Consider the following 288,358-nt stretch of genomic DNA (forward strand, 5'->3'; position numbering starts at 1 on the left):
CTACATCTAACCTCTGTCGGGCTCATGTGATCATCTGTCATGGGGGAGATCTGCAAGCCTGGGTCACTGTTCAATTATATAAGGCACATGGCCTTTACCAGGCCTCTGGGCCAGTTCACTGAAACGATTTGTGACAGTCAGTGCAACCTGAACGTAATCTATTCAGGTTCATTTTTAAATCCAGTTGTAACCAAGTTCTTGGGGACAAGGTCAGCTGGCTTCAGAAGTGTACTTAATTAGGATCTAAGGCAGTTTCCTCCCCATCTTGAAAGATTTCTTTCCACATGCCTGGGGTCTGGAGCAGGAGATTGTCCCACAAGCTATAGGATTAAAGGGGGGGTGTCTTTTAACGTAGGAGCCCACGCCATCTCCCCGGGGCCCCCCTTGTGCGTGTCCTCCCATTCAGTTATTCCTCCTGCAGGCGAAGGCCTGGGCAAACAGAGGGGAAGCCGCGAGGGCTTTGCCCACACCCACAATTGTCTTGGCTCCTGGGGTCAGAGCTGCAGGAAGTGGGGGAAGCTGTCCTTCACCAGCACTCCCGACTGGCAGCTCTGAATCCGTGTGTGATTTCGCCACGGCCGACTGCCCCCAGCTCACTCCGATGGGACCCCTCGGGGCATGAGAGTGTTTTCCATCAACAGAGAGGAACGGCTGTGCCGCTCCTCTGAAGCAGCAGGGCTATTTCCAAGGTGCCTAGTGGGGCGTGAAATCCAGGGGGGAAATGCTGAAGCTCTGTGAAGAATTTAGGTAGGTGGAGTGTGATTGTTGAAGTTGAAATCCGTCCAGACCATTGAGTTAACCACTAATGCGATAAAAGTGAAGGCTGTGGGCTCGTGCAATTACTTCGTTCTACCTGAGCCTATTAATATTGTCTACATCGTTACCCCCCCCCCAAAAAAAATCCCATGTACCATTAACCATGAATGATGGAACTGGATAAACCTCGAGCAGATGGCTGCCTTAATGGAGCACTATTCAACACCGCAGTAGTCCTCCGGGATCTGAGATGGCTGTTTTTAGCCCCCGTGATTGACATCAACACGTGTCACCAAATTCACACGGGCAGCAGGGCTTTGGGGCAATGCAACAGAAAATCAGCCCGCGTGCATTCATGAGCAATTAATCCTGAAATATGCATGGGACGGCATAGGATTTAGAACTGAGACAGCAAATGATTTAGAAAGAGCCTGAGGTATTCGAGCAATGTCCTTGGTGGCCTTTCCATGGGGGAAGAGATAAGGCAACAGCTGGAAGAGAGGTGGCCCACCAAGAGCTTGCCGTCTCTCAATGTAGGCTGTTATCTGGCCCGGGAAGGTCAGCGGCACCAGCTGCCTTGCCCTCTACTCAAGATGGTTTCCCCAAACTCCAGCTAGGAGTAGAGTTCACCTCCTGCCACTCTGGAACTGGAAAAGTAACTGGGGACATCTTTTGGGTGTATGGTAGGCCTGCTGGGTGTGTGAGTGTGTACCCGCTCTGAGCAGCCACATCCGGGGCGTTTTCAGATTCCGTCCCTCCAGTACTGAGAACTTGGCAAAGCCTTGAGGGCAGAAGAGAAGAAAGGCTTCCCAACCTCCTGAGATGCTCTCACCCGGATAGCACTGCTAACTGTCCCCACCAGCTCGCAAGAGGGAAACACCTGGAAGAAATTTGGAGCTGGTGTGAGCACGGTTATGCTACCACCGGACTTCATGTCTGATGCCCACCCCAGATCCGCAGCCAGGGCGGACTGTCCCATAAAGGCTGGACTCAGTCACCAAGCCAGGATAGAGGGCCAGGCAAAAGGAGGACACAGGCAAATCATGGGGGAGGTGGGGAGCAGCTGCGGGCAGGTGAGGTTTCCGGAGCACCGGTTTGGAAAGAAATCAGCATCAGCTCCGAAGTATATCGTTTCCAAGTCTTCGGTGGCTAGTGTGGTGGCAAGAAGCCCCCAGGAGACCAAGAGCCTTATGATGAGGAGGGCAGGTTAAAGAAAGAGACACCAAATAGTAACTCAGTTTTTACATTTTATTGGGTAAATGATTTTAAAGATAGTAACAATAGTGTCAAAACTACTACAATATCTTTCCACAGCCATACCTTACAGACCCACATAAACCTTCTGATTTTTTCCTCTCACTCAGTTTTAATATTTTCAAGCTATACATATCATATAAAATGCCCATTTCCAATAGTTTCTTCAAACTATTAAGCAATTAAATGTGGAAGGAGGTTCTAGTTATACTTGGAAGGGGTTTCGGGTAATCTGCAATGTCTCACTGTAATCCAAAAACAGGTTACTAAGAACGAAGGAAAAGAAGAGCTACTCCAGGTAGCTTTTGCTCATTACGAGTCTCACCACTGTATCACCAAGAACTCAGTATGCTGGTGACGGATTCAAAGTAATTTCGGGGAACATACAAAACACTAAAATAACTTAGAAACTAGATCCAAATATTTCAAAAGTAATCAACTTTGATATACAAAAACAGTCAGAGGTGGTTACAAAAGTTTGTTTTCTCAGTGCGTCTATGTACCAGCGCAGTTACTGGGTCCAGAGCAAAATAAAAGGTTTCTCTTCTTCTGAAACAGTAATAAAAAACAAGGAAAACAGATCTTTGTATATAAAGGATCAATGCTGGTCTTCAGAATAATGTAATCGGAAACCCTTAAATTGAGAGGCACACAACGGGTTTCTGCTTTTAAAAAATAAAAGGAAAGTCACCAGTTTATTTCAATGGAGGAGGTGCTCACACCCCTCAAATAAACTTCATTCAATTGAACATCACTAGCAAAAATCACTTAGAAACTGTACAAAAATAAAAAAGTTAACACATTTAATCCTGCAAGGTTTTTGTAAGGACTGGAAGGCAGGCTTTTGGAGCAGCATCTGGGCATGGCTGGGGGCTTCTTTGGTTTGATCTAACACACGTAAGAGATGGAACCTATTCCAGATGACAGTTTCAAATTTCCTGCACATTTGGAGACACGAAAAGAGGCCAGTATACAAACTTCCAGTGTGCTGGGCATTGGGACTGTGTGTACTGGACTAGAAACTCTTACACCCGCTTGAAGGGGGCTGGGGGAAAGGAGAGCAAGCCTTGCACCTTCCTCCATCAAGTACACCGACCTCTCATGGTTAGGGGAGCCTAGGGCGGGGGCGGGGGAGCACACTCTCGTGCAGTCTGAAGGCCACTTAATGGGGGTCGGAGTGGGCTGGGGGCTTGGAGGGGAGGGCAGTTGTTCTTTTAGTATCTGGTACCTGGCTGATGTTGTTTAAGAATAAGAAAACCTTCCAGAAACGGAAGCCTTTTGCTACATACCAAAGTAAAACGCGTACTGTTTTCCCAGAGGGAAAAAAAATACCCAGTTGCATTTGAGAAACAAAACACAGAAATGGAACTAATTAACATTTAAAAGGGGGGGCAATGTAAACTTTGTGCTACTCAAATGAAGTTCAAGTATTACTTCTGAGCTGTTTAAAGATCACTGAACTTATACAATATTCTGGTGATAAGAGTGCAATTCACATTTGTGTTTCTGAACAAATAAACCACAACTGGGCTAAAACACAACCTGTGCAATCAGAATCTTCGTCTGAGTTAAAGACACATGCTACATATTTCAACATATTCCAAGTTCATTCAAAGCACAGACTTAACAGCTTTGTACTATACGATGAAGGTGAAAAGGGTCTAGCGTTTGTTTGAAGCACACCATTACGGTCTGCATGACACCCTTTATGCTACCAAGTCTTTTCAGTCAACAGCTATTTAGAGACAAAAAAAAAAAATGCACTGTGCATTAATCTGAAAACAAAAGGAGACAAAACTATCCTTTCCCCCCAAGCCATGGTGGGAAATATTGCTGACCTCGTCCTCTGAAGCCTGCAGGATGGTTATTTCTTCAGTATAACATTATTACACTGGTAAGAAAAAATCTGTAGAACATCTGCATATATCAAGAATTTTTTAAAAAATCTGATATGATTTTTAGAGTCCGCATGACCAGTCACGTGACCTGCTCAAGATTGATTAGCACCGTTAAATACAGAAACACACATATGTATGTATGTACGTGTAAGTAAATGTATACATACACACATATGTATGTCATAGATCTTTTCTTTAAAAAAACAACAACAACAACAACTTCTAACCATGAGCTCACCCAGGACGAGGAGCCTGTTGAACTGATGAGATGATGGATAAGATGGGTCAATATTGGTCTATTTTGTCTCTCTTCAGTTTGCTTGTTTTATTTACTTTTTTTTTTGCAGCAGATAATATCATTCAGCTTGTGCTCAGTTTCCCTATAAGGGCAAGAAAAAGTTTCCGTCAGGTAGCCACCTGGTTTTATGCTGAAAGACGAATCTGCTCCAAAAATGCTCCCAAGGAGAAACGGAAGGACTCAAGATCCCTTGCTACAGCCCGACAGCTAGCTTTCTCTGACTAATCTCTAGGTTCAATGAAACTGGCTACCAGGATTGCATTTCAGGCTAACAGTTGGCTTCTTAGTTAAGGCATCACAACTGAAAATGGTTACTTCAACAACGGGCGCTGTGGATGAAGGAATACCACCAAACTTCTAAGTACTCTCATCAAAACCAAAAGCAGTTTGCTCGGCCACAGTGGCAAGCACAGGGAATCCGGGCAATCAGCGCACCAGCCAGCAAAAGGGTTTTGAATTCGGAGCTAGCAGTCTGTCACTTGTCACAGCCGACTCTAGGTGTAAGCTCCACTATTTTGATTTTCAGTGACATCTCAGAGTTTTAGACTACATATTCTGCACCATACTTATATTCATCATTTGATATACTGGTTTCCTGCTGGAGAAAAATTACACACACACGCGTGCGCATGCACACACACACACACACACACACACACTCACACACAGATTTACTATAGAAAAATGAAGGTAATCTTTCTCCAGAATCATCTGTCATTTTTCCTGGGGATAGACACACAGACCTCCTACTCCTCCTGACGTTGGGAAGTTCGCTTTGTATGCGCTGTAGGAAGACCAGCCCTGCAAATCGGCTGGGCTCTAACAACTCTATCATTTCTAAATACCAGCTCCATTTTCATAGGTGTAATGTAACATCTTATCAACATAGTAAATGTGTTTCTATCAAAAGTATGTAGTGCAGAAAGACTCCAGTCTTGTCCCCATGACAAACATATCTGAAATTGTGGCATATATGAACTTTTGTTTCACTAGATTATCTTTACTATTTCTTTAAATAGTCGCTAAAATTGTCTCCGGCCAATCATGACTTACTGAAACCTAAAGCTAACAGGTTTAAATTAATATATAATAGACAAATGTCTCTTTTTGGTTATTTGCTCAAAATAAATTTTTTCACCTTAAAAAAATACCTAAGAGTAAGGAATTTGTCTAATCTGCTGTTTCGCATATAGACACAATAAAATTTTATAAGAATATTTCTCTAAATTGCCTTTTCCCCCCTAACCTCTCTTAATTCCATTTAATTATATTCTTCTCAAAGGCACTAAATTCTGTATCTGCTCTCTTCCTGATTATTTGCTGCTCTTCAAAATGACTTCTGTAGCATATCTGAAAGGTAGCTTGTACTTTCTTAAAACAGTATTGTAGTTTGTTAAGTTGGTTCTGTAAAGTAATGAAGCTGTCTCTTCTACAATAACCAGCACAAAAGGCATAAATGATTTCTCATGTTCTGTGACAAGCCCTATCATGGACCTTCCAATGTTCTCTACTAGAACTAAAGTTCATATATTTTAACCATGGGGAAAACACCTAAGAAGTGAAGACCCACATACTAAGCTCTCCTAGCAAAATGCATTTTAGACAAATTCGAGAGTAATATACAAATACCTGAATTTGATATAAATTGCTCCCAAACTCAGCTATCAAAAATTCTCTATCTTACTGGGGGAAAACTAGAGAAAAACCTAAATAAAATCCTCAAAAACTGCACAATGTCTTCCATCCACAGTCGAAAGAAGGAGGGAAGAGAAGATAGAGAGAAGGACAGAAAGACAGAAACCTGACTGAGAGAGCAAAGCAAAATTCTACATAATATGGCGAGGAAAGAAAAACCCAAAAGTTATATATGCTGCAAAAAAAAAAAAAAATCAATGACCTAAAATAATGAAACAGAATCTTCTTAACAAATGCCATTTTCCTACCCGTTACCATGATGGTCTTAATGATGTCCAAGCTTCATCATGGCAACGGAAACTATCATCATAAAATGGTACAGTAAAAGAGATAGCTAGACCAAGAAGGGGTAGGATCTCCTGGGAAGAGGTCTGCAGAGAGGCCCAGTGACTGGCTGTGCGGCTCAGTGTCAGGAATAATGGTTGTATGGCGGAAGGGGATGCCCAATGCCATTTTGGAAATGATGGTGCTGGCGATGAGCAAGGTATTCAGCATAGCTCAGGGTCATCTTTTCACTACGGTACCTGAAAAAGTCAGGGAAGAGACAAAGTTAACATCAAGAAATAGATGGCATGCCAATGTTGGAGCCCGGAAGGACGTTAGAGATACCTTTACAGACCAAGAGAGACAGAGGTCCAGAGAGAAGTCGTGACTGGGCCAGCGCCATGCAACTGAGTGGTGAAGCTGAGATCCGAACCTGGGAATCCAAAGTCTGAATCCAGTGCTCTTCTACTATTCCTGGTTTCAATTGTTCTAGACATTTCCATGCCCTCTCCCCGGCAGCCCCAGTTTGCCAATGGGAAGGAACACAGGAAAGCCAACCTATTGCCATCATGTATGCATCTCATTCACTTGACTGCTCTTTCTTCCAGTACCTTCCCTTGTTGACCATTGCCTTCCCTCCATCCACGCATCTACTCAGGTCTTGCCAGTCAGTAAGAATAGCAACAAACACTTTTCCTAGTACTGGTATCCCAAACCCTCTCTTTCCCCATCTCTGGCTCTCCTTTCACCCCTTCACTTCTTGAAACCATAATGTGTGTTTTCTACCTTTAGCCCTCCATCTCACGCTGCCCCTCGGCCTGGTCTTCCTTGGCTCCTGCCACTCTTCCACAGAAACCGCTCTCTCAGAAGGTCCCGCTGTTCCTGCTTGACCTCTCCATTAGGACAGCGTGCACCTCTCCCTTTCTGAAGCTCTCCTGTGTCATGGGTTCTCCAACTCCACACGTCCCTGGTTCTCTACCCACACACTGTCTCTCAGACTTCTTTATCTCTTGGACTCTTCCTCCTGCTCCTGCCTGGTAGGATTTTACTGTGTTTCTGCCTTCCGTTCTTTTGACCCTACACCCTCTGTGCCCCCCTCGGGGAGCCCTATCTTTATAGCTTCAACTAGGACCTCTTCACAGATGATCCCAAATCACCACTTCTGGCCATGAGTTCTATCCATGAACATTTACAGTGACACACCGGACGTTTCTATACAAATACCCCAGGAAGCACTTCAAATGCAGAACCAGTGCTGAAACGTGACTCTCCTACTGTGCCCCCTCCCTTGGCTAAAGGGTGCTTTGTGCCTTGGTGCTTTTTCATCTGCAGTGAAACCTTGACTTATTCTTCTTCCCTACTTCTGAATGATGACTAAGTCCTTTTGTTTCTTCCAGTGTTTTCTCATCTGTTTCACCTCCTTTGGGTGGCTGCCCCAGATCCTTAGGTAATAGCAATGTCTTCTAACTCCTCTTCCTGTGTCCCATTCCAATCCTACACCTTCCCAAATCCATCTGTTTCAAACTCTTCAATGGCTACTTACTGCGTCTAGAAGCAGGTCTACACTTCTTAGTCAGGAATTCAAGACCCTCCATGATATGACCCAACCTACCTTCCGGCAATGTTTTGCTCCCATGACCACCTTCTATACGCACACTGAAAGACCGGCCAAATCGACTGTTGAATGTTCCTCAGAACTTAGCTCTGTACTTCACCACCCACATGCTTCGACTCACTAAATTAATCCCTTTCCTCCCCCACCCTCATGTATTCTACCCATTCTTCCAGCCCAGTCTCAAACCTACATCCTCTCCGAAATGTTGTATTATCTAACCCCCCCATTTGGAAGTCCTCTTTCCCTACTTTATGACCTCACACTAGCCATCACAGTCTGCCTTATATTCCTCATTATTTTTGTACGTGCCCTTCTGGTCTCCTAGACTGAATTCAGGGAAAGCAGAGAGGGAGGCATTTTTAAATGTGTAACTCCGCAGGGCTGGGAAAAGTCCATTTTTAGACTATAGGCATTCATTGTAGTTTTATGGAATTGAAACAAATGGAAACAGCAATCCATTTTCCTAAAATGTTGGATATTTTTAAAAAATAAGTATCCCCATCATCCCACAGAGAAATATATTTGGCATTTGTGAGTCTAGCTCACTTGTGATTTTCAGTAAGCTTCCATGGTAGACTTCTATTGCTGCCAACATCCTAAGGTTACATTCAAATTTGAAGAGTGCTTATCAGAATCCAGGGGTTCTGCTAAGCAATGTCCCAAGCTAGCCAATGGCTACTTCTGGTAACTTTCTTCGATAATGTAGTCTACAGGCTCAGAGGACTTGCTCGTGTAAATCCAAAGGAATCACACAGAGCTAAGGATGGAAAGGATGGGCTCAAACATCACACAAGCTTTATTGTCGAGCCAGGTTCCATCGTATCCACCCCCAGGATGGCCCGGCCATTCATTTCCATTCGGTTTCAGAAGAGGGAAGCAAGTAAGAGAGACCAAGGAAGTCAAAGGGTTATAGACATACACATCGAAAGGTACTGGTTAGCCTTGTGCTAGAAAATGCCTTCTGTACCTGGTCAGTTTTATGGTTTTCCTGAATTCATTAGTAATCGGAGCTTTATATCCTCCTTTCCTCAGTAAGGAGTCTATGGTCTGAATATGGTCCCATCCTGTGGAGAGTAGACCAGATAAAATACCAGTCACGCACATGTCACAAGCACTTTTTGGACAATACAAAATGACTTTGCAGAGGTCAGCTGTTACTGTCACCAAATACCATCAACTCCTTTGGTCCTAAAAACAGTCACACAGAAGAGCTAAGACTTCTTCCTGTCGAGAAGCAGCTCTGGCCCTGCTTCTCTATATATACCTTAAGTCCTAGCTACCCGTGATGGCTGATGACATTAGCTTTTTTATCTCAACCACATTCAAAGACGAGAAGTCTAAGGCTGGCAGTGACGGCGCAGGTGGATCTCAATATTAAACCATAAACACTGCCCTCTCCTTTAACAATGACATCTTTAAAAGGGAGGGAGAAGCCCAAATGTCACTTGTGCCAGCTCGGTAGTAGTTAGGACTACCACACTAACTCATGGTAATTACCATCCCTGTTGATATCTTCTGGAGTCAGTCAAGTGTATCTGTGTGAAATATGCGAAGACATTTTTATTGGTTCTGATGTGGGATGGTGTGCTTAATATCCGAGCCCCCCACCCCATGAAGCCAGTGGGAACTACGGGATTGAGGACATTTCTGAAAGTAACCCCAATAAATCTTCCAATAGCTGTCTTAAAGACTAACTCTCTTGTCGGGGTGAGGGGTGTGTAATGATATTAAACTGTACAATTATATAGCTCACATTTATATGAACCAAACCAGGAGAGAACCCATTACAGATACTTTCTGATGAGGAATAAAAAAGCTCTATAAGATAAAGAAGAAATATTCATTTCAACTGACGTGGAAAACTAGAATTTCATAGTGGCTAGAAAGGACAAAGTGCTAAGAGCGAAGAATTCCTTAAGGTTACAGTGGTGGTTCATAAACGCTTGTGCTCTATCCGCCAACACAGAAACATGTTTGATTCGGAAGTGCAGACCCAGCCAATCAAACACTAAGACTCCATGTCGTCTCGGTGCTCCTGATATTAATGGGAAACCTACAGTCCTCACAGTAGCCGAATGAGTCCCCAGCAACCACCTGACGAGGAAACATTTGTTACTGACAATGAATGTACCATGGGGCTGTTAGACAGAAGGCTTGTTTATGCCAAAAGGCTACAGCACAGTGGGATTATGGGCAAAGGGCATTTCAAATTCACAGCAAACCACTGCCTAAAAAAAAACCCATTTCTACAAGTCTTTGCTCTGGGGAAAGTTAGATTTTTGCGTGTCTTTGCTCTCCAGCTGTAGTGCAGAGATTCAACTTCTCTAGGAGTAATTCACTGATCTCATACAGACATTGCAGTGACAGTGATGGAAGAGTCATTTCTTCTCATTTGAGAACTGCAAGGTCAGATAAGTGCATTTCAATATGTGTATCTGTTGGACTTCTTCCCCAGATCATATGAAATAAAGTACGACAATGACCTTGCTCCTTTGCAACCTCCGGTAGGTAGGTGGCGGTGCGTTTTGATCCTTTTTCATTGATGAATTCTATTCTAATGCCATGTACACCCACCTGAAAGAAATTGGCAGTTTTATTAGTACAGTCTTCTTCATAGAAACAGAAAGAAAAAGTTATAATTTCACTTTCAAGAGAAGGCAGTTTTTTCTTACCCCTTGTTTTTGGAAGGGCATACATATATATACACGTCTGTCTGTCTGTATGTACATGTACACACACACACACACACACACACACAATTTTTCTCTTTACAAAGCACTGACTTTGAGTTTGAGGGCCATTATGATGGCTGTTGAGACTGAAAACGTCAACTGATATATCCCCAGCATGTATTGGGCTATGCTATTCTGTCTGGAACTAGAACAACCACACTGCTGTGTGTAGAATCAGACAGTCAAGGGCAAGAATCCTGCCCTCACTTCTTACTAGTGGCTCGCAACTTTAAGGAACTAGAGCGAGGGAGCTGACTTCTAAGAGACAGCAAACATGCATCCTATTTTCAGGTATAAGCGCCACTTTGGATTAAGTTCCAAAAATTCCGGGGCTGCTGACTCCCTGGTTGTCTAGTCTCTTTAAAACCTTGACTTCTATGTAGATGAGCAAACCCAGATAAGGCTGAAAAAAGCCAACAACCAGATCCAACCCCATCGCCCATTCCATGTAATCGTTCTAAAATATATGATATATGAGATACACACACACACACACACACACACACACACATATATGGTGGGTCCGTGGCAAACCTTTACCATTTATGTCACTGCCCTCATGCAGTACTGCCAAATGTACAAGTGATAAAGATGTCAAATCCCTTTGGGGCACGGTAGTTTTGCACAGTTTCTTATATAAGAACACAGAGATCACTATAACTTCATGGGAAGCACACAAACTTTCAGTGATGCCCTAAGAAAGGGAGTTTTCTAAGTAAATGTGGGCAATTTCTTGCTAATATTTTAAGAAAGTTAACATACTGTTTCACTGATTAGCCTCTAGTCAGAAGGGATCTGTCTTTTTCCACCCTCGCATCCTTCATAGGATCATATACGGAACTGAGGATCACAGAAAGGTCTTCTTTGTGAACACTGATAAGAAAAATGCCATTTGAAAAGGACAACAACTCCATTGCGGCCTCCCAAATCTACAGTCGCTTTAGGTCATTGTTCCAAAGTGGAGTTTAGGAAGGTGGCCCACGGGACCTGGAGGGAGGATGGTGAGGCCAGGGCAACACTTTCATCCAGGAAAGAGACTTCCTTTTAGAGCAGGTGAGTGAAGTCATAGGCCTTGCCTCTTTCCATCTGTAGGCCCAGAGAGGTCTAGAAGAGGAACAGGGGTCCATGCAAACTTCTGCTGCTGCTTCTGCCCTTAGTCTGAAATCTTCCACTTTTTCAGGGAAGAAAAAGTCCTCTGGAGAATCCATCTTGTTCTGTCCCCAGGTCTTCTTCACACATCCAACCATTAGAGCCTGTCAGATCTTCTGAGAAGTTTGTTTTTTCTGAAAGCCTATCTCTGTGACTATTTCTTCTACATGGTATCAGTATTCTTATGAATCTCCTTCTGTTGAAGATGCAGTCAGGGCAGCTGTTTAAAAACTAACACAATAAGGCCTCCCCGACCCTGTGGGAAATGACTGTGGACAGCTGAGAAGAAGTATGAGTGCTTAGCTATCAGGCCTTTCCAGGATAAAGGACATCTCCTAATCTCCCCAGTGCCTGACACGGTACTGAGACAATGATAAATTTGTAGCAGTTTCTGTATACTGACTTTCTGATCTGTGACTTTGAAGTTTTTTCTTCCCTTCAACATAGCAGCTCCTTCATAATTTGTTTTTAAAAATACACAGCATAAATAATCTGTGCTCCCATCATTCACTGAAGTGAATTTTGCATCTTCAACTCAATTTATCAAAAATTTGTCATGTTCAAATTGGAAAGAATTTTGGTGTTTATGAAGGCGTCTAATCAAAATTGTTGAGACGAGGAATGTTTCCCTGCTTGTGAAATGAGGGTGTTAGACAAAAGCAGGGGTGTTTAACTGGTATGGGGGGGCTTGGGGGCTGTGAAATTTATCAGAATTTCAGGGGGTTTCATGCTTCAGCAAGTACGGTTTGGAAAAAGAACAACTTCCCCGGTGGTTTTTATTCTAGGTTAACTAGAAAACCTCTAATAATTGGTCTAGCTCTGAAAAACTGTGGCTGTGTATTGAAAAAAAAGTGATTTAGGCAAATTGGAGGTAATTTAGACACATTAATCCTTTCTTCATAGGACTGCATTGTGTTCTTTAACAAAAATATCAGAGATTATAAAGCCTAGTAATTTAGCAATTAAAAGTGGTTATGACCAGCTGTATGGTATGTGAATAATACCTCAGTAAAGCTTATATGTATATACATAAATATAAAGAAGGAGGTTAAGACCAAACTGGAAGGGCATGCTGACCAAAATAAAAAAATTACTCATAGATAAAACTGATTGACTTTTGTATTTTCAGAAGGCCTCACAAATTTGATACAACAAAAACAATTATCGAAATTCTCCAATTTAGAATTAGTACCGCATTTACAATTTTTAGTTCTTTTCCATGTTCCTCTGATTATGAACAATTGAAAAGTACCTGCAAATGGAAATATAAGTAGGGTGCTTTTAAAGTGAGCCTTTTGGGAAAAATAACTTCTTTCAAAGACAAACAAACAAACAAACAAACAAAAAAAACCCAACCACTCCACAGCAATAGAAAGCCCAAACCAGAGTGACACATTTCTTCAACCAGTGGAATCGGGAGACTGGCAATCATGTTCTGACCAGAATCAGAGCATAACAGCTTTTTGTCACCTGTTGAGCAACATCACTTTCCTTACTCCCAGAACCACAGACACCATCAAGTAGTCATACTGTGCAATCAAAACAGGAGAGTGGAAAATGGCCTGCTGAGGAGAATGACAGAATCTGGCCAACCTGTGGAAATCACTGGCTTTGCAAATTAAGTCATCTCCGTTGACAAGAGCACCAAAACGAATTTTGTATTGTTTGAGGGAGGAATCAGCCCCAGCTGCAACTCCAAAATGTAATCCTCATGTATACTAATCAAATCCTCTCTGAGACACAGTGGAGAATCCTTCTACCAAGCAGCATCCCAAGAGAGGAAAGTTCCAGTCGCAATTACTTGCTAGCTAAGAGATCGTTCGGCTAACCAGGGAACTGGGATTCCCTGAAGCAAACTTCCGCTAAAACTCCACCACAGTGTCATACATAGTAACTTTCCATTTCTAGGGATGGATCATGATGTAGCATATGGGAAGACTATGTTACTTACCCTCCTACCTCTCACATACCCCTAACCACCACTGCCCAAAGTATGGCCAGGCAGGCAAAAATGGGAGACTTGCAGATCTAGATGGGATAGATCTAGATGGGAGCCTGCAGGTCACTGTCAAAGTTACTAGAAGGTCTGAGGAAAAAAATACTTTCAAGGCCCATCAGCTGTGATAATATCCTTTTAATCAAGACTGTACTTTTGCTAAGCAAAGCTATAAATCAACTCAAATGGTAGTAAATTAAATGTAGGACTTATAGATAAGAGGATATAGAATTAAACAGAGCTGTATCTGTGTGTGCCGAGGGAACAGTAAGACCCGTTCAACAGATTCCTATTTCATGCTAAAAAGAAAGCCATATTTATTCTGAACCATTACATAGTGAGTGATTTTTATTAACGCTAGTCTATAGCCTTTTGTTTTTAACATTGCCCAGAATGATTAAATATCAAGATTAATGTTAGGACCCTAAAATATATCTTGATTATTCCAGAGTTGATTATTCAGTTTGGGGATTATGCATCCCCAGCCGCACCTGGCCCCATCGTCTTTCCTCTTGTCCATTTCTCTGTTTCCTCACTGTCAGAGAGCATGTGGGCACACACAGAGACATACATGCAAATTAATCAATTTTGCTACATCGTAAAAGGTTTGGTAGGAGAAGAGATTATAAATAATGGCTAAAATGAAGCTTCTAGACTCTCTGCAGATTTCATTTATCCTTGTTATCTGGTCCCTTGTTAGAAATGTGGCTTCATTTACAACTATTATCCTCTAATGCAGTGCCTCTTGACACAGGACCATTAAAAAAGTGCCCCCCTCCCACCCCAATATAATACATATCCATATTCTGCTCCTCACAACTGCATCAAATTTGATAGCCCCTAATCTGTCTATAAGGCAAGTGTTCATCCTATAAGCCACTAAGAGCACTAGAAAAGGGCCTTACTGTTATTTGCAAGCCCAATCAACAAGCCAATAACCTTGGATATGCTCAAACATGAAAAGGAGTCATCTGGCTAAAAGCATCAGTGAGCATAAAACATGCTCTGGCTAAGTCAAGTAGGCGCCACATGAGCCATGGACCATTTGGATCCACAATTACCTCCACAGTCCTGACCCTTAAAACTGAATCTGCCCTTGATCACATCCTGGCCAATAAAACCAATTGCCTCCCCAGGTTCATCCTGTCTTAGCACATGCCACAGTAAGCCCCAGTCTTCCCCATTTAACAAATGTTGGGTTTCCTTTGTAAACAGTATGGTCCTAGCTCACTCCACTGATTTTTCAGTGGGTTCACCTTGAATTTTCGTGTGTGCGCGCGCACGCGCGCGCACGCGCGCGCACGCATGTATATCAGGAAGTCAAGGAATTGAAAGTGGTTTGACATGTCTTTGTTGATATCATTTGGCAAGATATGCTTTGCAATTAACAAAGTAGCCAGTCACTGGTCATTCACATAAGACTGACCTGCCAGACTCAATATGCCAGTTCCACTGAACTGAATAAAAGGACTCTGTTCCTAATGAGAGGAGCTCAGGATATTTGGCACACCCTCTAACCTTTAGAGGCTGGCATCATAGAAGACACATGCTCTTTCACAAAACAGCCCATGGTACCACGGACAGAAACAAACACTGCATTGGACAGCCCATGGGTCTGACCCAGAGTCTGGAGTTTCTTATATTCTTGGGAGGAAACAGCCATATGTGGTATTTCTCCTAGAAGCCCTAAAGCCACAATGCGACATGTTCCACTTTCCCCCTCATAGTCCCACAGAACCTTCTGCCCACCCTGCACTCAGCCTTCTCCTAGTGAAAACAAATTCACCATAAAAGAGGAAAATATTCCAAACTTGGGCCTATTCCAAGTTTATCTTCTTGAATCATTCTTTTTGGGGCAAGAAAAATTAAGATTTTAGTTGTAAAGGCTGATGACAATTTGTACAGATCCTAATGAATCACTTCCCTCAATCGCAATCCTACCAAAAATAAAAAAATAAAAAAGTAGGCAACATATTGTCCAGATCTGCCCATCAAATCCTCAAAATTATGAATTTACATCACCTCAACCCACCCACCAATTTCATAAGTCTGAAGTTTGGAAGGTGCCCATCTGATTAACAATGAACACTTAACAATTGTTAGCACTTAACACTTCAGAATCTCGCCAAATAATACGTTTAAAGAATAGCATTGTCAAAAATCACTTTTTGGGCTCAGTAATTTTTACTTCTGTCAACCTCACCAACCACAAACATGCATATTTTTTTCCTGTTTGGAAAAATAGTACATGCATATTACTGCAAAAAAAAAAAATCTCTTTAGAAAAGTACAAAGGGGAAAATAAAGATGGCCTGCCATCCTAGGATCACCCAGAAACAACTCTTGCCTTAGTGCCTTAAAAAATAATCTCCTGAGCCAACTAGGACAACACCAAGGACTATCCTGTTGGGTTGTTTTTAGTCTGTTATCTGACTGGTGTCTATAGCTGTCCTCACTTTCAAATCTCCTTTGAGTGAGATGCTTCCAGAAACAGAAGGAATAATAGAAAAATAAGTCAAAGAGGGTAACAGGGTAACCGAATGCAAAGCCACCACTTGAGCACAAGTCACCTTTTAATATATTCTACTCTGAAAACTGCTTCATCGTCTGTGTCAGCGGAAGTTATTTTTTCTATTGTTATTTTGTGACAATGACCGTGAAGACCTCCTTGACCAAAATGCATATGTACTGCTCTTCTCTCAAATCCCTGCAAATGGGTCACCTTTCACTTTAGAAATTTGTTCAATCTCCATGGACCAATTCTTGGCTTTTGCAGAGCTTACCAAAGGGCCAATTAGTGCCAAATTTGATTCATGTAGGAGACTCAGACATCTTGTCTATCAGGAACACAAGCCTGCCAATTTATTTCACAAAGGCCACCAAACAACAATCTGGTAACATTTACTTTAACTAATAGCAGACACACAGCTCTATGATACCTGAACGAGCTAATAATCACCCCTTATGAACTTTTAAAGAATTAGTTAAGATTTTAAAAATAAAGCATAGCTAATGACGAAGTGCTTTGAAAGGCTAGGAAGCCAAACATGTTTATGTATCATGTGCAAGGAAAGAGACTGTTCTTAGCTGAGGTTTTGCAGAGAACAAGTGACAGCTCAGTGTGCAATTAAGGGAAAAAAACCCTCAATTCTCTGTAATGATTAATTATAATGAGCATTCCTTAAAATCTGAACATCCTGAAGCTTTCCAAGGAAAGTTCAGGCAACACAGGTGACCTTTAAATAAAAAGCCTGCTTTTCATCAAAAGTTAGAAAAATGCATTCCTACCATTTTTTAAGGGGATGAGGAAGGGAGTGAATTTACACACAAACTCAAGTTAGGAAGTGTTTTTAAAACCTAGACACGGGAATCAGTTTGCTTTTCAAAGGCTGGGAGGGGGGGCACCTCTTGGCCAACATATCCAAGGTGAAATAATGTTGTTTGTCTGATAAGAAACAGAAGAATGTTATATGGGTTAAACTATACATGAGTATCGGGCTCAATGTAGTTTTGCTCCATCTACAAAAGAGATTTGTTCCTAAAAGATTACATATGTGTTGCATTTGTGTAAATGGATTAATTTTGAAGTCACCAGGAAGGTAGTAAAGAAATCCTAGAGTGAGTACTTCTGTGAAGCAAACTATCTTTGTCAAGTGAACAGTCACTCCCTAATTGCTTAATTTAGATTTATACATATAATGTTGACTTAAACCAGGGGATGATGCAGTAATGAAACAAGGCATTGGCTGTTAAGAATATTTTGTCTTCCTGAAGAGAATTCTCTCTCTTTTTTTAAGATTTTATCACAAGTAGGTGGGGAGGCAGGCAGAGAGAGAGGAGGAAGCAGGCTCCCCACTGAGCAGAGAGCCCGATGCAGGGCTCCATCCCAGGACGCTGGGATCATGACCTGAGCCGAAGGCAGAGGCTTTAACCCACTGAGCCACCCAGGTGCCCCTCTGTAGAGAATTCTTTGGTGGAAAGGGAAGATGGGATGTCAAATTTCAAAAATTGGACTGTTTTTTTGCCTTGGTTTCCACCTTGCCATCTTAAAAGTTAGGGACTTCTTATGACATCTCAGTGTTTAATGGTGATTCGTTCTCTGGAAGTAAAATGAAACAGAAGCCATTTTAAAAAGGGGGGAGTCACAGAATCACACTGTGTCAGCCTCCAAAGAGACCATGCAAATTATTTAGTCCAACTTCTCCAACGACCTGGTGAGGAAACAGAGACCCAGGAAAGAGCAGACTATAATACAACTACTAGGGAAAGGACTGGAAGGGTCTGTGGATTTGGGGGAAGAAGCAGGGAAATGCTGCCCCCCTCAACCAAACAACATGGTGGGAGAAAAGCAGGAAGCAACTGGAGGAGGCTGGAGAACATACTGTGCAAGCCCATTTTACCAACAGTACCAAAAGCTAATGGAAATTTCCATGTGTTAAATCACCTTCTAGAAGTTACTTCACTTTGTTCGGCTGGCTTCCTCACTAGGTTTCTAATACACTGAAGTGTTGATTCACAGCAAATTCTTACTAGATGGTCAGGAAGCTTGAAGTACTCCTTTCCCCAATGTTCCACAGTACTTGAAAAAATATTTCTAAATAGAGCACCAGGACAAAGGCTGAATTATTGTAACGATAGTGATATCTTATACAAAAATCTCAAGGTCCTTGAGAAAATACCGTGAAAAGCATTTTCCCAGATATACAAAGCCTCCCCAGCCCCGTGTATGTATTTTTTTCAAAGGTCAGAATCTTTTTTTTTAAGATTTATTTGAGAGAAAGAATGAGAGCAAGAGAGAGAGCATGAGCAGAGGGAGATGGAGAAGCAGACTCCCGGGGGAGCCTGACATGGGGCTCAATCCCAGGACCCCGCGATCATGACCTGAGCCGAAGGCAGCCGCTTAACTGACTGAGCCACCCACGTGCCCCAGAGGTGGGAATCTTAAGTTAAAAGAGAAGCAAAGCATGGTGTATAGCATAGGGAAAAATCATGAAGGGGGCGGTGGACAGAACATATACGACAAGAAGTCATTTCACTGGGTGAGTCATGCTAAACATCTGTGTCTGAATGGAAACTCTGTTTTCAGTGGTACATTGAGAGGAGCTAGAAAAATGTAAACCTTGACGGGGTGAGAAGGAGATCATGACCTTCTAAAATATATGAGAGATAATGACGGTAGTCAATTTACTCATCTCATTTATTTATGCTCCTGAGGTTGTTACAAAAGTGCACTATTATTAACTGCAACCAAACATGTCAGAAATGGAGCCGTGCTCACTCAAGAGGTGTGCTTCTTAAAGTGAAGTGCAGCACCCCGAGTACTGAGAGTTGAAAAAGCTCATGGACAATGACAGATGCTTGGGTACTTTAGGGACAGAGCAAGACTAGGGGCTTGGGGTCTAGCTCTGTAGTCCAGGGATAGGTTTTTTTTTTTTTTAAAGATTTTATTTATTTATTTGTCAGAGAGAGTGAGAGGAGCGAGAATGAGCACAAGCAGACAGAGTGGCAGGCAGAGGCAGAGGGAGAAGCAGGCTCCCTGCCGAGCAAGGAGCCAGATGTGGGACTCAATCCCAGGACGCTGGGATCATGACCTGAGGTGAAGGCAGCCGCTTAACCAACTGAGCCACCCAGGTGTACCCAGGGATAGGTTTTTGATATCATGTAAGAATCATGCTGCCCCGCCCCACCCAGCATGGGTTGATTTCAAGTGTTGGGAGCTAGAAAGGAACAGTCTGTCTTAGGGCCACGATGCGCTCCCCAAGTGACAGCTGTATACACAGTTGAGATAGCAGTGATCCAGGGAGCTAGACAGAACTAAAAGTGCCTTATGGCTCGTGAAAAATGTTACTGATCTATTAAAACATGATCTAATGGTCTACTTCCGATTACAGAAAAATGTATCTTCTTCATGCCTCCAAAATGATCTGTTCTCTAAAGCACAGAAATAAGAGTTCCCTGATGACAATTTTGAAAATACTTTGTCTTCTAGGCAGTAGACTGCGATGTGAGCTCCCCCTGCAAGATTACAGGTTGTGTACTGGCTGTATACAAGTTCCTCAACAAGCAAAAAGCTTACTCATTTATATCATCTTGCAAATGAGCAGTCACGAGGTAATACACCTAGCATCACCCTTCAGGTCAAACTCCGACTGTTGTAATGTCTTTGGTTTTAAATCCTTTCAGATCTTGAAAAACAAACATGACTCCCAAATCATGTGATTACACCAGTTCTAGCCTATAGATTATTTGAGAGGGATTCTACACACCGCAAGAGCTTTTCTTTCTTTCTGAAGCACCATGCCTGTCCATCATCCTGTCATATGGAATTAAGAGAATGCTGTCGACAGAAGAACACCTAACCACGGTCATAATTTTAGCGTCCAGACACAAGGCAGATCACTTCCGATGTCACCCTGGGGGCGCAATTTTCCTCATTTAACAGCCATTTTAGCCTGGCAGGTAGATATCTCAATTTACCACTTAATGAATTTTTTCTCCTCCAAATCATTCAACTCTTTATCCTTCTCATACCTACCAAGGCAAGAAGTAGTTCATGATGGGGGCAATGATGAGCAATTCTTAGAAGGGCGGGGCAGGTGTTGCAATTTGTCTGTGTGGTCTTTGTGGATGGTTTTGCTGTTTTTAATCACTACCTTGAGAGGCTACCCATAGACGTTCATCTTACATGTTATGATTCTTATGTTGAGGAAATATAACATGGAGGCATTACTGATCATTCTGCCAATTCAACCTTGAAATGAAACCAATTACATCCACTTGTGAAACCATTTATCAGACGTTCCTCATGTTATCAAAGGGAAGCATTCTAGCCTCTAAAAAAAATCTGATTGCTATAAATCCTACCTTCCTATTAACTTCCACTATACAAATAGAGACATGTTACCAAAAGAGAGGTCCCAGACAGACTCAGTTAAAAACCTTGAGGAAAAGAGAAAGACAGTAGCCAGCCCTGTGGTGGTTCACTTGTTTCCTGATCATTTGAAAATTAGGTGGCTATGACCACTGGTCACGTCCCTCATCTTCATGACCACAGGGATGTCTCTCTTGTTACCAAAGTGACTCACCTCTATGCTTTGGGACTTCTAGACTTTGCTCTCTTCTGCTTTGATCTGGGCATTTTCGCCTCTTTAATTAGGAATTCTATTGCAGTAACACGCTTCACCAGTGGGGGTCAACTCTCAAACGGTACTTCTACCAGAAAAGCCCTAGGTGAGAGGCTTCTGTTAATATCAAACATACCCGTTACTGATCTCTGCCTTAAAAATTCTCTATTAAAATTCTGTCATCATCTCCTGTTTCCCCTGTGGCATCAACATATACAGCGCTGTGCATTTCAGGTTAAATTTAGATACTTATGGTGAATAGGGTATTTCATGCTTAGAAGAAAAGTTGTACCTATTTGATAGCCTGAAATTTCACAAAGTGAAATGTATCCTTTCATGATATAGACTGGACCCCCCTCATAAAGGAAATTTGCAATATGAATCATTAACTTATAATATAAAGGTAAACCATAAACAAAGACTTTCCCACAATCCTTTTTAATAATGACTGTATATTCAATATGATCTCCGTTGAACAAATAGGCATATTTATTGATACAATGACACAGAAAAATAATTTAAAGGAATATTCCAAAATGTTAACAGTGGTTATCTCAGAACAGTGTAATTACAAATGGCTTGCGTTTCTTTATAGTTTTTGAATTTTCAAAGTTTTCTTCTTCAATAAATTAGAATTACCATACTATTATGGACAATAGGTTTAAATATACATGCAGATGCATATACGCCTTTTTATGTGATAAAATACACATCATGTAACATGCTTTGAAAGTGTACAATTCAGTGGCATCAAGTACATTTGCAGTGTCATACAACATCCAGTTCCATAATTTTTTCATCACCCTGAATGGAAACCCTGGACCCATTAAAAGCCGTCACTTCTCATTCAGCCCCTCCCACAACCCCTGGCTACCACTAACACAGTCTATCTCTGTGAATACACTCATTCTGCATATTTCATATAAACAGAATCATACAGTATGTGGCCTTTTGTGCTTGGCTTCTTTCACTTAGCATAATGTTTTCAAGGTTCATCCATGTCACTACTTCATTTCTTTCTACAGCTGATTAATATTCCAGTGTACAGATATCCCGAATTTGGTTTATCCATTTATCTGTTGATAGACATTTGGGTTATTTCTACCTTTTGGCTATTATGAATAGTGCTGCTATAAACATTGTGTACAGGTTTTTGTTTCAACATCTGTTTTCATTTCTTTGGGGTATATACCTAGGAGCAGAAATGCCTTGACATATACTTTAAAAAAATGTTTTGAATTCTACTTTGGCATTCTGTGTTTCAAGTAACCAATGCTTTTTCAGAATTATTAAGGATGACCCTTATGACATCATCCCCACATGATAATACCATTCCACTTGTAATAACTGACTATGGTAATTTTTTAAGCCCAAATCACATTCTTGTATTTAATAAAATGCAATTTTCACTCTTACTCTTTGGGGACAAATTTCTCTTATGCTAAATACTTCCAACCACGACAAACTAACTGAAAAGGGCAGTCTTTCCATCTTAGCATGGCCATTCTAGCAGGACCTAAAACTCACTTTCAAACACTTGTATGTTAAAAGCATAAAAATATAGTTATTTTTGTTGTTGTTATTTTAATCGGACAGCATCACTAAATAGACAACACTATTTAAGCCTCAAGGAATGTATTAAATATACAATATACAAGGTATTAGGGTTAATTTTAGCTGTAGACAGTGCTTGAAGTGGGCTAAAGAAGATGATGGTGGTGTACTCTGTGCTTGCCCATATTTATTGGACTACTATAGAATCCTCCCATTTTTCCTTCCCTCCAAATACGTGCATGCATATTTATGAAATATACATTCATTTACATGTCAAACATGCTCACATGTTTGCATGTGCAAACCGCCCCCCCGACACACACCACAACTGTACTTCCAACTCAGTGGTGGCAAGCAAGAGTAGGCATGTTTTTGTAGCTTGGTCATCTCTAGATTTCAGGCTTTACCCTGTTATGCCCCCCACCCCCCAGGCACTCTGCAATTCAGAAAGCAGAAATAAAATTCTAGCTAGAGAAGAGGAAGCAGTGGCCTTAAAACATTAAAAGAACCACTCAAATTTTAATATTGGTTAATAAGTAAGGGACATAATTTGGGATTATTTAAAAATAAAGTACTGATTAATGTTTCTATGACATAGGTAGACTTCAAGAAAAAATCAAATAGGAACAATGAACTTATAGAAAGCAATCAGGATTTTTAATTCTGTGAAAATTTTTACCCAATCCAACTTTGCTAGGTTCAACATTATCAATTAATTTTATTTTTCCCATTACAAAACTTCCCTGAATGCTTTCATATTCTGGTAATACTCCAAAAAACCCTATGTATTCCAAAACTCAGAAGAAGTCTTTTATCCTACTCTCTGCAGAATGTTTTTTTAAAGCTTTGGCCTAACAACAATAATTTATATCATAGGGATTTTTTCCAGTGAAGGCTAAGAATTTTAGAAATGTCTTATTCTGTATGTGGAGAACTGAATGGCAGTGGAATAAGATGTCCAAAGTCTCACAAAGTCTCACAAGCAAATCGCAAACTAAAATTCAAGTCCAATTAATTATCAGGACAGTGATCTGTCCACAAGGCAGAATATCTCAGTTACCATGGGACATGGTCATTCTAAAAAGTCAGTAGAATTAAAACACGTTATAGCATAAAGATCTAGTCATGTCATTTATGAGTGTTTATGTGAGAGAATACTAAGTGCATTACTGAATTCCCATTGTTTCATTCTTGTAGTACTTATTTCTTTATGCTTGGTATATACTTCTTTTCTCTGCCATTAGACTGAAAGATGCTTTATGGCGGGGACCAGATTTTAGGACTCTTGTGTATGTAGCCCAGTGCCTTGAACCCAGGAGGCATTCAATAATGTATGCACGACTGTGTGTGAAATTTCATAGACATACACTCAACTATCTCCCAGCAACAAGCAAAACGAATCATGCTGAGAACCTCTGAACTTCCTTAAAAACCCAACACCACACACTAAAGAATAAAAAATAAGATTAATCTAGGCTACTTCAATCATGACAATGCTCAGAGATCACCGAGATATAACCTTAATATTATTTGTTAGCGGGTTTAAGTGCATAAAGTAAGGTAGCCAAGAATGAATTAACATGATTTAACTGCAGTTAATGGACACCCTGTTCTGTATCCACACGCTGATTTCCCCAACTGGCATATTATCCTCACTCTTTGGCTCCTTGCTTCTGAGAAGTTTCCTCTGACCACCTAACTGCTGGGTGGCGGTTACACCGAAGTATATTAGAATGGAAATAAGAGGAAAAATAAATTCCAATCAGTCTTTTTCACTACTTATTAACAGCTTTTATGAGGTGCTGTGGTAAAGTAATAGGACAAAAATAAACAGCAAATTCAGTTTGGGGATTAAAACAACACATGGCGCTTTGCCTTAAAAATAAAACAAAACAAAACAACTCCTTCACTGATATCTCATTGATCAAATGTGAGGTTTCTTTATTCACCTTACTCTCCACCTCCACTATAATAAAGAATGGGCTGAAAGAGTTGTTTCCTCGGCCTACTTTTTAACATTTACTCAGGAGTTACCTTCATTTTTCTTTCAAAAATTTCTATAGTCTTACCTCCCAGTCCAAATAATCACAGACATCTTCAAAGTTAGTGAGCAGAGACACTGAGCAGAACAGCCGTGGCAACTCATCCCTTGTCATTGGGGGAAAACGGCTATCTTTAAGGGCACTGTTGAAAACAAAGCAAATATTAAAGCAACCACTAGATATGAGAAAGTCTGAATTTCAAATGCAGACAAGTCATTTGAAAAAGGTAAGAGATCAAAAAAAATCTTCAAATGTATTTAAAGGCCCCCAAAGATTTTAGAAATCATTTTTTTCATTCAATAGACTGTTTATTAGCCAATCTTGTAACCAATTGTAAAGAGTGAAATGATCAATTACATTTCCTGTACAGTCATTTCCTGGTCTACTTCCCTATTACTTATAGGATCTGAGACTATTTTTTACTTTACTTTTGAGAAGAATAAAACCTAGACTAGCAGAAATTTGTAGGAAGACTTCTAGATCTAGGGCTGATGGGAAAAAAATGTATATAGTTTTTAAAAAAAGTTCATATTAGGTTGTCCATTACCACAGAACAGCACTCAGAGTTCAAAAAAGATAAAAATTTCATTTTCTTCAAGCAAAGGAAATCAAAGAAAATTAAAATAATCATGCAAATTACAGACTAAAAATACAAGGATTTCAGGCCCCCTATAAAGGATAATTCAAGATATGACTCAAAAATTGTGAAAGTACAGGAAATTGGGCTAATCTAGGAAATAAAAGTATGATTAGGAGACCATTAATCACATCAATGGATTTCTGAGTACATCAACTCTGATTGGATCCTATAATCAAGGGTAATATACTACAGTGCAAAATTCTAGAAAAACCCTTACTATAAAGGACAAAGATGTTGGAAGACCATAATCCTTCCTGCAATAGAAGAACAGACAGAAAATACGCAGACACACACACACTCACACACAGAGGCACTGTGTGTTTCCCATACTTTTCAAAGAAACCAGTTCCTGGTCAAGAAAAACAAACATACCTCTGATTACACTTTATACTAATGGCATTGCCGGCATTTGTGCCATGGATATACAAATTCAAATGTGCTATATAGCAGCCAGGCTTAGAAACTATTTTCATAGATGAATCCGTAGAAGTTACAAACTTAGAACCAACAAACTGCTCGAGTTTTAACCATGTTCCATGGCCTTTAGAAATCATTTAATTCCTTTTTCAGTGACTTCCTCATTGCTGGAGTTTCTTTCATTTTTTTTCATTTTTCCATCTCTTCCTTTAGATTCTGAAACACACTTATTGTATTGTACAAATGTAACCCCTGTGTTTGTGAGTGTTTTCAATGCATTTGGGTGCTTGCTCTATCCTACTACACAAAGGAAAATGCTTACAGACAGATATGTTCCATAAATGCTATAATGTTTTTTTCCCAATTAAGGAGCCAAGATTAACCAAGAAAATCAGGACATCTATGATAATTTATACTCCGAGAATAGCATTTCACTGTTTTATAATTTTTTGAGCATCCAACTCTTTTTTATTATTATTTTTATTAACATATAATATATTATTTCCCCAGGGGTACAGGTCTGTGAATCATCAGGCTTACACATTTCATAGCACTCACCATATCACATACCCTCCTCAATGTCCATCACCCAGCCACCCTATCCCTACCCCCCTCACTATTTTATAATTTAACAACATAAATTTTCCTACAGTTTGGCCTCTTTTATTTTCCTGTTGGCAAATTTTCATAAAGCATTTTCAAGTTCTCCTTCAAAGCCAAGATAAAGACATATATGTGTATGTATAACCAATACCCTCTCTCCTAACAAACACAAATACTGAACAGAAGTTCTAAAACAAAAGAATCTCATGCATAAAAACCAAAAGGCCGATCATACTTTTCATCTTCTTGCTAAAAAGAAAAAGAGAGAGAAGGGGAAAAGCCTTATACACTGGAATAATGTAAAATGTGATTTTCTTAGAATTATAGATTTTTTATTATGGTAAAATATATGTAACATAAAGTTTACTGTTTTAACTATTTTTAAGCGTACAGCTCTGTGTGGATAAGTACGTTCATGTTGCACAACCATCACCAGCATCCATCTCCAGAATTTTTACCATCTTGCCCAACTGAAACAGCATCCATTCCATACTAACTCCCCACTCTTCCTTCCTTCCAGCCCCTGGCAAAAAATGTAACTTACAGACACTTTTCCAATTTCAAGTAATTAGAATAATATAGTTGCTAATGTTTTTGCTATATAATAGCTTATGGAGACAGAATTCACAAACCAATACAATTCACGCATTAATGTATCCAATTGAATGGCTTTTAGTATATTCACAGAATTATACAAGCATCTCCACTCACCAATCTGAAAACATTTTGTCATACCAAAAAGAAGCCCCATACCCATTAGCAGCCAGTCTCCTCTCTTCCCTCCCCGCCAGCTCTTGGCAAGCATTAATCTACTTTCTGTCTATGGACTTGCCTACTCTGGAGTATTTCATATAAGGAGAGTCCTACAATATGGGGCCTTCTGTGTCTGGCTTTTTACCGGAATGTTTTGGAGGTTTCATCCATGCTGTAGCATGTATCCATACCTCATCTTTTTAACTGCCTAATCATATTTCAGTTGTGTGGCTTTATCACATTTTGTGATCCTTCGATCTACTGAGAAACATTTGGGTTGTTTCCACTTTTGGGCTACTATAAATAATGCTGCTATAAACATACATGTATGAGTATCTGGGTGGACAGAGGTTTTAGTCTCCTTTGGGTGTAGATACATAAGAGTGGAATTGCTGGGTCATACGGTGATTCTGTGGTTGACTGTTTCAGGAACTAACAAACTGCTTCCCACAGTGGCTGTACCTTTCATTGCCACCAGCAATGTGTGAGAGTTCCAATTTCCCCATATCTTTACCAACCCTTGTTATTGTCTGCCTTTTTTTTTTTTAAAGATTTTATTTATTTATTTGACAGACAGAGATCACAAGTAGGCAGAGAGGCAGACAGAGAGAGAGGAGAAAGCAGGCTCTCCACGGAGCAGAGAGCCCGATGCAGGGCTCGATCCCATGACCCTGGGATCACAACCTGTGCAGAAGGCAGACGCTTTAACCCACTGAGCCACCCAGGCGCCCTTATTGTCTGCCTTTTTAATTAGATTACTAGACCTCCTTTAATAAAGAGAGCTATAAAAATCTCTCTCTAGCATTTTCCAGTCAAACAATACACATCCTGAAGTTGCCATATGGTTATTTTCTCAACACTCTGAGGTAAGTTTATTTTAATTTTTTTCCCTAGCAAGCCAACAAAAGGTAAATTTTAGCCTAGTGCAATTCAAACTATTTCAAATCAATGAGATTCTCAAGTACCTAAAATATAACTCCCATGATATGGAGCCTTGTTGCTCAATCATTCTGGGCTTTAAAAAAAAAAAAAAAGGTTAGAACAATGAGTAAGTGGGAGAATACTAGCATGGCTAATAAGAGAAACTGACAATCATGCCTTGCCGTACCAGGACTCAAATGTATTAAGTTCAAAACTAAAATAGTGAAGGTACATTAGTCATGATGGAAACAGTCTGATTTTACAGAAACAGTCATTCAAACAAGACGTTTAATTCTGATTTTTTTTTTGTAACTCTAAGTAACTTTTCATTAAATTCATGAGCATAGAAAAATTCCCAAAGGTAGGAAGCCCTCAATAGTTCTGAATGCAAATTCCTAGGGGGAAAGAACTAGCAACGAAAGCCTAGCAAGGATTTAAGGGATTATTAAAAAAAAAAAGACAAAAAATGCAGCTGGAGTCTGACCTCAGAGCTGCTAGGCTGGTGTGGATAGCTGATAAACAAGAGGTTTCAGCCTCCCTCAGCCCTGCTTTCTTTGGCATATACAATATGCGATGTGGAAGCTGAAACTTTAGAGGGACTATGCCATCCAGAGTCCGGAAGTGCCTTGCTTGAGATGACCCAGCAAGTTAGTGATGCAGGTGGGGCCACAACCCCGGTTCTCTGACTCAAGTCCAAAATACCTTCTAGGATCCACACTTCAGTTGCCACTTTTGAATGGATTTGTATTATTTTTAATTTTAAAATTAAATGTTTGCCTCACTTGGCCATTCTGATCTCATTCCTGTAGTGCCTCTGCCTAAAGAAGATAAATAATAATTTAATAGCATTCATTAGTAGCCAAAGGGTAAACAGAGCTAGACTTCCTGTCTACTGGAAATCTGTAGGAGCAAAAAGGATTTTAAAATATTAATACTGTCCATGGAAAACATTTCATACCAAAGAAGTGTCTGGCAATTTATATTCTATGCTGCCTAAGAAACTGACAAACAAGGAGATCTTGTAATAAATTCATATGAAGTTCTCTTTGCTATAACAGGAAGCCATTTTCTAATGTTTAAATATTGCTGAAGGAGGGGGGGCACCTGGGTGGCTCAATTAGTTGAGTGTCCAACTCTCGATTTCGGCTCAGGTCATGATTTCAGGGCCAGGGGACGGAACCCCGTGTCGGGCTTTGTACTCAGTGGGGAATGTGCTTGGGATTCTCTCCCTCCCTCTCCCACTGCCCCTCCCCCCTCTAAAAATAATATAAATAAATAAGTAAATATTGCTAGGGGGGAAGAAACGCACTTATACACAAAACCAGCCAGCTGCTCCATCACCCATGTGATGGATGGGTAAGGTTTAAACAACAGTTTAATTAACATACCAAATTCAAATATATTCAATTCAAATTGGCACCTCACCAAGAATATATTTTACCTAATTGAGAAGCAGCATTAACATCTGTCAAAGTTAATATCTAATGTTAAATAGCACTTTAATGAAAATGAACATTTTAAAAAAAGGAATTAAGAGTTTAGCTATCAAAAAATCAAAGTTTATGACAGTGCCTGGAAGCTATGAGGGGGAAAAAAACAGCCAAAAAGAGACAAAAATCTTAGCTGTTACAAGACTCATCATAAACAATAGAGCAGGCAATGGAAATGATTTAAATGAATCTAGCTAGCTAGCCATTTACTCACTCATTCCTTCATTCCATCACTTTCTAAAACTTCGATGACTTTAATCAGTTAACCAGTGGAAAGTTACCAAACTGAGAAAGCCTTCACATTCCAGGCCATCATTTTTCAGGACAAGGAAACAAAATCAAAATTAAAAATCCCTTTTTGGGGGCGCCTGGGTAGCCCAGTCGGTTAAGCATCCAACTCTTAATTTCAGCCCAGGTCATGATCTCAGGGACCGGAGATTGAGCTCCGTGTCGGGCTCCCTGCTCGGCGCAGAGTCTGCTTGAGATTCTCTCTCCCTCTCCCTCAGCCTCTCCCCCTGCTCGCACTCTCTTTCTAAATCAATCAGTAGATAAAATCTTAAAAAAAAAAAACCCTGTTTGGATAGGTGAAGAAAAGTAAATCAGACATACGTTAGTCTAAAATTTAAAAAAACTGTTTTTCACGAGGGGTTTCAATCCTCTGGAAATTCTGTCATTCCTCATCAGAGATTCTGGAACAGAATGCACACGTGGCATGTCTGAATTTCAGAAACTTAGAATACTAGAATCCTAAAGCCAATTCTGAAAAAATTATCCACAGCCTCTCCTTCACATTAAGTAACAATTTTAGTTTTTCATTATGAAAAAAAAATAACGGATGTAAAACAGAATGCAAAAAAAGTGACCATTTATCAAACCTAAGGGTAGAGAACAACAACAAAGGACATGATTACATTAGGTTAAGGAAGGAGGGAGGGCAGTGATCCAAAAGGAAATTTTCAATTGTAAGCCATAGGTAAAGTGTTCCATAATTGGGGGATGTTTTTCCCCTTTAGAATAATAAATACAAGCTACTTAGTGCTCAATGTATATAAACATTAAAACATTAATTTTAATACACATTTCAAAATGTGGTAGGATGGGTAATTGATGGGGGACAGAAGAAAGAACTAAGGGATGGAACAAAAGAAAGGAAAGAAAGGAGGGACCAAAAAAGAGAAAGGGTATATATACAAAGAAATAAAGATGGAGAAGAAGAGAAAAAAAAAAGCGAGAAAAGGAAACGGGAGGGAAAAAATAAAAAAGAAAAAAAAAATAGAGACACACACACACACACACACACACACACACACACAGACAAAAAGAGAAAGCAAGGAAGAGTAGAAGGTAGGAGGGAGGGTGAGCAAAAGTGCAGTAGGTCCCGCAGGTTTTCCTGTGTTATTTGGCTCCTATCTTATAGGATTCACTTAGGCTTTACAGTGTTATGTCTGCTGCCCTCTGATTAGCCAGCTTAAACATCTTGAATTGCTCTAATCTCACATTCTTAAAAGCCTTTACTCTCTGTCATAGCTACAGCTGCCCACCAGGAGGGAAGCATACCCTTCTGGCTGCATGCTGTGACGACCACAGCAATATTGTCAGGGATCTGCAGCCTCACCATGAGTTCTCACCTCGCCTTTAAATTGGGAGAATGGGTTGTGGGTCTGATTTAGTGGAGCACAATTAAAACTGGAAAATACAAAATACATAAAGAAACAGATGGCTACATGCTTAGTGTAGATGGCAGGTGTTCCTCATTTCCCTCCATATAATGTCCACAATAACGCTCTGTCTGCAGATTTTCTGCATCTACTCTATCTTGGTTTTAGAAATGAACTACTAGGAACAGTTTTTGTTTTAATTATTTTTCAGATGAAAAGCTATTGAGTACAATGAATGCAATTTAATTTTCTCTTTATGACCCAGGTTCATCTTTTTTTTAAATTGAGGTACAGTTGACATACAATATTTTATCAGTTTCAGGTGTACAACATAGTGATTTGACATTTGGATATACTGCAAAATGATCACCACAGTAAATCTAGTTACCATCTGTCACCATACAAACTTACTACAATATTATTTACTATATTCCCCATGCTGTACAGTACATCCCATGACTCATTTTATAACTGGAAGTAATACTTCTTGATCCCCTTCACCCATTTCAGTCTGCTCAACTCTCCACTCCTCTCTGGCAACCACCAATCTGTTCTCTGTATCTATGAATCAGGGTTTTGTTTTGTTTAGTTCATTTTCGTTTTGTTTCTTAAATTCCACATATATAAAATCATATGGTATTTGTATTTATCACACACACAATACCCTTAAGGTTCATTCATATTGCACAAATGGCAAGATTTCATTCTTTTCAAGATTTTGTTTTTTTATGGCTAACTAGTAGTCGTGTGTGTGTGTGTGTGTGTGTGTGTGTGTGTGTGTGTGTGTGATCTTCTTAATGTATTCATCCTCTGATGGATACTTAGGTTGTTTTCCCTATCTTGGCTATTGTAAAGAATGCTGCAAAGAACATAGGGTCGCATATATCTTTTTGAATTAGTGTTTTCATATCTGCCAGTAGTAGAATTGCTGGATCACATGGCAATTCTATTTTTAATTTTCTGAGGAACCTTCCACAGTGGCTATACCAATGTACATTCCCACAACAGTGCAAGAAGCTTCCTTTTTTCCCACATCCTCGCCAACATGTGTTACTTCTTGTGTTTTTGGTAACAGCCATTCTGATAAGTGTAAAGTGATACCTGACAGGTGTAAGGAGACAACTCATTATGGTTGTAATGTGCATCCCCTGATGATTAGTAATGGACAGCATCTTTTCCTATGTCTTCTGGTCATGTGTATGCCTTCTTTGGAAAAATGTCTATTCGTATCTTCTGCTCATTACTTAAAAGGACTTTTGCTGTTATTACTGAGTTGTATTGAGCTCTTTATATATTTTGGGTATTAACCCCTTATCAGATATATGATTTGCAAATTTCTTTTTCCATTCAATAGGCTGCCTTTTTGTTTTGTTAATGGTTTCCTTTGCTGTGCAAGAGCTTTTGATGTGTCCCATTTGTTTATTTTTGCTTTTTTTCTCTTGCCTTTGGAGTCAGATTAAAAAAAAAAATCACTAAGACTGATGTTAAGGAACTTACCACCTATGTTTACTTCTAGCAGTTTTATGGTTTCAGGTATTATATTCAAGTCTTTAATCCATTTTGAGTTAATTTTTGTATATGGTACAAGATATTGGTCCAGCTTCATTCTTTTGCATGTAGCTGTCTAGTTTTCCTAACACCATTTATTGAAGACGTTGTCCTTTCTCCATTGTATATTCTTGCCTCCCTTGTTGTAGATCACCATACATGCACAAGTTTATTTCTGGGCTCTCTATTCTGTTCCACTGATCTGTGTGTCTAGTTTTGATTCCAGTACCATACTGGTTTTTTTTTTTTAAAGATTTTATTTATTTATTTGACAGACAGAGATTACAAGTAGGCAGAGAGGCAGGCAGAGAGAGAGAGGAGGAAGCAGGCTCCCTGCTGAGCAAAGAGCCTGATGTGGGGCTCGATCCCAGGATCCTGGGATCATGACCCGAGCCAAAGGCAGAGGCTTTAACCCACTGAGCCACCCAGGCGCCCCGTACCATACTGTTTTAATTACGACAGCTTTGTGGTATAGTTTGAAGTCTGGGAGTATGATACCTCTGGCTTTCTTTTTCTTCCTTAAAACTGTTTTGGCTACTCAGGGTTTTTGCTTTTTGTTTTGGTAGTTTCACATAAACTTTAGAATTATCCTAGTTCTCTGAAAAATGCCATTGGAAGTTTGATAGGAATTTCACTGAATCTATAGATTGCTTTGGGTTGTATGGGCATTTTAACAATATTAAATCTCCCAATCCATGAGCATGGACTACCTTTGCCCTTCTTTGTGTCTTTTTCAATTTCTCTCATTAATGTTTTATAATTTTCGGTGTGTGCAGGTCTTTCACCTCCTTTGTTAAACTTATTCCTAGGTATTTTATTATTTTTGATATGATCATAAATGGAATTGTTTTCTTGATTTCTCTTTCTGATAGTTCATTATGAGTATACAGAAATGCAACAGATTTTTGTATATTAATTTTATATTCTGTAACTTCACTGAATTCATTTATTAGTTCAAACAGTTTTTGCTGTGGAATCTTCTGGGTTTGCTATATATAGCATCATGTTATCTGCAAATAGTGACAGCTTTACTCATTCCTTTCCAATTTTTATGCCTTTTATTTCTTTCTCTTGCCTAATTGCTGTGCCTAGGACTTCCAATACTATGTTGATAAAAAAAAAAAAAAGGGTCGGTTAGGCATCTTTACCTTGTTCCTGGTCTTAGAAGAAAAACTTTGAGGTTTTCACCATTATTATACTGGCTGAGGGTTTGTCATATATGGGCTTTATTATGTTGAGGGTATGCTTCCTCTATACCTGTTTCGTTGAGAGGTTTTATCATAAATAGATGCTGAACTTTGTCAAATGCTTTTTCTGCATCTTTTGAGATGATCATAGGATTTTAATCTTTCACTCTCTTAATGTGGTATATTAGACTGACTGGTTTGCAGATGCTGAACTGGAATAAATTCCACTTGATTATGGTATAGGATTCTTTCAATGTACTGCTGAATTCAGTTTGCTAACATTTTATTGAGGATTTTTACACCTATGTTCATCAGGGATATTAGCCTGTAATTCTTTTTTCGGGTGTCCTTGCCTGGTGTTGGTATCAGAGTAAGCCCTCATAAAATGAGCTTGGAAGCTTTCCCTCCTCTTCAATTTTTGGAAGAGTTTGAAAAGGACAGGTGTTAAGTATTCTTTGAATGTTTGTCAGAATTCACCAGTAAAGCTGCCTAGTCCTATACATTATTTGTTGGGAGGTTTTTGATTACTGATTTGCTCTTCCTACTAATAATCTAGGACTCAGTCTGTTCAGATTTCCTGTTCTTTTCATGATTCTGTCCTGGAAAATTGTAAGTTTCTAGGAATTTCTTCTAGGTCACCCATACTATTGGTGTATACTTGTTCACAGCAGTCTCTTAAGATCCCTTGTGGTTCTGTCATATCAACTGCAACTTCTCTTTCACTTCTGATTTTATTTATTTGAGCCCTCTTTTTTTTTTTCTTGGTGAGTCCAGCTAAAAGTTTGTCAATTTTGTTTTATTTCAAAGAAGCTCTTCTTGGTTTCAATGACCTTTTCTATTATCTTTTGGTCTCTATTTCATTTATTTCTGTTCTGATCTTTATTATTTCCTTCCTTCTACTAACTTTGGGCTTGTTTTTCTAGTTCTTCCAGATGTAAAGCTAAATTATTTGGGATTTCTCTTATTTTTTTTTTTTGAGGTAGGCCTGTATGGCCATAAACTTCCCTCTTAGACCTGCTTTTGCTACAGCTCATAGATTTTGGTATGCTGTATCTCTATTTTCATAGAATGGTTAAGACCTTCTATCCTGGAGTCAGATATACCTGCATGTGGATCCTAGTTCCATTGCTTACTAGCTGTGTGACATCTGGGCAAATCTCTTAACCTCTATGAGTCTCAATTTCCTCATCTATAAAATGGGGATGCTAACACTAAAGAGGTACTGTGACAAGTAAATAAAATAATAATACCTGTATAAGTGCCTTGTACACACTAGGTGCTCACTAAGTAATGGCTGTCAAAGAACTTTCACTGTAAGCTTATGCCTACAGCCCCCATATCAGGGCTCGGGGAAAAGGAAGGGAGCCCCAAGAATACGAATGACCCATCAACCTCAATACAGGGTAATCTGATCCAGTTATCTTCTCTAGGAATTAAATGCAGCCATCTCAAGGGATAATGGTCACTTTTCCGGGCACGGTCTTTTTGAAAAGCCTTAATTTCATTTTCAAAATATATTACCTGCTATATGCTTTTTATCATGTGAAGAGCCATGAGGATATAAGAATAGATTACGAAGTAATGTATGGGTATACATAAAAGACTTATTAAAATCACATACAATAGGAATGCTGAAAGGACTGGTCAGACAAGGTTCATTTCTTTTCTGGAAGGATCTGTTTGACCCTCTCCACTACTGGTTTACTGGTTACCAAGTCATCCAGAATTACACATAAATGTATAGAAATGAAATGTATACACATTTTTCTTTTTTTAGTTAACCGATCTACTACATGAAGTAAGGAGCTTCTTCATTAAGAATATCTATTATCCCATAGGCATGCATTTATATCTTGCTTTGTGACTCTCAGTGTTCCTGAACTAGATTTTTAAAAATCTCCAGGGAGGGGAGCGTGGGGGGTTCAGTTGGTTCATGATCTCAGGGTCCTGGGATTGAGCCCCATGTCGAGCTCCTGGCTTAGCAGGGAGTCTGCTTCTCCCTTTCTCTCTGCCCCTCCCCCTGCTCCTTCTCTCTCTCTAATAAATAAATAAAGTCTTTTTAAAAATTTAAAAATATCCTGGGCAAGGATTGGTCTTTTATTTCCATATAAGAAATGTTGACCAAGAAATGCAATTCCTTGAATTCTTATAAATTTATCTTGAATGGATTTAAATATATTATTTATCATATTGGTTATGCTTCATCAAAATTCTTAGGGACAAAACAAAACACTTGCTAAGCAGCAGACACAGAATGAGAAATGAGAAAGTCATGCTTTCCTCATCTAAACCACTGGTTTAGAGGTTTTGATCTTGTCAGTAAAAAAAGTTTGATCACGCACCCCCAATATGTATATTTATTTACAAAGTATATACATGTACTACCATCACTAGCTAATATATCCAAAGTACAATATATATTTGAGTAAGCTTTGTTGTTAAAGACAGTGTGTATAAATACATATTTTCAGTAAAGTTCTTGATCATTTCTTTTTTATTTGGGGGCTGACATCTTGTCAGGTCTCATTAGATCATCTTCATTTTTACTTTAGGACTTGTCCAACTAAATTATAAGGTAGCTTGTAGAAGTGTCAGCTAGCTCCACCATTTTCTTGTCTTTGCCTTGTGCCTGTATTATTACTTTTATCACCAATCCATTGTTCCTGGCCGGGAAATCTTCTTAAGCCCCTTGTCCCTCCTGCATGGGTTAGTTTATCTAGCTTTAGCTAACCTATGAGCAATGGTCAGATGGCTTCAGGAGACTTCTGCAAAGAAACCACTGGCTGAAGATCATACCAAGAACCACCAATCCACTTAACCAGATACATGTAAACTGCAAGATGCTGAAAGCAAATGAAAGGAGTACGCCACTCTCAATTTCCATCAAATCAGGGATCTCATACGTTCCTCAAGATCCCTCATTTAGAATATGGCAGTGAGCTTCAGATATAAACCAAATGAGGGCACCAGGGTCAGTCCATACATTAAGGATTTGTGGGGTTTAAGTACTTCCTTATATTTTAGATAAGGAAGATCATAACTTGAATTTCTAATTTTTCTTCTCACCCTGCAAAGGATCATCTAGGTGCATCCCTCTCTGGAGACTGCAAAGCTATAGTTCCTGATCAAATTCTAGGAGACTGGTTCTAATCTACCTAGATACACAATACTATGAACAAAAACAGCTTTAAATACAAGAAGAGCCACTATCTCTGAAGGAGCTATGTGAGCCAAGTACTATACACGTATTACCTTGTTGGAGTCCTCAAAACCACCCCATTTTCCAGATAAGGAGACTGAGATTCCTTGAGTTCAGTGAGATTAAGCAACTTGTCAAAGATCATAAAACTAGGTAACGGGGTTAACATCTGAACTCATCAGGGCTGCCTGCTTCTAGAGCTCCTTCTCCTTTGGTGGTACCACTTCTAGAATGTTAGCAAACCAACATAAATGCATGCATACACATTCAATCGGTTTAAGGAAAAATGTCCGCAGTTAATGCTGCTTCCCCTGGGGTTTCACTGAAGACTTTAGGTTCTAAGTGTGAGCAGATTCTGAAGCTTAGATAAATGGTACGTTTTTTAGTCAAGGTATTAGCTTGTTTTTGTTCTCTTGTTTTCTCCATTTCCATCTTGGTGATTCAGAGCTGCTGCCATTGAAAAAGATGTTTTATCTAAATTTAATAAGCCCTATTCGTGGGACACGAAGCCTTCCCTTATTCTGAAGCCTTTCCACAACTGGAAATTTCATCTGCTAGAAGGCATAACAGCATGACCAAAGAACTAGTTTTGGACATCTCTAGACTGGAGGGCCTGTTTCTGATTTTTAACTTTGCTTTTCCAACCTGAATGAATAAGCTCTCTCATGCTCCCGACGAGAGTCATGCAATTTTTGTCCTCTACTCTTTCCATGGTAATCAGATCTACGAATTAAACCCTGAACTGCAAAACATATGCTGTCACTGTAACTTACGTGCCATGTTAGGGTGGTTTGGTCTGACCCTCTGGTTTACTGTCCTTTCTAAAACTCCTGCCAGCCCTAGATGGTACGGGTGTGCTGAGAGCTAGCATGCTGGTTCTCACTATGGGGTCTCTGATTTTCTCAGATGTCACTGATGGGGGACTAGTGGTAACAAAGAAGAGTTCAGTCAGCCTTCAAGATGAGTTACAAACTACACTTATCAACTCAATTATGCTGAGGAAGAGAGCGAGAAGGAATCTACCCCTCCCCACTACCTCTGAAACGTCTTTCCTTTTTGTTTTGGTTTTTTTTTTTTCATCTTTATTTTCCTTCTCTTCTTCCCCTCTCCCCCACCTTCTGGATGTTCTTCTCTTTTCTTTCCTCTTTCTACTCTAGTAAGGTAAGGAAGGATGAAAGAATAGTAAAACATCGTAAAGAGGAGATGAAAGAGGGGTGCCTGGGTGGCTCAGTGGGTTAAAGCCTCTGCCTTCCGCTCAGGTCATGATCTCAGCGTCCTGGGATTGAGCCCCACATGGGGCTCTCTGCTCAGCAGGGAGCCTGCTTCCCTTCCTCTCTCTCTGCCTGCCTCTCTCCTTACTTGTGATCTCTGCCTGTAAAATAAATAAATTTAAAAAAAAAGAGGAGATGAAAGAAATAAGTGGGGGTGGGGAAGATAAAACACTAACACAGAGGCCAAGAGCTGCTGCCTCCACCAGACATCGGAACAGGCCAAGATGCAAGGCAACTACAGGTGTTTATGCTCTGCCACTGGGTCAAGATGACCTGTTCTCTTGGGCACTGGTTTTAAAGTTAGAGCTCAGCTTTTGCAGAGCAGATGGGTGATACTGACAGAGAAATGTGCAAGATCCACTGTTTGCTTCTGTCTAGGGTTTTAAAGATAACCCTGAAAAGCAGAATGGGGGTTGGGAAGAAAAGCCCAGTGCTTCAACCCCCTCACTGCTTAAACAGGCAATGGTTTTGAATCGGTTCCTGACTTTGTATACTTTCCAATGGCATATTTCTCTAAAAGGAAGCATAACTACATGTCTGTTTTTAAGGCTTCTGTAACCTGCCTTACACGGATTGCAACAGAACTATTTTTTTTAAAAGATTTTTATTTATTTGACAGACAGAGATCACAAGTAGGCAGAGAGGCAGGCAGAGAGAGAGAGAGAGGAGGAGGAAGCAGGCTCCCTGCTGAGCACAGAGCCCAGTGCGGGGCTCGATCCCAGGACCCCGAGATCATGACCTGAGCGGAAGGCAGAGGCTTTAACCCACTGAGCCACCCAGGCGCCCCATAATGGAACTATTTTAATTTTTATCACTGTGTGATATCTTTGGGAGAAAAGTATCAATCGTTCCTATCATCTTTGTTTTATATGATTCTTCATAGTTTCCAAAGGGTCTTCACATCTTTTAGCCTAGCTGACCTTCAAAACTGCCCCATGAAGTAGACCAAGTGAAAGCTACGTTACATTAGAAACCATAATAGGTGTCCTTGAAGAACAAGGCCCGCTATAGTCATAGAGTCATCCAATGTCAGCGCTATAAGCACTCAGAGATCACCCACTATCACTCTTCATTTGACATTTCGGGGAACTAGAGCAGAAAGTGACTATACTCTGCATCTCCTGACTTCCATCATCCCCCATCCACTGACCTTTCACATATCTGTTGACCTACTCTGTCTTAGTCCAATAACATTCCAAAACGGATGTTCAACGAGCAAAGAAGAAAATGCCAAGGGGCACCAGGAAAGAGCTAAAACAGTAAAGCAGTGAGTTTCCCAGCATAACTCAACACTACCAGGCACCTGGCACTTGTCTGCATGCTGAAGCCATGCGGAATTTTGAAACTGAGCAGATCAGGGTTGGGGGAAGAGCAGAGCACTGTGATGGTGGCGACTGTGGTATTCACTAGTCCCCTACTTTGCGTTTCTAATTCACTCCCTTGTCTCGCTTTATTCTTTTTTTAAATTTTATTTTATTTTATTTATTTATTTGACAGAGAAAGATCACAAGTAGGCAGAGAGGCAGGCAGAGAGAGAGAGAGAGAGAGAGAGAGAGAGAGAAGCAGACTCCCTGCTGAGCAAAGAGCCCAGATGCGGGGCTCGATCCCAGGACCTGAGATCATGACCTGAGCCGAAGGCAGCGGCTTAACCCACTGAGCCACCCAGGCGCCCCGTCTCGCTTTATTCTTACACACCTAGGAGGTGTCGCTTTTTTCCTCATTATGCTTCTTCTTCTTTGTTCTTTTCTCCCCCTTGCAGTCCATCCATTCTGTCCCCTCAGTTCTCCCTAATTGCTGAGCTACAGAGAAGGAACGTTCAGCAGAAAAGTTAGACGTTTTTGTTTTTGTTTTTAAATAGGGTATTTAGGGACGCCTGGGTGGCTCAGTCAGTTAAACATCTGCCTTCGGCTCAAGTCATGATTTCAGGGTCCTAGAATCAAGTCCTGCATCAGGCTCCTTGCTCAGTGGGGAGCCAGCTTCTCTCTCTGCCTGCCCGTCCCCCTGCTTGTGCTTGCTTTTTCTCTCTCTCTCTGTGACATATAAATAAATAAAATCTTTTAAAAATAGGGTATTTAGTGCCCTTTTATCAAGCTCTAACAATGAGAGAATCTGTCCCTGTTGTAAATGCTACTCACTGCATGTTCTGGTTGTGTGTATATAAATATGTCAAATTAATTTTTTAAAGATTTATTTATTTATTTTAGGAAAAGAGAGAGAGCATGCATATGAGCAGGGGGAAAGGCAGAGGGACAGAAAGAACCCTCAAGCAGTCCATGAGTAGCTGGTGAGCACAGAGCCTGACATATGGCTCAGGGCTCAATCCCAGGACCTTGAGATCATGACCTGAACCAAAATCAAAAGTCAGCCACTTAACTGACTAAGCTACCCAGACACCCCTAAAAATGTAAAATTATAAGCTGGTCAGGGCAAGATGACCTCCATGCCCATTTTCAAGTAAATATCACAATGCCACACATAGACTGAGGATGAGAAGAACCCGTGGTTTTTGATGTATTGCTAACCTCTCAGACTTCAGTCCAACGTACTTTTCAATCCCTTAACTTGGAACTGATTTTACTTTGTTCCTTTCAACAAATATGTTTAAAAGTGAGCCTGATCAAACAGAAATGGGTATTTTAGCTCTCCATCTCTTGATTGGTCGTATCTTAATAAACCCAATTTTCAAAGGCAAAGAAAAATCCCACTTGTATAGTTTTCCATTCTATTACCATTAAATATTACCCAATTCTCCCACTGAAAGGGTCCTACTGAAAGGGTCCTACACTGACTTTGTTTCCATGAGACAAGCACATGGGGTAATAAAATATGTTGGAAAAACTTTGCACTACACTGCTGAAATCACAATTGCTGATTCTGTACTACAGTACGTATTAGAAAAACCACAGTAGATACAAAAAGGAAACGGCATCATTTGGGGATGGAAAAAATGCAATGGATAAAAGCCATGCAATTTAAATCTCAGTCACGTGACAAAAGCTCTGTTCCCCCCACAGCAGCAGAACTCACCACGAAGAAATGGCAGTCCTAATGATTGCTGGTAGAAGAGAATCTCTATGAACATGAGTTCTTTCATTCAGCAAATATTTATTCAGTGCCTGCTGTGTGCCAAGCATAGGTATACATCTGGAGTGTGTTCAATCGCAGTTCTGTGGGAAACCTTACTTCAGAGAAGTTTCACTGCACTACCTTGACATGATGGCACTTCTAGGCACAACCCAGAACAACTAACGACAAGTGCAGATCTCATACACTAAGTCACATTTTAGAGATGTAAAACAAAAACCAACAAGAGAAGGAGGGGGGCACCTAAATTCGCAAGGCCCTACTACTTTTTGCTTTATAGGTATAATCCTCTTTGTAAAAGCAAAGCTACGAGGCTAATGGCCAAAACCCTACAGAAACTCGATGACTAAGTTTTTGACTCCTTCATACCCACTTGTGTGTTATGGGTATAAGATCATTAGACCATAAGCTCCATGAGTATGGCAACTGTGTGCATTTTGCTCACCACTGTATACCCAGTGCCTAGTATTCAGTGGCTGGTGAGTAAATATTTAATGAGTGAAGGAAAGCATAGAGGAAGGTAGTCTCAAGTTTCATATACATTTATTGGTAATATAATAACACTAAAATGGCCCTACTGGTTTTACTTTATTAAAGAGCCAACATTGCCCTAGATGCCAAATATCCTTTTATTTATCAGCTTAAAAGAACTCTCCACTGAAAGGTGTTTTCCCCTGTTTGATGTCTATGAAATGCTGTTCATTTAGGTGGTAACTGGCCTTTTTAGTCTTTAGTTAAATTACTGTGCATTCAGAGTGCAGCAGTTTCGCAACATTTTTCCATCCAAAACTCATAGACTGCTATAAATAGATAATAATTCACTTCCATGATAGAGTTAGCGTTGCTTTGATCTCACAGGCCTTCTCTCCTCCCAAGGAAAACAAAGATGCTTTGCATCCTGAAGGAGCTCAATGGCCTCTTATGTTTATGGGATGATTATCACTATTTTGTTGTAGTTTGAAACATATAGGGACCCATATTACTAGTCTATTTTTATGCCTTTCACACCTTCTTATAAAGGAACATCTTACGAACTGGATGAATCACCCATGAGCAAGGGCAGGCATAGAAAAAAAAAAGCAGCACAAGATAACAGTCTCTCTAAAGGAACACGGGCCTAAAGAAAAATCAGACATCGGTTCACAAATAAAAAGAATCCTTTACAAAATCCTGTGCCCACTCTTCTGGTTCTCTGTGGGATGTCGGGGGAGAGAGAGTCCAAAGGGAAAAGGGGACTTGATGAAGATCAACCCTCGGAAGCTATGAGAATGATCTAGTGGCAGAAGAGCTGACTCTGGGGAAGACCCATAGACCTCTCTCTGGTGGGGCTGTCCCGAGTGTTTGTCAACTGAGAGGATCTACAACCCACCAGGCTGAGAGGGGTTAAAGTATTAGTATGCACCAGCACACAGTCTCTCAATCACATTAGACTTTCAAATTCCCAGGTCTGGTTTGCCTTTTACAAGGAATAATATTGGTTTAGAATGCTGCTCAGAGCCTGCTCCACAAACCTGAAAGACCAGGTTATAGTACCTCATTTTCCTTCGCTAGTGCCATGCCTTGTCCCTCCCCCGTGTAACTAAAAGCCACTTCTTAGATGTTGGCAAACAGCACTGAGGAAACTGAGAGAATATTTTCTGTGGACTTAACTTTCCTGGAAATAATTATCAGTGATGGAAAGCAAACTCTTCGTAACAGAGTACAACGTCATTAATTTGTGCTCCACTAATGCAAAATTTGTGCTAATTCAAACAGACCTAGGCTGACTGGAAAAGAAAGGTCTGCTATGCTCAACAAACCAACCTCACAATTAAGGTTGTGAGGGAAGAACAGAGAGAGCAACTAGTTTCAGGACTTTAGAATTAGCCATCTCTGCGCACTGTGCCATCATAATTATGAATCTTCTCTGGAAGATATCTACTCAGTAGTATCCTCTTCACCCATTTTGAGCTATCTGTGGCATTACAACAAGCAAAACTACTTTAAAAAGTTCATTCTTTATTGATCATACTGACTTCCTGCACTTATTTTGAATTAGGGAACTTCTATATCCACTTCAGTGTGGCTCGTTACTCACCTATGGTCGGAATCACACTGAAGGACCTGTACGTACAAGTCTTATGGTAGGTCATTAACTGACTCAAAAATATGGTGCAGGCCTCCTGACGAGTTCAGTCACTTCCTGTCGGATCTAAAGAAGTTATAAATTCTTAATACCGTGGGTTACATCAAGCTGTAAAATGGGCGGGGTGGGGGGGACTTCCATGCCCTGAGGTCACAGACCTATGCACCAGAACAAACAAAATAAAAGGCAGAGCCACAACCTTCTTGGGAAACCCGTAAATTAAGTAGGAAACATTCAGTCATTATGAGACAGATATCAAATGAAAGCCCAACAAAGTAGCACTGCTGTCCAAAGGAAATACTCTCAGTGGTGGTTACTCCTCACACTCCAATACTGCTCTCATCTTACTCTGTGAGCATGGCTCACTGCCTTAGAGGCCCAGGCGCCTTGTCACAAGGACACATCTGACCATGCAGATTATATTGTGAGCTCCTGGATTCGTACACATCTCCCGTAAGCACAGCACACAGAACTAGCATATCATGGATGGGTATTCCACTAATTTCACTTGGTTTCAGGTGCTAAGACTCCCTCTTTTCATATATAGAATTGTAAATCAGAACAGTAAGATTTTTTTTTTTTTTAAAAAGGCTCCAAAAAAAAAAAAGGCTCCAAGATTTCCAGTTTCTCTAGAAACCTGGAAAATACCAGAACTACCAAATGTGTCCACTTAAGAAAATTTGGGACACTAAAATTGATAGGGGTCCCACAAGAATACTGAATAAAATAATCATAGGTCAATGTTCCAAAGTGAAATGCTAGCTAGTAAATTTTATAGGGAAAAAAATTCTGCAAAGTGGTTTTGGGCAAGAAAGTCTGTACTCCCTTTTACAACATGGGTCTCTCTTCATCAACTGGGTTGATCAGCTGTGACATCTCTGTCATTGGTGTTCAGGGGAATAAGAGGGTCCACAGTCCAAAAATCATCTACAACTGGACCATAAGCTTGTGACCCTTAAAATGAGAAATTTTACTTTTAAAATTATGCCTGGCTTGGGCAACTATTTAAGGTAGTCGGCAAACACAGGGCACAAACCAATTGCTGGGCAGGGCGAGGCAGCCTGGGGTGGCTCCGGTTTGGGAAGGCTTTTCTGTGGAAAATCATAAACGGCATAATCTATACCTGGATAAAACCAAGCACAGACTATGAATTTTCTAAATTTTCTAAATAAATACTAAGAAACAAATGTAGTCATAATATAAATTCACTACTTAATGCCAGACTATTGTATTGTAATACATTAACATTTTTTTAAAGTTTGTGATCTTTTATTTGAAAAACCATTTTTTTGACTATGTCTACAACAGCAACAGCAACCACCCTGTCATTTTCACTGAATTTCAGGGCTTCTCTTCCTTTTGGAAAAGACAAGTGGACATCTGTACCTATGGGAGCTTTTTTTTTTTTTTCTTTTCTCCCCCTAGGGAAGCATTTTAATCATCTCATGGTACTGACTCTTCATTTTCACTGCCCTATATGAACATTGCTCCAAACGTAAGTGACCCTGGCTGATACCTGGAAATGTTATTTTCTTTGTTAATGCAAATTCCAGCAAGAGGGGCTGGATTTTTTGACTCCAGGAAACTGCCCCCACAGACAGCTCTGAGAATCTAGGCAAGTCAAGAGAGCCCAAGCGTCACAGGGCACTCCTACACACATTTCAGAGGACCCCTTGGCTGGAATTACACCAGTCTAAGTAAGTGTTTCAGAGTTAGAACATCACTCAGCGATGATATAAAAACAACTCTCCAAAATTGGAATCATATTCACAAAACATCTGGAAAGTTCCCCAAAGGAGAAGTGATTACCCAAAAGTATTGCTAAATAGATGGAAGAGAAGATGCTGACTTGTATCATAATACAAAAATCAGTCAGTTTCCATTGTCCTAGACAAATCAACAGATGTGCTGTTTACCTTTAAGGAAGCCTGGAATCTATTTTAATTCAGCCTTGAAACCCAGACATTCTTAGGTAATAAGTACAGATATTTAAATTCCATAACAACCGCCCAGTGTTTACAAACATTTATTTCTTTATAGCTTTCTCATCCACAAAATGTATATTTGGTTACAAAGAGGAATTTTGAGGGTTCGGCTGTACTTTCACAAATGTTATAACATCAGTGTTCCTTCAAGCAAGTGGTAGCCCTATAAAAAACGATCTTTTATTGTCTAAGCTTTGCTTGGTGGCATGGGCCAAAAGAAAACAGTGCTGTCTGGGTCTTGCTCCTCTACTGTCCTTATTACACGTTTACATAAGATAATATATTAAATAAATAATACTATATCATGTAATAAGATATTAAATCATAGGCTCCTCTGTCACTACTCTGTCCTAAAAGGAAGTGATGTTCAATACATTCTTAATTTGAAAAGATCCTCCGTGATCAAATTGAGAAACAAAAAAAGGGACCTCAGATTAAGGTCCAAATCACGTTGGCGTTAAAAATGACTATTTTACAAGCAATGTGCCAAACGTGTGCCTCTTCCCAGGCTGCCCATCAGCAGTGTTATCTCCCCATCATGGAAGAAGGAACCTTTGGATCTGTCTGTAACTCATCTCTTTACCTCCCTCCCCACACACAGCCTCCTCTTGTTCTGGTGCTCCCATGCCTCTGTTCTGTGTCTCCTTACATCCTTCCTGCTACTAATCTAATTCACATCTGTAGCGTCTCTCATTTGGAATATTTAAAATTAGCCTCCTGTTTTCTCATCCCTATCCTTGCCATCCCATCCTATATATAAGCAGCCAGAGTCATCCCTGAATGACAAGATTACTCTGCTGAAAATCTTTCAACGCCAATTCACTGCTTTGGGGCGGGGGGTAAACTGTGGCCCCCATCTACCATTTTATCTTCCACTATCCTCACTAGAGCTCAAGCCACACAGAGTTACAGTTCTCCCCTGAACAGCAGGTGCTGTTCTGTCTCCTTGTATTTGGCTTAGAAAGTTTTCTGGACACATCATGCATACCTTCTTCACATCCTCACTCTTGAATGTTGAAATTGAGTCTGAAATGTCCACAGATTCAGCTTAAATGTCAGTTCTTCAGTGAAACCTTCCCCCAGCCTGTGCAACCAGACCTGGTTTCTCTCGTTTCCAGTAGTGTTGTTTATGCATCTAACGTAGCACTTACTATGTTCTTTGTCATTCCTTTGTGCACACGTCCCATCATCTCTTACAAGACTATACATTCACTGGTTGAAAGATACCGTGTATTACTCGTCTTTGTACCTCCACAACCTAATCTGATACCTTGCTCAGAGTTATGTGCTCGATAAATGTAGAATTCAACTGAACAGACCTTATATTTCAGGCCGATGTAACTGAGAAGCGTGACTGTCAGGATTTATAATAAATTCTATCTTTAACTACAGCTGTGTTGTTATAATTGCTGCTTATTTAGAGAAAATACTGAATGCATCTTTCAATCAAGCTTTGAAACTATAGTAACTATTCTAAGTTTGAATTACCTTATTAAGAAAAGGAGTAGAACAGCAAGAACACTGAAATCTGTAGTAAAATAATGGCCATGAAGAAAGCCCTTTTACAGTAGATTCAGCTGAACAAGTTCAGCCAATAAACCACAAAGACAGTCTTTTTTTTTTTTTTAAACCCAGAATATAAAAAGGGCAATATTAAGCATATTAAGGAAAACTAGCTAGGAGACACTGGGTAGAGCCTTAGTTCTTCTCAGTTAGTAACTGCTCCCTGCTGCAGCTGGATCTGGATCTTCTCCCACAGAAGGGCTGAGTAGATTTGATCCCGCTTCATTTCCAAGTCTGACAAAATCACAACTTGGAAATGGCCTAACTACTGGCAATTGTTAAGCACAGTAAATCCCTTCTCCTTCTCTAACCCCCTCAGATGTCGTACATTCACAACATTTGTTTGAAACCAGATGTTTTGGGGAAATTAACACATTCCTATCAAATGCATATCAATAGATAAACAGCACGTCTTTCCCGCCCCCCCCCAACCGTTATATTGAACATTCTGCTTAATCCCCAAAGGGTGTATTCATTACACAGGCAGTCACTGCATAGTATGTATGGCCGGGGCAATGACAAGGAAAGTAGGGCTCAGAATAGGGTGGGATACATTCAGGAGTGAATATTCCCACAGCTGAGAATTAGACAGGATAGAGGCTGTATCTCTCAAAAGGACTTTAAAAAAAAAGGATTTCATTATTTGAGAGAAAGACAATGTGCTTGCATGCACAGGACTAGGTTGGGAGTAGGCAGAGGGAGAGGGAGAAGCAGACACCCCGCACAGTAGGGAGCCCAACAGGCAGGGGGCTCAATCCCAGGACCCTGGGATCATGCCCTGAACCAAAGGCAGACACTTAACCGACTGAGCCACCCAGGCGCCCTTCAAAAGAACATTTTCAAACTTGCTAAATATAACGATCCAAAGATTGTCAAAATCCCCAGCCCAAAGCTTCATCCCTGGGGAAAGGGGAAAGGGGTGAGGTCCTGTTTCATTTGTTGAATTCAAGTTTTATTTCTGTGTCAATACAGCCTCTCTACATGGTTTCATTAACAGAATTATTAAGGATAATTCACTAGATATTAATAAATGGCACAATGTGAAAACATGATCTGGGATTGCTTACCTGAAACTTTGGCCCCCCTCGCCCAAGGTATTCAGCCAACACAGGTAGATCATTTCTGACAAACTATCACACACTCACATGACCTTCTTAAGACTAGGAGCTATAAAACTTCACGAAATGGCCACCGCACTCTTATAAGGAGTAAAAAATAAATAAATAGGTGAACACCAGTGCCACTGTGAATAAAGTGTCCCTCATGAAACAATTCCAATAGACAGCCTTGTGGCACCAGATACTTTTAAGTTGCTACCGTGCACTACAAGTAATACACAGGATCTTAGGCTATTTCTGGTTCATTTCTGGTTCTCCATCTCATCTGCAGAATGAGGATGTGTAAGTTTTTCTGTGGGAGCACTTTTTTTTTAATATTTTATTTATTTATTTGACAGACAGAGATTACAAGTAGGCAGAGGGGCAGGCAGAGAGAGAGAGAGGAGGAAGCAGGCTTCCTGCAGAGCAGAGAGCCCGATGCGGGACTCGATCCCAGGACCCTGAGATCATGACCTGAGCTGAAGGCAGAGGCTTAACCCACTGAGCCACCCAGGCGCCCTCTGTGGGAGCACTTTTTTAAAAAAAGGTATATTTATCAATTTGAGAGAGGAGAGAGGTTGAGAGAGAGAGAGAGAGAAGGGGAAGGGGCAGAGGGAGTGGGGAGCCCAATGAGGGGCTCAACCCCGATCCTGAGATCACGACCTGAGCTGAAACCAAGAGACAGACATTCACCCAAATGAACCACCCAGGCACCCCTGTGGGAGCACATTTTAAACTTCGCATTTTTTTTCAGATTTTATGTATTTGTGACAGAGAAAGAGCCCAGCCAGGGGGAACGGCAGTCAGAGCAGGCAGAGGGAGCCTAATGCAGGACTCGATCCCAGGACCCTGGGATCATGATCTGAGCTGAAGGCAGTCACTTAACCAACTGAGCCACCCAGGAGTCCCCATTTTTTTAAATAGCAGACCTTAACAGCTACAACTAGAATATCTTAAACATTTTATCTACCTGAAACCTCTCATAAGAATGAAGTATGCCCATCCTTTGTCAAATGACAGCTGATGCAGTTACACAGCAAAAAGTTCCTTGATCTAAAATTATAAATAGAAAACAAAATATAGATATGTCTTACCCTAGGTTATGTCTAGGTTCCTCCAAATGAAATCACTTCTGCAAATGAATTCTATTTTCCTATGATTTATCTGTCCAAAAATCTGTTACCTTCATCTCTCATTTCCTTTGCATAGGCCGAGGCTCCCGATACTTGAATCACCTTACGCCCCTCCCTCCCCAGTACACAAGGACGGCGGTATACTAAGGGAACTCGCTCTCTTATTAGAACATTTATTTTGATTGATACCTAAATCCCCCACAGCTACTTAAGGTATGCAGAAGTGTGAAAAATTTAGCTCAGGTCTTTAAGGGACTACCAGCCTAAGTAAGGGAGAAAGTCACGTGCAGATTAAGCATGCAGCAAAGCAAGATAAATAAGGTGCTCTAACAGAGGGACCAGCCATAGGTAATAAGCTCACACAGGAACAAGCAGTAACTTTGGCGGTTTGGGAAAAACCCTGGGTGGATCCTTTGGGAAACAGAAGAACTCTGCTGTGTGACACTGGAGAGCCATGAGTATTTACTAAGTTATTTGCCTGGCAAATCAAAAATTTTCTTTCTGGAAGGTTTTCTCAGTCTCAAAGTTAAAAAGGGATACACCTTAGGCAAGAGACAGAATGGCAGCCATCAACTCTGACACTTGACAAGGTGGCAGAATGTCTGCTCTATCAGGCCTCATCATCCTTTTCCTCTCACCTCTCTGGCCTCGGACACAAGCCTACAAATGATGCTTGGGTGCCCTGGTTAGCCTGACATCCCGGAGACTCCGGACGTGACTAACTCGTGGGCAGGCATCTGCAGCCGTTTGCTGGTTTCTCTTTCACAACATCATTAATTTGCCCTGTTGCCACGATGAGTCTGTGGTATGTGGGGCCTGGATATGTGAAATGACAACTTCAGGTGCTGGCAACATTCTTGGGCAATCCTATTAGGAGACATGAGGCATGGACAATGTATCCAGCAACGCTGCCATTCATTTTACAATAATTACAGGCAGTATACGAATAAAAAAATGGAAAGGTATTTTTCTAACAGACTGTGAAATGCCTCTATCCTGAAAACAGACTTCTGATGATGTGCTATTTGTTTCAGAAAAAGAAGTTTTAAAGTAGATCGAGAGCAAAAACAAGATACAATGCCTAAGATTCTCGTTTTCATTACCATTTACCTCAAATTTGAAAAAGATAGTGTGCCCATAAAAGACCTGTATACAATTTTTAAAAAATACTTTTAAAAAACCTCCCTTGCTGGGGCGCCTGGGTGGCTCAGCGGGTTAAGCCTCTGCCTTCGGCTCCGGTCATGATCCCAGCGTCCTGGGATCGGGCCCCACATCGGGCTCTCTGCTCAGCGGGGAGCCTGCTTCCTCCTCTCTCTCTGCCTGCCTCTCTGCCTACTTGTGATCTGTCTGTCAAATAAGTAAATGAAAAATTAAAAAACAAAAAACAAAAAAAAAAAAACCTCCCTTGCTTTTCAGATACTCAGATCCCCAAATCCCAAATGCAATCAGAAAGAGACACAATCTGGATAATTTATTATTTTTCTTTTAAAAAAAAACCCTTCTGATTGTAAGAAATGTAAGTGTAGTACAACAGACATAATCCATGTCCGAATACATCCAGTTCCTCCTCAAAATTACTTTTTAATCTCTATGAGAAACATGCCAGTCATGGATATTTATCCTCCATTTATATAGCTGTTTCTTGTTTTATGGTAAGTTGCCCAAGGAACGTCACCTTGCAAAAATGAAAACTAAAGCAATAAATTTGATCTAAATTACTTGGAAATTTGGAATCTGTTTCCTTAATTATAATTTCTAAGGAATGGACTAACTTCTCACCCCTGAAATGCCTCCCCTTTTCACCAGGTATAGAGAAGAGCAGAGCTGGGGCTTTTATCTACCGACCCTTTATGGGGAAGCCTTCCCTAAGCCCTTGCAAAAGTCAGAGTAGATTTCGGCCACTTGTACCTGACTAGAAATCTGAAGGCTGAACTCTTATCCCATGTAAACCTGCTAGGATGAGATGCGGATGTGGCACAAAGCAATTCAAAGCTCAGGGTGGGGGGGTGGTCTCCCTGAGGAGATGATCTGTTCTGAAGGGACTATGGGGATTCAGAACATCAACCTGGACCAAGAGCATAGCTGTGAAGAAAACAGGCACATGAGGGAGATGGCATGCTGCAGGATTCCAAAAGGAAGGAGGATCCAGGAGAAGCTGAGTAAAGATTGGAACTTAGGGATTGCAGGTGTGAGGGATTTTGGACTACTGAGTTGAGTAACTGAGTCCCTGCATGAAGAGAAGAGTTATTCAGTGTGTGTTTGTTTTTCCTGTGAATGGAGGCCAGGGGATGCCGGTTGAGTTAGGAGAACAGATAGCTATAAGAAACTTTCACAGAAGAGGGAGCGATGTCACTGGAGGAGAAAGCAGTATAGGCAGTGGCTGGGAACACAGACTACAGAGCCAGATACAATCAGGTTCAAATTCATATACGGTCATGTATTAGCTATGATTCAGCAAGTGACTTAACCTAAGTCCTGTTTTTCACTAGCTGTGGTAGAAGTGAAGTACCTTCAACATCACATATAATTGGCAAGATGAAATGAGGTGACTTACATAAAATACTTCAGATAGGTCCAAGACAAACACACAAAGAGAAGTTATGAGTGATTACTGTAATTAGGAAACTTAACTAGCAGTATGTTGGATGCCATGTTGGAGTAAAAGGGAAATCTAAGATAAGAATAAAGGTCATACATCCATATCTGCGCGCACACGTGTGTGTGTGTGTGTGTGTGTGTGTGTGTATTTGCTTTGGGTTTTGCTTCAGGCTTGTCTCACAGATTCTGTTACTATAGTTGAATAGCTCTAAGGGTATTTATTCTTCATTTTAGAGAAATATGCCAAAAAGGTGACACAAGGCAGATAACTTGGGTGTTGAGACTTTATGTTACAAAATGACTGTTCTATTACAGGGTGCCCTTGAATGTTGTGCTTCCTAACATGAAACTAATATAAATATATTTTCCTACTTTTATAGAGGCCTTTTGTTGTGAAAATTGCAGTGACAGTCCCAGGGAATGTCAGAAGACCTGTGTTCTAACTCTAGTTTCAACTTTGTACCGGGGATGGTTGGTTGGTACTAAAAGTTCTAGTACCCATTCTATCTTGGAATCTATAGGCGCTCTGGCCCAGCCAATTCCAGAAGTCTAATGTAGGCCGTGAGAGAAGCCGCGGTGGCAGCAGCTTCAAAGGTTTCAATAATGGGGAGCCAGTTAAAATTGTTAAAGGGTGGGTGGATGGGAGTCAGTTGTAAAGCTATGTATCTTACCAATCCTCAACTTCTAAGGGCTCAGACATTACTCAGAGGGTAAGTTTAATCACTGCTGGTTAGTGTGGCTTTCTATAAAGAATAAAGTGCTAAGTATAGGCCATTTTTTACTTCTGGCACTTCAACTAAAGCAACGTGGTAACTAAAGATGGGGCAGTGGGTTTAGAGGTTTTTGAAAAGTAAATGGTTTACTTAACTAGTAGTGAGTTCCAAGTCAATGGAGATATTTGGAGAGGAGTTAGATGCCCATTTCCTGGGAGATTTTAGGAGAAATTCAAGTAGCTGATAAGGGCGGGACTGGATGATTTGTAAGGATTCCTTCCAGCTTGAGCTTCTTCAATTGTTTCTAGATCCTATCCCAAGAGATCAACCCTATGTTAACTTGCTTTCTAAGGTGTTCTGGATAAGGACCCCTACCCCCTAGATTGGTCTAACTCCAGTTGGCTTTAAACTACCCCTCTCACTACCAGTCAGAATCAGAAACTTATAATAGCTCAAGTACAGTGGCAGTGGGGAACGATGACAAACGTAAGCTGACAGAAGCGGACAGAAAGGAAGAGAGTGGAAATGGTCATTGGGATCAAGTTGCTACAAAGTAATGAGGCTGTTTTCTATTTATTTGCCTTGATGTGGCTTGGTAAACTACGGCTGAGGACAATTTCAAAAGGGAGAGACAAATGTGGAAGGTTAATTATTACAAACCAGGGTGTCAAGTTGTAATCACAGAGGCCTGAACAAAGTGCTGAGCGAATACAGAGGCTGATCAACTTTCCTCTGGGAGTGTCAAGGAAATTTCATAGAAGTAATGAGCAAGCTGCGTCTTGAAGGATAGGTAGTGACTGGGTAGAGGTGGAGAGAGGCGTGGCTGGCAGAGAAAAAAAGGTTCAAAGCCAGAGAGACATGAAAGACATGTATTTGTGAATAATTGTGCATGGCTGGAGTGAGAGGTTCGGGCCTTGAAGGCCATGCTTTTTTTTTTTTTTTAAGATTTTACTTATTCATTTACCAGAGAGAGAGTGTACAAGCAGAGGGAGCAGCAGGCAGAGTGAGAGGGAAAAGCACGCTCCCTGCTCAGCAGGGGGGACTCTATCTCAGCACCTGGGATCATGACCTGAGCCGAAGGCAGTCACTTAACCGACTGAGCCACACAGGCATCCTGAAGGCCATGCTTCTTAAGGATAAGAGTAGGGACACCTGGGTGGCTCAGTCAGTTGTGTCTGCCTTTGGCTCAGATCATGATCCCGGGGTCCTGGGATTGAGCCCTGTGTCAGACTCCCTGCTCAGCGGGGAGTCTGCTTCTCCCTCTCCCTCTGCCCCTCCCCCACTCGTGCTCTTTCTCTTTCAAAAAAAATAAATAAGGGGGCGCCTGGGTGGCTCAGTGGGTTAAACCCTCTGCCTTCGGCTCAGGTCATGATCCCAGGGTCTGGGATCGAGCCCCGCATCGGGCTCTCTGCTCTGTGGAGAGCCTGCTTTCTCCTCTCTCTCTGCCTGCCTCTCTGCCTACTTGTGATCTCTGTCTGTCAAATAAATAAAATCTTTAAAAAAAATAAGGTCTTTAAAAAAAAAACCAAGAAGGATGGGAATATGAGATGGGGAGAGAGGCAGGGGCAGACAGAGGGTGATGGCACTGTAAGGCATTAACTTCACTCTAACTGAACTAGAGCTTTTGGAATGACTTTGGTTTTTACCCTAAGCAAGATGGAGACAGAGGGAGACTTCTTGTCTCAGGCATAAGGATTAAGAGTAACTGTGGAGAGTTCCCTCCGCCGACGGGTGTGTTCATAGTCAGCATGGCTACTGGGATAGAATTAACTATTTGGGAGAAAGCTCAGTGTTTCCTATTGCTGAGACGAGGCTGAAGTTTTGGGTGTGGTACGGGGTCATCCACATGCTCTTATCTGAGCCCCCTTGTGAGTGGGTGCAGTCTATGTTCAGCTAAACGAAGCAAACTGGCATAAATGGGGATTGAACCCATGACCTCATTAGCCGTGTAGTCTAACCAGCCGCTCTGTGTAGTTATTTACTGTTCTTATACGCAACAACCTCTCTGCTCATTTCTGAGGCGTAGCAGACTTCTCGCAACCTAGGTAAGTAAACCAACCCCCCTTAGCTAGGGAGCAACAAGGTCATCTTAGAAGAATGGCTTTGGTTTAAAGGAACCTGAAGAAGTTTTTTTTTTTAAGTTTTTCTTTTAATTCCAGTATAGTTAGCCTACAGTTATATTAGTTTCAGGTGTACAATAGAGTGATTCAAGAATTTAAAAGAGACTCTCCTCCTATCCTCAGTGAAGTAGGAGTAGTGGGAACTTTCAGCTTTGTGGACCATAAAGAGCAGTTCTGAAAGTAGCTGGGTAAAGCAACAGGAAGTTGAGTTCTGGGCAATCTCGTTAATTAAAGCTTCTGACGAATTTATTTTTATGGCTTTTCCTAATCTTTTCTTTCATCACTGGAAAGGGCACAAAAGTTGGCATATCAATGTATAAACTTAAAAATGAGGGCTAAAAATTGGGATAATATCATGCTGATCTAATTTGAATGACAAAGCCCATAGTTCCAATATGTTTATTTACAGGATAATTTTGTGAGCTGAGGTAAAAAAGTTCAAAATTAATAAAAATGAGCTTTCTGAACATGAGACAAGTTGTAAATCTACACTTGCATGACTTTACTGCATTTTCCTCACTTTTAAATTTTAAACATGTGGAAAATGCAAATTTGATGCTAATCATTAGAGCCTCATTCTCAATAGAATGTATTAAATACCATTTCCCATCTCTAAAAATTCTTAGCACCCATGAAATTCTTGTTCCAATAGAACTTTTTAAAAAGTTACCATTTGTCCACGCCTATTTTATTATATAGTAAGGGTTCTTAAATTTCTTTTGTAAAGAAGCAGCCCAGATAATGTGGCTCTTTAGAACAAGACTTTTATATTGAATATTTGTTATTTACTTAAAAAGTGAGAGAGAGTGGCGCCTGGGTGGCTCAGTGGTTTAAGCATCTGCCTTCGGCTTAGGTCATGGGCTCAGGGTCCTAGGATCGAGCCCCACATCGGGCTCTCTGCTCGGTGGGGAGCCTGCTTCCCCCTCTCTCTCTGCCTGCCTCTCTGCCTACTTGTGATCCCTCTCTCTGTCAAATAAATAAATAAAATCTTTTTTAAAAAGTGAGAGAAATGTAAAAAAAAAATCTGGAAGTTGCTTCTACAACAAATACATCTACGACTCTAGATAGAGGGATAACAATAAGTGTTTAGCCTTTAAAGAACTCAAAACTGTTATCAATGATGAAAAGGGAAGTTTTCCAAAGGCTACTATTTTGGATAGCCTCATCTGAAGTAGTTTAAAGTTTGAAGGAAGGGCAAAGAATACAGAGGAGGGCTTTCTTTCTTTGCCTTTAAAGGAAATCTTTGAAAAAGTATTTTCTCATGCTTATAAAATAGGAACTGAAAATTGAGTATTATTTGCTGCACAATGCCCCAACATTCAATTATTTTAAAGTACTCAAGTTACTACCAACATTGTCCCCTAGAAGTGGTAAGAACATATTATTTGTATGATACTCTAGACTAGAATCATTGCCTCCAGTGTTTATTGGTATAAGCATCTTATTCTTCCAGGACACTAAGATACAAATCTCTTCTCTCACACATTTAGGTCCTCATGATTCAAATACGTTAGATACTTCTAAGTAGACCCAATATTTATTTTGTAAATGTTCAGACAAAAGTAAATATATTGTTAAATGCCTCAGTATGATTTTAGACTGCATCTAATACAATAACGATTTCATACATTTGTGTTCTAATTTATCTTTACCACTTCAGTCTTTCATCTGAAAAAAAAATGAAGAATATCTCAAGCAATGATTCTCAGAAAAGGAGGTAGATATCAATTTACTGAACTGAAACAAAATATGAATTCATTTCCATGGGACAAGAGAGAAATGGAATCTAAACTATTAACTTTTAATCTTTTTCATTTGCCAAGCATCAGAGCTATAACCCAACTGGTTCTAGTTACTCTTTAGTGAACTCTGTGTGTGCATGTGTGTGCTTACACACTCTTTTAAATGTGCTCTATTTCTGAGGTTTTAATTTTTTCCATACTAAGTTCAATTTTCCCTTCAAAATACATGTTATGAACCTCTCAAAAAACGCAGTACCTTGTACGTGGTACTTTGACATTAACAATTGATACACATCCCTGCAATTTGGGACTTTCTGTCCATATAGGATAAAAACAAACCAAAAAACGGTATTAAGTGTTTTGCTTTTACTCAAAGTGGACAAGGGATGGGCCCGATTACATACTTTCATAAACTGCTTTAAATACGGTTCTACTTTTATTACAGACACAGAGTATCTGTTCATCCAGTGCCACCTCTGACTCTTTGGCAAAAATCACTTCCTACCTAGGACCATAAGTATTTATATAACTTATCTCTCCTACTATATCATAAATTCCTAAGGCAAAGTTTAGACCAGATTTGCAGGATGGACTGTTTAAACATGATTAAAGGGGAAACGGCAGCCTCCCAGGGGCAAAGCCATGAAGTTTATAGATAGCTTAAGAATAGGGTCAATTTCTTGTAGTTTACCATCTTATGAAATGCAAGAACCCAGAAAGCCTATTTTCAGCTTCTCTCGCACCTTCACCTTTTTACAGATGGCCTTTTCTGCTTTTCTACTCAAAGGCATTGTGCCTGTGGCCCTTAAAGCTGAACACAGGGATTCCAACTAGAGATCTGAAGATCTGAGAGATAGGATAAGGAACTGGAGTCTGACATACTCACTACACTTAATTTCTGTGATAGTAGGTGCTCTATGAATCCAGATAGTTCCCTCTAATTCAGGAGCCATTACCCATACTGGGAATGGTTATTACTTTTTAGTTTCTCCTTCCACATTCTGCTGGCCATTTTTCGGCCACATCTCTGTACATTTAGCACAACCATGGAACAATGAAAGAGTGCATTAAACTAGTGGCTAAAAAGAGGCTTCTAGATTTCCACAGTTTATACTGAGTCATGCCACCTTATGAATAATTTTGAGTAGAGGGTATAAAATGATCTAGGTTCCAAACTACACCTTAAATTAAATGCTTATGCGACCTGAGAAACACTTAGACACTGAAACTAAGAAACTGTACAAGTTTTAGAAGTCAGGCCAACCTGCCTTTTGTAAAACAGCGACAAAATGTAGACTGCAAATTAAGCTAATTAATTGTGCATACTGTTCTTGATCCATCTAATTTATTTCTCCAAAAAGTATATTTTAGCTAGGACTCTTGCCACCAACACTTGCCAAAACTGGTCTGGCCTAAGCACCTCCAGAATGAGCGCCATGACAACAGTGTACTTAGAAGTGACTCAGGTACAGCTTTTCTTTTCATGAGAAAAATCGATCTGGGTGATGCTATCATGAGCACTAATATTAAATGAGGGGGGTTGTTTAAATCCCCTCATTATTCTCAACGAGCCAAGTCCAGTTACCTAAAATAATCAAGAATAATAATGATCACAAAATAGTCCACTCTGAGAGGGAAAAATATAATCATACTGCTTACAATGGTTTTAGCCTCATACTGCCTTAGAAAATGACATATTATAATACTAAATATAAAAGCGAATTTGGTTTACAACAAAGCTAGTCACCCAGAAGAACCCAATCTAGCCAGGGCCTTTGAAAGTAATAAAGTAGGTCTGTCAGCTATTTCTAATAGCTCAAAAATCCTAATAGAAAATGAACATTTGTAACACAGAAACAATCGCTCTTTCTCTCTCTCTCTCTCACACACACACACACACCCCTCACTCACACAAAACAAACTCCAAAACAAAACACACCACCTTTTATGTGGTCCCCCTGTTCCTTAGTAAGGAACAAACCTCCATTGCTAATTTCTCAGAATTAAATAATGCAACAAAGTGGCATAGTTCAGAATCAAGCTCCAGACGCTGCCCACGCACCTGCATAATTACTTCACCGCTGAGAGGTCTAAGTCCAATAAAGTAAATGAGAAGAAAAGAAAGTCTTTTAAGCTTGATGACAGACCACATTTCTGTTTTACAAAATAAGAACACCTCTATTATTCCCTCATATGTTCTGGAAGAATTACCACCAACCTGAATTTACATAAAGAATCAGACCTACGCTTTGCGGGGCACCTTACTGACCAAAATTTTAAGGAATCTTCTTTGTCTAAGACATTTGTATTCATCTATGAGTCGTGATTCCCTTCCTATAAAAGTATATACTCTAAGTACTAAGAGAAAGGATTGATAAGTTTGCCTCGGCTTTCTAACATGTAATAGCCAGAAATGCAAGTAGCTTGGCAAATACTAGACATTGTTCTTCTTCAACTGGGACAAAGAATATTTCTACTTGGAAGGTCTAACCACGAATAAATATAGTCATTTGTGGACTTGAACATGTCACCATGGATAAACTTCTATCAGTAATTCTGAGCTCTCCATCCTGCTACTTGTTTGCTCTAATCTTCCCTGCTTTTACCCAGAGTCTCCAAAGACAAGGAAGGAATAGTATCTTCCATAGTTCCACGTTATAATTCTCAAAAAGTCTTTCTGCTGCAGACACAGAAATTATACATTTTTACAATTGGGAGGAAATCAGCCTATTTATAAGGTTTTAGTTCAGCCTTAAATCAAAGTTTCAATTAGGAGAACATAAAACTTGACTATGACAAGTGTCTAAATTTTAAGACTGTATTTTATAAATAAAAACATAATAGGCATTTCATTTAAAAAGGACCTGGTCACTTTTTAGATTTAGGTTTTGGAGATTAAGGGACCATAAACAAATTAGATCATTGTCTTCTGTAAAATGGTTAGTTTTTAGAATGGAAAAAAAAAAAGCAGTACTCAACTGGATATGTGTATGCCCATGTTCACAGCAGCATTGTTTGCAATAGCCAAGAGGTTGAAGTCACCCAAATGTCCACAGACAGATGAATGGATAAACAAAATGTGGTAGATATATACAGTGAAATATTACTCAGCGTTTTAAAAGGAAAGGATATTCTAACATATGTTACCACATGGGTGAACCTTGAAGATACTATACTATACCAAATAAGACATCACAAAAAGACAAATACTGTATTTCACTTACATGAGGTATATAAAAGAGTCATATTCAGAGACAGCAAGTAGAATGATGGTTGCTGGGGGCAGGGAGGGAACAGCAGGGAGTTAGTGTTTAGTGGCTACAGAGTTTCAGTTGGGAAAGATGAACATGTTTTGGATATGAATGACGGCGATGGTTGCACTTTAATGTACAGAATTATACACTTAAAATTGGTTAAAATGGTAAATTCCAAAAAACATAAATTTCATGTTATGTATATTTCACAATAAATAAGGGTATATCCGAGTAATATTCTGAAAACAATAGTTTACCTAATCACAGATGAAGACAGTGAAAAGCCAGATACTCTAATAATTTTTTTAAAATACCTCTCTACCTGGTGAGTCTTTAATTTCACAGTTCATTTTTTGTTTTCATTTGATTCCATTTGTAAATTTTGTGATTTATGGGTTTTTAAGAATGAAGAATGAACTCCAAGAATCCCTAATTGTCATGTTTAAAAAAACTATATTCTTCTCAATATCTAGTCCATTATTTACAGGTCCCAGAGAATACAATTTCCTATCACACCAAAGTATATTTTTGTAATAAGCATTGTCCCTTTTTTCAGTATCAATCCAAGTCAGTTTTCTTCTGACTAGTCTATACAACCCTGTATTATGTATTTTTTATAATTCCATCTGCAGATTTTCTGGAATTTAAAATAATGTTCCAAAATTTCAATCTTAACTCCTAGCTAGATTTTTGTGATGAATTATCAATCCATGACTTAGACAATTTGTAGTAACTCTCTTTTGAGTTCACTATTTGCATGACAAACCTGCAAAACATAATTTCTCAGAAAAAATGGTTTTCTTTTATCTCAAACGTCTTAGTTAGGGGCTTGGAACTTTGCAGTCAGATGGGTTCTACCGCTTACTAGATGTGTGAGGGGATAGATTATTTAAATTCCATAAACCTCAGCTTCTTCAGTTTTAAAATGTGGTACTGATACCTAAGAGTTATGAGTAGCATGTATATAAAGCTTCTCTGCAGTATCCACATGTAGCAAGTTTTAATAAATGGCAGCTATTAATAATAATACCATCAACGGCAGAAATGGTAAATGCCCCTTATTAGACTGAAAGGCATTATGTGGTGACTTTTCTAAAGTTGACTCTGTAGTTTTGACTCTAAGATGAATCTAGAAAAAAAGAACTGTATATTGTAAGACATATTTTCTTTTCTTCATCTCTTCCAAATAACTTCTTTCTTATTGTCATGTAAGCAAAAAGAAGCCAAACAGAAGTGAAACGATTGGGTATGAACATGTGTATACACACACACAAACATACGTATCTAGTGTGTCATACACTATTTCAGGAAGTTGTATAAAAACATGAGGGAAAAAAGTTGAAAAATGAACAGGAAGAGACATAGACTACAATGAGGGTAACCATGTATACAAATGTCGGCAAATTTTCAAGCTGAGCTATTTGACTGATTCATTCAGAATCACATTATTGTCAAAAAAAAACCCCACTATAATTCCTCTGGTAATATCCCTAAGAGAACAATCTGCAAGTATGGAGAAGTTGAGTATTTTCATCCCGTCTTACCACTATAAGCAAAAGAATTTCAGATTTTCTTTAAACAAAACCCAAGTGCTACTACAGTCACCACCACTAAGGATTTCTAAACTATATAACATTTGATACTGGGATTTCTGCCACAGTGTCATTAGAAAGTACAAAGGGTTTCTGTACTATCCATCCCCAAATATAAAGAAAAATGGAAATTTTATGACAGACATAAATTTCTGAAAATGTGTTCCTTGGGATACTGATGGCATAAGACAATGAACAGGATGGTAGGATAAAAGGGTTCTCGGGCACCTGGGTGGCTCAGTCAGTTAAGTGGATGATCTCAGGGTCCTGGGATCTGGGATCCAGCCCCACATCAGGCTCTCTGCTCAGCAGGAAGCCTGCTTCTGTCTCTCCCTCTGCCTACCGCTCCCCCTGCTTGTGTGTGTGTGCGTGCGCGCGCGCTCTCTCTCTCTGTCAAATAATAAATAATCTTAAAAAATAAAGCGTTCTGTGGTCAAAAGAGTTGAAGTTTGGGAAACGCTGCATTCTAGATCTCACTCTTGGAGATTCACAACACTATTAACACGAAAGGTTCTGAGAAGTCCTGCAGTGAGTGCAGCTCTTTAAATTGGCTTAACCAGTGTTCCCCAAATTTATTTAGCCATAGGATCCTTTTTTCCAAGCAATAACCAAGGAACCAATGTTCCTCATAACTAATTATTTTAGGAAATGTGTCATAAATTGCCTTTGATTAGCTATTAAAAGAGTAATTTCATATGTACCAGTCCCAAAGAGGTAGTCACTGGCAGAATTTGCTAAAGTCCCAAAATTAGTCCACAGTATTTCATGTCAAGAAAAAAAAATCTAACTTGATTAGACTAGACTTTACATTATCTTTAGCAAGTTTAATTTATTTCCAGAATATGTGTTTTGACCCCTTTACTGCTTGTATGTTCTTAATCAAGTCCAAACACTCAATTCTAATGCCTATGCAAATATAAAAAAATGAAGGTGACCCTCCAAGCCTTTGTTTTCCTTTCCAGGTTTCACTGTAGCCTAAGAAAACCCTGTAGCTGTGAGCTTTACCTTCAAATATAAGTATACTAAACTCGGTTACCAGCATTTTATTAACTGGTAGCACAATCCACATTTATGCAACCCTAAAATAAAATAATGAATGTTCCACAATGATAATCCAGAAGCAAAGTAGTGACTGAGTATTATTTCATTCCCCTAACACCTCCCTAACATCCTTATTAAGTATGTAAAACAAAATCCTGTAATTACTACTTTAACTACTGGAGGTTAAGCAACGTGCCCCAAGTACCAATAGTCAGCAGGGACCAATTTCTTGTTGGACAGATACTTGTGCATATTACAACTATAGAAACTGTATCAGATAATCACCCTGAAATATGAAAAACAGGAAATTCCTTTACTAATAGCTTATTATTTAAGGAATTTTCTTCTTTTGAAATAATTTTGGAACCTAAATTGCTAGAAATCTAAACTTGAACCAAAAAAAAAAAAATCAGATGGCATGCTCGATAGCTTTTTGTGAGTTCGGAAATTAAAAACAAAGTCTTAACAACTGCAATGAGGCATTCATTACTTTGTCCTTGTGTTAGAGGAAACAAAATAAGTAAGCTACAATTAATTCTGGGTAAAGTGTGAATGTGAATGATTACGCTGCCAGGCTGTGGCATCCCTTTCTTCCAAGGTTCTCCCCTTCACGGCAAAAGTACGTAAAAGTGTAGCAACATGTGTGAGATGACAGACATCAACAATTCTTAAAAAGCCTAACAGAGAAGACACAGTGTTATTATGGAAATAATACATTTTGGTAAGCCACTGACATTTGGGTACTGACTTTCAAGTTACACAAAATAAGCTGGCCTCTGAAGGAAGACACTTTAAAACATCTACGGCAGAATACATGTAATCACAGTATTTTATATTATGATAATATAGCAATAATGTTTTATCAGAGATAAGGCAAATGGTTGAAGAGAAGGAAAAATCTGATGTGAAAGAAGTCAAGAATGTTAACAATTTAGTAAAGGCAAAGGAGTTAAAGTAGCAGGTTCAAGTCTTATAAGTTTTTTTTTTGTTTTGTTTGTTTTTAATGTAGAAGCAGAGGTAACAAAAATTGATCTTCACCTGGTAAGTGTGTACTCCCTGAGTCCTGAATGCAAGTTCATGGCAGAAAAAGTACCTATGCATCCACGCAATCTTTTGTCTCGACCGATCTTCCATGTTACAAACAGTGGGCTGTAACGGAAGATAAAAATAGGGTCAATCAATCAATTCAACTCAAGCAAGTTATTTATTGGATATTTTTTATACGCAGGGTTAGATGCCTGAGATATGGCTGAGTCTAGCCCAACGGACTGCATTTAGCAATTATAGCTGAAATGATTGAGGGGATCCTATATGTGAGACAGCACGATAAATGTTTTAAACAAATTGTCTGTATCAATCCTCATCAACAACTCTAAGAGTCTGAGTAATGCTATTACCACAGTCCTTTTTTACAGATGAGGTAGTTCCACAGTTAATACATAATGAAATTGGAACAGCAACCTGGACAAAGCCTTAACCAGCATGGTGACTGCTTGAGTCCTCATTTAAACCTCAAGTTACTGACTGATTCATTAAGTCCAGTTTAGAAAAACAACAACAACAACAACAAAACCCATAATTTCAACAAATACTGAATATCTCAGGGCAAAGTACTGTGGAAGGTTACAAGAAATACAAGGTTGCCTAAAACATCATGGTACCTCTCTAGGAGCCAGTACAGAAGGGAAGCTTGTTCACAACTAACTCAGAGGCAAAAGAAATTGAGTGCTATAAACTAAGTCCGAAATGCCATGAATGAACCTACAGGGACAGAAGAAAATCTGATCAAGTCTGCTTCTCTTCAGCTTGGCCTAGAAAAATGGGTAGGGTTTGGAGAGGTAAAGGGCAAGAGCAAACATTAACAAAATAAGACTCTGAAACCAGAAAAATTATTTTAGTTTTTAGATAAAAGTATGGCCAACAAATACAATCTCTCAAGCATTAAATACAATGGTATCAAGAAATTTGTGTAGTTTTAAATGAAGTTTAATATAGTAGAGATTTGGATCTGGCAGCAAACCAGGGATAGCCTTGATTAATGGTTGATTCTAGAAACAATTCTAGTTAGAAGCAACTTTGTATGTCAATTTGTATGAAATAAATTAATTTACACATGTTAGCACATTGTGTAAAAAGGATAAATACCCTACAGTTGGGGGTGGTTCGTGTTAATGTGAGTATTCACAGTATTATGGGTAGGATACAGTACAATTCTACTTTCTAAAAATTTAAATTTTAGGGGGACATACCATATGTCATGTATTTCTAATAGTATGCTGTTGAGATGGAGAGCACATTCTGTATTTAAAGTACTCTCTAGTCAGTCATCAGCAGTTGGGTGAAAAGATCCTGTTCAAGTACTTCAATCACCCATCTCAAACAATTAAATAATGCCAATTTCTGACAGGTGGCCACAACATCAGACAGGTTCCAAAAGAAACAATGTATACAAACCAGGAGCAGTGCTAAGAACTACCTTCTTCCAAGAACCAAATTCTCAGAGGCATTGAAAAAAATGACCATAAGGTCAAATGATTGTTGATGTTAGTATTCAAGTGTTGGATGACCTACATTAAAAGTACGAAGATAAAAAGCAAAAGGGAAATTCCAGGTTTTCTGCTTTCCACATCATATGTACCTGAATACCTTATAACTTGAGATAAGATACTGATGCTCCACTTAGAGCATTTCTCTAATTGTTCTTGACTAAGAATTATCAGGAAGACAAGAATTAGACACATAACTCATACAAATACTACTACCTAAAATCCACACACTCTCTTTATTTTTTTAAGAGTTTATTTATTCATTTGACAGAGAGAGAGAGAGCAAGCGCACACAAGTAGGGGGAGGGCAGGCAGGGGGAGAAGCAGGTTTCTAGCTGAGAAGGGAGCCCACGTGGGGGCTCGATCCCAGGACCCTGAGATCATGACCTGAGTAGAAAGCAGACGCTTAACTGACTGAGCCACCCAGGCACTCCGCACACTATTTTTATTTTTTATTTATTTTTTTAAAAAGATTTTATATATTTATTTAACACAGAGAGAGAGACAGTGAGAGAGGGAACACAAGCAGGGGGAGTGGGAGAGGGAGAAGCAGACTCCCTGCTGAGCAGGGAGCCCGATGTGGGACTTGATCCCAGAACCCTGAAGTCATGACCTGAGCCAAAGGCAGCTGCTTAACAACTGAGCCACCCAGGTGCCCTTCACACGCTATCTTTAACAATGAACTTCACCTCTTTATTTTTCACTTTGTAATTTGGTAGAGTCAACGTCAGCAACCATTATGTGAACAGTAAGATACCAATCTTCCCCCATAATGGCACCTACACAAATGTCTCCATAACATGTCCCTTGGCTGATTGAGAACAAAGTGAAGCACACTGCTGTGTAACTCACACACAACATATATACTAGCATGTCTTTAAAATACCATGATGGCTTCTCCGTGACACAGAACTAAATTGTGTTTTCTCTTCCTCAATGACTTGAGTGAGAGAACTAAAAGTGTCAGTGAATTTGTTTCCCATCAAAATCCCTAAGGATGAAAGTCATTTAAAAGTGCTTTACCTTCAATCATCTTCTTTATCTCACTAAAATATAGACGCACATCATTCTTACCATAATCTTATCTACTCAAGCAAACATTCAAACCGTGTAGGGTAAATAGAAAGAGAATACAAATTAACCACTATATTAGGGAGTATGTCGGGGGCATTCAAAACACATAGTAGGGAAAATTACATACAGATTCTTATAATGCTATACCATCACTGATGAAGGGATGATGAATTCAAGGCATGGGGTGCTAGAGGATAAGCTGCATTTTGCCAGGCAGCCTCGGAGAAAAGGTACTCCATAATAAGCAAGGGCTCGGAGATGTAACAGAAAGTAGTATGATAATCCCGATAACTTGCTGTGGTCTCTTGCGCATTTAATATTCTATGAATTCAGGCACTGTTGAGTATTTGTCCTCAAGAGCCCTTGTAACAGGTAAAGCAGATGCAGAGTTGTCTGCACTCTCCCTGTTCCTTACCTGCCCCCAGCAACACCCACTTTGGCAGTTGGTGTGGTGGAAAAATATCTGTGGCAAAGATGGGAGAGATTGCTACTTGACAACTCCACTGTGTTTAGGACAGATGCCTGAAGATGGAAGAAATCAGACTTTTAGGAGACAGAATACAACTATGCCTTCACAATCTGGGCTCTAATTTCTCATTTACAAATGCTCATCCAGTATACTTCATAAAGAACATGAATGTGTTCAAACAAAACACAAACAGACTCACAGATACAGAGAACAAATGGATGGTTGCTAGAGGGGAAGGGGGTGAGGAGGGGTGAACCAAGTCACTGAAGGGGATTAGGAGGTACAAGGCTATGTTATGTACAGCGTAGGGAATGTAGTCAGTAATATTGTAACAACTTTGTATGGTGACAGATGGTAACTAGACTTAATTGTGGTGACCATTTCATAATGTATGTAAATGCTGAATTACTATGTTTTATACCTGAAACTAATACAATATTGTACGTCTGTTATTTTTCAACAAAAGAATTTCAAAAAAAATTTTTTTAAAGAACACATATTTGGAACTGAAAAAAACAAAATACCTACAAGCAACGTTTCATGGGGGAAAAGAACTTGGGAAACGAAGCATTTTAAAGTAGATGAAACAGAATAAACATCACTGAGCACAGGAGATTATATCTTGTGTGTGATAACTTCTTTGTACAGGGCAATGACTATGGGAACATTGAATACGTATTACCTAAAAATAGCAACAAAAATTTTTATTTTCCCAATGCACGGAGGGAAGAAATAGGCAATTTCTTCTTCAATATATTATTAAAACACGTATGAGTTCCCAAAAGGATGTACGACATCAACGTAATCAGAGACAGATTAAAGCAGAAAAAGGGATTTGAGCCTGTTGAGAGGAGCTGCTTAGTGACAAGAACTAAGGAAAACAGTTCATAGTAAGACAAAGATTGAAGCTTTTTGGAAAATACTTTTACCGTATGGTTTGAAGCCACCTACATACACTGAAAAAAAAAATACTACAAGCTAGAAAAGCATTCAAAATGAAATGAAATATTAATGGAAATGTTTATCTGAGAGTAACCAGACACAGCTTCTTAAGGAATTTTCCTATTTGTGAACATTTTGTACCACTACATTCTGAGAAACCTTTGGAGGCAAGTAAACTCTATTTTTCCAAGTCTGTAGACAGGAAGAGGAAGTAACCACCTAATCTAGGTGAATCCTCTCTGCCAACTGGCAGCCAATAACATCAGGTCAATAGTACTAGCTCTCAGGGAAAGGTAGCTGCATGGGATCAGCAAAAGTACAGAAAAGCAATGTGAATTTGAACAGGGCATTCCTCAGTCCGATGGCAGTGCCACGTCCTAAGTCCCTCTTTTGAGACTACTGATGCAGACCAAAACAGATTAGACATATATTTGTGGGAGAGGGGTATGGCTATGATAAAACTGTGTTTACTTAACATTTTACCATAAATCCTATCTCCCCTCCCTACCACGGCAAATGGTTAAATACAGGTTAAAAAAATAGCCTTAGACCTGGGGTGCCTGGGTGGCTCAGTGGGTTAAAGCCTCTGCCTTCAGCTCAGGTCATGATCCCAGGGTCCTGGGATGGAGCCCCACATCGGGCTCTCTGCTCAGCAGGGAGCCTGCTTCCTCCTCTCTCTCTGCCTACTTCTCTGCCTACTTGTGATCTCTGTCAAATAAATAAATAAAATCTTAAAAAAAAATAGCCTTAGACATTTGCAAGCCTCCACTCTGGCAATTCGCTCTTTAGAATGAGATTTATAGGAGGTGACATTAACAAGATGATATCCATCCCTACCAATATAATGCTAATTACTATAAATGGGTGTTCACCAAGGTTATATTATACACACATATGGGGAAAGAGAAGCTACCTGGCATGGTTCTTTTCTTTTGCCATTAAATTATGATTGCTTCTCAACTATGCTCAGGTTCTTCTGTTACTTAGCTTAGTGATCCAACTAAATTACTCATAACATCCAACTCAGTACCGTAATTCCCCAGGATCTAGGAGCTCAGAGAAAAACAGAAATGGTGGAGTCTTCCTTCCACTGCCAGGTTAAAACATTTTGCTTCCTGTTTTAGCACAAAGAAGTTACCTACCTCATTTACAGATCACATAAACTACAGATTCAATTTGTAAAAAATGTACTCAGTGTGGTTAAATCCTGTATTAGTCTACTTGGGCCACCATAACAAAATACCACAGACCAGGTGGCTTAAACAACAGAAATTTATTTTCTCATGGTTCTGGAGACTATAAAATACAAGATCAAAGGTCCAGCAGCATTCTGTTTCTGGTGAGAGCTCTTTCTGGCTTGTAGGTGACTGCTTTGTACTCACTTGGCCTTTTCTCTGAGCATTCAGAGAGAGAATGAGCGCACGTGCATACAAACTCTAGAGGGCTCTTCTTACAAACACACAAATCCTGTTGGATCAGGGACCCACCCTTCTGGCCTCAAGTAACCTTAATTATCTCCTTATAGGCCCTATCTCCAAATACCATTATGGTGGAGGTTAGGGTTTCAACATATTCATTTTGTGGGGCCACAATTCAGTCCATAGCAAATCCCTAACGAGAGTTTTATCACATCATTCACGGTTTATATAATCATCTAAGATTGTTAGATGAAGGACATTTTAAGAGATTATCTATTTCCTCTTCATTTTACAGGTGAAAAACCAAAAGCAATCCAGGGAGACTAAGTGCAGAGTCATCTCGCTGGTTAGTGGTAAACGCTAGCTAGTTCTCCAAATCTTCTTACTACCGCCAGTATTGGGAAAAAAATATTTTGAGTAGCAAAGCTAGATGTATTCTAAGATACCACAGATTAGGAAATTCTTATGAAGACACAAATCTCATTCTCCTTCTCCCAGGAAAGGAGAGAAAGGTCAGCTGAGAAGATAACCAGAACTAGAAATGCTGGATCAACCTAGGCACACTAAACCAACTTTACAAGTTTCTATACTATTCCCATTAGAAGCCCATAGCAAAACCCCCTATTTTATCTTTGATGGCCTCCCAACATCCTTTCTGACTCCCTCTCAACCTTCTCTCTTCATTTCTTTTTCCTGTTGTCTAAACAGCCTTCAACTCAAGTGACCTAAAAGCTACAGATTTCTGCCCAATCAAAATTCCCGCCAAAAGAAAATGCCTATTTACCATCTGTTAACAACGATTTAGCTAGGTATTGATCTGTTTAATTCATATTACTTAATGAGGCTTTTAAATGAGTGAATGAATCATTAATGGATGAATGAGGCCTAACTCTTCCAGGTAATCTGAAATTCAAATTAAGAAACGCTGAAAGGAGAACAATAGGAGGTGGTAAATGGGGGGGGTGCGGGAAGAAGGTAAGGTTCCCATACATTTTACACTTCTCTCATCCACACCAATCCTTTACTGCAGATAAGGAAAATACATTAAATTAAATACACTAATACATTAAATCACCATTATAGCCTTACTCCTCTTCCTCCAACTTTTATAAATAACCTGTATCCATGGGACTCGGGAAAACAAGGAGACACTGCTCTAACAGACAGCATGGCTTAGTATAGAGGACCACAAATATCTGAAAATGGGAATCAGGAATTACCAATCTTTCAGTATTTTTCTTTGCCTGGTAGTCCCAGAAATTCTATCATTGCAGCACTATATCCTCCCCCCTACCTCATTTTTATAATGCTAATTTAACTGGCAAATGCCAGAGGAAGAGAGAGCCTAAAGTCCTACAGATGACTGGGAAGGTTGAATGGGTGTGTGTGTGTGTGTGTGTGTCTTATAAATCAAGTGTAATAACCACCAACATATAACGAGCCAAATCACAAGCATACTTTAAGGGATTAGCTTGATTCTGCCAAATTTTGAACTGAAAGAACCATTTCTTCCTCTTAGCGTGACCAAATCAATGATTTTTCAGTAAAGGTAAAAAAAATTTCAGTCTCAGACTTGATACACTGGGATTAGCCAGTCTTATTTTATATCTTAGAGCCCCAAATTAGATGAGAAAGCCTGCCTGCATTGGAAAAAATCTACATTTACACATATTTTTGAGTCTTAGTTTAGACTGCAGTGAGTATTAAATTTAATATATGGTAGCATCTTAAGAATGAAGCTCATAAAATAAGCTTTAAGTGACAAATTGCAATAGAATTCTGCAATGAAATAATTTATATTTGGAATTCCTGTTCTGAAACAATTTGTTCAAAGACCTTTATGGGTTGGGACTCAACCTTTACTATGAAAATAATTAATTATTTTAATATAAAACAGACCAGGCCAAAAAAGACCTACCGAGCCTTAAGTATTCCAAACTCAGTATAAGCACAACTGAGAGAGTCAGGAGAACTATATTCAGAGGTTTCAGAATGTTTTGATTGATATGGTCAACTTTTATTTTTTTTATGCACTTAACAACTTTTATGGAACTGTGTTTGGTACCAAATGTTTTGTTCCATTGGACAATTCATATGCTGTATGGTTAGGGAATAGTTAACACTTCAAACAATGAAAACAACTAAAGGATTTTGTTTTGCTTTGTTTTTAAACTTGTATCTTACCTCCCCACTAATGATCTGTCTTCACCATCTTGTCTTATCTTCAGAACCCATTCCATGACCAGAAATAGAGTAGACAGGAAATTAATAGGCTGAGTGATTTAAACACTAATATACAGAGAGCTGTAAAGTTATCTAGCTTCTTCATTCTAGATTTCCATCTTGCCTCGTGTTCCAAGGAGATCCAGTGTAATGAGCCAGGTTCATAAGACCTGCAATAAAGCTGTGATGTAGTTGTTTATGAAGTTTTCTTGGTTTAGAAAGGTAACTGCTTTGATTTTAAGGTCCTCGAATTGGATTACTTGCTCCTTTGAGATAAAGAAGTTGGATAGGCTCAGCTTTGCAGCGGGAAATTTCCCCAAGCTCTTCTAATTTTAGGGGTTAGAAGGAAAGGCAGGATCTAGGGACAAAGCACTCAACTGAGACCATATTTTGTATCAGGGCTGCTTATGCTGCCTTTACCTTCCCCCGCTCCCTCCCCTCTTTTACCTTCCAAAAAACAGTTCAAGCTCTTAAGAACCTCTATTTTGAACTGCCCACGAGGTTGGGTTTTTTTTAACATGGAATTGACATCCTTACCTCCAACGTACTTTTTGAAAATCAACTTTCTTTCTACTTCCCACTAAAGCATAACTTATATACTATAACAGCACACATTTTAGGTGTAAAATTCAATGAATGTTAACAATCATATATATATACATGTAACCTAAAGTGCAATCAAGTTATAGAGCATTTCCATCACCCCAAAAAGTTGCCTTGTGCCCCTTGGTAATAAATTCCCTCTCCACACGCCTGGACCCTGGCAAACACAAACCTGCTTTCAGTCCCTGTAGTTTTGCCGTTTCCAGAATTTCACAGAAATGGAATCATCCAGTATGCAGTCTTTTGTGACAGCTTCTTTCACCTAGAGTAATGCTTCTGATACTCATTCATGTGTTTGTTCCTTTTTATTGTTGAGTGGTATTCCACTGAATGGATATACCATAATTTGTTTCTTTACTCACGCATGGATGGATATTTGGGTTGCTTATAGTTTGGGGCTATTATAGATAAAGCTTCTATGATAATGTTCACATTCAAGTTTTTATAGAAATGTTAAGTTTTCATTCCTCTTAGGTAACTACCTACAAAGAATAGTTGAGTTATGAGTAAGTATATGTTTACCTTTATAAGAAACTGCCAAACTATTTTTCAATTGGCTGTACCAATTTCCAGTAGCTACACCAACTACATTCCTACCAGCATTGTATGGGTGTGCCAGTTGCTCCACATCCTCACCAACACTTGGTATTTTTTTTTTAATTCCAGTTAATGTGTAGGGATATTTCATTGTGGTTTTAATTTGTGGTTCTCTGATAACTAAGGATATTGAGTAACTCTTCAAGTGCTTCATATTTATGCACAAATTTTCTTTTGGGAATTGCTTGTTCAACCCATTTACTTATTTTTAAATTGGATTGTTTGTCTTCCTTTTACAGGAGTTGTAGGGTATTAAAAAGTATGTTTTGGATACCAAGCTTTATCCCAAATGTACACTGCAAATATATTTTCCTAGTCTGTGGCTTGCCTTTTAATTTTCTTATTGTTATCTTTTGAAAAGCACACATTTTTAATTTTGGTGAAGTTGAATTTTATGAATTTTTGCTTTCTGGTTCATGTTTCATGTTGGATAGAGGAATCTTTATCTAAAGTTCATGGAGATTTTTCTCCTATTCTCTTTTGGAAGTTTTATAATTTTAGCTTTTACATTTAGGTTTATGATCCATTATGAGTTACTGTTTGTGTATACTGTGAGGTTAATTTTTTAAATCTGTTAATATTTGGTGATAGATTTTTATGTGTATGAATATAAAGAATATTGATCTGTGGTTTTCTCTTCTTGTAATATCTTTGTCAGTTTTTGAGATCATGGTGATGCCAACTTCATAGAATGAGCTGGGAAGAATTCTATCCTCCTCCATTTTCCACAAGTTTGATTTGTTCCTTAAATATTTGGTAGAATACACACTGAAATCATTGGAGCTTAGAGTTTAATTATGGGATGATTTTTAATTACAAATTCGATTTCTTCAATAGATATAAGGCTATTCAGATTTTCTAGCTCTCTTTGAGTCAATTTTGGTAATCTGTGTCCTTCAAGGAATTCTTCCATTTCATCTAAGTTGAAGAATTTTTCAGCATAGAGTTATGCACAATATTCCTTTGTCCTTTCCATGTCTGCAGGATCTATAGTGATGTCTGTTCTTCCCTTCCTGATATTGGTAATTTGTGCTAATTTCTGTCTTTTCTATCTGTATCAGTCTAGCAATAGGTTTATTAATTTTGTTGATCTTTTCAAAGAGCTGGCTATTGGTTTCATTGATGTTTCTCTATTGTTTTCTCTTTTATTGATTTCTACTCTTATAATTTTCTTCCTCTTACTTGTGGTTGAACTTGTTCTTCATTTCCTTACTTGTTAAGGTGGACTGTTAAATTACTGATTTTAGATCTTCTTTACTTTAAAGCTATAAATTTCCCACTAAGCACTGTATAAGCTACATCCTACAAATTTTATTATGTTGTGTTTTCATTATCATTCTGTTGAAATTTTTGTTTATCAAATAGGCTCTACACCCAGCATGGAGCTCAATGCAGGGCTTGAACTCAAACCCTAAGATCAAGACCTGAACTGACAGCAAGAGTCAGATGCTTAACCAACTGAGCCACTCAGGCACTCCAGTTCAAAATATTTTCTAATTTCTTCTTTGACCCATGGTTTATTTAGGGTGTACTGTGTCATCTCATAATATTTGAGAATTTCACAGATACCTTTGTTATTGATTTTTCGTTTAATTCCATTTTGGTCAGAAAATATATTTTGTATTGTTTTGATTCTTCTAAATATGCCGAGGCTTGTTTTATGACCCAGAATGTGGTCCATTTTAGTGAATTTGAAAAGAAAATATATTCTGGTAATGTTAGGTCCAGTGTTTCATAAATGTCAATTAGGTACAGTTGGTTAGGTATAGTAGTGTTGGTCAGGCTTTTTATCGCCTCACTGATTTTTTTGGGGGGGGGTCTACTTATTCTATCAATTACTGAGTTAAGAGTGTTGAAACATCCAACTCTAACTGTAGATTTGTCTGTTTATCCTTTCAGTTGTATCTGGTTTTCTTTTCTTCATGTTTATTTGATGCTTTGTTAGGAGCACATACATTTAGTATTGTTGTGTTCTTGATGAACTGACCACTTTACCATTATGAAATGTCCCTCCTTATCCTTAGTAATATTCTTTGTCCTGACGTCTAACTTGGCTCATATTGATGTAGTCACTCCAGCCTTCTTATGATTAGTGTTTGCATGACATATTTTTTTCCATCTGTTTTTTTTTAAACTATCTGCATCTTTATTCTTTTTTTTTAAAGATTTTATTTATTTATTTGACAGAGAGAGATCACAAGTATGCAGAGAGGCAGGGGTGCCTGGGTGGCTCAGTCATTAAGTAGGCAGAGAGGCCCACAGAGAGAGAGGGGGAAGCAGGCTCCCCACTGAGAGCAGAGAGCTCAGTGTGGGGCTCGATCCCAGGAACCTGAGATCATGATCTGAGCCGAAGGCAGAGGCTTAACCCACTGAGTCACCCAGGTGCCCCTGCGTCTTTATTCTTAAAGTTGGTCTCTCATACACAGTGCATAGTTGGGTCTTGCATTTTTATGTAGCTTCTTAATTGTAGTATTTAGACTAATTATATTTAATGTAACTTTGATATGGTTGTGTTTAAATCTACCATCTTTATATTTTATATTTGTTTTTACACTTCCCATCTTTTCCTTGCTCTTCTTTTTTGGTCTTATTCTGGATTAAATGAGTATATTTTAGTATTCACTTTTAACACCATCATTAGCTTGTTAGTTATGCCTTTCATGATGGTTATTCCGAGTTGTATATGATGCATCTCTGACTTATTACAATCTACCTTCAAGCAATATTATATCACTATATGTACACCATAAGGACCTTAGCAGCATACTTCCATTTTATACCTTCCATCCCTTGGGGATACTGTCATATCTTTTAGATCTATATACCTTAAAAATTCCATAACAGATTATTAATTTTGCTTTAAACAATCACCTAACTTTTAATGAAATTTTAAAACGAGGGGAAAAAAGTCTTGGATATTTATCCCACACTTACCACAGTTATCTGGCACTCTTCATTACTCTGTAGAGATCCAAATTTCCATCTGGAATCATTTTCCTGCAGCCTGAAGAATTTCTCTTAATATTTGTTATAGTTCAGGTCTGCTGGTGACAACTCTCAGTTTTTGTTTGTCTGAAAAAATATATTTCACCTTCATTTCTTTTTGCTTTAATTTTGTAAAGATATTTTCATTGGAGACAAGATTTGAGGTTGACGGTACTTTTTTCCTTTTAGCACTTTAAAAATGTCATTCCACTGTCTTCTTGCTTGCATTGTTTCTGATGAGATGTATATCAGTTATTATCTTTGCTCTTCTGTATATAATATGTCTTTTTTCCCCCTCTAGCTTCTTTTCAAATGCTCCCTCTACCACTGGCTTTCAGCAATTTTATTGTAATAGCCTTACTGTGGTTTCCTTTGTGGTTATCCCTCTTAGAGTTCATTGAGCTTCTTAGATCTATGGGTGTATAGTTCTCATCATAATTGAAAAATGTTAGCCATTATTTATTCCACTATTTTTTATGACTATCCTCTCTCTCCTTTCCTTCTGGGAATCTAATTACATGTATACAAGTCTGCCTGATATTGTCCCACAGTTCACTGAAGCTCCTTTCTTCACTTTTTTCCATTCTCCATTTTAGCTTGGATCATTTCTATTGTTAGATCTTCAAATTCATTGACCTTTTCTTCTGGAGTCTAATCTAATCTGCTATTAATTTCATCCAGTGACTTTCTCATTGCATATACTAAACTTTTCAGCTACAGAAGTTCTATTTGGTTCTTGATAGGTCTTCAATTTCTTTCCTCACTATATTCATGCTTTTCTTTCAATTGTTCAACACAGTTTCATAGCTGTCTTGAATTCCTTGTCTGCTAATTCTATAACTGTCAATTTTGGTTCTGTTTCTATTGACTGACTTCCTCCTGATTATGGGTCACATTTCAGTGCTTCTTGGACTATCTAGTGGTTTTTTGGATATCAGACATTATAACCATTATATTTTTGAATGTTTTGATTTTACTGTCTTCCTTCAAAGGGTAAAGCTTGTTTTGTAATGCATCTAAACTATTTAGTTTTCAAAGCTTGGCTTGAATTTTTTTAGTTAGGGTTCAGAGTACCCTTTACTTTAGGGCTAACAGTAGCCCTATTACTAAGATATGACCCTTCTTTTTTTTTTTTTTTTTTTTTTTTTTTTTAAATTTTATTTATTTGACAGAGAGAGAGATCACAAGTAGGCAGAGAGGCAGGCAGAGAGAGAGAGGAGGAAGCAGGCTCCCCGCCGAGCAGAGAGCCCGATGCGGGGCTCGATCCCAGGACCCTGAGATCATGACCTGAGCTGAAGTCAGAGGCTTTAACCCACTGAGCCACCCAGGCACCCAAGATATGACCCTTCTGGGATTCTATTTAATAGTTTGGGTGTTCAGCAAGGTCTCTCATCTCTTGCTGTGGCAACTCAAATGTCTCTCAGTCCTATATGAGCTCCAGTAAATTTTCAACTTATAGCTCTTGAGCAATATTTTTGGCCAGCCCCATGGTGTTTCTTCAACATATGCACAGATTTGTATTGAATCGCCAAAGATAAAGGGGACATTTTTGCAGATTTCTGGAACTGTTTCTGAGCGGCCCCCTTCCCCCAGTACTCTGCTCTACAAATTCCTGCCACCTAGACCTCCCTGAGTTCCTATCTCTGTCTCACCAATTCAACAGAACTGTAGGCTCTGCTTGGGTTCCCTCTTACAATGCTATGGTCCAGAAACTGCCCACAGGCAAAAAGCCAGAGTAACTATAGGGCTAACTTCATTTGTTCCCTTTTTCTCAGGGATCACAGTCTTGTCCACCTGTTGCCCAATATCTGAAAACAGTTGTTTAAGATCTCTTACCCAGTTCCTAGTTGATTACAAGGTACATGAGGCAGAGGGAAACAAGTCTTATCCCAGCTACAACTTCTTGGACTGAAGTGGAAGTCCCAAAGGCTTTTTAAAAACTGAGTAACTTTAAGGGTCAAAATCTATGGTAGGTTTCACATATTAAATGTGGGAAAAGCCTACCACAAATAGTAGAAGACCACAGAGCACAGGAAAATGGACCAGGAAGCAGAAAGTAAAAGGGACAGATCTCTTCAGCTTTGATAGGCGGTGAACTCAGAAGAATATGAAGTGACTCAACCAATTTCAGGGGCAATGCACTGCTCAGAACCAAAAGGCTAGAGATGTCAATCTTAAAAAATAGCAACTCAAGAACTCTAAAATTCAAGGTAATGAAATTAAAAAAAAATCAAAGTAGTCAGGTTAAAACTGAAATTGACAAAATTGACTGTCAGTTAACAGTCACACTGACATTTCCTTCTTTAAGTGGATGCCACAAATGGCTCACTCCTCTTATTCTCCCTCCGTACAAGATGGTTAAAAAAAAAAAAGTAAATGCAACTTGAACAACCTTATTTACAACACCTAAAAATCTTGAGGAAGTTATTCATTATCAGGAATTATGCCTGATGTGTGTGTTTGTGTTTTGTTACTGCTACTTCTATAGGGCAATTTTTTTCAGCTATGACAATTTAAACAATCTTATGGCAAAGCTATTTACCTCATTGCTGTACTAGATAACACTGAGTTTATCACAGACTTAATGGTACACATCTTGCAATCACAATGCCATGTCTACAAAAGGGCAGTTGCCTAGGAACAAGTTCCATATTAAGGAAACCAAATATGCAAAATATTTTTATTTTGGAGCAAACAGAAAAACAACATGATATGTGTCATTAAATTATCCTATCAAAAATTATTTTTAAAAATTTCCCACTAACGGGGTGCCTGGGTGGCTCCGTTGGTTAAGCGTCTGTCTTCAGCTCAGGTCATGATCTTGGGGTTCTGGGATTGAGGGATTGAGCCCCACTGCATTGGGCTCCCTGCTCACTGGGGAGTCTGCTTTTCCCTCTCCCTCTGCTCCTGCCCCCAACTCGTGCTCTCTCTCTCTCTCTCTGTTGTGCTCTCTCACTCTCTCTCAAATAAATAAATAAAATCTTAAAAAAATAAAAAATCTAAAAATTTAAAAATTCCCCACTAGCACATCATGCAACATCACAATAGTTCAATGTTTAGAAAGCAAGCACAAAACAACAGAAGTTTCCCCAGAAAATTAGGATAGCAGTAAGCAAGCCAGTGCAGAGCCTCTGAGAAAAAAGCAAAATTCACCAATGACACTGGCTGAGAAACTGAGGTTAAGAAGGTAGTGAGATGAGGATTATTGCTTACCTTCTTGCTTTACACTTCTCTTCAGGTAGTCCTATATAGCTGCCTACTTCAAAGCCTATAACTTTGTAAACAAATGAAACAGAAGCTAAACAAAGGGACCAAACTCCCTGGGAAGATAAGAAAGAACACAGCAGCCCTACCAACAAGCACCAGTACAACAACTTCCTCTGTATATTTAAATACTCTGGTTTAAAAAGCCTCCAGCTGAACTGCTAAGTACTTGGAAGACTATGGATTAGCCAAAGGTATTGTACCGGGTCTGGGAATGATGGTGACCTACTCAGCTTCATCACATCAGTAGAAGAAAGATTTGCCACCTGAGCTATTGAACAAGCTCATTTCTGAAAGCTAATTTTTTCCCCTTCAAGCCTACCTCGTCCTCTCCCTTAAAACTAGCAAAAATACCCCAAGCCTTTGCTTTGCAGATAAATACCACAGATTTTTTTTTTAAAAAAGTATTTTGAGCTGTCACTCTACTTCCAGATCTGAAATACATCTATGGGACCTCACAATCAATCCAGTGTTTCTACAGAGCTATAGAACCAAAGACCAGGGAAAATGTAATTTTTCATCAGGCTTACCTCTCCCACCCGTTTTTGACATTCAACACTAAAAACTTTCCAGTTAAAGATGCAGATCTTAAGACTATCCATGTCTCCGCTGAATACTGCTAGATTGATGAAAAATCTTGTCATTTGAAAAGAGTCCCTCAGTGACCAGCTTAATGCTTTCAAACTTGCCCCGAGTCTTTCCTCATCCTGCCAATGTAAATGTACCACAGAAACACCACTTCTTCAAAGAAATGAAACTGAGCTATGGCAACATTATTGGAATTAGCTATGAGGAACAGTTCATCAGTTAGAGCCAAGTTGTTTTCTATAGGAACACATTTCTCATTCTGTAGTGTATGACAGCAAAATTGCCAAATGACTATTTTACTTGTAATAAAATAGTTCTCATATGGACTACAAAATTACATATGTGTCTAGCCCAATGCATGATTCCCTAAGAGGCAGCTCTCTTTTCACGCCAAATCTGAGAAGATCAATTAACTGAACTGAATTAGAGATGTTTGGATTACAGAGCTTACAATGAAACAAATGTAGTTTTATTTCTTTAGGGTACCCTCATACTTACCTGCCCTTCCCCCCTTCTTCTCTACTGAGGTGGTACTTTAAGAAATAAGGTAAATAATTCAACAGATGAGGATAACTATTAAGGAATACATCAACTATCTGTATGTAAATGGAACTTCTTTTACACCTAGAACAAAGCCAAGCTTCATTCCATCCAGTCCACATGAATGATCACCAATTCCAAATATGGAAAAGGAAAATAGGATTGGAAGACAAATCAATAAGGTTTCTATTGCTAAAAATATGGGAACTTTTAAAAATAATTTCAAAGCATAACAGGAAAATTAACTCTGATTACCAAAGAATAAGACAGATTTAAATTTTTAAATTACAACTGTATAGAGGAATAAAAAGGTAAAAAGGAGCATTTCACAAATGATCATGACAGTATGTATATATTCATATACATATGCATACACACATGACTAAAAATACCTAATGTTTTCCAAACACTTACTATGTGGCAGGCCTTTCTCGAGTGTTTACATGTAATAACTCTTTTAAATCCCTACCACAATCTGATGAGGTAGATACTATTATCACCCTCTCTTTTACAGATAAACTGGGAATCTGAGTGGGCAATCAACTTGTCAGTGGTTACATAGCTACTAAGTGGTGGGGTCAGGATTTGGAACTAGGCATTGTGGTATGGACCTAGGGCCACCTCTATTTATCACAGTCTATGAATGTGTGTGTGTTGTTTGATACAAACCACCTGAAAAATAGTATTCCAGTGGGGAACTGAATTATTGGCTTTAAAGACTAACACCTGGAAATTAGAACAAAATAAAATAGTTGACACTGTGCATATTATAAAAATTAAAATAAGCAGAAGGTTAAAAACATAAAACAGTAGAAAGAAGAACTGCTGTAAAGATGAAAATCTGCAGGAAATTATGTTGTAATATTACAAATGGACTGGTTATTAATAAAAAGCATCCCATTGAAAGAAAGGATCAAAACATATAATATTTTTATTTATTATAAATGTAATACATGTTCACTGTAAACATTTTGGAAAACATAAAAAAGCAGACAGAAGAAAATAAAAATCACACATAATCTCACAACCAAAGAAAATGAGTCATTCCTGACAGTCATTTTCTATGGAAGTACGTTCACATGTTAACATCACAGTGTATGTTTTCATATAGTTTGTTTTCAACTGAATTGCATAAACATTTTCTTACATGGTTAAGATTCTTCAAAAATATTTTAATGGCTCCATGATATTTCATCATACGGTTGTACCATAATTTAGGTAATCATTTCCTTCTTGTTAAAACTGTGGGGAACATCTCTATGCATTAAAGTTTATCCAGGTCTCAGACTTATTTTCCAAGGATAAAGTTTTTTTAGAAGCATAATTCCCAGATCAAAGTATATGAACATTTTTTAAAGCTCTTGATGCATTTTACCAAATTGCTTTCCAGAAAGACAGTGCCACTTTAAAGAAAAAAAAAAGGACTTCACTGAGTTAAAACTTCAAGAATATTTATTTACAACCAGCATTTATGAATCATTTTAATTGGTGGCAGCTGCTTTAAATGTTCTCATTGTTAAACCAGTAAAACTCCACAATGGAAACAGACTGTCTTAATTTAAGGTCAAACGGCAGTTATAGTTTAAAAATTAAACTCAAGTATATTTGCCTCGTGGTAAAAATGGCTTCCTTCCAACTTGCAGACTCCCTGTTCTTCAAAACTTTTAAAACACTTATGTCCAAAAAAAAAAAAAATCTTATTCTACAGTCTTATGCCATAAAACAAGAAGGATCTAAAGAGGCTTTTTTATACTGTGTTTTCTTAAAAAAAGTTGATAGATACTTAAAAAAAATCCATCTATTTTCATTGTTCCTCATGGAACACACTATAAGGCAAGAGATTACATTTAAAAACTAAAAGATAAACACAACTCTAAAAGTATTTAAGGAGGGCATGTGATAGGATGAGCACTGGAGGTTAATATGTAACTAATGAATCATTGAACACTATATCAAAAACTAATGATGTACTACTATATGTTGGCTAACTGAATTTAAACAAAGAAAGAAAAAGAAAAGTACTACATTATATTAAAAAAATGGATCTTTGTTTTTAAAAAAAAGTATATGCTGGGAGATTATTGCTCCAGAGGTGCTCTATACCTAACAGCCCTTCCTCTGCAATCTGTCTTTAAGCGCTTGGCCACATCCTTGTACTTCATCTCTATTAGGGTTACTCACAACCATACAAAACAACAACAACAACAACAACAACAAGGTCTTAGTCCCGAGAATGAAAGGTAGACACTGCTAAGGGGTGTCACAGGCAATGTTCCTTTCTGAGGCCATATTCCTAAGAACTGACTTTTTCAGAGTCTACCAGGGGTCACTGGTCTCATGGTTTGAGCAAAAATTTTAAAGTGCTTTATTTTTTCTTCACAGTACATATCTCTACCTATTTGTTTACGGTCTCCCTACTAGATTGTAAGCTCCAAGGGGACAGTTCTTCTTTTGCATGGCTTTATCCCTAGCCCCTGGCACATAGTGAGAGCTAAAGATATGTTTGTTGAATGAATGAAATAATTTAAATAACTTAAAATGAATAATTTAATCTAATGAGGATCACACTAAAAGGGACTGTTGCGGGTCTAGGCCTAAAAGATACTGTTTTTAAATGTGTACTGGGCATCTAACTGTGGCACACAGCATTTTTATCAAAGGCTTGGGGCACCTGGGGGTCACTTGCTTAGTTGGTTAAGCGACCAACTCTTGGTTTTGGCCCAGGTTGTGTGATCGCGGGGTCCTGAGATTGAGTCCTGCGACAGGCTCCGCGCTCAGCAGGGAATCTGCTTGATATTCTCTCTCCCTTTCCCACTGCCCTTTCCCTGCTCCACTCCCCCCCGACCCGGCTCACACGCATGCACACTCTCTTTTTCTCTCTCAATAAATAAATAACCACTTTTTTTTAAGAGTTTATTTATAGGAGAGAGAGTATGAGAGGGGGAGGGCCAGAGGGAGAAGCAGACTCAACCACAGGGAGCAGGGAGCCCCATGCGGGACTTGATCCCGGGACTCCAGGATCATGACCTGAGCCGAAAGCAGTCGCTTAACCAACTGAGCCACCCAGGTGCCCCTAAATAAAACTTTTTTAAAAAGAATTTATATCAAAGGTATAAATAGCTTTCTTGGGCCTCCAGGTAGAGTTTAAAACTCATAGTTTATAGAGATATCTCTTAAGGAGATAAATGTCTCAGGAATAAAATCAGGGGGAAACCTAAGAGATGTTTTGTTTTTTCTTTTTGAAGATTGATATATTTGTTTTAGAAGGAGAGAGTGGGGGGAGGGCAGAGGGAGAGGGAGAGAGAATCCCAAGCAGACTCCCCTCTGGGCAAGGAGACTGGGAAGTGCCATCTCAAGATGCCGAGATCAAGATCTGAGCCAAAACCAAGAGTCAGACATTCAACCAACTGAGCCACACAGAAGCCCCAGAGACATTTTGTTCTTAGAATTCTAGTGCTCAGATATTTCATGTACCAGAACCTCAGAGTTTAAATCAATGGGGTATAATAGTATTAAAGTACTGGAATAGGATGAGAAAAGGATAGAAACAGGCTCGAGGCTCTACACCACCATCCATTAGTCTAAAGACCGTGAAGGAGTCCTCTAACTCCCTTCAGCTTCAGACATGGAAATGCAAAGATGGGGAGGAGTGCACAGTCCGCTCAGTGGACTGCCACAGGGATCCAAGGGTACTAGCCATTTGAAAGGTCCTGAAACCAACAAGTATTTATAATGCTGTATCAATAAAGGTAAAATTATTGTTACCATTTTTGGCCAGTGAGACCTCTACAAAGTAGCCCTTCAATAATCGTTAAATTCCTTCCTTAGATACTAGGAGAAGTAGGGATACTTGAGTATTACAATTTCGTGTTATAACTGGTTATAGTAAGTATTACAGTTTCACAGGTGGCTCTTGACTAGATTCTGTATCTGGGGAAATGTAAGATTCTGGTGCTGACGGGCACCATGAGAGACTGTGGCTTGCTCAGTTGAGTGCTTCAGGACTTGAGGAACATGAAGGAGGAAAGTGAGAGTCAACATTCAATGACAGCATACTATGAGTCAAATATGATCAGGTGCTTTCACAGGCATTTTAATCTTCACAACAACACAACTTTCAAAAGGCATTTACAGATGAGAAAACAGGCTGAGAGGTCAGTTGACTTCAGCCTAGGACACTGCTAGAATGGGGCAGATGTGACATAATCACCCAGGACTATCTGACTCCAAAGTCACAGAAATGGTTTATCATCCTCAGATAAAAGTGAGCTTCTGCACCATTTCCTTTTTTGTTATTTCAATTATTCTTGTGGTTGATACATGGACTAACAAAACATGCTAGTCCACTCTATACCATCAGGAACCATAGAAGCAGTAAGAAAATTCTGAATACATAGGGAAAGGGTGACTCTCGATCTGGGGAAAACAGTTAAGGCTGCCCTCCATGTGCAGGTGGGTAGAAGAGTCATCAGAGCCATTAAGCATGCACTGGATGAATGTTTAAAAGATTTAACTTGGGGGGCACCTGGGTGGCTCAGTGGGTTAAAGCCTCTGCCTTCGGCTCAGGTCATGATCCCAGGGTCCTGGGATCGAGCCCCGCATCGGGCTCTCTGCCCAGCAGAGAGCCTGCTTCCTTTCCTCTCTCTCTGTCTGCCTCTATGCCAACTTGTGATCTCTGTCTGTCAAATAAATAAATAAAATCTTAAAAACAAACAAACAAAAAGATTTAACTTGGGATACCCTCAGCAACCACAAAAAGTCAATTTCCAGTATTCTCCATAAGATAAACAACCTCGGGTTCAGAGATTTATAGAGAGGTGACTAAGGAAGTCTGTTATCCCCAAGAAGTATATCTAGGCCAAAAGAAATGCTCTGCCTGAAAATACCCAGAGAAATACCTGTTAAGAATCCCTTTATTTGTATAGGAACAGAATACCATGGAAATATTTAATCAGAACAGAGCAAAACTGGACATCAAGGAAATGGTTCTGGAGGTGGAACGTTCTAAGCAGAAGCTAGTTAAATCATGGTAGAGCATATCCAGAGCAAAAACAAACAAACAAACAAAACCAGTAAATCATCAAATTTCAGGGCTAAAAATCTAGGGCAAGAGATAAGGAGAGCTGGGAGCATAGTTACCTTCAAATACCTAGAATTGTTCCAGGTTTGGTGTCAACACAACTAGAAGCACGGTTTGGTTTTGTGTTGCTCTGATAGCCTTTTGGAAAGTTGAAAGCGTCCTCTTAGACCACAAGAATCTGGGAGTTCTCTTTAAGGAAACCGAACATCAGGGTAGCTCAGGAGTCGTGTGGGTTCCTATACTGTCACTCCTTTCCGAGCAAAGCTGCCAACTGGCAAATAAGGTAGAATCTTAAAATGTCACTAACAGTTACAAGGTGAAGGCAGTGACCATGAATGGTTGGTTCACAGGCACAATCCTTGGTATATATTCTTCCCAAGCCATCGGATACCAAGGAATGTGACCTAGGTGGAGCCAGGAGACAAAATTAGCCTACCCTTCAAATTCTGACCCCTGTATCTTTATTGGGCAGGGGGGAGGAGTGGGGAGGCCAAGGTGAAGTGAAGGGACAGTCATAGAGCAAGTATGGACTCAAGCTTGACCAAGGCCACAGGGAGTGCCCAAGGAATGCACTGCCCGGAAGTCAGTATGAAATGCATGGAGTTCTCCCAAGGCTGTTGTCACCAGTGCCAGCAACAAAGGCTGGAGCTGACAAAACCAATGCTGAAAGCCATAAGAAGCTCTTCACATCCTTTAAGTCTTTGACTAAGTATCACTTTCCAAGAAGACTTTCTCTCAACCTATCCAAAGCAGAGGATAGCAACTCTGTTGTTTTCTGTGTTGATCCCTGTTTACTCAGCCTAAATACACATTAGTCTAGTCAGTCTGTTTCCCCCACTAGACTGTAAGCCTAATGAAACCAAAGACCCTGTCTACCGTGTTTGTCCTTATATCCCCCACACTAGCAGAGTGCCTAGAACACAGTAAATGCTGAAAAATAATTCAATAAAAAATAGTCTATGACAGTGATTCTCAAAGTGTATTCCCTGGACATTCAGCACTGAGGTCACCTGGGAACTCGTTAGAGGTTTGAATTCTCAGGCCCCACGCCAGACTCAATGAATCAGAAACTTTGGGAGTGGGGCCAGCAAACTACATTTTAACAAGCTGTCCAGGTGACTTTTCTGCATGTTCAAGTTGGAGGACCACTGGTATAGAACAAGGATGTGTAAAAATGTAATTATCAAGGGTACAGAAATACACATTTCCTGGTAGTGGAAAGTATAAAGGTAAAGATTCTTTTCTAACATGGGGTTGGAACGCTTAGCCAGGTCAGCCACAATTCTAAGGCCGGTATGCATGCAACTAATATTTTATCTAGACTGTAGCAAGAATTTCCAAATAGAGGCTAAGTAGAAATCTTGGACAACTTACTTAACCTCTCTAAGGATGTTTCCTTATCTGTGAGAGGAACCATCCTCACAGGTTGATAAAGATTAAATGAGATTTTAAAAGAAATTTATCCAAGTTCTAGTGTATAGTAAACACTCAATAAATGGTGGTGGTGCTGCCTCTTATTGAATCTGTTTTGGAGGCCTGTGAAGATGAGTATCTCACAGGTGCAGTTTTCCACCTCCAAGAAGGCCCTGGAAAGAATGAAAAGTGTGCTATTTTTCCAAAGGGTAACACCCAAATGCTGGGATACAAGTAGCTTAGTGAGAGTGTAAGGATACACCATTTGCTAGACTCCAGAGCCCAGAGATGCCAAAGGAAAGAGATAAGTTAACTCCTGAAGGATTAAAGCAAGGGGAGGAAACCAGACAGGAACAGAACAAGCAACTGCTAAGCAGCGGGTAAGAACTGCTGGCAGTGAAAATGGCCGAGCCCAAAGAGCAAGGTTATGCTGTGATGGACTCTTCTCATCTGGCAAGAAGGCAGTCCTTCCGTGTATGGTATCTGTGTTTTCCGAACCAAAAATTGGTACAGTCTTATGAATCTGAGGATACTTACAGATGCAATGGGCCAAACTGAAATCAGGGCTGCCCTGGGAAATCCAGAATATGTAGTTACTGTCTGGAAATGGTCTATTTTTATAAGAACCCAACACCAGTACGGCTAAAGAACTGCACAGAATTTCACAATACCCTCATACAGTCTCTGGTTATGACTCACCCTGAATGATGAAGGCTGTATGGGCACATGACCCTGAAAAACTTAGAGCGTGTGTGAGAAGTTACTTAGGGTCATCTTCTCTTTCTTTCCATTCCACCAGATCCTTCTAGTTTTATAGTCACTGGCCAAAATCTGGAGACCTTAGTAAAAGATCATCAAGGTTATCTCTAGTATCCTAGATTAGCTACTACTGCATTTTAATACCCGTTCAAGGGTTCTTTTTGGACAGTTTCATTGTCTTTGATGATGGTAAGGAGGGACACAAGGTCTTTCAATGCGGAATCATGTTCATGAGTTAGCAGTTTCTTGAGATCCAAATGGGAAAGATAAGCAGAATTTTATAACCACTGGTTATAAAAAATAGGGCTGGTTAGAAAAGTTAGTGACCTTACTGCCAGTGATTGTGTCAATTATGAGACCTGCTGCCACCAAGTCAGTCACGGGTAGGTGAGTTTGAGCAGTTTACCTTCTTGTGGAGTAGCAGGTTGAAGAAAGATAAAAGAATTCTATCTACCAGAATTTAAGAGCAGGTTGTCAGAAGTGGGGGATGGGGGATAAGCCACATCTTGCTGTTCTATCAATTTTCCTTCCAGGAATGCTTTTCTCAAATAGAAATCAAAATTTTGGGGGCACCTGGGTGGCTCAGTCGGTTAAGCATCTGCCTTCAGCTCCGGTCATGATCCCAGGGTTCTGGGATCGAGCCCTGCACTGGGCTCCCTGCTTGGTGCGGAGTCTGCTTCTTGCTCTGCCTGCTGCTCCCCCTGCTGTGTGCATGCTCTCTGTCACATAAATAAATTTTAAAAAAAGAAATCAAAATGCAGAGACACACTAACTATGCAGGCACCTAATGAGACTGAGGAGGCACTGTTGAATCAGAGGATCTTGCACTTCTGGAAGATGGCTATGCCTCTAGACCCAGTTGAGTAATAACTTTCAAATCGTTCTGGTTTCTTCACCAACCCTGGAAAAGCAAGGTCATCTTGCTGTTGGGAACTGGAGAGAACACAGCTTACCATTGGGCCTCGGTCAGAGTGACTACAATTAGCATGACTTGATCTAATTGCAATCTGGAGCTGTTTACACCTCTTTAGGTAATAAAGGCCTCCCTGGTTTCCTGAGTATCATCATTCTGCGAAAGAAATTATCATGAACATTGCTGCTTAGAATCCCTTCCCTCAACCATTTCTTGTAGCTCAATCTTCTAAGTTACTAGTCTACTTGACACTGTGTAGGACCAGTTAGGGCTGGGTATACTATGTCCTTGGAAGACTGAGTCTGTTATCTGGAGGCGAGTCAGTTTTGGTGGCATAGAGTTGTCTGGACTAAGACGACTAAAAAAGCTAAGAGGTTTCTCCTTGCCCCGCTCTTTGTCAGTAGAATGTGGGGGCCATCCCACAGGGATAAACAATATAAGAAGCCAAACTACAGTTGATAGGGTCAATTTAGTACAACAAACCATTATGAAGAACCTTCTCTACTATTTGCTAGGTACTAGGGCTCAGAAATGAAAAAGACCAACCCTGGGATGTCTGGGTGGCTCCATCAGTTAAGCGTCTGCCTTCAGCTCAGGTCATGATCCCAGAGTCCTAGGATTGAGTCCCGCATCGGGCTCCTTGCTCAAAGGGAGCCTGCTTCTCCCTCTGCCTGCCGCTCCCCCTGCTTGTGCTCATGCTCTCACGCACGCTCTCTCTCTCTCTGACAAATAAATAAATAAATCTCTAAAAAAAAATAGAGGTACTTAAAAAAAAAGGGAAAAGACCAACCCTACTCGTCAGGAGCTTATAGTCTGATAGGTGAAGGAGAAAAACACATACACAGAATTTAACATAAACCAAATAGCTATGAATGAGAAGTGATGGGGGCAGAGAGGGCAGCCACTTCATGTGGGAATTCAGAGAAGCAACAAAGAAGAAGACCAGGGAAAGTACTTGAGCTCAAGATCTGTGGCTCAGAGCCATGAGATAATATACATCAAAGGTGAAGTAAAGGGAAAAGGGAAGGCTAGAAAGCTCCTGGTCAGAGCTGAAGGCACACCACTGCTTTTGAACTTCTTTAGGTGACTAAGGCTCTGACAGGGTAGAGATTTGTGGCAAACGTTCACTCACCCGTCCACCTGCACGTATGCCCTTACCAATGATCTGATTTGGTGGAGAAATGGGAAAGAGGAGCAGGTGTTAAATAGGGTACATGCCACGTAAGTCCCCAGCAGACATCACTGTTCTTCATTTCTCCTCACAAGCTCTACCAGAATTGCAGGAGTCAGATGGTGCACTCTCCGGAGTTGAGAAAAAACTAGAAATCTCTGAAGTATATAGCTGCAGGCAAAATTACAGACCTTCCTCTGCAGGACGTCAACAGTGTGTGGCTGACAGAGCTCTCCAAAATCCATTGGGTTATGGCACAGCCCTTCTCTCTGGATGAACAGGGTGAGCCTACCATGAACCTCTGCAGCACCACATGCGTTATTTGGTAGAACGCCAAACTATACCATTTCTTTCCTAAAACACTATTTGTACCTACTCTTTTGTCTCAAACCTAACCTCACAGCTAATCCGTATGCAAACCAGAGTCCTCTCTGAGCTAACCTATTCCAGTCTTCTCTTCAACAATGACTCTACTCTGTTTTAGAGGTGACCAATCTCTCACTGTTTCAACCGTACAACACCTATGCCAGTTATTTCCCAACTGGTTAAAAAATCAAGTCAAAATGAATGAACAGATGCTTTAATTTCAAATCAAATTTTTAATTTTTAATTTCAAATTTCAATTCCTCACCTACCCTGATTCAAGATTTCTCAAATATCTTCATTTCCTCATAGTTCCCTGAACAAAATCAACTCTGTTTATGATCCTCACTGACTGTAATACCTAGTCCACTCCCCCCAATTCAAATTCAAAATCCCTAGGATTTCAAACATAATTCAGAATCTTCCATGAATTCGAAATCCTTCCCCAGTAAGTGAAGTCCATCAATTTTAATATGACTAACATGTCTCCCCCATTCTCATGCATAATCATGAATACCCAACTCCCCTTTATCCACTTACTGGCTTGTGGTATGTCCACTCCAGTAAATGTGCTGGATGGAGCATGACAGACAATTACACATACAGACAATTCACAGAATGAGGGCAAAAGTCAAGAAAAAGAGGCAAGGAAATCATTATTTTGCACTATTTGCATTCAGGTCCCTTACAGAAGCAGGGATAATGAGAGGTATATATATATATATATATAAAATTTAATTACATCAAATTATATTATAAGTTTCTTAAAATAGAAGTAGTAGCCACAGGCTTACTGAAGTGGAAAAGATGGCTCCCTTATGTATGTCCCAGGGGAAAAGAAAGTTGGTAAATTATTTGAAGTATACTGTAAGTTTATAGGGCAAGATTAATATAAAATGTGTGTGTGTGTGTGTGCATAAACACCCATATTACAAGGTAAATGTGTCCATCCTATTCACCCTGGAAGAAATCTTGCCAAACCAAATAGAAGTTCTTTAAACTTCTATTAGTCCGCAGTAAATTGTCAAATACATAGATGGCACCCAAGTGGTAGCTGACAGCGATCGTCAATCCTAGCTGAACGAAAACCTACCCAAGCCATGTGCAGGAGGAAATTAATCTTTAATCATAAAAACACTAAAGAAAAGGATCCTGTGTGTTACAGCATTCTTATAATTGTACTGGAAGATATACTGTAATTTACTTAGTATAGCCAAGAATTTATAGAACCATGATTCAGAGTTGCACACAATCTGATTTTAGCACTAAAGCTGAAAAATAAAACCTACTGGAATCAATCCAACTTGCTTTATTTCCTGGAATACAGGTAAAAACCCACCGTATTTTTTTTTAAAGATTTTATTTATTTATTTGACAGAGAGAAAGATCACAAGCAGGCAGAGAGAGAGAGAGAAGGAAACAGGCTCCCTGCTGAGCAGAGAGCCCGATGCGGGGCTCGATCCCAGGACCCTGAGATCATGACCTGAGCCGAAGGCAGAGGCTTTAACCCACTGAGCCACCCAGGCACCCAAAACCCACAGTATTTTAACATCAGGATAATAGAGACTGTAAATAACAATGCTCTCTCTCCTAATGAACCCACAGTAGTTTGTTGATTTAGTTACAAAAAAAATTATTTACAACAAATGATCAAGGAAAACAAATGTTTTCTTCAATTCTCTTCCAGTAACGGTCACCCCCTATATGAAAAATATTTATGTGCCACTGACAAAGCAACTCTCAGTTGATAATTCACTGTGAACTTAAGATCTGAAGATTTTCCCCCATAGTTTCATTTAGCACACCCGCAACGCTTACCTCCTTAAATTTTATATAAAAGCAAACATAACTAATGTAGATGTCAAATCCATCCATTGCTTATGCTATGGACATAATTTTCAGAATCAAGCTATTTTACAGCTACCATTATCTATTTTAACTTGTCAGTTGTAAAAGATTGATGCCAATTAGGTTGTATGCTTAGCCTGATAATTTTATTTAGTTAACATCGCTCATATAAAGTGTACACAACAAAAGATGCATTAAAAAATACATTTCCATTCTTCTTTGTGTATCCATAGAAGTACTGATATGTACCACATAGGGTTCCAATGATGGAAGTTTTAATGAAAATTAAAATTCCATAAAACATTTCTACTGCTCAACAGTAACGAAAGGGCCAGTGGTAAAAAATGGACATTTTTCATCCTATATCAATGGCATATAAAGTTAAGACCTGAGGAAATTAGGTATTTTGAGGGCATAAGGTGTATGCAACTTCTCAAAATTGTACTTACTAACCATAAGCATATAAAACAGGTTCTTTATGAACAGAGCTTTAAAATGTATTCTTTTATCTCTAACAGTATATATTTCTTTTGTACACATTATGAATTCTTTAAAAAGCCCTTATCAGGGATTATTCTTATTGCTATTTTTTTAATATTCAGTGGAGCCAGAACCTAATAACCTGCTTACAATTTCTCAAGGAGTTCAGCTACTCTATTTTCTTCCTTTCAATATTATAATGCTTAATGTTTTTGAAATTGCAGTACCCCATTATTAGTTGGCTGACTTCGTGACACACTCTTTTTCTCTCCTACAAATGTGGCATGTGTGGGTATTTTAATTCAAAATAATTTTGGTTTAAAACTTTGCTGACACTTTTTGAAGTATCAAGAGGCAGATGAAAAAAATAACCTCTTAACTTCCCTGCCTTAAGAAAATTTTTAAACAAAACTTCACTCAACACTTTTATATGCAACAATATTCCATCTGGCTGGATAACAGTAGAATAAGGGGAGGAAGGGAAAGAAAGCACATAGATGAAACTATGGGGTCTCTGCTACCAAAGGAGCTTACCATCTAATGTGGGAGGTAGATATGTACACAAATAATAGAAAATATTCACTGACTGAGGTATAGGGGAGGGGTGATGAGGGTTACAGGTGGGGATCAAGGGTGCGAGGACGTGTCAGATCTGAAAGGAAACTGCGTCAAAGTTTCAAATTGGAATACTGATGTCATGCTGAAGATTTCGAAGTACATTCCATTATCCTACATATGTATTCCCACTAAGGTGCAAAGAGGTACATACAGAAATGCTAAATACAGTTATCTCAGTTGTATTCTGCTCTCCAAGCCATGCCCCTATGGTGCTTTATCCTCCCAGAGAGGGCATTTGTTTTCTAATCAACACAAAGGCAATACATGTGCTAGCTGTGGTCCCAAATACATGGATATTTATTGTCTCCTGTCTTTCTCTTTACTACCAATGCTACCATCTCTGCTTTCATCAATAAAGCACTAGTTAAATGGTATGTCCACACAGTGGAATACTGTGGTACATCCATGCAATGAAATATCTTGCAGGCATTAAAAAAAAACAGGCACTGTAGTCTAATTCTATTGTGACAATGGGTTTTTTGGTATTGATAGTACACTACAGTTATGGAAGATATCATTAGTGGGGGAAGCTGGGTGATAGGTACATGGGAATCTCTCGGTACTATTTTTGTAACATCCTGTGAGTCTATAATTATTTTGAAATAAAAAGGTAAAGGAAAAAAGAGAAGAACGAGGCATTTCTAGGTATGCCAATATAGAAGTATGTCCAAGATGGCCTCTTAACTGCAAAAAAGTCAGAGAAAAGCACGTATAGTATGCTATTCTCTGTGCAAAACAAAAGGGTACGTCCATGTGCATAGATGCTAGTATATGCATCAGCTATCTCTGTACAGATAGAGAACTGGTGGCAGCAGTGATTGTCTCAGGGGAGGGGAACAGGATGGCGGGGAGTCAGGGGCGGGGGAAGGGGGAGCTCCATCTCATGGTCCCCTTGAAATGTGCGAATTTCATACCATGTGCACATACTACTTCTTCCAAAAAAGTTCATCCCTAGGGGGCATGGTCTCCCGACCAAAAGGTTTTAAAGTATCCCTTCTATCTGAGGTATTACTCTTCACCCAGTTTAAAAGGCCCAGGGACCAGGGAGTGGGATTTAGGGACAGGTTCTTCCACTGATCCAGCATTCGGCAGTGTTCTCCTGTCAGACAGTGAGTTAGCTACTGGAGGGCAAGGGGCCAGATCATTAGCTCCACCCAGCCCAAAGTCTGACATATTTAGGGACATAGACGGTCTTGAATTGATTTGACCTATTATCCTATCCCTTTTGACCTACTCTTAAAACCCCAGACCTAGAAGGATTCTTTACCATTGATTCTGCCCCAGCATGATGTTTAAAAAATTAACTTCTCATTAGCATGAGTCATTCCAAGGTCAACAACTGTCTATCTCCAGACACCAATGCTCAAGAAGATACAGGAATATTCTAGTAAAGGCAAGACTTTTTGTGGGAATATGGGTGATTTGTAAATTTCCTTTTGGTTTTCACATCTGTGTGTCTATGAACCAGATGACTCTTCAGTCAGCTAAAATATTCCATCCACGCTCATCACTCCCTAACTTCTACAGGTTTTATTTGTCCTTCCATAAGATGTTTACTCATTTATATTGGATATCTCAGTGTATAACTTCGCTCTTTTACTAGAGTATAAACTTCTTTTTAAGATTTTATTTACTTATCTGAGAGCAAGAGCATGCACTGGAGCAAGCAAGGGGAGGAACAGAGGGGGAGGCAGAGGGACAAGCAGACTCAGCTGAGGGCATGAACATGGAAATGGACCTGGGGCTTAATCTCATGACCCTGAGATCATGACCTGATAGGAAATCAAGAGTCCAAGAGTTGGATGCTTAACTGACCGAGCCACCCGGACACCCCTAGAATATAAACTTCTTAAGGGCAGGGAAGCCTTATCTATCTCATTATTCCCAAAGTAACTAATTTCTAGGTTAATCATCTTTGGACAGTTCATTTAATTAAGATGATCTTAAAAATTAACTTAAAAAATCATTTAACTTATAACTGAACTAATTTGTTTAAAATAGTATAGTGGGATGGGGCACCTGGGTGGCTCAGTCAGTTAAGCGCCTGCCTTCGGCTCAGGTCATGATCCCAGGGTCCTGGGATTGAGCCCCACCTCGGGCTCCCTGCTCAGTGGAGAGTCTACTTCTCCCTCTCTCTGCTGTTACCCCCGCTTGTGCTCTCTGTCAAATATATAAATAAAATCTTAAAAAATAATATAGTGGGTTTGTTGTGAGGGCAAATAAAAGACCTTTACAAGTATATTATAGAAAGAAATTATGCTGCCATAAACTAACAAGCCTCATCCCTTGAGGATGTTGCTCTGACCTCATGGAAGTCAAACCAGCACCCTCCTTATCTATATACTGGAACTTCATCCTCTCTCTCTTCCTCAACCAGCTACAGCTGGCTGCTAAGCCGAAACATTACTACAAAATTGCTAAGCTACTCTCTCTTTAAACTTGATAAACAAATGCTAAGATCCCTGGGGGGAGGGGGAAGAGAGGAGAAGATGGTAGTCCCTTCTGAGAGCACCGGTTCAAGAGCTTCCTACTCACAAGGAATCCTGCTTTGTCTGCTGGACACCCCTGACCCTGACAGCCAGCCCCCAGAAGCCATGCAGTCTTTGTTTCATGCTACTTGCAGCTGGTTCAAGATCCATTCAAAACTGTTCAGAGCTTTTAATCATTTTGTCTGCCACTTTTCTTCTTCCTCAAACAAACAGAACTGAAAGCAAGTCACAATTAGAGCTGTCTCCCCACAAAAACCAATCACCAATATTATAATATAAGTTATAAAGGCATTTATCATCTAGAACTGTTAGTCCATTCTGTACTTCTTTAGTGACTTAGGTTACATAACTTCCAAAAGTTTAAGTTATACTAAAAATCTCTAATTCCTCTTCATTATTTTTAAAGTAAGCATTAATATAAAATTAATTAAATATGACAACACTTCACAACTTGTCCTTAATAATAAGTCTTGATGAGGGCAAGAAACATATCTTATTTATCTTTGAATCTCCCACAATGCCTTGGTCATGGTAAATTCTTCAAAAATATTGATTTGCATTCACTTTTTCAAGGATGCACTCAATCTGTGTACTGACAGATGACTCATTTCTAAAATTCAAAAATTTGTTGGGGGTGCCTGGGTGGCTCAGTGGGTTAAAGACTCTGCCTTCGGCTTAGGTCGTGATCCCAGGGTCCTGGGATCCAACCCTGCATCTCATCTCTTGCTCTCTGCTCAGCAGGGAGCCTGCTTCCCCCCTTCTCTCTGCCTGCCTATCTGCCTACTTGTGATCTCTGTCTGTCAAATAGGTGAATAAAATCTTTAAATAAATAAAATTCAGAAATTTGTATAAAAACAATTCAACTTTTTTTTTTAATTGACGTGCCATACTTATTTCAGAAAAGAACAATTTTTTTCACAGTCTCTTAAGTCCTCCATCTGAGGTGCACCTGGGTGGCTCAGTCTTAACTGACTGAGCTGGTTAAGCATCTGTCTTCAGCTCAGGTCATGATCCCAGAGTTCTGGGATCAAGGCCCGTGTTGGGCTCCCTACTCAGGGAGGAATCTGCTTCTCCCTCTTCCTCTGCCCGTGCTCTCCTCCTCTCTCTATAGCTCTCTCAAATAAAAATAAATTTAAAAATCTTAAAAAAAGACCTCCATCTGAGCTAAAAACAACTTTCCAGGCAATAGATATACACACTTTGTGACCAAGATTGCACATCAGACTGAAGGTCTCTTTGAATTAGTTCTGGAAGAGAGGCAAGTAAGCTCAAGGAGAGATTTTTAACTTATCTTCAGTTCCTTGAGGAGTGTCATAAAATTCTTAAACATATTAATTTTAATATCAAAAAATAAATATGTGCCATTAACCACTTTTAGGAGAGGGGAGGGCTATGTTATAAAACCAGTGCTTGAGTATTACAACTCTCAACAATGTTAGAAATCCTACCAAGAAAGAGGCAAGGCTTAAATTCTCTATGCTATATAGTTTTCCCAACTAAAGAACTGGATAAGAGCAAACTCTTAGTTTAGGAGATTGTTCTAAGAATGGATCATTATGAAGTGCTTTTAGTATTTTAAAATTTACCTGCAATGAGGTCAAAATATTCTATGTAGGCAATATAGTTCAACCTGCTTACAACATATGAAAAATAACTTCCAAATGAAACTTTGAAAATAATCAAAACTTAACTTTGAAAATAATTCATCTATAATCTCACTTCCTGTATCTAACCTGTATCCCATCACAATGAGATTTCTAAAGCTAACTACCAATCCTTTATTCTAGTTTGAGTCATTTTCTTAAGGGCCACCTTGGGAGTTATAATTAACATCTAACTTTCAAAAATCTACTTCAGAGTAATAGCAACCAATGTCAATAGTTTACAAAATCTCTCTTCCACTACAGCTGTTTCCTACCCTGCTCCTTTAAACCACTATTGTCATTCAAATGACCTCTTTGTACATGATAAGCCCATCAACAGTTTTATAATTATAGCTTCATTCAACAATCTTTTAAATCAGATAAGAGAACAAACATTACAAACAAGGATACCTTTACACTGTCTTTTGTACTCATCTGTGTAGTCACCTTTATCAGCACTCTTTCTTTGTGTACATTCAAGTTACTATCTAGCGTCCTTTCAACTCAGCCTGAAGGACTCCCTTTAGTATTTCTTATAGAGCAGATCTGCAGCAACAAGTTCTCTCAGCTTTTGTTTATCTGGAAATGTCCTATTTTTTCCCTCAGTTATGAAGGACAGTCTTGCTAGCTATAGGATTCTGGACAATCCATTATTTCAGCCCTTTGAATATTTCATCCCACCACCCTTCTAACCTCCATGGTTTCTGATGAGAAATCAGCTGTTAACCTTATTCAGAAGCCCATGTCTGTGATGAGTCCCTTTGCTCTTGCTGCATTCAAGATTCTCTTTGTTTTCATCTTTTAACAACTTGACTATCATGTGTCTAGGTGTGGATCCTTCTGAGTTTATCCTACTTTCAGTTGAACTCCTTGGATATTGCTGATCAATGTTGCTTTGTTTAAACAAATTTAGGACGTGTTCAGCCATTATGCCTTCAAATATTCTTTCTGCTTCCCTACCTTCTCCTTCTGGGACTCCTATTATATGTATGTTGGTATACTTGATGGTGTCCCATAGATCTCTTAGAGTCTGCTCATTTTTTTTCATTTTTTTTGTTCCTTAGATAGTCTAATCTCAATCTATCTTCGAGTGTGCTGATTCTTAATTCTGCCACTCACATCTGCTGCTGAAACACTTTAGTAAATTTTTCATTTCAGTTACTGAAATTTTCAACTCCAGATTTTCCATTTGGTTCTTTTTAAAATAATTTCTATCTCTTTACTGATACTCCTTATTTGATGAGACAGTCATATATTTTCTTCTAATTCTTTAGACATGATTTCCTTTTAATATATTTATAATAGCTCATTTAAAGTTTTGACTAGTAAGCACAACATCTGGGTTTCCTCAAGAACAGTTTCTATTGACTATATATGTGTCATACTTTCCTGTGTCTTTGATTGTATTTTATTTTTTGTTGAAAAGTAAACATTTAAAATAATGTAATGTAGCAAGTTTGGAAATTAGATCCCTCTGCAAGGTTTGTTCTTCTTATTGGTTGTTTAGTGGCTTTCTTGGACTGATTCTGTAAAGTCTGTATTCAGTGTCATGTGTGGCCCCTTGAAGTCTCTACTCAGTTAACTTAGGGGTCAACTAATGATTGGAAAGGGATTTTCTAAATGTCTTGAACTGTGTATCTTTCACCCTATGTCAAGAGACCCTGTTTGTGTGTGTGTGTGTGTGTGTGTGTGTGTGTGTGTGTGTGTGTGTATTGGGGTATGCTTTCAGTGCTCCAGCAGTTTACCTTGGCCTTCATTTCCTGCTTCCACAGCTTCTCAAGGTCAGCCAGAGGTGAGCTAATAGGGGCTCCTCAAGTCTTTCTTGGGCCTACACACAGCCCCACACATGGGTGTGACCTTCTAGATACCCAGGAGTATCTTGGAGCTTGCTAAAACCCCCTAACCCATTCCCAGATTCTCCTTTTAAGTTTTCTAGCCAGCCTCTTCTTTGCCCTCCTCTGGTATCACTAGCTCAGGCAGATGTAATGTTAAACAATTGTCTTTGATTATTTTTAACAAGTACCCTGAGGATAATGCTTTTCCACTGAGCAAGGATAAGTCAGGTCAAACAGAGACAAGCCTTGTGAATGGAGCCTTCCCAGGGAGCCATCAGGCAGGTCAAATAGTGATGATTTTTGGTGACAGGGTATTTGGGGAGCTTGACCCCTCCAGTGGCTACTGGTTTTCACAGCTACTGTCTTTGCAAGGCTACTGGCTTCCTTGTGGAACTGGATAAAGGGAGAAAGGATTAGGGCAAGTTAAAACACAACAAAGCTCACTGTTCTTACAGAAAATCATCTGTTTTTAATGAGGAAATGCTCAGGTTGTTGAAAGTCTTTGGTTAATTTCTAGAATTCTGAAAAAGTTGGTTTTGAATATTTTTGCCAGTGTCCATGTTGCTTTTATAGAGGAGTGGATTTTCTACAGTCCTTACTCTAATATTCTGGAAATCCCTTCTTTTCTTGAGTTTGAAAATCATTTTAAAAGCGGTGTCTTCTAAAAAAAAAAAACCTGTAACCTTCAGCTCTTAAAAATACCCAGAAAAATACATGGGATCCTTGGTGATATCTACACATAGATTGCTAGGTTAAAGTATTCATGAACATCTACAAAATTAGAAGAGAGAAAATATAATCAGCCTAGATTTACATTCCGTTTTACCTTTGTTAACCACAAGGAAATAAATGTGTTTTTCGATAACAGTTGCAATAAAGAGGCATTTATTATTATCAACATTTGGCTGCATTTCAAGTATTTTTTTTAAAGATTTTATTTATTTATTTGACAGCCAGAGATCACAATTAGGCAGAGAGGCAGGCAAAGAGAGGAAGGGAAGCAGGCTTCCCACTGAGCAGAGAGCCTGATGTGGGAACAGCCTGATGTGGGGCTCGATCCCAGGACCCTGGGATCATGACCTGAGCTGAAGGCAGAGGCTTTAACCCACTGAGCCACCCAGGCACCCCCTCAAGTATTTTTTAAATATTACTTCTTTTCAAAGATTCACATTATGTTAGTTTTATTTTTATTTTTTTTTAAAGATTCCATTTATTTATTTGACAGAGAGAGAGATCACAAGTAGGCAGAGAGGCAGGCAGAGAGAGAGAGGGGGAAGCAGGCTCCCCGCCGAGCAGAGAGCCCGACGTGGGGCTCGATCCCAGGACCCCGAGACCACGACCCGAGCCGAAGGCAGAGGCTCTAACCCACTGAGCCACCCAGGTGCCCCCACATTATGTTAGTTTTAAATAAAAGAACATGAGATACTATGACTTATATGAGACATGGTGGGACTGAAAGCATAGCCTAGAGCCCTAAAAGATGAAAGGTTACTTAAGAAAAGATCTCAGTGTACTTCTTAGATGAAATGGGGTAGATGGTGATTATAAGCTCTAAGTCTTGAATTATATCAAGAATCATAAACATTTAAAAAATTCATTTTAACAAGACATTTACTATTTTACTCCAATTGATGATTCATTATAATGTTGCCAAACCAAATTACAAGTTATGAAAAAGTTTGACTACAACGATAGCATTGTCCTAATACTAAAAAATTGGGAGATATCAAACATACTATAAGTGGTTCTTCATTTGGACAGTTCTGGGGGTCCTGAATCAATTTAGTTGCAGGTATGATATGAAAACAACCTTCTCCTAACTCTGTGTGTGTGTGTGTGTGTGTGTGTGTGTGTGTGAGAGAGAGAGAGAGAGAGAGAGAAGAGGAAGGTGAAGTGGGGAGAAGCATGAGAATAAACACATAATACTTTGAAAATAACTGGCCTATTCCTCTTAAAGTAGCACCTGGAATTGTACACAAAACTCTGGGTGTAGGGATCATGCTGCAGGGCACAGAGTCATGTTGCAAGAAGAAAAATGTTGAGAATCACTCAACTAAAATGTTTAAAACACTATAAGAGGGATTATAAAGCAGAGTACCTGGGTGGCTCAGTTGGCTGAGCATCCAACTCTTGATTTCAGCTCAGGTCATGATCTCAGAGTCCTGGGATCAAGCCCCATGTGGGGCTCTGCACTCAGTGTGCAGTCTGCTTGTTCCTTTCCCTCCCCCTACTTGTTCTCTCTCTCAAATAAATAAAATCTTTTTAAAAGTTGATTACAATTCCATTAAAATCTTGCCTGAGAAAACCAGTGTAAATTGAGCAGATCCTTAATACAGAGGAAATCACTCATTCAAATCAACATCTCAGTGATACTTATGAAGCCATCATTTATAGAGTTTCACTGTCCTATTCCATACATACTTTTTAAAACCAGCATGAACATACAATAAAGGTATATGACATGGTAGGTTTTCACTACTATGTGTCTTTAGAATTCACGGACTTAAAATCTGCAATTTCAGAAATTTATGAGCAACATTAAAGTCCTTGATTAAATAATTTTTCATTTTGCTGAGACAGTAACTTGAAGAATCTGAATCTTGTATACTTTAAGGCTAATATGTATGAATAAGTTGCTAAATTAATAAGTCTATCCTGCTGTCCAACTATGCTTAGATATTTTCTTTGCATTATAAACTACGCAATAACTCAGGAAGTGAACAAAAAATTTGTTTTGTTTAAAATGGCCCCCCAAATAAAGCACGTTTCTACAGCGGGTGATTAATATAAGGAAATGGTTTAAGAGTCATAAAGCTGTGTTGGTTCTTAGCCAGAAGATATTAATTTTGGATAATTTAAAGACTAATGTGTTGAATTCAGCTTTGACTCAGAACTACGACATAAACAAGTCTGCCATAAAACATTTTATGAGGGAAATTATATGCTAAAATATTATTTGTGCTTTCAGGATAACTTAAAATCCCCTGGGTCAGGCTTCTTCAAATCTGTTTTCCTTCATCTAAATTATATTAATGCAAGAACAGACACATCAAGAATTTCCATAAAAACAAATAAAGGTATTCCCTTTTTTTCCCCCACCAAATGTAGGATATGCACTGTGGTTTGCTGACCCTCTAAAGTCCATTCTTGGGCAGTAGACTAAGAATTCCTGACTGTAGAGGGGAGCCTGGGTGGCTCAGTGGGTTAAAGCCTCTGCCTTCGGCTCAGGTCATGGTCTCAGGGTCCTGGGATCGAGCCCCGCATCGGGCTCTCTGCTCAGCGGGGAGCCTGATTTGTTCTCTCTCTCTCTCTGCCTGGCTCTCTGCCTACTTGTGATCTCTGTCTGTCGAATAAATAAATAAATAAATAAATAAATAAAATAAAATAAAATCTTTACAAAAAACTTCCTGACTGTAGAAATATTAGGAAAGAAGCACTTATCTAAACATATGGAAATCTATAGTTTAAAACAAAACAGCAGGGGCACCTGGTGGCTCAGTGGGTTAAGTGTCTCCCTTTGGCTCAGGTCATGATCCCAGAGTCCTGGAATCCAGCCCCGCATCAGGCTCCCCGCTCAGCAGGAAGCCTGCTTCTCCCTCTCCCACTCCCCCTGCTTGTGTGCTCTCTCTCTCTCTCTCTCTCTGTCAAATGAAAAAAATCTTTAAAAAATAAATAAAACAGAACATCAGAAAATAAATAGTATCAAATAGCCTTCCGAGTATTCCAATATTATATACGAATGGAACCATAGAAGATAAGCTGGTGATTAAAGCTTATGCCATATCTTGTTGAGAATCATAAACACACATTCCTCCTGTGTATAGCTACATATAGCCAGGTCAGTCTCCAAACAGCAAACAATATCAAATAAATCCACGAAGATCTTATGGTGTCAGTTATATATATAGACACAAAGATACCCACTTCTAGGTAAGGCACAGGAAGGAACACAATGGAACATCTCTCATTCTCTGCTTTAAAATCTCCCTAGAAAAAGTTCCAGAAATCTTTGAGAACAAACACTGCCCCAAATTCATTATCAGTCCAGTTAAATACTTCTTAAGATATTCAAATCAAATCATAAATTTATAACCTCTTTCCACATCACTCCACCCCCTCCCCAAACTGGAAGACTAGCAGAACCAGTAAACTTTCTAGATAATGCAAAGTGGTGGACGCTGCTAGAATTTAAGTGGTAAATTTTATTTAATGCAGTTGCTACAAAGTCTTCAGATATTCAAGACTGCTGCTCTCAAAAATGACAAAACTCTAAAGACAAATTATGTTGAAGAAGGGGAAGAGAAGGACCTTCCTAGATTTATACTTCAATTCTGGGGTGGGAGAGATAAGGAGTCAAAAATATTCAAATAAAGGTAACAACAATTCTGAGAACAAGAAAGCACCAGTGGCCGTGCTAGGCTGGTGCAAGTTAATTTAGTAAAGGGTTAACAAATGGTTATTATGGGATGGTGAATAATTATACTCTTCATGGAAATGAGAGAAAGTTTCAAGACTAAAATGCTCCTTTTCTGTAAAAACTGACCTGAATTTCTCTAGGCTGAACTAAAACATAGCAAAGGTTCTGAGAGCAGCCAGTGGAGACAGGAACCAGGACCCTCTGGACCCACACCCATTTTTTCACTTTAAAATAAGACTTGCTTGTTCTCTTGCCATAGCCAAAACGGAAAACCAGACATTTTTTTTTCCTTGATTGTGCTCTACACTATGGAGGCCACTGCCCATGTAACATGCCTATTGTCTGAAGCCTGAGAAGTGAAATTGGCATCCCAATGGTTCAACCCTGTATAAACAAACTCACCTCTCCTTCTCTTGATGAGAGTATTCACTCTTGCTAATAAAGCTTTTAAGCATATTGAAAGTGATCACGGACCTTTGCATGGTCTGTCCTAAGAACCACCGGATTCCATCCGGCCTCCTATCCTATTACGTGGCAGGGGTCTGTGATCGCAGACATAGGCCAAACCATCTCTTCCTCAAAAAAAAAAGCTCGGACTCAAAACATATTTCATTACCACTATTTTCACATCTGGTATTTTTTTACCTCACTGTAGTAATATGGAATTCAAATTACAGATTATTCATGATTCAAGTCTATGACATGATGGAGAGCTCGTTTACTTATACTGACTACACAGAGAACGCTCCTAATGAGCACTATGCCACGGCTGTTTTTTTTACATCCTGAATACATTGGCACAACATTATGGTTATGTGGCTAGACCCTGTCAGAGATCAGTCTAACAGGAAATAATTTTCTTCTATTCTGAAACGTATTCTGGCAAATAAAAGAAGAGAGTTGTTAAAATGAAATGAAATTTTAGAGTGATCCCTGAAAAAGAAGTCATAAGATGACTTATGTCACTTATGTCTTCATATAATTAAAGACAAATCATCAGTGAAAGACTAAAAATTTGCTCCTTCTTCTTCAAAGGGTAATTGTTGGTCAACACATAAAATAAAAATATGCTATTTTATTGCAATCCAGGAAACCATTTTAGAATTTTGTTTCTAAATAATACTATGGAATCTTTACAGATTTTGCTTATACAGTCTGTGTCTTAGAGTTGTAGCATTCTTGAGTGGGGCATGTTAAGAACCCTGAGGAACATAACCATTAGACTAAATGATATTGAAGCTAATTTAATAAGTAACATCATTCAATCATTAGTACCCAATTCTCCTAAAATTCCCAGTACCTAACTTATGTGAGTTCCATTTGTAACATCCAAGTAAAATCCCTTCATTGATTTAAGGAGAAAAAAAGGGTTTAAAGCCATTTAATTCCATAATAATTAGGGTAGTTTATATTTTATTTTTTTAATTTTTGTAAAGGTTTTATTTATTTGACACAGAGATAGAGAGTACAAGTAGGCAGAGCAGCAGGCAGAGGGAGAGGTTCTTGAAGCAGGCTCTCCGCTGAGCAGGGAGCCAGATGTGGGGCTCCCACCCTAGGACCCTGGAATCATGACCTGAGCTGAAGGCAGCCACTTAACCGACTAAGCCACCCAGGTGCCCCGAGTAGATTATTTTTTAATAATAATAATAACTTTTTAAAATAAGTAGATTATTTTTTAATCTTTGTTGGTACTTAACTCCCCCAACTTCATGTCTGAGACACTGAAGTTTAGAAGGAAAAAAAAGAACACAGAACATAGAAGGCACTCAGGCAGAAGGCAACGTCACCAATCTTAACCTAAATGACTTATGCTGACCGTCTATTCACAAATGAAAGCACTTCATCTACACAGCAGACTCCTGCTTGTGTTATTTCCTGGTCTCTTGTCCAGGCTTCATGACATTCATGACATTAAAGGAGCTGCTGAGGCATAATTAGCTAAACAAAAGGGAAATTTTACCAAGAAAGAGGCAATTCCCAGGCCATTAATAGTTTAAAATTGTCAACCGGCAGGCCTTCATTTCCCAATGCTTGAATTATAGCAACAGTCTCCTGACGGGGTCCCCTTTCTTGCTATGATCTCCCCGACTTTAACATACCTTTGACTGGTACCCACTGACTACTGTCCAATACTCCTTCTGACTGCTGTGTCTTTAAGTTGTTTCCCTGTCTAGAATGCTTTATCCCTCTGTGGAAGGTCTACCCAGCCTGAATCCTACTCTCTTCATGGAGCCCTCCTGTATAATCCCAGCCCACATTAGTCTTTGTCCAAACTCTAACAGGCCTCTTCGTCTCCATCATTCATTCAGTCATTAAATCATGTGGCCTCATTCTGTGTTTCGTGAATCTTGTCTTCTCAGTATGACTGCAAGCTTTTTAAGGAAGGAAGCATGGCATACACCTATTTTATAGAGCTCTCACCCATAACCGCTATATTACTCGTTGAACTGAAATGTTAGAATTTACAATATGCAGAGCAGTACTAGCTGAGAATGCTAGGTTTTGATGTAAGATACACTGTCTTACAATAATGCTGGCAAATATATCTTGAAGCTTAAACAAATACTCACTTCAAAATGTCTATAAGCAAAGGGATAATCATAGTGGAAATTCCTCTTGCTTCTCTAAAACTGTAAAGCCATCTCTAAATGGAAGAAGTTAGAAACTGCTCCAAAATCCAAATTAATACATCACAACTCAGTGATAATATTAAAAAACATCTGTACCTCTCCTAATAATAAAGAATCTCACACGGCTGTGTAGACAGTGAGGCAAATAAACAACTTTCAAGACTTGATCATGTCTATTATTTCACAGATTCCACCACCACACTTAGTGTATGCGCTCCCAAAGTGAGTATTCCACTAACCACCTTTAGATATGAGCTTTTCATTAAAGCAAATAAGAAGCAATTTCAACAAGTGCTCAACTCAAGTGGTTTACATATGCACAGATGGGCTTAAAAGGCCTTACTTATAATAGCCCATTAGGCAAGGTGTTTTCCAATTTTTCATCTCTCTAAAAAACACATTTCCTCAGAAACATAAGGTTCAACCGTCAAAATGAATGTTCTCTCTCTGCCTTCATCCTTCCACCATTAAGAGTGGGTAAACAAGGGCAAAGTTCCTACCTGTCAAAGACGTTTCCTTATATTATTATTAGCAAATTCATTAGAAAGCCCTAAAAGACAGAGGATAAGAATAACAGCTTAAAAGGAAAGCTAGAAAATCCAGTTTTTTTCAAATACAGGTAGGTGGTATTAAGTATACTAATAAAGGAAATGACAAATGCCATGTCAAACACTGACACACTACCAGTTCAAAACATTTTTTAATAGTTATTTCTTACTCAGATGCCTTCAACCTAGTTTACTCAGAGTTTTCAGTAAGTTTGGAAAAATAAATACTTCAAAGCCTAAATTAAGCTCTCCCATAAATAAGCTCTGTGCGTCTCTAATACATGTTTGTAAGATTCATTTTTAAAGATTCCCAAAATTCTCATGAAACATTAGTTGCTTTAGGTAGAGCCACTATCATGTACCTTCATAAACTAAGCTAGGGACGCCTGGGTGGCTCAGTTGGTTAAGCGGCTGCCTTCGGCTCAGGTCATGATCCCAGCGTCCTGGGATCGAGTCCCACATCGGGCTCCTTGCTCCGCGGGGAGCCTGCTTCTCCCTCTACCACTCTGTCTGCCTGTGCTTTCGTTCGCTCGCTCGCTCACTCTCTCTCTGACAAATAAATAAAATCTTTAAAAAAAAAACTAAGCTAAACATGGTGCTTATAGTTATCAGTATTGTACTGTACTTAAAAATTTGGAAAGAGGGGCACCTGGGTCGCTCAGTCGGTTAAGCATCTGACTCTTGATTTCAGCTCAGGTCATGATCTCAGGGTCATGAGATCGAGCTCCACGTCAAGCTCCTCGCTGAATGTGGAGCCTGCTTCAGATTCTCTTTCTGCCTCTCCCTCCGTCCCTCCACCCCTGCTCTCTCTAAAAAATAAATGTGGGAAGAGGGTAGGTCTCACGTTATGTGTTTTTTACCACTAAATAAATACATTAATCAATTAATTTTCTAAAAGCGTCATACATCTGTGTGATTAAAGAGAAACTGATTAACCAAAAATGACTGACACTCCAGTTATCTGTGGGAATGTAACTTACAAATTAGATTGACTAGAGTAGGTCCTATTGAGACACACTAGAGAAAAGCTACAGAAAACGTGAATATGATCAATCAAAAGCCCTCCTATTGATTGCATTCTGCAGTCAGAAATTACAACAGGATCTATCCTTTAATATTATCTGTTCCATAATCTCGGTTATGAAGAATGACTATGAGTAAGCTCTATAAACAAAACTTCATCTATCTATTACTACCTCAATACACAGACCTGAAAGTAAGACACATCTGAGTATCTGAGAATTTATAACTATGTTCACAGACAAGTCAAGAAACAAAGAAAGGATCATGGTCAGAGAGTGGCTACATTTATCTGTTTGGGGATATACTTGAGCTACTTATTCTATGGCCCCCAAACTTGCCCAGAGGCCTCATTCTCATTTCAACATGGTCTCTTGGAAGTATTCAGGGAATGCATAGGCAACTCTTCTTGTATAGCTAAACTTTATGCTGTGCATCTGTTTCTGATACGAATATTTTTTTTTATAAGAGTGCCATGGCCACTTGTAAAGGAGGGACACCCAGGATTGCATAACGTGAAATATGCCTGTTAGAGCAGCCCTACCCCAGACCAGGCACTTGAGTCTCCTTTTTTCTGCCCTGAATCCAGGCTTCATCTCACTTGACTGCAATCCCATTTTTCTCCCTCCCTGGCTCCCACGCACCCTCTATTCCTGCCTCTGGCCCTATGTGACTTTCTTTCTCCACTGAGCTAATGCTTTCACAGTGTGAAAGAGTGGCTTTCTGCAAAACAAGTTGCCAAACAGGGCAATGATTAGAGGAGTTTGTGGAGTAAAACATGCCACAAACCACACATCACATTAGTGTCAGAGAAATAGAATCAGTATCATTCCCATTTGCTCTTGTGAGGGTTTTCTGAATTGACAAGAGCGTGGGGTAGATGGACTCATTTTAACCACCGACTACTGGGCACCTCGTCCTGACATCAGAGAGCTATTCCACAGAATCACCTGGCCAGGCTGGTGGCAAGTTTTTGGTTGGTAGTGCCAAAGAAGCGTGCGGAGCTGTTTGTTTGCCTTAACCATGGGAAACTTCATAAAATGCACTGAGGGTAATACCCTAACATGGAAAAAGGCCAGAAGACTTCAAGAGGTTCTCCTTCAGTGAATAAATTACCCACACCAACTTCCACTTACCAAGTAATCATTTGAGAAGGATGTAAAAAAAGCACCCCTCATCTACACACTTACCCCACTGTTGTTCAAAATCAGGATACAAGAGGTATTTCCGTTACTATCATGACGTATGTACTGAGGCCCAAGTTTCCCCAGCTATATAACTTATTTGTACCCCAAAGCACCGAGGCCTGTACAGTTGCTAGGCTACATAAGCAAAAACAATGTCATGGAGAAGCAGCACAACAGTGTGACTAGAACACAAGCATCTCATTGAGGCTGTCACAGTGCTGAGGGACCTGGAAGCAGACAGCACAAAAACCAATTTTTTCATAGATTCCGTTCTAGGAGAATGACTCAAAGACCCACTAATGCCTGAAGCAAAGCAGAGAATTTGGTGGTAACTCCTTGAAGCAATCCAAAATCTCACTAGAAGATAAGTTACTAGAATTGTGTGCCATATGCTTACAGAAAATATATGGAATGGCAAGGCAAGCTACATAGGCTGTTAGGTCAGTCTCACTACTTTCCATTACTAGAGAGCTGGTCAGCATCTTCTGGCAGGATATTGCATAATACAGTCAACTGTGCTCTCCCAGCATTGCATGTGGCTTTGGGTCACAATGTGGATTATCTGTAAAATGAAACAGATAGGGGAAAGGCAAGAATCATCAAGACCATCACAGACCTTAATTTAAAAAAAAACAAAAACTAGCATTAGTCGGCCTGGACTCAAGTAGAACTTTTCATATCTGCCCACCCACTGAAGATCACAATGGTCATAAGGCAATACAGCTGATCCTGTCCATTGAGAGCATCTACCCTTCCTTGTCAGCAAAGCGTGAGGACACAGGACCTTGAATCAAATACCAGGCAGTACTTCCAGTCCTTCAGAAATTGCCTTTAATCCACAATCTGAAACTACAAATTCTTTTTTTTTTTTATTTATAAGAGAGAGAAAGAGAGCGAGCATGAGAGGGGGAGGGTGAGAGGGAGAAGCAGGCTCCCTGCTGAGCCGGGAGCCCAGAGCAGGAAGCCCAATGCGGGACTCGATCCTAGGACTCCAGGATCATAACCTGATGTGAAGGCAGTCGCTTAACCAACTGAGCTACCCAGGTGCCCTGAAACTACAAATTCTGGAGATGTTTGCCTATGAGGCTGTATTTTACTGAACACCATGCTAAAATATACACTAAGGAAATCTAAGAATCACTGATCACTTTACAAATTGATGAGATATAATATATGTAATACATAAAGCTATATCAGGGAAACCCAACATACTATCAGGTATTTTCCCTAGCAATACGAAGCTGAAAACTATCACTGATCTCTACCCATCTAAGCATTCAAAGTCACAACTGGGGCAGGGGTGACTATAGAGAGCCAAGAGACTGACCAAATTGTCACAAGAGCTCTGTCACTATTCTGTAGTCCTGTTAATTAAAAAAGAAATGATGTTGGATAACGGCAATCACTTGAAAAACATATAATAAGAAAACTGATTTCATCTGACCAACTATTTGTTTCTTCCCATTCCTACACCTCCATGCTTTTTAGTGGAACCACCATCCTTCTGGTTCCTCAGGCTTGTAAACTCTGAACTAGGTTCAAAGGCTCTCCCCACTTCACTTCCCCCAGCAATGGGAATTTGGTGGTCTTTTTTTGTTTGTTTGTTTTGTTTTTTGTTTTGTTTTCTGCAATGTCTCTTTCCTTACATGCAGTCCCCTAATTTCAGGTCCTCGCCCAAAAGCTATCTCAGCTAACTTTATACTTGATCCGAATTCTATACACCAACGTGTCTTCTCCTTTCTCTCAATTTAGATACAGTCGGGCATAGATGAAGAGGGGGAAGGGGAGGTTCTTACACTTGTGATCAAATTTCATAGCCATTCCAACTGAGCTGTTGAACAAACTTTTCCTGAGCACAAGAATAGCTAGGCACAGAGCCAAGAAAAGAGGCAAGGATGGCAGCCAAGAAACAGGTGAGCTGCAAGCTTTCCACTCCTACACAAAACCTGGCCCTGGAGTGTGAATCCCTGCATCTGCTGATAACTTCTTCCATTTCTTGATTTTGCAACATTCCCATATTCATGAACTCTGCCCCTGGAGTGGCTCCCCTACGTTTCCAATGCCAGATTTCCTAGTGCCCTCGGAACCTCAACCATAGCTGGTGTCCTCTACTGTGAGACTCATCTCCTTCCAAGTCATCTTAGGTCCTGGAGGACTCTTCTGCCAATACTGTTCTCCACCTCACGTGAGAGACCATAATCAGATCCAGTATCTCTTATCCAGCCTTCCCAGAGGGTTCCCAAGACAAAAGGTTGCTTGTAATTTCCTTGAAGTTTTCTGATCTTTGAGACCAGAGCAAGGGGAGTGGTATGGAGAATGCTGGGGGTCCAAGTTGCTGGCTGAAGACAGCTGCTGAGAATCCCCAAGTGTTGTGGCAAGGGGTGTGGTGGTGAGCAATGAGTTTGAGAACCACCAGGAAGACTTCGAGATCTACTGGTCATACCAGACTCTTCACCAATAATTTCTGTACCTTTGCCATTTCAAAACTTGGCTCAAAAATCATCCTCTTCCCAAAAGCCTTTTTTCCTGACCACTCCTTTTTTCCATGGCATCACTGTGCTGATGTACAATGTTTCCCATTTTTTAACTTCACCTACAATCACATATATAGTGCACTGTCAGCATTTTAAGCGACTCTAATGTTTGCGTCATACCTTGAACGAGACTGGAAGCTCTGTGAGGACAGAGCGACTTCTCTGGTTTCCAACCTGGGAACTCAGCATACCGTATATGCTAAAAGAAATAACAGGTTTTTTTTTTTCCCCAGTGACATATAATTTCCATCCAGCTCCTCAAAACTAACATTTTTAAGGGTGAGCAAGTTTGAAAGTATGATACTTTAAGAGTGGCAGAAAATACACCCACACTGGATAGAAAAGATGCCACTTATCGTTGGACCAAACATAAAATATGCTCCACTCAACCAACTGCACTATTATACCATACTTCTTCCTTCGGGCTCTTTTATTTCTACTACATAAGTTTGTGGCTCATTTCTGCTCTGAGCAGCACTGTGACTACAGAAGCTCAAACTCTAAATAAGTTTACTGTTGGGGAATCTACTCTTCCCACCTACACAACCACTGGCTTCCCACACTGTCTCCAGTGTCCTGTGAGCAACTGCCCAATTACTGATTGTGGAAAGACAGCTTACACACTGAAGGTCCATTCTTGGCAGCCCCTGGCTTTTACTGCTGGTCCTCACTTACTTAGCTTAATTGATTCAGAACAGTACCAAAAAGAGACATTATTACACAAGTTCGGAGAAGGGGGGGGAGACTATTGAAGAAAATTTCAATGTAAAAGCCATGGTCATTGTGCTGCTTTAAAACAGGCAAGCATGTGTGACATTGAGAGACCAGAATAACGCCTATTGAAATAGGGAACTTTGACTAATCTCATTGCACAAGTTTTAGTGTTTCACACATATACATTCTCAAAAAGTAAGATGGTCTCTAAATGGGAAGCACAACTGACTTCAAAATCATAATCATTTACGGTAATACATTAGAGCATTTTAACACAAATACATTTCAAAAAGTGTATGGTTTTCTAAAGACAACAATGTGAATGCTAGTATTTCTCTGAGAAGCACATGGGGGGGAATTACTCATGCATATGGGCTAACAGAGCATTTTTCACTTTCTCAGTAGTGGTCTTTCTTCCCATTGGACTGAGATCTCAGCAAAGACTCCTTCTTCATTGCCACCCACTAGCTGGGACCTGAATGCAGCACAAACACAATTCATAAGCAAGCAAAATTATGAGCTAGATTATCACTCCCTTTGGCCATATGGGGGAGAAGGTAAAATAAGCATCGAGTTTTTCTTTTTAACTAAATATACCTTGTCCTACATACACCTTTACGCATGGATATAAAAATAATTTTGTAATTTATATTTCTACATCTTTCCATTTCAGTCACTGGCTGTTTTTACAGCATAAATGACAACTGGGGGTGTGCCTCCTTTCTTCTCTCTTAGTAAGACAGGACACCAGGCTGCCTTCCAATGGAAATCAACATTGTTGAATAACAACCTGTATAATACCTTCAAAAATGCTCAACAATTTTCCAGACAAATGTATCATTGTTGTTGTTGTTGTTGTTGTTTTGAAGAAAAACTATACCTTATGACCACTATGCTACCATGGACAAGGATATCTGTAGTGGCCTAGTAGCATCATCTGCAATAGACGGATAAACCTTCCGGCTATTCTGCTCAGTCTTCATTAAAAAAAAAAAGACATAATAGAAATATAATAGCTTGTGTTTAAAATGCTATATTAATATCACTTTGACCTGAGCTACATTATCAAATCACCTTTTTAACCAACATGTCATAGGAGTGTTACTCTTCTGGTGAGGCAAAATGCCTGCTTCACCTTTCTAAAATAACCCAATTCCTCCCAAGCATGCCGGAAAACAGTAATTTGACTACTGTGACAAGACAAGAAAGAGTTAACCGTTCAAACACCTGATCAGAGTCTCTCAAGAACTGCATATCCAGGAGTGGATTTTTTTTATTATATTCATTGTGATGGCAAACCATATTATTGATGTTAATAGTAAAGTATCTTTTATGTGCCACGGTCTGTACAAAATGTAGTAGTGCATTAACTTCAAAGGTGGTAAGAAGATTAAAACAAATAGTTCATGGGACGTGACATGCAACACAGCATTAAGATATAAGACTGAACAATCCCAGTGCCTTGGCAGGAACCTTTTATATTTTTGTTAATGAGGGAAATTCTTAAAATCCAATCCAGCAAGCATAAGTGTAAGGAAAAGCTTTAAAGTCGTATCACAACGAGTAACTTAGTGAGCTAATCATCAAAGCATTTTTTATGGCAACAGAAAGGGGGCTTTACTTATCAAAATCAATACAACTCACTTTAAGAGATCATATTTATGCTGTTTTTAACTCCTAAAAGGCGCCCCTCGCATTTAACATTTCTGGAAGAAAAAAAAAAAAAGTCCTAAAATCATACCATCGGTTTCCAAGAGTCACCCCTCCCCCCACCTCAGAATGAAACCATCCCAAGAACCTGGGACTCTTACTAGGATCTTGGCAGCATTCTATCTCCCCAGTGCTAAGTCAGAAAGAACATGACAAAGGCTGGTGACACGGAAACAGGAAGTTCCCTACTGGAAACTGGCAGGGGAAATTGCCATTCCCTTACAGTTGCTGCATGACTTTACTGAGGTCCTAGCTTCTCTCTCTAACCCAGGGGGTCTCAACGTGTGGTCCTGGGAACTGAGGCAGCAACACCAGGGAGCTTGTTAGAAATGCAAATTCACGGCCCCACCCCAGACCGACTGAATCAGAAACTCTGGGAATGGGGCCCAGCAATTTGTGTTTTAACAAGCACTACAGGAGATTATGATGTACTCTAAAGTTGGAGAACCACTCCTCTTCAAACTTTAATGTGCGGAAGAATCACCTGGGGAGCCTGTGAAAATGCAGATTCCAATTCAGCCGGGCTGAGGGGCAACCTGAGAGCCTCCATTTCAGAGCAGCTACTAGGTCGGCTCTATTGTAGACCACACTGCATGGGTTTCCCGAAACTGGTTGTTTACCAGAATTACCCAGGGTGCTTATAAAATATGGGTTCCCAGGCACCACCCCAGGCCAAATTAATCTGAATCTCCGGAGAGAGGACTAGGTGAATACGGTACAACCAGTGGTTCTGTGCCTCAGCTGCACATTCAAAATCACCTGAGGAGCTTTTTATAATCCTGAGGTCCGGGCCCCATCCAAGACCAATTAAATCGGAATCTCTGGGCTTGTGACCCAGGTCTCCACATTTTTAAATAATTCCCCAGTGGTTCGAATGTGCGGCCCGAGTGGGGAACCGCTGCTCTGGAGTCTGACTGGCTCCACACCTGGCGCAGTGGTTCCCTTTAGAGTAACAAATGATTTCCTATAATGTGGCTCTCTGGGTTCCCACATACGAATCCAAGAGCAAGAGCTCGGGTTTTGAAGAGTAAAATGCACCTCGAGTCATTTGTAAAATCACGTCTCAAACCTGATTTCTGTGAGCAAATGTGCCTGGAGAACTGAGACGGAGGATTTGGTAATGCAGTCCTCACTTTTAACACGAATGTCACGTGTCCTCCGTTGAACAAGTTGCCACTGTCCTCCCAAGCTGTAGCTACTGCTATCTCGTGTGCAGTGAGGTAGGTGCTCCAACAAAACGGCAGCCAACAGTGAAGTTTGTATCCCTACAGTCTGTTCACATGTTGGCATCCCTTCCCCAAACCTGAAAGGGATAGAGGAGATTTCTAATAACCCTTCAGAATGGAAGGGTAACTGCTCAATGGAGAACTTCTGAACCTATACAAGGCAGATTTCACTACTTACAGACGTGTTGACAGAGAAGGTTCTGGGAAGGGATGAAAGCAGTGTTTTTACACAAGAGAATCTGATTTGCTGAAAGCATGACTTCTGGAGTAGGGGGAGCAGAGACAAGACCTGGAACACTGCTGCTCATGACAGGATACTAATAACTCGGGGTGGAGGGAGAAATAGGTCTATTTACAGCTTATGCCCCCAGCACGAAACCACTAATAAGTACACGATGCTATTAAATATGTGATATGTAAACCAGAAAATGTGTGGTGGTTACTAAGGCACTGGCAAGTGATTACAGTTATTTGACTCCATAATCAAACACTACCTTTAAGACATTTTCTTGAATTTTCCACAGTACACCTCAAAAATGACTTTAAGATAAAGGAAGATAAGATGTAGTCCTCTTTCCACTTAAGAAAACTTTCGTTCTCCCCTTGGTCATGTTCAGGGTCTCTTCTAAGTTAGTTGTTTTGTTGAAGACATGACACATTCAAGGCCTACTAAATGATAATGGTTATTACTCTTCCACCATCGTTTCAACATATCCCCAGTGGTCAAAGTGTGTCTTATTTGGTCTCTTTAGTTCCATGAAAAAGAAATCCAGTGGATGGGGTATTCAAAGACAAGCAATACCTAAACACATGTCCAAAGTAGCCACTTTTAAGATGACATTTTCAAAAGCATTCTCTGTATGAACTGGTCAAGCTCACTTTCCTTTTAAACTTCTTGTTACAGTCTTTCAGTTAACCCAAACTCACTTTAAAATGTGTGAAAATAGCACCTCCTGAAAGTGTGTTCTCATATGCTTTGGAGCAATGGAGCGTGAATAGTAAAACAGCCTTTGCCAAACTCATGTAACTGAACAGGAGTGAATTTTTGTGTCCCATGACTTTGCAGAGCCAACCTATGTATCATCCCACGACTGGCTTTAATACATCATAAGACACCCAAGAGAAGGCAGGAAAGTCACAAATAAGTGACTCAAACTAATAAATATTTCATAGATTTTTTTTTTACATGGCAGTCTCTTTTAAATGAATCTGACTTCTTACCAAAAAACAAACTGGCTAAGTAAAGGTGTGGTTTTAGGATTTAAGCTCCTAAGAATTAAAACTATGAAATTTATAAAGCTATTTAGAAAAGTGTCAGTCTAGATGCTCTTTCATGCACTTTTATGACTAAATGCCCAAAGATGAACCAAGTCTGAATGAAAACGCACAGACCACAAGAGTGGTGAAGATACAAAATTAAGTACATTTAAAGTATTAAAGCCAAAGAAAACAAACAATACAAATTTACAATTTCCAGGACACTTTATTGCAATTTCCACTTTACATATTAATTTAATATTTTTAGTCTAGGCAGAAGTGTTTATACTTATCCAGTAGTAGTCTAATCCCCTAATCTCACAAAATGAAAAGAAGCAGTTTAAAAAGAACATCAATTCAGGTATTTATGATATGGGGACAAGGGGCACTTGTCTTAGCAAGGAAAAGGGCTGGTGGTTTCCTTATAAGTTTCACTGAAATTTTTCTCTACTATTTTTGTTGTTGTGATGCAAAGTACTCATAATAAAAACAATCGCCCTCTTTGTCATTCTGCCCTTCCTTGGGCTTTACATTCTGTCTAGCATTTAACTCAAAAAGTCAGTTTACACTCAGTTTACACATTAAAAAAAAACCATATGCCCCATCTCCCACACATCCAAATGGACGGGGATTAGAATTAACCTGCTTTTAGCTGTAACAGTGCTATTTTAAACAATTTCAACCACACACTTGAAGGGTAAAATAACTAAAAGTACAAGCCAAAAGAAAACATAAAAATTCCTACACACTTACTGTTGGATTAACTATTTCTCAAACCGTCGAGCCTAACAGATTTCTTACAAGTGAAATCGACACAAAAGCGAATGCACGCTTCATATACAAACTGACACTGGTTCTATGGGGACAGCTCTCTTTGAATGAGCTATTACCCAGACGGTGGAATTTAAAAAAAAAAAAAAAAAGGTCTCACTCTTCCAATGTGAGAGAGCTGGCGGTGCGCTTCACTAGAAACACATTTTAATGGGTATGTTCAGATAAGAATAGGTAGTAAGGGAAAATGTGTTTAAAAAAAAAAAAAAACTCCTCCCTCCCCCAGGACACAAGGAAACCTGAAGGAAAAGACGGGTAACCTCATAAGCTCTGGAGCTAAGTTCCATCACTAGCCGAACAGGAGTTGGATAGTTGCTATTTTCACCCTGCAGTGGGATAGTAACTCTCCCTGTGCAAGGTACGCGGGGCGGGAATACTGGCGGGGCTTTCACTTGGGGTAAATGGAAACCAAAGTGAGGAGAGGTCAACACCTTGAGTAATCCAGATCTCCAATACCAGGGCGGTGGGGACGCGGGGTGGCGAAGGAGAGAATGGAAGGGTCCAAACTCCTCGAAGTTATCGCAAAGAGAAAGCGAACACCTTTGGGAACCAGTGAGCCATCTCCTGTAGCAACACCCTGCTCCAAGTGTGGGGTGCCTGCCTCGGAGGGCAGAAAGCGCGGGGTGCCCTTACTTAGGTCGAGTGGCTCCAGGGACCGGGGCAGAGAGAGGGGCAGGGGCAGCCGCCGGCGGGGAGGCGGACTCATACTTTGCTTCAACTCTGAGCCCCATCCCGAGCGCAAGAGAGAGAGAGCGGCGGAGGGCACGGTACTCACTAGGGCTCGTTGGTGAACCGGGGGGTCCGGGGCTGCTGGTATCCATACAGGTGACAGTAGAGCACATCGAAGCAAAAGCAGCACATCTCCGCTGACACCACCATCTTCCGGGAGCCGGGCGATGAGGACGAGGCGGCGGGCGACAAGGAGGGCGAGGAAGAGGTGGCGGCGGCCGGGGTAGAAAGTAGGGTCCCCACTCCGCAGCTCGGAGGTGGCGACAGGGAAATCCCCCCGCCGCCGCCGCCGCAGCCCTGGGGGGGAGAGAGGGTACAGCCGCTGCCGCTACCTCCTCCGGCTAGACCTCCCAGCCCGTTGAGCCGCGTGCCGGCGCCTCCTAGTCCCAGCTCCCCAGCTCGGCACTGGCTCTCTCCGCTGCAGTGGGAGGAGGAGGAGGCGCCACCACCGCCACCCGAGCCAGAGGGGGGCGAACTGGACAGTTTCTGCTTCTTCACCCCGCAGCAACCCGCCGCCATCTTGGAACAGTCTCCCCCACGCAGCGCTTCCGACCCATAAGTGAGGCGAGCTGGCGGCGGGGGCGAGCACGCTGCGGCCCCGGCCGCCGGGGGCGCGCCAGGGGCTCACAGGGCGCGCGCGCGCGCGCCGCTCCCTAGCCGGCCGCCCGGCCACGCGGCCGCCCCGCGCGCGCCCCAGCAGCGCGCGCAGTGGCCGCTCTGCACCTAGCGCCTGTCCCGCGGGACTCGCGCCTCCTCCGAGGCGCAGCCTCGAGCCCTGTGGCCCTCAGAGGATGGATGAAAGACGGGAAGCCCAGTAGAAAGGAAGGAGAAGGAAACGAGAACGCCAAGCAGAGAGTAGGAGCAAAGGAAAGAGTTGGGCACGCCCAGGGAGGAAGAAGAGAAAGGAAAACTAGTGGGGGCGGGGGGAAGGAGGGGAGAAAGAAGAAAGTCCGAAGTTGAGTATCCGAGTCCCAAACCACAGCTCGATGACGGGCACTGCACATAGTGTTAGTGACATTTGAGCCGAGTTACGTGAAACCCGAGCCACCGGCCTCAAATACGCTGGTTTCTGAACTGCCGGAGCTGAACAAGCAGGTGCTTGGAGCCCCACACCTGAGACCGCCTGTATAAACTATGTACAAAGCAGTCGGGGAAATGGCCACACTGCGGTCGCTTTAGTGCCCATATAAGCACGCACTTGGGGTTTTCCAAGATTATGGGAAAGAACAATACTCTTTCCTTATTGACAAATATTCAAGCCTGGTTGAATCTGTATCTCCCTTGTTCCCCCCAACTTTACCGGCCTCCCAGCCCAGTGCAAACGTTTTCAAAAGCAAAAAAAAAAGAGAGAGAGAGAGAGATAAAAGAAAATCCTAACCAACACCTCCCTAGTTCAAAGATGTTGATAGTGCTCTGGAACTTGCTGTGGTAGGTTATTGTCTTGTTTGTTTGGGGTTTTGTTTGTTTTTGTTTTGGGGGGGGTTTGGCTTGGGAGCAAAGCCATTAGAAATATACCTGTAGTCAGCACAGATCTTACAGGTAAATAGGGCAGGTGGTGCACTTAGTCACAAGTTGAAAGGTTTTGTTCAGGTATATAATTAGATAGTTCTTAGTATTCATTTAAAAAAATTTCTCAATCAAAGAATGCTTGAATGAATGAGGAGGCGTGTGATTGAGTCAGTCCCATTCTGGGCACCTAAGACAAATCAAGTGTTAACATTCATAGAAATTAGCCTGATAGAAACAGAAAGTGTGAGTTATTTGCATTGTGTCTACACCATACCAAAACATGTAGACAAAGGCAGGTGTCTGTAGTTTTGGAGGTATCAGAGGATTGATTGATTTTTGTCACCTTTGAGCCAAATGTGTGGGATCTTGCAAATAGCTGAGGGCTGTTCATTCCACTCAGGAGGAAAAAAGGTTTATTCATGCAATAAATATTGAGCCTCTGCACCATCCTATGTGCATGACACTGTGCTTATGTCGAAATCCAGGAAATATGCTTCCCATTCTCAAAGAGTTTATGAATTAAGTCAGATCCGTGTACACAATCCAATAAATAACTACTATTTATCGAGGCCTTTTCACGTGCCGAGTACTATGCCTTGCCTTACCCCACCACCCCTCAAAATAATATATTACCTCATTTGATCTTCAAAATAACCCTCTGAGGTTGCTCATTTACAGATGAGGAAATTGAACCTCAGAAGTAACTTGCTCAACATCACACACCTAGAAAGTGTTAGAGCAAGGACTTAAATGGCTGATTTCAAAAGCCATGCCATTGTGTTTTAGTGCCCCGCAATACCACTATGTCATAGCAAGGTTAGCAATGGATAGAAGATGGGGACATTAAAACTACAGTGGGCGGGAAGGAGGTTAAACAAAAATAACAATGTCATTGTTATGGAAAGATGGAGAAACACTAAATGTTAAGAAGATGAAAAACCTCCTTAAAAAGAGATTTTACAAAGTAGATCAGCTGTTGAGAATGATTCACTGCAGCCCAACGACAAAAGAGGGGTTAACTGGTTTGTGATACACGATCTCATCCTCTCAAACCTCATGGTCACTGTTAGAACTATCTTCCTGTTTGAGGCAAATAACAATTCACTGTCCACTACTAATGGAGTTTAAAAAAAAAAGCATTAATTTTTTGGGTCTATGTTGCAGAAGAGAAAGCAGATTGTTTTGTTTTGTTTTAAATGCTCCACAACAACTGATACACTGTTAGGGTGTTTTGTTTTGTTTTGTTTTGTTTTGTACTCAAACTATCATGCCTACCTTTTAATTTGTTTGCAACTGGGTCAGATACTGTATCAGACGATAGGTACTGATTTACTCACCATTCCACTAAGAAGTGAACACTTCTGGAGTAGAAAACCAATGCCATTCAATGTTTAGCAAAGGAAACAAAGTAGGATACCACGGATGGCTGCTTCTGCTGGGGGAATTTAGGAAAGCAGAATGTAATCTCCCAATTTAGAATTTGGCCAGTAGACAAGAGTCTAACGCCCCTACTCTTGTGAAAATAGCAAGGAATCTTTAATAAGCACCATAATCATGTCCTTATTTCTGCACATCATCTAAAAGACACAGCACTATCATGGCTATCGTACCAGGCTAAGGGACTGATGCAATGGGAAACCCTGAGACAAGGACATCCCAGCTGAATTACAAAAATAGCTTTTCCCCCAAGGATTTAAAATGCCAATTTCAAGCCTCACAAGCATAAAGAAAATAGACAAACCCAAACAATGATTGTTGCAGAAAATACACCATTACCTGACTACTAGGAGTTACGATATAAAGCACTTTGTTGTATTGGCTGGCTACGAACAGAAAAAAAAAAAAAAAAAAAAAACATTAACCTTTTTCTCTGTGTTAACTTCTCCTGAGCCTGGCTCATATCCCATACTAACCTTGAGCCTCAACATGCTTTCCAAATCCTCTGGCAAGTAATAGGGTGGTGGTAATGCCTCCTTTTAGCCTTTGAGGAAATGCCTCTCCTGGCCTTGTTTTCTTGCAAAGTCACCAGCATAGAAATAAACATATTTCATTCAAATATAAATGAAATCCACAGATCAAATTCTGGAAATGGGTTTTCAGTTGCTTTGCTGTTTGCTTGTTTGTTTGTTTGTTTTTACATCTAAGCATAGTGTACACTAGATGGGAAAACTGACCTTGCTCAGAATTCTTTTGACTTGAAGTATAAAGGTCAAAGTGTGATAGAGCACATGTGCTTCTACCCACCGCTGACACTGGAATGAAGTGATAGTACCCTCCAGAGGAAACGTTAAGGTGTCTTCTGTTTTTTGTAACCAACTGTCAAGCTGGGAGGTAGAGATTCCATGTCTCTTTTAAATAAAAAAAATAAAAAATAAATAGGCCATCTCTCTTTGTCAACAAAGCCCATTCAAGCTATAAGCATTTCTGCTTCTGCATCTGCCTCTGAATGGCTATTAACTAACTCTTGTCAAATGTTTTGTTATACAACTGTGAAAAACTGCTTGAACAAAGGTTATGCACATTATTCGCTCTGTGGTAAAACTCAAAATTGAATTTAACCCAATAGTTACTGATTATTTTATCATTACCTCACTGTATCCACAGGTTTACAAATAGAGTTATTTTTTTATTTCGGGAACAAAGAGAATTTTTGTAATTCGATCAGGTAGTGAAAACTTGTTAACGTTGCAAAATTATTTTCTTAGGTTTCCCGGGGTGTGGGTGGGACAAAGAATGTGCACATAGTTCAATGAAAAAAAAAAAACTTCCATTTATGCCCAAACAAGTGTTATTTTTATCCTCTGTCATCAAACTTTCTCAACTGTCATCCTTGAACAACTGCAAAATGTAGTATTATTAGCTACCACTTTGATCTAACCTTGTACACATATAACACACGGTTGTAGTAGTGGAGGTGGTGATTTATAGTAGAATGAATATGCAAATAAATACTGGGATTCTTTACCTACTTTTCAATTCAGATTGATGATCCACATTTTGTTTTCTTCATGACAAAACAGATCTTCCCTCCTGGGTCCTTTCTTTATCTCATGAACAATACTTTAATGAGCCAAAGGACGAAGATCTACTTTGGACTGTTTTCTACTTGTTTCATTTATATCTTCCATGGTCAACTGGAGTGCAGACTAATTGAATGTTGTTGTGCTCGCTATTTCCTTGAGACACAGTTATACAAACTCCTTAATGAGATTTACATATGCTAATAGCTACACCAAATGTGGAAGAATTAACAAAACTCACTAGTTGTAGCTTGGAAAGGGAAGCTTTTTCGGGAAGAGATGATCAAAAAGAGTATTATTCGTGCAGTAAGAGGGGCCATGTGCAAATAAAACATGAAGGTGTCTACTGTAGTTCAGCTACTCTTTCCTTGGCTCTTTTTCTCTTTTCTCTCTTCCTTAAAGACTTCATCTCCTCTTCTCTAGGCATATAATGGGGCATGAAAATGTATATACCACAACTGTGCCCCACCTCTGAATTTAATTATGGGCATATAGTTATTTTTCTATAACTGCTTACCTCACGTTCTGGAACACCTATGCTAGTTGCCTGGCGGCACAGTTATAGACAAATGAGGAGTAATGTTGTCAATTAAAATATGAAAATATGTTCTAAATCAGAAGTCCCTTCTATGCAAATATCTGATTTAAAGTTCAGACTCACTCATGGCAGTGACAAGGGGGCAGATCAGAGTCCCATAACTTCCTGGCTAAAGTGTAGCTCATTGTGCCTCACTCTACCCATGGCTTCAATGTCCATAATTTATGGTTTAGTCTTTCAGCAAGGACAATGCACAGTGATTGTGTCAAGTAAACAACCATCTCTTCTTATTTACTTATTGGAACAATTTCACCATCCCCCAGAAAAACTCCATCCTCATTAGCAGTCACTTTCCATTTCCTCCCATCCCCCACCCCCCAGTCCCTGGAAGCCAATAGTCTACTTTCTGTTCTTTTAGATTTGCCTGTTCTGGACATTTACTATAAATGGAATTGTACAGTATCTGTCCTTTTGTGGCTGCCTTATTTTACACAGCATAATGTTTTCAAGGTTCCTCCTTGGCACAGCATCTATCAGTATGTCATTCTTCTTTATGGCTGAATAATATTCCACCATATGGATATACTACATTTTGTTTATTCATTCATCCTTTGACATTTTATTTGTTTCTACTTTTTGGTTATCATGAATACTGTTGCAGTGAACACTGGTCTCTGAGTTTTTTGTGTGGATGTGTGTTTTCGTTTCTCGTGTGTGTGTGTGTGTATATATATATGTATAAATGTATGTATACCTAGTGGTGGGAGCGCTGGGTTATGGTGACTCCACGTTTAGCCTTTTGAGGAACTGCCAGACTGTTTCCAAACTGTCTGCACCATTTTAAAATCCCACGTGCAGTGTATGAGGCTTCCAATTTGTCTACATCCTTGCCAAGACTAGTTATCTTTTTAAAATACATGTTATTGTAGCCATCCTAGTGAGTATGAGGTGGAATCTCAATATAGTTTTTTTAAAAGATTTTATTTTTTTAAAGATTTTATTTATTTTTAAGTACTCTCTACACCCAACGTGGGGTTCAAACTCATGACCCTGAGGTCAAGAGGAACGTGCCCCACAAGCTGAGCCAGCCAGCTGTCCCTCAGTGTCTTGATTTGCATTTCTCTAATGACTAACAATGTTGAACGTCTTTTCATGTATTTATTGACCATTTATGTATCTTTTTTTGAAAAATATTTTTTAAAATCCTTTGCCCATTTTTAAACTGAGTTATCATATTATTGAGTTTTAAGTGTTCTTTTCATATTTTAGATAACAATCCATTATTGGACCTGTCATTTTCAAATATTTTCTTCCATTCTGTGGGTTGTCTTTTTCACTTTCTTAATGTTGTCTTTTGAAACACAAAATGTTTTTAATTTTGATATAATCCAATTTATCATTTCTTTCTCATACTTTTCATATTATATCGAGGAAACCATTACCAGATGGTCATGAAAATTTTCACCTGTTACCTTTCAAGATTTCCACAGTTTTAGCTCATGTATTTTGGTCCTTGATCCATCCTGAGTTAGTTTTTGTATATATTGTGAGGAAGGGGTCCAAATTTATTCTCTTACATGGATATCCAGTCATCCCAGCAACATTTGTTGAAAAGACTCCTCCTTCCCTGTTGAAGGTTTTGGTATCCTTGTCAAAAATCAATAAAAAATCAATAAAAGGATTTATTTCTGGACCCTAAATTCTACTCTATTGATCTATATGTCTATCCTTGTGCCAATACTACACCATCTTGATTACTGTAACTTGGTAATACATTTTGAAACTGGGAAGTATGATCCATCTAAATTTGTCCTTCTCTTTCAAAATATTTTGAATGTTCTGGGACCTTTGTATTTCCATATTAACTTCAGGATCATATTGTCAATTTCTGAAAAGCTGCCACGTAGGATTTTAATAGGGGTTGCACTGAATATAGAGAAATTTGAAGAATAGCAACACCTTAACAATATTAAGGCTTCTAGTCCATGAATGTAAGATTTCCTCCCATTTATTATGTTCTTCTTTATTCTTTCAATAATATTTTATTGTTTTCAGAGTAAAATTTTGCACTTTTTTGTTAAATTTTGTTACATTTATTCCTAAGTATTTTATGCTTTTTGATGTTACACTAGATGGAATCGTTTTGTTGATTTCGGTTTTGGATTATTCGTTGTACAGAAACACAATTGATTTTTATATATATACTGATTTTTACACATTGACCTTGTTTCCTACAACCTAGCTGAACTAGTTTATTTTTCTTGGATTCCTTAGGATTTTCTATAAACAAGATCATGTCATCAGCAAACAAAGATTTTTACTTCTTCCTTTCTAATCTGGATGTCCCCCCCCCCTTTTCCTACTTAATTGCTTTGGCTAAAACCTCCAGTACAATGTCAAAAAGAATTGGTGAGAACAAACATCTCTCTTGTTCCTGATCTTAGGAGGAAAGCTTTCAGTCTTCACCATTAAGAATGATGTTAGCTATGGGGTTTTATAGATATTCTTTGTTAGACTGAGGAAGTTTCCTTCTATTTCTAGTTTGTTGAATGTCTTTTTATCCTGAGAGGTTAAATTTGGTCTAATGCTTTTCTGTGTCTAATGAAAAGATTATGTGGTTTTTGTCCTTTATTCTGTTGATATGATGTATTACATTAATTGATTTTTGAATGTCAAACCAATACTATACACTATTTGATCCTAGTGTATAGCCCCTTTTTATGTTGCTGGATCAATTTACTAGTATTTTCTTGAGGATTTTTGCATTTATATATTCACAAGAAATATTGGTCTGAGTTTTACTCTGATGGCTTTGTCTGGCTTTGGTATCAGGATAATACTGGCCTCATAGAATGATCCAGGAAGTTTCTTTCTTCTTCTAATTTTTGGGTGAGTTTGAGAGGAATTGGTATTAATTTGTTAACTTGTTTTATTGACCCAGTCTTATTATTTGCTATATGTATATTAAGATTTTCGGTTTCTTTTTAAGTCAGTTTGATAGTTTGTGTGTTTCTAGGAATTTCTCCATTTCATCTAGGCTCCTAATTTTTGAGATAAAATTGTTCATAATATTCTATTCTAATCCCTTTTATTTCCATAAGGTCTGTATTGATGTCCCTGCTTTCATTTTTTATTTTAATAATTTGCATCTTCTCTCTTTTTTTCTTAGTCTATGGAAAGTTTGTCGGTTTTGCTGGTCTTTTCAAAGAGTCAACTTTTGTTTTGTTAATTTTCTCAATTTTTTAAAAATTTTCCTTTTCATTTGTCTGTGTTCTAATCTTTATTTTCTTTCTTATGTCTGCTTGGGTTTTATTTGCTCTTCTGTTCTAGTTTCTTAAAAAATATTCCATGTGCACTTAGAATTTATAGTTTACTGTTCCTGGATAGAATGATATGTATATGTCTGTTGGGTCCAGGTCTATAGTGCTATTCAAATAAACAGTTTCCTTATTGATTCTCTGTCTGGATGATCTATACATGGTCGAGAGAAGTGTATAAAGTCCTCAATTATTATTGTATTACTGTTTATTTCTCCTTTTAGCTCTGTTAGTTTTTGCTTTATATACTTTGGTGCTCCGATGTTGGGTGCATAAATTTTTACAAGTGTTATATCTTCTTGAAGAATTGACCCCTTTATCATTATGTGATATCCTTTGTGTTCTTAAAATCTATTTAGCATGATACAAATATAACCAGCTCTGCTTTTATTCTTTTGGTTACCATTTGCTGGAAATGACTTTTTCTATCCCTTCACTCTCAGTCAATGTGTGTCTTTAAGGCTAAAGTGAGTTTCTTTTAGGAAATATAAGAATATATAAAGTTAGATAAATGTAACTTATAGTTTCTTATAGCATATTGTTGGACTTGTTTTTCTTTTAATCCATTTGACCATTCTATGTCTTTTTTTGGGAAATTTAATCCATTTACATTTAATTATTGATAGATAAGGACTTCCTGCTGCCATTTTGTTAGTTGTTTTCTAGTTGTATTGTAGATCCATTGTTCTTTATTTCTTATCCTGCTGTCTTTTGTTCATGTTTGGATGTCTTTTCTCTTCTAGGTTCTTAAGGTTGAAGGTTAGGTAGATTTGAGATGTTTCTTCTTTTCTAATAAAGGTCTTATAGCTCTATAGTTCCCTGTAAGCACTGCTTTAACTGTATTACGTAAGATTTGGTATGTTGTGACTTTGCTTTCATTTATCTCAAAACATTTTCTTTTTTAAAGAATTTATTTAGGGGCGCCTGGGTGGCTCAGTGGGTTAAAGCCTCTGCTTTCAGCTCAGGTCATGATCCCAGGGTCCTGGGATCGAGCCCCACATCGGGCTGTCTGCTCAGCAGGGAGCCTGCTTCCACCCCCCTTCTGCCTGCCTCTCTGTCTACTTGTGAGCTCTCTCTGTCAAATAAATAAATAAAATCTTAAAAAAAAAGAATTTATTTATTTATTTATTTGAAAGACAGAGCACAAGAGCATGAGCAGAGGGAGGAACAATGGGAGAAGCAGACTCCCTGAGGAGCAGGGAGCCCCACATAGGGCTTGATAACAGGAACCTGGGATTATGACCTGAGCCAAAGGCAGATGCTTAACTGACTGAGCCACCCAGGCGCCCCACCTTTATCTCAACATATTTTCTAACTTCCCCCCTTTTTTTCCTTTGCCCCATTGGTTATTTGGGAGTGTGTTATTTCCACATATTTATGAATTTCCCAAATCTCTTTATTTATCTCTAATTCTATTGTTTTGTGCTAGAGAATATACTTTGTGTGATTTAGGTCATTTTAAATGCTTGAGGCTTGTTTTATGGACTAGCATATAGTCTATGTTGGAGAATGTTCCATATGTACTTGAGAAGATTATGTTTTCTGATGTTATTAAATGGAATGCTCTATTGATGTATGTTAGGTTTAGTTGGTGCATACTGTTGTTCAAGTCTTTTTACTTACTGAGGTGTGAACGGGGATCATGCAAAGCCATAGTAAAGGATTTGAATTTGCTTTTATGCAAAAAGCCAAATGAAAAGCCATTGAAGGATTCAGTATCAATTTTGCTGCTTATGTGGAGAATGTATTCGAGGAAAACAGAGACGAGGTAAGGAGACCAGTCAAGAAACATCCATAATCCAGGATAGGCCCACTGGCCCTAAGTAGTTATAGTTAAGATGAAATGAAGGGAGGTATTCTACATAAATTTTAGAGGTAGAGTTAATAAGGCTAATACAGATATGTTATTGAGGTGAGGTAAAGAAAGGAATTATGGATGATGCCTAGATTTCTTAAGTAGCTGAGTAAGTGCTGGTACATATTGAGATGGAGAAGATAGGGACAGAAGCTGGTTGGAGGAGGTATCAGGAGTTTGTGGCACAAAAAGTTTAAGGTATCTGTTAGATATGCAAATGGTGATGTCAAATAAATGGTCAAATGTGCATGTTATGAGCTCAGATGAGTGTGTTGACTAGAAAAATAAATTTGAGAATTATCTGCATATAGACGGAATTAGAAGCTGTGTCTGGATGAGATGACTTAACAAAGGAATATAAAGAAAAAAAAGAAGATCCAGGGTCAAGTCCTGAAGTTCCACAATGTTAGAAGTTTGCAAAGGAGACTAAACAGGAGCCATCAGTGAGGTAGTGGGAAAGCCAGCGTGTTACATACCAATACCCAAAGAAGAAAGTGTTTTAGGATGGAGGGAATTGTTAACTGTCAAATGCTGCAGGAAGTTCAAGTAAGGATAGAGAAGTGTCTATTGGATTTGGCAACATGGAGGTTGCCTGTTGCAATAACAGGAGTTGTTTCTTGGAGCAAAAGGGCCAGAAGCCAGACTAAAGTGGGCTGAAAGGTGAATAGGGAGGTGAGGAACTGCAGGTAGTGTATACAGACAGCTCTGTTGAAACATTTGGCTCCAAAGAGAAACAGAAAATTGAGGGGATGGCTGGAGAGAAAAGTTGGGTCAAAGGAGGGCTTTTAAAAAATTATTGATAGTTTCTAGAGCTACTATAAATACTTGCTGTTATTATTATCATTAGTGGCAATATTTCTTTGGTGGTCATCATTACAAAATTTTCAGTGAGGTACGCATATAAGCAATTCTTAGCTGGATGAATTAACCCAGACACACTTCTATCTTGAAAAGCACAAATCATGAGATCTCAAAGCATCAATTATTATTCTTTCAAATATTATTCTTTAGACTCATAAATAGGGAGATTGATAATATGGGATCAGGCAGAGAAGAGAGAGGAATGAGCTGGATGGAAATGGTGAGCACAGAGAGAAGACAGGCAATAAAATGTCTGGGTTTTGGTGGCATTTGAAGAGTGATGAGAAGTAGACAGTTGAGAGGCAAAGAGGAGGGCATGGATTTTATAAACCAGTGATGGGGTTCCAGTGAAAATTTTGATTCTGTGATGCTTTTACTTCTTCAGCAAAATTTTGCTCTCCAGAATCACAAAAGGGCCTAGTGATTGCTTTGGGCGTAGCTTGTCTGGGGCCATAGTAAAAATCTACTCCCAGGTCTTTAGCACATCACCCGTTCATTCCTTGTAAACTTTGAGCAAATTTCTTAACCTCACTTTCCCTCTCTCTTAAATTGCATATTAGGACACACCTCATAGAGTTGTTCTAAGGACAAAAGAAAAGAACATGTGTAAAATATTTAGAGTAGTGTCTCCATTAGTTAGGATAGACAAGTATTTATTGAAGATCCAATCCACTTTGTGCCAAACCTTATAATAGGGATGGAGAGATGAGTAGTTTCCTGTCCTGTAAGGTCTTACAAATCAGGCAGAGTAAGAGAAAGACTTACAAATGGATAATTAAGAGTACTTCACCTCATTTCAGCAACCTGACTTCCATGGCCACATGTGGAATATTTCCTTCATTTACAACTATTTTACATAGAAAATCTTTAGCTTTAAATCTCCATGTTAGTCAGAAACTCCTATGCAATCACCTCTCACTCCCTTACTCCCACTTAAGTGCTTTGTGATCTCATGTCTTTGTGACCTCATGTCACTGGGTCCATTTCTAGTCTCCAATCTTCCCTACATCCCCTCATTTCCCCCACCTCCACTTCACCTTCTTTCCTGCTCACACTGATTCTGATTCCCATTACCAATAATTTTGGCCAGACTTTCACTAGATTCCTCAATTCCCTCATACTTAGTGCCTTCAACCACATGTGCCTTCAACCACATTTGTTCTGCCAACCTCTAATCCTGGATCAACTTCATGGTATATGCTTTTTCCCCCCTTCTCTTTTCCTTGGGTTTATTTTGTTGTTCTTTTTCTACCTCCTTGAGATGGATGCCTAGCTCTTTCATTTGTAGTCTTTATTTCTTTTCAAATGTAAGTATTTTAGGCTATAGCTTTTCCTGTAAGTGTTGCTTTAGTTGCATCCCACAGGTTTTGGTAAGTAGGATTTTCATTTTGGTTCAGTTCAAAATATCTTATAATTTCCAATGTGATTTCTTCTTTGACCCATGGTTTATATAAAAGTATGTATTTAAATTTTCATACATTTGTGGTTTTTCTGGTTCTCATTTTGTTGTTGATTTATGGCTTCATTGCACTGTGATCATAAAATGTCATTTTTATTCTTTTAATCTTTATGATCCAGTATATGGTCAATTTTGGTGAATGTGCTATGTGGGATTAAAAGGAATATGTATTCTGCAATTGTTGAGTTCTGTGTTCTATACAGTATTATATTAGATCAATTTTGTTAATTGTGTTATGTAAATATTCTGGTTACTTCTTGGTTTTCTCTCTTCTATCAATTATTGAGAGAGGTGTGTTAGAATCTCTCATTTTGATTATAGACTTGTCTGGTTCTCCTTATAGTTTTGTTGATTTTTGCTTTATTTATTTTAAGGCTACTATCAGGTTCTTGCCAATTTAACATTTTTATATCTTCCTGATGGGTTGTATTTTTATAAAAAAGAAATGATCCTCTGTATCTTTAGTAGTGCTTTTTTGCCTCAAAAACTATTTTGTCTGATACTCACATAGCAGCTTTCTTTGGTTAGTATTTGTGTAAAATGTCTTTTCCCACCCTTTTACTGTCAATCTTCTGTATCTTTATGTTTTAAATGTAACTATTGTAAGCAGCATATGGTGAGACTTTTTAAATTTAGTCTGACTATCTCTTAACATAAGCATTTAGTCGATTTGTATTTAAGTGTAATTACATATATACTTGGCTTCAAATCTGTCTCATTTGAACTTCCTATTTGTCTTACGTATGGTGTCTTCTTTCATTGTGCGCTTAGTGATTTTTAACTAAGATCTGCCCATTACTTTGAAAAATTATTTGTGAGAATATTTTGAGGTTTAGGAGAAGGTGGCTTCCTGCAGAGAGGATTTGCATTCTGCCAGGTGCCTGCTGGCATGACCAGTCTGGATCTACTTTAAACTAAATTCAGAGCTTAAGGTATTTTGGAGCACCTGGGTAATGTGAATTTCAGCTGCAAATCTTTATTAGATGAGATTGTATTTAAACCTCTCCGGGCAGGTGCCTCCCCCTCCACTCAGTTCCAGGGCTGCTTTGCTCAAAGTTTCCTTATGGATGTGTAGGGAGTTATTCCTGCTTCATAAATACACTGATAGTTTAGCTCCTTGTTAGTGCAGGTAACAGTTTTACCTGGGGAGGAACTCCCCACCTTGGGCAAGCCCTTGGTTTTGTTTCACCTCACTTATGGCTTATTTTCTGAAGCTTATTTTTTTAAAAGATTTTATTTATTTATCAGAGAGAGAGAGAGAGAGAGACAAACAGGAGGAGCAGCAGGCAGAGGGAGAAGCAAACTCCCTGCTGAGCAAGCAGCCTGATGTGGGACTCGATTCCAGGACCCTGGGATCATGACCTGAGCCCAAGGCAGACGCTTAACCAACTGAGTCACCCAGGTATCCCTCTCTAAAGTTTAAATTAAATTCAGCAAATTTTTTCAAAGAAATGACTACATCAGTCTGCCTTCCCTACCATCTGGACTTATAATTCCTTACTACCTTCCCAGCTCTTTGATACTGTCAGGATGTTTGTTGTGTTTTATCCAGCATTTTTAGTTGTTTTCTGTGGGAGAGTCAGTTTGCACACATAACCCACCGTATTACCAGAACCCTACCATATGTTTCTCCATGCCTGCTCTGAGGCTGCAAAACTACTAGGGAAAAATCGCAAAATTGAACTCATTGGCTGGCTCCATAACAAATTTATGATTTCTAGCCTCAGCTGGGCCCTCTCTCTATTGCTTTTATGACTCTTTTATTCATCTTTATTCAGTTCCATTTCTCATTTCCCACAGCAGCTGTTTCAACCCATTACTACACTCCCCCAATCCTCCCACCCCATCCCCTTCATTCTTTACTCATTCTCAAAGGTCAGGTTTGCTCCTTCACTTAAAAAAAATGACTTGCAGGTGGGAATTCCCTCAACTCTCCTTCATTCCATTCCTAAGTGTTCTCTCTAACCTCCTAATTTTTTTTAAAGATTTTTTTTATTTATTTCTTTGAGAGAGAGCAGAGTGAGCAAGAACGTGAGTGGGGGGCAGGGAGGGGCAGGGGAAGATGGAGAAGCAGGCTCCCCACTGAACAACAGGGAGCCCCATGTGGGACCCGATCCCAGGACCCCTGGATCATGACCTGAGCCAAAGGCAGGCACTTAACCCACTGAGCCACCCAGGCACCCCTCCTATCTCCTATACTGTCTTGCTTCCTTCCTCTCTCGGAAGGAGAGTTCTTTCTGGCCTCCTTTCTAGGTCCTACGGTCTCGAATAGTGCTACACACAGTATGGTGGTGACCCCTTCCAGTCCTCAAGCTCTTTGATACAGATCCACAGCAACATAAGCACTGAAATGGAGAGTAGGAATTTAGAGACCTTTATAACAATTTAATAAAATACGTGTGTGTTCATTGGACTTAATAACGAAAAACGGGGCTTGTATTTTGAGTGATTTTTAACTACATTCTCCTAGTAATTTTTATTGTATTTTACAGAAGTACCAGCCTCCGACAGATTGGCAGTTTAAAAAGCTGATCCTTCATCACAGATAACAGATAACAGAGAAGTACTGGGCCAGAACTCATCCTCCCCTGACTTGTCTGAGACTCAAGTCCATGCATTAGCCCTCTCCTCTCTCAGAGCTTCCCTCTTACTCTCCATAGGCATTCTCCCACCTTAAACAACCTTTCTCTTCACTTTGCCTACTGTGCTGCCATCTGATTTCTCATTTTCCAGTTACTGCCAGGCTTCTGGATAGAATGAGCCCCAGACGCTATTTTCCTCTCCCTTAGCTCCTCTTATGCCATCAAAGTGCAGCAGTCTGGCTTATGCCCCCCCAAAACTGCTCCAACAAAAGCTACCAGGGAAATCCAAGTTGCCCAATTCATAGTGGCTCCTCCAATCCTTGCCATATCTGACCTCTAGTCTTCATTTGTGACACATGACCACCCCTTCCTTTCAGGATCTCTTTCTCTTCCAGCCCTCATCTGATTGCTGCTCCTCTCAGTATCTTTTGGGGTCTTGTCTTACTCCAGCCAACTGTCCCTCAAGTCCCTATTCTCACCTTTTTCTTTTGCTTTACACTTGCTGTCATAAGGCTATTCAACACCCGTGTTCTGATGACTCCTAAGTCTCAAACGCCAACCCTGACTTCTCTAAACAAGCTGCAGGCTGATTTTTCAATTGGCTTATTAGACAGTTTCACCTGGATATCACAAAGATACCTCAAATCCAACATATCTAAAATGGGACTCATTGTACGCAACCTTGGCCCTCTTGGGTATTTTCCATTTTACTTAATGTCATCTCCATCTACCTGATTACCTGGGCCTGGGAGTCATCTCTCACCTCTTATACTTAGTTCATCAATATTACCTCAAATCCATTTGCACTTCTATCATCTTACTTCATCAACTCTCACCAAGAGCCACTTGATTACTCTCTCTGTATCTAGTGGCACCCTCCTCCAGTCCATCCTTAGCACTTCTGCCACAAAGATGGCAAATTTAAAAATGTTGTTCTTGGAGTGCCTGGGTGGCTCAGCTTGTTAAGCATTTGCCTTCAGCTCAGGTCAGAATCTCTGGGTCCTAGGATTTAGCCCTGCATCAGGGTTCCTGCTCAGTGGAGAGTCTGTTTCTCCCTTTCTTGCCCTCTGCCCCTCCCCCCTGCTCATTCTCTCTCTCTGTCTCTCTCTCAAATAAAATTAAATTAAATTAAATAAAAAATGCTGTTCTGGTTTTGTCACCTCCCTACTTGCACCTTTGGCTCATTTCTCATTGCCTTTAAGAAGAGTCCCAAATTCTTCAGCATTGCATCTAAGAACTTTTTCAATCACACTCCAGACTAGCTCCCAGGCCTTGTCTTTCATTGTTGTCCCCCACCCTCAGACTTTGTACATCAATCAGATTGTTGACAGTTCCTTGAGCATGCTATGTTCTTTCACTTCCCTATTTTTTATTTTAGGGAAATGTTTTCCCTTCTTTGCCCATGTTGTTACTTCTTTCTGGATTTCTCCTCCCCAACTCCTTCTCTAGCAAACTCCAATTCATCCTTTATGTCTTAAATTATATATATAGTCTCCTCTATCAAGCTTCTTTGATAGTATAGGTCTATTCTCCTCCTCCACATAGTTTATACTTCTTGAGGGCAAGGACAGTGCCATCCATGTCTTTATATACCTGGCCCCATTACTAGCATATAATATTTCTCAAGCGAATGCAAAAAGGTAGTGAAGAAAAAGAAGACACTCTCTGTGAACGGCATAATCTTTAGAAAAGAAAATTCTAGCTCCTTGGATAGTGGGATCTGAAAGTTACCAGCAACAGATTGTCAAAGAGCACATTGTGGATTCATTTCCTCACATCTCAGACAAACGCCATACATTTTTCTTCTTACATATGCCATATAACACAGTATAGTAGTAAGAGTGTTGTGCGTGTTTAATAAATATGTCCAGAATTGAAATCAACTGCTAAAATGTAGATCCACAGTGACTGCTGACTTACACATAATATGCTTAAAGTTAAAAAAAAAAAAAACTACCAATAGGAATTGTAACAGTATTTGGTAGGATTATTTATTGAGTTTTTTTAATAATTTGTTTCAGCTGTGGTAGGTCTTTTTCCCTCCCCCAAATCAAAACATGGCCAAGTCTCTCTGTTCCCTTGCCTTGGGAGCTTTTGTTTTGTAAGGTCAAAAGCAGAAGTTGCTAGGTACCTAGAAGATTGTCTGAATCTGGAGCTTTTGATTTCAAAAGGCTCACTGAGAGAAAGTATGCTGCTGGCTTGTCCCAGAGGGTTAAGAGGTAAGCACTTCTGAGTAGAGGTGGGAGAAACTATCTGACCTAGAAGTTCTAAAAGTCCAAGACTGGAGAGGAGGTGGGAGTTATGACAGATTCCCTTGAGCAGCAAGGACTAGCCTTGCTCCCTTTTAGTACCCCAAAGAAGAGACAAGATCTTAAAGAAGAATGGCCACGTGGTGCACTTAAGAGAGGCTGAATACTAGGCCACTAGACTGCCAACCTCAGCAAAGACACCCCCTCACCAAGGTCTAAGGGGGGCTCAGAAGCAGCTGACACCTCTTACTACGAGAGGCCTGTGCATTTGCATGATAAACATATCAGTATGGACAAAAGGCAGAGGGCCTGCCCTGAAAGTTCTGGTCTGCATGATTTGCTAGGGCTTTCAACAACCTTGGCAGAGGGAGGGCCTCTAAAAACCACAAGTGAGAGTGAATTTTTAGCCAGCTGAAAAAGTGGAAGGCTCAGATGTGACATGTTTGCACCAGGGCAATGTGAAACAAATTTCACTGTTTCAATTCTAATTAGGTATTCTTGGTAACTTCCTTGTCCACTTTGTGCCTTAAATTTATACTTTTATAAAACTAAGATAATGCCTTCCCTCCTCTACCTTACAAGGATCTTATGAGACCTAAACGCAATAAAGTAAGACAAATGGCTTGGCACAGGTGCTAAAGAAATGAACGTATTTCGGTAAAATGCAGAATCAGTGTAAAACCAAAATATTTTAAAGCTTTTAGTTCTATATTGAACCTACAGGATAGATGATGATAAAACTGATGGCAGAAGTATATTTATGCTCTTAATCTGAGTTGCCTATATTGAGATATAGTTTTAATATTTACTCCACAAATGCATTGGTTTTTTTCCCTCAGCTTTTAAAAAATTGCTTTGTGTTTTATCATTTTCGAATGAAAGAAGCCCAGATATATGCCATTTTCCTCTTGAACTATATCTTCAGTAATTTGATCTTTAATGAGAGTCGGTGTTATTCCTGGGGTGTAAGGAATCATCGCAATGCCTTCATAACGTACATCCACCAGATCATGTTCTGAACCACACAGGCAGATCTTGAAACATTTATACCTATCTCATTGCCAGTGCCTCAAGCAAACCCTGTATGGGAGGGTGTCTGGATTGTCAGAATCTCAGGGCTAGATGTCCTAAGTGAAGGGAGGCCATACATCACTCACAAAAGGCACCACGGCACACTCAGGGTTAAGGATGGTGACTCAGGCGGGGGAAGGGGTCATTGCATTGCATCCTGCCCAGCTTTGAATCCACTCTACACATCACAACCACAGGTCACTGGACAAGTCCTTCAATCTCAGAGAGCCTTGGTTTCCTTCTCTGTAAAATAGGGGTAAATAAGAGTACCTTCTTCATGGGGTTATTGGAAAGATTCTATCATATAATGCATAGCAAGCCCTCAGCACAGTATATAAACCATATAAAGGTGTGTATCTGATCTTGATTTTACTAGAGAGATAAAGTATCACTAGGAAGCACCATCTGGGAAAAACCATATAAAGGTGTGTATCTGATCTTGATTTGACCTTCTCTAGAGGGCTGGAACTTCATGCTGCTTACTGCCATATCCCAGCATAAAATGGTGCTTGACATGTAGTAGTCACTCCGTAAGCATGAGTTACATCAATGGAACTGGGGATTACCAATGACATAGAGCCCAGAGCGAGATAGTACCCAGTCCTCAGGGAACAGCTTAGCACAGTGTCCTGAACACAGTAAGGGCTCAAGAAGGAATGAGTGCAGATAGTTTCATGCCTCCTCAGATCATTGCCTTGTTGGATAAATTACATCACCCCAAGTTTAGCTTTCCTTCAGTTGCCTGTTTGATCAGCACCATGACCCTACTCTAACTTTAGAATCCCTGCTTCATGAAGTGCATTCATTTGACAAATACTCCTTGAACATTTACCATATGCCAGGCATTATGCTAAATGTTGGGGACCTCCCAGAACTTACTCTTTGGTAGGGAGACTGGCAGCATACAAGCCAATGAACAGACATGATGATTTCAAATAGCAATGAATACTAAGAGGAATATAAGGCAGGGTCCCGTTATAGGGGGTTACTTCAGATCGGGTGATCAGAGAAAGCTTTGCTAAGGATGTAACACCTGAGCTGGAGGTTGAAGGCCAGTTGTGGAAATAAGAGCATCTTATTCTCTAGGAAGTGCCTCTGTTTTGAAAAGCTGTGAAAAATCTCTCAGAAAATGGAGGACAGTGAAGCAGAGGTGTCACTATTTTTAGAGGTCAAGTGCTTCACTGGATGTCAAGGTCACTTAAGGATCGTCCAGATCAGTGCTTTCCTGTATGTGGTGTATGTTCCTCTGGTGATACATGAGATGATCTAGGGTGGTGACAGACGAACATTACTTATTTTAATATGCATTTAAAAAGGCATCTAACATTCAGCTCACAAGTTCATGGTTACTATTGCTTAAGATGAGGTTAAAGTAGTAGAGTCATGGCAGTTCACTTTTCTGAGATCAACCTGGCTGGCAAGAAGGGATCCTGGGTAGGTAGATTTTTGGGGATAAGCGTAAGGTGGAGAAGACTGCCTCCACAACCCCCACAGAATGAAAGTGAGCCTGCTTAAAAATGCTGCCTGTAATATATGTTGTCCTTGGACGTGGCAAAAATTGTGCAGGTCATACATAGATGGAAATACTTATTTGGGTCCTACATTTAAACCCCTTCTGCAAAGAAATTAAGAGACTAAACATCCAAGGGCTTCTGGGTGGCTCACTTGGTTAAGTGACTGCCTTCGGCTCAGATCATGATCCCAGGGTCCTGGGATTGAGTCCCACATCAGGCTTCCCCTACTCTGTGGGCAGCCTGCTTCTCCTTCTCCCTCTGTCTGCCACTCCCCCTGCTTGTGCGCTCACGCTCTCTCTCTCTCTCTGTCAAATAAATAAATAAAATCTTTTTTTAAAAAAGGAGATTAAACATGCAAGAAAACAGCAGAGCCCCTTGGTGATCAAGAGAAAGGTTTTTTAGTTAGAACAGGATTTGAATCTCAACCTGCCATATAATTTCCATATGACCTTGGGCAAGTAGTCTTAACCCCAGCGAGCCTCAGTATCCTCTTCTGTAGAGATGGGGATCCTAGGACCTACCTCTTAAGGTTGTTGAAAGAATTAAATGAGATAATATATGTGGAAGGTATTTTTCCCCATGCCTGGTACATAGTAAGTGCTCAAAATACATGATAGCTATACTTATCCAAGTTTTCTGGGGCAGCTCTGATTTCAAATATTCTATTCCATTTCCAGACTATGTGCTTCTATTTGAAATTCCAAAATGTGATCACTGTGTATTTCTCATCAGTCTTTGAAGGGAATTGTCTTTTTCAGGCATCAAGACATAAAACTTCCTCCAGTCTCTGCACTTGAGTTGAAACCCTCAATCCTAGTCAGTGACATCTTATTAAGACCCAAAGCAAACTGGTGCCCATGAAGAATTGGCAAGGCAGAGGGCGGAGGAAGAGGTATGATCTTGAACCCAGAAGTATTCCGTTGATAGTTTTTAGTTTTCCACAGAAGTACGCACCATGAATGGACAGACTAGAAACCAGGGTGGGGGGGGGGAGGCTTTAAACCAGCTGTTACTTTTCATCTCCAGTTCTGTTCGAAGGTTTTGCTTTAATTAACACAAAAGTGAAGTTCAGATTGTAGATGGCCTGACACTGTTCACGATCAGTCATTTATCTAAATTATTCGTACTTCATTATAACCATACATACAAAATGCCCTATAATACAACTCCATTGTAATTACACAGTTGTCAACATCGGTACTCAACCTGCAGGCTACCGTTGCCCTCTGACATTCATTATAATCAGGTTTCATCTGTTTACAAACAGCAGGATGAGGAAACCCACCACCTGGGTTTTTCTCTGGAATCCATATGCCCGGTAGCATCAGCCAAAACTCAGAAAATGGTCTTTTTAATATTTGAACCAATATGAATGTTTCCAAACCATACCCTCTCCTTCCTCCCCAACTCTTGAGTTCTGCATCCCATTGTAAAAACAGGATTTCTGAGAGGAAGAAGATTAAGCCACGGGCCAAGCAGACAACAGCCTGGGCTGCCAATTTAAAAGGGGGTATTTACAAATCTCTGGGATAAATCATAAATGTGGTGTCAACTAGCCTTGTGCTTCTGCCAGCGCTCCCCAAAGTAATTGGTGAGATGGAAGTTGGCTGTCTCTCTCACGAAGGAGGCTGGGGCCCTTGAGTGAATAATGAAAAGCAAAAAGAAGCCAGTCCTTACCGGTGTGCCAACCACACCATTTTTGCGATGAGCACGTGCAGGCTGAAGGGTGTGCCACCAGCTCTAAGATTAACAAGCCGGGAGTTGCTTCAAGTGAGCAACTCTCCACAAGCAGCTAGGATTATGAAACAAAATAGTGCATTCCACAGGACTGTTTATCAGGAATGAGGGGGTTGATTCTCTTATCTAAATTTTAAATCCTTTCATACACCTCCCTGAAAGTTGCCTGGTTTGGAAAGCTGCAAGAGGAAACTAAAGACAGAATGGGAGCTACAGGAAAGGAGGAAATGCTTTCTTATCAAGAAAATTGAAAAAACATGAGGGGAATTCTAAAATCTTTTTAATGTGATTTCAAAGCCGTATCCTTGTAAATTACCTCCATCGTATTCAATTTTGAGGGACAAAACAAAACAAAAGAAATGGAAGAAATTAGTAGGTTAAAATGTGAACTTGGGAGTTTTGCTATAGTTGAAGACAATAAAACATTGTGCTCAAGCTCATAGGCTCAGGTGTCAGCCTGCTTGGGCTTAAATCCTAGCGCCACAATTTACTGTTGACCTTGGCTGAGTCACTCCACTTCTTTGGGCCTCACATATTCATGGGGATGATGATGATGATGATGATGACGGTGCCCTTTTAGGATTAAATGAGATAATGCATGTAAAGTGGTTAGCACTGTGCCTGACACACGGTAAATGCTCAATAAATAGCCATTAGTGTGATAGGTGTATGTGTTGAACATATTCTGAGCATAATGAAAAAGGTATATATTTTTACTAATAGAAACTCAGTCTCTCCTTACTCTCATTAAGTAAATGTTGAGCAAATATTTTTAAGTATTTAATTGAAGAGGCACGAGAACATAAGGCCTGCCTGGAGCATTCCATGTCTTGTCCATTCTTGCTGAGGATGGCAAGTCAAGGACCATCTCTTCCACCTACTAGCTATAAGTAAGACCATATGTCACAGAAGCACTCTGACTTAAAATTTCCTTACATGAAAATGGAGATGCCTACATAATAGATCAGTGATGGGGATTGTGAGAAAGAGTGTACATTATGCACTCAGCAAATGTTTATTGACTCTGAATCACAGAAAGAAAAGAATCCTATGGAAACATTTTTTTTTAGTTTTTTTTATGTTTTATTTTAAATCACTGACAAGATTACAGTCCAATCTCTATTGACTACTGAGCAATATTGCTTGTTAGGCACTCCTGTCATCTCTTTGGCTAAGGCATAGCCTGATTTTTTGCACACAGAATTAACTTTCGTGCAGGAACAGAGGTTAACAGCACCAAAATGATTGCAGGATACTCATAGAACTCCCAAAAATATTTGACAGCATTAACTAACTTGAACTCTAGCAGTTACTTAGCAAATTTGGCTGCCTCTAGAAGCATCCTCCTAAAGATAATAATGTCAGGTAGATGGTGTGGTAATAGGTAAAGAGTCTTTACAAATCAATAATAAAAAGGCCAATAGAAAAGTGGACATACAAGCAGATTATTCAAAAAAGAACTACAAATGGCCATATGGTTAATAGACATATGAAAAAGTGTTCAATCTCACTAATATTCAAAGAAATGGTAAACTGCAGTAATATACTATTTTTCACTAATATGGTATTGCTAAAGATATTTTAAAATATGCTGTTAAAAGGGCTCAGAAAAACAGATACTCCTATCCATGGCCAATACAAACTTTCTAACTGGCAATGTGCATACCAGTACCTGTCATACAGCATGCCCTCAATAAATATTTCTTTAATGAATGAATGATTTTGTTGCTGGCGTTGGAATACATTTTCAGACATTCAGGAATTTTTTAACTACAAAAATTATCCAAACCTTGGAGACAAAATTCATGGATTGCTAGTAATGCAAGTGTCCACTTTTGAAACACATAGAAAACTCATGCACTTAACTACAATGTTTTAATGATGTGCCTTGGTACAACATGCCACATTCATAAAAACTACCACCAAATTAACATAATGTACCACCATTATCATTGGTCCCCAACCTTGAGAGAGTTTATAACACAGTGCTATTGTTAGCTTGATTTCAGGCCATCTTCCCCTTTTCCTGAAAATGCTGTATGGCATATCCCTTTTTCAAATTAAAGTGCCTCCTATTTAATTTTGTTTTGAGAAGTTTTCAAAGAACTCATGATGATCCTCAGGATAATTGTAGACACCCTACAAGGTGGTGAATTTAGGGCTGGGAATCACTGCTTTTTGCAGCCACCCATACTTTTCAATAGCTTTTCACTAGTCCCGTAATGTACTCTTCTCACAATATGAACAGATCTTTTCTGTCAATAAAGAAAGCATAATTTTGTTAATGATAGGTATGCACCTTGTTATCTCTATTTGGCAGGCTTAAACGTAGTGCTGTCTTTTGGAGAAAAACAGCTGTTTCCAGATGCCATTAAAGCAGGCATTACCACCGACAAAGCTTTCTCATAAAGTAACTTATAGCAGTTCTGTGTGCTGTCAGATCTGCTTATACAAAAAAATTCTGTGGGAGTTAGGGCCCTGTACTTTCTAATTGCTAACTGCTTTGATTGCAGCCTCCTGCTCTGATATTACAGTGAATGACATTTCCATGATTCCATCTATACACATTTTCTTCTCTTATAACCACATTGCTCCAGTGTTATGACACTTTTGAACTTTGTGAATACATGCCCAGAATTCTGACACCTCCCTGAGTAGCACATAGACAGTGTGGGGCTGTTCAAAATTGACACAATGTATTTTGCTTATTCTGGAAACATTAATTTTAATTTCTCCTTCATTATTTATGTGAATGCAATCATTTTGAATACATGGCTATCATTTTTTTTGGCATTTCTCAATTATTTGGGCTGGGTTCTCACCCAAAAGAGTATTATAGTAAGTTTTCGATAAAAAAGATTATTACAGGTCCTCCAATGTTTAACCCACCAGATCAAGTTATTTTTGTATTTAGTGAGCTTCTCAAGATCTTTGTTGAATTTACTGATGTTCCACTCCAGTCTTCTTTTACATTTAGTTTGTCAATATTAGAACCCAGCGAGAGGGGTGTCTGGGTGGCCGAGTTGGTTACACATTTGCCTTCAGCTCAGGTCATGGTCTCGGGGTCCTGGGATGGAACCCTGCATCAGCTCATCAGGGAGTCTGCTTCTGCCTCTCCCCCTGCTTGTGTGCATGCATGCGTTCTCTCTCTCTCTCTCTCTGTCTCAAATGAATAAATAAAATCTTTAAAAAAAAAGAACCCAACAAGAAAAAATATTTGAAAGCTGGTAATAATCCGAGTGACTTGTTTTTCCTTCTGAACTATCTAAAGATTCCTTTCTGCGTGAGTGCTTAGGCTCCCATTCTGCCCCTACAACTGAGAATTCAATAAAACATGATCCATGCAAACTATGAATTTGCCTTAAACTGCATATTTACATGCTACATAGTTAAATACATGTTTCAAACAACAAAAAAAAAGCACATGGCAATTGGAGACTGGTGATGCTATCTTAAGAGCAATGACTGAAGATTTTTAAAAAGTAAGCCATTGGCATGTCAAGACTTTGGACTACTGAACGGCCATTAAGAAGGATGAGGTACAGCTTTATGTACTCAAATGGAAAGATGTCAAAAACAAACTGTTGAGTAAAACTAGAAAATCACAGAATAATATATATGTGTGTGTGTTCTTATGCATATATTCATATTTATGTATATACATAGATGATGGTCTGGATGGACATACACCAAACTGTTACTGCTATTACTGGGAAGGAAAGGAGAGGGGGATTGGGTATAAAAATGAATATTTACCTTTCACTATATACTTTGGTAAAATTAAAAAAAATTTTAAGTAGGCTCCACACCCGCTGTAGAGCCCAATGCAGGGCCTGAATCCACAACCCTGAGATCAAGACCTGAGCCAATATCGAGTCAAATGCTCAACTGACCAAGCCACTCATGCACTCAAAATTAGAATTTCTTTACAAGTATATGTTAACTTTTGTAATTTTAGAAGCTTTCTTTTCTTTTCTTTCCTTTCTCTCTCCCCTTCTTCCTTCCTTCCTTCCTCCCTCCCCCTTCCTTCCTTCCTTCTTTCCTTCCTTCCTTCCTCTCTTTCTCTCTTTCTTTCCCATAAACTTAAGCCTCCTGTGAAACTTTCTCATCCCCACTCCTGAACTATCAAATGAGCAGGAGAAGTTCAGGGATGGGACCTCACTAGACTTGAAATAAGAAAATATAAGTAAAGCAACAATTATAATAGTTGCCATTTGTTCAACAATTACTTTGTACTAGGGATTTCACAGGATTTCTCTAATTAATTCTCTCCCATAAGCCTGTAAGGTAGGTTCTGGTTCCTACTTGAAGTGGAAAAAAAAAAGTCTCGGGGAGATGAGGTAACCTGTCAAAGCCCAGATAGCTAGTAAGAGCAGTTGAGCAGTGATTTCAGCTTGGATTTGGATTTATCTGACTCTTAAACCTGTGTTTACATCAACATTATTCATAATAGCCAAAGAGTGGAAACAACCCCAATGTCCATCCACTGATGAATGGGTAAACAAATCTGGTATGCCCATAACAATGGAATATTATTCAGCTGTGAGAATGGATGAGCTACTGACTTGTGCCAACAGCAAAGATGAACCTTGAAAACATCATGCTAAATGAGAGAAGCTGGTCACAAAGGACCATGTGTTGTGTGAGTCTATTTATAAAAAATGTCCAGAATAGGCAAGTCCGTAAGGGCAAGAAGTAGATTGGTGGTATCCTAGGGCCTGGGGGGAGGAGTTGTGTGTTAGTGGGGAGTGATTGTTAATAGGCATGGAGTTTCTCTTTTGAAGTGATGATGATGTCCTAAGATTGATTGTGGTGATGGTTGCACAGCTCTGTAAATGTACTAAAAATTAATTGTTCATTTTAAATAGGGGGATTAAATCTCAATAAAGCTGTTATTGAAAAATTCACCTTGAGTTGCTTGTGCAGCTCCCAAGTGTGATTAGAAGCATTGGCACAATCAGTAAACAGCTACCCTTGACCTTCAGATAGCTGTCCATAAATCAATTCATGCAACAAATACTTCTTGAGCAGTCACTATGTTAGGTAATGCGAATCCAACGGAGAAGACGGGGGAAAAACTGTCACCATGAAGCTTCCATTTGTAGAAATAACAACAAAATCTCATAACATTTGTTAAAGCTCTACCATGTGCCAGACAGTGTTTTAAAGATTTGTTTATCTATCTTCTCATTTAATCTTCCCATCAACATTCTGATGTAGGGGCTCTTATTGTCCTGGTTTGCAGACAAGGAAAATGAAGCTCAGAGTAGAGCAACTTGCCCAAGACCACACAGTTAACAAAAGATTGGAAGCAAATCAAAATCAGTTGTACCTGATTTTTGAGTCTATACACCTAACTACATTATAAATTTTGCATCTTTATATTGAAATACTGAATCCAATAGCTTAATGAATTTATATATTTTTTAAAAACTTTACTTATTCATTTGAGAGTGAGAGCATGCATGGGTAGGGGGAAGGGAAGAGGCGGAGCACAGAGTTCAATGTGAGGCTTGATCTCAGGACCCATGAGATTAAGAGCTGGGCACAAACCAAGAGTCAGAGGCTCAACCGACTGAGCCACCCAGGTGCCCCTATCTTTCTTCTTGAAGTATTACTTTTCAATGTTCTCTATTTCTTTGACTATAATTCATTAGTGAGATCTTCTCATTAGAAAAATGGGAACTAAATATTTATGCATTAGTAAACATCAGCTGGTATAGATCACATGTATAAATGAAATTTTACATTTTACTTATTTTTGAAAGATTTAAATGAAAATTTATTTTAAAATTTTCAGACATATGGGAAAAATCTAAGTTTTTGTTGAACCTCCAAGATAGGTACATCTGCATCTATATTATATATGTTATATATGTATTTATATAGAATATATATTTGCAGATATACTATATATTTGTATATTATACATTTATATATACATTAATATATACAATATGTATTTTATATTATAAATGTATAATATAATGTATATATAATATATATAAACAGCTGCTGTGAAACATATTAGATAGTGAACCTAAAACTGCTCTAAAATATGTACAGACTATTTTTAAAAAAAATAAAAAATATTTCAACCTAAAAATCATAATTAATGCAGTTGTTGATATATACATCAGGGAATAGAAAGTAACAACTTGATAAATTACGATTTTTTTACACTTTCTTTTTGTTTTACACTTTTACTTTGAAAAATATTTACAGTGTTACTTGATTTGATTAAAGCCATCTGAGAGCCCTATTCCTTGATTTGAAATGCAAGCACCCTCATTAATGATCATAATCAAGGCCAAACAGTTTTTGCAGCAAAGAATTAGCCTTGAAAACAGATGTGTAAACCCGAAATAATTAAATAATTTAGTAATCATTCTTACTTGCTTTAGACATTAAATAGGATTTGATTGTTAGGAATGACATAAATTTAATCCACTCATTAAATATAGCTGTATTTTTGAAGCATGGGATGAATCTTGTATTCCCACTGAACCTAATTCTCCAACTAGTGTGTCAAGGATGATGATAGCATAGCTACAGGACGGAAGTCCTCTGTGATTTGCACGTGGAGGAGAAAACACTACACTGTTCCCCAGTGGATGCAGGGCCCGTTTCTACCCACCCACTTTGTGTGGGAGGCAGAGTGGTTTTATCTACCCTTCTTGGATTTCATCTCAAAGTGGGGCCCTGATCTTTTTTTCCTCCACACTCACTTTGTAGTCCCTGTCTCCAAACAGAAGTGCCTACCAGACTCACTTGGGTGCCTTTTGCAAAATGTACCTGCCTGGCCACTTGTCTCCCCACTGGAGATTTATTTCGATAGGAGAATGTTTTCTCCTATTAAAGGAAAATGCAAGTATAAATGCAACTATGAGCATTTTGAAAAGAAATTACTTGCCATTTTACAAGAAGAATATATTTAATGAAATTAAAAATAAAAATGGTGTCCATCCGAGACTGAGAGCACCCCGTTATCTTTGAGGCAATCGCAGACATTACTATCTATGGCATGCTTAGAGTTGCTCGTTCTTTCTCGGTAATTATTTCGAAGTGGGCATAAACCTCAAGTGGAGTATAAAATGCAGTGAGAGTGTTCTCAGTTTATTGGCTCGAAGAATTTTTTTCTGCACCATTTTAGTTTGGAAGGGGCTAATTGGGATGACACAGCAATAGTGGAAGAGAGTATCACAATTACATTGCAGAGCGGGGAAAATTGAGACCCACAATCCTAGGAATTAATGGTAAGAGTTAATACTTTCTGAGCACTTACGTGTGCCAGGCTCTGGGCTGAACGCTTCATGTCCATTTTCTCATCTGACCCTGACAGCCACCTGTTAGCCTTCATCTGACAGCTGAGCAAACCAAGGCTTAGAGAGGTTGATTTGTCCAAGGTCATCCAGTTGGTTATTTGCAGAGCCCCTATTCAAACTCGCATTGGCTTGACTGCAAAGCCATTAGTCTTAAAGATTAGGCTATTTTTTAAAAAAAGATTTTATTTATTTATTTGAGAGAGAGAGAGAAAGAGAGCACGAGAGGGAAGAGGTCAGAGGGAGAAGCAGACTCCCTGCCAAGCAGGGAGCCCGATATGGGACTCGATCCCGGGACTTCAGGATTATGACCTGAGCTGAAGGCAGTCGCTTAACCGACTGAGCCACCCAGGCGCCCCAGATTAGGCTATTTTGACTCTATTTGCCTTGGGAAGCTCTTGAAATCCACTCCAATCTGTCTTCACAATGAACTCTACTGGGCTTTGAAAAAGGCTGAAGAATGATGAGAAATTTTGTAGGCTAGAAAGCTAATGAAAGTGGTCAGTGTCCTCTGAATAATGAGAGGACTGGGCTCTGGAATCCAGAAATCAGACATGTCCATTGAGGAGCAACTCCGAGCTTCTGTGGGTTCTGCTTCTGACCCAAGGAGGAAGTCCTAGCCATGGAGGTTGAAGTACTGCTTGGCAAGGAAGAGGAAGGTCATTGTTTGATCTAACACCCCCTTCTAGAGTTCTCTGTATGCCAGGCATTGGTGGCATACTGCTCTAAGCACTTTACAAACGTTAACTCATTTAAGTCTTACAACAATTCCCTGAAAATAGGTACTATTATTATTCCCATATGATGAGTAAACTGAAGTTCAGAGATGTTAAGTAACTTGTCCAAGGTCACAAAGCTGGTAAGTGCCAGAACCAGGCTTTGAACCTAGGCATTCTGGATCTAATGGCTATGTTATATTGTTTCTCAACAGAGAAACTTGGTTTTTCTGTCTCTCATGCTTGCCATCTTTTTCCAACCACTCCTGGGCATGTCTATGTTGCCAGCAAGTTTCCCCTACCCCACTGGCTTTTCCTCCACCTGTGATTTTCTGCAGTGTCCTTGACAACCTCTTTGTTCATACTCCATACTGCCTCCCTTGGCATTACTCATGAACAACCCATTCTTTTAACCTGCGAAACAATTTTCCCATAGAGTATCCCTTCTCAACTTGGAAGTAAGGATGAGAAGTACTGTTCCTATTTTATAAATGAGAAAATTAAAGCGAGTAACTTGCCTAACATTTCATCCAACCATCTACTGACAAAGCGGACCAGAATCCGGGTTCTCTGGCTCCTAATCCAATGTTATTTTCCCATTGTATTATCTGATTGGTTTCATAAGTCCATTCATTCATGCATCTGTACATTCATTCATTTTATAGCAATGTATTAAGTGCCTAGTGTGTGCTAAGGCAATGGATAAGGAAAAAGACAGGTTTAAAAATCTTAGCTCTTAAGGAACCAAAACGCAACTGTGATAAGGTCTCACTACAAAAAGTTGAATACTACAAAGTTACAAATACCAAGTGCCAAATGAGATATCGAATCAGGTCAGGCAGGAATTTTGAGGCTGGGCATGCAACATCAAAGACTGCTTTATCAAGAAGGTGAGTCTTGAACTTGGCATGGAAGGGCACTTAGAACTCAGAGAAGAGGACGGGGCAGCACTTCCCAGGCTGGGGGAATGATGTGCACTAAGTCAGTGCTTCCCAACCCATATCATGTCATGGCATGCAGAGAATACCGTTGTATTTGTAAAGCACCTTTGGGTAAACAGAGGAAGCAACTTCAGCCTAAAGACAAGCAACCGAGGAGCTTCAACTGCACTGTCTCTGGCTCACCTGAGGCCAGAGTGGAAGATTCATAGCCCCAAATATTTGTGATATGTTTGGAAAGGTCCGTGCTAAGGTATTGGGGCACATTGTGAGTCCAGAGACTACTGACAAGACCACAGGGCTGCAATGGAAGGAATATCCAGAAGAATCATGGCAGATACCATTAGAGAGAAAAGTTAAGAGCCAAATGATAAAAGCTCTTTGAATTTTATTCCATGGACCTACAAAGCAGGAAGACAAAATTCATACAGTGTTGTTTGAGAAATATCCTAGTGACATCAATATGGAGGATAGATTGGAGGGCAGGCAAGTAGTTGGGAAACTCTTGTCCATGTGAGAGATGAGGGCATGTTGGACTATAGAGATGCTAACAGAGACTGAGAAAAATGGGCATAATTGTGTTATATTTTGGGGGTATCAATGACAGTGTGTGGTGATAGATTGTGTGTGGAAAGTAGGAGAGGTAGAAGAAGCAAGGATAATTTACAGGTTTCAAACTCAAACAAATAGGTATGAGTGGCGAGGCCATTCTTGAAGATGGGGAGGCCAGAAGTAGAAAGAATTTCTTGGAGGGAAGGGACAAATGAGAAGATGAGTTTCAGGTTGGCATTTAGAGGCAAGGAAATCAGTTAGGAGGCTATTGCAAACAGCCAAGTGAGACAGTGAGATCCTGGGTGAATACAGTACCACTGGGAATGGAAAAAAAAAATGTTGGGTTGAGAGACATTATAAAGGAAGTCAATAGGATTTTGTCATGGACTGAATCTAAAGCTGCAAGGTAAAAGAAGGCCTGAAGTCCTACATTGCTTCTGTTCTTGATCTTCTTGGTGATGCTCGTGGCTTAAAATACCATCTATATGCTGATGACTCCCAGATGTGGATCTCCAGCCTAGACCCCCCATACTTTTATATCCAACTGCCTGCTTGACATAGCATCCTAAATGCAATGCATCTAAAACTGAATTCTTAAATTCTTAAATCTCTCCCCCCACCACTGTTCCAGACCCCACCAAAGCCTGCCTCACTTGTCAAAACTGCTCCTTACAGTCTTCCCCATCTTGCTATAATGGTAACTCCATTCTTCCAGTTGCTTAGGCCAAAGATCCTGAAATCATTCTTGATTCTTTTCTTTTCTTTATCTCACAGCCTACATTTTATTCTATCTGCAAATCTTGTTGGTTTCACCTTCAAAATATACCTAGAGGGGCGCCTGAGTGGCTCAGTGGGTTAAAGCCTCTGCCTTCCACTCAGGTCATGATCCCAAGGTCCTGGGATCAAGTCCCGCATCGGGCTCTCTGCTCAGCAGGAAGCCTGTTTCCTCCTCTCCCTCTCTGCCTGCCTCTCTGCCTACTTGTGATCTCTGTCAAATAAATAAATAAAAAATCTTTAAAAAAATATACCTAGAATCCATCACGTGGTGAAAGTCACAGTGATCCATCTCCCAGTATAATTGCACTAGCCCCCCCCCAACTCTTCTCGTTGCTTTTGTCCCTGCCATCCTCACCCAAGTCTATTATCCCCTTATTGATTTGAAAGCCAGACTAATCTTATTAACATGGAAGTCAGATCATGTCGCTCCTCTACTTGAAATTCCTGTAGTGACTTCCCATCTCATACACAGTAATCGTGAAACTCCTTACAGCGGTCCATGATGCTGTATACCACTCAAATATCAATATAACTCACTCTTTGACCTCCTTCAGGTGTTGGATCAAATGCCCCTTATGCACTGAGATCTTCTCTGCCTGCCATGTCTAGAGTTGTAAGTCCCCTCCCCATTCCCTATGTACCCTCCCTGTTTTATTTTGCCTTATACTTTGAGCAATTCTTGACATTATGTATTTATCTATTTTTTAAAAAACTGTCTCCTTTTGCTAGAATGGGGAACTGGTAAGCCTTTTCCTTTCTTTTCTTTTTTTTTTTTTTTAGATTTTACTTATTTATTTGAGAGAAAGAATGAGTAGGGGGCAGAGAGGGGGAAGGGGCAGAGGGAGAAGCAGGCTCCCCGCTGAACAGCAAGTAGGACAGGGACTCCATCCCAGAACCCTGGGATCATGACCTGAGCCGAAGGCAGATGCTTAACCGACTGAGCCACCCAGGTGCCCCAGGCTTTTTCTTTTTTAATAAGGGACCAGATAATAAATATTTTAGGCTTTGGGGGCCAGAGAGCTTCTGGCAACTACCTACAACTCTGCTGTTGTTACACAAAAGCAGTCATGGAGGACACCTAAACGAACGAACATGGCTGTATTCTATTAAAGCCATATGTACCAAAAGAGGTGACAGGCCAGATTTTGCCTGTGAGCCATAGTGTGCTGATGCCTAATGGAAGGCAAGTCTCAGGAGGGCAAGGCTTTCTGTTCACTGCTGTATCCCTAACATCCAGAACAGCGCCTGGCACGTAGGAGGTACCCAATATCTTTTTGTTGAATGAATGAATCAACAGGAGACTGGAGGACAGGGGGCTGGGGGTGAGAGGTGGGAGGGTGGAGGGGATAAGGAGCTGCTTCTAGCTAGGTCTGCAGCTATCAATTCCTCCCCCTTCCCTCACCATCCCTGTGCTAGTACTTAAAACGCATCCTTGTGAAGTAGAAGTTGCTTTCATTGCCTGTGCAACTCTCCTGATGTGTGAAATTTCATCTGACTTCCTTTAATGTTATCATTTGTCTATGCAGTCCTCCTGACTCAGACTCTCTGTAAAACAATAATAACGCAAATACTTGGCAAGAAAACCAGGATGCTGAAATCAATATTTTTAATTAATTTAAAACCACTACCAGCGATAGCTCCTATGGACAACTTGACACATCTCAACACTTCATCATATTTGGAAGTACTCTCTGAAGTTGAGCAACAGTTGCTGTTATGATATGAAATGTTATTTTCCTTCCATGCATTTGACATGAATGGTTTGTTCTGATAACCTTCAGCCTTCAAGTCCTCCCACCAGTAGGAATCACATGGTAAGAGATACGGTAAATGAAGTATTCACTGGCTCTTCCTGGCTGTTCTCTCATCCTTCCCTGGGTCTCTTAGAGGCACTAAAAGTTTCCTGGAGTTATATGACTTCCTGTTGAAAAGGCATATTCCCCTCATTCTTGGCTTCATAGAGTCCTTCACATGCTGATAATATTTGCTGAACATTCACTAATGTCTGTGGTATTGGGCTGAGGGTTTTATATGTGTTAACTCATTTTAATTCTTAGAAAACACCTAAGAGGTAGGTATTATTATCATCATTTTACAAATGAGAGAACTGAGATCCCAAAAGCTCAAGGCCCCACAGCTAGCAAAAAAGGGAACCCAGGTCTGCCTGGCTTCAGGGGCGAGATTTATTCATTGTGTTCTCTTGCCTTAACAAATATTTATCATATCCATGCGGTATGCTAGAGAGTAGGTACAAAAGTGAATAGGTATGATCTCCCTGGCCTCCCAGAGCTAACAGTTGGGGCTGTGTGTGTAGGAGTGGAGCTGTCAGATGCAGAGACTAAAGAACTTTCTGTTTACGAACAGGTTGGTGAAAATGTAGACATAGGTCCATGAATTCATGGGACTCTGCAAAATAGAGACAAAGGGTTACAGACTAACAGGGAAAAGGGCCCCCACATATAGAGTTCAGGTCAACCAGGATTACAGAAAAATGCTGCTCTCAGGGACTTAAGCTGACAAGAAAGTTTCCCACTGTAGGAGTAGGATTGGCTGCTCACCAAAACGTTATCATTAACAAACAAGGTTTTAAAAAGTAACCAGTGGACTCTGAAAAACAACCTGAGGGTTTTGAAGGGGGGGCAGTTTGGGGGAGCCAGGTGGTGGGTATTAAGGAGGGCACGTATTGCATGGAGCACTGGGTGTGGTGCAAAAACAATGAATACTGTTACGGCGGAAAAGAAAAAAAAAAAAAGTAACCAGTGGAAAACACTATGGTAGCCGGGTAAAATGCTATGCCTGGGAAAGTCCCATCAAAAATAAAAAAGGGATTCACGATATCATGACATGGTGAGTGTCGTAGAAATAAAAAATTTAAAGAATTAGAAAGAGAAGTTGTTTCTCTGCTTCGGTGCCCTGACCTGCTGATACCTTTACTGGCTTTCCGATAGGGCAATGAATGGATGCATCAGGCTCCATTTTTTCAGATCATCTCCCACTCTCTACTAACCTCTTTGCCCACCAGTAACAACAGCCAACATATAATGAATGCTTGCTCTGAACCAAGCACTTTACATAAATTGTGTTATTTAATCCTCACAGTAGCCTTATGGTCTCATAGGATTTTGTTATTAAAACCCACTTTCAGATGAGGGAACTGAGGCTCAGAGAGCCTATGGGATTGACCCAAGCCCATAAAACTAAATGAGCGGTATTTGTTTCCTGAGGCTCCTGTGACGAACTACCACAATCTTGGTGGGTTAAGCCAGCAGAAATTGATTCTTATAGTTCAGGAAGCCATAAATCTGAAATCAAGGTTTTGGCAGAGCCATGCCCCCCTCCAAAGGCTTGAGGGGAGATTCCACTCTTTTTTTTTTTAAAGATTTTATTTATTTATTTGAGGGAGAATGAGTGAGAGAGAGCATGAGAGAGGAGAAGGTCAGAGGGAGAAGCAGACTCCCCAAGGAGCTGGGAGCCCGATGCGGGACTCGATCCTGGAAGTCTGGGATCATGACCTGAGCCGAAGGCAGTCGCTCAACCAACTGAGCCACCCAGGCCCCCAAGATTCCACTCTTTTGCCTCTTCTTAGCTTCAGATGGCTACAAACTTTGCTTGGCTTTTGGTGGCATTATTCCCATCCTTCTCTCTGTCTTTCCACGGCCTTCTCCCCTGTGTCTCAGCCTTCTCTCATAAGGACACTCAATCATTGGACTTGGAGCCCACCCTAATCCAGGACCATCTCATGTAGAAATCCTTACTTTTCTTTCTAATCCTTACATCTTCAAAGACCCTTGTTCCAACTAGGGTCATATCTTCTGAGGTTCCAGTCGGACACAAGTTTTGGTAAGAAATCATACGGCCCACCGCAAGCAAGTAGCCTAGCTGGATTCTAACCTAGATCTATCTAAAGCCAAAATCCTGGCTCTTTTCACTAAACTAGGCTACTTCCACCAAGCAGACTTTGGCCTTTATTTGGTTTCCTAATTAGGTTTCCAAATGGGAAGAAGATGCACTGATTGACATAAGTTTGCTTTGTAGTTAATTATCAAGATGGATTAATAAAATGATATTTTGGCTTCTGAAAATGTTGCCTTATGAGTTTAGATCATGTGAAATTTGTCCCTCAGAGCCTAATCACTTCCTGGTTAAAACTGGCCAAATTGAGGTTTGGAACCTGTGAAACTAAGGATTGGATCTTGGCTATAAGGACCAAAATCCCTTCAGGATATGGGCGTCCCACAGCCTATAAGCCATGGCTGTTTCTTTACTATATAAGTGACCACAATATAATGAAATGCCACCAACTTCTGGGCACGTGGAAGGATTTCTGACTGCTTAAGGGCTTATAGAAGGAATTTTGATTCCCCCTGAATGTTATGTCCCAGGAAGACTCCTCATAGTGCCCACTATGTTTGCTCCTGAGCCTCAGCTCCTGTCTTCAAGTCACAGGAAAGGAGATGTATCTAAGAGTTCATTATCACATTAAGATGAGATTCTGTAGAAAAATGGGGATCCAAGAACATTAGGGACTTCCTGTGTCTCTACATTGGTCTCTTTGTGGGGCAACTGCCCCAGCTAACTAGCTGAGATTGGCCTCCTCATTCCTTGATTAGGAAGACAGTATCTCTAGAGATGTGTTTCTCAGTTTATGGTCAGTCTGTGGACCATCCATAGGGGTGGACCACTCATTGCTGCCCAAGGAGCTTGTTAAAAAATGCCAATTTCCTGGCCATTATATCAGGATTACTGAGTTAGTATTTCTTTTTATTTAAGAGAGGGAGAGAGAGAGAACTAGCAGGGAGGAAGGGCAGTGGGAGAGGGAGAGAGAGAATTTCAAGCAGGCTTTATGCCCAGCAAGGAGCCTGACTCAGGGCTTGATCTCTTGACCCCGAGATCATGAACAGAGCTAAAATCAAGAGTCTGATGCTTAATCAACTGAGCCACCCAGGTACCCCCTGGATTAGTATCTCTGAAGATGGGGTTTAGGAATCTGCATTTCAAAACAGGTACCTGGAGTAATTCTAATACACATTCCGGTTTGACAACCACTGCATTCTGGTGAAATCAGATCCTGTAACATTGATAAACAGAACAACCTCCCCAACGTTCATTCGCAATTCCAGCCAATAATCAATTACAATATTTTATTCTTGCTGCATGATCTGTAGCTTTAGTTCATGTAACAGTATCATTTTCTACAGCTCGATCTGAATCAAAGCAGTTATGGCAAAATTTCTTAATGTACCTCTCCTGAGACAATAACCTTTCCTTCGTATCTGAAACTGATCTCTCAGGTCCCGTTTAGTTCCCAAATTCTCTTTCTATGAATGTTCCTAGGGTTTCCACTCTGTTTGTGACAAACACATTGCTTGTTACACTCTCAAGCAGTTTTATTCTCTTTCTTCCAGGCAACAAGTTTCTAAAGAAGACTGGTTGATGGGGCAGCTGGGTGCCTTGGTCGATTAAGCTTCCACCTCCTGGTATTGACTCTGGTCATGATCTCATGGGTCACGAGATGGAGCCCACAGTCGGGCTCCAAGCTCAGTGTGGAGTCTGCTTGAGATTCTGTTTCTCCCTCCCCTCTGCCCCTCCCTCCTGCATGCTCTCTGTCTCTCAAATAAATAAATAAATCTTTAAAAAAAGAAGAAGATGGGTTGCCAGTGATTTTCTTGGATGGTATTTATCTATCTATCTATCTATCTATATATTTATTTATTTATTTAGAGAGGGGAAGGAGGAGGGGCCAAGAGAGAGATACAGAGATTCTTTTTTTTTTTTTAAAGATTTTATTTATTTATTTATTTGACAGAGAGAGATCACAAGTAGGCAGAGAGGCAGGCAGAGAGAGGGAGGGGGAAGCAGGCTCCCCCTGAACAGAGAGCCCGATGTGGGACTTGATCCCAGGACCCTGAGATCAGGGCCTGAGCCGAAGGCAGAGGCTTTAACCCACTGAGCCACCCAGGCGCCCCAGGGACAGAGATTCTTAAGCAGGCTCCAGGCCCAGTGCGGAGTCCCAGTCAGGGCTCCATCTCGAGATCATGACCTGACCCAAAATCAAGAGTCAGGTGCTCCATCAACTGAGCCAGCCAGATGCCCCTCCTGGATGACTTTTTAAATAACAGACGCTTCCTCATTGTGTTGTTGGGAAGAGTGAACGAGAAAATCTATGTAAAATGCCAAAGCATAGCGCCAATTGGAAGGAGGCGGTTAATAAACGTTTGTGCTGCTTCCAGTGCATTGTCACAATAATATCTCTTGAATTATTGAAGATACGACAGTGAGAACAGCAGCTGAATGAAAACTAGGGAATCAGCTGTATTGACAATATCAGGTTTATTTGGCTGAAGGAGAAGGGGATAGAATCCAAATGTCTGGGGGACCAGCTCAGCTGCAGCAGAGAAGGGTGTGGTTTCCTGCTTGCGTGTGCACTGCCTTGGAGAAAGGCTGCAGGAAGGTTTTGGCCTACGACGCAGCTTCTGATACCCGGTATTCTCCCTAGGTTAGTATTTCTCAAAGTGTGTTCCATGGAGTATTAGTCCCTGGGAACGGACATTTGATAGCATTACCTAAGAAAAGAGGCCCACGAATAAGAAAAGTTGTCAGCCACTGTGTTAATTAAATGTAGTTTCCCAAGTGCCAGAATATTCAGAGTCCTTGGTATGTTAAGAGGCAAGGTGGATCTCCAAGAGAGGGATGGGGGACACGGAGTGTTCTAAGTTTCCTGACCTCAGTCACAGTCATGGTCATGACGGTCTAGTGGTTCTGAGGAACACAAGCATGAGAACAGTGCTCCAAGGTTACTGGTGCCCTCCTACTTGCTAACACGAACGGACACTTTTTAGCCCTTATATGATAAAAGTCGCAAGAGAACGATTATATGATGAACCACACGGTACTATCCCTCCACCCCCTAGTGTCCTTAAATTCTGTGTCCACCATTATTATATTCACACTTTTCCACACACCCTGGCCTCTCCTGCCTCTCTGCCCTCATCATATTTGCGTGACAGACACCTAATCTTGGTTAAATCCAACTCTGTCTATTCTAAACCTGCCCCAGCAGTTGAACAAGATTAGGTAAAAACTTAAACCCATGCTGACTAGTCTCACTTTAGATTCATGATCACTAACTTCAGGTGGGCCTTTAGAGCTACCATCCAGTTTCACTACATTTCCTTCTTCTAGTCACTCTCAAACTCTCCTGGATGGCTATTTAGCACCCTCCTTCTCTTCAACCTTCCAGCATCCCTACCCCCATCCTTCCTCTAAGCTACTGACCTTGTTTTCCTATTTCACTGAGAAAATAGAAGCCGTCGGAAGAGAACAACCACAGACTCCTACAAGCCTACTTGTATCTGTATCCACAAACCCTGTGTTCTCTCTTGTCGCTCTAAATGAACTAACTGCCTGTGATTCCACTGAAGGCCGAACCCCTCCAATTGTGTCCTAGAACCCATTCTTCTTGGCCTAATCACAGTCATCGCTCGAATCATTTTCTCCTCCTTCAGTGACGTCAGCAATTTTTCTTTCACCAAACCGATATCTCTGATGTTAAAAAAAAAAACAAAACTCTTCACTTTACTTCAGCTACAGCCCCAATCTTATTTCCCCCACCCCTCTCAGGAAATATTCTAGAAAGTGTTGTCTCTGCTCATGAGCTCCAGATTCTCTTCTCCCATTTTCTCTCGAACCCTCTGCCATCAGGCTTTTCCCCCAAGTCACTCCACCAAAATGATTCATGTCCCTGTCAACAATATCTCCTCAGTGTTGAATCCAATGATCACATTTCTATCCTCATTGTATTTGACCCGGTAGTGACATTTGACACAGCTGATCACCTTTTTTGAGACAATTTTTTTTTTTTCACTTGGCTTCCAGAACGTCACACTTCCTTGGTTCTCTTCCTAGTTCACTGGCAACTCTATCTCAGTCTTCTCAGCATTTCCCTCATCTGTCTGACCCTTAGGTTCTCTGGCAACTCAACCTGAAATTCTCCAAAACCAAAGTGACTTATTTCCTTATACTTGCATTCCCCCCGGTCTTCTTTCTCCATTCTTCTAGAGGTTCAGGGCAAGCTCAGAATCCTCCTTAACTCCCCCTTTCTCTCACACCCCATATCCAATCTGTTGGCAATACTGTGCAGAGCATCTTTCAAAATTTCAAAATTATTTAGAATCTGACCACTTCTCACCATCTCCTCTGCTATCATCTTCATCCGAGCCACCATGCTTAAAACCTTCCCATGCTTTTTACATTCTTCATAACAAAAGCTGAAGTCTTTAGAATGATCTGTGAGATTCTATTTGAGGCATCTTCTTCCCTGTTACCCTTCTGACCTGAACTCCTACCACTCTCCCCCTTGATGACTCAGCTCCAGTCATATGGCCTCTTTACTGTTTCTCAGAAACACCAAGGTAAATCCCAACAGCCAATGGGTGTTCTCTCTAACTAGAATGTTCTTTCCCCATAGAGCCACAGGCTTACTCACTTGCTTCCTTCAGATCTCTGTGCAAATGACACCTTAACAGAGATATTTCCTTGGCCACCTTATTTTAAAATTGCCACTCTCTGCATGCCTCCATATCACTTCACACTGCTCTGTTTTTCTCCGTGGTACTTACGAACTAACTATTTTGCAAAATATAATAATATTTGCTTGCTTATTCCTTATCTGCCTTCACTGCCGGAATGTAAACTTTTGGAATGCAGGAACTTATTTTGTCAGTTCTATCTTAGAACCTAGCACAGTGCCTGGCACATAACAGGTGTTCCATAAATATCTATCGAATCAGCCAAGAATGATTATTTAGCGCAATACTAGTTCTTCGATTCCTGGCATCTTCCAGTGAGGACAGAACACTCTCATGACCTAAAGCAACCCTCCCCCTCCAAGTGCAAGACTTCTCGATACCACATTCCTGGTGATGAATTTAGTGTTTACATGAGGACTGCCAGGAAGCTCCATATAGCCTGAAACAAAATGCTCAGTAGAGGAATTTAATTCCTAGAATGATCTTTGCCAAGAGCCTTTTTTTGATACATAATATTTTTGAATAGGTATTAAATATACATGATACAAAATGCCAAATGTTTGGTGAGGAAGGAGTGAAAAGTATATTCCACCATGTCCTACTGCTACAACGCTATTCTAAGAAGTCCTCATTCCGTAAACCAGGCTTATTGCCCAGATCCTTTAGAAATATAGGTCAGATCATGTTGCTCACCTTCCTCAAAGTACAAGTTAAAGCTTCCCTCTGTCTTCAGCCACCAAGTTCCCTCCAGGAGGCAATCATTTGTACCAGTGTATTGTCTTTTTCTAAAGGTAACCTATACATTATAGATTCCATATTTGCGCATGTAGAATCCTTTTATGGAAAACTATGCACACTGTTTTGTACCTTTCTTCTTTCTCACTTGATGCCTACATCATTCTTTCCAATGGCTGCATAGTTATCCATTGTGTGGCTGTTTTGTTTTGCACTTTGCTGGGTCAATGAGTTTCCTGAAATTGCAGGTGGATATTTGCATGCATGGGCATAGGTACATTTTTCAGCAGTGAGGGCTCATAACTCTTATCACATTCAAAGGGCACCCAGACCCAATAGTTAAGAATCACTATCTTGAGTTCAAATCTGCCTTCCTGAAATTTATCTCCTTGGTCCTAATTCTGCTATTCGGAGAAGTTCTGTCAGAGCCTGGTGGATAGTGGGCATACAACAAACACCTATCAAATGAATGAAAAGATGATAGAAAATGAATCTATTCCCTCTTCTCTGTGTTTGCTTTTGGTTGACTTGAAGAAAGACAGTTCCTGGGAGCCTGGGTGGCTCAGTCAGTTGAGTGTCTGCTTCAGCTTAGGTCATGATCCTGGAGTCCCAGGACTGAGTCTCGCATTGGGTTCCCTGCTCAGCAAGGAGTTTGCTTTTCCCTCTGCGGTTCCCCCTGCTTGTGCTCTCCCTCTCTCTGTATGTCAAATAAATAAATAAATAAATAAATAAATAAATAAATAAAATCTTTTAAAAAGGGGAAAGACATGGTATCTCAAATTATCTCTTTTCTGAGGCTTAATGGCTTAGTTCCCTGAAGCCTTGATTTGACATGGTTTCCAAACACATCTGTTTTGTCCTCCCCTGAGCAAGCTCTAGTGTGGATTTTTTTTTCTCCCAAAATGTCTTCAGGGGCAAGTAGATAATTTTTTAAAAAGTGAGGTAGATCAGGTGTGAGACAAAAGACATTTCCAGGCCAGTTTCTTCCCATGGGCTGGCAGTTGGCAAGTCTGAAAATTTGGAACTCATACAGTTTGTCAGTACTCCTTTCATACCTTCCACATTCTGTTGTTTGGTGAACAATTGTTCAGGCCCCAGCTCCTCTGTGAAACTTCCTTAAGTGCCCTTTCCTCTGACAAAGTCAGGTATTCCCCCACCTACTTGTGAATATTTCTTGCAGCATTCTGTGCTTATTTATGGATATCCTTCTCATCAGATCTTGAGCTTCTTAGAGCAGGAAATGAAGTTTATTTGTCAGTGTCTCAGCTTCTGGCCAAGTAGATGCTCAGTAAATGTCGGTTATTTTTCTTTTGGAGGAGTCAAGATCAGAGAGGGAGTAATTCTTTAGATTTCTTTCAAATTACTTGATTTTTAAAAGAGATGTCTGTGCATTATTTAAAAAAAATATATAACAAAAGGAAAAAAAGTGAAGTAAAAGTCTATCTCTCACATCTATGCGAGAAGTAACCAGGGTAAAAGTTGTGGTGGGCAACCCTCTGGTACCGTTTTTATGCCTAAAAATACATAAATGTATATACACACAATATAGACACACATGTTTCTTAGCTCCTTGCTTTTTCACTTAACAGTGCAACACAGCTGTATCCTTTGCCAGTTCATATAATTATATAGACATATTTACATTATTTTTTATGGCTGCATTGTATTCTGTTTGAAAGATGTACCATAATTTATTTAATGAATGTCCTATTATTGAACAGTTAACTTATCTACTATTGTTCACTATTTATTAACAATGCAAGTCAAAACACAGAGACACACTGAGTAAAATGTGACCACAGAAGTATGCAGCTGAACTCAACAGGCAAGAAAGGAAAAAACCCCCAGATTCCAGAAACAAAAATAGAACTCAAAATCACAGCAGTGAGCATGAATTGAAGTTTCACAACTCATGGAAATAGTGGGACTAGATACGTACTTTAGAAACTGAGGTTTTCAAGTTCTTTTAAGGGCTTAGAACTGAATTAGAATTGGGCTTCCTGCACAAAACAAGGAGCAGAAGAGACCTGCCTCATCTGTGAATTGAAACCAGATTTGCCAAATAACCAAGGACCCAATAATAGATCTTATTTAGTACATATCATGTGCCAGGTACTTTTCTCCTATGTGTTTTGTATATAATAATTCACTAAATCCTCACCAAAACCCCATAAAGTAGGTACTGTTATAACCTCATTTCACATGTAAGGAAAAAGTGTTTAAGTACCTTGCTTAAGGTCACATAGCCAGGACTTGGCCAATACAAGATTCAGATCCAGGGGCTATGCTCTTAACTATTATGCCATACTGTGTTTCCACCAACAAAATGTAGGCCATCTTCTCTAAAATGGGGTAGAAATAGACTCATCCACAAGAAGTTTAAAAATCTAAGCCTGAGCTACACACTGGGATGAGACCAGAATCCATAGTACCCACAGAGTTCAGAAACCCTGAGTTGGGAAATTCACATAAAAGCTGGTCCAGAACTGGGAGCACCATAGAGCTCTGGTAGAAGTAAATGGAAAACTGCTGAGAGGGCCACCTCCACAACTCAGAGTCAAATTCACAGAATACAGCTCCTGCAGAAGAGAATCTCAAATGGAAAATTATAAAGCAACATGAAGAAACACAGCAAGAGTTGGTCAGTACGTACAACGAATGGGGGAATTCAGTTCTAAAGAACTACAGATACTACAGCAACCTAAACTGACTTTAAAATATTGTATGTTTAAAGATTTTAAGAGATCAAAAAGAAACAGAATACATAAAGCAAGAATATATATCTATATATCTACATCTATAGCTATATCTATACACACACACACACGTATACACACACACACAAGAAAAGTTCTAGAAATGAAGAATATAGAAAATATGGGACAAACATTGGAAGACCTTAGTTCAAGTCCCACTGAAAAGTAAAAAAAAGTCAACTGACAGGTTAAACTACAAATAAGACATAAGAGAAGGGAGAATTAGTGAAATAACAAAGAGAGCTGAGATATTCATAGAATATAATGCAACACTGTAAAAATGCTGTGTGAAAGGAAAATTAAAAGGTCCAGATGATAGACTAAGACACTCCACATACATCTAATAGAAATTCCAGAAGGAAAGAAAATAGGAAGAGATAATGTTTGAAGAGACAAGGCTGAGGATTTTCCAGAATTGATAAGACATGGGTCCTCAGGTTAAAACCCTGTACTTAGTCCTAAGCAGAATAAATGAAGACAGATCAATAATTCCTGGATGAGTCATGGTGGGACTTCAGGGCATCAAGGATAAAGGGAGAATCTTAAAGCTTACCAGAGACAAATAATGCTGCAAAGTATTTCTGCAACAAAGGGTCTTTACGTTGAAAACAAATGATTGTTTTTTAAATGAATGAGTGAATTAATGAGTCCAGTTGAGTAATTATTTCTCTCAATCTAGACATGATATTTCTTCTAGTACAGCCTGAGATTGCATCCCCTATCTATCTCTCTTAAAAAAATTTTTTTTTTTTAATGAGGGAAGAGGGGCAGAGGGAGGATGAGAATCTTATACAGACTCCACACTGAGCATGGAGCCCAATGCTGGGCTTGATCTCCCAACCCTGAGATCATGACATGAGCCAAAACCAAGAGCAGGATGCTTAACTGTGCACCACCCAGGCGCCCACCCTCAGCTATCTATTTATTTATATATTTGTAACTGCATTACTGTGATTGATTCATATTGAGCATGAAGTTCATTTTTCAAATGAACGTCTATGCTCTTTGGTGTGTACTTGGGCAATTAATTTTTAAAACTCAGGGGGCACCTGGGTGGCTCAGTCAGTTAAGTGTCTGCCTTTGGCTCAGGTCATGATCTCGGGGTCTTGGGGTGGAGTCCCACTTCTGGCTCCCTGCTCAGCGGGGAGCCTGCTTCTCCCCCCTGCTTATGGTCTCTCTCTCTTTCTCTCTCTCTCTCTCACACACACACACACATACACACAAGCTTTCTCTGTCTCTCAAATAAATAAATAAAATCTTAAAAATAACTCAGAAGTAGGATTATTCAGTTATTGGTGAGATTCTTGGGAGCTGGAGCCATTTATGGTAGGCTTCATTAAGGAAGTAGGAGTTAGGCTAAGTAGGACATATTCTAGATGGTGGGGAGAAAGGTGAGCTTCTAATTTCATGAGATGAATGTAGAAAGAATGATGAGGTGCGTGAATAGGGCATAGGCTCAGAAATAGGCTTTTGGGGTGGATGTGTGGAAGGTGGGGGAATAAAGAGATAAAGTTCAAAGACAAGTGTGGCACCAGATAATGGAGGGCCTAAAAAACCAGGCAGAGTGTTTGAACTTGATAGCATATGTGGGCAATTGGCAGCACTTTAGGGTTTTCAAGAGGAAATTCTATATTACCTAGCCAGCCAAAGAAAGGTGAACTAACCCAGCAATGGGCAGGGAGAGTGGCTGAAGTAATCCAGGACCCTAGCTCTCCTGTTTCTGGGTTACTGACAGGTTATCCAGACAAGTAGTCAAAATCAGCAAATACCTCAGGGACACTAGGGCGACTTAATGTTGAACCACTGGATGAGTGGGAACCATGTGTAATAATTCTGCTGTGGCGAAGCTAAAAGCAATGTTTACAAAGAATAGTCGAACAGCAAACTCCAGATGCTTTTGAGCTAAGGGGGAGGTATAAGAAAAAAGCAATGGATGCAGGGGAACAAGAGACAGCCTGGGAGAGCCGAATATACACTGAAGTGAGCACTAGAAAACATTAGTTTTGGTCCCAGATCTAGCCCCTAGGAAGCACGTGACCTGGGGCAGATTCTACATAAACATCAAAATAAGCTTCCTTATCTGTGAATCTACTAGAATATAAGCTCTAGAGGTTGGTCACCAGAAGTACTTTGCTCACCATGGTATCCCTAGCCCTGTGTACCAGGTCTAGCATGTAGCAGAGCCTCAGTAAATAGAGGTTGAATCATTGAATTAGCTGAATTAGTTGAATTAGTTGAATTAGCTGCCTCATAGAGCTATTATGAGATTCAGATGAGATCAGAGATGAAAAACTATTTTGTGAAATTAAAACATGAAGCAATCCCCTGGTAAAATACTACAGGTACTATAGAGAAGTGTATTCTTTGTTAAATGAGGTTGTATTGAATCATAGTACTTTAAGGTGAAATGATAAGTGGGTTGATGATATCAAGTTTTCTTAGTATGGAAAGAAAAAGAATAGTGAAAATACAAGACTTTTTAAGTGATTTGCCCCATTCAGGCAAGGAACACATCGAGATCTGTGTTCTCTACCACATTCTGTCCTTGTCACTCAATGTGCTTATGGTAGGGGTCATGAATGATGTTCATTACAGTTTCCATTCATTGACTACCTACAATGTGCTGTGTCCTATCTGTCCTTAAAACAGAACAAAACTTGGGACACCTGGGTGGTTCAGTTGGTTAAGCGTCTGCCTTCAGCTCAGGTCATGATCCCAAGGTCCTGGGATAGAGTCCCATATCAGGTTCCTTGCTCAGCAGGGAGCCTGCTCCTTCCTCTGCTGCCGCTCCCTCTTGCTCATGCTCTCTCTCTGACAAATAAATAAATAAAATCCTTAAAAAAAACCTGCAAAGAAGGTAACAGTATTACTATTTTAGGGATAAGAAAATCGAAGTTCAGAGAGGCTAAAGTCACTTGCTTACAGCCATGGCGAGGCGGCTGCCAAGCTAGAAATTGTATTGCAAGTCTGTCCCTGAATACACAGATTTCTTCACACTGTAAGGACACCCTTGCTAATAGACAGTGCTGTGCAAAGATGGAAGGGGTTACCTCCCAAACGAATGAGAATTTTTTTCACTGGAAGCAGGATCACTCCATAGTTTGTGGGGCCCAGTACAAAATGAAAGAGCCCTATGCCCACAAAATTAGTTCCCAATGGAATTTCTCAAGCAGACGTTAGGCGGCATCTAGATAAGAATGGGAGAAAGAGTAGTTGAAGCGAGCTGAACCTGAGGTCAGAGAACCTAGACTGGGTTAGAGCAGTTTCCCAAGGTGGCTGACATGGCACCACAGAGGCCATCAAATGAGCGGGAGTTCTACAAGGCAACTCAGAGGGGTCCATGGTGCTCTGATCATGAAAAATGAAGTAGAACACATACTCAGGAGGTAACAAGAAAGGAACTCGTCTGATGGTGGTGAGGCATGATAGAAAGAATCAGAAAGTGTGGGTTCAAATTCTTGCTCTGCCATCTCCTGGCTCGTGTATGCCTTTGAACAAGCCACTTGAAACTGAGACTGGGGCACCTGGCTGTTTCCGTCAGGAGAGCGTGCGACTCTGGATCTTGGGGTTGTGAGTTCAAGCCCAACGCTAGGTGTAGAGCTTACTGAAAAAGAATAATAAAAAGAAAAACTTCTCTGAGACTGTTGTCTCATCATCATAGTGCCTGCCTTGCAGGGTTGTGGGGAGGTTTCGGTGTGAGAGGACTCAATGCAAGTGTCCCTCGCACTTGGGAAGTCCAAGTGCTAAATGCTAGCCATTGCTTTTTTTTCAGTTATTGAGGTAGGAGGTATGCATCTGGTCATTTGCTTCCTGTTGGTCACTTAATAGCCCAGTAGACAAGACAGCCAGAACCCCTCCACCCCCCGCAGGACGCACTCCCAACTGTGATCTTCCTAATCAGCACGATCCTGGTGGTGGGCTGTGGGTGAAGGCGGCATAGAGCCACTAGTAGATAATAACAATGAACCTTCAGGAAGACTTGCCAGCTTTTCCCCTAGCCCTAAAGACACTCCCTCACAGAAGAGGACTGTTTAAATTCAATCTGGAAATCCCACCAGGGGAATGTTTTGCCAATGCTGACTTTTCACACTATCAGAACTAAGAATAAAATTTCCTCCTGCCCAGAAAAAGTATACACATTAGCCACTCGGGGTACCAAGAACCACCCCTCTGTCTGCAAGACCCCTGTCCCACCTCTTCACAATTCTATGAAACAGCCTGTGTAACAGAGCACAGATGCCCATAGTTTTCCAGGAACTTCATTGTTTCTTACACAGTACAGAGAGAATGGTATGGGAACTGAGGGAACATTGCAGTAAATCACTGAATAGGTTGGCTTCTTCTTTTTTTGTTTTTTTGACAACACCCAAACCAAACCATTAATTAACAGGGCAAAAGGCTGAAACCATTATACACTAATCCCCAACCCCCACCATGTCCATGTGCTTCACAGCAGTTTCTTACTTGGGACGGGTGGAATATTTCTTTTGCTTTTGTTTGCAAAAATACTTTTCATTTGGCCTTGGGCTCAACTCATAACTTCTCTTTCCACTAGATTGCATAAGCCATATATCTGCACCCACTTTAATTTGTACAGGGAGTGTGGATTTTAATATCTACCCTCACCTATGATACCTCTCTGCTTCTGTCCTTTTCTTCAGGTCCCCGATTTTCTGTGGGTATTCATTTTGAAATCTGACATACTTGCTCTGCCCAATTTCTTTTGCTGCCATGGGGCAAAGCTTTGGGGCTGTAAATATGAAATATTTCCGTCATGACCTATCTTTGGGAATGGGGAAGTCCTTAATGTTGGAGAGAAAAACAGAGGAGGTGATGGAAGTTCAATGAATAATCACTTATTTAGTAGATGCTCATATCCTTTCATATCTTTCCCTTCTTCCCCATCCCTTGGGCCTCTGCTCTAGCTGTCACAATAGTCTCCTAACTAGTTGCTCTATGTCCAGGCTCTCCCTCTTGAAATGATCCTCAACATTCAAACAATCCTCAACATAGCTGCCAGTCATCTCTCTAAACCTCAGACCTTGTCTAAAGATCCTTAATGGCTCCCCATTATCTTGTGAGTAACGTACCAACTCCTCATCATTCAAGACACTCCTCAGTTGCACTCTCAACGATCTTCCTTTCCAGCCTTTTCTCCCATTACTCTTCTGCCCCTTTCTTTTGGCTTCAGCCGAACTTTACCACTCCTTGTCTGTCTTTCTTTCTTTTCTTTCTTTTTTCTTTCTTTCTTTCTCTTTCTTTCTTTCTTTCTTTCTTTCTTTCTTTCTTTCTTTCTTTCTTTCTTTCTTTCTTTCTCTTTCTTAATAGATTTTACTTATTTATTTTGAGAGCCAGCAAGAGAGAGCACACGCAGAGGTGAGGGGCAGAGGGAGAGGGAGGAGCAGACTCCCCACCGAGCAGGGAGCCTGATGCGGGGCTCGATGCCAGGACCCTGGGATCATGACCTGAGCCGAAGGTAGACGCTTAACTGACTGAGCCAGCCAGGCACCCGACGACTCCTTGTTTCCAGAGCACCCCCTCTGCTCTCCTGCCTCAACGTTTCTCCCACCTGGAATCACTTCCCCTCCACAGAGTTCTCTGGTTACCATCCTTTTCATTCTCTAGTGCCACCTACTTCACAAGGCCTTTCTGGGATCCGTCAACTGGATGCAAGTTTTCCTCTCTGCGAACTGCCACAGCATTTAGCATTTCTTTTAAGGCACTCATCATATGGTGTTTATCATGGCTATAGGTGTAATGATATTAAGAACTTACATTTACTGTATGTTTCCTATGTGCCAGACACTGGGCTAAATGTTTTTTGGGTATCATGGGTATCATAGGCTTGCAGTGTTTTTGGCTTCAGGATCTTTCTGTTATTATTGTTATTATTATTATTTATTGTTATTATTATTGTTTATTTGGCTTATATTTGTCAATATTAAAATTACTAGATATTACTAGATATTAAAACTGAGAAGCTAAAAAATATTTATCAGCTTATTAAAATGACAATATTGGCATGTCTGGGTGTCTCAGTCAGTCAAGCATCTGCCTTTGGCCCAAATCATGATCGCGGGGTCCTCTGATGGAACCCAGGGTTGGGAATCCCTGTTCAGAGGGAAGTCTGCTTCTCCTTCTGCCCCTCCCCCTGCTTGTGCTCCCTCTCCCTCTGTCTCTCTCTTTCTCTCTCTCAAATAAATAAGATTTTTAAAAAATTTTAAAAATTAAAAAAATGACAATTTAAACCCCTTGCATATGTTAATACAAATAAAATTTTTAATGGGAAAGAACTATACTTTCCAACCCCTCCCAAAATGTAGTGAGAACAGCATTGTTTTCTATTTTTTGCACATCTTCTAATATCTGAGTGAATAGAATATAGCTGGATTCTCCTATCTGCTCCCGCATTCAACCTGTTGCAACATCACACATCACGCAGCCTCTGGAAAACTCCACTGTACATTTGTAAGAGTACAAAACTGAAAAAAGCAGAAATAGGCCTTGGTATTTTTATAAAAATAATGTTGACCTCCTAGATCTCTGGGGGTTCCCTGAGCCACACTTTGAGAACTGCTAGTCAACATTAAAGAGCTACTGTATATAAAGTACTTAGAATAGTTCTGGACACATAATCAGTACTGTATAAGTGTTTGCTATTATTATCTGCTTCAATCCCTGAAATCCTCAGGATATGATATGGGCACTTACTATTCTCATTTTACAGGTGGGAAAACTAAGACACAGAGAAGTTAAGTAACTTGTCCAAGATGATACAGAGGCCCAATCTAGGACTTGAAGCCCATTACTCTTTCCCCAGCACCTGGACTCTTAAGCATGCTGCTAGATTGCCTCTTTACCTACTTAGTAACAGAGTTAAGCTCAGAGGTTATGTCTTGTCATCTCTCTATCCCCAGGGTCTGACTGACCCATTGAACTCTGAACAATCCTTGCATTTCTGAATGGCTATTGGGCAGCAGTCTCTAAAAGTTAAATGTTGGGCATGACGAAATTGACCCTCAGGGTCTGTGGAAGGTCAAAAAGGTAAGAAGGAGAAATTCACAGACTTTGGAATGAGACAGATGTGGGTGCCTACAAATGTCAGTTCAGCCACTACCTGGCTGTGGAAACTTGGCCTGTCCTTTAATCTGTTTGAGCATTCGTCTCCTCTTTTGTAAAATGGTGCCATCAACTTTTTCGTAGGTTTGTCCAGATTAAATGTATGTAAAGCACATGATGTATCAAAGATGCTCGGTATCAGTTGCTTTGCTTTTTTCTTTTTTGACTTCATTATGGAAACTCGAGGAGGGCAGGGTTTTTGTTTTTGTTTTTGTTTTTCTTGTCTGTTTTGGTCACTGTTCTAGCCCCAGAACCTATAAGAATACCCGGTACACAGTAGGCACTCAATAAATGAATGATCCTGGTTGAGGTAGCACAGCACAAATATATACTAGGTGGCTTGAAACTGTGCTGAATTTATTGAATTGAAGAGTTGTACCAATTAGAGCGATTAAAGTGCCTCCAGGTAACTCTATTTCTATGAATAATAACTATTTATGAGGTCCCCATGGTGGGTGTGATTATGTCCACAAACAGCTGCCAATTGGGTGTACCCTTCTGTGAATTGTTCTGTGGGAAGACACATTTGAGTGGCCCTTAGAGACACTGGAATGACAACTGCTGTCCCCCAACACTGGCTCTGCCAATCTGGTGGGATGTGGACTTCTTTTCTTTTTCTTTTTTTCAAGGGAGGGGTGGGGAGGAGCAGAGGGAGAGGCAGAGAGAGAATCTTAAGAGATTTCACGCCCAGAGCGGAGCCCAACATGTGGCTCGACCTCCTGATCCTGAGATACTGACCTGAGCCGAAGTCAAGAGGCAGACACTTAATCGTTAAGCCACCCAGGTGCCCCTGGGATGTGGACTTTTTTTTTGTTTTAAGATTTTATTTATTTATTTGAGAGAGAGACTGAGAGAGCATGGGGGGGGTGGTCAGAGGAAGAAGCAGACTCCCCACTGAGTGGGGAGCCCGATGTGGTACTCGATCCTGGGGCCTCGGGATCATGACTCAGGCCAAAAGCACACACTTAACTGACTGAGCCACTCAGGCACCTCTGGGCCATAGACTTCTAACAGCACAGCTCCTTCTCCATGCTCCTCACATGCCCTCCCTCTTCTGTCCCCATCCCTGTGATCACCCCTCCGATGATGTTTTGAGGCCCCTTCCTGGTTTTCTTTTTAACAACAGACTTACTCTCTCATGATATTCAGTATCATCCCACTCCTGTCCCCTTTTCACTGCACCATTGTACTACTCTCTAGTGTTCCATTCTTGATTGCTTTCCATTTCTATGATAGCTTTTAGGAAGAGCCTTCTCATGGCCTACTTTCTTCATAAATGGTTTGGTAAGATTCTGATTTCTATCTGATATTAATTCTCTATGAGACACAAAAAAAGAAAAGGCTCTGCTTTAAAGAGTTCTTTTAGTGTTATATTAAATTGTGAACCACAGAAGTGTTCTGTTAGGCTGGCCCCTTCATTTCAAGAGACTTAACTTTCCCTCAGTGACAAGTTGTAACTTTAGAGCGGGAGAACACTGCAGCCCCTCCTGGTTTTCTGCTTAATCCTACTTTTCTCCTCTGCATCCACTCCTGGCCTTCCTTAGGGTGACTTAACTCCCCTGGTGCCTGGTTTTTTACCTATTTTGAAAACGTGTTTCTTCAGCTCCCTCTGAAATGAAGCTGCTGAGGCAAATACCCATCCCCCCAACACACATTCTCTCACACACACATACTTGTGCACATAGTCATGGGTATCACATACAAACATACTTTTGAGCAATGAGACAAGTAGTGGGAAATGGGGAAGCAAATATATTATTTTTCATTCGTGTATTTAGTATATGAAATACATGGACGGCCTTTGGGTGGTCTGAGACTCCTCTCCTCCCCCTGGAATTTATCCATTTGATAATTTACTGAGCATCTACTAGGTGATGGACATTTTGGTATATGTCTCTAGATGTGTCAGATAATTTCTTCTTATTACACCCCTAAGGATAGATTACTATGATCTGCATTTACAGATGAGGAAACTGAGTCTCAGTGAGGTCAGTAACTTGCCCAAGATCACTCAGTCAGGAAGCAGGAAATCTGAATTTGAAAGCCAGTTCTGATTCCTTATCATCAGGCCTTCCAGACACAAAGGAGCAGCCGGCATTTCAACAGATGGGAATGGGACAGGGCAAGAAAGCTAGAATGAATAACATGACTGCAGGGACAAGCATGGGAAGAGCAGCAGGAATTAAGGTTGCAAAATTATGTTGGGGGCAGAACCTACAAGGTTCAGAAACTTGAACTTCTTTCCATCAACTCGAGGGAACAACGAAAAAATCTGGAGTCAGACAGTGACCTAATCACAGATGTGCTTAGGAAAATAAGTCTGATTCGGCTCTGAATCCATGGCTCCCCTATAGCATTGATAGTATTTTTAAAAAAATTCTTTGCTGAGAATTCTTTATTCACTCCAAGCAGATGCTTTAGTGAGAAATCTCTCTTTGTATCTAAATACTGTAGCGAAAATCCAGAAAGCCATGTGGAAAAAACAGAGGAAACAAAGCACACATGAACACAAGATAATTATGTAACAAGTCTCAGAAGAAAGAGCACAGTGGGTCATGATGAACTTTATTGAACAGAATGTGAGTAAGCAATGTCCCAGTCATAGAGGAAAGGAAACAGCAACCAGAGCTCTGCCATCAACAAGGATCTGGGTGACAAGGAGGAACGCTGTGGGAATGGCACTTTAGGACTTTCTGATTCCTTTTGTTCAAAGAGCAGAAGAGGACCTACGAAGGAGACCAGGGGGAACCATGGATTTGAGCGCTAGACTCAATGAGGGAAAAGAGAGAGGAAATAAGAAGGAAGCGTGAAACCCACAGCTGGTTTTGTTGTGTTAACACAGTCAGACAACCAAGGTAAGCAGGCTAGCTTTGGAAGGCTACACTGGAGGTAGACGAGTGTGGTGAACAAAACTCCTACTGGTAATTAGGTTGTCAAATTTGCTGGTCAAGATAGTTGGCTATCTCCTAGGGTCCTCTCTCCTTCTCCCTGATCCTCTGTAGCCAGTGGGTCACCAAGCGACCGCGAGGCTACCTTGGAAGTCTATCCTGAGTAAAGGCCCATCTCCCGATCGTCACCGATGTGGTCACAGTGTTAAATTCCATACCCTTTCTCATCTGGACCAGGTTTCCTGCTTCCAGTTAGTCCCTTCCTCCCTTTCTAGTTCAGGCTTCAGTTGGCCTCAAGACTGATCCTCCTAATACTTCCCTGCTCATAAACCTTCTTTGGGCAGTCCATTGCCTATACAGTAGAACTCCTTTAATTTTGCACAGTGAAGTGGCAAAGGAACCAAGATTCTTCACCTAGGCCCAAGGATGCCTCAGATGAGAAACTCTTAAAACAACCCAACTAGTAGCTTCTTCCTCCTCATCTCAGAACCATCCCTCTTCCCAGTTTGTGTACATATGCTGGTTGAGTGGGTGTTGAGTAACCTACACTTGCCCTCGACGTAATGGTAGATTGAATAAGGGTGAATGGCTCTTTCTCAGTTGCATTTATGAGACTTTCTCCCAGGACACTTCCCCCATGATAATCTTCTTTTCCACCGTGACCCATCTCCTTTCCAAAGATGATAGCACCCTTCGAAACCTCCTCTCTCAAAGCACTCTTATCCTTGCTTAGCAAAACCCATTTCCCAGACTTGGAGAAAGGAAGGGGACCCCTTTGACAAATCAAGAGTGAATTTAAAAAAAAAAGGAGACACTCATGGTTGACATTCGAGTCCTGCTCACTATTATTCATTCTTCTGCTGTGCATACCTTCACTCTGATAGCCCAGGCTACTTTTCCAGTCTCTTCCTCCACTAGCACTGTTTCTTCCCACCCCTTGGCTGTCCCAACACACTCTAGCCTCCATTATACTGAGCTTTTCAACATTCCTCAGATAAACTAGGTCTTTGCAGAAGTTCATGAACATGGTGTTCCCTCTGCTCAGAACACCCTTACTCCTCTTATCTTGCCAGTAAATTCTTACCCTCCTCTAAGACCAGCACAACTTTTGCATCTTGTAGGAAAGCTTTCCTGACTGCCCCAGATAGATTAATGAATGGCTCTCTTCTTTGGGCTCCCCAGCATTGTTTTTTTTTTTTTTTTCAAACCTTCGTGATGATATCACGCTTATGGAAATACAATGTAATGATTAGAAGATGAGGCTCTGGAGACATCCTGCTTATGTTTGAGTCCTGACTGTTCCTTATCAACTATCTGGTGCCGGAACAATTACTTCACCTCCTTTTGCCTGCTTCTTCACCTCTAAAGTGGAATAAATGAGCTCATAGTTGCAAAGCCATTAGAACAGAGCCTGTCAAACAAAAGGTAGGCATCCCCATCTCTCCTTATGTTGTATTGTTACTATATAGATAGCACAATTATACATATATCATAGATTTATAGTATTGCTATTATATTATTAGTAGAGCACTATTAAACCTTCACTTTAATTTTGTTTTATATATCTTACTTGCCCAGCTGGTTTATAAAGTGTTTTGAGGACAGGACCTTCTTATTACCTTCTCCTCTATAGTGTCTTGTGTAAGTATGGGCTCATTAAATATTGGTGGGAAGGAGTATATTAAAGTGGAAAAAACACTAGAGTCTGAGAAAGTTGGGTTTGAATCTCAGTTCTGCTCCTAATTGTTATATCCTCTCCTCCACCCTGAGCCTCAGTTTCTTCTTCTGTATAATTGGGTAATAATAATAATACTCCACAGTGATGTTTTAAGGATTAAATAAGTCCGAACATGAAATGCCTAGTGCATGACAGACATTCGCTAAATGGTTCTTATCATCAACTTTGTGTCCCCCCTGCATTTAGCTTCGTACATACCTGCACTTGAAGGAATGAACCTAGCTATCTTCTGAAACTTGGGGCTCTAGGGAAGTCAGTCAGGCAGGATAACTCCATTTACTCCTAGGAGTCAAGGGGAAAATGGCTCATCTGCACTATTTCAAAGAGCATTCTGAACTGGGGCACTGTTCTCCCAAAAACAACAGACATGACCTGCTGAATCACTGTAAACATCTGTTCTGTAAGGATTACCCTCCCCCCCGGCCCCCACCCCCAGATAGCTCATCAGACACAGTCCCCCACACACTAAGTACAAGGTGCATACTCTTCCAAGGATGGGAGGAAGAAAGAGTGGCGAAATTACTTGCAGCATCACAATGTCTATAAATCCCTTCCCCTGGCTTCTTCTGCAGCCTCTTTCCTCTTATTTGCTAATTTACTTTCCCTGCACTCACTCTCAGCCTAACCTGAGTCTATGAAGATTGTCTCCATCCTAGCTCCAGCAGAATAATGGTGAAATGGCAAGCCTGGAAGAACGTAACACTCCAGTTGCAAATGGCCTGGGTTAGAATCTCATCTCCACCAATCACTGCTGTGAGACCTGGGACTATCCCCTTACTGTGTGTGTAACTCCATTTCCCTACCTGTCAGACAGGGGCAATAAAAGCACCTTCCTCGTCAGGGTTTTGTGAGGACTAAATGAGTTACTACATCTAGAAGGCTCAGAAGACAGTCAAACAATAGGTACTATTTAAACATTAGCTATTATTAATTTAACAACTTTATTGAGATATCATTCGGATAGGATCAAACCACAGAATTCATCCATGCATACAGTTCAGTGGTTTTTAATGTCACAGAGCTGTGCAGTCATCCCCACAATCTAATTTTGACACACTGGCCTCACCCCCAGAAGGAATCCCACAGCCATTAGCACACAGCCCTTCCCATCCAAGGCTCCCTTCCTCAGCCCCAGGTAACGCCAATCTATTTGCCATTGATTTGCCTCTTCTGAACATTTCATATAAATGGGCTCATGCAATACGTGGTATTTTTGTGACTAACTTTTCTCACTTAGCATAATGTTTTCAAGGTCCATCCCAGTTGTAGAATGTCTCCATACTTCATTCCTTTTTTAAGGCTGAATAATATCTCATTGTATCGATACATCACATTTTGTTTCCCCATTCCTCAGCTGATAGGCACTTGGGCTGGTGTCCACCTTTGGGCTATGCTGAATACTGCTGCTCTGAGCTTGTAAACACAAGTTTTTGTGTGGAAATACAGTTTCAGTTCTCTTGGGTATATTTTCCACTGTTTGGAAGCTATGTTTATTAAATAGAAATGTACAAGTTTGCATATGATGAACAGCACAGACTATATTAGAGAAAGCATGTTCTTAAAACCAAACAAGAGACCCCCTTAGGTATACTACCCTTCTCTACTACTCTCTTCTGAAATTAAATCCAAAACAGACTAATCTTCTACTCTCTGCCAGGCACTGTAAGGAATAAGATCTGGCCTCCATCCTCAAAGAGCATACTAAGAGGGGAGTAAAGTTGCAAACATATGGACACTTAAATAATTATAACATGTTTAAATAGCAGTTCAAGACCGCAATAGAAAAGATGCCACAAGCCACTGTGTGATTAATCGCCAAATGAGTTGCATGAAAAATAATTGCTATGGGAACTCAAAGAAGGGAGAGAGTGCACTTGGGGCCAGGCTGGTCAGGGAAAGCTTTAAGGAGGAGTGATTTAAGTGGTCTGTAATTGACTGCAGCCATGCCTTTGTAATACCAAATGAAGACGTGGAAAGCAAAAAATATTGACTTTGTTTGAAGTGAGGCATCTTCACAATTACACTGATCATGCTGTTTCATTTCAACCTCAGCAAAAATCCCCACAGTTCCACTTTCCCTATGAAAACTTTTGTGGCCCCTGTCTAATCCTGAGGTTACCACTTAGCTATATCACGGGCCACATCTGGCTCATAGAGACATTTTGTCTGGCCAAATAACAAAGCTTTAGAATTAGGTGCAAAAAAAAAATTGGTAATGGACAAATGTTACACAAGATATGCGTTTCTGTTTCTCTAGAAAAATCGGAAGACCTGGCAACCCTGGGCTGGGGCATGTATTCTCTAGCTCCAGGGCTGATTTCACCCTTTCTTGCACCTGCAGACTGTTCAGTTTCAGACCTCTTAGAGTCATGGGTCTTAGACTGAAAGCTACCTCAAGAGCACATATGGGAGCTCCTGAGTGGCTCAGTCAGTTAAGCGTCTGCCTTCAGCTCAGGTCACTGCCTAGGGGACCTGGGATCAGAGCCCCGCATTGGACTCCCTGCTTAGCGGGGATTCTGCCCCTCCCTCTCCCTCTGCCCCTCTCCCCACCCATACACTTGCTCTCTCTCTCTAATAAATAAATAAATAAATAAATAAATAAATAAAATTTTTAAAAAGAGCACATCTATTTCTAGTCCCTGCTTTGGGGCACGTATAGTATTATTACCCTCAATTGACAGAATATTAATTAAAACCCACAAAGGTTATGACTTGCCCAAAGTCACAGAGCTGGAACAAAGTTAAATGGAACAAAGAGACCTCCAACCTACATTTTCTGTTTCTCAACAGAATGTTCTTTCAAGAGTGTATCTTTCCAGTCTAGATATCACTTAGTAGCATTCTTCTGGCACTTTCTGGTCACTACTCGGTGTGCTTGGATAGTTTTTGATATGACAGGTCTCTCTCTGAAACTACATTGTAACGTCCCGGGGGACAGGGGGTCCACATCATGTTCTGTGAAAGCCTGGAGTGTGGAGCACAGTGCTTTGCCCTGCATGGGTACTCAGTAGACATTTTTTGGCCTATTGATCAGTAGGATTGTGAAGAACTCCTAGTCTAACCTTCCTTCAAAACGTCTGTGTGTGTGGAAATGGGCTTATTGTTTAGAGACAGCTATGTCTGGTGCCTTTAAGAAGTTTCAGCATTGCAATGACTTGGTGAGGCAAGCTGCTTGGTGTGGATAGGCTGGCTTAAGGGATAATCTCTACATATTTCATGCAAAGCTTTTTATCCTAAACTGAATATGTCAAAAGAGGGACTGAGTGATTTGTTCACCAAAGGAACCGTCTTTTGATCTAAGGGAGGGATATGGAAGGGACTATTATGTAGGCACATGTCATCTTATGTAGGCACCTTGCTTTATCTTGGCTGTTTTCTGAGTGATAAGAGGCAGAAGGAAATAATAGCAGATGTAGGGAAAGTGGCTGAAAGCCTTGCCATGGAAGAGCAGGGATTTTTCAAATCGGAGGGTGCATCAGAATCCCCCGGAGGGCTTATTACAATTTAGATTGTGGCGGCTTGCTCCTGAGTTTCTGACTCAGTAGGCCTGAAATGCGTGGGGCCCAGGAATCTGCATTTTGGACACGTTCCCAGGGGATGCCGATGCCACTGATCTGGAGATCGCATTTTAAGAAGCATTGCTTTACATTACCAAGGTAGTTGTCCTCAGAGTAGTTAATTTGAGAGATCTCAGCAAACGTTAGCAATGGGAAGAATAAAGACCATGGGGAAAGCATGCGATGCATGCAGAGGGGAAAGCATAAACTGGTGAAGCGTCTGCCTTTGGCTCAAGTCATGATCTCAGGGTCCTGGGATCGAGCCCTGAGTTGGGCTCCCTGTGTAGCAGGGAATGGGCTTCACCCTTTCCCTCGGCCCCTCCCCTGGCCTCCCAGTTCTCTCTCTCACTTGCTTACACTCTCTCTCAAATAAATAAATACAATCTTAAAAAACAAAACAAAACATGAACTGTCCAGGAAACCAGAAGGGTTGGATTCTAGTCCCAGGCTCATTTTCTTAAGCAGTGTCCAAAGCATAGTAATTACAGTTTAATTCACATGTTCCCGACTTAGTTTTCTAGTATTTTCTAAATCACACCCTATAGAACCCTACAAGATGTTAATAGGCATTGTTATTAGGATCCATATTTAACAGGATCCATGGTCTGAGAAGGTTGGGGAAATCTTGAGTTAAACAAAATTAAACAGAGTTGTTTACTTCAAGTCTTTACAGAGCCTTTAAAATGCTAACATGCATGGTGAATCTCCAAGGGTAGATAGAATCTGCAGCATTTCTCAGACTTAGTTGACTAAGGATCCTTTATTAATGACTGGCTGGTTTTCTGTAGGATATGGGCTTGAGCAATATTTGTTGGTGTACACCCAAGGGCCAAAGCATTTTATCGATGGATGAGGCTGCTTAAGATAATGGAAAGAGCATTGGACAGGGAGTCAAAAGGTCTGGGGCTTTTTCCTGTTTCTGCCATTTTGTTCTGCCACAGGTTGACTTCTTGCTCCCATGAAAATGGGTGTGACTGAAATTTATCATTCTTTTGCAAATGTTGGTGGCCAGTAACCCCAGCCAACTCACACACACACACACACACACACACACACACACACACACATACACACTTTCTTAATCTGGAATTTACCATGCCCTCAGCAGTATTCAATCTTCAGAGCCAGAAGGGTGAGAAGCTCTATGCTGAGAGTTTGATAGGAAGGCAGAAAGGAAGAAAGGAAGGAAGGGAGGAAGGGAGGGAACAGTCAAGAGTCAAGTCGATGCAGACTATGAGTCCTACTGCGATGAACAGGCCGAGAGGCATAGACATATCCTGTGTTTACTTGAATCCTGGCTCTCAGAAAATGTTTTGTTTCAGCAAGGACACTGAGTCAGCTTGTTTGTTCACTACAAAGCACTGGAAGTGTGTCTGTCCCCCATTTAATCATTAGTGTTGGTTTTTTTTTTTTCACTTGAACAAAATACAATGTTTCCCCAACAAAGAAACATTGCAAATTGAGCGTGGCAGGGCGTCACAACATATCCACATGGATATATAGTTAAAATCCATGCCCACATTAAATAACGGTTTGAAAAAAAAGCTGGTGGGATTTCAGATTAAATTAGAACTTGCTAAATTTCTACACCGCACACAAATATATGTAACATGGGGTCCCCACTAGTTCCGTGTGAAAGCTCTCTTTCAAAATACAAGGGTAAATTCAGCTTACAAAAAGTAAAATGTTTACAAGCTTTCTGTCTTTTTTTCATTTCTAAGTGAAAAGAATATTTAATCACAGGGGAAATTATATACGCTAATAAATCTGATCACTGATTCGCACCGAAGAACCACAATGAGAACATCAGCAGTGCTTTTAACTAAAATATTTGAGAAGTTACAATTCAGAAGCAGCTTTATAATCTTTTATCTTGGAATCAAACCTCCTGTATATCTTGAGGCTAAGTGAATTGAATATGCCCAAAAGGTCTCAGGGGAGTCCTCAGTGCCATAGAGCCCCAAAGCCCAGGGCTAAGTAGAAATCATACGTGATGTCGTACAGCTCGATAGAGATGGTTCTGGTAAGTTCTCAGATCGCGGCTAGCTTCAGGAGGGGTTGAGCTGTATTGACTAAATTGTCTGCTCACTCCAGCCCATCTGCTGACTCATTCAGTCAATGCTATCAGTGAAGTCAGGAAGGTGAAATTGGTTTTTCATCCAGATTTTGATCATCGGGGCTTTCAGTCAGTTGCTACCTTCTCCTATCTACTTTTTGTCAGCCGGAACACGGTTATTCAGAGTAATCTCAACTTCAAAAGGAGGCTGGTTTGCTCTGGAGTGGGAAGTGGCAAGAATTGCTGTGGAGCTCTTTCGCCTTGCCTATTTCCTTCTACAATTTCAAGTTACTGTCTATTGATCTGTAGTTTCAAACTGTGTGCCAAGAGCTGGGCTCTTCTTGTGTGGCTTTGCAGTGTTTCCACTGAGTTTCTCTGGGTTTACTTTTATATAATGAAATTCCTTTGTTTGGTTTTTCCACACAATCACGCCGAGGCTGTCACTATCCATGAGCTCAATTCAAAGCTTCAATCGAATAGTGTTTTAAGAGTACATGAGATTGCTGCATGGATCCTGGACTGCTGAATTCATGGGCAAGTCACTGTTTCCCCAACCATCATTCTCAGGGATATCATATCTATCTATGATGAACGTGAGTTAGTAATCACTGGCTTAGACTAGTTTTCTGATAAGTGGTATAATATTAATGATGTCTCTGCCCTCTTTATGAAAAGAGTAACGACATTTTTCCTTTTCTCAGATTTATTTAATATTTGAGAAAGAGAGAGAGAGAGAGAGAGAGAGAGAGAGAGAATCCTCCAGCAGACTCCCTACTGAGCACAAAGCTGGACACGGGCCTCAATCCCACGACCCTGAGATGGTGACCTGAGCTGAAATCAAGATTTGGTCGCTTAACCGACTGAGCCCCCCAGGTGCACCATAAGCACAATTTTCTCCATCACGATTGCAGCCTTCCCCTACCACTTTAATGTAGAAAATTTGCAAATTCCTTTGCTGGGGCTACAACTCCACGGCAGTAACAATCATTTGAGGAATGTCTTCTTCCACAATTTCCCCTTTGTCTATGCCTTCCATTTTTAACTTCTTGTTCCTTCCATATATCGTCTGATAAAGGAGACATCCAAATTGTTTAGTGAGAAGCCATTGACATACATAAAGCCATCATATGTGGATGAAAAGCATACACTGTCAATCCTCTCCCGCCAAACACCCAGATGCTGGCAAGTAGTGCACAAACCAAACAGCCTAGTCATTGAACAACATCACCTCCTCCTTTTTTTTCACCCGGATCTTGCGGCATCATGCAGACATGGCCGGTGTTTCCCCATGATTTTGTCAAAGACTGAAAAGAATATGAAACATTATGAACTCTTTGTTCAGAAGACCAAGCAGATAATGTTTCACTTAGAAGAACCGGTAATACTGAATTAAGATAAAATTCCCATGGGACAGTTTTTTTTTTTTTTATATTCTCATGAATCACAGATGAGTTTATTATGATCCATGCTTGTAGGAAAGAATGACAAATGAATTCATATTGATTAGACATTTAGAATAACATGTCCAAAATGTGCTATGGCACATTAAATATCAGGCAGTTATTCATCTACCGGCTTCAACTCTAAGTGGAAGGAAAATGGGCTCCAAAGCCCAAAATGGAGTGAAAGACTTAAGCGCTCAATTTGCCAACTGATTTTTAAGTCTGTGTTTGATTGGAGTTTATATAGTTAGCTCATGAGGCCTAGAGGATCTGGAAGGTAGCTGTGGCTCACAGCAAAGTGACTCAGTTGATGTCCTAAGTTACTGATTGCTTCAACCCTCAGAGGGACTGGGAGGGGTCTGGGACAGCAAGGGTCTCTGGGCCTTGAAATTATGTTTCTCTGTCTTCCACACAATTAAAACAGCCGAGAAGCACTGAGGAGGCATCAGTCAAAATATTTGATGGTATGAGTGTACCTGAATGTGACTGGGTGAGCTGGGGTGGGGGGCTGGGGGTGGATTTGGCCTTGGCCTTGGCCTCCCCTCTGAAACTACTTGACAGGGTCATGTGTTTTCAGGATACATGCTTCCTGGATTAAGAGCACATTTGCACAATTTACACATTGCCCTTCTGCTCCCAGGCCTGCCTCCCCCTAGAAACCACATCTCCCAGGAGATCGGGGTGGGGGGGGGCAATATGACATTGGCCTGGGTTCAAATACTGGTAGCATTGCTAATTAGCTGGATCATCTTGGGCCACTTAACTGCCCTGAGCCTCACTTCCCTCTCCTACGAAAGAGGCTGATAACAGTACTTACCTCATAGCTGTAGTAAGGAATATATAAGCGAAGGCATGGAAATTGCTTATCCCACTGCCTGACTTAGAGCAGACAGCCATTCCATGATGCCTGTTAGGATTATCGACCAGTGACCATGTACCAGGTGCTTTATCCTCATCCTTGAGCCCCATAACAATCATATGAGGCAGATGTTACCCTTCTTTATTTCCATTTTACAAGTGAGGAGGTGGAAGCTCAGTGAGATGAAGTAACTTGCCCAAGGCCACACCCCTAAGAAGAGGAGAAACCAGGCTTGGAACCCCTTCGCCCCCTTACACGCAAGGCCCATGCTCCTCCCATCCCTGCTTCTGAAGAGTCCTCTGCCTCATTATAAGCCGAGAACCCCTAACATCTCTGCAGTTCCCAGGTGTGGGGGAAATTGTAGTCGATTTTGAAAGGAGCAAAAGAAGTGACTGGATCGCCACCTCTCAGTGTGATTTTGGACTCTGGTGGAACAGAACTAATTATTGCTGTGAATATTGACCAATTCTTTGGTCTTACATCCATTTGTAAATTCAGTTTAGTACTCCACAACTGAGTACAAATGTCTGTTGTTCTGAGTACCCACCAGTTGTGATCTCTTACTGGTCTCCTCACTCATGAATTAAAGGCTTTCACGTGTTTATTTAGAACAAACCATGGCCAAGTGGCCCTCCTTTGAAAAAGGGAATTCTTCTTCCAGGAAGCTCGCCTCTCCTCTCCTCATCCTCTCCCTCGCCTACTGTGGCCTGAGAGCTTCTTGCCACCAAGATACCCTCAGAGCCAGCAAGGAAGCCAAGGGCAAGAGTGCCAGTTGGAGGATGCAGAGGCCTATGGAATCTGTAAACTGTACCACATGGTTGCTTCTGTGGCATTTCACTTGACCTTTAGGGAGAGCAGACCGTCCTGCTCTATGTCCAGGCAGCATACGCAGGGCTGTGTGACTCACTCAGCTGGTGCTGGCCCACCACTTGCGGTCCTAGGCTCATACTCCCATATCCTGAGATAGTGGCTGGGGCCTCGGGGTCTAGAACAGCACAGGGCCACATCCTGCTCAATTCAAGGGTGACTTCCAGATAACTGTTGGGATCTAGGCAAAGCATTTGACCCAGAAGTAGCAGTGCCCCCATTTGGGAGATTTACCTTGCATCTGGCACTGCGAACGCCCTCTGCGTGCATTTCCCAGTAAGCTTCACAGGGCCTCATGAGGGAGGTGCCATGTTGCCATGATTTTACAGACGAGAGGATGGAAGCTCAGAGCACGGATGTGATGCACACAGGGTCAAACCAATAGTAAGTCAGCGGAACCAGGATTCCAACGCAGGTCTCCCCTGGGAGAGGCCTTGTCTTCCCCCCTGATCTTAATTACACACTCCTGGGCAGGGTTGAGGGTGAGAAACAGGTGAGGGAGGGAGAGGGCAATTTCCATGTGCCTCCAAAGGGTCCCATGGAGGCTGTCGGACGCTCCTAGGAATGAGGCAGGGGTGAGCCTATAGAGTGGCTCCGTGCCCTGGAAATGTGGCCCACAACGGATTGCTGTGATCCTTCCTCCCTGTAGAAGATGTCCTACTTGCCGAGCCACAGGCAACAGTAGCGCAGGTGGCATAAAGAGAGTTCCAGTGTCCTTCTAGGCTAGAGTGGCTCTCTCAAGTGGACCGTTGCATTAGAAGGACCCGAGACAGATTAGAAAGAGCATAGACAGAAAAAGTGGGTATTTGTCATTTTTTTCCTGGCTGCCTAACATCTAAATGCCCTTCCAGCCTTTGAAAATCTTGACCCGGTCTGTTTTTTGCCCCTTCTGCCCACCCGTGCTGAGTGCTGGCATCCAGTATTTCTCCGCACATATCTGTTGCTTGAATGAATGGGGTTGAGCCCAAGTCCGGCTCTAAAATGTATGCTTTAAAAAAATGGATTACGAAAAAAAAATTTTGCACACACGCAAAAGAACAGTGTAACAACCCCTTATGAGTCCATTATCCGAATTCAATAACTGTTAAGATTTCTCATGATCGCTTTATTCGTCTCCCCTTCTCTTTCTCTTTCTATGCTTTGCCTTAATATTTTGACAAAAAAAAAATTCCAGGCATTATATCAGTTACCCCTACATACTTCATCATGCATTTGAAAAAAATGAGGGCTATTTTCATAGACAGTGATGATACTGTAATTGTCACTGATAACGAAACTGACAATCATTTCTTTAAAACCATGCTCTTGAGCACTCTAAAGGGTCCGTCCATTCTGCTTTCTTTCTCCCACCCCCCATCCCCCAACAGGAAGCATTTCTCAGGCATCTGCTCTTGTGCCTCTCCTGAGCTGGAATTACAGCTTGATGTGTATTGGGAACTCACAATGTGTCCTTTTGTGTAAGCAGGGGATCAGACTGCCTTCTCCCTGTTTCACAAGGTCACACAGTCAATTAGCGGCTAATGAATGAGACCCCCGGTGCCGTGGCTGTGTCTCTCCAGCCCCAGACACAGTTTGCAAGCAAATGAAGTGAAAGTGGTTCCTGTCCCAGGGACAGTCCTGCATGGTTTCTGTCACTGTCGAAGTCCTCGCCACTCAGCCTCAAGCAGATCCTGTCCCTGCGACAGTTTGATCGCAGTGCATTGGGATGAGCTGCTGGATGGAATCAGTGGGACCTCTGGCTTTGAGCTCCTCCCTCCGACCAGAACGCAGCCTCCAACTTCAGGCAGGCCAGCCACACCCCAGACATTTTCTCCCCTCCTTGCCATGTTTCTGGAGCCAATTCAGGGGCCCTCCATTCTCCTCTCTTTCTAGGTTTCAACTTGTTCTCTGCCAAAGCAGAAGACTCTTGGCAACCACTAGAAGTGGCGATGCTAGCTCTGCTGCTTTTTCTGTTCTTGCTTCCTGTTTCAGGGACTTCTTAGGAGCCCAGGCTCTCCTGAATGTGAACCCCATTGCTCATTCCCTAGACTTCTTCCGTGCCCTCGTCTCCCACCCCGATTTTCCAGATAGGTCTCACGGGGCCTTGCGTTCCATGCTGAAAACTGGCTTGGTCAGTGGAGGACTGATAATTCTGGTCCAACCGGGACACCAGGAAGCACTGAGTATTTAAGGGAGAAGCAAGTCAGTGCTCGGGACTGCTTGCACAGCTGAGGAAGGAGCTTTGATGCCAAGAGGACAATGAGGCAACCGAGAAATGAGCCACATGGCAAGGAACTCCTCCGCTGGAAGCTAAGGGTTGGGTCGGGTCACTCCATGGGAGCCAGAGCCCCAGTAAACCTGGTCGGCAGTGACGGAGCCACAAGGGCAATGTCGTCACTGCTGGGGACATCACAAGAAGCAGAGAGGCAGGGGAAGAAAGGTTTTTTTCTCTTGCTTCCCAGGGTCCTGCCAGTACCCTGCATGGGTTTAGAAGAAAGTCGGCTTGGGATCAAGTATGGTCCTGACCTAATGGCTGAAGATATTCTCCTCCCGTCCACCCCTCGTCCACTAACTTATCTGGCTTTATGGGACCTGCAAATCTCATTTAAATTCCACGCAGTTCTTCACCAGGTCTCTCATTTCCCCTTCCCCTGCACCCGCCCCCACGAACCCCACCCCATATGCAGAGTCCAGCAAAGAGAGGCGGGCCATTTTGCTTTCTGGCAATGTGTGACAAATTCATTGGCTCCCAGGACTGCGCAAACCCAGCCTTCTTGCCTGCAGGGCTTCGGCTTGGCAGGGAGATTCTGAATTGCAATGTTGTCAGGCAGGTGAACCTGCTGACATCACAGTCCAGAAAGCAGACCTCCTGATTTTCCAGGTGTTCAACAAGTTCAAGTGTGTAGGTGAAGGGAAATGCCTGGGAGGGGAGAAAGAAAAGCACCAAACAACATGCTTCCCCCACACCTTATCTCATTAGATCTTCACAGCCCTTCAAGGTAGTTGCCCTGCTGCCCTTTTGTAAAAAATAATAATAATCTTTTAAATTTTGGAATCATTTTAGATCTATGGAACACTTGAAAAGATAGTACAGAGGTCCCCCATATTTCCCCAGTTTCCCCTCCTATCAACATCTTACCTCACCATCTTAGGTCTGTTTTTACACATGAAGAAACCGAGGCTCAGAGAGGTTAAGTGACTCACCCAAGGTCACAGAGCTGGGAAGCGGTAGAAGAAACACATAAATCCGGGTTGTTCTTATTGCATTCCACCGGTGGGTTCAATTATCTGCTTCCATCTCATCAGGTAGCAAGTCACTCTTTAAACCCGGAACCCTTCCCTTCACCTTGGAGCAGGCTTGCTAACATGCTCAGAAAGCAAGACCCCAGAGTCATAAGCTGTTTTGGGCTCAAATGTCCACCTGAAGCCATTTAATTCAGGGAAGGTCAATTAGCTTCATTTCATTTGCCAACTTTTTGAGCAACAGAGGTTATTTGGGACCCAGCATTAGGAATGACCTGAAGTCTGTGTGTTGGCTCATCAGAAAAGAATGCTGTGATTGATTACTGATCCCTGCCTTGCATGTGGAGGAGAGCGTTGTGGCCCACGTGCCCCATTAGCCATCCCTCAGCAAAGCTCCTCCTTTCACCAAGTGTCTGAGGTCCAGAGAGGCGACAATGTTTGCTTCATTAGTGGGTACAGCTAAGCACAGAGGCCAGGCTCCCAGGCTTCTCTCTGTTTTTCAGTCAACTCAGAGTTGGGTAATGGGAGCTGCCTCAAAATGGGTGGTCTGCTTGCCACCAGGCACCATGCTAAGCACTTTCTGCTTTCCATGCCTTTTTTTCTGTGTGCGTGGCTGAATCCGACACATGCTTAGTACCTTACCGTTCTGTAGATGCATTGGCTTGTGGGCCCCTTTCTCTTCCTCGAAGCTGGTGATGGCAGGTTGAGTAGCCCTCACTCTTTGAGTCTCTGCTGCTTTCTCTTTCATAGTCAAATTTCTCTCACTGACTCATCTGGCTTCTTCTTGCACTTTGAAGGGCCAATGTGATGACACTGGGCCCACCTGGGTAATCCAGAGTAATCTCCTGATATTTAAGGCCTAGTAAGCCTTATTCTGTCTACAGAGTAAGGACCTTCTTGCCATGTAATGTCAAGTAATATTCATGGGTTCAGGAAATTAGCATGTGAAGAGATGACCCTGGTCCCACTGATTTGGTTAGGATTAAAGTGTGATTAAAAAAAAAAAAAACTTTTTTGTTCTTAATAATTTTCTGAAAAGATTTGCTTGCAGGCTATTACCTAGATGGAACTGATTTCTTTGGGCTGTTTCATGTTAGATGTGTTAAAAACTGATGTGTTAGGAGAGCTGATGTGAAAGGTAACCAGTTTCACTTACAAGTAAATGATTAATATAACCTCATCGTGCGACTAGTCTGCATTACTGATTCTGTCACTTAGCAGGCTCAGAAAAACAACAGGTCAGACAATAAAGTGTATGCTAGCAGAAGACTACCGTGTAGGTTGACCACGGATGAGTCAGGGAGAATCAGAAGATAATTAACTAAGAGGAAGCTCTATGGAGTCTAAAGATAATTTAAGAATGTTCCTTCTCTAACCTAAGAATATCTGCTATTATTAGCAAAAGTGATGAATGGGCTAAGGGGAAGAGGTGAGATAATTAGAATTATTAGATAAAATGTTTTAAAGGAATTGACAGAGATCAAATTTCAACAGGAAGACATTCAATGCAACAGACTTCATTACAGCGATTCAGCATTGATTGGGGCATATTACAGCTGTGGCTGTGACCTATGTGTTCAGAGGAGCTATAAAGGCGCTATACTCCTCCTTCCTGACCATCTATAGAATAGATCCCCAAGTTTGGGCAGGATTGTAAAGAATCTCTGACCTACAGGTATGAGTGCGATTTATAAAACTGCTTCTGTAAACTAGTATCATGGGCTACCATATACATAACTTATATGCGAGATATTACGATGACAATCAGGCTAAATGGTCAAGTATCATGGAAACCTTGGTACTAGCAAATACACTGATTATCCATCTATTTTCACTTCAGTTGCCAAAAACTATTCTAAATATGAGGAATCCCTTCTTTGGAGGTCCCATTGTGGCCTCACTTATTGCTTATGGCCACTGGGCCCTTTTGAAGGTTTTAATGCCCATGCCACCCTGGTTATTATAAATTTTGAATGTCATCTCTCCCTGCTCAGAGGTATCACTAGGTCACCCCTTACCCCTTCTGGCTCCTCCCAGGGTCATCTTTCCCCAGTCCTCACTGTGCTGGCTCCTCCCAAACCTGCCATGTTTTGTTTCTTAACATACGCTCTTCTCTTTGCCTAAAATACATTTTCTTTCCTTGTCTGTTTAAAGATTGCTTGTCCTTTGAGTTCCATCTCAAATATCTTTTTTCTGCGAAGCTTTCCCAATGCCTTCAGGTGCCCCACTAGCCCTTCCCGATCTACCTCTATTATAATGTATTCCATTGTATGGGAGTCGTGGGTTGGATTTGTGCCCGCTAGAGTGTGAGCTTCATGGCTGACTCTCCGGGGCATAAAGGAGGGATTCAGAGCTTATATGTTGAATGAAGCAATGAATGTCCTAGTCCTTACTTGTCTTCAGAGGCGATTTCCAGGGCTTTTAAATTTGGTCTCCCTTTTTCTGCCAAGAGTGGGACAGATGGACCTGATATTTAATGAATTCCTACTAAGCACAAGGCATTTTGCCGAACATTTCACACACGTGATCTCATGTCTGAAATAGATGTTTTGATGTCCTTCTGTATTTTCCCAATGAGGAAATGGAAATTCAGAGCAGTGACTTGCCCAAGGTCACATAGCTGGGAGGTCACAAAGCCAAGATTTGAACCAAGGCTTTTGGTCTCCAGTGCCTTCTCCCCTTTGTGCATATGGAAGGCAGGGCCAGCTTTGGGTACAACGGTGAAGTAAGTCGTGCTCGCCTTCGGTGCCTTCAGACTCCCAGCTTATCTCGGAGACACAGTATCACCATAGTGTCACCCTCCCCTGCAGCACCCGCTGTGACTCCTACAGCCAGTCCATCCTCGTTGGCAGCTTTATCCTTCTCAGTTCCTCAAAGACCTGGAGACAGGGCAGGCTTTTCACTGGGCTTCTGGGCTGTGCTAACCTTTTCCAGAGCACATATTTACATTTCAGTCGTACCCTCTCCCATCGCAGTCTTAAACCCAGAAGCCTGTGGTCCCCGTGGGAGCGGTGTGGGTCCTTCCGAGCTGTGGTGAGGGGGCCGGGCTGTCTAGGGTGTCCTCTTTCAACGTCCACCAGGAAGGCTCCTCCTATAGCCAGAAGGGGCTTGGACTGTTCCTCAGACAGCTGAAGGCTCTGGAGTCAGGTGAACAAGTGTTGAAATTCCACATGACCATTTGCTAAGTGTGTAACTTGCTATAGGGTCACAGAAGCTCTTTAAGCATCTGTTTCCTCTACTGTAAAATGGCTCTAATCATAGTTCTCACTTCCTAGGAGATGTCCTAGGATATCTTCCTCAGATGTCCTGAGGTTGACACGAGGCAACAGAGGTACAGCTTCCTCCCTCACTTCTCTTTTCCCTCTTCTTTCCCCACATGTCTTTTTTTTTTAATATTTCATTTACTTATTTGACAGACAGAGATCACAAGTAGGCAGAGAGGCAGGCAGAGAGAGAGAGGAAGGGAAGCAGGCTCCGTGCTGAGCAGGGAGCCCGACGCGGGGCTCGATCCCAGGACCCTGGGATCATGACCCGAGCCGAAGGCAGAGGCCCCAACCCACTGAGCCACCCAGGTGCCCCTCCCCACATGTCTTTTATCAAAATCTCCCCTTCCTCTCCCGACCCCCTCTTTCCAACACCCTCACCCTTTGGCAAAACTCCGTCTCAAGACTTTCCGGAGCAATCCCCATCCCAGATAGTCGCTCCTGATGTCTGACTGTGTGACCTGACTGGAATTCAGAAAACAGGGTCCATTCCCCTGAGGAGTGTTGCCACACATCAATCTTCATTAAGGAAGGGGAGGGCTTGGTGGGCCCATGCCAGAATCTGATGGTTGCTGGCCCCCCCGCCCCCATATCTCTCCCTCTTGCCTAGGCGTGCATGATTCCTATGAGTCCAATTGCGGGGGTGCCTGGGTGAGGCAGGGTTATTATTTATATCTGAGTGCAAATTCCTTTATCAGCCTTTCCAATCAGGGAGAGGGGAGGGAAGGGTTATAGGGAGCGGACTCCTCAGGGAAGACGAAGGCTGGCGAGCAGGGGTGGGGTGTGGGGGTGTGGGAAATCAGCCCACTGAAGGCTGTGTCCCCGGCTCAGTTTTGCCTAGGGTGGGCCCCATGTGTTGCAACAGTTGTGTGGTTTGGAATCACCAAGGTTGGGAAGCCAGGCCTCAGAGGGAGTGGTTGTAGGCTGAGCTCATCCTGAAATGATGTGGGCTGGGATTCCCAGAGGGCAGAGAGGAGGACCAGGATGGAGGACACTCTTTTGTGGGGGTCTGAGGACAGAAAGAGGGCCTTCGTTTCTTTGAGCTTGAAGTGTAGGTGGTGGGTGTGGGTAGGTGGTAGCAGAAAATGGCCGCCAAAGGGGATCTCCTTTTTCTGACTGGGAGCAGAAGGAGAATGAGCTCAAGGACTGGCCCCTTTCCTTCAGGAAGCGAAAGACTTCTGAGGGTGTGACAGAGTTCACTGGGTGCTTCTCCTTGAGGGAGGTTAGCCCCTATATGAAACTGCTTGGCCGGTGGAGGGTAACTGGGTGTTCCTCAGTCCAGATAACCAGGCCCTCGGGTGCCCTTTCCTGCAGCTTTCTTTATCCCTTGCTGAGATCTGCCTTCCCCTGGAACAGGTGTGAGAGACAAAAGATGGCTGGTCTCTCCCTGCCCCTCCTCTTCACAGAACACACCTTAAAGGAGGGGAGCAGAGACATGACCCCCCCTCCCACGCACACAGTGATTCTACCATACCCTGCAAACCCCACATGAGGGTGCTTATTCTGAAAATCCATGGGTGTGCTCGGAGGAGCTATGGAGCCAAGTATTTGACATCATTGTAAAAATAACATAACCCAGTTCTTGACCATCTGGTTAATTCCTTTGAGATGCATTGCCACAGCCCACTTCACGTATAGGTCTTGAAAGTGGGTTTAAGCTGAAGAGTAATGAGGAAGTTCCCCCTGCTACACACACACACACACACACACACACACACACGTGTGTATGTGAGTGAGCACACACACAGCTCTCTTTCTCAAAATGTGTCCATGGTAACGAGACAGCAGAGTTGGGCTCCATTAGAGACACAAGCTCCGTCCACAGCCAGAAGTTCCCTATCATTCCCAAGTCCTCCTGTGGAACCGGAGTCCCCTTCAAACAGATCCACAGTTCCATATGTAACATTTCCAAACCCCAAAAGCTCCGAAAACGAAAGCCTTTTGTGAGGGTATGGCTAACTCATTTGGCAGCAACACGGAACTGGCGTGAGGCTATTTACAGTCTTTCTTTATCACACCCTGTGTGAATATTCATATGATTGTGCTCCAGAAATATCCATATGGTTGATTACTGGGTGCTCCCTCAGACCCCTCCAGAGGTGATATGTAAGATCACGCTGTACGCACCCTTAATCGCCTTTTTAAAAATGGAAAGCATTCTCAATTCCTTCTGTCATAAAACACATCTCACCGTCTCGTAGTGATGGGTTTGACAGAGCTCCCTCATGAGCCTGCGAACTTCTCCAGTGGCCGCTGTACCATCCGGCGTGCGGCTGGGGGCTCTCCCGATGTTTTGTTTTGTTTTTTTTTTTTAAAGATTTTATTTATTTATTTGAGAGAGAATGAGTGAGAGACAGCATGAGGGAGGAGAAGGTCAGAGGGAGAAGCAGACTCCCCAAGGAGCTGGGAGCCCGATGTGGGACTCGATCCTGGAAGTCCGGGATCATGACCTGAGCTGAAGGCAGTCGCTCAACCAACTGAGCCACCCAGGCACCCCTCCCGATGTTTTAAGAATGAACAAAGAACGGACTTTGGCGGTGAAGGTGACTCGCTGTTATAAAGTTCCTCCTTACATCTAACCTGAAGTGCCTCATGCTGCTGTTCGTGGATTCTATGCCAGCTGGTCTGCTTCCTTCATGTTTCCCCCCTCTTGGGGCTAAATTGACCTTATAGTCCTGATACCCTTGACCTTTTTCCCTAGATCCTCTTTTCCAATCCCTTAATCGTCTGCATGGCTGTCTTCTGAAACCTTTATAGGTTCTTTCAGTCCAAAATTGTGGCCTGGTACTTAGGATAGGGCTGCAAAGAGCTTGGCTGTTACACATAATAGGCCTTCCGTTTCTATGGTGAACTTTCCAATCAGGTTCGTGTAGCTGGGTTAAGAGGCTTTGCTTTTTAAAATACACTTAGAGGGCAAATTCGAGGGGCCACGAATGACTTTCTCCAAGCCCGCTGGTGGGTACAAGGAAGGGAAAACTGCACTACCTGACCATACGAAACAATAATTACAGAAAGTTGAAAGCAACAGGTAATACATGTAATAGGAAGCTCCATGTAAAAAGCACTATTGATAATTAGGGTGACCTCAGCCAGTCATTTCTACTTCGGGGGAAACAGCCTTATTTGTGTGCATCATGTGCCCTTTCTCTAACAAGATTGCTAAGGGCCATTTCTGACCACTTACTTTCCATTAAATGTGGGGCGTGAGACTGACTTGGTCTGGGTTATTGCAAAAACCACTGGATTAACTTAAGCCCCTCACTAATTAAGCCTGTTAGACTTCCTGTAACTCACGATGTTCTTGGCATACGTAAAAGCATTTGATTCAGAGGCAAAACGTATTGTATGAATAACCAGGAAACAACAAAATATGCACGGTAGCATTTTCCAAAGCAAATACAGCCATCCACATTCTGTTGGAGCTGCCGTAATGATTTCTCAAAATAACCCGTGGTGTTTCCTTTTGGGGTAGAAACTAGACATACTGTGAAGGACATTCAGAGGGAAGCTTTTTGCCTGATAAATTAGAAAAAAATCTATTCAGGTGTGCGTGTTGCTACCCTTAAGCATGAATCAGAGCTTTCTGTGGGATCTTATGTACGTGCATTTTCTAAGAGGCACCGTTGGGTTTTTAAAGTATTGGTCATTCTTCTTTAAAAGGTCAGATTACAATTTTCCTGCCCTTTCTTGTGCTGTTAAATACCTCTAGGAAAGAGATGTAAGATGCTTAATTGCAAGGGCAGGTTGTAAGGAAAGGACTATGGAAATCAGATGACCAACAGCTCCCAGGGAGGGATCTCAGCGTAGAAGGGAGACCCTCTGGGCAAGTAGGTGGGAGCATAAAAGCCAGATTAACCCAGAGGGGCAAAGTTGCTATTGTATGAGTACTTTCTTTTTTTTTTTTAAGATTTTATTTATTTATTGAGAGCCAGAGCAAGAGATCAAGAGAGAAAGTGAGAGCAAGAGAGAGAGAGAAAATGGGGGGAGGGGCAGGGGAGAGAGAGAAGCAGACTCCCTCTGAGTGTTGAGCCCGATGTGGGGCTCAATCCCAGGACCCTGAGATCATGACCTGAGTAGAAGGCAGAGCCTTAACCCACTGAGCCACCCAGACGCCCCTGTGTGAGTACTTTCTTTACCCAGTGGGCTCTTCTTTAAGAATGTTGATGCTCCGGTAAGTGAGCAAGAACCTGCCCTCATTGTTATGGGAGTGATTGGCATTTCCTGTCAGTTTCTGGATGTCTTTGGCCAATGCTAGTAATGGTCATATTCTCTATTTTATTTAGAAAAATCTTTTCTTTTTAAAAAAAATCTGAGTATGGTTGACACCCAATGGTACATTAGTTTCAGGTGTACAACATAGTCATTCAACATCTCTACAAATTACGCTGTGCTCACCACAAGTGTCGTTCCCATCTGTCACCACATGGCACTAGTACAATATCACTGACTATATCCCCTATGCTGCACCTTTTAGTCCCATGATTTTTACTCATTCCATGATAAAGGCCATATGTGAAAAACCTGCAGCTAACATCATGCTCAGTGGTGAAAAACAGAACTTTTCCCCTAACATCAGGAGCAAGACAAGGATGGTCAATCTCGCCACTTTTATTCAGCATAGTATTGGAAGTCCTAGCCACAGCAGTCAGATAAGAAAAATGAATCAGAGACATCTGTATCAGTAAGGAAGGAGTTAAACTCTCACTATTTGCAGATGACATGACACTATACGTAGAAAACCCTAAAGACTTCACCAAGAAACCACTAGAAGTAATACATGAATTCAGTAAAGTTGCAGGATACAAAACTAATACCCAGAAACGGGTAGCATTCCTATACACTAACAATGAAGTAACAGAAAGAGAAATTAAGAAAATAATTCCATTTAGTATTACAGCAAAAAAAGAATAAAATCCCTAGGGATATGCTTAACCAAGGAATTGAAAGCCCTGTACTCCAAAAATTACAAAACATTGATGAAAGAAACTGCAGAGACACAGACAAATGGAAAGACATTCATACTCATGGATTGGAAGAGTTAATGTTGTGAAAATGTCCCCACTATCTGAAGCAAGCTCCGGATTCGATGCAATCCCTATCAAAATACCAATGGCATTTCTCACAGAACCAGAATAAGTAGTACCAAAATGTGTATGGAGCTGCAAAAGACCCTGAACAGCCAAAGCAATCTGGAGGAAGAAGAATGAAGCTGGAGGTATCAAAAGTCTGGATTTCAAGATATACTACAAAGCTGTAGCAGTCAAAACATTTTCTCTTAAAGATTACAATAAGCCACCTTGCTGCCTTTTTAAGGGAACATTAGCTATGTGGTAGGTTCTATGCTGTGTGCTTTATATCCCATATCTCTTTCAATCCTCACAACCATCCTTCAGAGAAGGTGCTGTTATTACCTTCAATTTCCACAAAGGGAAACTGGCTCAGAGAGGTTAGGCAAGCTGAGCAAAGTCACACAGCTAATAAGATGCCAGAGCCACACATTAAACCCAGATCTGCCTGACACCAAAACCTGGTTCTGAACCACTCTGTAAGTCCTTGTAAAGTCAAATAGCTTCCCTGAGAAGACTGACTCTATTTTTTTTTTTTTTTTTTACCAAATAGCAGAATATCTGGTCTGATTGATTTTTTTAGGCTTTAATTACAGCAACTGAAAGAAAGTTGGCTTCTTCTGAGAGTTCTAGCTGAAGGCCTTTCTATTGCTTTGTCTAGGGATTGGTTCCTCTCCTCCCACCCCAATCCCTCTCCTGCCACACCTTTGCTCACCCCTCAGCATGAATAGCAAGTTCTTCCAGGGAAGGTTCTAGACCCATTCTTATACTCTCTGCTTTCTATTGCCTGTGTAGTACCACACACATAGTAGGTGCTCAGTAAATAGTGACTGATTGATGAGTGATTGGAGGTTTCCCATCAGTGGTTCCTGCATCGTTCAAGACCCTTTCTTAATGTGAAGCAAAATGCCGAGAACATTCAAGATGTCTGCTACCTTCACCTAGCTGCTTGCGCTGAGATGACTTTTTAATATTGTCTCTGCCTGGGAGCTGAATGCTCTCCTTGGCACCTGGGTGACACTGCTTGAGGTGACTAAACTTGCTGCCCACTTCACTGGACATCTTTTCAGACAACTCTTGAATTCTCTAAGGAAGTGGGCACCGGATTTAAGCATAGTTCCTAGTTAATTCGGCTTTCCAGTCCTTGTCTGCTCCACAACTGCATCTCAGATATCTACTGTGGAATGAGACAGGGTAGGAAAAATAAAAACACATTCTGCCCCACAAAAACCTTCTAATTTGGTCCTAGAAGATAAAGTGGAAACATGCCGGATGGGACAAGGAAACTTCGCAGCAGCCAGTTTTCAGCACGCACCACATGATTCCCAGAGTAGCAACAGTAACTATCCTTTCCTGGGGGATCACTGTGTACCAGGCCCGCTGCTGAGCATCTTGTTGGCATTCAGTCCATTTCACCTTAGAAGGACGCTCTGTAGGTAGGTACCGTTATTATTAATCCTATCTTCCAGATGAACAAACTGTAGCTCCAGGAGTCAAAGTGAAAACTCTGAAAGTTCCCCAGTAGGATGAGGTGTAGACCCTGGATTGAAACCCGGGGCTGTCTGATTCCAGAGCGCATGCTCTTGGCCACCATGCTCTGCACGGAGCTGGGCTGGCTTCTCAGATGGTTTGGGGCTATCCGTGTGATGCTGACCAAGAAAGCGGTTTAAAGGCTGGTGGAAGAAAGCCTAGGGGCTGATGCTAGTTGTCCTTCTATTTGCAGAAGAGAGTCCTTTCCTTTTTCAATATCCTAGGGGAATCTGGCTGTGGGCCAAAGGCCATGGGGATCTGGTGAGACCCAAATGTCAACCTGGCTGTATTGGGACGTGTTCTGCTGTTTATGAAGTGGACCAGGTCTGGCATGGAGGAGGGGCTGGGGGCTGGCGTGCAGAGAGGAAGGCATGGTATCTGTACCCTGGGGTAGTGGTATTCTGAGGCTCAGCTGAGGGAGCTGAGCTCCATGGGGTGGGTGCCCAAAGAGAGTGGCAGCAACAGGTTACAATCTAGTCAAGCAGTTGGCTTTGGTAGAAGCCACAGTCCTACCCAGCCTAGTTAGCTGAGATGATCAAGAAGAGGTGAGGCTTATGAGTCCCAGCAAGGCACTGGTAGCAAGGATGGGACTCCATTCGGATTCCTTGGGGGCAGGAGTGAAGGGGATGAGCAACCAGGGAGAACTAGACAAAGCCCCATTCTACCGGATCTGAGACTTGATCAGTGGCTCGCAACTGAGGCAATACTGCCCCCTAGGGGAATTTTGGAAAATTCGTGAGGTCTTTCAATGGTCTGAAAACAGGGATGCTAGAGGTCCTGCGATGCCCAGGACCCTCTTGCAAAATGAAGAATAGTCCAGCAACCTGCATGATTTATACTAAAAATATTTTACACACAGGCACAAAGGTTTTTGTTCCTCCCAGCACCCCACAGTTGCCATGGAACTATTGTGTAAAGAGACGGAAAATCGGCTTTTTTTTTTTTTTCCAGAGGTTTACCCAGAGTTGTTATCAATTTCAGAAAATCGTGTTGGTAATTGTGATGTTGCTTTTGGAATTAGAGTTGATGCAATAGTCCTTTATTGGTTTGTAGCTGTTGCATTTGTGCGGATTCTAGATGAAGGCACATGCCTCTGCCTCCTTCACTTCGTCTTTCAGTGCAAGTCCTGTGTGAGCATTTACATATTTAAATACACGATAGTTTATTATGGATTACTTTCATTTCCTCTTGATGTGGAGGAACGTTTATTGATCTTTTTGAATTTATGTGTGTAGACAGATTACAGCGTCTATGAATTTCATTTCAGGATAGTAGAGAGGTGCAATGAAGAAGATGTATTGTAAGAAGGAGGTGTTGATTCTGATGAAGTTGAAAACTATTGTACTAGCCTGTCGGCTTCCTAAGGGCCAGGACCATGTGTATTTCGCTTCCATTTGGCCTAATTAGCCCAGCACCAGGTCAGAGTAGGTGCTTAGTAAATTACAGGCGAGCGGAGAATGAGTAATGAACATGGACTAAAGCATAGAGCCTGAGAGCCAGGCATCTAGGTCAGCAGAGTGGGGGGATGAAGCCAGAAGGAGACGGCAGCTCTTGATTGACGAAGGAGGGCAGGATACTGGTTATGAAAAGAGGGCCCTGTGCTTCTCACAGGCTTCTCATTTCAAGTCGTGCTTCAGCCCGAGGACTGATGTCAGATGGTCCTGGTGGTGGAGAGAGATGTCTTCACACCCTTGCTTGCTGGTATCAACCTCAGGAGCCCTAAGACCCCACCAACTAGAGGGAAGTCTATTTCCCAGTGGGGCTCTGCCTCTCTGCATTGTGTTCCCTGGGCTGAGGCAGAGGTGTTCCTAGGGAAAATGACCCTCAAGCGTGGTCCCCACCATTTGTCAATGTCTTGTATGTCTTCAGTGGGGGTCTCAGGCAGATCCAGTCCCCCAACTTCCTGCTGTTGCTGCTGCTGTGTTTCACTCTTCTGACCCCTGTCCCATCAGTGATGTGTGAACCCCTTCTTTCTGGGTCCTGTCCTCAAAGGTGACTGCTCACTGTCTGATAAATGAATGGCTGATGCTTTCAGGGCTCCTGATGAGATAATGGGCTCCCTTGTGTGTGTGTGTTGTGGGGGGATGGGGGTGGGTGGAGGGAAGCACCTCTCTTAGAGATAAAATACAGAAATGGACAGGGAGGATTGAGCCCCCTAATGTCAGAGACAGAAGTGACCCTGAGGTCACCTGGTTCACGGCACAGTGGAATCTTAGGGGCATTTTGTTGAAATTCAGATATGGTGGTTCCCAACTCTCAGATAGTTGGATTCAATGAGTCTGACTTGGGACCTGGAATCTGCATCCAGTAAGTACTACTGGGGATCTTGACAAGGAGCCTGGTTTGGGAATCCACTCAGACTGACCTTCTCTTTTTACTGGAGGCCAGCTGAGTCCCAGAGAGGGTCAGCAACTTGCCCGAGGGTGCACAGCAAGTCACCAGGCAGAGTCAGAGCTGGGTGGAATTCAGGTTTCTTTCCACTGTGTTGGTTGCAGGAACATCTGATACTGTAACTGGTTAGCAAGACCCTTGGCATGGAAACAAGGACCTTAAATCTCACCGCAGAGACTGGCTTCCCTCTCTGCCTGTAGGTAGGGGCTAGAGGAGATATAAAAAAGTTCTTTCACCCTATTCCCAGCTGTAAATTTACAGCAGAGAGAAGCAACAAAAAACACACCAAAAGTAGTAGGACAATAAAACTCGCCAACACCTTGGACTGTGTCTGTCCATGAAAAGCCAAGTGAAGTAATGGAGGCAATTACCCACCTATTTTGCTCCAATGCTTTGACTGAAAATCTCCCTGTAACTGAGGGAAAATATCTTTAAAAAAAAGTCACTTCCAGTTGCCCGAATGACTTTGACTCCCACTCCACCCCCCCTCTTTTTTTTTCTTGGAAATACCCTTGCTGCTTGCCAGTCTCTTGAAGGGAGGGGGCAAAAATTTCCACAGACCTAGGAAATGTAGAGGGAAAAGGGCAAGCCTGGAAAGGAAACGCCAAATGAAATGGAATATGAAGCCAAACTGCATTGGGGGTGTTATAAACACTCATCTTGGCATCATAACCTTGTGGATTCTGGGTCCGTTCTAGCCAGAGCCACGGAATACATCATATCCCTTCGGCATAATTTGAGGCAGCCCCCTTGGAAGGTTCCTGGGACAGCAGATGCTCCATCAGCAACTGAACAAAAATCAATGTCAGATTTCTTTATTGAGAAGAGACATCTCCTGTTTGGGTTCCTAAATGGCTGATCTGTCTGTCTTCTGCCCCGGGCCCTCTGCAGATAAAGCTGCCCCAATGCAAGGTTACCTCGGCAGAGATCAGCAGGTTATTTCCCTATTTATAGGCAGCAGAGCTGTTATGGGTCGCTGCACTCCTATCCATGAGCAAGAGGTCAAGGGGCTTATCAGAAAGGGGAGGTGCCTGTGGGGCGGACCGTAAACCTTGGCGTGGTTCGGGGAGGGTAGTTCAAGAGCACCAGGGGACGGATCCAGGAAAAGCTCAGTTGCATATTGTTGCCGTGCAAGTCAGCGCCCCTGGGACCTTACATTTCTGCCCAGCTCTGCTACCACTGATTTGTTACGTGACCCTGAGAGAGGCGCTTCCTGTCTGTGGGCCTTGCTTCATCATCTCTGGGGACACAGACACACCACCTGATACATGGTGCCATTGATTGTGACAACTGGCCTGCCATCAGAAAAAAAAATAAAGCTGAATCTCTTTCTCTCTCTCTCACTTCTTATTCCAAAATATATTCCACCTTCCTCCAAGGTTTAGATTTTAAACAGAGAGATCATGGAAAGATTGGAAGAACGCACAGGAGAATACTTTTTAGCTCCTAAGGCAGGAAGTCTTTGCAAGGCAAGAAGAAACCCTAGGAGCTATAAAGAAAAATAATGACAAATTTGACTCTGCAAAAATTGAACAACTTCAGCTCGGCAAAAGAGATTTCATGCAAAGCCGAAAGACAAAGGACAAACCAGGATAAAGTCACACACAGAAGGCAGACAGCAGGTTATTATTCACGACGTTTTAAGAGCTCCATTATAGGAAGTGTGTTATTTTCCCTATAGCACTCACCCTGATCTGCGATTGCATTATTTAGTTGTTTGCCCGTTTCCTGCTTCCCCAACTCACACATCAGCTTTTTGAGAGCCGAGGCTTTGTTTCTTTGCCACTGTCTTCCTAGAGCTAGGACAATGTCTGGCACACAGTAGGTGTTGCATAAATACTGGTCAAAGGAATGTTAAGTAAGCATGAGCTGCTAGAGATCGGCAAGAACACGATGAACAGTCCGCTAGTAAAATGGTCAAAGATTAACGAATATGCAATTCACGGGGGAGACACAAAGGGTTTCTGCTGAATGAAAATGTTCACAACCTCAGTAATAAATGAGTAATAACAATGCAAATCAAAACAGCATTTAGATAACTGAAATGTCACATCTCACCTTGTGGGGTGGCCAAAATTTCAAAGGTTGCTAAAAACCCCGCATTTGTGAGGATATGGTGAAAGAGGCACACACATTCACGCTTGGAGGACATCTAATGGAGCACAAGTTCTGAGGAGAGACTTGAAATAATCATCTGACCCAGCAAAGTCTTCTTTTAGGTGGTTCGTCCATTGGAAATGGTCTGTGTCTGAGGACGTTCCTTTAGACGTCCTTTGTAAAGAGCGATATTTTGGCATAAGTTACAGAACCTCTAAATAATGGCATACTAAGTTTCACAACATTCGTGATTAAGAATGTGCATTCTGTGCTCAGACTGGTTAGGTGTGACTTCTTCCTCTCGCCTTTGTGGGCTGTGGGACCTGCCTCAAATTTCTAAACCTTGGTGTGTCTTGATTCTCTCATCTGTAAAGTGGGAACAATACTAACATATTTTTCATGAAGTTGTCAGGAGGATAGAAGCTAATCCAAATGAAATACTTAGCACCTGGCACAGAGCATTCACTAAGTGCTGCTCATTACTACCTCTACTATGTACTCTAATGATGACAATAACAACAGAGCCACAGATTAGGATAAACCAGATCTCTACACCCTAATATGCAACGATGTTTCCAGTACAGTATTGCAACAAAAAGCAAGCTGCAGAAGAATTGGTAGAGTAGGATCTGATTTTTGTTAAGGGTATTATATGTTATACATAGGAAAAAAATCTGGAAGAACAGACAGACTGTCAACAGTGGTTACCTCTGGGGAACCGTATGGTGGAGGCGGATTTTCACTTCAATAATGATTAGAATTGTTTGAAAAAAGCATGTGTTACTTTTATAATAAACAAAAGACGTAAAGGGAAAAAAGCTCCATTTGGAAGTCTGAGGACAGTTAATCCCACCAAGCCTCACATCCCTCAGTCATTGGCTACAACCCAAACGTGAGTCTCCCTGCCTGTCATCTGCCCTCTCCCATACCCTCCACATCCTGCTCTTTTTGCTTACATTCCCTACTACCCCTGACTCAACTGTCTCCCTCCTATTGCCCTCTCCTATTCTTGTTTGCACCGTCTGGAATCTCCCCTCCCCTCCACCCTCCCCCTGCCTCTGCTTCCCTGGAAACAATCCCCCAGAACACTGTTCTCTGCCTTGGCGCCTGCAAGTGCTGAAACCGGTCTCCACGAAGGGGTTCACGGCTTTGCCTGCTGCGCCCTCTAGTGGACACTGCTCACACTACAGGCACCCTAGGGCTAGGAGGTGGGGTCTGGGCTCCAGCTTCTCCTGTTTGCTTCCAGACCGTTACTCCTCCGCCTTCGGCCAAGAAATCCTCCTCCTCATGTCATCTGGCTACAGCACCCTCTCCTCGCCTCTCCTCATCGACCCTTCTTTTTTAACAACCCCCTCCTGGCCAAACCACCCCCACTCATCCACTCAATGAAGAGTTCGACATCTGGCTCACTGTCTTCTTCTCCACCCCAAGTCCTGGCATCATTCTGGGTGAGTTCAACATCCATGGTCCATGTGCAGGACACATCCCCATTCTAGCCATATCATACTCCATTGCCGGTCAGACCTGCTTCATCTCAGCACCCCCTGCCATCCACATCCCATTCACTGACCCCCCAAAGCTCATCCTTTTTTTTTTTTAAGCCCAGGAGGATCTCGGGGCTCTTGAAACCCCTTCCTTCTCCCACCCAGTCAGCCCCTCCCACCTTCCTCCCTTCCCTATTCATCCTTGAAACTGATGATGATGATAAAAGGATAATGAATATATACATGCCGGGTACATCTTACACCATCATTTCAATGATCTCGTGTAATTCTCACAGCAACTTTATGCAACAGGTAATGTTGTCTTTTTTTTTTAATTGTTTTATTGAGTTGATGGGCTCAGAGAGGTTGAGTGACTTACCTGACGTCCCACAGCTAGTACCCGACAGAGGAGAGACAGGAAGCTGGGTCTGTTTGCCTGGCTCCTGGAATGTAGACCTCAGTATCCTGCCTTTATCCTAAACTCCCTTTGCCCCGTGTCTTTCTGACACATCCACTAGGCAAAAACCCAAGCCGGGATAAATTTAACTGACAGCCTCCTCCTCTGTGCTTACACCCAGATGGAGGAACACTGCTGGAGAAAATCCCATCACTTTGTTGATGAGTCCCACTCGAAAGTCATAGTTTCCAACCTCAGCCGGGCCCTCGACTCAGCTAAACAATCCTTCTAAGTAACTGTCCTGACAACGGCACTTTCAAACTTTCTCCACTGCCCTCTGGAGTCAGACTGTCTGGGTTAGAATCCTGCCTCGGCCACTTCCATACTCCATACCGTGCGTGCCTTTAAGGAAGGGTGAGGCGGAAGAGAAGGGAACGAGGGGGAAGGGGCAGTAACGAGTGCCGAGTGGCTTCCGGGTAGCTCCCACTATGCCAGGCGCTTTGCATGCAATATCTCATCTAATCGTCCTCCCCGTGCTCCACCAGGGAGATGCTCTGGTTATTCTTGCTTTGCAGAGGAGAGGGGATTAAGGCACAGAAAGGTTAAGTCACGTACTAAGGTGACACAGAGTGTAAGTGGAAAAGCTATCTCATTCATTTAGACCTTCCTTCCTCAGTTGCCGTGGCAGCCCAGGGGTCCCCTTGTTACCTAGCTCACAGCCTCCCATCTACCCTCCATTCTGTTGCCGGGGCAATCTTCCTAAAATGTGCATCTGACTGTGCTACTCCCCTGCTTAAAATCTTTTCGAAGTTCCCCCACGGTCTTCAGAATGAAACCGAAATCTTTCGTCTTGATGATTTGCTCCCCCTGCCCCTCCTCCCCTTCTTGCCGTGTCCACTGCCATTTGCCTATGAGCCGGCCATTCTGAACAATTTGTGGCTACCCAGTGAGACCTTGTTTTCCTCTAACTTCATGCCTTTGTGTATCATCTGCCTGGTTCCCCCTCTCTCACTTCCCCCTTCTGTTGCCTGCACCCTTTTCCTGCCCACCTGTAGTGGTCCTTTCTCTTCTGTGCTCTCATTGCATTTATGCATTTTTCCTAGTGTGCTGGAATTTCCTGCTGACTTGTCTGTTTCCCCCACTAAACTGGGAGCTGCTTGAGGGCGGGGACCGTGACACAGCGATCCCCATCCCCGTACTCCCCAGGGCCTCTCACCAGAGCCTGGTTAATTCCATGTTTGTCGAATGACTGACTGACTGAATGAATGGAGCGAATGAGGGAGGAAAAAGCCCTCGCTTGGAAAGTTTAGTGACATGAGCTGTATGGTATCTGGCTCTTGGCTGAAGCTGCTACAGTTTTTCCCTATGACTACAGTGCTGTAAAAATATGTCTGCACGTGGATAAAGACTGGAAGAGAACTTTCCACACAAAATTAAGAGTTGTGTTAGAGTGGTGAGTTGATGGATGCTTTTTTTTTTTCCCTGTTTTCAAAATGTCCTTTGGTGCTGCTTTCCGAGTGTTTTGGCAATGTGGCAGACGTTGCAGAAATAGAATCTGGAGCTCCCATGAAGGACTCGACAACCAATGTATATTGATGCCCAGCATACCCTGCTGAGTTCTGGGTGCTGTGGGGAGGGTGGTGGGTAGAGGCGGCTCATTCTGACTCAGGTTCACATGGCCAAAAGTCTTGCCAATTCGGTTGGATTTGCTGGAATAAAATGAGAACTTTCAAGAATTTTCCAAACTCCTGGGTTGAGGTATTTTTTCTCCCAAAGCTGGGCAGCAAACAAAGATGGCTTTTGTTTGCAAGGAAAAATACTCATTCCTTCGATTTTGTCCTGCAAAGTGCCTTCTGCAGCTTTTTGGGGCTGGGGGGAGGGCGGGTCAGAACTGCTGACTGGGGAAACTGATTGCCCATGTTTGCGTAGTTTAGAAATGACCGAAAATGTTTCCCTTTTTCTGGCTCTCGGATACAATGTTTAGGAATTTCACTGGCAAAAGGATGAAGTTGTTCCTTTACTGTGGTAGGATTTCCAAAACTGTGTGTCGTGGGTTAACCCAGAAGAGGCAAAAAATGGCAAGCAGCACGCTCCAAGATTCCGCTGCCGGGTCCTCTTGCCTTTGTTGGGTGCTAACTCACTCGGCAGCATCAGGCGTTATGTTCACGACCTGGGAGTGCTTTCATTTAAAACTTGCCACGGGCTTCAGAGGGAGGACTAGTGCTGTCTTGCCGACAGGGGGCCAGAGATATAATTTATTCTTATTTAACCAAAAGGCACATGGTACATGCTTTACAAACACTAGCTCATTTAATTCTCATTGGTACTGTTATTGGCGTTTTGTGTCAGAGGAGAAAACACAGAGGCATGGCCGGGGGCACGGAGGGGGGGTGGGGGCGGTGGTTAAATCACTTGCTCAGAGTCGGGCAGGCTAGTATGTGACAGAGCCAGAAGTCCCAGTTTGGGCAGCTGTATTCTGATGTCTGGCTCTTAGCCTTGACCCTGTGTTGGACAGCATACTACTCCTTCTGCCCTGTCTACACAGCCCTGGCTCAGATACGCTGAAGACAAGGGCCTCTTTTTATAGCCTTCTGCCCCCCTTTTAAAAAAGATTTTACTTATTTATTTGAAAGAGAGAGAATGAGAGAGAGAGAGAGAGAGAGAGAGAGCACTGGAGGGGGGAGGGTTAAAGGGAGAAACAGGCTCCGCGCTGAGCAGGGAGCCTGATGCAGGACTCGGTTGTGCGACTCCAGGATCATGACCTGAGCCAACGGCAGTCCCTCAACCAACTGAACCATCCAGGTGCCCCCCTTTTTGGAGCCTTAAAACCAATTTGTACCTTTACTGTCCCTGCCGAAGGAGAAGGGAGCTTTCTCCTGACACCTCCGTTTACTACTGCCCGTTCCGGATGTTTCCAGGAGAGGTGGGTTTCCTCGACAGCGAGGTTCCGGCTGGGTGAAGGGCTTTTGGAATCAAACCCATCTGTTTGCATTCAACACAGACTTCAGGATAACACCCTCCCCAGGAAGTGTGCTCAGAGTCGCCAGGAGCAGACGAGTGTTTCTCCCTCCCTTCCCTTCCCAGCTTGTCCTGCCACCACCTCCTCACCTCTCCCTAGCTCTCCTCACCACCCAGCCTCCTTCTCCAGAGCCCCTGAGACAATGGCGGCTTCGGAGCCCAGGCGGGGGCGGGGACGGGGGTGGAGGCGAAGGGGCAGCAGTAGGCCCAGCCCACCAGCCTGAAAGCTTCGTTTGACAGGGGAGCAGGCACATCTGGTTTGGGTTTTCGATTCAATTCAACAATGATTTATTGTGGGTCTGCCAGCTGCAGAGGTTCTGGGCTAGGCTAGGCAGGGGGAGATGTACAGATAAGTAAAATATCGTCCGGGCCCGGAAAGGAGTTTTATAGGCTGTAGGTCTGTGTAGATGCGAACGAGCCATTTTGATGCGGTGAGCCCTGTGCTGAGTGGTTTACCTTATCTACTTGATACCCTTGGACCCACCCAAGGGTTCTGTGGTGGGGGTGCGGAAGCTCTGATTACTTCATCTCGCACCTGAGAAAATTGGGCCTCCCAGAGGAAGTGACTGGCCCAAGGGCATGTCGTTAGGAAGTGACGGAACCACGCCCAGAACCTAGATGTGTCTGGGTCCCAAGCCCACATTCTTAGCCATTTACTTCACCCCGCTTCCTAGAGATGAAGAGGATGATGATAAGGAGCACTGACTGAGCTCCACAGGCTGAGTCTTGTGTTGAGTGGGAGGCAGAGAAAACTGAGGATGCCGGGAGAAGTAATGGAGTTGGAATCTGAACCTCGGTTCTTCCAGCCCACCGGCCCGTAGCCTGAAAGGGGCAGGTGCAGGTTGCCATGAGGGGCCGGGGATGATGGCACAGGGCCATGTGGCAGAGATGGTATTTGGATTTGACTTTGAAGGATGAGTGGGGTTTCCATAGGCGGAACTGGGAGAAAGGACCTCCCAGTCGGAAGGGATATTATTAGCCAAGAGCCACGATGCATTGTGGGGCGTTTTGATGGAGAAGCCTGCAGGTCCCTTCAGTCTGTAGGAAGGTAACCCCCCCCAACCCCTGGGAGTGTAGGGGAGCAATGGCGAGGAAACTGGATACCGCTGAGGGTGTTCCCAATTTCGTCAAGTTCAGGTTCTGGTTTTCCAGTGAAGAGCAGGTACTCTACCCAAAAGGTGTTTCAAATGCTACTCTGGTGCAGGTCTTGAGGAAGAGCCCTTGGGGTTCTCACTGTGTCCATGCTACGGTGCGCAGAGCTGTGGGGAATACAAAAGCAAGCACCACAGTTCCTCAGATGTGTGCTCCGGGCCCCCGTGTGGTTGAGGAGACGAGATACACGCAGGCAGTCTGAGATCAGGGCCAAATGAGTTTTCCCCAATGGTCAGGTTTCCAGGAACACGAAGATGGGGAGGAGTGTGGGGGGTGAGGTGTTGGGAGGCACTGCCGGGGGACGCTTCACCAGGAGAGTGGGTTTGGGCTTGGAGGGCTATTTTAATAGGCGTGGATGAAGAGGAGGTTCAGGCAAACTTCAGATCAGGTAGAGCTCCCAGTGTGGCCAGTGCCACTGGCCCCGCAGAGGCAAGCTTCCTTCCCACCCAAACCTCTGCTGCCCCCATCTGTGTCTTGACCTCTGGGAGTTTATCAGGGAAGATGGGACTCTGTGGGGTCAGAGGCAGCCCTTGGGTGCTGGGAAACGGAGCTGAGTACCCGATATTCCTGATCCTCCAATTTTCTACACTTAGCCTCAATTCCTGGCAACTCCCCCGGCTGCTGAATTGTATGTGTATGTGTGAGCGGTATTTTAAATTAAGCAGTGAGTGCTTTCAGCTCATCATAAACATGCTAAAAAGCTTCAGCCCCGGCCTGAGCCCACCCCCGCCCCTTACGCTCAGGCGGCAGCTGGGGCCACTCGACCCCACACTCTAATGTGCGTTGCCTATGACTCACCAATGAAAAAGACTGTATGTTTCAGTCTTCCTGGGTAGCTGATCCCTAGTTGTGGTGGGAAATCTCAGTCTGAATTGGAAGGCAAATGGCCTCAGTCCCACCCTACTGACCGGGGGTTCTGCAACATATGGAGCGCCTACTATGTGCAAGGCACTGTGGGTAAGTCCATTAACCTCTCTGGGCTTTCTGTTCCTCATCTTCACAATGCACATGATTGTCCTGCTGGCTTTTCCTCCCTGCTGAGGCTCTATGTCCCAACCACGCTGTCCTTTTGACTTCTGGAGCATTCACAAAGTCTTCTCCTGCCCCAGGGCCTTTGCACATGCTGTTCCCTCCGCCTGGACTACCTTTGCTCTTGCTTTTGACGTGGGAAGTTTCTTGACCTTTCAGTCTCAGTTTAAATGTTACCTCCTGAGATAAGCTTTCTCAGACCAGGGACCCTCCCTTATGTTCCTTTCATTGGCAGTCCTTCCTTAATCACATTTGCTTCTCTGGGTGATTATGTCTGTTTACATTTGTCTGTATATAGCCGGTCTTTCCTATTGGAATGTAAACTCCAAGAGGCCAGGGACCTTGTCTTTGTCGCTCAGCAGTGTGTCCCTTTCACCTGGAGGAGGACAGCTTGGCACATAGTAGGGTGACATAAACAAAACCATCTGGGAAATATTTTCTCCCTGAGGTTCCTGCCAGACATATGGTTGCTGAGGGAAAAATCATGACAGAACTGTGTCATTCCAAATGAAAAAAAAAAAAATCAGGCTAAAGGGAGGAGTTTGTTGAGAGCAGTTCTGTTTTAGAAACCAGTCCTTAAAGTCCCATCACCAAACACAGAGTCTTAGGAAAATCAAACAAAAGGAATAGAAAGCATGAAAAGCTTTTTGCTCGGTGCTTACTATGTGCTGGGTTCTAAGTGTTCTACACAGTTTATCTCATTTATTTCTCGTAATAACCCGATGATGGCAATTCTATTATTAGCCCCATTTTACAGATGAGAGAATCGAGCCTCTGATTTATTTCTCGTAATAACCCGATGATGTCAATTCTATTATTAGCCCCATTTTACAGATGAGAGAATCGAGGCTCTGAGATGTTAAGTAAAGTGCCGAAGGGCACACCTCCGGCGAGAGCCAGAACCAAAAGTTGCACCCAAGGCAGCCTAAGCCTGAGTCCATGCACTAAGTCACCTGTGCCCCCGGGGGCCCCCAGGATACCCTGCAGTCCCTGAGCATGCTTCTGCCAAAGCACGAATCACACTGCAGTGCAGGGTCTGGTTTATTTGTCTAGCCTTCTCACTAGACTGGCAGCTTCTCAAATGCAAGGACTGGGTCTTCTTCACTTTTGCTTCCCCTGTGCCTAGCATTGAGCTTGTTGCAGAATTAGGTACAAATTGATATTTGTTGGGTTAATGAATGAGGGTGGGCAGGAGTGAATCTGTGTTCCTTTATTTTGTCAGGCTTCAGGCTTCTGGGCTCATGTTTATTTCCCTAGTTTACATTAAAACATAGCAGCAGAGACCAGGGTGTTCTGGAGCAAGAGGTCCCTCTCACCATGGGCTACGAGGACCAGCTCTGGGAAAACCAGGGCAGTGTCTATAGAGGAAGGCACTCGATTCGGAGGGTTTCATTTTTGTCGTCGATGTAAAAAAAGTAGTTGGACATGTTTCGGACTTAAACAAACTTGCAGTGTTCAAATCCCATCTCAAATCCTTTGCAGCAGGAGGCAGGGTACGGGGGAGGAGGAGGGGGGGAGTTATAAATAAACAAATACCCACAAACCGGCTGGTTTTTTAAACAGAATCTGCTTCAATCAGCACTGCGCCACATTTTCCCAACTGGCCCCCGTCATGAGAACAAGTGGGAACTTTCATACTGAATGGCTTTATTTTTTTTTCCCGACCAGATGAATGGCAGGAGTTCTGGCCCGGGAGGCAGGTTTCAAATCCTCGGCACACAGTTTGCTGCCCTACTGTGCCCCGTCTATCACACACCCAGTGCCCTGCACAGCACACCCAGTCATCATCACATCTGCTGCTTTGGCCCTCCAAAATAATTGGGTCATTGTTTTATTACACCAGCAAGAGAGCGGCAAGCCTGTTAGGATTATGTCATTGACATTTGCGTGAAAAGGCAATCATGATATGCCGGTCATTTCACACAGCTGGGAATGCAACTGTGTTGTCATTGTTTGGGGCTCTTACCCGACCCCTCTGACTTTGTTTCACAGCCCAATCAGTGTAAATGGATCGCTCTTGATGGATGCCACATTTAAACTGTTTTTTGGCCCTTCAAAGGACCGGGCAGGACCTAACTCTTTTCATGCACTTGGACCGTGCTGCTGGTAGGCACAGGGGTCTGAAGGTGGGAGATGCTTGCTTTTCCTGCGTGTGGGACTTGTACAGTGGCAGGATGCTGTAATACAGTGGCACTTGTTCGCTCACTGCTAATCAGAGCCAAGGACAGTTTTGGCTCAAGAACAAACAAGGGCTAATGTTGTCTGTAGGGGGAAGACTATTTAGGCAATTTCTGAATCATAGTTCTGTTGCGACTTCCATTGCATGGTCGTTTCCGTAGGACCTGTGCTTTGATTGAAGCTGTCTGTCAGTGTGCTTAAGCTTGGGTCTCTGCTAATGAAATTCAAGCCTATTTGCATTTATCAACAGGTATTAATGATGGCAGAACATCTTATTTCCAAACATGGACATGATTGGCATTGATTAGAGAAGTAGAAACAGCACAAGTTCATGGGCCAATTTTTCTATTGCAACTCATCGATCCTCTTTTCCTACCGGGAGGCTAGCTGGAGTTTGATGGCATGTAGCCATTGATATATTCTTTGAAGGAATCTACTGCAGACACCTATCTCTCTCTTTTTTAAAGATTGTATTTATTTATTTTCAGAGAGAGAGAAGAGGGGCAGGGGGTGAGGCAGAGGGACAGAGAGAATGCCAAGCAGATTCCATGCTAAGCATAGAGTCCGACGTGGAGCTCGATCCCATGACCCTGAGACCATGATCTGAGCCAAAATCGAGAGTTGGATGCTCAACTGACTGAGTCACCCAGGTGCCCCATCCCTCTTTTTTTTTAAATATTTTTTTTATTTTTTAAGTAATCTTTACATCCAGTGTGGGGCTTGAACTCACAACCCCAAGATCAAGAGTTGTACTTTCCACCAAATGAGCCAGCCAGGCACCCCCTGTCTATCCCTCTTCTGGTCCCAGTCCCTATCAAACCAGCCTTTACCAGCCACCTCGAGGTGTGACAGGCAGAGCCATCCCAAAAGGGGAGTCAACCAAAGAGATGCAAATCTCCCAATCCCCACCACAGTGACAACAAAGAACCCGGGTTCCTCAATTTTCCTTGGCAACAGATTCTAAGCCCCTTGCTTTCTGGACGCTTTGGTATTTATGCTCTGCCCGGTTCCTGCTTCCGATCTGTTTATTCCTTAGGGGTGCAATTCCCCTTTCTGTTAAATGAGGCTCTTGCTGGGACCAAATGAGAGATCATACCATGACCTGGCACGGTACCTGGCAGACAGTAAGTGCTCATTAAATGCTGGTTGTCATCTTCTTTTCTCTGTCCGACTTTCTCCTGCTTCTGCTCTCAGCACAGCCAACAATGGCCCTGGACCAGGACCTATTCTCTTCTCTGACTGGCAAGCCAGGTCACCTGCCCCTCCACCGAGCTTGGCTCACTTCTCTGGCAGCCTCCTGTTATCATAACCTGTTGCCGTGTGGCAGTGACTATAACCATGAGCGGACCTCTGCCAGTTGCTGACATTAACCAATTGAATTCTGGCAGAGAAGAATAAGTTAGCAGACAGGAATTTGCATGTCTGGGCCAGATACAAGATTGGGAGGAGGCAAAGCCCTATTTACCTGCCCTCCCCAATTGTGAGCAAATCGCCCACATTCTGGTTAGAACGAGATGTTCAACACCCATGGCTGCGACGCCACACATCACACAGTTGCTTAGGGGGAACCCAGAGTGGTTTCCGTATCAGAAATGTAGCCAGCATGTCACTTCTCGAATTTCGGAAAAGCAGCTACCGTACCTGGGGACTTTTCCCTTGGAAATGACCACTTCGTTGGGTGTCATGTAGGGACTTAAATTTGGAAGCCCCGGGAGCACTTCTATGCTCTTTCCAACGTGGGGGGGGGGTGGTCTCTGCCCGCTTTAATTTGCAGGGAGGTGAAATATTGGAGAAGATAAGAGATCTTCCCTAAACTCACCTGCTCTTTGAAAATGCTCTTCAGTTGCCTTGGCAAAAAGCCAATCCAAACAGTTTAAAAAAAAAAAAAAGCCAGAGAATGCAGGAATCCTGAATGCTACTCTTGGTGCGTGTCTAAACAAGAATAGGGGCAATGGGGGCAGGGGGGCACCAGAAAGGGGGAGGAAATACCCCTTGTGCATCCTAGGCAGGGAGCCAGTCCTACTCCATCACGTCGGGTCTCCCCTGTCTACTCATAAAGAGGAGAGGGACAAATGACATCGTGACAGCAGATTCCTCTGCCAGGGTCACCTGCTCCCCTTGAGAGTTTCTCCAACATGGTGGGCCACGCCAGGGCCAAGAGTGAAGGGTCAACCTGTGATTAATTTGCAATTGCTTTGATTTGGGTTTTCTGTTTGGGCTTCCTTAGTTATTGGCGCAGCTGTTCTGACACAGTTGGGAGGAGGTGACATGATTGACTATGTTGTATGTGTTCGGAGTCGTCCTTTTCAACCCTTTGTCCCATCCTGAAGGACTCCTTGAGCTCCAGTAGCTGAAACAGTGGCTTCCTTCTCTGCATCCGCAAGGAAGGCTTTGTTCTGATAGTGTTCATTTTCCCAGTGTGTCCAACCTTGGGTATGACCAGGTCAGAGACAACTGGTTGAGCGTTTCCTCAGCTCTTATTAGGAGTTAGGAAAAGGCTGCCTTTTCCAGACCTGCGAGGTAGACTTTACGTACTATATCCCACTTCATCTTCACCGCAAAGCTGCTGTAAAATTATGTTAATTTTACTGACAAGGAGACGGGGACTCAGGGTGCATAATGCATGATCGCCCGATGGATAGGTGGGCGGCTGGGATTCACACCCAGGGTGGCTTAAGTCAACTGCACTGTACTTCCCCCGCGTAGCATATTTTGGGCCCCACATAGCCCTGAAGACCAAAGGGAATCCTTAGAGAAATTTTCCTACTTTACCTTTTGCTAATAGTTATTATTACGACGACTGCTTATTACTACGGTTACTGATGCTGCTAGGATTCTTATGAAAACTGCCAGGGTGTTTCCAGCCCCGAATTCCCACCCAGCCTCCAGCACTGATAGGTGCTTCATACCCAGCCACCAGTTGTAGGGTTCAAATTGAGGGCTGGAGGAGTCTGCAGCTCCTTTTTGCACTTTTCTGGATGGTGTGCAGGGCAACACAGGAGGTGTAAGGCATTCACCATTCGGGTAGGTTACTGATTATTGCTCAGCTCCCTACATTCGCTCAGTGTTTACTGAGCACATATTAGATGAACAATCCGTAGCTCCAGCCCTGGAGTTGCTCATCAGACTTTCCAGGTGGACAGGTATGAAAAGCGCACCTTTCAAGGTCTTACATTTCCCTGCCATAAAAACCAAGCATGACCTGTAATGAATCTATCAGACTTCGTCTAAACAGGGCCCTGCGAAGGGGTAGAAAGAGTGAGTATCAGGTGTACAAAGGCTTGCCACTAGCAGGGGACAGTAAAGTGCTTAATGAATGGGGGCTACAACTCCTATTTTGGGGTCCCAGAGATAGAAGCAGAGCCCAGAGCGGGGAAGGGGGCAATCCTTACTGTCATTTTCCCTTTCTGACAGTTGAGGCTCAGAGACGTTAGGTAGAGTGCCCTGGGTCACACAGCTTTTTGGCAGCCAGTTGCTTTGTATGCCCAGAGCCCTTGCATAGCCACTAAGTTGTATGGCCTCCCTTACCTTCGGACTGAACTCCCAAGTCAAGGGTTCTCTACTCTGTTTGCCTGAAAATTAAAATTAAAAATCAAGGACAATCTTGCTCAACTGAGCCAAGAGGATAAACATTAGAAATAGCGATTAGTAGGTAGAAACGTTGTCAGCAGGAGCTCTACAAAGGCGCAGAGAGACATCCAAGGAAGTTAACAATGACGGGGCTCGGAAAGGGTTGCCTGTTGACGGTTGATTGGATCCCCGCCAGCCCTCACCTTCCCCCTGCACCTTCCCACTCTGCAACGAGAGCACAGCCCACCTAGAGACAGCCGATAATTATAGTTGCCCATTAGTGAGCACTTACTAGGAGCCTGGCCCTGGGCTGAACACCTACATCCATTCACTCAATTGCTCCCTCGCGCAGCCGTCTCAGAGTGAGTGCTATTGTTTCCCCCCATTTTTACACGGGAGGCCATCAGGCTCAAAGACGTTAAGTAATGGGCCCAAGTTCATACAGCTGGTTGGAACTGGAATTTGAAGCCTGAAGCATCTGGTTCCCAGGCCAGAGCTCTTAATTCCTGTATTTAATGAATGTCTGTTGAAGGAATAAACAGATGAATGAATGGACAAATGTATTAATTCATTTCACTTTACTTTAACAAACATTTATTGAGGGCTTCCCATGTATCAGCCCCTGTGCTAGGCATTGAGGATTCAAATGTTAAACATTGGAACACAGGCACGCCCCCTACGTGGTCGCTGCCCATGAGCTCACAAAAGCACTCTCTAATGTGGCATGATTTCTTGGGGGGGGGGGGGGAAAGTGATTTGAGTTTTTTTGAACCGCGGTTTTTAATGACGCTATTAAATTTAACCCCAAGCAGGGGGTTGTGCGCCGGTGAGCCAAGAGTTTCAAATGAGAATGTGCCTTTGATTCAACACTGATTCAGCCAGAGAATGGTTACTCCCAGGAACGGAGCTGTAACTCCTGTCACTCTAGCTAACTGTTTTTCCATCTATCATGTCTGTCTCCTGTCGAACCCTCCCACAGTACAAAAGTTATCTGTACTCTAATGGACAATTATCCCATCTATCATCCTGCTGGTCCTGCTGATTGCTGGCAGTCTACTTGCCCACGGAGGAGACTTACAAGTAGTCACGACTGATGATGCACTGGGAAATTGCTCATCTTTACACATTATAAATCCATGCAGAATGAATGTCCTTGTAGGTTCCCTTTTTAACCGCATTTGTTTTCCTGGTTATGTAAGAGTGGGTTATAGACATTCTTCACCTGCACCTGAAACATGGCCTCCGAGTATTTCACAAGCCTTCCAGGCAGCAGCCTCACAAATGTTACAACGACAAATGAATGAGATAAACCCACCTGGGATTGGAGCAGAAACGCAGGCACTGGACCTGGGGCTCTGGTGGCTGGTCATCATCATGTCAGGGCGATCCCCACCTGCCTTTTCCTTTCTGGGTATTTTGAACAGCATCCCAAGTTGATTAGGGTTGAGGTGAGGACCCAAGGTGCTGAAAGTAAGGGGTTGAGTGGACAGTGAGAGATCCCTGTTGGACTCCCCGAGGAGACAGCTATGAGATTTGAGGACAGGAATGCTCCTGCCCCCCACCTCCCATGCCAAGAGCTCTCCTTCTCGCATCCTTATTTCTCACCTTTCCCTTTAGCCAGTCACTATGCCCAACTAAATTTATTTCCTAAGCAGTCCTCAAATTTGAGCCACTTTCTCCAGGCCTCCCACCACTGCTTTGGTTGAGGACTCCCTCATTGTCTTCTCTTGCCTTGATTTCTTTGATAGCTTCCTGCTTTTTTTTTTTTAACCTCTCATCCCCCCTTCTGTGGCCATTCTCCCCAAAGGGGCCCAAGTGATCTTTCTAAGATATAAATCAGATCCTTTCACACACACACACACACACACACACACACACACACACACACACCCTTAAGTGTAATGAGTTTCATAGTAGTGACCAGAGGCTCTCTAAGTGTGGTCCTGGGGCCGGCGGCAACAGTATCTCAGAACTCGTTTAGAGCAGATACTTACTAGAGACCTAAGGAGTCAGAAACTCTGGGGGGGCACTCTCCCCAGGTTGTGTTTAACAAGGCTTCCAGGTGATTCTGATAACACTCAAATGTGAGAACTCCCACTCTTAAGTCATGGTTTAGAATAAACTGGAGGAGCTTTGAAAAATTCCAATGCCTCCCCCACAGCCTTATTAAATCTGATTCCCTGGGGGTTGGACCCAGTCATAGGTGTTTTTTTAAACCTCCCCCAAGTGATTCCAACGTGCAGTCAAGGCTGACAACTACTACTCTGTAGGATGAAGTCCCGATTCCTTAGCTTGGCAATTCTGACTTCTTTGCTCTTATCTTTCCATGCTCCCATAGGAAGAGCTCATGTGGCGATTGAATCAGAGGGCATCAGTTACAACTCTCTGAGACCAGAGACAGTCTCTTATTTCTGTGCATTTGCACCATGTCTCCCACTAGCTGATCCTCCCCCCTCCCTCTCTTCACCTAACTGCCATCTTCTCATCGAGTATGCATAACTCAGAAGACACCCCTGGGGAAGAGACTTCCCTGACCTTTCCAATCTGGGTTAGATGACTCTTTTCCGTACTCCCACAGCGTCGCTAGCATGACACCTGCCACACCATCCTGTTATTCTCTGGGCCGTTGTCTGCCCCTGTTCCCGTAACTTAATCTGATCCTAGTCCCCAGCATGTGGGGCTGTCATGCTCTGTTTACTTAACTGCCTCCATCACTGTGAGCAGCTCAAGGCTGGGGTGGCAAATCTCGGGCATCCTTGCATCTCAGCCCCTAGCACAATGCCCAGCACGTGTCTGGTGCTCAGCAAACACCTGTAGAATGGACAACTAAATAACGTGAAGCCTCCTTTCTTTTTGGTGTCTGCCACCACTATTCCTGTCTGGGCCCCCACTGCTTTCTTGCAAGGGTCTCCTGATTAAGCCCCACCTCTCCTTTCTCCGATCCCCCCTGTACTGCACCCACCATGTGGTTTCCGAAAAAACCACACTCACTATATCCTGCCCATAGTCAAACATGTTCGGCGATTCCTCGCTGTCTGCAGAGCAAATATCAAAGTCGAGTTCAAGGTCCTACCCCAGAGCATCCCTCCTTTCCCAGCTATACACCATCCCCACCTCCATCCCCCACCTCCTGCTCCCCTGTATAGGACTGGCTACAACATTTGTGGGCCCTGGTGCAAAGTGGGAATGTGGAGCCCTGTGTTCAAAAGTTATTAAAACTTTCAAAAATAGTGACAGCAGCACACAGGCACAGATTTGTCCCTGCATGTGTCTAGCGTGCTAGCCAAATGAACTCACTGGTCCCTGAACCGCTCGTGGGATCCTTTGCTCGGTGATGTTGTTCAGACAACATCTACCCCCCTCACCAAACCAAAGCTCCTTTTCCCCATGGAGCCACCTGCCTGTCCTTTAGGGATCTGTCCCAATCTCACCTCCTATCCTTCCAGACCACAGCACTTTCTACCACGCAGACCAATCTCAGTGGTTATTTTTATATGTGTGTAGCCATGTCTCTCTAGTGGATCTTGATCTATCGAGGGCAGGGACACTTTCATGTTCCTCTTCGTACTTCACACCAACCTAGTGCAACATTTCGTACTCATCTCACTCTTGGACTGGTTTAGTTAGGGGGAAAAAAGGCCTCAGCCCTGGTAACCGAATCTGCCAAAAGGATACTAGACACCAAGAACCTGACTTGAATCCCTCGTTATTAGCTGTGCAACATTAGAGGAATCAGTCTGTTCTCTGAGCACCAGCCTTGCCGTCTGTAAAAAGATGATACTTTTTCTAATTATCTTCTGCTGGCATTTTGTTCTTTGTGAATGTTTTCAAAATCTTTTGCTTTTGTTTTTTTTAAATGCATCTAAAACTTAAAAAAAGTTCTATCACAAAATTACAATATCTGAATCTGTGAGGATCTAATATCGGCTTTTGTTGTTTCTGGCTTCATTGGGTGATTTGTGATTTTGGATCTTGGGTTTATGTTCGGCCACAGTTTTTCCGTGGTAATCGGATGAAAACTGGTGCTGGGCGTGTTCCTTTAGAATGGATTTGTGTTTGACCTTCCAGTGCTGCAGGGAGTATTTAGTCCCAAAGGCAGGAGCCATGTGTTGTTTGCCTCGATGAACTGGGCTCAGTTCAGGGTCTTGTAGATGCTCAACATGTATTTGTTGATTAAATGGATAGAGAAATAAGACATTGATGAGCTTCCTTTGGAAGCCCAGTAAGGATCGTGACCTCTGGTGGTAACAAAGGATGGTAGTTATATAAGGTATACCATAACTGCTAACATTTATTGAGTTCTTTTTTTTCTTAAAGATTTTATTTATTTGTGACAGAGAGAGCACACGAATGTGAGGGAGGGGCAGAGGGAGAGGGAGAAGCAGGCTCCCCACTGAGCAACTGAACCTGACTCAGGACTCACTCCAGGACCCTGGGATCATGACCTGAGCCGAAGGCAGATGCTTAACCTACTGAGCCACCCAGGTGCCCTATTTACTGAGTTACAGTGGGTTGGTCTAAGTGTGCCACGTGTATTAACTCATTTAATTCCCTCTACAGCTCTGTAGGGAGGTGCTATTATTGTCCTCATTCTACAGAGGGGGCACCAGGCTCAAAGGGGCTGAGTAACTTGGCCAAGGTCACAGAGCTAGGGAATAGTGGAACTCAGATATGAACCCAGGCACCCTAGATACATAACCACCACCGTCCCATATTGGAGAAGAGAGCAACAGTGGTGACAGCAACAGTAGGGCAGACAATTTAAGTCCTGCTGAAGGGGCTGTGAGAGCCACGTGTGCTTCAGACTTGGCATTGTCTTGGATTGTCAGTTAACCCTTGCCTGTAGTGTTTCTCCCCTGATCTAGAATAAAGGCTGTTTCTGAAAGCAGAAACCATGGATTACGGCTCTTTGAGATGCTTAAAGTATATGCGCTGACCGAACAAACAAACGTTTTGCCATTATACATGAGTGCTTTAAATAAATCACTTCACATCTTGTGCATCAGACTGAATTGCTAAAGTTTTCACTCTGCTTTAAAAACCTGAAAATGCCTACATGTGGCCATGACACAGTGGTATAATGACACCTTGCATTTGTCCTCGTGTATGGTACTCGGGACCCCCCCACTCCCCCTACCCCCGCTCTGGGAATGAAGGAAGACATTTGGATCCTGCCTTCACAGGCCCTGAGGCTGTTAGGAACCAAAGGCCACTGTGTTTGTAACCCATTCACTTGGCTGCTGTCCAAATGCAGGAGGGCCTGAAGGAAAGGGGGGCCTTTATTTGCTCTTATCCTTGCCAAGGCGAGGAAAGAATTCTAGTGTGGACTCTCAGTAAACATTCTAGGTCTTCCCTGCAGTGCTGCTCTGAGGGAATGAAATCCCCAGTTTCCACCAATCTTGGTTCGGGCAGGGGTTGGGGTGGGGTGACAGGGTCATGGTGAGCCTAGGACAGGTTTCCAGAATGAAGAGGAATGGCAACCGGGATCTTAGAAGCCCAGATTGGGCAGTTAGCCACCCACGTTCCCAATTGCACTTTTCCTATGGGTGGGAGGTGACTATTATAAGGGTGAAGGGAAGGACTTTGGTATCCTGGCATGAAGACAGGCCCTGGGGTCAGGAGTCTGCCCCATGACTGTGCTAACATGCTCATTGTCCCTAGCCTGTTAAGGGGCACACAGCAAGTCCTTCTCCCCCCGACCCCCCTCAGCAGACTAGAACTCACTGCTAGAAACCTTCCCTGGGACGTTATTGCTGACGAATTTTAATGTGGGTCACGTTGGGTTTGAGGAGTGTGAGGGATGTTCAGGCAGCTGGCGAGGTCTGGGATGGAAAGAGAGATATGAAGATCAGAAGCATATAGGGGAGAGTTGAAACTGTCCGAGGGGAGTATATGGAAATAAAAGCAGAGGAAAGGGCTCTCAGGGTCATCGTGGTCTGTAAGGTAGGAATGGGGCCTCGGAGGCGTATGGGTTCGAGGAGGCTTCATGTATTCCTCCATCCATTCAGGCTTTTGTTGAGCTTTCTGCCACATACAGACTTTGAAGAGGAAGTTGAGGATTTAAGAGGGAGAAGGGTTAAGAGGGGATCCCTGGGTGGATTCGGATGAAGGAGAAGGGAGGAGCTGAGTGCCTGGGCTCTCTCTTGCCAGGACAGCACATCTGTTAACACAAAGCTGCATCTGTATCCCAGCCAGCTCTACCCCCCACCTCAGTCCCTGCTTCCCACCCACCCCCACAAGATGGGGAGCCACATGGTGGCCTCCTACACCCCTTTACCGCCCATGTTCTTTCTAGGCGGTTAACCATGATGCCAGTGACACCCCTTCTTAGAGCTCAGGCAATCCCCAGGGGCTGGCGCTGGGGGTGGGGGGTTGCTTGAGAGTTACGAGAAAAAAAGCTGGAGAAGGAGCTGTCTGTCCGTCTGTAATTAGCTCCAGCTGCTGTCGCGAGGCAGCGTTGGGGGCCGTCAGGAGTGTGAACGTGTGCCTATGAACCTGTGTGCGTGGCGCCTCATTCCGATCACTCTATTTTTCAAAGTATTGTGCGCTGGCTTCAGCCTCCCTGCTCTGCGATCTCTCCTGTCCCTGAGGATCCCGAAGGACAGAGTGTTCCGCAGGCAGCACCAGCTTGAATCACTAATGCTGCTAAGCAGGAGGACAACAAATATAGGCCCCCATATGTCCTGGATATGCAGGCCCCTGCGCTCTCCCTCCACCCCCACTTCCGGAATGTTTCCTACCAAGTGAAGCCCCAGCACTTGAAATTAGCAACACCGCACTTCTGCACAGCCTTCTGGCAGAGAGCTTCCGCAGCTGTCATGCTGTGCACCCTCAGCCAGCCCCGAGGGGCAGCGTTTTACAGGTGAGGACCCGGGGCGCAGGCAAGCAGAGTGATTTGCACTGGGTCATCGGGCTGGTTGGGGGGAGAGCTGCATCTGGAACCCCGTCCACTCCCCTGGTACTCCGGAGAACCTGCCAGCCGTGGCTCTAATACCTGCTTCAGCAATTGCTGAAAACTGGGACTGTCTCTGCCGAGCCCAGCTTGAGAGCTAATTTAGAGCCTGCTACGTGTGTCCACGACCATGCCAGCACTTACAGGGGCCTCAGACAGGCTACAGCATGGCCCCTGTCCTCAAAGAGATTAACAACTTCTATACTCATCTTTCTCCTACCGCAGCCCTGGGTGGGGGGTGATGGGGGCTAATGAGGAAGGATAGAAAGATGGGGAAAGAAAGGAAAAACCAGAGTCCCCACTAAGTGTCAGGCACAGTGTGGAGCACACGGGTTATGATATATGTCATCCATACGATGTTTGTCATACCCATGGATACCCACACATACACCCAACCAATCCATCAGTTTCCATGGATCAACACATTTATTTAGCTGACTCATCTATGCAAAGAGTTTAGGACGGTGTCTAGCCCCTAAGGATTGCTGAATGGATGCTAACTATTCTTTCTTTTCACCAACATCTTCGTATCGTTACCTGCACAAATATGAAATATACTATCTCATTTAATCCTTCTAGCTCCAGGAAATAGCAACTACTATTTTTAGCCGCAACTTAAAAATGAGAAAACAAACAGCTTAATGTATCCAAGCATGGGGGAATACTGAGAGTCCAAAAGGGAACCCAGTATGGTCCCTGGCAGCATTTGGGGATCTTTCCATATAGTAGGATGGACCGAGACACAGAACTCGTAGTCCAATGGGTGCCTGGGGGCACTGTGACCCAGTATCTGGGGAAGTGAAGAAGAAGTCACAAGTGAAGGATGTTGGAGCTGGTTCCAAAGGGATGGAAGGTTTTTCCAGGAGGAGCAGTGGAGGGTGGGGCAAAACATCCCAGGCAGAGGGAACATTATCTGTGCGAATATTCGTGTTCCAGAGGGCGGGACAACTGGTGTGGGGGGCGCAGTTGGCAGCAGTGGCAACGAGTGGGAAAGGGGGCTGGGATCAGCTTAATCCATGGCCTTGTTGTCCAAGCAGAGAGTTTTGCATTTTGTTCTGCGAGCCATAGGGAGCCATCGGAAGTTTTTAGTAAGGCAGAGGAGTGACAGCCCAGGAAGACAACCCTTTCAGGAAGGGAGAGAAGCCCAAATCTGGTAGACCCATTGGGAGGCCATCTCAAGGATGGTCTCATCCTCTTCCCAGAGGAAGAGGTGGCAAGTGCTCTGGACCAGGACTGCGGCAGTGAGAACAGAGAAGAGGGACCATTCCAGGGACGTGTCCACATGGAGAAACCACAGGCTGGGTGTCATGGAAGGCCAAGGAGACAGAGACGGTGACAACGATCCTGAGGTGGCGGCTTGGGTCTGTGGTGAGATGGTTAACCAAGACAGGGAACACAGACTATCAGTGGGAGAATGATGAGTGGAGGCAGGTGACGAGTTTGGCTGGGACATGAATGCCAGCAGGACCTGCACACAGACATGTCCTGCAGGAAGCGGGTGGGAGATGGAGGCAGAGAAGCCACCATGATCCAAGAGGCATTGGTTGGCGCCATAGGACCAGACGGAGTGTCTCTTCTCCCGTTTACTCCTCCAGGGCAAGGGCTGGGGACAGAGCCGGGTGAACCTTTGGTGGGGGACACCAGCCCGGGTGAGAAGATGCTTTTCTTTCCAGCTCGTTCCAGAAACCTCCTCCCTTCCCGTCAGGAGCAGTGGCCATTTTCCAGGGCAAAGGGAGGTGCTCCGTGTACAGAACTCATTTCCACACAGGGGCCGTGAGCCAAGGAAAGGACGGTTATCTCAACTTTTGAATTCTCGACGGGGGTGGGTAGGGGGTGGGGAGCATTTGGGACACCTGGGCATTTGGGACAGAACAGACAGATTCCACAGCTGTCCAATGACCTCGGGAAGATTCAGTGCAAACAACTGAGTCTTCAGCACCAAGGAGCCGGGAGGACATTCACGAGGTCTTCTTAAAGATCTCGGCTGCTTGAACCACAGCCTGTCTCCTAGGAGTCCTAAAACTTTAATTAGACCTGGCAGGCCCCATAACCAAATCCCATAATCCTGCAAATCTAGAACAACAAGTTAGGCATGAGAGTTTTAGTCACACTCCGAATTTGTAGGAGACCCCAAACTACCATCTCCTTTCTGAGCCTCTGCATGACCAATGACCAACTCTTCCCCCAGAACGATATCTCCAGACTGGCCTTGGCCTCCCCTGAAACCCTGAAGACATCTACAGATCTCTCTGTTGAATCCCTGGGACCACGCCAATAATGGTTCTAAACACTTTACACGCATGAACTCATTTATTCTTCATGAGGATCACAGACCCTGTTTCTGCATGTATATAATATTTATAGTAACAATAATAGTGGTTGTTTGCATGGTTCGAGATGTATGAGATAACTCCTAATTCCACACGAACACCACCACGAGATAGGTGTTATTACTATTTATAGCCCCAGCCAGCTCCAAACACCTCAAGAGAAAGACTCTCTGTCCATTTGGCACCTCGGGGTGATTTAGGTGTGCAGACCCTGCTCGGGGGTACTTGTGATGCAGCCAGAGAAGGTCCAGGACTCAGAAGGCAGTTAACGTGTTCTCCCAGAGAGAGTCCTATAGGCTGGGGAGAGTTCTAGGCATCTGAGTCCTGTGACTTTGCCCTCCCTGCCTCCTGCCCCCCTTCCACAAGAGGGAGCTACTCTTTCTTCAGGTGTGGTCCATGAGGAGCTTTTTAAACCTGTCCATTCCAGAGATGAGCCCCAGACCCAGAGACTCTATCTCTATGGAGATAGTAGCTTTATCTTCGAGAGGATGGAGGTCTGCCTTCCGATCCTAGAGGTGCCACAGGCATGCCTCGGGGTCCGTCCTCCCCTTCCTCACCCCCACCCCCACCCCCACCCCCAGCCAAGAGGAGAAGCTGGGAGGACTAGAATGCAGAGAGCACGCTGAGGGCATGCTTGCACAGAAAGCAAAGCTCTTTCTGCCACCACACCCCTTGCAAAAGAGTGGATTCTGTATCCTTGGGAGAGGGTGGGGAGGGAGAAGAGAGAGAGGAAGTGAAGGAAAGCTTCTTGAAGCTGGAGCACCCTGGAGCCCAGACAAGGGAGTGTCCCGAGGGAGGCGGGGGGCGGGGAGAGAAGGGAGGGTCGGAGAAGTGGCGGAGGGCTCGGTATTTCTCCATGCTCCAGCTGCACTGAGCTTCCCAGGAACCAGACAGAGTTTTAGGTGGGACCCTTTTCCTTTTTGTTAGTGGTTTGGGACCTACAGCCTTCCAGACCCCGTCCTCCCAGAAAGGAGTCTCTTGCACCGCTAAGGAGTGGGTAGCAGTGCTTGGATGGTGTGGCTAGAGGAAGCCCGGGGAAGGGTTTCATGAATGCTTGGCAGAGATGCCATCTAGTTAGCTGGGGAATGGAGTAGAGGCAGAACTGGTGGGAGGAAAGGCTTGGGGACACTCATACCTTGTGTGACTTGGAGGAAAAGGAACAGAGGGCTTCTTTAAGGAAATGGTGAGCCTTCCCGAAAATCTAGCCATGTTAGACCTGCCTTGCGCAAGACCATCTCCTGTTCTATCCTCTCAGATGATGGTGCATACAGTAGAGAGCCGGCGATCTTAGCCACTATTGGTTTTTGTTAAGTACTTGCTCTGTACAAGGCACTGTGCTGGGCTCTATTGGCATCAGCTCATTTGAGCACTCTCTGCTAGATCTTATTACTATTGTACCCATTTTACAGACGAGGCTCAGATAGGTTACATGACTTGCCCCAGGCTGCACAGCTAGCAAGTGGCAGAGCCAGGATTTAAAACCAGTCAAAACCCTGTCCACTAAGCCCTAGGAAGGATGTGGGAAGAGGGGGATGCCTTACAGCTTTTGGTGAACAAGGTGGGTCACTGTTACCGATCGTGAATCCCCAGAGGTATGAATTCAGCTCTGGTCCCAGGGGAAAGAAAGGGTGGGAACAGAGTCTCAAAGCCTAAGTCCCTGTGTGCCACCCTCCATAGGGCCACCTTCCTGGGCTGGAGAAGCACCAAGGTTGAGGGACAGCCATCTAGATGGGTATGCAATCTGTTTGATTTTTTGTGCTGAGGTCTTTTCACCATTTAGAGGGCCCGAGTTCAGTGGCTCAGTATGTGAGATTCTCCCTCCTCCCTGTACCCCAGTTTCATGAAGTGAGTCTTTGTCTTATTACCCAAGTCCTGAGTCTCTGCCTCTGTCAATTGCCTTGCGCTCCACTGTAGCGAGAATAGAAATTTCATTTTTGTTTGTTTGTTTTTGTTTTTGTTTTTCCTTCTACATGAGCTTCTTGGTACTTTTGGTCTTGGCCAGGGTCCTGTTTTTAGATCCCAGTGCTGGGACTCATCTTTGTACCTACAGTGATCTCCTGTTCCTCGTCTCTCTTCTTCCTTCTATCCGAAGCTGCTGTCAGGATGGGATGCATCCAGGTGAAGCTTAACAGGTTGACCCTCCCCAAGAGGTTGGCATGTTAACTGATGCCAAAGCCCCGAGTCAAAGGAATTATGTACTTAAGAATTTTCAAGCCCTTGGGAGTGGATGGGGAGAGATTTGGAAGGGCAAGGGAACGTTCTTAATACTCCTGGAATGCCATAAGGCAGACATAAAATTCAGGTTACTGCCAAGCCAGAGCCTGGATTATTTTGGTTAAACTCAGAATCCATCACATAGGGCGAACTCCTCCTCCCTCCGCACTCAAGGCTTTGACAAAAGTCTCCCAGATCATTAACTTCCATGATCCAAGCATCTTTTTCTCAGAGCTTTTCGGAAGGAGGAAGGCAGAGAAACTCCCTGAGTTACCAAAGACCACACAAACAGGCAGCAATCAAAGCAAAACCAAATTCCTCCTGAGGCCAGTTCACTTGTAGAGCCTGATAACTCATTTAGTCTCCACCAGACACAAGGTGAATTTCCTGTTTTAATTCCTCCAGTGCCAAAATTAACGGTCTGAGAAATTGAAGGTAGCCAGTCTTGGTCTAATGAACATCTTATGCTTTTAAGTATCTTATGCTAAACACAGTGTTCCTTCGATGGTGCCATGTGGAAATAACAGGGCAAGATCCCTGGTCTGTCCTCTCCTTCTTCATGGCTGAAGGACACTGTGCCTAGCAAGGTTCATGGCTCATTTTCCAAATGACTTCCTATCAGAGACGCTCCTCACCTCACCTCCAGATGAATTCTGTACCCAAAGGATGATTGAGTTTTGGCGTTGGCGGGGGGGTGGGTGGGGGCGGAATCGGGTAACAGGGCCTGCCTTTGTTATCTTGGACCATTTTGAGGCAACTTCAGTGGTCCCCCCAAAGAGGGGCTGAATGTCCCCCCTGTGGAGCTGCTTCAGGACTGACAGGCTGGTCAGAGACAGTCCAGCCTCTCAGGAAAGTGGTAAATAAAAGCATCAGAAATGCTCCTTTCTTGGGGAGCCTGTGGGCGATTTTGGCCTCTTTCCATTAAAATAGGAAGGCAGTGAAAGGGACCATTTCACCGCAGAGGATGGAGCCTCCCCATTGTGGCAGCCTTTTTAACAGCGCTGCACCACACTGCTCCTCCTTTTCACCATGCAAGAGTTTCTAAATTTTCATTTATGCCCTTTCGCTTACCACATCTTTCACTATTTTAGCAAATTGCTGCATAAAAGATGGAGAAGCCAGCAGGGGCTGCGCCCACAGTCGTAGCTGTGGTGGCATTTAAGAAATTCAAATTCAAATGCCCGGGGTGTGCTTCTTCCATTAAGTCCAACAAGAGAAATTAGGTGTGTACAACACCGATGAACAGGAGACCCCGAAGGAAGGATGGGTGAAGTTTCTGGTATGCCGGGGGCTCAGGAAAGAACAAAGAGGCATTTTCATTCTCCCAACTAAAGAAGCAGTTCGGGGCCGGGAGTGGGGGGAGGTTGTCAGGAATTCTTCCAATGCCACGGGCCTGTCCACACCTGAATCAGATTTGGATGACCTTCCCCAAGGCCCTGCCTCCCCTCACCCCCTCCCTGAAAGCCAGCGTGAGCGGCAGTGAGCCCCGGTACTTACAGGTGCAGAGGATTTTAGGGCAGGAAAATGGAGACCACAGGCTCCTGAATGCCTGCCGAGTCACTTGCATCAGATTAGGAGGTGATGATTGGAAGCAGAAGATGCTTGCAAAATCTTGTCGTTCTCCAACCCCCCTCCAGCCCTTGGCTCTTCAGTCCATACGCACATGCAGACCACCCCCCTAGGACATCTGTCTCTCTAGGCTGCCTGGTGCCTCTGTGTCCCCTTACCGTGAGGGTGCTGGCAGCTACAATGCCTCTTGGAGCCTGTGGCCGGGCCAGGTAGTCAGGCTCTCGGGATTAGGTTGGCAAGAGCGTCTGTCCTCTGCACGATCAGCCCGGAGAAAAAGAGAGAGTGAGCGAGCCCGAAAATGGGTCCAGGACTGCGAGCTCCAGGTCCTTAACATGTTCCTGGCGTATTCCGAAAGTGGCATCCACAGCAGAGAAAGTGTCCCAAAATAGCTCAGGCTGCCAATGCCTTGCTGAAACCTGAAAAAGAATTGCTGAATTCAAAGATCTGGGTCGCTGTGGGTGTGTGATCAAAGTGCGGATTTGTTGGGGGGAGGAGGAACTCCAGCCATGAGCTTAGGAGAGGCACGAGGTCACCTGGGGCACGGCCTAGCTTTCTCTTTTCCAACTTGTTTGAGTTGGTGGCAGTGTCAGAAGGCTTGTCTGTGCTGAGGCAGGGGGCTGGCAAGAGGTCCCGGGGATGCTGCTTTCATTCCCAGAACTCTGATGCGCTAACAATATAAAATAGCAACGCTCTATTTTCTGCATTTCAAACGAGGGAACTGATAAGTGGGCAAAGGTCTCTTTAAGGTAATGCTTCATAACTGGTGGAATTCCCTTTCCAGTAGATTTTTCATTACCTTCAGTCTTTGGCTTCTTAAAAATCAACAGAAAAGAGCAAATAGTAGGGGTTCTGTGACTTTCTTGGGATTTGGGAAATCTCCCATCTCTGGCTTCCTAGCAGGCGGCATCGTCTATACATTGTTGCCAATGGTACTGGGAAGAATGAGGTCCCCACCCAAAGAGACTGTCTCATTCCTTTCATCAGGTCTGTCAAGAATTTTAGGATGATCTGCAGACAATAGGGTAGAAAGTTCAGCACCTGTCTTTCTTGGACCTGCCTCGCAGGTCGAAGAAGATAAAGCACAGAAGTTAGTGTTTAGTACCAGCTCACCTGACTTTTGCTGTGTGACTTTGGGGAAGTCACTTCTCTTCTCTGGACCCAGCTCCCGCCTCTGTAAAATGCAAATAATGACAATCCCCATCCTAACCCTAATGCAACGGTGTATAGTAGAGATTAATGCAAAGATTCAGAAGAATGCTACTCTGGGCCAGGCTTCCCACTCTTGGTAAATGGTGGCATTCTCCGGTTCTTTGGGGGACCTTCCAAGTAGGCACTAGCATCCTGCCTCAACATGCATACTAGGCACTGTGGGCTTTATGCTTAAGGGTCGGTATCATTTCTGCCTCCAAGCTGTGGGATTTTTGGCTGGTTGTTTAATGCTTAGTAGCTCCATTTTTCTCATCTGTCAAGTAGGTATACCAACAAATAATGGCATAGGTACCTTGTCTGAAACCCTTGCAGCTAGGTCTCTTTTAAAGTTCAGGAATTTGGGATTAAGGAAAATGCTAGGGTACATTTCTATTAAAAAACACCCCTAGTGGGATCTGAGGCAGTCTCTTGTGCCCAAATACATTAATATTTATAACTGGGATAAGTGAATAGCCTGTCGATTTGGGCCCCACTTTGCCACCAAAAAAACTTGCCATAAAATTTCTATTTTTGGAATCTTGTGATTGTTAGAAAGGCGGGCAAGTCACTGTAGATGAATGAAAGAAACAAATGGGTGCCTGGGTGGCTCAGTCGGTTAAGTGTCTATCTGCCTTTGACTCAGGTCATGATCTCATGGTCCTGGGTTCGAGCCACGCATTGGGCTCCCTGTTCATGGGAGACTGCTTCTCCCTCTTCTTCTGCCCCTCTCCCCTCCTGCTCAAGTGCCCTCTCTCTCAAATAAAGTCTTTTTAAAAAAGAAACAAATATTTACCACTTGCCACGCCCAGGTATTGTTCTAAGTAGTTTATATGCCTAAACTCATTTAGTTAGACACTTAACCCTATGAGACGGACATTATTGTTATCATCCCAAGGCTCAGAGAGGTCAAATCATTCGCCCAGGGTCCCGAAGCTGATACGAGGCAGAGCTGGGGTTCTAACCAAGATAGCTGGGTGGGTACCACTCTTTACAGGAAGTGTCCTGACTTTTCAATGTTGGCAACTAATTATACAATGTTCAGAAACATTGTACGGGTCAAATAAATTCTGCCAGCAGTCTGGATCCTGCCTGGGACCGCCAGTTTGCAAGCTGTGCAATGAAGAAATAGACAACGAAAGTGCTTTGAGAACTGAAAGACGTCTTCTAGAAACAGACAGTCTCATTTTAGGGTTAGTGTGGTTGTTGTGGTGGCGGTGGCAGTGGTGGTGGTAGCTGTTTTCCCCCTTGCCTATGGTCTCGTTGTTTTTTGAAGACTGGCATTCCTGGCCTGTTGGAGAGGAAAAGTCGGAATTCAAGAGAGACTTCAGTGAACTTGAACGCTTCGTTCCTTTGGCAGGCTGAATAAATGAGAAGCCTAGGTGTACTGGACGGGCTAAGCCTCAGAATTCCTGTCACACCCACGGGCCCCTTCTAAGGAGTTTCCATCCACAGACCCTAGCTGGGGGAAGTAGCAGTTTCTTATGAATAGGTGGCTATGTTCGGTACCACGTGACCCGGCTTCCCCCTGGCAATAGCTGATTGAGCCAGGAGAGGGCATCTGATCCAAGAGCAGTCACTCTATAGGCTGGCAAGCAGCCTATGAGGGACCTCAGGATGAGAACTTTGCCCGACAAGCACAGTGGTGACGAAGTTTGGGCCAATGAGAGTCTGGCGCTTGGGGAGTTTGAATACGAGCCCTAGAAAGAGGGAACAGTTGGCACCTGGAGTGGAAGCCGAACACAGAGACGCAGGGCCCACGAATAAAACAGGACCAGGAGAGATCACTGAGCCTCACCTAAGTGCCAGACACTTGACACATGTTTTGTTGTTTAAAACATTCCAAGAGCCTGTGAGGTAGGTGCTGTTACTCTCCCTGCTTTACAGACAAGGAAACTGAGGCGGAGTCATTAAATGCTGGGGTCTAAGCCCAGGCTTGTCGGATGGAAAAATCAGGCTGCACGACGCCTCTAAGCCAATGGTTCTAAAACTCTAGGGTGCGTCAGGCAGAATCGCTTGGGTCAAAATGCAGATTCCTTGGCTTTACTCCAGACCTACCAAGTCTGTGGGAAAGTGGAATGCGCCTCCCCCCTTCTGCCCTTCAACTCCCCCCGCCCCCCAAATCTGCATCTCCATTGTAACAGTCCTCTTAGGGGGCGGCTAACACAGAGGGTCCCGACCACACTTGGAGAGACGCAGTTTGGGAAAGTATGGGAACAAGGTCAAGTATACTGCACTGCCCTCACCTTCAGGAACAAGGTCAATGTCAACTGACAGGAAAGAGAGGACCCTATCTGCTCTGCAAGCTATGGAGCGCCCAGCTAACATGTGTTCACTAAGCATTTTCCACGAGGAGCACAAATTGCAAGAACTTAGTGCATGCGCAACAGAGCACAGGAGAGAAAATGACCGAATACGGAGAGATGGATTGTAAACCACAACATTTAAAATGTAAACCTAACTTCTTAGGCTGCTCGTGGCGGGTCTTCTCAGCCCTCCAATAATTGTGTAAGATTTCCATTCGCGCCCTTATTGACGCCATTGATAAAAATGCTGACCTCCTTCTGGGTCGCTGTGCAAAGAACCCCACTCTGGTAATGGTATTGAACCGGTTTTGAATTGATCCACCTTTAGGAACTCTGCCTCGGGAAGACAAGTTACAGTCTGAAAGTGGCTTGGAGAGCCTTCAGTCGGAAACTGGTTTGTGGTCCAAGGGCTTAATGGCATCAGGCACATATCAGACATGAGGGCTGCGTCGTCCAAGGGGTGGCATAGGTCAGATGTATTGGCTAATACTCGTCTCAGCTGGGCTTGAATCTGTGCTTGGCAGCTTTTATTTCTCTCACGTTTGTTCCTGCGCACGCTTTCTTTATCTAACGGTAGTGTCCTCGCCTAGGCTAAGGTCAAACTCTGCTCTTCCCTCTTCTGGCCAGAGAGACTTTCTGTCATATAGGTATCTGATCTTACCTGTGTTGATATTTTAGCTCTGAGTCCCTAAAGCAGGTCCCTGGAAAACTGCCCGCCTTCCAGGAAAATTGCAGCAGCCTTCTGTGCAAAGAGAAAGCCTGAGGACTATGTAGTCCGCATTTCGTAAAGTGAAATCTATTTTATTTCAACGACTGTCCTTTATTCTGAGAGCACTGCCTTCTCTTTTGATGTTTAAAGTAAGCCCTTGCTATTTTTTTTCTGAAATGATAACTTAGGGTTGTTTGGTTTTCATTCTTAATGTCTTTCCTTGGAAATAAAAAATAAAAATCCGGCAGCCCACAGTCTGTCCTCCAGTTCTTTGCTTTGCAAGGACTGCGAGTCTGAGAAGCTGCTCTGGGTATGTCCTATGAGCACTTATGCCCTAAGTGCTTATAAATTACCTGCTCCATAATCTGCAGCAGAATCTCTCCGAGGGTTGACATCAAGCTTACAGCTCTGGAGTTTACAGTATACCGGTCTCTAGTTTTTTTATTGAAGAAAATTGGGACGCTGCCCATTTGCAGTCCTCCGGTATCCCTCCTGTTCTCTCCAATTCCACAGACCCTTCAAGACGGCAGTTCCGTTTGCTCTTCTTATAATTTCCCCTATAGAGTTGGACATGCATATACATGTTGTTTGGGGAATTTGCCGCACATGCAATGAAAGCGTAATTCCCAACTAACAGTCAAATCCTTCTTTTTGGAGCTACCCAGAACACACCTACCCTCTCTTCCATATGACAGCCCTTCACAGACTTGAAGACAGTGTTGTGACTCTCCCGTGAGTTAAGAGCACCAGCTGAGTCAGACAGACCCGAGTGACAAGCACAGCTTCACTCTCTCCGCTGTGAGAGCCAAGGTAAGTTACTTGATTTTATTTTCTCTCTACTTCAGTTCCTTAGCTGATTTATAAAAGGGGGAGGGGGTAAAAAAACCCACTTCATTGGTTTATGGGGCAAGAAATAATGTAATGTATGCAAAGTGCTTAACACACTGCCTGGCGGGGTGAGCGTTCCGTAAATGCTGGCTATTTCCACCCCCCTCCCACTCCTCTATTTATAAAGAGCCGGGTGGGCATTTCAAGTGTCAGGGCTATTGGGGAGCAAGGCGGGGCGAGGAGGGTTTCTTCCTCCCTAATTGACCAGGGAAGGCAAAAGACTCTGAAGTCAACCAGGTATTTCTTAATCCCGAGGTGGTCTATTTTCAGTTATCCGGGCGCCTGTTTGCTGGGGCTGGGGGAGAGCATATTGTTGAGAATCTAGGGAAAGGTTTATTTTCAAGAGCTGGAAAGCTGTTTGTTGACATATTGAACCGTCTCTTGTTTATTCTTATTTCCCCGAGCAGCTAGCCATGCAATCCCCCAAACTCAATTACCTTTTGTGAGGCGGCAGGAGCAAGACACCTCCTAGCTGTATTGATCAGTGCAGACTGGGCAGGACGTGAGGAACCTCAGAGATGCTAAGAAGCAACTTCTGGGTTTTTCCTGCCTTAGAAGGCCTCCCCTCTCTGTGTTCAGAGAGACACTGGCATTAATAAAATGCGAGTCCGTGCCCCAAATGGACAGAGCGTGCAGTGAGGGCCGTGTCTCTCTCAAGCCTCCTTCGAAGGAGGTCGATGACGAACAGTCACCTCAGACCAGAACTTGGAATCCTGGAGTGGCCAGTGCCAGAATGGTTTTCCAACTGTAGCTCTTTGCACACACTGGGTTTTGCAAGCAATTGCATGATATGAACTCTGAATGCCATTGCAGCTAGAAAAAGTTTGGAAGGAGACACACCCAACTGTGAACAGACAGAGGAATGGGACTTGAGGGGATAGGGGGTGGGGTAGGATCGGGACTCGCTTTATCTGCGTGTAGGATTTCCAGTTTTTATTCCTTGATTATTTGTATAATTATCAGGTAGAAATAAAAGTTGGACAAATGAGAAATTGCTTTTCAAAACAAAACAGAGCAGAACAAAATACAGAAGAAATGCAAGCCATTGGAGGTATTTCTCAGAGGTCACTGCTGACTGAGGAGCCAAGTAGTGGAAGCTTTAAGTGTGTTGGGAGAGAAAGGTTGCTTGGGTCGGGGAGATGTTGGGAATCCCTAGAGAGAGCCCGTCGAGAGAGCAGGAGAGAGGGCTAGACATAGAACCCCAGGGGAACACACCTTTTTGCAAAAGAAAACATTTTTTTCCCCTAGAACACCAGTAATATGGGTCCATTATAGACAAACAAGAAAACACAGATAAGAAAAAGACAAGTAAAAATCCCCTTTAATCCCACCACTCAAGTACGGTCACTGTTAACGTTTTGTTCTGTGTCCTTCCAGACCGTATTTTTTTCAGTGCAAAAATATAGGTAGTTATCTTATAAAAATCAGCTCACCAGTTTCAATGGCTGCCACAGATCCACCACAATTTGTTTAACAATTCAATGAAGTGTGTTTTAACACCGGCATTTGAGGTCATTGCCAAAATTTTATGATCCTAAACAACCATGCTTTCTAGCTGTGTGACCTTGGGAAAGCTAGTTAACCTCTCTGTGCCTCTGGTTCCTCATCTGGAAATGAAGGTGATGATCATATCAACCTCATAGAGTTGTTATGAGTAACAAACGAGACCCTGTACATAAAGGGCTTGGCACAGGGCCTGGCACAGTAAATGCTTGCTTTCCTGGTGAGGTGCATAGTTGTTGCTGTTGTCGGCTTTCCTGGGAGTATCTTTTGGTTTAGGGGAAAGGGAGGAGCTCTGGGGCCCAACGGAGCTGTGTGCTTGTGGTCATGGCAATTCCCCCACTGGGGCTCAGTTTTCTTCTTTGTAACATAAGAATTAATAGGACCGAGCTTACGGGGTCAAACGAGAGAATGTAAAGCCCTCAGCCCACTTCTTGGCATGTGGGACGAGCTCAATCAAAGTCAGTTGGTGGTATTACTATTACTATTACTATTATGATTATTATCACCATAAGTCAGCCACTGGTGGGGGTGGGAGGAGGAAGGTGGCAGTGAGTCGAATGCTTGGAGCCTTTCCAGCCACTTGTCTGATTCCAAAGAGAGGAAATGATTTGGGGGTCCTCATCGACCCAGGCCCCCAGTCGGAGCTTTGTCATTGACTAGCTCTGGGACTCGGTAGCAATTTCTCTAAGCATCAGCGCCTGCCCCGTAGGTGTGCTTAGCTTAGCCGGACTGTCTGGGTAGTGTTGGTGGCTAATGGTGAGCATGGAAAGGTTTACAAATAACCTGAATGCCTCCTGCCACCAACCCTCAGACTCTGCGTCCCTATCTACCTGGGCTACTTGAACTTTACCTGAAGGCTTTGCCTTGTGGGGGGGCTCAGGGACCAATTCTGCCCTGACTCTGGTGATTAAAAGGATCATGATTCAGAAATTTTGAGGGCTCTGGGAAACCTTTCTGCTAGTTCGACCTTGACCTTGTGCTCCAGTTGTGGAAAGCAGGTGGGAGACTGCCTCTGTGAGCAAACCCTCACCTGGTAGACTCGGGACTGGCGTGCTTTTCATGCTGGCTGGCCACACACTCCAGAGCCTTGGCCATCAAATTCTAGCCCCATGGTGGGGACACGGGTTGTCAGATTTCCCTCCGGGTATCTGTCACGGGGGCAAGTTGGCTTTTTATTATTACCGTGGCAGGCCTCTATTAATAGCACCCACGGCCCATCCTCTTAAATCCTGGTTTCCCTGCACCCAATACCCTCGGAACTCTCCTGATCATTGCACTCAGCCTCCAGCCCCAGTTCCCCTTACCTCCCCCCCCAACACCTCCCTCTCTGCCCATACTTCCACATCGCAGCCTGGCTCCCCAGACTCCTGGGTCTGCTCAGCTGCAGAGGATATGTCTCATTTCTGTCTCATCTCTGGAATTGCTTGAATCTCCTCTTTTCTCTGGGACAGCCAGAGGCGGGCAGAGGGGGCTGGCGCAACTATTGGGGGTGAGGGGGAAGAGGGGTGGAGTTGCATAGGCCAAGTGCTAAAGAGGAGCTTCTGGAGGGCTGTCAAATGAAAGGCGGCCAGAGGCAAATGTCAGAGCCTATATAGAGGCAGGAATCTGGGACCAGAGAGACAGAGCAAGCACTAGCAAGTCAGGAGCAGTGGGGCGGGTGGGCGGGCAGGCTGGCTGGCTGGCTGGCGGGCAGGAGGGGGGCGTGGCAGGGGATAGCTAAGGGAGATTGCAGAGAACAGCTGCTGGTACTGGGTCTTACTTTAATGAACTGGCTGGGCATGGGGCATAAGTAAATTGGCCAGACCCAAAGAGCCAGGGGCGCAGAGGACATACTCTCTTCTCCCTAACTAGCAAGGTAAGATCTTTCTGGGTTTTGCCTGGTGGGGAACTGTAGCATGTTCAGGGATTTTTCTGAAGATGGGAAGTGGACATCTATGAATGCTCTTTTGACTCATCTTTCCCCTTGTGCCAATTATTAGGGCAACCAAGGTGCCAATGGGAGGCTAATATTTTTCTTCCTATGGCCCTTTCTGGGGCTGTCCAGGCTGGAGATTGGTGGTGGGGGTGGTGGGTGGTGGGGGTTGTGTTGGTGATGTGACTAAGAGGGAGAAAAGGCAGACAAGGTGGCTCATTCTAGCACAGTGAGATAGCACATTATGCCATAGTAGGGGGCTCTGGCATTGAAGGTACCCAGCAATCTGTGTGACAGCAGGCAAGTTATTAAACTTCTCTGGGCCTTAGTTACCTCGCTGATGAAGATGGAGTGCTGAAATCTCTTAGCGACGTTGTGGGGACCAAATGAGATGATGCGTGTAAAGTGCCTAGCAGGGTGCTTGCCAGTCAGCGCATGCTTAGGAAATGTTCACTGTTGGTATTTCTGTTGCTAGTATTCTCGTTATCATTATGGAGGCACAATGCCACGAGATTGATGACTTTTGTGACATTGTCCCAAATAAGCAAGTGTTCCGTTTGTGGCATGGGCAGGCTGCGGGGGTGCGTCAACATTGCGTAATGTGCGTGTTGCTTTCCAAGCTATGTGCCAAGAAGCCCCTCCTGGGGCTGCTTATGGGGGCGGACTGGAGGAGGGGTGAAACTCTGGGATTGCCCACCTGTGTGTCATCGGAGAAAGTTGAAATCTGTACGTGCTGTAGCCTATTCAAGTGATGTCAGAACGGAAACTTAATGCAGCATTAGGGATGCCAAAGTCTAGACAACACCGAAGAAGGGGTGATCATAAGGACCATACAGTTTTTATTGTCACCGTGACCCTATTTAGCCCCAAACCCTGGCTAATCTGAGAAAGCTGGAAAATGGGAGTAATGATACTATCACACACTATGGTGAGTGCTGTGAAATGTGTAAACCTGGCGATTCACAGACCTGTACCCCTGGGGATAAAAATACATTATATGTTTATTAAAATAAATAAATTAATTAAAAAAATACTATCACACAGGGTGAAAGATTCAAACGGGATAACGCTTGCAAATCCCTGTACCTTCTAGACAGTTTGGAGTTTGTGTGCAGTTGCCTAAGTGTAGTGCCTGGAACACACTAAGTGAGCAACCCATGGTAGTCGTAGTGGTTGCTGCGTTTGTCAGTAATAAAAATGATAATAGACAGGATTTTTGGTTTACAAATTGCTGTGATATTAAACAGGATTTTCAGCTCATGGATCAGATAAATGCTTTTTGCTTTTTCCTTGCTTTTTCCTGAGAGGGACCTTCAGGACCATCAGAGTAGCAAAATGGGGATTAACCCCCTGGGCAGGACTCAATGAGCCCTAAGAATTAATGATCACCCCCGGGGCAAAAAGCTTTCTCCTGCAGGTCCCCCAGGGCCTTGGCTGTGAGTGCTCTGGTGGGAGAGGGAGACTGCACTTCTCACAGTTTCCCACAAGGTGGCGCTGCCGCTTCATTTGTTCTGGGACACCGAGGCTCCTGGCTCCGGAGCTAGCTGGCATTTATAGCGTTTAGAAACGGAGAGGCTGGGGCGCCTGGGTGGCTCAGAGGATTAAAGCCTCTGCCTTTGGCTTAGGTCGTGATCCCAGGGTCCTAAGATCGAGACCCGCTTCGGGCTCTCTCCTTGGAAGGGAGCTTGCTTCCTCCTCTCTCTCTCTGCCGGCCTCTCTTCCTACTTGTGATCTCTCTCTGTCGAAAAAATAAATAAAATCTTAAAGAAAAAAGGAAATGGAGAGGCTGTGCTGTGCTGGGCTCTGGGCACTCGAATAGGGATGGAAGAGATCTTTGCTCCAGCTTTAAGTCCGTTTGCGGTCGCACAGCTCCTTTAACTTGATAGGCCCATCTCTGGTGCCACGTATCTGGCAACGCGCAGAAAAGGTCCCCGTTGCGAGTCATTGGTCTATCTCCCAATCTTTTTGATACTGGCTTTGACTACCAAACTTGTTTCCTGTTTACAGATTTTCTTGCCATTTGGGCTTCAGCACGACTCCTTGATCTCATCACTTTAGGGACTCTCTCTACATGATCTTGATCTTGTGGCCATGGCTGACATGTCAATACCTGTAAGCTCACTCCGATTCAACAGAATGCTGAGGGAGGAAAATGTCGAGCCCCAGAACAGGGGGACGACCTTGTCTGGACCAATAATAGAGACCAGAGCAGAGGTCCAGATCTTACAGTCTCAAGTACAGCCTACAGTCTCCACATCAGCGTCAGACCCCGGAGGGATGTCTGCACAGTTGATGACATCCCCAGCGTTTGACACCATGTCTGCACCTCTAATGGGAGCATCAAACGCTGAAGCACTGTCCCCACCACTGATGCCAGCCTCGGACTCCGGGGCACTGTCCCCATTGCTCATGCCAGCTTCTGATGCAGAAGTGCTATCCCCCTTGCTCATGCCAGCCTCAGATTCTGGAACACTCTCCCCATTGCTGTCCACTTCAGACTATGGATTAATGTCCCCGGGGCTGATGACAATTCCCGACTTTGGAACAATGTCCACAGCGCTAATGACCACACCACATTCTGCAGAGATATCACCATTGGCGATGCCAGCTTCATCCTCTGGAGCAATGTCCGTACCGATAATGAACACTCCAGCCTCTGAAGCGATGTCCACACCCTTGATGCTGGCCCCAGATTCTGGAGAGATATCTCCACTCCTAATGCCAGATATAAATCCTGGAGTGATGTCCACACAGCAGCCAATGCCAGCTCCACGCTCTGAAGCAATGTCACCATTGCAAATTACTGACGAAGACACTGAAGCAATGTCTAAAGTCCTAATGACTGCTCTGGCCTCTGGAGAGATATCTTCGCTGCTAATGTCAGGCACAGACTCTGAAGCTTTATCCTCACTGATAATGTCAGCCCTCGCTTCAGAAACAACGTCAACCCAGCCAATGAGCACCCAAGACTCTGGGGAAATCTCCACCCAGCTAATGTCTGGCACAGATCCCAGAGTAGGGTCTTCACCGATAATGTCAGCGCCAGGTTCTGGAGCAATGTCTGCACCAGTCCTGGCGGTCCCAGATGCCGGAGAGGTGTCCACATTGCCTAAGGTAGCTCCAGACACTGAAGCCTTGTCCCCACTGCTCATGACAGCCTTAACTTCGGGAGTGGTGCCCAGCCAGCTGATGTCAGCCCAAGACTCTGGAGTGATGCCCCCACCATTAACACAAAATCTAGACCCTCAAATCATGTCTACTCCAGCAATGAGAGCAGGAGCCACTGGAGGGATGTCTGCAGGACCGAAGAGAGCCTCAGACCCAAGAGCAAGGTCCATACCACGAATGAAAACTCTAGCCTCTGGCAATATGCCAACACTGCTAAAGACTGTCCCAGACTCTCCAGCCATGTCTGCCCCACTGATGACAGCCACAACCTCTGGAGCCAGGTCCACGGAGCAAATGTCAACCGCGGCCTCTAGAGTGATGTCCACACAGTTAACCAGGGCCAGAACTTCTGGAGCGGTGTCTACAGGCTTAACAAAAGCCACAGCTGGTGGGGCAATGTCCACGCCGCGAATGAGACCCCCAGCCTCTGCCATGATGTCCACGCCACTAAGGAGAGCCCCAGCCTCTGTGGCTATGTCCACACAGCCAATGACAGTCCAAGCCTCTGAAACAATGTCCATGCTACAACTGTCTGCCCCAGCCTCTGGACCCATGTCCACACTGCCAATGAGAGCCCCTGTCTCTGGAGCCAGGTCTATGCCACAGAGAAGAGCCACAGCCTCGGGAGTGACAGCTGTGCCACAAATGAGAGCCTCAGCCTCTGGAGCAATGTCCACCCCGCTGATGACGGCCAAAGCCTCTGGAGCCATGTCTCCACTGCTAATGAGAGACACAGCCTCAGGAGTGATGTCCTTGCCACAAATGAGAGCTACGGCCTCGGGAACAGTGTCCAAGCCACTAACGACATCCAAAGCCTCAGAAGCAATGTACATGCAGCAAATGACAACCACAGCTTCTGGAGACATCCCCACAATGCTAATGAGAGACACCGCTTCTGGAGTTAGGTCCATGCGGCAGATGACAGACACCGCCTCTGTGGGGATGTCCACACCACTAATGAGAGCCCCAGCCTCTGGAGACATGTCCACACCACAAATGACAGCTGCAGCTTCTGGAACTATGGCCATGCCTCTAATGGGAGCCCCAGGCCCTGGAGCGATGCCTACAGCATTAATGAGAGCCACAGCCTCTGGAAAGATGCCTGGTCAGCCAATGAGCACCCACGACTCCGGAGGGATGTCCATGTCCTTCATGAAATCCATGACCTCTGGAGGGGTCTCCCCACTGCAGATGCAAACCCGAGCCTCAGAAATGATGTCCACACCCAAAATGAGAGCCCCAGCCTCTGGGGTGCTGCCCACACCACTAATGAGAGCCCCAGACCCTGGAGAGATGTCTGCACTGCTCACCCGAGCTTCATCCTCTGGAGAGATGTCCTCACCACTTATGAGACCCCCAGTTTCTGGAGAGATGGCCACACCTCTGAGAGTCCCAGTGTATGGGGCAATGTCTACTCCACAAATGACAGCTTCAGCCCCTGGAATGATGCCCATGCCACAAATGATGGCTCCAGTCCCTGGAGCCATGTCCACACCCCTGATGAGATCCACAGCCTGTGAAGCGATGTCCATGCCTCAAATGATAGCCACGGCCTCTGGAGGGGTGTCCTTGCCACTGATGAGAAGCCCAGCCTCTGGAGCAATGTCTGCACCGCAAATAATGCCCGCAGCTTCCGGAGACATGTGCACACTATCGATGAGAGCTCCAGTTTCTGGGGTAATGTCCCCACCACTGGTAAGAGCCCCAGTCTCTGGAATCATGTCCGTACCACTAAGGAGACCTTCAGCCTCCGAAGCTGTATCTGCAGAGATATTGAGAGGTCCAGCCTCTGGAAAGATGGCCCCTGCACAAATGACAGCCATGGCCTCTGGAGGGATGTCCAAGCCATCAACGAGAGCCACAGCCCCTGGAACCATGCCCATGCCGTTGATGTCAGCCATGGCTTCTGGAGACATGTCTGTGCCGCTAATGAAAAGCATGGCCTCTGGGACAGTGTTCACACTCCAAACAAGAGTCACGAGTTCTGGATCTACGTCCTTGCCACAAACCACATACACAACTTCCGGAGGGATGCCTGCGCCGCCAATGAGAGCCTCAGGTTCTGGAATGATGTCCACGCCAATTCTGAGAGCCACAGCGCCTGGAGGGATGTCCGTGCCACCAGTCAGGGGCCCAGTCCCGGGAGACCTGTCCACACCCCAGATGGCAGCCACAGCCTCCGGAATGATGTCCTCTCTGGAAATCAAAGCCATGTATTCTGGAGAAACCTCTGCCTCTCACATCAATGTCACAGCGTCTGGATCGAAGTCCATACCCCACACAACTGCCACAACAGCCGAAACAAGGAAGCCACCACCACAGGAAGTCCCATCCTTTGGCATGCTGACCCCAGCACTTTGTTACCTCTTAGAAGAGCAGGAGGCAGCCCGGGGCTCATGCTCTATGGAGGAGGAGATGGAGGTCGATGAGGAGAAGCAAATGAAGGGCTTCTTGAATGACTCTGAGAAAATGGCGTTTCTGGTGTCCCTTCATCTGGGGGCAGCAGAGAGGTGGTCCATCTTGCAGATGGAGGTAGGCAGCCCCCTCTCCGATGAAAACAGATCTTTCCTGAGCAGATCACAGGGCTTATATGACTCCCTGTCCGAGATAGACATCCTCAGTGCCGTTCTTTGCCATCCTAAGCAGGGCCAGAAGTCAGTCAGGCAGTACGCCACTGACTTCCTGCTGCTGGCCCGACATTTGTCTTGGTCTGATGCCATTCTACGGACCAGGTTTCTGGAAGGACTCTCAGAAGCTGTTACCACCAAAATGGGCCGGATCTTCCTGAAGGTGGCTGGCAGCCTAAAGGAGCTGATAGACAGGTCCCTGTATACCGAGTGCCAGCTGGCTGAAGAGAAGGATTCCCCGGGCAGCTCCGGCCAGGTTCTGCTGTCAGCCTGTAAGCGGAATAATGAGGAGGCAATGGAGAATGAACTGAACTCCTATCAGCAGACTGAGGAGGTAATGATGGGGGAAATACACTCAAGCACAGGGGTGGGGGGTGATGGGGAATGCACCCTGCTCCTTTGGGTAGAATAAGGAAGAGGCAAGTGGGAGGCATTGAGCTTCTAGTCCACAACCCCCAACCCGGAGTTTCATCGGTGGCCTGGCTATGCAGTGATTGGGGGCATATTAACCACTTTGAAGCAACGCCCCCGCCCAAGTTCCTGGGGGCAGGGAGAGGCTGGGATGGCTAAAGGTCTAAGTCTTCTGATTGTGAGGGAACCACCTGGGGCCCAACTCTCCAATTATCCCAAGGGAGGCATCATCTTTGGGGGGAGCTGAGTCCTACCTACAGGCATATGTGTTGTGAACCCAGGTCACTAGGGAATCTGGCCAGCCTAGTCCTCAGTCACACGTTATGTGCATGTGGTACATTAGCCAAGTTTCTTGAACTGCTTAGTTACTGACATTATCCAGGCAGAACCCCCTTAGCATCATAGTAAGTGTGGCTCTTACCTCTGCTGGTTTTTGTCTGTCTGTTTTTCTCACTCCCAGCACCAGCATGTTCCCAAACGCTGTTACTACCTGAAAGAGCATGGAGACCCTCAAGAGGGTCTGCATGACCACCTTCGACAGAGCACAGGCCATCACAAGGCCTCCACCAACAAGTAATGCTTTCTGGAATCTTCTCCTGTGATGTCTGACTCCGCTGCTAACTTGAGGACTCGTTCCTGGACCCATTCCATTCAGTTACATCATAAACCTTGTGGCCTTCCTCCTTCAGCCTCCCCACTCCAAGCACAATCCCCCACCCCCTCGTAACTCCATGATGTCTGATTTGACCTTCTCTTTTACCCCACATGCCTATGACCTGTCCTGACAATCAGAAGTGTGGACTTCGAGAGTGTTTGGTGTATGAGGTTCTGAACTCCTATTGCCGTCAAGACCAGTCCTAATTCCTGGTCGAGAGAAAAGTCTAGGCAGGATAAACCATGCCCCACCTCCAAAACACCTTAGAGTGTCTTGCCATGTGTCATCAGGCAAACGTGAGGAAGACCTGGTCCTATTTCACCGGGCAGGGGAGCCTGTAAAGAGAGTGATGCCCACTCCTAAACCACTCTTTTCATATGCCTCAACTCATGTACCTAAAATGGGTCTCCAGGGCCCTCGCCCTGTTTATAGTCTCCATCTTAAACCATTCGTTTTGATCCACAATAGTAATCATAGTAGTGGCTAACATGTATTGATTATGTATTATGTGACTGGTACTGGGCTAATTGACAAGCACCATCTCACTACACTTTTATCATAACCCAACTTGTTCTTGTGTTGTCAACTTCTGACTTCTTGATCTTTTGTCTATGGCCCCTGTTTTGTTCCTCGGTGTCAAATTGTTAGCTCTGATCTTGGTGGCTCCCTCAGTAATTAAGTGCCCCCTGCTCCCCTTGGCTATTGTGCTTTGTGACCGGCACTCTTGATAAAGTTCTTGGTCTTTAAACAGGCATAGATAGTTAGAACATTCTATGAGCAGTGTTTGCCTTCAGGTGGTGGGATTGTGGGTTATTTTCCTCTTTCTACTTCTCTGTACTTTCCAGATTCTCTGCAGTAAGCATGTATTACATTTGTAATCATAAAAGTCAATAAAGTTCATTTATTGGAAAAAAAGAGAAAAAACCATGGCTGACAGAATTTGATTTACAGAGTCCTTCATTCAATCGATATTGGTTATCTTACATGTGTCAGCCACTGTTTTAGGGACAGGCAGATAAAAACCCAGACAGAATGAAAGCTCCATTCCAGTGGAAGGAGTGATGAGCAAGAAGAGCCATAAGTAAGATAGACTGAAATCATGGTAAAGACCATGAAGACAAGAAATCGGGATAATGGGGACTCTGATACTAGCAGATCCTAATTTATTTATTTAATAATAGCTCACGTAACTGGGTTACTCAAAAATCTTTAAAAAAACAGTAGGAGTGGCATGATGAGAAACACATTTTAGAAAGTTACTTTGGCGACAGTTTGGAGGCAGAATAGGGGAAGCGGTTGAGAGCAGTTCTGAGTCCCCTGTCATAATAGTACAGGTGACCGACTTGCTGGCTGACTCGGGCAAGGGCTGGGGCAGCAGGGATGGAAAGAGGACAGCCACCAAACACTCTCTGAGGACTCTAGTTCGCTGCTCCATTACCCTAAATATTGGGTCTGATTCCAGGAAGAGGAAAATGATTCTCAGAAAAAACAAAGATTGGCAGACAAATTAGTGGCCCCATGGTCATATAGATAAGAACCTGGCTCTCAGGGCTGCCTGTGGATGTGTCAATCACCAGTGCTGTTGTCCCTGGAGAAAAGAGGGGTCAATGAGTTGGGAAACCCACATTCAAGGGTGGGGAGGCAGCAGGCCTCAGGGGAACGAGCTTTCCCCTCTTCTCTGGTCCCGTTGGCTCACAGCTCTTAGCTCAGCAAAGCACAGTCAAGCTTACTCTCTACTGAAATAGAAATGAATGTACCGAATCACAGTTGGTGTCTGGAAAATGTATGTGGGAAAGAAAATGTCTTAAAATTGAAACTTTTTTTTTAAGAGAGGGAGAGAGAAGGAGGGGAGGGGCAGAAGGAAAGGGAGAGACAGAATCTTAAGCAGGCTCCATGCCCAGCGTAGACCCTGACGTGGGGCTTGACCTCATGACCCTGAGATCGTGACCTGAGCCGAAATTAAGAGCTGTCCACTGAACTGAATGAGCTGCCCAGGCATCCCCAAACTAATTTTCTCATAGCCGTGAACATGGAGAACAATAACAATTCTTTTTTAAAGAACATTTTATCATTGAAGTATAGTTGATGTACAGTGTTATATTACTTTTGGGTGTACGGCATAACGATTCAGTGATTCTGTACATTACTCAGGACTCATCACAGTGAGTGGACTCACCGTACAACATCATTATGATATTATTAACTACAGTCCCTAGGCCATACTTTTCATCCCTGAGACTAGTTTATTTTCTAACTGGAAATCCCCTGATTCTTTTCTTTATTTTCCTCCCTGTGTTTCTCCCCTTCCCTTTTGCCTCCCCTCTTCTTTAAGCGAATGTCACTAGAGATAAATGGAACAAAAGAAGCCCAATCAGACACTGCCAGAACCCAATGCCTGCTCCTCTACCCACCCCAAAGCTTATATTTAGAAATGTTTCAAGAGCCACTCAGCCTCTGCATAGAGCTGGGCTATCATATGCCCAAGTACTTGAGACAGTTTTGTCTGCTGTAAACTGGTGTTTCAAGTTTCTCCAGGCCTTGCTGGCCCGTGGGTAAAAATAAAGTCACATGAGCAGTAAAAACTCATATGGCACTGGCCCCTGTCCCCACCTGTGTGCTACACGACTTCAAGCCCTTGAAGGTTTCCTCCAGGGATCTGTGGAAGACCCTGGCAGCTTCCCGTGTTCCGAGGTAGTCCTCTGCTGCTGTTCTCCAGTTCCCACCCTGCCTCATGGCTCTCAGCTGCCCATTTTGCCACATGAGGATGGCTCCTCTGCCCCAGCTGCTGGTGGATGCCTCTGGCTGTGGGAATACAGAAGCCCCTGCTGGGGTGGGGCAGGAAATGGGGCTGCCCTCCCTACTGGCAGCTTCGGCCAAAGTCACTGATAGTTCACAGGGGTGGGGATTGGGCTGTGGGTGGTGGTGGTAGTAATTCCCCTCTCCCGTCTGTGCCACACGCTGCCCCTTTGTCACCTGGACACTGAAGCATTGCTTTTAACCCTGTATCTCAGTGAGGCCCATGGGAGAAGAGTGGCTTCAGCTGCTTCCTATGCTAATATGTCTGAGGCCACACACCACTCACCCTTGTTCCAGCTCAGTGCTGGCATACTAAAGCCACCCAGTCTTCTAATCAGACCCAACCTCCAGCTCCCATCCCCACGTCTCTATCCCTGCCCTGTGAGGCATCGTTAAGTCCACAGATCTCTTTGAAACCACTATCTTCCCTGTGAACAGACACCAGGAACTCTCTCCACACACCTAGTCCTGGGCCGCCAGGTAGGTGGTGGGGAGAGTAAGTGTCACCCTGTCCTGTTCCTCTACCTTCTTGCCATTCTCCCATCCACCAGTTGGTCTCTGTCTCTGCTCCTCAGGGACCAAGAGTATATAAAGCCTTCTCTTAAAGACCACTTTCTCCAGGCAAATATAGACTTGGACTGCCACTTAGTGATGGATGCTTCCATTTCTGGAACTTCAAGTCTCACTTTGGGCCCAGACAAGATCCTGTGGCACTGGACTAGTTTGATCAGATCAGCCCAAATACAAGATCTTTTCCTCTCAACCTCATTCTCCAACCAAAATAATTACAATGTCCTCAGGGCCAAGTGGAGGGTAGGGTTGGTTGGGACCTCTTCAGCATCTGGTCTCTTCAAGGGTTCTATTTAAACTGTGGAGGAAGATCTAAAAGAAAATTCTTGACTGAAGACTGGCAAAAGCCACATTTTAATATCAGTATCTATTGAGCATTGACCAGGGTCCCAAGCTCTGGACTAATTTCTTTACCTGCATTGTCCCATGCCCTCTTCAAAACAACTGCGAGAGGAACTCATTAACCTTATTTTCCAGACTGAGAATCTCTGGTACAGAGAGGTTAAGTAACTGGCTCAAGGCTCTAGAGCTAAAAAGTAGCAGAGCAGGGATTTGAACACGAGCCACTAGGCTCCAGAGCCACACTCCACTATGTATACATGGCTTTGTTATTTTGAGCCAGATGGCCGCTGGGAAGCTTTACCCTGTGCCTCTGAAGAAATTTGCCACCCAACAGCAGCCAATATTTGAAGCTCATAAAGTCTGAGGGCCTGAAAAAAGTGGCCCTGATTTCCCCTTTCACTGCCATAGGTCCAGATGTGAATCCTCCTCGGGGTCTCTGGGGAAAGTCTTCCATATTCAAGGAAAGGGGGTAATTGTGTGGAGCTCCTGGGTTCAGGAGATTATGCCCAGCGGCCAGCGACAGCCTCAGAGTGGAGCATCCTCTGTTCTGAGCTCTGAGCTGGGAAGGAAGCTATACTTTTCCCTGGACATCTTCCCATTGAGAAAAAAAAATCATCCTGGGCCTGGGCATTTGTAGGTGGGTGTAGGACACCAAAAGTGGAAGGGATTTTTGTGGCTGCACCAAGAGCTGGCTCCTCTTTATTAACCGCTAGTTTTCCCTCTTTATCACTTCTCTTTCAGGAAACAGGGGAGGGGTAAGGAAGGAAGATGATCAATCATTTGGATACTCCAAGCCCCTGCCTTCCAAAACCACCCTTCCCTTGGAAGGTGATCCTAGTTCCAACACTGAGGTGAATACACACATTAAAAAGGCACCAGACACTCCCAGTTTAAACAACCTGATGGAGATAATCTGTAGTGGCTTCTCCCATTACCAATGCAAAGACATGCTGGTTAAAGGGTGTGTGGGGGTGGGGTGGGAGGAGGGGGTAACTCACAGCTGAGCCTCAAAAAAGAAAAGGGAAATCCCCAGGGGCAAAACACTGAAGAGGGATTTTTAATGGCAGACCAATAAACTCTTGAGCCCTCCAGGGCAGAAGTGATAGAGTCAGAAGAGATACAGCCTAGCTGACAATGGAATGCTCACACACTCCTTCAGGAGCAAAACTGTGAACCTCTGATCCTACACACTGCTCACCCATCACTCATGAGTCAGTGTGAAATATAGACATTTTCCAACAAAGACTGAGTCAATTCACCATTCCTACAAAAGATGCTGCTCTAAAAAAAAATGTTGCTCTTAGGACTAGGAGAAGCTTGGGGAAGCTGGCAAGATTTAGAAAAGAAGAAAGTTCCCATCCCTTGACAACCTTTGCTGAAAATTTCACTGGTCTAAGCACTAGTGTATAAACAGGTATGAAACAAACTGACTGTGGCTTTCCCATGATACCCTCTAATATCTTTAAAATTTGACTCTTTTTTGGGTCAGACTTTTACTGAGATATAATTCATATACCATATATTTCACCATGTATTTTTTATTTTTATTTTTGAGAAAGAAAGAAAGAGAGTACGAGTGGGTGGTGGGGGTGGAGAGGGGCGGAGGGAGAGGGAGAGAAAGAATATTAAGCAGTCTCCATGCCCAGCATGGAGCCTGACATAGGGCTCAATCTCACGACCCTGGGATCATGACCTGAGCCGAAATCAAGAGTCAGATGCCCAACTGAGTCACCCACACACCCTTATTTCAGCCATTTAAAGTGTATAATGCAAGGTTTTGTTGTTTTTTTCTTTTAGTATATTCACATAGTTGTGTAACCATCACTGTAATCTAATTTTAGAACATTCCCATAAACCCAAAAAAATACTCGGTACCCATTACTCAATCACTCCCCAGGCCCTCTTCCCCTAGCACCTGGAAACCACTAACCTACTTTCTGTATCTGTAGATTTACCCTTCTGGACATATTAGATAAATGGAATCATATTACATGTGGCCTCTTAGGGCTGGCTTCTTTTGCGGAACATAATGTTTTCAAGGTTCAATCATGTCATAGCACATATCAGTAGTTCCTTTTTCCAGCTGAATAATATTCCATTGTACATATATACTGGTGTTTTATTTATCCATTCATCATTTGATGGAGATTTTGGTTGTTTCCACCTTTTGACTATTATGGATACTGTTGCTATGAACATTCATCTACAAGTTTCTGTGTAAACACTGCTGGTGCAAACATAACTGGGAGTGAAATTGCTGGAGCATATGATAATTCTATGTTTAACCATTTGAAGACTGCCAGACTCTTTTCTGAAGTGGTGGCATCATTTTGTATCCCCTTCAGCAGTACATGAAGCATGCAAGTTTTCCACATCCTTGCCAACACTTGTTACTATCTCTTTTGGATTATAGCCATCCTAGTAAGTATCCCATTGTGGTTTTGAATTGCATTTCCCTGATGGCTAATGATGCTGAGTGTCCCTCTAGGATCTTTTTGATACAAACTCAACAATCTTGCAATGTATTACCATACATATGGTTGAAAGTTTCACCTTTCGAGAGTATTCTGCAAGATGCTACTGCTCCCTGGCTGTCCAGCCCACCTCCAACTATGCCTTTGCCCTAAACCTTCTCGGAATTGGGGGGAAGGGCTTAGAAGGGCAAAGTCTCATGGCACCAACCAGACCCATAACAGCTTTCTTTCTCTTGCTACTTTCTGCAACACAGAGTGCCTCAGAAGAAAGGTGAGTGTTGGCTTGTATTTTGGAGTTTGCTGGAGGTCCAGAAGCTCTAGCTCAAGAGAAAATTTGCAGGGGCATTGGTCTCTTTCTTCCTCCGTTGACCAAAACCCAAAATAGCCCAAACAAATAATTCATTGCTATGGTCTTCTACTGGGCTAAGGCACCACTCAGAGCTTCTCCATAACCCAATCACTGAGAGAGAGATAGAGATAGAGACAGAGATAGAGAGAGAGAGAGAGAGAGAGAAACAGAGAGAGAGGATGAAACAAGATGAAAAACTCCCCTCCAATTCCAGCTGTGCCAGTGACAACCTCTGTGACCTTGGGCAAGTCATTTGACCATTCTGGGCCTCACTATCCTCATCTTTATCACTGTACGATTCTTATTAGAGGTGATAATTCCTTTTCTGTTTGGACAGGCTCTGGGTGTAGGAAGATGTCTAAGCAGCCTGGTGAGAGGATTGCTCGATGGAAGCCCAGTGTGAGCCATTGCTAGAGGGCAGCATTGTATCAATAATTATTCTAATGACACTGGCTGAGGTGTGGCAGCCTCAGAATTCTTTAATTCAAAAAATGTAGTCTTTTCCTTACCCATAAATGGAGTTTTCACAAAAGGAAGATAATTTCTGGAAATTCGGAGAGAAACCAGAGAGGAGTGCACCTGGCCCCTTCACGTTTCATTGTCCATCAACAAATTTAAGATTACAAAAGAGAGATAGTGTATTATAATTTCTAATTAAGCCTGTTTGCTTTTGGTCCCAGTTGGATACAGTTGCACAAATACCTTCTCCTCCTTGGAGATCCCACCAGCACCATGATAGAAATGTCTAAATTCATTTGCAGGGGTGCCTGAGTGGCTCAGTGGGTTAAGCCTCTGCCTTCAGCTCATGTCATGATCTCGGGGTCCTGGGATCGAGCCCCGCATTGGGCTCTCTGCTCAGCAGGGAATCTGCTTCGCCCTCTCTCTCTGTCTGCCTCTTTGCCTACTTGTGATCTCTCTCTATCTGTCAAATAAATAAATAAAAAATCTTTAAAAAAATTCATTTGCAACCTCTCCTAGAGATTTGACTCACAGATTCAGTGACAGGATGTGTCATTAGAATACTTACTATATTCAATTTCCTCCTTCCTTGGCTTATATTTATTACAAACAAAAAAATAGAACCCTTAAGAATCATCCAGGGGCGCCCGGGTGGTTCAGTCAGTTAAGCATCTGCTTCTTGATTTCAGCTTTGGTCATGATCTCAGGGTCGTGAGATGGAGCCCTGCATCAGGCTCTGTGCTCAGCGGAGTCTGCTTGAGAGTCTCTTTCTCCCTCTCCTTCTGCCTCTCTGCTGCCATCTTTAAAATAAATAAATAAGCCTTTAAAAAATGATCATCCAGAAATTCCCCATTAAATCTTTTGAGTACTTTCCACATTTCATAACGGCTAAGTTTCTGCATGTCAAGGTGGCAGCCCAAGTCACTCATCTAGGCAAAAAATATATGTGGCTGCAACAACTGTTCAAACCATGTACTTCTGGCTGTGTCCCCTTCAGCTGATGAAAGGAAAATGAGCAATTAATTTGTAATGTCTGCTAAGAACAGGGATCCGGGTATACAAATTAAGAAAATTGCCATCCTTAAGGTAAAGTTATGCAAATGGATTTGATTTATTATTAATAATGATAACAATAAACAAAATAGTATTTTTAGTAGCAAAGTAGGATATTAGTGAAAGGGAACTGGGGTATCTCAAAAAAACTCCAAACTATGACCGGTCCTGGGTGAGAAGGTGCAGCTAATCTTCAAGAACTGGAATCAGGGACTTGAATGCCATCAGTATTCTTGGTTTTTCTCTCAGCTTCTTAGTTCTGCATCTCTCTACACATTGACTTGCTTCTTTTCTCTCTATAGGCTGGCTTTCTCCACATGGTAGGTGACTGGAACCTCTAGCACAACTCTGTCCAATATGGCAGCCATGCATCCCACGTGGCTACTGAGCATTTGAAAGATGGCTAGTCCGAATTGAGATGTGATGGCTTTTAAGTATAAACTGTTAAGGACACAGTTAGAGCTTAGATTTTGAAGACTGAGTATGAGAAAAAAAGAAGAATTGAAGTATCTTATTAACTAAAAAAAGTTGCATGTGGAAATGGTAACGTAGTACATGTATTACGTGAAATAAAACACATTAAAATGAATTCCCATTTCCTTTCTTAATGTGGTAATTAGAACACTTGAAATTACATACTTGGCTCACATTATATTTCTATTGGACAGCACTGCTCTATAGCAGTGCAACTTGCAACTACTTGGGAAGTGATTGATTGAGTTCTCCTGGAGCAAAGCACAAAAAATGAGAGAAAGAGGCCTTATCGATGAAGTTGGGCCAAATATCCACTAGAGGCATTCTTAGGTGGCCCAAGGGGGAGGATCACGTGGAGGCACAGCAGCTCCAGCTGGGGCATAAAGTTGGTTTAGCCAGATAGACAATTCCCAGAAGCATGGAGGGAGCTACTAGATCGACAATGTGGAAGATATTCTCTAATCTGGGATCATCTTAAATGCTTTCTCTCTCTCTCTTTTTTTTTTTTTTGCCCTCAAGCTCCAATAACCAATTATGTAGCAAGTTCTATTGATTCTACCTCCACCCACTTTTCACCATCCTCAATGTATCATTCTGTTAGTTCACTCACTGTCCTCTCAGCTAGGGCTATGCTGTCACAGGCAGATGACTTTTAAACAAATGTAATGTACAACCAAAAAGACTGTCTTTTCTCTCAAGATAAGCATTTGGGAAGACACACATTTATTTCTAAGCAAGATGGTTTCAGTTATGTCCAGTTTCTGCCACTTATCATCCATGGGAACAGCCTGTCACTCAGCTTTTTTGGGACTCAGTGTGCACATCTCTAAATTGGGACTCCTATGACACTTCCACATAGAAAGTGTCATTTTAGAGACAGGACCACACTGCAAAGGCAGTCATCGACACTTCCTACAGAACTGCCTTAGTTGCAGGGACACAAATATTTTCAGCAGCAGCAATTTTCCTTTCTTTGAAAGTAGATTTGATTTTTCAATGGTCAGAAATCATTGTAAGTCAAGTCTAATGAGATGTGAGCTCAAGCTGAGTAATACCAAGTCTGGCAAAAGAGAAAGACAGAGAGAGAGAGACAAACAGAAAGCAATGATACTAGCTTTATTATCCCTCCAGGAGAGGTTCTGTAAGTGTGTATTGCAGTAGCAAACATTGCTGGGCTAAGCAGGTGGTCTTCAGCCCTGATGGTTCTGATGTACCATGCTCATTTGCTTGTGGAGGAACTCAAGTGTTGTTTTTATATGTGCATTAAAAACTGTCTGACAACTAGCTGGCTCAACCTTGAAAATAACTCTTTATGCTTTTAAGAACTTTTTCTTACAAAGTTGTTTCTCTCAAATATTGCTAACAACCCTGTAGCAATGGGATATGTACTATTCCCAATTTAGAGACATGGAAACTGAGACCCAGAGATGCTAAGTGGCCTACTTTTGAGGACTCTGTCCAGGGACAGAGTCTGGATGTGATTGGACCATTTGGTTCTGAACCTTGTCTCCTTTCTGTTGAGCATGCTGTCTGCTTGGCATCTCCATTTTTTCCCACGTAAATCATAACAATGATAATAATTACAATGATAAAATGGAGGTGCAGAGAAGTGAAAGGATTTGTCCAAGGACATAGTTAGAGCTTAGGTTTGGATGCAGAAATGACTCTGTTAGTCTGCTTGCTGATCTGGTCTTTCCTCTAAGCAGCTCATCCCCCTCCCCCCCCTTTTTTTATCATCAACACCCGCCTGTCTACTTGCCCTCAACATCATACCAAAGTCCTCTATATCCTCCTCCTGCTGCCACCATTATACTGGCATAGCTTTCTCTGATGACCTCTTAGATACTAAATCCAGTGGCAGGCACACGCAGGTAGTCTCATTTTAGAAGTAGGGGATCTGAATCTGTATAGGGAGACTATAACCACAGCAACAAATGAACCAGAAAATGTCAGTGACTTAATGCAATAGAAGTTCATTTCTCACTCATGTAATAGACCAGTGTGGGTATTCTTAGTGGCTAGCTTTCAGCCACGGGGTGTTTCAGGAACCCTGAGTCCTTTCATATTTTGTCTTGGCTATACTCCATGACCTGAGGTTCCATTCCATTGGTGAACACTAGTCACATGGCCTCATCCAGATGAAAGGGGAACAGGAAATCATAGTCCCTGACAGGGCAGCCACTTCCCTGTCACAATGGTACTCTCAGGAAGAGACAGTGCAAATATTAGTGGACCCCTATTCTTTTCCATCACACAAACTCAGAAATGTTGCAAGGTCACCCAGCTATTAAGTGCTTGAGAAGGGGATTTGAAGCCAAGTCTGTCTAAATCTACAATTTGTCCTTTAAATTATCTTGCCTTCTGCCTTTTATAAGAAAATTATTTTCTTCTTTAAAAAAGAACTCAGCTGATCTATCTCATAACCTCTAATCACACACTGCAAGGTAGAAGTACCAGGAAAGCTATGTCTTGGAAATGCCCTTGTTTCAGACTGCACTTTTGGACATGTGGTTTGTACTCAGGAATTCTAAAATGATGATAATGATGTTCACAGTTTACTTTTGCAGTTTTGATTCCCATCCTCTCCTTCCAACTGACCTTTTCCTGGTATTTTCATGTTATAGTCTACCACTCTGAATCCACTAATTTGTCCTACCTATAAGGAAACTAATTTTCCCTTCATTTTCACATATACTCCAACAAGTTGAGGGTGAGGAGGCACAAATGGTAGTAGAATGTCTTCAAGTATTTTAAAAACAAATAACTCAATGCAAATACCTGGGTAATTGCAAAATTATTAATTGACTGTTTTAAACTCTAAAACCAGTTCTTTGACTTGCCACCAATTTCTTCTCTCCTCAGAAGTGCTTTGAGATTCTGGATCCAACTGTGGATGGAGCCAAAAGAAATATTTACATTTCCATGTATCCGTGTTCTCTGATATTTCCATGTATCCGTGTTCTCTAACCTTTGAGCAACTGTCAAGTTGACCCCAGCAGTCAAAAATCTGTATATAACTTCTGACTCCTCAAAAACTGAACTACTAACAGCCTACTGTTGGTCAGAAGTCTTACCAGTAACATAAATAATTGATTAACATGTGTTTTGTATGTTATATGATTTATATACCATATTCTTACAATAAAGAAAGCTACAGGAAAGAAAATGTTATTAAGAAAATCATAAGGAAGAGAAAACACATTTTTCAGTACTGTATTATGGAAAAAATCAACACATAAGTGGACCTGCACAGTTCAAACTCTGTGTTGTTCAAGTGTCAACTGTAATTCTCCTTCCTTTATTTTACTCACCCCAATTCAAGTACTTCTTTCCAGAATCCCTGATTAGGAAATCCCCTGGATGCCTTGAAATAATTGAGATATGTGATCTTTGCTAAGAATGCTTGAATCTGTGAGAAGCTCCTGGAGATGGCTGAAGACAAAGGTGTAAGCTTTACTAGGTGGGGACCCAAGTGTTACCAAGGCCAAGACCTCAACACCCACTGTGGCTTTGATGCAAGCTTTCATTTTCCCTCTGGAGAGAAGACTGTTCACCTCTTAGCTAATACTTGGGAAGGGCCTAAAGACCAACCTTATGTAGCAAGAGGTCCCGCCCTGAGTTTAAACTATACCCATGAATAGTATTCAGATGTATCCCCGCAAGTAAATCTACTTGCATAAAGGATTTCAGAATTTCCTAGGAAAGAATTCATCTACTGGAGAAGGAGTTAGGCCTACAGTCTTGGTCCAATTACAGAGCCCTAGTATGGGAAAGAGGACTGACTTGGGGGACCACTGTGTTATCTGTGATTTGGCTGTGTCACTAATTCAACATCCTTTTGTTAAGTATGAATAAAATGGAAGAATCATTTCTTCTACTTCGCCATAGAACTCCATGCAGCTTTGGTGCCTTGAGGACTCCAAGTGTCAGTCCCAGTAGAAGGAGAAGCTCTGTCTGGAAGAAGTGACAGCAACCAGCAGATACCTTGGCCACCCAGCAAAAGCTTGTTATGGAGGCTGCAGGGTCGAATCTCAGAATGGCAAAGTGAGTCATCATTGTCACCAAAGAATGACCCATGTTTTTGCTGACTTTAGTGCCTAATCCCTGCAAAGTTTTCTCTGAGAGTTCTGGATGTTGTCTCTCAGGTAGGCACAAGGAAGTACAGTCAAATAAGCATTTGGTTCCTGTCATTTTCCCCCTTAGCGCTGTAGTAGGATTTTGAAGACATTGCTTCAAACCCACCTCCTGAAACGGGCACATAATTAGGAACACTGACAAGGGCAAATGTCATTTCTCAGCATTTGAATTGGTATCAGGGTCTTTGGCCCCAAATAAAATGGCCACATTCTCATGATCCAAAGAGCATGAGCATATGAACCATGTAGGGAAGTCCAATTCTCTGTGCTAGAAAGATCAATGTGAGATGAAAAACGACCCAAGTAGAAATGGAATTACAAGGTCTTAGATGTGTAGCTCTTGAGTAGAGGCTTGGGGATGGGGATGGCTTAATCCACAGAAATGATTGCTTCATGTTACCAATTTTCAGAAATTTTGTTGTATAGCCTTTGGCTTATTGATCTACTACACTTTCAAGACAGCAGAGAACATTCAGTACTACCTTCACTTCTGACACCAGGAGAAGGAGATCTATATCCTTGAATGCAGTTTTCTCTGATGTGGCCTAAGAGACATGAGGCACTATTCTTGCTGTATCTGTTGTCTTTACTTGGCCTTGCTACCGAAGATTCTACCTCTAATCTGGACACTCTAGCCTCTAAATTTCTCTCTTCACTCAAACTGTGACACAGATAAGATTTGAGCTTGATAGGGCAGTAATGATTTTTTTTTTTTACTAGGGCACAAGTAATTCAGGACATAGAAGTGTGAAAAACGTGACTTCATCAAGATCAAAAGCTTCTGCACAGCAAAAGAAACAGTCATCAAAACAAAGAGGCAACCCACGGAATGGGAGAAGATATTTGCAAATGACAGTACAGATAAAAGGTTGATATCCAGGATCTATAAAGAACTCCTCAAACTCAACACACACAAAACAGATAATCATATTAAAAAATGGGCAGAAGATATGAACAGACACTTCTCCAATGAAGACATACAAATGGCTACCAGACACATGAAAAAATGTTCATCATCACTAGCCATCAGGGAGATTCAAATCAAAACCACATTGAGATACCACCTTACACCAGTTAGAATGGCCAAAATTAGCAAGACAGGAAACAACGTGTGTTGGAGAGGATGTGGAGAAAGGGGAACCCTCTTACACTGTTGGTGGGAATGCAAACTGGTGCAGCCACTTTGGAGAACAGTGTGGAGATTCCTCAGGAAATTAAAAATAGAGCTTCCCTATGACCCTGCAATTGCACTGCTGGGTATTTACCCCAAAGATACAGATGTAGTGAAAAGAAGGGCCATCTGTACCCCAATGTTTATAGCAGCAATGGCCACGGTCGCCAAACTGTGGAAAGAACCAAGATGCCCTTCAACGGATGAATGGATAAGGAAGATGTGGTCCATATACACTATGGAGTATTATGCCTCCATCAGAAAGGACGAATACCCAACTTTTGTAGCAACATGGACAGGACTGGAAGAGATTATGCTGAGTGAAATAAGTCAAACAGAGAAAGTCAAGTATCATGTGGTTTCACTTATTGGTGGAGCATAACAAATAATATAGAGGACAAGGGTAGATGGAGAGGAGAAGGGAGTTGAGGGAAATTGGAAGGGGAGGTGAACCATGAGAGACTATGGACTCTGAAAAACAACCTGAGGGTTTTGAAGGGGCGGGGGTGGGAGGGTGGGGGAACCAGGTGGTGGGTATTAGGGAGGGCACAGATTGCATGGAGCACTGGGTGTGGTGAAAAAACAATGAATACTGTTACGCTGAAAATAAATAAAAAACTTAATTAAAAAAAATTTAATTAAAAAAAAACGTGAGGAGAATGTACATTTGGAAGCATTATCTGCTCATTCATTTATTGAACATTTATGGAGAGTGACTAAGTTATATTAGACTCTGTCCAAAGTGTTTATTGACTACATATAGGTTGAAATGAACACCTATCCATGAATGTGTCACTATGACTCTCTTCAAATGCCCTAAAGATGAACAAAACTGATATGGGCCTTCTCCTTTTGGCACATATTCCTCTTCCATCATCTAATGCCTCCTCCTTCTATGTAGAATTATACATGATCCAGGAGAGACCCAATTTTGGTAGGCACATAAATGGCTCCCCAACGATGCCTGCATTCTACTCACTGGAAACTGTAAATAGGTTATATGGGAAAGGAAAATTAATTTTTGCAGATGGAATTAAGGTTGCTAGTTAGCCGACCCTGAGATGAGGAGATTATTATGGATTACCCACGTGTGCCAATATATTCACAAGGGTATTTGGAAGAGGAGGAGGGAAGGAGAAGAGAGAGAACCCGAGTAATGTAACATGAGAAGGACTTGGCCCTATGTTGCTGGCTTTGAAAGATGGAAGAGGGGAGTCAAAAACTAAGAAACAGAGGAAACTTCTAGAAGCTGGAAAAGGCAAGGAAGTAGATTACTTGTGGAGTTCACAGAAAGAATGTTGTCCTGCCTATCCCTTCATTTTAGCCCAGTGAGACCAATTTTGGACTTCTGACTTCTGGGACTATAAGATAATAAGTTTGTGTTATTTTAAAGACTAAGTTGGTGGTAATTTGTTACAACAGCAACAGGAAAACAAATACAGCAAGAAATTGTCTAAATCTAATTCTCAACCTTGATTGCACGATACAATCACTTGTAGATCTTTTAAGATCTTAATGTTCGGGTCACACTTCAGACCAACCAGAAACTCAGAAAGTGATATTTAGGCATCATTTTTTTTTAAGCTTTCCAGGTAATTCCAATGCATAGCACCATTAAGAACCACTGGCTCGGGCACCTGGGTGGCTCAGTGGGTTAAGCCGCTGCCTTCGGCTCAGGTAATGATCTCAGGGTTCTGGGATCGAGTCCCGCATCTGGCTCTCTGCTCATCAGGGAGCCTGCTTCCCTCTCTCTCTCTCTGCTTACTTGTGATCTCTCTCTGTCAAATAAATAAAATCTTTAAAAAAAAAGAACCACTGGCTCGACTAAATAATTTTTGGTATCACTCTATTTTAATAGTGAACATCTTTCTTGGCTAAGCACAGTCTCTTCTTACCTCTTTCTATCAGTTTGTCTTTCAACAGGACAAGAAAAAGTCAAAAGAGGTTCAATGTCCAGAATCCCTGGAATATAAGGTGAGAAGAGAAGTGTTTAACACATCCTCTCAAGGAGCTGAAATAGAAGGTAAAGCAGGAGCAGAGGCTCTCACCAAGCCTCTGTTTTGGTAGATTTATTCTTTTTTGAATGTCTGGATGTGTATCTATTTGTAAAATGCCATTTGTTTTCTTTTCAGTAAGGCACATAAAAGTCATTGGAAGATGGACACAAGCTGCCAAGTGCATCTTCAAGGATGACCTCTCAAGACTTCCATGTAAGAAAGACAAGTCAATTGCGTGCCTGACCAAATAGACCTGTCACTTACCAGAGACAAGTGTGACATATGTCTGTGTTACTGGCATCAGCAAGCAGGAGTTTGGAGTTCTTGGCCTTTGCAAAACTGAGAGTTGCTTTTAAAGAATGAGGACTAAGGAATTGAATGTATATGAAATCAACTGTGTTGTTAGCAAAAATGAATTAGATATATAAAAATTATATATAATAATATATATTATATATAATTATATATATTACAATTTAATAATATATATAAATTATATGATATATAATTTATAAATTATATATTATAATATATAACATATATTATATATATTATAATTTATATGTATATTGCTAACTGTGTCATTAGCAAAAATGAATTAGATATATAAAAATTATATATATTATAATATATATTGTATATAATTATATATATTACAGTGTAATAATTTATATGATATATAATTTATAAATTATATATTATAATATATAATATATAATATATATTATAATTTATATATACCTAATTCATTTTTGCTAATGACACAGTTAATTTCATATACATTCTATATATATGTATATATAAATTATATATGTATATATAATTTATATATGTATATATAAATTATATATGTGTGTGTGTGTGTGTGTGTGTGTGTGTGTGTGTGTGTGTAAATATGTATATATATCCTGAACCTGATTCCACTTAGAGATTCAGGCAGAATTTATTGTGGCAATTTGGCTATGACATATAGGTAATATGAACCCAGACAGTACTATTAAATCTTTCTGGCTACAAAAGAATATGCCATTCTGTTGCCAGTCTAACAACGAAGCTTTCCAATGGACTATTTTCTGTTCTGGCAAGGAGGTTGGTAGATTTCTCTTTCTTCATGGAGAGCAAAGGATGGAGAATACAGAAAGCTTGCTTTAGCCCAGAAAAGTAGGGTGTGTATATAAGGCTGCCATGAGCCACTGTTCCCTGGGTTAGGGTTTGGTCCAAGGCAGATCAAAGGCTTTCTGTAGAATTGACTCGAAAAGCCTGAGTAGGGGCGAAGTGCCAAGGGTTAGGGGTATGCAGGAGGTGACTTGCACCAGTTCATCATCAGTGATTATATGCATCTCTGCATTTAATACCGACATAGTGGTAGCTTAACATTGGCTACAATGGGAATATTTATGCCACAGATCTTGGCAAATGTTACAAGTTCAGTCTTCCCAATCCTCCTCCTCCAAAAACCTGGATGTTCAATATTCGCAATACAGTAAAACAGGCTGGGTCTGAAAGGTCTGGTGAGAGGAAGAGGAATGTTTTGTTTGGAGAAGAAAAGACCTAAGTGAACCTAACTGCTGCTAAGGGAAGAGGGCTCAGATACCTTCTTTATTTCTCTAAAGGATAAATCAGAATTACTGTGCATATGTGCACGTGTGTATGTGTATGTGAGGGAGGATTCCATGGAAACTGGATTCAACTCAGTATAAAAACCAAGAATTCATTAACATTCAGTACCATTCAAAGGGGACAACTTCATCTTGGGAGGTAGTGACATTCCACATCACTGGAAGTGAGCAAATAGAGGCTTAAAAACTTGATAAGAGTTCAAAACCAGTACAAGAGGAAATATTTCGTAAGAGCTCACAGAATGCTTCTAAACCCATTTAAATCATTTCCCTCCTAACTGGCTGGCTTCTTTCTTCCTCAAGGCAGTACCTTATGGGAACACAAGCAGAGTGGGAGGGTCTTCACCTCCCAATCTTCTTTTCTCTAGATTAATATTGGTAAGTTTTTCCTCTGACCAGCTACCTGTATGTATCTTTGAAGAAAGCCTGAAAGATATCTATCTATCTATCTATCTATCATCTATTTTTTTTGCCATGTGCTTCTGAAGGCACAATACTATCCAAAAGTGTTTCCCAAAATGAATTAAAATAAGCATTCTACTTAAGCCAGGAGAAAAATAATTCACATTAAATTAAGCAGGCATTGGAAACAATTATAGTAGAGTGGAAAGAGTAGTTACATGTTTACATTGCTTGATACTATGTTCTACAGAGTCATGTCAAACATAGCAGCTACGAAAAATAAACATAAGAAGAAACAGAGGAATTTTATTAGATTAAATGTCTTTTCCTAGCAGCAGCTCATGGTTCTCTTTAGTCCACTGTCTGTTTTCATTAAACCAATAGTGATTTTTTGAAGCCCTGAGGTGCATGACCAAGGACTGATTTCCATGGTTTGGATAGCTATCCACCTGCATGGGATGCTTGAGGTATTCACACGGAGAAAGCCAGCTGAATTTTCAAGTATCTCCATCTTTTATCACAACCTACTTGATAGAATGGAGTGAAAATCCTGTGTTTGTGTGCGTGCGTGTGCGTGTGTGTGAACACACAGAGCTCTTAATGTGATATATGTGGCTGCAAGTAGTATATATATACCCTGGGTTTGGTGATACTTAGACCTTGTTTAGAACAACAAACAGTTTAGAATTAAAACAGAGTTATAAGGAAGTATTTCTGGATTGTCAGACTAAGGACTCCCCCCCCAAAAATCTGCTCTTCCATAAAATGAACAAGAACATAAAGAAACATTGTCAAAATGAGCCTTTTCAGAACTCTGAAAATTGACCCAAATCATTCACCCACCCAAGAACTATTTATTCAAGAAAAATGGCTGAATCTCAATAAAAGCAACGAGCTTTGTGATGTTTTAACTCGCTCTGTTCCCATTCCCCTCTCCCCAGCTCACTGGGAGCCTTACAAACTAACAGCTTTACAACTATGGTAGTTGTGAGAACCGGTAACCTGGCAGCCCCTGGAGGAGGCAAAGTGGGTTTTGAGCTCTCTCATTTTTAAGGGAAAATTGAGCTCCCTTATTTTCAGAAAATTGCAATTGTCAATACTTGACCTTCTTAACACCTTCCTGGAAATTTGACCTGCTGGGCTTGTCTTTATCTGAACTCACTCAGAACCATCACTCACTCACTGTGAACCATCTGTTCCCTGGGCCATTTAAACAAAATAATAGTGCTAGAAAATTATGGAGGCAGAGCAAATGTTATGTTAGGTGGGGTACTCAGGGAGGTGTTCATTTATAAGGTGATGTTTATTCAGACACCCAACCTAAAATGGTGGAGCGAGCCACGTAGCTGTTCGGGGGCAGAAGAAGGTATTTTAGGCTGAAGTAAGAGCATATACTAAGGCCCTGAAGTGGGAGCATGCTTGGTTTCTTTCAGGAGAAGATAACTTGATTCTAATCTTTCTTCTATCTTTACTGACTCGGGGATTCACTGGCTCTCATGACTTCAATGGCCATCCCTATAGTACTCCCCACGAGGCCTCTGCTACACTGTCTCCATATTCAGAACTCATTCAGAAAAGTTTTCATGAAACACTGCTTCTGTCAAGGTATTCTCCTGCTTAAGAACGTCTAGGTGATTTCTATTTGCCTACAATAAAAAAAGTCCAAATTCCTCCCCAATTCTCCAAAGCCCTGCACCAATGTGATCTTGTGTTCTATTTAGTACTTGTGCTGTTTTATAGACTTTGATTCCACTCCTATCCTGACCACTTCAGTTCAGCCTGTCACTCTCTCCTGGATGTAATTTTTTTTTTTTTATCGTGGCAGAATATACATAAATTTTACCGTTCTAACTTTGAAGTAATTACTGATAATGAAGCTTACTTTTGCCATTTTGTTATTTGTTTTCTTTTTCTTAAAAAGATTTTATTTATTTATTTGAGAGAGATAGAGAGAGAGACGGAGCATGAGCAGGGGGGAAGGGCAGAGAGAGAGGGAGAAGCATACTCCCTGCTTAGCAGGGAGCTGACCTGGAGCTCCATCCAGGACACTGAGATCATGGCCTGAGCCAAAGGCAGACACTTAATCGACTGAGCCACCCAGGCGCCCCTGGTATTTGTTTTCTATATGTCTTATATCTTTTTTTTTTTTTTTTTTGTTCCTCATTCCTTTCGTGATTGTCCTCTTTTGTATTTGGTTGAGTATTTTTGTAATGACACATTTTGATTCCTTTCTCATTTCCTTTTGTTTATATGCTGTAGATATATCCTTTGTGGTTACCACAGGGATTTACATATAACACCCTCAAGTTATAGGAATTTATTTTATTTTATTTTTTATTATGTTTAGTTAGCTAACATATAGTACCTCATTAGTTTCTGATGTAGTGCTCAACAATTCATTAGTTGCATAGAACACCCAGTGCTCATCACAACACGTGCCCTCCTTAATACCCATCATCCTGTTACCCTATCCCCCATGCCCCTCCCTTCTGTAGACCTTGGTTTGGCTCCCAGAGTCCAGAGTCTCTCATGGTTTGCCTCCTTATCTGGTTTCTTTCTATTCAGTTTTCCCTCCCTTCCCCTGTGGTCCTCCATGCTATTCCTTATGTTCACATGTGAGTGAAACCATATGATAATCGTCTTTCTCTGTTTGACTTATTTCATTCAGCATAATCCCCTCCCAGTTCCATTTATGCCAATGTAAGTGGTGGGTATTCAACCTTTCTGATGGCTGAGTAATATTCCATTGTACATATGAACCACATCTTCTTTATCCATTCGTCTGTTGAAGGGGGTCCTGGCTCCTTCCATGGTTTGGCTATTGTGGACATTGCTGCTATGAACATAGGGGTGCACGTGCTCCTTCTTTTCACTACATCTGTATCTTTGGGGTAAATATCTAGTAGTCCAATTGCTGGGTCATAGGGTACTTCTATTTTCAACATCTTGAGGAGCCTCCATACCGTTTTCCAGAGGAACTGTACCAGCTTCCATTCCCACCAACAGTGTAAGAGGGTTCTATAGGAATTTATTTTAAATTGTTACCAACTTAACTTCAATTACATACAAAAACTGTATTATAATATATTACAGCTCTGTCAGTCTCTATGTTGATAACATCAGAGATTCCATCTTTAGCTCCTTTGCTCAGGCTGGTAGCACTGGCAAGATGGGCAGGGGTCGTGGTCTTCATACTACTAGGAGGGTTGGTAGCCACCAAAGAGATCAGAAGTGGCATGATAAACAGCACAAGAACACCCATTTGGGCACATCTCTAAAGACAAACCCTTTTGGAGGTGCTTCTCATGCAAAGGGAATTGTGCTGGAAAAAGGATGGGAAATTCTGCCATCAGGTAGTATGTCAGGCTCCAGGTAATCAAGAATGGCAAAAAGAATCACAGCCTTTATACCCAATGATGGCTGTTTGAATTTTATTGAGGAAAACGATGAGGCTCTGGTTGCTGGATTTGGTCACAAAGATGATGCTGTCAGTGACATTCCTGGAGTTTGTTTTAAGGTTGGCAAAGTAGCCAGGGTCTCTCTTTTGGCTTTTTACAAAGGCAGGAAGGAAAGACCAAGATCATAAGTTTTGATGGTGAAAATATGACAATAATAAATTCTTATATGCCAAATTATACATGTGTACCCATTAACACAGATTTGTTATTTTTAATGCATTTGAATTTTAAATATGATGGAAAATAAAAAGTGGAGTTACAAACCAAAATTATAAAAATACTGATGTTATATTTGTGTATTTGTCATTTATCAAAGATCTCATATTTTCATATGATTTTGAATTACTGTTTAGTGTTTTTTCATTTCAATTTGAATAACTCCTTTTAGCATTTTTTTGTAGGATAAGTCTAGTGGCAATGAACCATCTCAAGTTTTATTTGGAAATGTCTTAATTTCTCCTTCATTCATAAAGATCAGTTATGTTGAGCATGAAATACTCAGTTGATAGGTTATTTTTCTTTCAACACTTTAAATATATCATGTGTTTTCCCTCCAAGTTTTCTGCTCAGCAGTCCACCGATAAACTGATTGAGGATTTCTTGTATGGGACCAGTCACATTTCTTTTGCTACTTTCAATATTCTGTCTTTGGCCTTTGACAATTTGTTATAACGGGTCTTAGTATGACTCTCTTTGGGTTTAGCCTACTTGGAGATCATTGACCTTCTTGTATCTATATATCCAGGTCTTTTCCCAAATTTGGGAAATTTATGGCTATTATTTGTTTCAATAATCTCATGCCCCTTTCTCTCTTCTTCTTAGAATTACATAATACATATATTGGTCACTTTGATCATGTCCTCTAAGAACATAGGCTCTATTCACATTCTTTATTCTTTTTTCTTTCTTCTCAGACATGATAATTTTAAATATTCAGGCTTCAAATTCACAGATTCTTGTTCTCCTGTTTGAGCCTACTGTTGAATCCTTCTAGTGAATTTTTCAATTCGGTTATTGTATTTTTGAGCCTCAGATTTCAGTTCATTTCCTTTGAGAAATTTCTACCTGTTGTTAATCTCATTTCGTTTGTATACTGTTTTACTGATTTCCTTTAGTTCTTTGTGTTTTCCTTTAACTCTTTGGGCATATTTAAGACAGTTGTTTAAAAATCTTTGGTATATCCAATACCTGTGTTTCTTCAGGAATGATTTCTGCCCTTTTATTTTTTCCTTTGATTGGGACATGTTTTCCTATTTCTTTACATGCCTTGTGATTTTTCTGTTGAAAATTGAACATTTGAAAAAAAACACACACCTCTCCCAGTCTTTGTGAATTGGTTCTGCACTAAGGCAGACCTTCACTAATTAGAAGGACACCTTGTGAATCTTTGGATCCACCCAGTGTGAACACTTAAGGTCTTCTGTGGTCTTCTGTGAGCATGTGTCTTGCCTGGCCCAGTTTTTGTGTTTTCTACAATTCCTCCATATACATGAATGACTTTAAACATCTTAATTTCTCAAAGAGTCTCACCCCAGCTTCTTCTCATGACCCTAGATTTTCTATTGTATTCTTCCACCCATATTCTCTTGCCCCAGGTGTTGGAAGATCTGTGGTCCTCCTGCGGCTTTCATGAGCCATGCCCACTGTGTATTTCCATGATTATTCCCAGTTTGAAATCTGAATTAGGTGAAACAGAGTGTCCTCTTTCAGGTATCCATCAGAGGTCAGAATGTTGCAAATAAAGTGTGCTATGTTCCCTCTAGTTCAAGAAAGGAAATGAGGAACTGGGCCAGCTCTTCCTTCAGACCTTGCCATACTGCACTAAGGATGAAGTAGAGGCAAGGGTAAATAAAAATGTCATAGGGGCTCCTGTGTGGCTCAGAGCATATCTGACTCTTCATTTTGGCTCAGGTCATGATCTCAGGGTAGTCAGTTTGAGCTCTGTGCTGGTCATGGAGCCTGCTTAAAATTTCTCCCCCTTCTCCCTCTGCCCTTCCCCACTGCTCTCTCTTTCTAAGAAAATGGCATGAAATTTCTTATTGTTTTGAATGTGTGTGTGTGTGTGTGTGTGTGTGTGTGTGTGTGTGTTTAATTGGGTGTTCACTTCATTGTTGTAGACCTTTGACTCTTTTTCAGAGCTCCTATAACATTATTTTAGCCAGCCTCTACTTGTTTTTCAAATGTTTCTTTGGGGAAATGTGGACCTACAGCTTCCTAGTCTGTGATCTTACTGATATCACTGTTGGATATGATATTAGGCTTACCTTTGTCCTTCTTTACATGTCATCACTTCTACCCACGATATCCTTATTTCTCTTTCCTCTACCTATTAGTTTAATGTAATGGTGAAGACTATGGGCTCCAAAGTCAGTCTGACGTCACCTTGAACCAAGATGTGTCACTTAATTGAGATACGATAATGTCACTGAGCCTCAATTTCTCATCTCCAAGATGAGTATGCAATAGTAACAATGCTACTTCCATTTCAGGTAATAAGATAATGTCTTTCATGTACAGTCCAAGCATATAGTTATTCCTTAAGGTTAGTTGTTGCTATTGTTATTTTTATTACTGCAGAGAAATACCATTTTTCATTTACCAGCTTTGTTACCTTAGGCAAGTTACTTAACCACTCCAAGATTCAGTCTTGAAATGTGGCTAATTATAGTATGTACCTCATAGGAATGTTAAGATTAAATGAGATATTGCCTATGAAATGCTTATAAAATGTGACAGTAGTACCCAAATGAACAGTTAAGTGTTTTAGGGGATTAACAAAGGTGAAATCCCAGTTATGTAGAATGATTGGAGTAGTTATGAAAAAGTTAGGATTTAAGTTTGGTCATGAAAAATAAGTATAATTTGTGGGGGTGTCTGGGTAGCCTAGTTGGCTGGGCCTCTGACTCTTGGTTTCAGCTCAGGTCATGGTATCATGGTCGTGGGATGAGCCCTGTATTGGGGTCCACACTCGGCATGGTATCTGCTTCTGATTCTCTCTCCTTCTCCCTTGCCTCTCTGCCCCTCTGCCCCCTCCATGCTTGTGTACAAGCTCTCTCTCTCTTTCTCAAAAATAAATAAAATCTTAAAAAAACCGTATAATTTGTGGAGTTGGAGAAAGAATGAGTAAATTCAAAGAAGAAGGAACAGTATATGTAAAATTCAGGGAGGTGAAAATAAGTGGGGTATGTCAGAGAACAGAAAAGGTATTATTAATGTTGAGGCAAGTGTAGGAGCAGATCCGGGACAGATTGCTGGGGCCATTGGTATTATTTGGTATTATTTAAAGTACCACTGCTATAACAGATTAACCCTCAATTCTCAGTGGTTTATAATATAATAACTGTTTCTCATTCAACTCATAATCTGCTGGGGGTGTTCCTGGTTAGGTAGCTTTCCACTTATGCCATCATACAGGGACCCAGGATCCTTCCATTTCATGACTCTGCCTCCCCTACATCCTTGGCATTCTTTCCCTCCAGCTGGAGGAAGGGAAAAGAGAGAATGGAATAGTGTGTATAGGAGGTTTTTATGGGTCAGGCCAAGAAGTCATATACGTTACTCCTGTTCACATTTCACTGGCTAGTACTCAGTCACATGGCCACACCTAAATGCAATGGAGGCTGGGAAACATAGTCTGACTTTGAAGAGTCTATGAGTTTGTTATGATCATTTAATCATATGAAGATATTTCTTTTAAAGGAAACATTGATTCAATTTTTGTGTGTCACATTGGCTCTTTATTCTTTTTTTTTTTTTTTAAAGATTTTATTTATTTGACAGAGAGAGAGATCACAAGTAGGCAGAGAAGCAGGCAGAGAGAAGGGGGAAGCAGGCTCCCTGCTGAGCAGAGAGCCCGATGTGGGGCTCGATCCCAGGACCCTGAGATCATGACCTGAGCCGAAGGCAGAGGCTTAACCCACTGAGACACCCAGGTGCCCCTTGGCTCTTTATTCTTAAAAAAAAATCAGTCCAGAAGTAAGATAAAGACCTTTATGGCTTTAAATAAAACCCCCAAAAGATGATTTTACTCAAACCCATACACAATTTAAAATAAATAAAAGTATCACTAAACTATAAATTAAGTATAATGAAGTTCAAGAAAGTTTTGGGTTTTTTTCCTCCATGATGACTGCTTTGATTCTTTTTAAAGAAAATTTGGTTTCCTTTTTTTCCAGAAGCTTTTAATTCTAATTTTGGGGGGTATATTTGTTGGTGTGTCTGTTTTGGCTATTTATTGGGTAATCCAGTTCAAGTCTAACCTTTCAGAAAACCACCTTAATGTAAAATTATTCTTTGGTTTCACTTTGAGGAGTTTAGGGCAAGTCTGTTGAAGTGGGGGACCATAACTTCACTTCCTTCCTTTCACATGTTGTTTATAGATGCAGGAAAAAAAGAGGCAGTTCAGAGAGATTTAATTCTGACAGAAAACAAGACAACTGTTATTTTCTGGCTTAAGACTTGCTGTACAGACCTGTTCTAGAGAATAATTCAAAGGAAGACCTATTTTTAGCAGGAAGATCCACAAAAGGTAGGATTTAGATTGAGCTTAGTTTTTGACTCCCCATTAAAGTGGTGATTGTCATTCTGAAATCCAGACTTACAGCTCACCACAAAATAATGGAGTCAAAAATCAAAATCAATCAAGAATTATCAGGAAAATTTAGCTGCTTTCTTAAAAAGCTCTAAATGACATGTGAGAATGAGATCAGAACCGATGTTTCAAGTGCAGTTATAAAACTGATTATGTTTCTTCCTTCTTGTTTCTCTTTGTCCTTTATTTTTTATTTATTTCATCATGGTTATAAAAGCAGATAACCATTTCATTTTTATCATGGTTAAATCATATGAATCATTCTTATGTAAATAACATTGTGGATGTGGCATTTCTCTGCAGTACTTTAATATTTGATTATAAGATTTAAGACTAAACACTACTGTGTCACTTGAACAGTCATTCCAGCTCAACCTCAGAGAGAACGAGGAGGCAACATGTCTAACTTAGAGAAGACACAACAGGCTCCCCAAAGTGATCATGTTGTCTTAATGTGATGAGAATCTATACTACAGTGTTGGCATAATAGAAAGTGGTGTAAGGAGTACATATTAGAGGTATCAATAACATCAACATGTGAAGCCAAACAAGGTCATAAGGATGAATTTTATTCAATGAGACATGAGGGAGGGAAGTGGACATGTCCTCTAAGTCATATGATCAACAGTAGGAACTAAGACTAGAGGACTTGGCTGTTGGGTGACTATGGCCCAAGGAGGTAAAGGTAAGAATTCAAAATGTCTTACTCCAAAATTTCAAGCTTACATGACTGGGGAGACAGAAGAAAAGGGACAATTTAGGGGAAATAATGGGTTAAAATTGGAATAAGGTTGATTTGGGGGTGGCGAAGGACCATTGACATGGGTAGTGTAGAGCTGGGATTTAGAGAAATAGGACCATTGCTCCAGGAAGATTCCTGCTGGATCCAGAGTTGGGAGTCATGTACATCAGTGAATATGGAGAGAATAAAGGCCTAGGGCTGAAGAGGACCATGATAAGCAGATAGAAAGCTGGGAGAAGAGTTTCTTGAAGAAGACTACATAGATCCAAAGAGTGGACAGATTGGGGAAAATAATATAGGTAGAGAAATACCATGGTGTAGACAAAAGCGAAACAAAAAATGAAAGCAACAAAGCCAGAAAGCATATATTCTTGTCCTCTAAAGTATACTACCCTCCAACCATTCCTTTGTGGGTTCCTGGGTCTAAAGCATAGTAAGGGAAATTGAGATTCTACCAGAAGACACATTACCACACATGTCTCCAAAAAAGAGAAGATCTACATGGCACAAAAACAATGAAATGTTTATGTCCCATGAAGGAAATGTTAAAAAGCAAGTTTTTTTTGTTTTCTTTTGTTCTACTTGTATGTTTCTAGAATGTTGTAATTAGGTTATAATCTGACCTTTCAATACGCAGTTGACCTTTGAACATGGGTCTGAACAGTGTAGGTCCACTTATGTGTGGCTCTTTTCCAATAAATACAGTGCAGTACTGTGAATGTAATTTCTCTTCCTTATGATTTTCTTTCTTTTTAAGAAATATTTATTTATTTATTTGTTTATATATTTGAGAGAGAGAGAGAGTGGGGGAGGCACAGGGAGAGGCAGAGGGGGATGGAGAGAGAGTTTTAAGCAGATTCCACATGCAGTGGGGAACTCAACACAAGGCTCAGTTTTATGACCCTGAGATCATGACCTGAGCTGAAACCAGGAGTCGGATGCTTAACTGACTGCACCAACCAGGCACCCCTCTTCCTTATGATTTTCTTTTTTGGGGGGTAAAGATTTGTTTATTTATTTTTAGAGAGAAAGAGAGTCAGCACATGGAGGGAGGGGCAGAGGGAGAGAATCCTTCAAGCAGATTCTCCACTGAGCCCAGAGCTGGACACAGGGCTCAATCCCATGACCCATGAAATCATGACCTAAGCCAAAACCAAGAGTCGGATGCTTAACTGACTGAGCCACCCACGCAGTCCCCCTGTCTTACAATTTTCTTAATAACATTTTTTTTCTCTGTAGCTTACTTTATTGTAGGAATACAGCATATAATACATGGAACATACAAAATATCTGTTAATCGACTGTTAACATTATCAGTAAGGCTTCTGGTGAACAGCAGGCTCTTAGTAGTTAAGTTTTGGGGGAGTCAAAAGTTTTATGTGGATTTTCAACTGTGTGGGGGTTTGGTACCCTTAACCTCTATGTGGTTAAGGGTCAACTTATATATGTAATCTGTATTGGTTAAGAAGAGCAAATTGGCTAAAACTAGGATCTAAAGCCTAGGCCCCTTGCTTTTTCGCCTTGACTCACTTTATTTTTTTAATCCTTTTGAAAAGTATTTTAGCACCATTGAAAATATGTGAAAGATTTATGGAAAATCAGGACTCAGCACTAATTTTGGGTCACATACTTGTTCGGTGTGAAGAGTATGTCAATGTTTCTCTTCTGTACTTCTATCTTAATGGGTGTATTATTTGGGTAAAAAACCAGACTTTAAGCTGTAATATAGACTATTAGGTGTTAACTCCAAAACAAATTTGTTTTTACTGAGATTCAAAACAGGTTTGTTTACATGTTTGAAATTAAGACTCATTTTCCCCCAGATCAAACACATATTTTTGATGTATTTTCCACCCACAAACAATTGCCATCTAAATAGAAAAATATACACTCAAGTTAAGCAAGCAATGCGTCCTTACTGGTACAGAGGATTTCTGGCAGAAAGTCATATATTGTGTAGCTCTCAATTCCCATTTTGCTGAAGGCCTTCCTTTTAAAGAGAATCTCTGTCCACTTCAGTAGATATCCACTGAAATAACCACTTTCAGTTGAGGCAGTGTTTTTATTGTTTTTCTCCAGCTATTTGGTTGATTTGTTGCTCTACAGTTGTTTGTCACTCTGCACAGTTGAACATAACAAATAACCACTGTAAAATCTGCTTTCAACATGGAAAAATGTCTGAATTAATTTTCCTGGTAGAGGCTCAGAAACCAGGAACCAATCAATGTCTGTTTTAAGGTGTTGTGGCCACTGATTCCTTTATACTCTCCTGATAAACCCAAACAGCAACAACCACTACAACAACCCAACTGTTGTGAGCACCATAGGAAATACATCACTTACCTTGTCTCATTGAATCCTTACAACGGTCCACCAAGATGATTACTATTACATTCCTATTTTGCAAAAGAAGCTGATTTAAGTTATTTGTTTCAAAGTCACACGGCAAGTGGCAGAGTTGAGCCAGGAATACAAGCTGATCTAATACCAAGGTCCTGGCCGCTCTATTTCTTCTCAAAGTTACACTGTACTATAGACAGCCCAAATAATTTGAAAAAGGAGAAAATATGGTGGAAACTGTGATGAATATATCTCAAATATTTTCTCTGACTGTAAGGGTTTATTTACACTCAAAGAGTCAAACTGGTTTGCAAGATTTTACTTTACTCCTTCCCCCCACCCCTAGTTTGCTGCTTAATTATGTATCTAGAGGTAAATGCCAAGTGGGTCAATTCAGGTCTTTATAAGAATTGTGTCAAATATCATCTTCTCAGTGAAGTCTACCTTGCCTGCTGTATTAAAAATTGTACCATTCCCCTACCCTAAATACTCCCTATGTCTCTTCACTGATTTAATCTTCTCTTTAGCACTCACTGACATCTAATATGCTATGGCACTAACCTGTTTATTTTGTTTGCTATCTCCCAACCAGGATGTAAGCCCCTCCAGGAGCAAGAATTGCTCATTATAGTATCCCAAAAATTGTGTCTAAAATTGTGTCTCATACGTGATACTTTATGTGAGAAACCCAAAGAACTCCAAAATTGCTAGAACTCATAACAGGAATCCAGCAATGTGACAGGATATAAAATCAATGCACAGAAATTTGTTGTAAATCTATACACTAGCAATGAAACAGAAGAAAGAGAAATTAAGGAATCAATCCCATTTACAATTGCACCAAAAACCATAAGATACTTAAGAATAAACCCAACCCAAGAGGTAAAGGATCTGTATTCTGAAAACTACAGAACACTTATGAAAGAAATTGAGGAGGACACAAAGAAATGGAAAAACATTCCATACTCATGGATTGGAAGAATAAATAAGGTTAAAATGTCTGTGTTACCTAGAGAAGTCTACACATTCAATGCAATCTATCAAAATACCATTGACATTTTTCACAGAGCTGGAACAAATAATCCTAAACTTTGTATGGAACCAGAAGAGACCCCAAATAGTCAGAGGAATGTTGAAAAAGAAAACCAAAGCTGGTGGCATCACAATTCTGGACTTCAAGCTATATTATAAAGTTGCAATCATCAAGACAGTAAGGTACTGGCACAAAAACAGACATATAGATGAATGGAACAGAATAGAGAACCTAGAAATGGACCCTCAACTCTGTGTTCAACTAATCTTTGAGAAAGCAGGAAAGAATATCCAATGGAATAAAGAAAGTCCCTTCAACAGATGGTGTTGGGAAAATTGGATATCCACATGCAAAGAATGAAACTGGACCACTTTCTGATACCATACACAAAAATAAACTCAAAATGGATAAAATATCTAAGTGTGAGATAGGAATCCATCAAAATTGTAGAGGACAAGGCAGACAACAATCTCTTTAACCTTGGTTGCAGCAACTTCCTGCTAGACACATCTCCAAACACAAGAGAAACAAAAGCAAAAAATTGGGACTTCATCAGGATAAAAGCTTCTGCACAGCAAAGGAAACAGTCAACAAAACTAAAAGGCAACTGACAGCATGGGACAACATATTTGCAAATGACATATCAGATAAAAGGCTAGTATCCAAAATCTATAAAGAACTTACCAAATTCAACACCCAAAAACCAAAAAATCCAACCAGAAAAGGGGAGAAGACATAAACAAACATTTCTCCAAAGTGCTTGGCATATAAAAGTCAATGGATGTTACAATCATCATCATCATCATTACCATTATAATATTATGAGTCTTTTCATATTTTGTCATGAGTATTTGACATTTACTACTCAAAACTGTTGTGGCTTCAGGAGATGACCAAACCAAGGTCTGTGGTTGAAAACATGGGGTGGGGGCCGCTATGAGAATTATTCTATCTGCAGGCCAGAAACCATGAATTACTTTTGTGGGGTTACCCAATTAAATGTTGACACAAGTAACTACAGGATGCAGTGGATTTTTGAAAGCTTTCTGGATTCTGGACAGCCTAGAACAATGGACAGAGTTGAGTAGGGAAAGGCAGTCCATCTGAAGTTTTAAATTTTGGCACTGAGGATCATCTCTCCACATACACTACTACTCTCCTTTTATACAGACAAATGGCTGAGTATAATTCCTTACACAGAACGGTTTTAGCGACTAACTAATTGAGCAAGGCAGAGGGGAAGAAAAATGGTGGAATTGGTAAATGAAGTCAAGGCCATCATCATCATTTTAGGTTCTGACCATAAGATATGAAGTTTCTTGGTGACCACATATGACAGATAAAGAAAGAGAGAGAGCTGGAACCCAACACAAAGTCTGTTCACTAGGTCAGTGCAGGAAGGGTACTCAGGGTGAGCGGTATTTGAAAATCAACTAGTCATCATGAAGTAGATCTCTTTACATGCAGCAGAGGCCTTAGGTCCTGGACTGAGATCTGATCCTGGGGAAAAATTTGAACAAAAACAAGAGTAGCTGGGAGGATCACTCTATGAAGGAAGTATTTGAATGATTATCTGATTTGGTGACAGAAGGATCTTGAAGGTATGATTAGAACATGTGGAGTTGTTTGTGGGGAGAAAGGAATTCAAGTCCAGGAGAATAAGGTAGGCAAAGCAGTGGAGTTCAAAAAGCACAGAGAGGCTGAAATGTCAGGGTGGAATAGTTCAGTGATGTGGGTCAAGGCTGGAAATGTAGGTTGGGGCCATGTTGTGAATGGTTTGAATACCAAGCTGAAGAGTTTTAGGATTAATTCAAAATAGGAAACTGTTGAAAGTTTTAGCATAGAAGCACAACCTGCTTAGAGCTATGCCTTAGAACAGATTAATTTGTTAGAAAATTGGAGGGTAGCTTTCAAAGTTGTTAACCCAGAGACAGAAAAACCAGTTTAGAGAATTGCTGCTGTCTGGACAGAAGAGAATGTGGGACTAAACTGGGGTTGTGGCAGTAGGAATGGACATGAAAACCAAAACCAAAGCATTTAAATAAGTCTGGCGGAGAATGGCATCTGATTGGCTCCAAGACAGATGAGATAGGCACAGATTTGGAGGGTCTGTGCTGTGGGGAAGAAATGGGCAACATTTCCCCTATGTGAGAACTTGGACAAGAGCTTACCATTGAGTCCAAGACACTCACTTAGTAAAAATTCTCTCATAGGTAGAATCAGTTTTAAAAAATAAATTGAAAAAGCAGCCCACCTTTGCTTCTTTGGATACTCTGTCAATTTGAAATAATTCCAATTATTTACCTAGATTCAAAAAAAATACCAGCACATTCTGGTTTCATGATGGTACAAAAGAGATGCTTTTAGACCCAAGTTTTGAAAAAGACCTGATTTTCAGGACAGCCAAATGCAACTAAAGACAGAGACTGGAGTACATTCAATTTTGCTGTATTTTTGAGGCCACAGAAGTTCAGAGCAACCAAAGTGAATTGAGAGGAACCAAGAAAGCCAAATAAAACAGTTAAGAGTTGAGTGTCAAGAAAAGCTTCATGACCATGCTTAAATTGGAGCAGTTAGTTAAGAGGCACTGCAGGCAAAATTGCAAAGAGCCTTGAGCCTTTTTAGAAATGGCCAGTGTTTAAAATCATACTCATCTAGCCTGCTTATGTAAGACTTCTCATCTTGAGAAGACTTAGGAAATGCTGGCCTCAAATTTTCCTGTGTGTCTTTTTAGCGTAAGTTAGATACACTGGAAAGCAAAGACATGCAGCCTGGCTACTGGGAACAATTTCTTGAACAGCTGGAGCGAAATAAGGTTCATCTAATTCACACAAAACCTCCTTTCAGGTAGATGTCTTATTTTGGTTCGGTTGAGAACTTTTTGAACTGTTCAAATGTTACTTTTGTTCTGATTCCCCCAAGCCAAATACTCTCTTTGGGGTGAGTGACTCAAGGTCTGACAGAGTTATAAGAAAGGCCATTAGGCTTGGGCCTACTCAACACTACAGGAAGATCTGCAATTAGCCTGCTGAGACTGTGAATATCTAATGTGAACATAAGCAGAGCAAAGAATTTTGGCTTCCTAAATTCCACTTGGATGGACCAATCTACCTGAGTTGATTGCCTACATTGATCAAACAGACCAGGGGACTTCCAGTTCCTCTTTCATGAACTTATGGAGAGACCATAGTTAAAGTCAAATCTAGCTAGTGGGTTCCAACTAGTAGGGTCACAAGTGAGCATAGCAAGAGCCTGTGTTGTGATGATCTTTGGGAACGACAAGTTGATTGAAGAAGCTAGGGCCTGTGTTTTCACTTTGCTGTGCAGAAAGTTGTTCTCAAACATACTGTTGAAGCCCTATAACCAGTGCTGCTAGGAATCTGGTGATTTTGTCACCTTTTAGACAAGCCACAGTGTATGGTTTTAGGGAAAGGTGGTGGGTCTGGTCTCAGTATCACCATGGAGCAAGTGAATTCTGTTATTTTTGCCAGTCATTTCCTGGAAAGCAATAACTATATAGGTTGTGACTAGCAAATTATTGCCAGGTAAGCTAGGGTGACCATTGTCTGGATTTGCTCAGGACTGAGGGGATTCCCAGAAAGTGGGACTTTCAGTGCTAAAACTAGGACTGTATGGGGCAAACTGGGGCACTCTAAAACTGGTCACTCTAATATCGGGCATTCGCAAAGTCTAAGAAAATTGAAGTTTAATCTTTAGCATTTGTTTTATTTTATTTTTTTCAGTGTTCCAAGATTCATTGTTTATGCACCACATCCAGTCCTCCATGCAATACGTGCCCTCCATAATACCCATCACCAGGCTCACCCAACCCCCCACTCCCCTCCAAAAGCCTCAGTTTGTTTCTCAGAGTCCATGGTCTCTCATGGTTTGTCTCCCCCTCCGATTTCCCCCTACTCAATTCTCCTCTCCATCTCCCCATGTCCTCCATGTTATTCCTTATGCTCCACAAGTACGTGAAACCATATGATACTTGACTCTCTGCTTGACTTATTTCACTCAGCACAATCTCTTCCAGTCCCATCCATCCATGTTAATACAAAAGTTGGGTGTTCACCCTTTTGGATGGAGACATAATACTCCATTGTATATGTGGACCATATCTTCTTAATTCATTTGTCTGTTGAAGGGCATCTTGGTTCTTTCCACAGTTTGGTGACTGTGGCCATTGCTGCTATGAACTTGGGGCACAGATGGCCCTTTTCACTACATCTGTATCGTTGCGGTAAATACCCAATAGTGCAATTGCAGGGTCAAAGGTTAGCTCTATTTTTAATTCCTTAAGGAATCACCACACTGTTTTCCAAAGTGGCTGCACCAACTTGCATTCCCACCAACAGTGTAAGAGGGTTCCCCTTTCTCCACATCCTCTCCAATACTTGTTGTTTACTGTCTTGTTAATTTTGGCCATTCTAACTGGTGTAAGGTGGTATCTCAATGTGGTTTTGATTTGAATCTCCCTGATGGCTAGTGATGATGAACATTTTTTTCATGTGTTTGGTAGCCATTTGTATGTCTTCTTTGGAGAAGTTTCTGTTCATGTCTTCTGCCCATTTTTTGATGTGATTATCTGTTTTTTTTGGGTGTAGAGTTTGAGGAGTTCTTTATAGATCTTGGATATCAGCCCTTTGTCTGTAGTGTCATTTGTGAATATCTTCTCCCATTCTGTGGGTTGCTTCTTTGTTTTGTTGACTGTTTCCTTTGCTGTGCAGAAGCTTTTTATCTTGATGAAGTCCCAGAAGTTCATTTTTGCTTTTGTTTCCTTTGCCTTTGGAGACATATCTTGAAAGAGGTTGCTGTGGCTGATGTGGAAGAGGTTATTGCCTATGTTCTTCTCTAGGATTTTGATAGATTCCTGCCTCATGTTGAAGTTTTTATCCATTTCAAGTTTATCTTTGTGTATGGTGTAAGAGAATGGTTGAGTTTCATTCTTCTACACATAGCTGTCCAGTTTTCCCAGCACCATTTATTGAAGAGACTGTCTTTTTTCCACTGTATATTTTTTCCTGCTTTGTTGAAGATTATTTGACCATAGAGTTGAGGGTCCATATCTGGGCTCTCTACTCTGTTCCACTGGTCTATGTGTCTGTTTTTGTGCCAGTACCATGCTGTTTTGGTGATCACAGCTTTGTAGTAAAGCTTGAAATCAGGCAATGTGATGCCCCCAGTTTTGGTTTCTTTTTCAATATTTCCTCAGCAATTCAGGGTCTCTTCTGGTTCCATATAAATTTTAGGATTGTTTGTTTCAGCTCTTTGGAAAATGCTGGTGGAATTTTGATCGGGTTCGCACTGAAAGTATAGATTACTCTAGGCAGAATAGACATTTTACCAATGTTTATTCTTCCGATCCATGAGCATGGAATGGTCTATCTTTTAGTGTCTTCTTCAATTTCTTTTTTAAAAAAGATTTTATTTATTTACCTGACAGAGATCACAAGTAGGCAGAGAGGCAGGCAGAGAGAGAGAGAGAGAGAGGAGGAAACAGGCTCCCCGCTGAGCAGAGAACCCGATGTGGGGCTTGATCCCAGGACCCTGGGATCATGACCTGAGCCAAAAGCAGAGGCTTTAACCCACTGAGCCACCCAGGTGCCCCTCTTCTTCATTTTCTTAATGAGAGTTCTGTAGTTCCTTAAGTACAGAACCTTTACCTCTTTGGTTAGGTTTATTCCCATGTATCTTGTGGTTCTTGGTGCTGTAGTAAATGGAATTGATTCTCTAATTTCCCCTTCTATGTTTTCATTGTTAGTGTGTAAGAAAGCAACTGATTTCTCTACATTGATTTTGTATCCTGCCACATTACTGAACTGTTGTATGGGTGCTAGTAGTTTGGGTGTGGAGTATTTTGTGTTTTCCATATAAAGTACCATGTTATCTGTGAAGAGAGAGAGTTTGACTTCTTCTTTGCCAATTTGAATGAGGCAACATAGCATTATAGTTACAAACACACATGATGCCTTAGACAAACCTGATTTCAAATCTGGTTCTACCACTTATTACCTATATGACTGAAGGCCAATTAATTTCTCTGATGCTTGAAGTCATCATATGTAGAATCTCTCTCTCTCTCTCTATCTATCTATCCATCTATATATACGTACATACATGTACACATAGATATGTGTATATACAGTATTGAATCTATGTCAAATGGTAGATGTGATGATTAAATAAACTAAAAACACTGTGTCTATCTCAATGCCTGACACATAGTAAGCACTCAGTACTTGTTAGAAATTATGCAAATCAGCTCTGATTAGGTCGGAGGAGGGATGTCACACTTGTGGAGGGCAGAGGTAGGGTAAGTGGTGTATAGAGGCCTATCAAATGCTCCAAGCAACACCTCTGCCTGTCACTGACGCCATCAAGTACCATTGGATCTTTTTGATTATATGTCCCAACTGGCAAAGCAGTTTGTACAACAGCCTGGACTTGTTGTAGACCCATTTCTTGTTCTGGGCCCCCCTCAAAAAGGCAGATTTAGGGGTCACTCCATAATAGGCTAGCATAACACATCCAAATGAGGTAATATGTTGCCTTCAAAATCCAGGAAGGATTTCCCACAGGGTGTTTTGACCTTTTCTTGGTTGTAGGAGGGGCCAGAGGCAACAACGTGTATCTTTCACTTTAAAAGGGATATTTTGAGTCCCATATCAGACTCCCTGCTCAGTGGGGAGCCTGCTTCTCCCTCTGCCTGCAGCTCCCCCTGCTTGTGCTCATGCTCTCTTTCTCTGTCAAATAAATAAATAAATAAATCTTTAAAAAGATAAGTAAGACTTGGAAAGCTATAAAATAATAAAATAAAAACAAAATGAAAAGGATATTTCAAAATGCCCCATACCATTTGATCCCTAGAAATTTCACTGAAGTAGAAGGTCCCTGAATTTTTGTTAGATATATTTCTTACCCTCTGATATGCAAATGTCACACAATAAGGCTAGTGTAGTTGCTACTTCTTGTTTACTAAGTAGAGTCAGCCTAATGTCATCAATGTAATGGACCCATATGGTAATTTGTGCAAGTTGATCAAGATCCTTATGAACTAAATTATGACATAAGTGTCAGAGAGTTGATACACCCCTGAGGTAAGACATGAAGGTGTATTGCTGGCCTTGCCAGCTAAAACTACTTCTGGTGGTCTTTACCAACAGGAATGAAGAAGAAGGCATTTGTGAAATAATTGCTGTATACCAAGCTCCAGGGGACATGTTGATTTGCTCAAGCAAAGAAACCATATCTGGTAGAGCAGGAGCAAATTATAGTCACTGCCTGGTAAAGCACATGATAATCCACTGCCATTCTCAATGATCCACCTGTCTTCAGCAGAAACCAAATAGGGGAGTTGAATGGGGATGTGGTGGGAATCAGCACCCCTGCATCTTTCAAAACCTTCATAGTAGTGCTAATCTCTGCAATTTCTACAGGAATGCAGAATTGGTTTTGATTTACTATTTCTCTAAAACTCTCTATAGGCAGTTCTAATGACTTCTGCTTAGGCTTTCCTACTATAATAGGTTTCACTCCACCAGTCAGGGAATCAATGTGGAGATTCTTCCAGTTGCTTAGTATGTCTATTCTAATTATGCATTCTGGACCTGGGGAAATAACCTCAGAATGAATAACCCACTGTACCCACTATGAGATGGACTGGAGCTACATTTCCATTGGATCATCTGACCTCCAGAAGTCCCTACTTTGACTGGCGGTCCATAATGATGTCTTGGGTCTCCTGGAATTAGTGTTAGTTCAGGTAGTCCTAAAAACATTGGATTATTTCCATTCCTCAATGCACAGTTACCCTGCTAAAAGACTATGGGTCCCTTTGGGGAAGGGTGAGAGAAAGATTAACAGTATACATTTTCAGTAGTATACCAGGGTCCTTCCTCAAGGGGACCCAACCTCCCTTCCATTCAAAGTGTTCTGGGTCTGTAAACTAGTTCAAGTCTGGGAATTGATTGAAGGGCTATGGATCTTTGTTTTTATGATTCAGGTCAGACTTTTGTTCACGTGACTTACATTTTTGCTTATACAGATTAAGTAACAATTTAATGGACTTCCTATCTATTTCACTTCTAGGAATACCATGATCAATTAGTCAGTGCCAGAGGACTACATGAGCTAGACTATTTTGATTGCTGCTTTGATTCTGCTATCCATTATGGTCAACATGTTCATGTTGCCTTTGTGATTGAGTGCTGCCATTTGACCCCTGCCACCCTGGGATTCAACTAGTTCCATTTTATTTAGGTGTCCCAGTTCAGTGACCATAGTTCCCCTTGTAAGATCTGGTGTATGGAGAATAGTTATCACAAAGCTTTCCAAGGATGCCAGAGCTCCTCTCACAAACTTATTTGTCATAGTACTGGTAATAGGTATGTCTTCTCGACCCCCTCAGGGTAGCTGAGTAGTTTTCATATGACAAATCCATGCTAACATCCCAATCTCCCTAAGCCTTTGAATCCCTTCCTCTATATTAAACCAAGGGAGATCCAGCATTCCTAACTTGCTCACAGCGAGCCACCCTTTGGTCCATGTTTCAGCCAACCAACCAACCAAATGGTTAGAGCTCTTTCTGACTCCCCAAGCTGCAACATTAAATGCAGAATCTTTGCTTAGTGAATCTATACCAAATTTTGCTTGATCCAACTTCATGTTCCTTCCACTGCTATCCCACACTCCTAATATCCATTCCCACACATGTTCCTTAGGTTTTTTTCTGTATACATTAGAACACTCAGGTAGTTCTTTTGGAATGAAGTGTACCTACCCATGGGCCACTCTGCACCTCACCTTTAGGCGCCTGGTGGAACTTCAAATCTAGTTATAGGGTCCAAAATTGAAGTAAGGGAGTAAGGGAGTGTATCATGAGGAGACTTGGCATTGTCTTGCATGGCAACTGCCTCAGGGGAGGCCATTATACTTCCCTCAGGCAATGCAAGGTTAGTCCCCTGAAAGGGGTAGAGGAGCCACTTTTACAGGGAGCAAGGAGGCTCTTTCTACAAATTGTGGAGAAGTCTCTTCCACTGACAAAGGAGACTCATCAATATTTAGGGACTTTTGTCTCTAGCTTCATCAGTGTCTTCCTACACATCCCCATTCCAAATTTCAGGATATCATTCCTTCTCATCAATGCCTGTGTGATAACAGTAGACACACCAGGAGGCTGGGAATTCAACTTGAATTGTAGTTCAGTCTGTCACAGGGTGAGATAGATTCTGTGTTTGATTTTCAACAGTTTCAACCCCACAGCTATAGGAGGTAAGAGTCTCCTCAGAGCACACATGGAAGCCATTGGGGCATTTATGTGGCACCTGAGCTGAGCTGGGAATTCAAGCCCTTGAGCTCATCTTTTTGTTTTCCTACTTTGTCTGATGACATGAAGCCAAACCAACCAATCTCATTATACTCATTAATTTGACCAAAATGTTTGAAACTGGCATACACATAATCACTCACATCCTTGCTTCTTATAAGTGGATGATGAGAAACATCCAATGGTAGTATTTTACATATCTATATTGCCAGATCACACCACAGGTTATCTGTGCTCTCTTTATTACTGCAAATAATGTCATTAGTGTCTTTAAATCTAATCAGATCAGAGAGATAATTCCAGAAACCCCAGAACCAATTCAGAAAACTCATCCTTAAAATTCTGTTCTCCTAGAGCCACTCTTGGCAGCAAAATCTACATTAGTCAAGTTTTCCAGAGAAACAGAACAAATAGGATATGTGTGTGGGGGGAGTGTGTGTGTGTGTGTGTGTGTGTGTGTATGGATATGGATTTATTATAAGGATTTGGCTCATGTAATTATGGAGTCTGACAAGTCCCAATATCTGCAGTCAGCAAGCTGGAGACCCAGGGAAACCAGTTGTGTAGCTCCAGTCTGAGTCTGAGGACCTGAAAACTAGGAGAGTTGATAGTATAGTTCCAGCCCCAAGGTCAACAGGCTGAAACCCAGGAAGAGCTGATATTTCAGTTTGAGAGTGAAGGAAGAAACTCAAGGCAGTCAGGTGAGAGGAGTTCCCTCTTACTCAAGGGAAGGTCATTCTTATTATTCTTCTTAGATCTTCAACCGATTGGATGAGGCTCATCCAGGTCAGGGAAAGGAAACTTGTTTTACTCAGTCTACTGGTTCAAATGCTAATCTCATTCAAAAATACCTAGGGGTGCCTGGGTGACTCAGTTGGTTAAGCATCTGATTTTGGCTCAAGTCATAATCGCAGGGTCTTGGAATTGAGCCCTACATTGGGTTGGGTGCTCAGTGGGGAGTTTGCTTCTCCCTCTTTCTCTATCCCTCCCCTATTTGTGCTCTCTCTCTCTCTCTCAAATAAATAAATAGAATCTTTAAAAAATACCTTTGCAGACACACCTGGAGTAATGTTTGACCAAATGTCTGGGCTCTCCATGGCCCAGTCAGGTTGACATGTAAAATTAACTATCACAGTACTTTTAATAACAAAAAACTGGTTTTCAATTGACACTGTTAAGAAAATGAGAAGACATAACAGACTTTGGGAGAAAATATTCTTAAAGATCTTTACTTGGCATTATAAAGAGCTCTTACAATTCAATAATAAGAAACCAAACAGCTCAATTTTTTAAAATGGGCAAATGACTTGGACACTTCATCAAAGAATATATATGAATGGCTAATTGGCCAAAACATACCTGAAAAAGTGTCTAAAATAATTAGTCACTAGGGAAATACAAATTAAAATCAGAATGAGATATTATTCCACAGCCACTAGAATGAATAATACTGGAGAGACTACAATAACACAGGTAGATGAGGTTGTAGGACAACTGGAACTCTCGTACATTACTGGTAGGTATTAAAATGGCACTGCCACTTTGTAAAGCAGTTCGGCAGTTTCTTATGAAGTTAAACATACATATATCCATGACTCAGCAGTGCCACTTGGAGGCATTTATCCAACAGAAATGAAAACATGTGTCCACACAAAGACTTGTGCACAAATGTTCACAGAAGCTTTATTCATAACAGCTGGAAGCTGGAAATGATCTAAATGTCCATAAATTAGTGATTAGACAAATGTGGCATATCCATATATGGAGTACTACTTGGTAATGAAAAGGAATAACTATTGGATACTGGGAACAGCATGGGTGAATTTCAAAAGCGGTATGCTGAATTAAAGAAACAAGACACAAAAGAATACTACTATATGCCTCCAAATATAACATAGTCTACATCAGCCCAAACTAATCTATGATATCTAAATAACACCACAAGTTGTTTTGGGCTTGAGGGAGATGGACTGCAAAGGAGCACAAGGGAACATTCCTGTGTGGTGGAAATGTTCCAAAGCTTAATTGGTGGGATTGTGACATGAATATATACATTTATCATCAGATCACACATTCAAATAGATGCATTTTATTGCATGGACATTATACCTCAATAAAGTTAATTTGTAAAAAATATTGAATATAAAACTTCAGTAGATACATACAGCAAGAGACTAGACATCAGTGAAGGGAGAATTGCTGAACTGAATAAGAGATTTTATTCAATGAGATCTCTCAATGGGGAAATCACCCAGAATGCAGGACAGAGAGCTAAAGAGAGAAAATATGAAAGGTAAAAGAAGAGGTTGTAATGTTTATATCTAATGGGAGTTCCAGGAAGAGAAAATGGAGATAATGAAGAGGCATAATTTTAGTGGCTGAGAATTTTCCAGAATTGAACCCAGACACAGGTGAAGATGTCCAATGAAATCCAAGCAGGAGAAATAAAAACGAATTAACTTTTAGCCACGTCACTATAAGGCTTCAAAACATTGGCTCTGGCAGCCCTTTAGGATTTTAAGTGCCCTTGCTGATTCTTTTCCAGGTTGCCTTTCTCTCTACCTGAAACTTCTTTTGACTGTCTCCTCCTCAGAGAAACTGATGAGCTTGAAGGGGAAATCTGAAGACCATGGTCACTGAGCTTCTAGAAGTTTCTTTTTCTTTTAATCTTGTCCTCCACAGAGATCTGGCAGATGTCTGCATTCCAGGCACTCTCATGGGGTTAATATTTTCATTTTATATCTGTTTGGGTAAGAAAAATCTTTGGCTTTCTTGAGAAGATTTCAGGCACAGAAATAGGGAAGACTAGCTAATTTGTACAAAAGGATCTTCCCAGAACACTGAAACAATACTCCCTAAATGGCCACCATTCTATGCAAGCCCAAGACTGGCTGCTGGACCACTGTGAACCCTATCTCTACATCCAGGCCTTGTAGCTCTCTCAATCTCCTCTTCCTTCTATCATAAATGTACAACCCTTTCACTGCCCCTTAGTATCTCCTAAGACTAGACCAGGAAAAGGAGATGAAATTTAAAGGAGCCAATCCAGCTTCTTGAGAGCTGCTCTTGGTTCTGTAGAGGAGGAGGTTGCAAATGCGGCAGACTGATTTTTAAGGTCTTAAAATAACCATGGACTCTGATGATCTGGGCCCTTTATGTAGCTCTCCTCTACGTCTTCACTGGCAAGTCAGGCAGTAGCAACTGCTTTATGTCTTTTCTTCCTTCCTTCCTTCCTTCCTTTCTTTCTTAATTTATTTTTATTATGTTCAGTTAGCCAACATATAGTACATCATTAATTTTTGATGTAGTGTTCAACGATTCACTAGTTGTGTATAACACGCAGTGCTCATCACAACATGTGCCATCCTTAGTACCCATGACCCGGCTACCCTATCCTGCCCACCCCCAGTACAGGTGATGGATATGAAGGTGAGCACTTGTCATGATGAGCACCGGGTGTTGTATGGAAGTGTTGTATCCTTAGATTCTACACCTGAAACTCATATTCCACTGCATGTTAACTAACTGCATTTGAAATGAAAATTTGAAAAAGGAAAAAAAATTAAAAAAATTTAAATTAAACCAACCAACCAACCAACCAAAAAACCATTACAGCCAGTTCTCAATCTAAAGGAGAAAGAAAAATTTCACATTATCACACCATTAGGAGTGTAACTTTTTCTCCCCCCAGAAAAAAAACATGAGATTGGCATGTCAGGAATGCAAATGTTTGTCTGTATCTGCGGATTCCAGCCTTTCTCACAGTCCCCTTGCTAATTGTTCTGCCAGGCAAGCTTTTGCCTTTTACAAAACAAACCTGACCTGTGTGTCAATGCCCTTTTTAACAAAATTCAATCTCAAAAAATAAAATAATGAAGGTGCCCTTAAAGGACGTATGGATGGAAAAAAGAAAAAGCTTAAGTCAATAGAAATTGAATAAGAGGTTGGAACCTTGGGGTAAAATTACACATAACTAATTGGAATTCTTTTCTTTTCATGAGATAATAAAATTAGGCTCCTTAATAACTATTCCTTGGGATTAAATGAATGGCCTGAGGATACTGAGAGGGGAAGACAGGGCTAGTCTGTAGTGATTAGGGAACCCAAGTCTGTTGCCACAGTTACAGAGAAAATGCTCGACTATATTTTCTGAAGAGTCAAATGGTTTACTGGTGGTTTAACAGAAGTGATGGACCAGTTTTAACCAGAAGGACAGAATTATTTGAGTCTGTATAGAGAGGGCACAATCTAGAAAAAAAAAAACAAAAAACAAAAGACTAACTCAAATCAACCATCCATACATTTATGTTTCCATGGCATCAAGCATGAGGAATGGGGGAAACAGCTGAATGATGGATTCAATTTAGCTTTTTTACCTGGATGCCTCTGCAAATACTCTGAGTCTTTTAAGGGCACTTACCATGCTTGATACGTCATTTCTCTTCCACACAGCGCTTACCATGTAAGAGCCTACAGTGACCGCTTGATCAAATGGTCAGTAGGATAGTTGTCTGTTCTGTATAAAGGATTTAAGTTTGCATCAGTCTGCAAAAGTATATCTACGCAGTCCCCAGTCTGCAAAAGTATATCTACACAGTCCCCAAAGACTCCTGTTTCTATTCTATGTTGGAGGGTTGCTGTTGGGTAGTGGCTTTCCACCAGGGATGGCATTTCCTGCCCCATCTCACCAATTCAATGTTAGAGGAATTGCTTTGTGTCATTTTCTGGCCAGAGTGGTAAAGAAGAAGCAACTTTAGTCTACCTCCCTGTCTATTGGCTGAATGGAGGGAACTCTGAAGGACAAGGGGAGGGCGGAAGCATGAGATAAAGGGAGCTGAGGCCCCCCATGGAACACTTGTACAACCAGGAACACTCCCATTGGCCTGTGAAATACTTTTACTTTGCTAGGCTATCCAGAGCCTGGAGAATATGTATTAGAGCAGCTATCCATATCTTAATTGATACACTGTGAATTTTAACATCTAAGGGCTAGACTGATCTCTGGGAGGCCACTTCTGTGGAGTCTGCATGGTGTCAGCAGAGAAGGGTAACAAGACCTTCTGGTAGTTCTCCGTGGCCACAGCACTGTCACTGGGGAACTGAGCTGGATGTCTTCTATTTGCCCTTTCCAAGTCTCCTCTCCGCCCCTTCCTTCCCTGCTCTCTGCCCTCTGTAATTTGAACTGTATGGATTACATCAAGCAGCCCTCTTGCCCTCTGGCATCTGACAGGGTTTGGCTAATAGGAAGCTCCCCCAGGAGGTCAGAGGGAATGAGGAGCATGAGGTCAGAGTCTTGATTGCCTTGGCTTTTCGTTGTGAAGTTTCCTGGGGGTGGCTGTATCCCTCAACCAAAGGTCATTGCTGCTCTCACAGTGGCCTTCTCCACACCTCCCTCCTCCGCCTTCCAGAAACCACCGCTCGTCTTGCGCCTAAAGAAGATTAGGGTTAGTGATAGCTTTGTTACTCCTAGCTCTGGACTACTGCGCTATCCATTATGGGTCCCCTACATCCCATTCACTTTTATATAAATAGCCCCTTTTATGTGTCAATTATCTCTCAGTGATGCCGGGGATGGGGATAGACCCTTAATTCAACATCTCTCTCTCCAATTCTCCTGATTTGAATGTGCCATCTGTTTCTTGTTGAGAGCCTGACTGAGACAGGGAACCAGGATTAGATGCTCATGATATAGTCTCCATTAGTTAATATGAATGGGGCCCGTTGGATCTGCCAGTCTCATCCAATTCTAGTTCTGTACACTTTGGGGTAAGACTTCTCATTTTCATAGCAGCCACAGTGGCTGAGGACATTGAATTTTTACCCTATCAGAAGGATCGAAAGTTGTTGTAGCCTAAAACAGTTGGCTTTAAGTTTGACACTTCTTAAAAATGTTATGTACGTAGGTGAATTGCAATTTCCACTATATCTGTGCTTTAAAGAAGTGGGATATGGTAGTGATAAGCACTTGGCGTTGGTTCAGTTTAGCCTTCAAATTAGGCTATTTCTATTGCTTATTAGCTATGACCTTGGACAAGTCACTTTGTCTCTGTAAGTCTCACTTTCCTCATCACTAAAGTGGGGCTAAAAATATTATTCCCCTCATGTAGTTGTATTGTGGACTAAATGCTGGACTCCTATTAAGTGCTCAGTAAATTCTAGTTCCATATAATTATATATGCCTGACTAGAATCGATACTCCAAGAAGATGGACCTTGTTTAGCTTCTAAATTCATATACCCTCAGTAGCTAAATGACACTCATTCCAGCTTGAGAAGCAAGCATACATTTGTATGAAGTCTAAAGTTATGTTAGGAAAAGCAAAACCAATATAAGGGCCAATATTACTGATTTTTGATTGCTGATATTTGATGTCTCAGAAGAAAGAAAGGAAGGAAAGAAAGAAGGAAGAAAGGAAAGACTGATAGAGGGAGAGAGGCAGAAGGACAGTGAGAAAGAGAGGCATGTCATCTTGAAGAGGCGGTATAGCATAACAATTAAGGACATAAGCCAGGCAAAATCCTGACTCTGTTGCTTATTAACGGTGGGAACCTTGGGCAACTTAACCTCTATGTGCTTCAGTTTCTTCATCTATAAAATGGGGCATAAAAATGGTATCTGTCCCACAGGATTGTCCTAAAGATTACAGGAGTTAAAAGTAAAGTGATTACAACAGTGCCTGAACACAGTAAGCACCATGTAAATGTTTATTATTATTTATTATCTCTTGGAGAAATGCAGAATTTAGTTTTACTTCCTTATGCATCGTTTTTATTTTGAATTACATATGGAGGGATGCGCTATACGATTTTCAAGTGCTTAGTGTCATTAATGATTTTAATTAGGCCTTGCCCTGCTTCAAAGCGTTTCTTGTGTTTGGAATACACTCCTGAGGTAACCCCCCACCTTCTTAGAGTAGCTTACCCCATTTCCTCTCTGACTGCCAAAATTATATGCATCCTAGCCGCCCCCCTCCAAGTTATTAGTTGTTCTTTCTCCTCTGGGCTCTCACAGCATTTTGTTGACCATACTGTATATGTAAATACTTTATCCACCAACCCAAAATTTCTTCTTTCCATCTTTGTAACCCTGGTATCTGGCACGTGGTAGGCTTTCAATAAATACTGATTGGGTTGAAACATGCATTCAGCCACAGTCTATACAATGGTCTCACTTGACTTTAATCTTAACCACAACCAAGCAAAATTGGCATTCCAATCCCTACTTTATAGTAGGAAACTCCAGACTATACAAGAAAGAACTTTTGTTGTCAGGACCAAATCTCTCTTGCCACAAATTAAGCTTACTTCCTCTTCTGGAGTAACACCTTATAACACCGTATACTTTTTAAAAAATTTAATTAATTTATTTACTTTTTAAAGTTTATTTTATTTTTTCAGTGTTCCAGGATTCATGTTGATGTACCACACCCAGTGCTCCATACAATACATGCCCTCCTTAATACCAACCACCAGGCGCACCTATCCCCTCACTCCCTCCCCTCCAAAAACCTCAGTTTGTTTCTCAGGGTCTACAGTCTCTCATGGTTCATTTCCCCCTCCAATTTGACCCAATTCACTTTTCCTTTCTTTCTCCTGATGTCCTCCATATTATTCCTATGCTCCACAAGTAAGTGAAACCATATGATAATTGACTTTCTCTGTTTGACTTATTTCACTCAGCATAATCTCCTCCAGTACTGTCCATGTTGATACAAAAGTTGGATATTCATCCTTTCTGATGGCTGAGTAATATTCCATTGTGTATATGGACCATATCTTCTTTATCCATTTGTCTGTTGAAGGGCATCTTGGCTCTTTCTACAGTTTGGCAATTGTAGACATTGCTGCAATGAATATTGGGGTACATATGGCCCCTCTTTTCACTACATCTGTATCTTTGGAGTAAATACCCAGTAGTGCAAATTGGACAGCTATGATAGAAGAATGAAACTTGGGCATTCTCTTACAACATACACAAAGATAAACTCTCAATGGATGAAAGACCTCAATTTGAGATAGGAACTCATCAAAATCCTAGAGAAGAACATAGGCAGTAATCTCTTCAACATCGGCCACAGCAACTTCTTTAAGACACATCTCCAAAGGCAAAGGAAGCAAAAGCAAAAATGAACTTTTGGGACTTCATCAAGATAAAAACTTCTGCACAGCAAAGGAAACAGTCAACAAAACAAAGAGGCAACCCACAGAATGGGAGAAGATATTCACAAATGACCCTACAGACAAAGGGCTGATATCCAAGATCTATAAAGAACTCCTCAAATTCAACACCCAAAAAACAGATAATCACATCAAAAAATGGGCAGAAGACATGAAGAGACACTTCTCCAAAGAAGACATACAAATGGCTAGCAGACACATGAAAAAAATGTTAAACACTGTAAAAAAGATTTTATTTATTTATTTGACAGAGAGAGACACAGCAAAAGAGGGAACATAAGCAGGGGGAGTGGAAGAGGGAGAAGCAGGCTTCCCACTGAGCAAGGAGCCTAACATAGGGCTCAATCCCAGGATCCTGGGATCATGACCTGAGCCAAAGGCAGTTGATTAACAACTGAGCCACCCAGGTGCCCCAACAACAGTAACTTAAGAGCATGATGTTTTCTTCTGTGCTCAAAAAAACTGAGAATTAACCTATTGGCCACATTTCAATATAGAACCTAACATTTTTCTCATGCTAAATCTTAGAAGATCAATCTTTTCCCCAATGAAGATATCAGAGATAAGGTAGAGAGATCTGTGAGCCAATGTTAGAGCCATAGTTTCAGGTTTGAAATTAGCACATCCAAGGAAGTTTCCAGGAGAAATCAGTCCAGGGGCCCACCCAGTTAGGAGTCAGAGTTC

The 288,358-nt window shown here is 41.9% G+C and overlaps 2 protein-coding genes and 1 pseudogene across 3 annotated transcripts; 2 read left to right on the forward strand and 1 right to left on the reverse strand.

The window, feature by feature from the left end:
• Window positions 1–6,310: 6,310 nt before the first annotated feature.
• Window positions 6,311–117,332, reverse strand: AMMECR1 (AMMECR nuclear protein 1; the record flags this gene model as incomplete). The annotated part of the gene is made up of 6 exons (XM_080795766.1): window positions 116,822–117,332; window positions 63,150–63,260; window positions 24,405–24,519; window positions 10,264–10,354; window positions 8,748–8,844; window positions 6,311–6,425 (listed from the first exon to the last, which is right to left on the reverse strand). The coding sequence occupies exons 1-6, from the start codon at window positions 117,292–117,294 to the stop codon at window positions 6,311–6,313; spliced, it is 1,002 nt and encodes a 333-aa protein (XP_080651892.1). The 5' UTR covers window positions 117,295–117,332.
• A 118,061-nt stretch (window positions 117,333–235,393) lies between these two features.
• Window positions 235,394–240,085, forward strand: RTL9 (retrotransposon Gag like 9; the record flags this gene model as incomplete). Its single annotated transcript, XM_080795776.1, has 2 exons — window positions 235,394–239,431; window positions 239,969–240,085. 2 exons carry the CDS (start codon window positions 235,394–235,396, stop codon window positions 240,083–240,085), a joined length of 4,155 nt encoding a protein of 1,384 aa, XP_080651902.1.
• Window positions 240,086–261,174: 21,089 nt separating this feature from the next.
• LOC308359955 (small ribosomal subunit protein uS12-like) lies at window positions 261,175–261,591 on the forward strand (annotated as a pseudogene). The gene has a single exon. The product of its transcript is annotated as a small ribosomal subunit protein uS12-like (transcript).
• The last annotated feature ends 26,767 nt before the right edge of the window (window positions 261,592–288,358 follow it).

The sequence above is a fragment of the Martes martes genome (assembly GCF_963455335.1).
Source record: "Martes martes genome assembly, chromosome: X".
Taxonomy (NCBI): Eukaryota; Metazoa; Chordata; class Mammalia; order Carnivora; family Mustelidae; genus Martes; species Martes martes.